This window comes from Maniola jurtina, chromosome Z (genome assembly GCF_905333055.1).
Source record: "Maniola jurtina chromosome Z, ilManJurt1.1, whole genome shotgun sequence".
In the NCBI taxonomy this organism is placed as follows: domain Eukaryota; kingdom Metazoa; phylum Arthropoda; class Insecta; order Lepidoptera; family Nymphalidae; genus Maniola; species Maniola jurtina.
Genome location: NC_060058.1, coordinates 1,133,405 through 1,421,762, shown reverse-complemented (window position 1 = coordinate 1,421,762; position 288,358 = coordinate 1,133,405). Strand labels below are relative to the sequence as shown.

General features: G+C 37.5%; 2 protein-coding genes and 4 long non-coding RNA genes across 7 annotated transcripts in view; 3 read left to right on the top strand and 3 right to left on the bottom strand.

Annotated features, from left to right (window-relative positions):
• LOC123880508 overlaps positions 1–20,110 on the top strand; it is a 21,943-nt gene extending 1,833 nt beyond the window's left edge. The window contains exons 2-3 of the long non-coding RNA XR_006799272.1: positions 1,962–1,973; positions 20,051–20,110. This is a non-coding gene — a long non-coding RNA (uncharacterized LOC123880508). The remainder of the gene's footprint in view (positions 1–1,961; positions 1,974–20,050) is intronic.
• Positions 20,111–42,992: 22,882 nt separating this feature from the next.
• LOC123880507 lies at positions 42,993–44,067 on the top strand. The gene is made up of 2 exons (XR_006799271.1): positions 42,993–43,231; positions 43,675–44,067. It is a non-coding gene; the product is annotated as an uncharacterized LOC123880507 (long non-coding RNA).
• Positions 44,068–99,249: 55,182 nt separating this feature from the next.
• Positions 99,250–280,459, top strand: LOC123880499 (potassium voltage-gated channel protein Shaker). 2 transcript variants are annotated; one of them, XM_045928651.1, is made up of 11 exons: positions 99,250–99,323; positions 181,075–181,556; positions 234,140–234,257; positions 259,444–259,547; positions 260,466–260,627; positions 261,278–261,921; positions 262,510–262,639; positions 265,403–265,608; positions 270,779–271,002; positions 271,961–272,300; positions 277,395–280,459. In XM_045928651.1, the coding sequence occupies exons 2-10, from the start codon at positions 181,450–181,452 to the stop codon at positions 272,291–272,293; spliced, it is 2,028 nt and encodes a 675-aa protein (XP_045784607.1). In that variant the 5' UTR covers positions 99,250–99,323; positions 181,075–181,449; the 3' UTR covers positions 272,294–272,300; positions 277,395–280,459. The 2 variants fall into 2 exon arrangements, with proteins under 2 accessions (XP_045784607.1, XP_045784608.1); XM_045928652.1 differs by lacking the exons at positions 270,779–271,002; positions 271,961–272,300; positions 277,395–280,459 and adding an exon at positions 266,270–266,538 and having other exon boundaries at positions 99,265–99,323.
• Positions 104,863–106,433, bottom strand: LOC123880509. Its single transcript, XR_006799273.1, has 2 exons — positions 106,278–106,433; positions 104,863–105,048 (listed from the first exon to the last, which is right to left on the bottom strand). It is a non-coding gene; the product is annotated as an uncharacterized LOC123880509 (long non-coding RNA).
• Positions 212,027–212,678, bottom strand: LOC123880503. The gene has a single exon (XM_045928657.1). It carries the CDS (start codon positions 212,583–212,585, stop codon positions 212,241–212,243), a length of 345 nt encoding a protein of 114 aa, XP_045784613.1. The 5' UTR covers positions 212,586–212,678; the 3' UTR covers positions 212,027–212,240.
• On the bottom strand, positions 236,206–251,141 carry LOC123880513. The gene is made up of 3 exons (XR_006799277.1): positions 251,131–251,141; positions 246,699–246,704; positions 236,206–236,375 (listed from the first exon to the last, which is right to left on the bottom strand). It is a non-coding gene; the product is annotated as an uncharacterized LOC123880513 (long non-coding RNA).
• Positions 280,460–288,358: the final 7,899 nt, after the last annotated feature.

The window sequence follows — 288,358 nt, the reverse complement described above, 5'->3', positions numbered from 1 at the left end:
GATTATACTTAGGTACCTAAAACTATACAAATTATCATTAAAAAATTCAGTTTTCAAATACATGCCTCATATATAGCCTCAATATTATTGCCTCAATTAGGAATATTGAGTAAAGCGAAAAGTATTATTTCTTCACATTTTTATTATTATACTCGGGATGAACACTCGTAAACGACTGAGTTCAGAAAAAGCCATTTGCAAGAATCGGACGTGTATCGAGTGCTTTCAGGTAACCGGACCGGATCGTACTGGATGAAAAAACCTGACGTGTATTTAATTGGGAAATCTCGTAGCATTGCTCGCCACGGTAGGCTCAGCGTTAGCTGCTACGCTAGATTAACCCAAACTTACACGAACCATCGTGCGTCTTTTGCTTGGCGCAGTCAAGCCGTTTTGAATACGATGTCACGGTAGGTAGGCGTATGAGCTACTTCAGTGCCGGGCGTGTGTTTGCGTACAGGTTTGGGGTGGTATTGCCACAAGCGGAAGTGATTTCGACGGTGATGTTGAGTTTACTCTCTTATGCACGTTATTACGGTAGGTTGGGGTAATCGAACTCCGTGCTATTGTCGTAAGAGTAGGTTGCTGTGCACTCATAGGTGATGGTGAAGTTGAAGATGTTAATGAATAATTCCTCTTTTTAGGAGTCATCATATTCAACTTTTGTATTTGTTCAAAAACGGAGTTACGTATCTCAGAAAGTTCCGCAATCATTTTCGTCTCAAATTCTGAGAGTTCGTTCTTCATGCCCGTCATATCCTTCAAAAGTCGCGTGACATCGACGTGGTGTCAAATGAAACCGGTGGCAACCGGTTGATGTCTTTGACAACAAAATCAGGCTGCGCATTGGGGTCCACTTCTTTTTGTAATCTAATAACAAATCTGGATGATGCTCAGTTCATCTAATATGTCCAATTTGTTTTGAACAAACGTAAGACATTCGTTAATCATGATAATTGCTTGGCCCGCCATGTTGGGCCAGCGTCTTAGATGACATTATGCACTATGCACACAGTGAACTACACTACAGTGCACAACGCAGCGCACGTCCACCCAAAAAAAAACATGACCCGATCCGCATTGGCATCCGACTAAGTACGGCGAAGCCAAAAGCTTTTTTTGAAAATACTATATTATTTAGACTCCGGGTCACAATACCTCAATGCTGACGCAGTATCGAGGTGTTGACCTACAAGGGAACAAACCAACGCACATACAAATTAACATGAAAATACATTTCTAAAATGAAAACCCTTCCGTTATCAGCTAATAAACCTGTCTGCATACAAACAACTGTCACTATGTCTGGTTAATCCAATCCACATTGCCATACCGGGGGTAAGTACATAGAGCCACGTGCGTCGAGTGTTGGCAGTGAATTATCGCTCTTATTGCCATAGCTATAAGATGTAAACAGATAATTTTCCCTAGTATGTCCTGTCTACGTCAAATCAGATCTTATTAACAGTGGCAGTCTAGTCGCTCGTGACGAGGCAGATACAGTGCCTAAACATAGTATTTACGCGATAGACAGGCAGAATTAATCATGAGACACTTAAATTTGTTAACGTAGTCTGTATAATTAGTGAGTGCATGCGTGCTAACGTCCTAGCTCGTAGTTTGTCTTTGTATGCTACATAAATTTTCGCGTAGCAAGCGACTTTGCATAGCAGAAACCTTAAAACCTCAATGAAATGACTTACATAATATTTTTTTTTAAATAAATGACTTCTAAAACCACTACAAAGTAAAAAATATTTCTGCTTCTACACGTGTATGTATGTGGAAGTCCGTAGAGCAGACTTCGAGTTTCTTCAATTATGCTCGCCCGAGATTTAGATTTGATAGACTACAGGCCCATGTTCAAAAATGGATGGGTCATATGAACCACCAGGTGACGTATACAGGACGATATAAGAGCATAAAATAATAAGATTCAGCACTATGCCGTCACTTGTAAGCTGTCCAACAGAGTGCTGGTGAGAATTCAAAAGTGCAGGTAGAGTGAGTACATTTTGGTCATATATTTTTGTACGGCATTTTTACCATCGATAGATCCATGAAAAATAATAAGAAAGCGCGCAGTGCCGTAAAAAAATGGTGCGCCACAAAGTCAGTAAATTTTTTGATTTTCTGACAATTTCCGGGGTAAATTTGGTCATTTAATTCTGTACGGCACTAGTTTCATACTGTTTCAATACAGCCTCTAATCCATTATTCCGCAACGCCGTACAAAAATCATGCGACAAGGGGAAAAAATTGAGGGTAGCAACCCCCTTTCTTTCCGTGGTCCGGGGGGTGATTTGAAACAACATAAAATTAATTTATTTTGAAAGTGTTTTATGCATAGATAATATTTTTTTACATGCCGTACATTTTCGTTGGTCCAAAATTGTAGGGGATGTGGATATTATATACACACCCGTTCACTTCAGTTAGACGGCATAGTGATTTTATCATATTATCAATTGTTCTCTTCAAAAATATGTTAATGCCGTACAGTATCAGATGGCCATAAAGTACTACACCCTTAAAATGGTAGCGTCATTTTCATCAGCCTAAAAGATATGGTCTGCATTAAAATGTACGGCATATTTTTTTCCTAATTTATTTATCTTAATACTATTTGAAACAAGGGAAAAGCGTAGAAAATTGCTATATTTTATTAATCTATGAATATTTAAACTTTTGCAATAATTTGAAAAATTTCAGTTTTTGTATTTCTCTATAATTTTTTTTAGAACAGTTTTTTTTGAACGGCAATACTATACAACAATAGTATTTTACACTATCATGTTAAAAAAAAAGTTGCCGTACAGAGTCAAATGATTTTACAGCTTTAAAAATCAAGTATACCATGAAATTAAGATAATTATTGATACACATTCAAATGAACACTAATTTTTTGACGGCATTATTTTTAATAGTACTTTTGAGTGCTAGATAATGTTTTGGAATCAAAGCCGTACTTTTTCAAATCACCCCCCGGACCACGGAAAGAGAGGGGGTTGCTACCCTCAATTTTTTCCCCTTGTCGCATGATTTTTGTACGGCGTTGCGGAATAATGGATTAGAGGCTGTATTGAAACAGTATGAAACTAGTGCCGTACAGAATTAAATGACCAAATTTACCCCGGAAAAGGTCAGAAAATCAAACAATTTACTGACTTTGTGGCGCACCATTTTTTTACGGCACTGCGCGCTTTCTTATTATTTTTCATGGATCTATCGATGGTAAAAATGCCGTACAAAAATATATGACCAAAATGTACTCACTCTACCTGCACTTTTGAATTCTCACCAGCACTCTGTTGGACAGCTTACAAGTGACGGCATAGTGCTGAATCTTATTATTTTATGCTCTTATATCGTCCTGTATACGTCACCTGGTGGTTCATATGACCCATCCATTTTTCAACATGGGCCTGTAGTCTATGATTGATTGACATGGATTTTAATAAGGACGAGTACTGTACTGTTGTTGTGTCTTTGTTCATATGACCAATAAAAAAGTGAGTTTTATTGCCACACGATGTCATGAAGAAGTTTTTACGGAGAATGTTATAGAGAAAATATGATATTGTAAGTTAATTCATTATATTATTATTTTTATAGATATAGTTTTATGTGTGTAGTATATTTTTTTTAAACATATACCTACTCCCTGGCGCTACATGGTGAATGGTGATTAGTGTTGTAGTCTTATAAGTTCACGGGTTTGATTCCCAACAGGGGCATTTTGGGAATTTATGATGATGATGATATAAATTATAACTGGTTAACCTAAAGGAAATAGATCGTATTGTATTTGTGTGTCCGTTACAGTAACTAGACAAGGGCTGACAAGAGCCGTTTAGGTTACAGTAACTAGACAAGAGCTGATAACTTTCAAACGGCTAAACCGATTTTCTTGAATTATAGCTAAGAACTCTCTCGATTAAGCCACCTTTCAAACAAAAAAACTAAATTAAAATCGGTTCATTAGTTTAAGAGCTACGATGACACAGACAGATACACAGATTGACACGTCAAACTTATAACACCCCTTTGGTTCAGGGGTTAAAAATAGTCGGCCAAGGTAGAACGTTCACCCACAAGCCAGGTTCTATATGCGTACTGATATCTTTGAGGAAAGTAAGAGTAGGTAAGTATTTGTATACATTTGGTCAAAGCAGATGATGATCGATACGTTGTGGCGGCTCGAACGCCGTGGTAGTGCTCTGGGTTTAGGCTCTCAGAAAAGTTTTTTATTTTATTTTAAGACTAGCGCTTAGCTGCAATCACACCTACTAGCAAGTGATGATTCAGCCTAAGATGGAGCGCGCTGGCCTAGAAGTTACCTGTTCATTCTTGACTTGCATATACCCATATTAAAAGTGGAAGGGTAAACGATGCCGGAAGGACGTTCCATATCCTGGTGGTTCGGATAAGAAACGAGAAAGCAAATCGCTTCGTACGTGTTCGAGGAATTTCAACTACATAGGAATGCAGACCTTGACGATGCCTTGCAGTAGGATGGTAGAAAGGTGAAAGGGGAACAAGGTTAAAGAGCTCTTGTGCCCACTCTTCGAAATACAGGATGTAGAATACCCATAGACTGGGAACTTTGTACCTGTACTTTCCACGCACGGTACCTGAATGTCGTATCGTGTCGACCAGCTCTACCTAAAACCCAATTTAAAAAAAAAGAATATTAGTCATTTTAATCATGACTAACATTCCTTTATGTTATAACCAAAGCGTTAAGCTTGTGCTCGGAGTGGGCACGACAATAGAGTATTGGGTGGGGTTTGAACCACCGAACTTTCGGATTTCAGTCCGCTCCTATAACCGTTGAGCTATTGAGGCTTAGATAATATGGATCGATCTTTGTCTGTCCATAACATGGTCCAAGTAGTTGGCTCATGTAAGGAGTTGGCGGCGATTCAGGATTGCCGCTGTAACCAGTGGCGTGTAATCTGAAAAAAACTGTGAGAGTTACATAGGGAAAAAGTCATAAGAGGAGCAATAGGAGTTCTGGAGCGTGATACGAGCGAAAATATACAGGGTGTAACCAGAACGTTAGCAAAAACTTAGAGTTATACTACCTTAACACAATCCAATGCCAATAACCATTTGCCTTATCTTGTAGTTTTAGTGATTTAGTATTTTTCAAACCCGCAATGTAGAGCGTGCAAAAAAAAAATAGTCAATGCCCTATCTACGACGCGACATTGACTCCGTGTGGCCTACTTAGGCAGCGTTCGTTGACCTGTCGCGTCAGTCAGATGTTTGTTTTAATTTGATGAAAAATACAAGATTTTTTAATTATTATTTTCGTAGTTTTTTTTATGGTATCTTATCAGCAATCATTAGTAGTAATAGTGCAATAGGCAACAGTCGCTTCAGTATTGAGTGAACATACATATCACTTTTGTCACTAGCAGTAAGCGATACCGTGGCTTAGCGGTCAGAGCATCGGGTGCAAACCCAGAAGACGCAGGTTCGAATCCTGCCAGTTTCCCTATTTTGATATTTATTTAAAAAAAAATATTAAGTGGATTGTGTGAAAGAGGATATGCGTATAAAAGGGGTGGATGATACGTTGATGGAGGACAGAAGAGTGTGGAAGAAAATACATGTTGTGCCGACCCCACGTAGCGTGGGATAAGGTCTCATTTAAAAAATATTTAGTGCAATAGGGTTTGCACCGCCGACATTTCGTATTTCAGTCCTCCTTCAAACATCTATTGAGGCTCTATGTTATGTTCATACGTGTTATATAATTGATGTGTAGAGGCGTCATTAAATTAATTAAATTTTGTAGGAGTTTGGCCCTCCACAGAAGGTTCTACGGTTGCATGCCGCGCATGCGCGATTTGCATGTGTCCATGTAAAAGCTTCTGCCCTACTAGACGCCAGTAAACAAAAGTTCCCCGCCAATAATGCACGCATATTATGCCTGTCACGGTATTTTCCCGCGTAATTATACCGAACGGTACAAATATCGTAAAAGTTTAAAATGTATCGCGCTTACGAAATTACAAGGAAATTGTAAACGATCAAAATGACTTAAAAGTTAAAGTGACTGTTTTGACATATTTCACGAAAGTGGTTGTACCTATTATGTTCTTTCGGAGGCCGAAAAGTTTTCTTTTTTAATTTAAAAATTCAAACAAGTATTACAAGTAGGTAAGTGGTATGGTTGTCATTAGAGACAAAAAATCCTACCAAAAACATTTCACGTAAAGGTAGCCAAGACTCGCAAGTTCATAATGATTTCACTGTTCAAAAGTTATGAGATTTCTAGTAGAGCTAAGCCCCTAACTGAGCTTCGATTTGTGCTGCCCATGGGACCTATCTTAAGTGCTCTTGACTATCATATTTATAGCAAATAACTCTACGTATAAGCCCTGACTCTATAAACCCTACATCTTTATAAAAAGTATAGCTTGGCCGTTTAATTTTGAATTTTTAAAAACTAGATACTACTTTATGTATGAACTAGCTTATGCCTGCGACTTCGTCCGCGTGGACTACATAAATTTCAAAATTCGGGTTGAATTTTGAAATTCATCTTAGTGGGTAAAATAGAGGAGTTTACCCTCTTAGGGGGTCTATGGGATGGCAAGCTCCCCGTGCGAAGTCAGGGCAGGTCTACTAGTAAACTATCTTTGCCGCGCAGTGCAGTGCGTTTGGACCTTTATAATACCACTTTGACGGCGTGACATGCCAAATTGCAGCTTTCTAGTACTAAATGTCTTCGAGCTAAGCCGCGGATGGACGTCTTGGATATAGCGAAACTAAATATTAATAAAGGTTCCTTGTTGCCTACGGGGCCCTAAAAATTAGCGTATTTTTTTTTATCATAGTGGTTTTATATACTAGAAACAATGAAAATAACCCGTAAGCCCCGTAACACACAACTAATGGTGGATTAATGTCAGTCTCTAGGCTGATTTTATTGAATTTTTAAATAAAAATAGCCAGCAAACGAGCAGGCGGGTCACTTGACGTTAAGTGATTACCGCCGCCCATGATCTACCTATAACGACCTCCTGGTGCAGTGGTAAGCTCTGTTGTTGTATTAGTGGGAGGTCCCGGGTTCAATTACCGGCAAGGGGTTTGGAATTTTATGATTTCTCTGGTCCGGTGGAAGGCTACCACCCTACTGGCAAAACCGTGCTGCCAAGCGATTTAGCGTTCAGGTACGATGCCGTGTAGAAACCAAAGGTGTAAGTATGGGTTGAATAAAAACTGCCATACGCTTTCCATGTTAGCCCGCTTCCATCTTAGACTGCATCATAACTTACCACCAGGTGAGATTGCAGTCAATGGCTACCTTGTATCTAAATAAAAATAAAACTGGTTATTTGTGGCGCAGTCACTAACCATCACTACCCATATTATTATGAATGCGAAAGTGTGTTCGTCAGTTGGTTTATTCTGTACGTTGGTCCTAACCTCAGCTTGCCGGGCTGTTAGGTACACCTTGTATAAATTTTTGAACTCGATGAGGCTACCAAGCTCATTGATTTTTATTCATGTTACACATACTCATAGTTATGTAGCAAGTTTACACATTTGCGTACCTATTATACGTAATTGCTGTCTAGACGAGTGTTTTTACACTCGGGAAATAAATTACTTCCAGCGTTGATACCCATAACGCTAATGCTTCCAATGTAATTAAATTGGAAATTGTGGCACACGTCGCTAGTTCAAAAATATTGTCTTTCTGCTTCGTTCAACGACTTCTAGTGGTAGACTAAGTATAACTCCAGTTTTCCTCAGTGTACTTAAAAGATAAACAAAATGCAGAGACCTTCTTGGAGAAACGCGTAAGTGACACGATTGTCCTGGCGCTTAACACCTTCTGGATTTAGATTTTCACTCGTATCATAATTTCGGTGTCAGTTTGGGGTAACAAATTCGAATGAGCCGTGTATATGTCACCGTGAAATTGTAAATTACCGTTAGATTACAATCTAACCGAAATCTCTGTCGAAAAAACTGTGGAAAGATTGTAAACCTCTCTTGTGAGATCAAAGTGAGGCAAAATATAGGGTGTGCGATGAAATTATTTCATAATATTGTGTAAAGAAGGTAAGTAATCAGTTTGGCTTGTGTGTGTACAAAGCATTCTCTTCTGCCCAATAACGTGATTAGCTTGACGACAAGGCACCGGCATCTATAATAAAAACCGGCCAAGTGCGAGTCAGACTCGTGCACCGAGGGTTCCATACTCGGGTATTTTTTCCGACAATTTGCACGATAAATCAAAAACTGTTTTGCATAAAAATAAAATAAAAATCTGTTTTAGAATGTACAGGTAGAGAAAGCCCTTTTATATGATATCCCACTTGGTATAGTTATCTTATTTTGAAAATTGAAAATACCAATTATTTCTTCATGAACACATCTAAATTTTTTTTGGTGATATAACCACTTATTCACGGTTTTCGGTTTTTTTTTCTTTACATGCACATTAGACCTACCTACCTGCGAAATTTCATGATTCTAGGTCAACGGGAAGTACTCTATAGGTTTTCTTGACAGACACGACAGACGGACAGACAGACAACAAAGTGATCCTATAAGAATTCCGTTTTTCCTTTTACGGAGCCCTAAAAAACTGAGTAAGCGTTAACCATTTTGAGTCACCAACCAATCACAAACATGGTTTTTCAAAAACATTCGAAATTCAATTAGAAAACATAGTTTCGTTTGAGATTTTTTGACTCTGTTATATGTATGGGATTACTTAACAGAGAGAGCGCTCTACCATCTTTCCGCGGCTAGAGTATAGTTATATCTTCATTATTGAGACGTCTCGTCGTCGTCATAATGTCGTTCTATGCAAATCAGCAAAATGGAAACATGACTAATGAAATGGATATTTCATTAAGTAATTAGTGCCACACTGATACTTGCCACTAGTGCTAAAATCTTGGAACCCTTGTAAATTCAAATCCATTATTTTGCAAGCACGTTTCTTAATAAGAGGTTAGGGTTTACCAGAAGAAATGTTTCGTTTTACATACATTTTATTATTTCTATTTTTTTTTAGGGTTCCGTACCTCAAAAAGAAAAAGGGAACCCTTATAGGATCACTTTGTTCTCTGTATGTCTGTCTGTCTATATGTCCGTCGTGTCTGCCAAGCAACCTATAGGGTACTTCCCGTTGACCTAGAATCATGAAATTTGGCAGATAGGTAGGTCTTATAGCACAAGTACAATAATAAATCTGAAAACCGCGAATTTGTGGTTACATCATTAAAAGAAAAATGTGTTTCAATTTTCAAAGTCTTACTTTCTAACTAAACTAAACTATATCAAGTGGGGTATCATATGAAAGGGCTTTTTATTTATTTTTATGCATAATAGTTTTTGATTTATCGTCTAAAATGTTGGAAAAAATACCCAAGTACGGAACTCTCAGTGTGCGAGTCTGACTCGCACTTGGCCGGTTTTTTTTAAATACCTATCAAAAATTGCGAAACTGGCAGGAATCGAATCTGCATCTTCTGGGTTCGCCCCCGACGCTCTAGCCACAAAGCTACTGCATGGCTTGGACGGCAAGTGATGATTGGCAAGATTCACACACTTTTGAGAACTTTATGGAGAACTCTCAGGCGTCCAGGTTTCTTAGCGTAATTTTCCTACACCGTTAACAGTTTTTTAATAAAAATATGTAAAGATCTGTATTTTTTTTTTGTTTCCGGAAAAAATAGATTTCAATTGTACTTTTCCATTAAAAATAAGCCAGTTTTGTGACACGTGACCTAAAAATTCCTCTTTTATAAGGCATCAACTCGTTTACTCTCACGTTTTTTTATTCGTTTCCGTTTTTTGCAATTGTATAGTATAGATTACATAAATTACTACGATGCCACGTGAGTTGTAGGGTTTTGCGTGGAAACTCTTTAATTTTCCGGGTTAAAAAGTTTTCTGTGGTCTTCCCCGGGATCCAAGCTATCTCTCAGCCAGACATCGAAATCGATTAAAAGGAAGGGTCGTAAATAGCTAGCAGACAGACAGACATACACATTTTCAAATGTTTTGCATTATTATAATATCGGTATGGATTATACGCTATCTTGCTCTCACATATGGACAACAATTCGCTCTGCCCTGCCAATTGAGGCTAAGGTGTATTTCATAACCGCGTTGAACGAGTACAAAATATGGACAGGCAAATAAATAAATCCAAAAATAATTAGTGTTTCTGTTTTGATCAATAAATTATATTACCATAAAGTACTATGAATGATGCTACGTTCAAATACTAACATAGAGTATTGAATTCGTTCTCGTTGATGAGTGAGACAAAAGATACAAAACGAACGAGAATAGAAGAGATAGCTAGCTACGAATGTGTCCCGAATATGGTTTGTCGTGAATATGTTATAATATAGTTAATTGAATACTTGGATAGTCTCAAAAATAAAAGGAAGCTAACCCAAATCACACCCAGACACAGATAATTCGAGAGTAGAGACGACTCGATATAAAAATAAACAACGTCAATAATAATTAGATGCGACCAAAGTGGCTATGTTCCGGCATATTGAAATAACTTTAACTAGGGTAACCAGAAATGATATTGGAATGTCCTGAGAATTTGATTTGACTGGAAAAAATTTGAGTCTTTATTTGTCAACTTAGCACTAGGGTACATATTCTCTGCCTAGTACTTCTTTCTTCTGCTTAACATAATATTCGTTATTCATTAATATCATTTTTTAATCATTCAAGAAGGTTTACGTGCAGCATTAATTCAATCATTGGTTCTAGTTTAGTTCCAATCCACATCTATCCTGAAAATAATATAATTTTCAATCTTATCATTTCGTTTCCGGTTACAGAACTCCATAACATCATCGTCTCCATAGCATTCTTCTTCTTCTCAATTGTTCACTTTTGAATGAGTGGTCGGGGCTATGGATTCTTCAATGTTGCTCGTGCGATCTCTCTCCAGCGACATCTGTTGGTGGCATTACATGCAAACAGAAACAGGCGTGTTCATTGTGGAACAAATTAAAGTCTGTCCATCTAGTTGAGAAATGCCCACGTGGACATGCGCCCTTCACTCGACCTTGTTCCACGATATGTTTGATGGTACCACTCTTCCTCGTAATGAGCCCTAAGAGCTTGGGGATTCGCTATTTCATCATCAACACTGCAATATAGTATTCAATTTCACCGACTTTATAGCTAGAGATAAAATAATTATGAACGGACTATATAACTGGATGCCTATCTGTGTGCTAATAATTTTGAGAGCTTCATTGAACACAATTTTCATTCGTTAGTTAGTACATAGAGATTGTTCATAGAAATACATGTTTAACACATAGTGTTTTAAAATTGACATTTAATTACGATTCATGATTAAACTTTAACTTAAGCTTAGTTCAGCTCAGTAAAATTCTGACATTTTCAGTCAAATTAATTCCAATTTAACTAGTTATATTCATTATCTAATTGTGATCAGTGACCTAATTAGTTAATCGAATAAAAAATCCTGACAAGTTCAGGTATATTCTGACGTCTGGTTACCCTAACCCTAATAGGTAAAGTCCATTCTTGGATCATTAATATTCTACCATATTATTATAGACCCAGTTAAATCAGTTTTACTTTGCTACCTACAAATAGCTTCTGTAAATAATGATTTCTAGATTATTATGATCCATACCCGCGATCTAAAAGCTAAGATCTGCGTTGATAAGGTAGTAGCTAAGATAGTCCAGGGCTCGATTCCAGAAACGTACATCTAACTTTTCGAAGCTATGTGCGTTTTTAAATCATGAAGAATCCTGCATACTCGCGAATTCTCCATAATGTTCTCAAAAGTATGTAAAGTCAATTCACACTTGGCTAGTGTAGTGCACTGTGGCTCAAGCCATAGAGGGAGAAAGAGAGGGTTTTAGCCATTAACCACGCTGGTCAACTGCGGCTTGGCAGGCTTTCCACACCTTTAAGAGCATTATGGAAAACTCTGAGGTGTACAGGTTTAGGTAAGTAAGCACATGACTCCGAAAATTAAGGGGTCAGGGATCCCACGACCTAACGATTGGGAGGCTGATGTCTGATGTCTCACTTGGCTATCACAACTTCAGATAGTCTAGTCATAAAAAAATAATGAAATGTGAGTTCAATCCGATTCTCCTTTGTCTCGGGTGGTGGAAAAACATATTTTTCCACGTTGCATGTTTCTGATAGCGTTTTATTGCGGGCGGCTTCCTTGGAGACACGTGGCGAAGGCAGACAGTAAACTAGAGTTCGATGGGCACGCTCAGGGTCGATGGGTAGTAACCACATTTATCCGTATTTAGTTTTCTTAGGGAACCGTACACACAGATGCCAATGGGACCCTATTACTAAGGCTGCGCTGTCTGTCCGTGCGTCCGTTCACAGAATACAAATTTAAAAATGGCCGACATGAAAATTAAGAAAAAAATTAAAAAAATTTATTTCTTGTACGATGGTATGGGTCTCGGTACAGTACTAGCGGACTTGGGATAGAATTCTTCCACGAAGTTTGTAAGTTATCTTTTTAGGGTTTCGTACCTCAAAAGATATCTGTATATATGAATATGTCTGTCTGTCTGTCTATCCGAACGTCCGTCCGTCCGTCCGTTCGTCCGTCCGTCCGTCTGTCCGTCTGTCCAGCTGTCTGTATGTCTGTCTGTCTAAACTACGCCGAAAAGCATTTAATTAAAGTAAGTATAATTTTTTTATAATGCAATAATTAAAAATATACTTAAACATATTATTTCAGACAGTTGTCCATAATAAAACACTTTACAATGAGTAAAAAGGTCAAATATCACTAAACACACAATTTAGTGAACGCTTAAGCCCAACGTAATCAAATCTCTTTACATTCCTCGCTTGTACGATTTAAAGCGGCCATGTGTGATTCTTCCCTCTTACAAACGCGTGACAAACTGATATGACAAAGCTTTCGGTTTTATTTTTTTCATATAATATGTACTATAATACTATGATGGTATGGACTAATGGTTCAAAAATTATCGGAAAAATAGGGGCTTTCCATATTTTTACATAATATTTTGCTCAGCGATCTCTAAAGAATCTTAGCGGCTGCATACAAAAGTGCACCATACTTATGCTAGCACTATTATATTATTCTGTGCTTATGCCCAGATATTATATAAACAATAAAATACATGAGTGTAAAAAAAAATAAGATAGGAGTCTAAATTGGATACTTATAACTAACCCACTTGGATCATGCTTGTAGCGCGTTATCTTTACCCACTACTTACCCTCGTATGTTTTGTCTTCCGTCTTGCTCATAAGCTAGCATGAAGTTTATATATTATATAATACTAGCTGATACCCGCGACATCGTTCGCGTGGATGTAGGTTTTTTAAAAATCCCGTGGGAACTCTTTGATTTTCCGGGATAAAAAGTAGCCTATGTGCTAATCCAGGGTATAATCTATCTCCATTCTAAATTTCAGCCCAATCCGTCCAGTAGTTTTTGCGTTACAAACATACACACACACACACACATACAAACTTTCTCCTTTATAATATTAGTGTGAAGTGTGATGTACGAATGAATTCCTCAGTGCTTGAAGACCAAACAGTGCGGTTTGCCAGTGATGGCATATGGATCCAAGACATAATTGTTAACTATGGGCCCCATAAGAAAAGACAGAGTCACTCAGTAGGACAGTAGGGTTCTTTAAAATAAAATGCCTAGTGAATTTCGAAGGTCAAAGTGACAAGTTTCGTAGGTCAAAGTTCTGCGTACAAAATTGTTGCTTGTCAAGGTCTGGTTCAGAATAATAAATAGACAATGGTTAAATAATGACTTTTTTACTCGCAGATAGTGAAGTAATTAAAAATGCACTAGGACTAGATAGGTAGGATGACAAAAGTTTATTCAAATACTTATTTTACTCTTAAATCTAATTAACCAGAAAAGTAAAAAAAAAAAATATATTTACTTACCAAACCGTTATCTGTCTATACCGTATAATCAAGAGTTCTTATGGAATTAAAAAAAACAGTTTAAAACCACGCAGACGAAGTCCCGAGCATCAACTAGTAACTAATAAGGTCACCAAACCTAGTTTGCTATACTAGGACAGGGACATGTCTAGTAAAAAATCACGCGCAAAATTTCTGTCGTCAAATGTGGACTTTTGTCCGCCCTAATATGGTGCGTCCCGAATACACCAATGTGTTACATATTAGCTGCGAAATTCCGTGAGCGTTCCAGATTTGTCCCAAGTTTTATGTATTTCTGTATTATATTTTCTGGAGTATAAAATAAGAATCATAATCCCTTAACGACGCGATGGAGATGTCTACGTGATCAAATCAAAAATGAAGAGATCCATAGGAGAACCAGAGTAATTGACATAGCTCAACTGATTGCGAAGCTGAAGTGGTAATAAGCAGGGACTTAGTTCACAAAATCTACAGACGTTGGGGGGTCCCAAGGTACTAGAATGGCAACCTGGTACCGGAAAACGTAGCGTTGAAAGACCACCCACCAGGTGAACAGACAATGTCAAACTAGTCGAAAGAATCGAGTTCAGGCGGTACAATACCGTGGCGTATGGAAGCCCCTACGAGAGAACTATGTCCAGCCGTGGACGTTATCTGTCGAAGATGATGATGATGATGATGATTCTTGTAATATTTTTGGAGAATAGAATAATCTATTTAGAGACGGAACTGTTGTGAAAACAGAAGTTGGTAGTGTACGCACGACTTTAGGCTAAATTATGTCATTTATTATTATCAAAGTGCATTCAGTAGGTATCGCTCAGGTACTAGAAAGTTCATAATAATATTACTTCGTAGAACGTTACTAATGAAGTTGCCATCCTACTTTCATACAAATATTATATAATATAAATGCGAAAGTGTATGTTTGTTGGTTTGACGTTCAATAGCGTTGCAACAAAGTAGCAGATGTACAAGTAGGTACTACATTTTTTCCATTGATAAAGTTAACTAAGTAAATTAAGTAGATATATGCTCCTCCTCTTATGATGATTTTGTTCGTAGCGCTTTTCAATCAAAATGTAATCAAAGGTTTGTATAGTTTTGAGTACGTATAACTATAAAATTAAACACTACATACAGAAATCTAGAAAACCACAGATATCTAAGATTTTAATTTCCAAAACATCTTTAAAATTTCATTAACTATGATAGGTTATTATTATATCTGGGTACCGTTAAACAAATAATTAACTTCGTTAATCGCTAATCCGTTACTAAGAAGTCAACTTTGTTAAATGAACGCGTTGTTGTTGTTTGGGAAGCGATACATTTCGAAAGATTTAACGCAAGTTAACGTTTAAGTTAACATTTTTTAACGTTAACTTAAACGTTAATTCGTTAGTCGAAATGTTAACTTCGTTAATTAACGATTACCTGATTCTTCGACTTGTTGTCAATGTCCACTAATGTTAATTATTCAAAAACAAAATTGCGGTTCTATGAATAGCTTAAGGCCATTCAAAGGGAACCCACGTACACGTGACAATTGCTTGTGACGCGCGTGTATCCGTAGACATAACTGCACGCATTACGTCTACGCGAACGTTCACGCCACGCAAGCGGTATGCCATGTCTCATACAGTTCCATACATTACAAGTTACAACGCAATGGTACGCGCTATGTCTACGCTTACGCGATGACTACGCGGCCTGTGTGGCCGGCGCTGTAGTGGATACCTACCTATGCGAAAAATCAAAAATTCACTCGGGATTTTAATAAACAGTCACAAGTAACATTAGTTTTAAATAATAACTATGTTGCGAAATATTTAAATGGAGCTGATGATGAAAATTTTAATTATATTTACGGGAATGTATAATATTGAATGCTTACAGTATAATCAGGAATTCGTTCAGTATTACATTTAATAGAAAATGTTTATTCGGCAAAATATTAATTATATGCATCCAGTTTTATCCGTCTCTTTCCTTCGTATTCCTCATTGCTTTTTATCATGGAGCCTTCCATTGATCACATAGGTACCTAGTGGCAGGAGTTTTCCTCGGCTTCTAATGCAGCTTAGATAATTGTCACACATTTTTTTCTTTCTTTCTTGGGGTTCCGTACCTCAAAGAAAATGGAACCCTTATGGTATCACTTTTTTGTCTGTCTGTCTGTCCGTCTGTCGTGACTGTCAAGAAAACCTAAAAGGTAGAGTACTTCCCGTTGACCTAGAATCATGAAATTGGCAGGTAGGTAGGTCTTGTAGTAGAAGTAAAGGAAAAAATCTGGAAACCCTGAATTTGTGGTTAAATCTCAAAAAAAGTACCTGTTCATGAACAAATAATAATTAGTATTTTCGATTTTCAATGTAAGATAACTATACCGAGTCAGGTATCCATAATATGAAAGGGCTTTGTACATTCTAAAACAGAATTAATTAATTTTTTATGCATAATAGTTTTTGATTTAGATTTCCAATGTCGAAAAAATACCCGAGTAATTAAAAAGAAAAAGATCCTCTTTAGTTTAGAGAAAGGTACCAGAATCAAGGCCAGTGTGATTTTTATAGCAAACTAAATAATGTTGTATTGTAGAGCAAACCTATGAAAGCAAAATATGGTTTCGTGTATCTAGAGAGGCAGAAAATCTTACATCCTCCAACTTTAGTTCGAGGATCGTTCGATCATGATTCATGCATCATAATATATCGACGCGTCATCCTTTCCCTATTGAGCCGAGAACTTGTGGGAGGTTTTGAGACGATGAGTTTTGAGAATCAAACTCTATCGCTATGATACAGTTTGATTTACGTTGGATGCGAAATATTTGTTCCTTCAAAATATCTTTAAGAGGGGTCTCTCTGTCAGTCGCTCCATACAAACGTAGTTCGTCTCTCATTGGAATACTAACCAATCATACTCAATTTTGTAGAAACGTTTCGGGAGCTAATACTATGCCTGTGGTTTTCCAGATTTCCGTTAAAATATTCGGTATCAAAGTTACGCGGTCTTAAAATTCACTTACAAATCTTTGAGCCCCTGTAATTTTAAAAGTTTATATTTTTAGAAAACTTTAAACACCACAGGCACAGATATTAGTTTCTAGAAAATGTCTGTATGAACCAAACCACTTTTGTATGCCAGGTACGTACGCGTTAGAAAATCTGATTTTAGGCACCTCAAATTATAATACTCGACAGCTCTTGGATTACTATTTTATGTAACCTCACCACTAGCGCAGTGGGTTAAAATATTGCTATATACCTACTTACATGGAGACAATATTATTAAAATATTTTTGTACTTACCTACCGTATTGATTCGTCGTTAATATTTTATGGACGTGTCAAAGAAATCTAGTCTTCCTTACCCTTCCTATAGTTCCGATTTTAAGTGAGGTCTTCTAAAAATTATTTCTGAGGCATCCATTAAATACATATTATAGATAGGTGGTTCTGTGCTAATTCATCCAGACAATACGAGTTCAAATTCAAATTTTAAATATTTTCATCCAATTAAACTTTGAAAAGTACTTTTGAATCGTCAAGAGCATCTACAACTGGTTCGGAATGCTTTTCCTACTGAGAAGAACCAGCAAGAAACTCGGCGGTTGGTGTATATAGGTACATGTATAAAACTTATCGAAGTCCCGGTCCGGATACTCACATATTATAAGCTGACGTACACCACACGCGCTCTTACTCATTCACTAACTCACACACACACTCTACATGTACACACACAAACGCGCCTACGCACGCACACACACACACACGCACACACACACACACACACACACGCACGCACGCACGCACACACACATACACACATATGCACGCGTACGATAATACTGTTATTGTTATGGAAGAACGGTGTTTTCTGACACAGAAGTAGTTCTCCTACCTCTCAAAGAAGGCTCCAACCTCCTACAGATTTTAGTAAAAATAAGCTGGAACTAAACAAAAAAAAAATGATTTTTTAAACTTGAGTAAAGGCAAATCTAAAATTGATTGTAGAATTTTGTTATAAAAGATTATACCCATTCCCACAAATGACTTTTGGACCTTCCTAATGCGGAGCGTACCAGTCGCAAGCCTATCTCGGTGTCCTCTTTGTGTACAGTCAGAACACGAGTTCTGTATGAGTAAAAACTTAATTAACCCTGCCAGAGACACAAAGGGCCATGGCAATCTAATAATTAAAAGTACTGGGACTGGAACAGATAAATGGTCCAGTGCAAGTGCATTGTCTTTGACCAATCAAACTGCGCCTAGCTTCGTACGTGCTTTATCCCGCAGAGATACAAAGCGGATTGCTGTCACGTGCACGATCCAATCTCAGTTTTACGATTGACTGGTAGGAACTAGGAACATATCACGGAGTCCATACTGATTCATACTAATAATATCCATAAATCGTGAGGAAACCTGCATGCCTGAGATTTCTCCATAATGTTTGACGGCCTCCCTGGTGCAATGGTGAGCGCTCTGGTCTTATTAGTGGGAGGTCCCGGGTTCGATTCCCGGAAGGAACAATTTGGAATTTCATACTTAATTTCAAAAAAATTCTCTGATCTGGGTCTGGTGTAAGGCTTCCGTCGTGGCTAATTACCATCCTACTGGCAAAGCCGTACTGCCAAGTGACTTAGCATTCCTGTACGATGCGTAGAAATCAAAGGGGTATGCGTTTAACGAAAAACTTCCATACTTCTACCAGGTTAGCCCGCGTCCATCTTAAACTACATCATCACTTACCACCAGGTGAGATTACAGGCAAGATCTAACTTGTATCTGAGTAAAAAATAATGTTCTCGAAGGTGTGTGAAGTCTCTCAATCTACACTTGACCAGTGTGGTACACTATGGTCAAATCCTGTTCATCCCGAGAGGAGACTCGTGTAGTGAGCTGGCGATGGGTTGATCATGATGATTGTAATGATCATCCATAGATACTGGTATTAATTGATAGGAGTGTTGAGTATTATTCAAGAAAATCTAACCCGATTTGATCGATATCTGGCTTGTAATTAGGATTAGGATGATGGAATGTTCTGAGCAATAGGTTTTTTTTGTATAGAAAAGCGCGTGTGTGGGCAGGCCGTCGCGTCGTCTCGTAGACATGATGCATGATGTGTTCTTTAGTTAATTTCATAACTTGGCAAGGAATACTCTCTAGGGATACTTTCGTATTAAAGATCTTATTAATGTTAAAATAAATGTTCTATTATTTTGCTGGTATATTTACTTTGCTTTAAGTTTATCGCCTTATTGACAGATCGTGTTATCCTAACACAATAACATTTATCTGCTGTCGAATCCGGAGTAGTTGCAGCAATCATTATAACAATCACGGTTGTTTTGATTGGCTAAATTTACTGCATTCAATGACTGTTGTAGCCAATAGCAAGCGAGCGTCAGCCAATCAGAAGTGATTGCAATCGTCAACACTGTAGCTCAGCACCATCGTGATTTTATAGTGTGAGGAGATTTATCTGTATCTATACCGACCTATATTACAAAGAGGAAAAATTTGTAGGTTTGTTTGTAGGGGTTAATCTCTGGAACCGATTTTAAAAATTCGCCAGTAGTTACATTTACTCCTGAGTAACATAAGCTATATTTATTAAAAAAAAAATAGAAATACCTACGAAAATTGTAATAGACAAAGATAATTAAGTCGGCAAAATCGATTCATCTGACAGCTTCCATGGCGTGCACTGTGTGAATAGTTAAAGTTACACAAAACAATGTAGGTATGATGGAATTGTTTTCCTTAAAAATTTCTAAAAATAGTCAATATCATTTCAGGATAAAATAGAATAAATTGCGAAATCACCCGTGCGAAGCCGGGGCGGATCGCTAGTACCAAAATAAGTTTGTTATTCCTTAACTGAAGTAAGTATCTCGTAATTTGATCAAGGAAAAATATCTACGATCTGTATACAGTTGGTTACCTGATATTATTGCAAGAGAATCTCATCAATATTTCAATTTGAAACTGATCCTAGCTTTAGGTTTCATTTTCTTGTATGATTCTAAATCCTACGTAATCCGCTGTCAATAGATATAAAGAACATTACCTATAGACCTATATTCTGATTTTTAATTCGGTGTAATTCTGACGTCATAAATTTTTAGGGTTCCGTACCTCAAAAGGAAAAACGAAACCCTTATAGGAACATTTTGTTGTCTGTCTGTCCCGCGTCGTGTCTCTCAAGAAACCTATAGGGTACTTCCCGTTGACCTAGAATCATGAAATTTGATAGTTAGGTAGGTCTTATAGCACAAGTACAGGAATAAATGTGAAGACCGCGAATTTGTGGTTACATCATTAAAAAAATTAAAATGTGTTTCAATTTTCAAAATAAGAAAACTATACCAAGTGGGGTATCATATGAGAGGGCTTTATCTGTACATCCTAAAACAGATTTTTGTTTATTTTTTGATTTATCGTGCAAGATGTTGAAAAAAAAATCCGAGTACGGAACCCTGAGTGCGCGAGTCTGACTCGAACTTGGCCAGTTTTTTACATTGGGAACTATTTGTATGACAAACACCACCTGAAGTTCGATTTTACTTCCAATTACCTTTAATACCTGCCAATATGAAAAAAGTCGGCCAAGTGCGATATCGGGCCTCGCTCTAAATTTGTAGCACACACTAAAATTTTGAATCTTTAAATGTAAAATTCATGTTCCGTCCCTTTTTAGCAATATTACAAAAAAAAAGATGCAAGTACTCTAATTTCAATTTAGAGACATACATACCTATTCCGTCAGGCTATTTTCATTGATAGGTAAATATCGATCATAAAATTACTTTACCACCCAGATTGAATATTGTATAAAGTACATCATAATAGTACAAGGCCAATATTTTCGCTTACATACATTCTTCTGGCTATCTAATAAACCAGCCAGAAACTCGTCAGCTTTGCTCTTTTTCCATCTGCTCTATCTCTGACTGAGCCTTTGTATGACTTACCTACTGGAAATTGTTGTCAATAAAACTGGTCAAGTGCGAGTCAAACTCGCATATGAAGGGTTCCGTATCATCGTACAAGATAATTATATACTTTTTAATACATAACACTATGTCCTTTTAGCTTTTTTTAATTTACATGGCAGTCTAAATATCACACTAATATTATAAAGGAGAAAGTTTGTATGTGTGTGTGTGTGTGTATGTTTGTTACTCCTTCACGCAAAAACCACTGGACGGATTGGGCTGAAATTTAGAATGAAGATAGATTATACCCTGGTTTAGCACATACGCTACTTTTTATCCCGGAAAATCAAAGAGTTCCCACGGGAATTTTAAAAAACCTACATCCACGCGAACGAAGTCGCGGGTATCAGCTAGTAATATATAATTTTTACAGAATATGTATTTATATCTAGTCGGCGATATAAATACACATTCTGTAAAAATTTCAACTATCCACAGAATACCTATCATGAGATACAGCTCGCTAACAGACAGATGGACAGACAGCGGAGTCTTAGTAATAGACCCCCATTGGCATCCTTCGTGTACGGAACTCTAAAAATGGAAAAGCAATTTTATAGTGGACTATACAATTTTATAAATGAGATTGTAAATTTATACGATTAGAACTAAGTAAATAGTTATTACTCAGAATTAGGTTCAGAGTAGATATTAAGACGGGTAAATGCAATATCCTAGAAACTGTCTTGCAAGACTTTTAATAAGAGAGTCGAGTCCACATAGCTTCGAGTTAAATCTTGTACTTCTTTTAAGGCTATAATATTACGAGAATGTGTAGACACCACAAGAAAACTTTCCGGATTACAAATATACTCACAAGGGTTGTTGAGAATGCGAAAATTTTGACATCTACGGATGCGGATCCAGATTATTAGAAGTTAACATCCGCGGATGCCAATTTGAGGATTTTCAAAGATATTTCAATTTCAAGTACATAAATAAATAAAAATTACTTTAATTTTAATATGTTTTGATAAATCAAATTTTGAGAACAAAACTAACACAATTTTTAGTTGTAAGTTATACCTACTTATAGCCTATAAAGAGAAACAAATTTCCATTAATTATTATCAGGTATGTATAGGTAATAATGTTCTAACTTAACCTAACCAAGCTTTAGATTTTCGCGCCCTTCTTCCTATGGGATTTTACGATTAGATCGAATGTGGTTCAGAACGAATTCTGAGTACTAGAGTCTAAAGGTAAGGTAAGTTAGCCATATCACTAAGGGAGTTGGCTAACTAACGGCTTATGCCATTTCGTTGCGACATATGTAAATCTTAGACCGTGTAACTTTGAAAGTGAATATTTTAACGGAAATCTGTAAAATTACAGAGGGTTTTACGTATTCGTTTCTAAAACGTATCTGCAAAATCTCATTAAGTTTGATTGGTTAGTATTCAAATGAGAGCCAAACTATGTTTATTTGGAGTGTTGCTAATAAACCAGTGTTTGTTATTTGTTTCCTACTTACTAATAATGGCTGCGTAACCCGCCTGGAGGCCTGTGTAATATAAACATATGACTTTAATTAAAACTACAGCGTAAATATTTAAATATTTTATGGGTTGGTGATGAGTTATAATTATAAATAGTATTTAATGATGGGTTGGTGATGACCCGATGAGTTATAATAATAATAAATAGTATTTTGATGGCGCATATTTTTTACATATTTAGACCATATTTGTCAGTGGCTTGTTTGCTTACCATAGAAATTCCCTAGTAATGTTTTTTTGAATTTAATGCGCAAATGGATTCAACGGGTACCCGCAAAGGGAAAGTTTGCGTCTCGAACGTAAAACATATTCTACAACGGATAGAAGAAATATAATACACTTCAGCATTTCACAATATTATATTCAACTTTTAAGTGGGTATAAGAGAATAAACTTTTAATAGGGAGTTGCTTTTTAACAGGATTCCTTCGAAGTCAGAGCTGGATTTGAATGAGTCTGTGTATATTAGGTAGGTGACGCCAAATTTCCTGAACGCTATGAAGTAGTGATGAGTCGTCTCGCATTAGAATTGAACAGGTATCAGTGGGAAGCTGCAACAGAGCATAGCTACACCTACGCACCTTGCGGTGGTAGAATTACAGCCGTAACATAAGGCCGCGATTATACCTGTAAGTTTTACTCACGTAATTAGCTAACGTAAATGATTTGACAACTTCAATTACGTTAACTGTACATAATAGAGTGTTTACATTATCGTAAGTCGTAAGTTATTCATCCAAGCTACTTACGACAGTAAAACTTACAGGTGTATCTGCGGGCTACGAGATATTTTACATGGCAGCCATTTTGAATTTTTTTATTATTCGATGTATATCGGCAATCGTAATACATACGTACTTAAAAATTCAACTCTCTGCCTTTTACGGTTCATGAGATACAGCCCACGGACAGACAGAAGATGGACGGACGGATAGCGGAGGCTAATAGGATCCCGTAGGCACGGAAGCCTAGAAAATTGATTTTGATTTTGATTTCATATGAGGTTAGCGAGGGGGTTAAGTAATTTTATGTTCGCTGTCACAGTTCGCGACGATGTTTTGTAAACGTCGAGGCTTCACTTACACTGACAGGCGTCAAATGTTACCTATATTTGACGCTAGGTAACGACTAGGTATCTTTGTCGATGATATACGGATCCAACGAAGTTGTCGGCAGTAATTTGCCGTGCGGTTAACTGACAACTACCAAGTGAAAGGCTTCGACGGCTGAACTTCAGCAGAACAAATAACAACTTACGGAAAGCCTTTACACGGGTTCAGTGAAGGAATTGTGAGGAACATTCATGCATTACAGTTGCGGATGAGTGTTTGAAACTTTGTTAGAAACCGGAAGATTCTAATATCGTATTGTTTGGAGCTCCCTGGTGCGCTGTGGCAGGTCACGGGTCCGATTTCCGTTGGGTTAGGTTCCGTCAGTTTCAGAATTTATAATTTGAATTAATTTAGAATTATCACAGGTCTGGTCTGGTGGGAGGCTTTTGCCGTGGCTAGTTACCCTACCAGCAAAGGCATGCCACTACGCAACCATAGCCCAGCGGCTGGGCAAGAACTTCGGACCTTTCCGATTTCAGTCCGCTCTTTAACCGTTGAGCTATTGAGGCTTCTCTATAGGGCATGTATAGGCACAAAATGTACAATGAAACCAGGATAAATGTACAAGAAAATCAAATTTTAATACTCAATGCTATACAAAGGCTAACGCATATCCCTTTGCATCCTTTATCGTGAATGATTTCGTGACGCCATTCTGTCTCGACGTAATGGCGACTCAAGGCTCTTTGTTTGACTAAAAGGGCATTTTGTATTCTATCTCCTTGAAATCAGAGTCTATTTTAGCTCTCATATAACACACCAGTCTTTATTGCCCCTATCCTGTAAACGGGAGACTGTCTGGCATAGAGAACATTTGTGTTAAGGCAACATGAAACACAAAGTAAGCAATAACTATCATTCTCGTTATTCGTCGTTTATTTAAGCTGTAAACTTGTGGAACTAACCGGTACTATAATTTTAGAAATCCATACTAATAGTTCTTATTATAACAGAGAAAGTGGGTCTTTCTGTTTGTCGGTTATATTGTATTTCATCTTAAACAAAAGCTCATAGACATATTATGCACTCTACCAACTCTCACATAATGATGTTATGTCCCTGACGAATTCTGAAGAGTTCAAGCTCAAGATTCTATGAATCGTGCATACTTGGATTAAAACTAGCAAGATCGTGTAAGGAATTCTAATATACGTATTAGGTACGTTTCAAACGCGAGGAGTCGACGTTGTATTGCAACGGCTTTACTTACATGGAACTGAACAGGTTATCGTATGCTAGATAACTTGTGGGAAAAATCTGATTCTTTCTGGATTCCCCAAAATCATCAACACTAGCGTGATAGGGCGAGGCGACGATGGCGTGATGAATTAGGTTTTTAACCCCCGACCCAAAAAGAGGGGTGTTATAAGTTTGACGTGTACCTATCTGTGTATTTATCTGTGGCATCGTAGCTCCTAAACTAATGAACCGATTTTAATTTAGTTTTTTTTTTGTTTGAAAGGTGGCTTGATCGAGAGTGTTCTTAGCTATAATCCAAGAAAATCGGTTCAGCTGTTTTAAAGTTACCAGTTCCTTTCTAGTTACTGCAACCTTCACTTGTCGGGGGTGTTATAAATATTTTTAATTTACACTTGTATAGTTAGATGACCAAGAAGGAAGCTGTTGAAAAATCGGAGGGTAGAGATCTTTGCCCAGTCATGGGACAATACAGGCTTTCAATTTAGAATTTTTAGCTTATCACTACTTCACTCCCCATAATATACATGCGGAAGTGAATTTTTTGCTGGTTTGTCCGTCAATCACGCCTCAATGGACCGCACCAGCGCACTGCATCGCATCGAGCAGCGCAGCGCAAATGAGTTTGGACCTTTATCCCTTTTTCCACGGGTTATCATCCCCAAATTAATTGAGCAAAATCCTGTGAGTTACACAAGAACGCCGTACAAATAATTAAAACAATATTTTATTGAATTGAAAACGGCCACAATATTTTTGCATATTATCATGAACCGCACAACGCTGGGAGCTTATCGGAGTTAATTGGTTATCTATCGAAAATAAATCACCATGCAAATAAAGATTTTGACGTGGGTGTTCAGTTGGGAATACTTTAATTTATTGTTAGAGCTTATTATATTAGGCACATAGGTAGGTACTTAGAGATCACACTAATATTATAAAGGCGAAAGTTTGTATGTGTGTGTGTGTGTGTGTGTGTGTACGTTTGTTACTCCTTCACGCAAAAACTACTGGACGGATTTGGCTGAAATTTGAAATGGAGATAGATAATATCCAGGATTAGCACATAGGCTACTTTTTATCCCGGAAAATCAAAGAGTTCCCACGGGAATTTTAAAAAACCTACATCCACGCGAACGAAGTCGCGGGCATCAGCTAGTGATGAAATAAAGTGAGAATACACTCGCTTTGATCCTGAATCGACGATATTATGTTAAATATTAGGCTATGAACATATAAAATCAAAGAAAAATAGGACTACTTTAGGGCTACCTGCGTATTATAAAAATCCCGTGGGCACTCTTTGTTTTTCGGGGATGAAAAGTAACTTATGTCTGTCCCCAGTTTTCTGTACCTATAGCAACGATATATTACATAGTAAATACATACATTGCCGGTAATATAAAAATATAGGTATACATGCCATAATTTAAGTACTTATGTGTTTCAGATATTATTAACCCCCGACCCAAAAAGAGGGGTGTTATAAGTTTGACGTGTGAATTTGTGTATCTGTGTATCTGTCTGTGACATCGTAGCTCCTAAACTAATGAGCCGATTTTAATTTAGTTTTTTTTGTTTGAAAGGTGGCTTGATCGAGAGTGTTCTTAGCTATGATCCAAGAAAATCGGTTCAGCCGTTTGAAAGTTATCAGCTCTTTTCTAGTTACTGCAATCTTCACTTGTCGAGGGTGATATAAATTTTTAATTTACACTTGTTTTGATTCTTACACTTATGTGTGCTTTGTCCTTTTGAGAATCTGTTTTTGATTGTCTTTCTCAGAATCTTCTTATGCGAACAAGTGGTACGCACACAGCTTGCGCAACAACAAATTGTTGTACATAGACTTATAAATGTACAGCAATGGACGTCTATCCGTCACTACGACTACTAAGAGGCCTCTTCTCAGACCTGAACGCGTTTGGAACCCTCGTAGCGTTAGTTTTAAGTTTACATAATTAATTATCACCAACTACATCATTGTTTGACAATCAGAAATGTACTATAGTACCCTAACTTGAATAAATGACTTTGACTTTAACTTTGACTAATGTACGGTGATGCTAACATATGAAATCAGGCTTTTCTAAGTGTACGACATACGTGCATATTTAAATATCATGGGTCAAATGCCAATTACAGAAAGTACCATTATTAAATAACGCCCGGTCCAAAACTTTGCATTCGAAGTTAATAAAGCTGGAATACAAAGTTCGCCAAGCAGCGTAATTTAATTAATTTCGCTGTAAGTGCCCACCCACTCTTTAAAAGCTAATGACACAACGGACGTTACGAATTTCTCAATGTAAATAAATTAAGAATATTATATTACGTATATAGTGCATACATTTCGAGAAATCACTCGCCACATAGTTTGCTTGTGTCAACTGGCATATCAAAAGTACAATTTTAGTCCTTAAGGTGCAGGGCACGGGTCTACCCTCAAAATTCAAATTTAATTTGGTTTTTCGCGTTTTGTAAACTAATACGACAAAGTAGGCTCATGGCATTGTAATAGCGCCATTGGCAGTATCATTTCCACAGGTTAATATAAAAATCTTTACTTGAAAGTGTTCAGTTTAAGAAATTAGTCAAATTAATTATTAGGAAATAATAAATATTGTTGTACTAGGTACTAATAGGCTCTTCCAATTCCTTTGTCTAGTAAATCGTTTCACTAACCTAATCTATATTTAAAAAGATTTTAGTAAGATTGTCAGTACCTACCTTTCATCATAATATAAAGTCAATACTTAAAATGTGTGCATTGAACATAAATTGATATGAAGTATGAACTCATTGTACTCTAATGGAAATGATTTTCAAAAAGATGAACTGATTTTAAATAAAGTCATAACATAAAAATAAAAATATTTTTTGTTTGTACACTGTACGTAAGTTGAAGTTGGGCGGGCATAAAAAGAAACGATGAAACCGACGCGGGTTCTCCCAACTTTAATATTCGTACAAGCAAAAAAATATGTTTATGCTTTGTAGTCGCGTTTGAAATCGGCGCTTCTTTTACCCAGCTATGGCAAAGCCAAAAGGAAGGGTTATGGTTTTGGCAATCTATGTTTGTAAATAACTTTTTAACCCCTGACCCATAAAGAGGGGTGTTATAAGTTTGACGTGTGTATCTGTCTGTGGCATCATAGATCCTAAACTAATGAACCGATTTTAATTTAGTTTTTTTTTTTGTTTGAAAGGTAGCTTGATCGAGAGTGTTCTTAGCTAATAATCCAAGAAAATCGGTTCAGCCGTTTGAAACTTATCAGCTCTTTTCTAGTTACTGCAAACCTTCACTTGTCGGGGGTGTTATAAATTTTTAATTTACACTTGTTTAGATAATTTTTCCTCGTGCATCTATTATACTTTTTAGGGATCAAAAAAAGGTATTCTTATACGAGGAGAATCAGTTTGTTGTCTATCTGTCTGTTCATCTGTCCGTCTGTCGTATCCGCCAAGAAAACCCATAGGGTACTTCCCGTTGACCTTGAATTACGAAATTTAGCAGGCAGGTAGGTCTTAAAGCACAAGTAAAGGAAAAAATCCTAAAACCGTGAATTTGTGGTAACATCACAAAAAAAAAATTGAAATGACGTGTTCACGAAAAAACTAATTTACTAATTACATAAAATTGTTAGGTAGGTACGTATATCTTGTACGATGGCGCGGAACTCTTCGTGTCTGTCTGTCTGTCATTTGAATGGGCTGATCTTCGAAACGGCTTAACTTATTTTGATGAGGCTTTCACAAACAAGTAGAGAATTAGCCAAGTAGTAACAAAGGCTACTTTTTTAACCGACTTTCAAAAAAGGAGTTGTGTTTTCCTATCTTTGTATGTACCTACACTGAATTCTCTGAGATATCTGAACCGATTTGCGTAATTTTGTTTAATTGATAGAAAAACTTTGCGAATGTTATTCCATAATTTGGATTCAAACTCCTCAATTCTAATACTGCAGGCTCACCACCAAAACTGATGGGATCTAACTACTTATTTATCTTAAATTAGTCGCGGATATAATATTATAAGCTAGTAGAAAGTATAGGTACTTTCTATAACTAGGCTCAGTGGGTAGCAGGTGGGGTGGTATCTTAACTACTCCTCATGTACAGTCCTTGATAGGGCACTTAAATATGTCAGCGTGTCTACCTAATGTTACACAATTTAAACGAGTTTCATCGATTTGCAACGTAGTTTATCTTTTTTATGTTTTACTGCTAACAATATTACTTATTTAAGGTGACTTCTCATACTAAGAGGAGACCCGTGGTTAGTAGTGAGCCGACGATGGGCTTTCTCTCTCTTATCTATTATTAGATATACTTTTGGGTATACAACTATTATTTTATTTATTTAGTTTTTTTTAATCTATTGTATCCTCTAGCCGCTAGCGTAAAGATTGCTGGAAGAGATCGCTGTTTTAGCGATAATGCCGCCTATTGTCCAACTATTATATTGTTTGTACTAAGTCTAAGTCCAACTATTTCTTTAACAAAACTTAAATATTTAATAAAAAGTTGTTTTTCAATTAGAAATCTAATACTTACATAAACGTTTTATTTAAAACATCATTTTTTAACCCCCGACCCAAAAAGAGGGGTGTTATAAGTTTGACGTGTGTATCTGTGTATCTGTGCGTCTGTGTATCTGTGTATCTGTGTATCTGTGTATCTGTGTATCTGTGTATCTGTGTATCTGTGTATCTGTCTGTGGCATCGTAGCGCCTAAACGAATGAACCGATTTTAATTTAGTTTTTTTTGTTTGAAAGGTGGCTTGATCGAGAGTGTTCTTAGCTATAATCTAAAAAAATCGGTTCAGCCGTTTAAGAGTTATCAGCTCTTTTCTAGTTTTCTTGTAGAAAAGAAGGTTAGATAACCGTTAGGCTCCGTTAGGTTCATAATATTATGTCAATAGACAAATGTCAAGCTGTCAAGATGGACGTTGCCTAAATACATAATTATGTATTTGAAAATGATGTTTTGGAAAACTCAAATACTTTGGATCGTCGGGGGTGATAAAAATTTTTAATTTACACTTGTTTAAAGAAGTTGATAACAGTTAATGAGCATCGACATCGTACACCCAAAGACTCTTCCACCAAAATTGTAGAGCGATTGTAGAAAAAAGTCTGTTCAGCTCTTAATTTTTTTTTAATTTATAGACTAGTGCTTGGCTGCAATTATACCTGCTAGCAAGTGATGATGCAGTCTAAGATGGAGAGCGTTTGCCTTGAAGTTGCCTATTCACTCTTGACTTGTAGGTGCACTACCCATATTAAAAGTGGAATGGAAAACTGAAGCTGGAAGGGCGTTCCATATCCTAGCGGTTCGGATTAGAAACGAGGAAGCAAATCGCTTCGTACGTGTCCGAGGAATTTCAACTACGTAAGGATGCCTAATAATGCCTATAAATAATGACCTATGTACCTACACATATGTACGTGGCGAGCTGACCTTACTTGAATACTTGAATACGTTGTTTGAATTTTCATTTGTTTTCTGTAGTAAACAAAAATGCTAATTAACTTGTGTGTAAACAAATAGATACCCAAAAATATTTAATTTAAATGCCTTCGAACCAAAACTTACTATGGAATTAAGGAACAAATTAGGTACATTTTGTTTTCGATATGTAACACTACTTTACCAATATGGTTTTTTGACTGTTTGTGTGTGTCAAGTGAATGTAGTGCTTTTCAAGTGATAGTGCAACCATGAGCTGAGGAGATATGCGTGGATTATTACTAGGAAGGCCCGTGAACTGGATGCAAGATGCAGATGATCCTAGTGGCCGGTGGCGGGTAAGTTTGTACCAGGCGGCTTATTTACTATGCAATCCAATCCAGCCTATTAGCCCTAACGCTTCTTCAAGGCCTTTTCAAGAGCGCGCCCCCAAATATGATCCTCCTCCTTCCGCATCCATTCTCTTCCCTACTTCATGTCACTTTACCCTCACCATCTGGGTGCCTGGTGCACTTCAACCGCCCGTTGTGCCAGTGCCTTTTTTCCATGCACACTGTGGAACCAACTCCCATCGGCGGTGTTTCCACTAGATTACAACAAAGGGTTATTCAAGGGGCGGACAACAAATTCCTGAAAAGTCGGCAACGCATCAGCAGTATCGCTGGTGCTGCAAATGTTCATGGGCGTAAAAAAATATTTGAATAAAAAATATTTCTATTTTAGTATCACACACAGTAAACACTTCAGGGTGGCTGTCTTAGGGTAGTAAATGGAATAAACGCCACAGACAACAATGTACTAGCTACTAATAAACGCAAAAAGTATTATGTGTGTGGTGAAATTTTTGTCTGAAAGTCCCTATTTATTCATATTGCTTATCTATTGAAAATTTCTTCGTAAAAGTAGTTATTTTCGGAACATAACATGCAAATTCGCTCCGCCGCTAAACTCAGACAGCTATTGTTAGTCTTTCACTCAATTTCAAAAGCACGCAAGAACGTAACTTTTTAAAATAAGGACCTACTGAGCTAGGCATTGAAAATGTACTAAAGGTAAAGGTAAAGTTATTGCATAACGAATATTTGGGGCTTAGAACGTAATAATATACAGGGTGTACAAAAACGAAAACAGCTGATAGTCCCACTCTAGTTCACTCTGCCATCACTCTAATATTGTAATCACACAATTATCAAGGCGAAAGTTTGTGTGTATGTTTGTTAACTATTCACGCAAAAATTACTCGATGAATTTGGCTAAAATTTGGAATAGAGATAGATAATATCCTGGATTAACATATAAGCTAATTTTAATCCCGGAAAATCAACGAGTTCCTACGGGATTCTTAAAAACCTATGTCCACGGGAACGAAGTAGCGGGCATTAGCTAGTTGATAGATATATTCAAAGTTCACGTGGATGAAATAGGGGACGAAAGTGCATTCCTGTCCGACAATAGGACAGAAGCTAGAGCTAGAAATGGTGCCAAATATTCCGATACGATTGCGTCCACGGATTTATTGCCTCTATTAGTCTAAGCCAGGGGTCTCCAAACTTTGAAGCTTTAGGGCCATAATGATTTTGTCAGTAGTTCCAAGGGCCAAAACAGTTAAAATTTTTCTGCCCTGAACTAAGTAGGTACCTATATTTCTAGCTAGACTAGTCGCAAAGTGCGCGACCTAAGCAAATATAAGCTTTTTTTTGCATTTCAATTACTTCAATAACGTTATTTATTAGTTATATTTTCTGCATCATCATTTCTGTGGTTAAATTTTACCTTGCAAGTAAATAAAACCGAGTAGGTAATTATCATTGTATTTTCTTCTTCGACTTATCATAGCAATAGTTACAACAATAAGAAATTGGCTGTCGTGGGCCAGATTGATGACACTCGGTTTAAGCTGTCGCGGGCCGGATTGATGGCACTGGCGGGCCGGATTTGGCCCGCGGGCCGTAGTTTGGAGACCCCTGCTCTAAGCGGTAATAGCCTAGCGGTAATGTCATCTATTTTTGAGTTCAGGGGTTCGATTCTCAGCAACCTATATCCAACATATCCAACTGCGTCAGGTCACTCAGGCCTTATAAGAAAGATCAGAGTCACTCAGCGGGCGATGGAGAGAGGAGTTTCTCTGTGTGATCAAATCAGAAATTCCGTAGAAGATTCGTAGAAGAATCATAGTAATGCCTTTATTAACTTTATTGTCACAAAAAGTCATACTTAATGGGCTTGGCCCTAAACTTCATAGCGAGGCTGTAAGTAGGTATGCAAAGAGATAACAGCAGGAATTGGCAATAAAAACACATTTTGTGCACAATTTCATTCCTGTCGACGCACAATGTACACTACTTAAGGAACTGAGCATTTTATTGCGATGCATTTAACTGCGGTCTCTCCTTCACTCGCTCCATATACAATTGTAGTTTCATTCTCATGTGAACATTAACCAATGTTAAAACATAATGTTTTGTAAATACCTACTATAAGTTTCAGGAACTTCCGTCTAAATACTACAGGATTTCCGTTAAAATATTTAGTTCCAATGTTTCACTACAGGGTAACGATAGTATGTTATTACCTACCAGAGGCTCAACGAAGCCTAGAAGCAAAAGTAGGAGCGACCCGAGACAGCCCTAGTAATTCCGGGACCTAGGTACATGGCAGGTCGATGTGGTCTTCAATAACCACAAGATAAAAGGTGTCGGAGTAGGTACTGTGTCTCGTCTTAGGGCGATTACGCACTGCATCCGATAGGTAAACATTTTTTTACCCGTGCAGTTAAAAAACTAGTTTTTTTTTTACGAAAAACTGGCAAACCACAGACATACTCGTACAAACTTAATTGACTTGTTTTGTCTGTGTTTGACTGGTTAAAATATTTAAATGAAAACCAAACTACGTTTGTATGGAGCGAGCGACGGAGAGTCCTCTGTTAATGGCTCTTGTTAAATACAAGAGTTGGACTCCAATATGAAATGCGTTGTGCAACTTTTGTGAATGGGATACTTTTAAGATCATATTATTATGCAATTCTTCCCTTTTTTTAATTGAAACCATCCATACTAATATTATTAACGCGAAAGTGCAGTGCCCGTCAGCTGTCTGTCTATCCGTCTGCGTCTGTTAGCTTTTCTCCAGCGTCTGTTAGCATCCTGGAAACTGGAAGGTGAAGACTGGAAGGTTCTGAGATCTTGGATTTTTATAATATTCTTACTTGCATACATATAAATTTCGCTGATGCCGATAGAAAGTCTGTATTTTGCGGGGGTTCTTAAGCCGGCTCATGTTGCGCGTCAACTACTGCTGTTCATTTCACGAAAACTACTCGTATGCTGCATGTCTCGTGCGACTTGATAAGACGGCCAGCCCGTGCCAAAACTTTGTCGGCACCGGGTGCGAGTCGTTATACGACACTGGGTCGCTTGTAAAGTTTGTAATATACACCGACGTCTAAACGATCTGTGTACTTTGAATTTCAAGGCGAGATTGAATAAAAGTTTTGCAGTTTCAAAGAAAGTTCAGTTTGCTAGAATTTGTAGTTTTTTATTCCGATACAAATTAGCCCTTGACTGCTATCTCATCCGGTGGTGCCTACCACACCTTTTAGCTGAAAGACAATTCACGTTGGATGGCAAAGAGCAAAGCAACAGGACAATTCAGTTACATGACATAAAAACAGATTATCCCGGTATTTGTTTGTAAAAAATATTTTTTTCGTTTCCAATAAGTCCATCTGCGATCGGCCCTCCAGCCATAATTAGACTTGAAGAGTTCTGAAAATTTGTTAGTTTAGGGCATTCCAATAAATGTCCTCCCCTTTCGTGCTGTAAATTATGGAGCATCATCTCTCGCCCAATTCCAATATGTTAAAAATTAACTTTTGAAAAAAATTGGCTTTTGAAGAAATGTTTCCGTATAACGTAAGTACCTATACGGAACTATAAGAACTACCTATTATATAATATTATATAGTAAGCCTGTATAAGTCCACTGCTGGACATAGGCCTTTCCAAGAGCGCGCCACCAAACACAGTCGCGCGCTTTCTTCATCCACCCGCTACCTTCTTTAGGTCATCGGACCAGCGGGTTGGAAGTAGCATTTTCCCTCACCGTAAGCGATTTCGCGTACCGGTAAGCGCAGTGAGGGACGAGCTGCAGCCCACTGGACCATTACCTGAAGACGTTGGCGGGGAGCGGGTGAATGAGGAAGGCGGAGGACCGTGTTTGGTGGCGCGCTCATGGAAAGGCCTATGTCCAGCAGTAGACGCTTACAGGCTCATGGAATGGAAGCGAATGGAGGACACCCTCACTACCTGGGTACCTGGTGGACAAACCCCGGTAGAGTCAGAACTTTTTTTCACGCACATGCGAACTGTGGAACCAACTCCCTTCACTTGAGGTGTTCCCACTAGATTTTAACATGGGGTTATTCAAGAGGCGGATCAACTTTCGAGAAGGCAGACAACGTATTGGCGGTTCCTCTAATGCTGTAAATATTTATGGGCAACGGTAATAATCACTTAACATCAGGTGATCTACTAGTTCGTTTGCTTGCTATTTTTATCAAAAAAAAAAAGAAAGTACATGACCAAACAATTACAGCGTTATTTTAAAAGCGTTATATTACAAACAATCAATAGGTCTATTTTCAAAACTTGCAAAAGTAGATACAGCAATTAGAATTACACACAATTCCCATACTATGACAAAATATAAATTAATTACTGATGAATACACGCAACCGTGTTGACCAAATAACACAAAAAGAAAATTGAAATAGATAACGATCTTTTCTATTTAATTCTAAGTTGAAAAAAATAGGTTAAAATATTTTACAGCGCCATCTAGAGACTTCTTTATACACTTCGTAGCCAACAACCTTCCTTGCCTGGTCCTCTATTAAGTAACACATTTTTGTGTTCTCTTACCCTGCAACAGATGGCGTTAGATTTTAATCTGAGCAAATAGTTTTGTAATTAATAATATTCTAGCAAAATAAATGATTATTATGATTAAATATAAAAATATTTATCTTATTAATTCGAGTAGATAAAACTTTGAAAAATTAAGAAAAATTGACTCTAGAATCTAAATAGTCCTGTTTATTTTGCACTACCAGTCTTTCTCAAATTGTAGTTTTATCTACTTCACGATAGAGGGCTCTCTATCAATGGTTTTCATCTGCGAAAGTTATAATAAAATGTTTAATATGACTACTCCATTCTAGATGGCGTCCGTCCTATGCAGTAATAATATCGACTCGATGCTGCTTGCATAAAGTCTGTATTTTTATATCTAGGTAAATTGACTGCTCGTATAAATGACGTCAGCGATGCACTATCACATTTCAAAGCTTACCAAAGATCCCTATTAAAATTAAATTAAATAATTTTACTCTACTTCATTTAGCCACCTGCCATTAAGATTTACCTACCATAATTATATTATTAGGCCATAGACGATATTTTATTATTTAAATGCAACAGTCAAGACTCAACGGTCAGAAGACTCTAACAATTTAGTTCGGAAAGCAAAATCTTATGAGAAGATTAGCAAAAAACTGAGTACCTACCCAATTAATATTTTCATAAAGCAATACCTCTTTTAAAACAAAGTCGCTGTACCTACGCCTAGATCTTGTAAACTGCGCAACGGATTTTAATGCGGTTTTCTCAATAGATAGAGTGATTCAAGAGGATGGTTTATGAGTAGGTATACATAGTTATTTTGTGTTTGTTGAAATATACTGCGAAGCTGGAGCGGGTCGCTATAGTCCATACTAATATTATAAATGCGAAAGTGTGTCTGTCTGTCTGTCTGTTCACGGCCCAACAGTTAAACCGATTCTGACGAAAGGTACAGGGGACGAGGTACTTATATCCCGGGGACGGACATAGGCTATTTTTATCCCGGAAAATTTTCCCACGGGATTCCTGAAGACCATTGGTCAACCGATTTACCTATATGAAATTTTGTCCATGTTTATGACATAGACAACTTTTTAACAGAGAGAAAGTGATCCTAAAAGGTTTCCGTTTTTCCTCTTGAGGTGCAGAGCCCTAAAAATGATTTTTTATCTTGTTAAATGCAAAATCTTAAATCTAAGATCTTAAAGTCTTCTACGGTATAACGTTAAATGGATTATGATACTTCAATAAAGTAATATCATAATCTTCGATCTTTACAGCCAGCTGGTTCGAGATTATTGAACTTTTTCTTCTGGTATTAGTCCTATAGGGCTATAATAATGCCACTGCTTGTACAGTTCGTACGGAACTCTATGATCTACTAAGCCACCGCCGTCCGTCAATTCGTCTGTCAGCGGGCTATAGGTATCTCGTAAACATAACAGGTAGAGGGTTGAAATTTTCACAGAGTGTGCATTTCTATTGCCGCTATAACAACAATTAATGCGATTCGGGCGAAACGAAGTGATTCAACGAAATGAAATTATTTTATTTTGCAAACAAAATAAATAATATTATGTTTACTAAATCACATTATAGATGGCGTTGTCCGTTATTAACTGGCTACATCCTACATCTGTGAATCCAACTCGCAATTGGCCGGTTTTTAGGGTTCCATACCTCAACAGGAAAATAAATAATAAATATATTTTGAACAAGTTAACTCGCTCCGGCTTCGCTCGGGTGAAATTTCTGGAAAATGCTTTCTAGAGCCATTAGCCACGCTCAGCGACTCAATCAACGGCGACCGTTTACGCAGTCTCGCTAATAAGTCTTTGTGGTCTAGATATAGGTAATTTATAGAGAACCATAGCTCAAACTTCCAGGTCCAACAATACTTACTAAATACGTCAGTTAATCATTCATACATCCATACTAATGTTGTAAATCGAAAGTGTATCCGTCTGTTTGACTGCTAGATTTTCACAATCCATCCGATAAACCAACCGATCTTGACGATATTCGGTACAGAGATAGCTTGCATACTAGGGACGGGAATAGGCTACGTTTCATACCAGAAAAACTAGGAGTTCCCCTGGGATTTTTAAAAACAAATGAACAGATGAAGTCGCATTTCTAGTTATAATGTAATCTACCATCTATGTTATGTACTAATTAAATTAACATATTATTGTTTTTATTAATTATGGACATAGATGTTTTATTAACAAAACATAGAAAAAAAATGTTGACATGAAAACTTTTCCACTATTAAAAAAATATTTTGTCTTTTCAGGTAAGTGAAAATTGTTCTAATGAGGAGACAGTTAACCAGTCAACAATAAACAAGGTAAGATGAATGTTCCCTAGCTATCAAAATCATGGAATAAAAATGTAAAAAGTAGCAAGAACCCTCGGAACCACCAGGGCAGAGGGAACTGAGGAACTCTTGGTTAGGTCCTGAATTAATAGGCGATATGTAAAATATAGCTATGGTGATTGGTGACGTAAAATCATAGAAAAATAGGGCTACCATATTGTTTTTTTTTTAAAGAATATCAGCCATGCTAATCATGACTAATACTCCCCTTTCGGTGGGGTTTGAACCGATGACCTTTCGGAATTCAGTCCGCTCCTCAACCGTTGAGCTATCAAGGCTCTATTTACTCTACTCTTGTGTACATAACGTGTATTATATAAATAACTAGAGGATACTCGGCGATTAGCGTTTAGCGATTGAGCCGTGAAGAGTCAACAGACAGACAATCTTTCGGATTTATAGTGATACAATAAAACTATGGATAAAGCAAGCGTCAGCTGTGCTCATGTCCTGCATAACTGAACAAAGTCATACCATTTTATTGAATTTTCAACTCTATGTAGTATGTAATAAGAGTGTCATACTATTCCCATTATAGAATTGTATTTTTCATTTCAAGTGTGTAGACTTTGTATCAAGCCGTTCCTGCTTACCGCAAACTCTAAAGCTCTATGCATCACACTAATATTATAAAGGCGAAAGTTTGTGTGTATGTATAATGTATATATCATGTTTGTTACTCTTTCACACAAACTACTGGACGGATTAGGCTAGAATTTAGAATGGAGATAGATTATACCCTGGATTAACACATAGGCTACTTTTTATTCCAGAAAATCAATGAGGCACCACGGGATATACGAACGAAGTCGTGGGCATTAGCTAGTCATTTTATAAACATACTAAATTACTTACTACCATAAATAGATAGACCCATATTATGCGAAAGTGTGTTTGTTTGTTCTTCCATTACGTCGCAACGGAGCAAAATTGACGTGATTTTTGCATGGGTGACCTGGAGAGTGCCTTAGGCTAACTTTTATCCCGGAAAATCAAAAAGTTTCCCCGGGATTTTTAAAACCTAAATCGGCTAGTACTAAACACAGAGCCATGATAGTCTGATCCTATCCGGTAGGTTAGGAATTTGATCTTGGGCACGCACCTCTAACTTTTTGAGTTAGTTATGTACTGTATGCGTATTAGGCTTTTATACGTCACTTGCTTTTGAGAAGGGTGAAAAAACATGCATACCAGAGTTCTCCGCTGTTTTTAATGGTGTATGAAGTCTGCCAATCCGCACTTCGCTATCGTGATGGACTATGGACGAGTTCTTCTTATTCTCTCCGAGGCATTCCGAACCAGTGGTAGACGCTTTTTACCAATCAAAAGAACTTGTAAAGGTCTAATTGAATAAAAATATTTTGAATTTGAATTTGATTTCGGAGAGGGTCTAGACCTGTTCTCAGTAGTGGTTGTTGATGATATTGATATTGGTTTTCCCTCCCATCGATTTTGAATCAAATATTTATATTATACTACTAGGCTGACGCCCACGACTTCGTCCGCGTGGATCAAGGTTTTTCGAAATCTCGGGGGAACTCTTTGGTTTTCCGGGATAAAAAGTAGCCTTTGTGCTAATCCAGGATATAATCTATCTCCATTCCGAATTATAGCCAAATCCGTCCAGTGGTTTTTGCGTGAAGGAGTAACAAAGATACACACACACACATACACACAAACTTTTGCCTTTATAATATTAGTGTGATAGTGTGATTAGTGTGATACTGAAAGGTTACAATATTATCTTTGATTTATAACTAATTTGGTTCATGTCAGCGACTTTTGGCAAAGCGGGTCCGATTATGCGCGTATACCATATAGACTATGCCATGTTTGACACGATAGGATGCAATTTTGTATGTGAGATGAGGTGCATTCACAGATTTTGTATGTGAGGTGAGGTAGATTCATTTAATAAATTTCCCACGCCATGCTTGGCGGGATATGCGATTTTACCTAATCTTTAAGATCAATGTAAATGATATGCATGCACACGCAAAACAAACGATTATGATTATGATTACCCTTGCACGAGATGTATATTTGAATAAAGTTTTATAAAATAACGTTCCAGCCTTGAACTGATACCTAGTAAACGATCTTAAAAATGCATGCTAACATTTTTCCTCTTTTTACGCACTGCAGTACCTTATTATGTTTTTGAATAAAACGTGATATTTTCCCTCCTGCTTTTTAATAAAGACACAAGAGATAAGATAACATGTATTGAAAAAGTTCACAATTTATTACGGAACTAGATTTTTATAAAAACGGGGATGTAATGTTTTCAAGGTCCATATCGCTCCATACAAACGTAGTTCGTCTCTCATTGGAAAACTAACCAACCATACTCAATGTAATTTTGTAGAAACTTTCCGGGAACTAATATCTATGCCTTTGGTTTTCCAGATTTCCGTTAAAATATTCGGTTTCAAAGTTACGCGGTCTTAAAAATTCACATACAAATCTTGGAGCCCCTGTAATTTTAAAACTGCATGTTTTTAGAAAAATCTAAAGCACCACAGGCACAGATATTAGTTTCTAGAATATGTCTGCAAAATTCATGGACTTGGGTTGCTTAATTTTGAAATGAAATTGGGACTACGGTTGTATGGAGTAAGTGACGGAGGGAGCCCTGTTAATTATATACACTATAACCTATAACTTTTAAATGCCTTAACAGATTTGGATGGAAGTCTGTCAATCCTCACTGGTAGACTCTACTCATTCTAAGAGGAGACCTGAGCCAGCTATTGGTTGATAACGCTAATTTATGCTCTGCATTGCACATATAAGACCGAGTGTGCAATATTGATATAATAGATTGTCAACATATGGTCCGTGAGCAGCAATTAATCAGCCTGCGCTATTAGTCAAGTGGTTCCACGGCAGTTCCCCGATAAGCTTTGATGAATGTGACGTCGACCGGCTCAGATATGTCTGCGAATATATCAAATCTGACGTCATTATTTTGTCTCTCGTCACGTTGAAGCAGAGGGACGATATTGTTGAACCAATATTAATAGGTCTCAGCTTCATTCCGTTATTTAGGGATCCGTGCCTCAAAAGGAAAAAAGAAACCCTTATAGGATCACTTCGTTGTCTGTTTGTCTGCCTGTCGGATGATGTGATTGGATGTATTGGGCGGACCAATCAGATTATTGGTAGATGCCGTGATAATGTTATATTCCTTTGACGGAAATCTGATTGGTCAATTATACACATCTCACAACTATGTTTCAGAGGACAGGCACCCTAAGGGTTTCTTATTTCCTACGGAACCTTAAAAGCTCATTTAATTTAAAATTATTTTCTCATTAGACGCCATACCTTTGTGCCATCAAGTAGCAATTAGGTTTTATTCGGTTAAGCGTGGCGTCTCATTTTATAACAAAATTCAGTAAGTATTCATGAATACTTTTTCAGAAAACCTGAAGTACGTCATTATTATCCATGACGGAACGGAGACGGCATATAATACATCTGTGTTTTAAAGTCACAGCACACATATCAAGTCGGAAAGGAGCAAGCGTATCGCCTTTCGCCTCGCCGTCAACGAGTTGTCAACCTAATGTAAAAGCGCATATTTAGCAACTCTGGTACGTCGACTTGGCTATGGCTAGGCGACGCCGCGCTTACAGCAGGCAGGCCACGGGAGTGTAAGGGTGAGATCTATAGAGCGCGCTCTTTAAAAGGAGACAGAGCTATATCTCTCACATAAATCTGTCTCGTTTTAACTCAATCTTAAGTCAGAGCAAAGTCAAAGTGCGCTTTATAGATTTCAGCCTAAGAGGTGCAAGCGTGGACTACTAAGAGACGTGCTCGGGTATGGAGAGACGCAAGCCCGGTGATGACGACCCATAAGTGCAGGAACTGCAATTTGACCACTCAGCTCACCGAGGTTCGTGAGCTTGTCCCAAGACGAGGCGACTTCGATACGTGAATGTGCGTTGCTGTAAAAAGTTTCATACAAAGGATACTGAACGACTCGAGTTGATACGGTGACGACCTCGTTCCGAGTTTCAATGTGTGCTATGACCTTTAGTGGATGTGTAACTGAGTTTTTTTTATCAAATCACTGGGCTGATTTTAATGAGGTTTTTATCACGTACAGCGGTGATAGTTTAGTAGTCGAGATGTCAGCCTTCGGGTTCGATCCCGGGAACGCACTTCTAACTTTTCGGAGTTATGTGCGTTTTAAGCAACTAGGTATCACTTGCTATAAAGAAGGATAAATCGTGAGGAAACCTGCATTCTTGAGAGTTATCTCAAGTTAACTCTGTCAATTTGCACTAGGGCATAGCACAAGTGAAGGCAGTAATCCAAAAACTGTGGCCTCGCTCTTTTATGGTTTCTCACATATTTTTGGTGTATAAAATATTTTTTTTCCGAGCTAGACATTGCAATAAACCGTGAAATATAAACCCAATTTTTTTTTTACTCAGATACAAGTTAGCCCTTGACTTCAATCTCACCTGGTGGTAAGTGATGATGCAATCTAAGATGCAATCGAGCTAACCTGGAAGGGGTATGGCAATTTTTATTAAACCCATACCTTTGGTTTCTACATGGCATCGTTCCGGAACGCTATACGCTTGGCGGCACAGCTTTGCCGGTAGAGTGGTAACTAGCCATGGCCGAAGCCTCCCATCAGAGCGAAACTAGAAATTTAGACATTATAAAATTCCAGACTCTGTCGGGAACCTGGAACCTCCCACTAATAAGCCCACAGGCTTACCACTTTGCCAAGGTGGCCATCAAAATAAAGGAAATCAAAAGTACGTAGTGTTATACGATGGTACAGTACGCTTTGTATCTCCCAAAGCTCCCAACGTAGGCGTCGGTGGCGACGAAGACGAAGACGCATCGGACATGAAACCCCAGCCACTGGATACGATAACCCACCCACCGGATATGGCACTAGCAAGAGCGAGAGCCGATAGAGAGAATCCAGATGCCTCAAGGCCGACGTCGAATTCAGGCGCGGCCTCAGCCCATTAGAAAGGGCTGAAATTAATAATCCAGGTAGCAAGAACCTGTGAGGAAACACCCGGGCAAGGAGGCTCGGCCTCGAGGCCCGTACCCCGATAGACTTTAGTTTGTCGAGAAGACACCACGGTCCACGACATAATATTATACTTTACTAACACAATAAAATTTTCTTTATACAGTATCGCAAAAGGAAACCCTGATAGTATCACTTCGTGATTTGTTTGTCGTCTGTCTGTCTGTCGTGTCTCTCAAGACAACGGAATAAACACCTATAGGATACTTCCCACTGACCTAGAATCATGGTATTTAGTAGGTAGCAATGTCTTAAAGCATAAATAAGTAAAGAAAAAATCCGAAAACTGCGACTTTGTACGCTGTAACGTTGTGAAGGCGTTACATTTTTTTTAAATAAATAATTCAAAGCATGACATAATACTGACGGACAATGTTACCCGCCACCACTACGTCCTAGACGAGTTGTCCCGTGCGGCCGCTTGAAGCAGGAGGGCACCTCTGCCACGCGGCGCGTGCGCAGGAAGGGTTAGGGTGACGCTCGAATCGTTTTTTCACGTCAGACGCGTCGCAGTGAACATATCTAAAGGTAACGTGTTCCTGTTGGGAATACAGGAACACAATATCCCTTTACCTGCACTACCAACTACTCCAGTGATCTTGTAAACCCGTTATACGGGTAAGTACTGAATTATTCGCCGTAGGATAGTTTTATTTCGTAGCTAACCCACGTGTCATGGATGACCTTGCATTGTTCTTTAGAAAATCATTTTACCATATTTTATTGTATTTAGCCAATGCAAGCTTTTCTTTTTGTTAAAATAATCATTTAATTTTTTTCAAATTACATTAGACCTATAATAGCCTTTTAATAGTTAGTATTTCACCTTGATAATATAATATACCTACCTACTTTGTAAATTATTACTAGCTGCCTTCCGCATTTAATATGATCTTTTCTTTTGTATGTTAACGTAGCTTCACTCTTTTACTTGTAACTCCGTCTGATTGTGACCACGCATACTACCATCTCACGCTGTGCTTCCGCTTGCTTGTACCGCGTGGTTCACGATCGGATGCGTAGTGAGAAACTTTGCTCACCCACTGGAATGTGCGTTCCAGGTTCACTGTGACCCTCAAGATTCCACGGTACCCCTCGTGTTCTTGGTACTCCTCGAGCTTCTCGGCACCACCTTGTCCTACTCTGGTCTACGCCAGGCACGCTTACTCGTGGCACCCTCTCCTGGTGTCACGAACCTCCAGGCGCACCTCGCGGCACCCTCTTCTGGTGTCACGGACCTCTCAGCACCTGGCCGGCGGCCTGCAGCCGAGCACCAACCAGCGCGCATTCCACCTCCCTCGAAGACCATCTCGCCGGGTCCCGCTACCTCCGGGACGTCACCGCACGGCACAGCAGGGAAGTACCGCCTACTGCAAGCCTTAGAGACTGTAGTGACAACCGCGAAAGCCCACGACCCTACCTACTTACCACTAAATAAATTCTTGTGTTGACTTTGGGGTGTTTTCTTTAATCTCTTCACCACTGACCGACCCCCAAACGTCACAACGCGTACATTATAAATGAAAATGTTTTTAAGAAATGAAATTAAAATGATTTTATTTTGTGAGTAGTAGTTGTTTGTTGAGTTTTGTGAACAAAATCAATAATATGTTTACTAAATCACATTATAGATGGCGGTGTCCGTTATTAACTTGCTACATCCTTCGTACCAGAATCATATTCCTAACTAATTTGGTTTTTGAGATAATCACAAAAATGGTCTAAAACTGACAACTTTGACGGCGTTCCATTTCTTATTTTTTAAGATAAAAAATAAATAAAAAAAATTATTCGTACTCTACTCCATGAGTTGACTATAAGTCTGTCCGCCTGTCCGTCCGTCCGTCCGTCCGTCCTTCTGTCCGGCCGTCAGTCCGTCCGTTCGTCCGGCTGTCTGTCGGTCTATATGCTATAAAAAAATATTTTCAGTAGGTACATCCCGATGTCCGAAATACACAACATACCGCCATAAAATATCGAAATTAATTACACCAGCCGTACGCTGCATGGCAGCGTAAATTCCGTTGGTAAATTACGTAAATGGTCACATAAAATCTGTGAAGGTTTATTCGATTGTGCATAAAAGCAGAACAATCAGACAAAAATTGCCTGAAATCACACGTGTTTACATTAAGCGCTTTATAGACGAATACCGCTTTTATATGAGCTACACCGATGTACCTGCGCAGAAATCTTATTTTTGAATGGCGTAAAATATCTCAGCCAATCATGGCGTGCGTTGTCTGCTATTGGTTGTTGCCTATGCGCCGCGTTTTGTACGCGCGACTGTTTTCGAAAACGAAACTATGGTGTCGGAATGAATTTCAAATGTTTTTTGAAAACATTTTTGTGATTGGTTGGTGACCCAAAATTGTTAACGCCCACTGAGATTTTTATCTCTGTCATTTGTATGGTATTACGTAACAGAGAGAGCCCTATACTGTTTCTGCGGATAGAGTACAGCAATGTTGCAGTTCGCCTGTAAGAGCGTTTATTACTTAATTTCCAGTTGCGTTCCACTCGCGGTGTATATGAAAAATATTTACCACTGGGAACATAAATAATATTAAATATGAAGTACTTACTGTCGCAGATGTTATAAACAGTTTCCGGTTTTAATGAATTTCATCGAAAATAATATCGATAGCCATAACAGCGTAAATGTATACTGAGATGACGCCCTTAATGTTTGCGGACGAGCCGGCTCTATGGTTGTAGTACCTAAGGCACAACTTTCAAAGATTTTTTTTTAACTTCTCTCTTTGAATTCACCTTGTAATACTTGTACTTGTACTATATACAAAATAATTCAAACCATTTCTGCCGACTTCTGTGAATTGTAACTAACTTAATGGGGTTCCTAAAAAGGAACCCCATTAACAGGGCTCTCGCCGTCACTTACTCCATAGAATCGTAGTTCCAATTTCATTTGAATATTAAGCACCCAAAGTCCATGAAATGCAGACATATTCTAGAAACTAATATCTGTACCTGTGGTGTTTTAGATTTTTCTAAAAATATGTAGTTTTAAAATTACAGGGGCTCAAAGATTTGTATGTGAATTTTTAAGACTGCGTAACTTTGAAACCGAATATTTTAATAGAAATCTGGAAAACCACAGGCATAGATATTAGTTTCGAGAATATGTCTGCAAAATTTCATGGACTTTCGTTGCTTAATATTCAAATGAAATTGGAACTACGATTGTATGAAGCGAGTGACGGAGAGACCCCTCTTAAGTCTACCCTAATTTTTCTACAGATCTTACGAAAGTTATGCTTTTAAAATATTTTTTCTTCGAAGAGAATTTCTTCGAATCTGATACAGAAAGTTTTTCAGTAAGTACTAGCCCGGTGCTATTTTTCAATTATATTGAGTTACGATCTCGATAAAATCATATAATATAGGTTAGATTATAATTTAAATTCATACTTTCATACTAGATGATGCCCGCGACTTCATCTGTGTGTATTTTGATATTTTAACAGGGCTCTCTCCGTCACCCGCTTCATACAATCGTAGTTCCAATTTCATTTGAATATTAAGCAACCAAAGTCCATGAAATTTTGCAGACATATTCTAGAAACTAATATCTGTGTCTGTGGTTTAATCACTCTCGATTGAACCACCTTTCAAACAAAAAAAACTAAATTAAAATTGGTTCATTAGTTTAGGAGCTACGATGCCACAGACAGATACACAGATACACACGTCAAACTTATAACACCCCTCTTTTTGGGCCGGGGGTTAAAAAGGTTTTTTTTACATAATATTATAATTACACATAAACTAGGAATATCTTGATATTTTTTTCTTGGAACAAAGATAGAACTTAACGCAAAAACTTTATGTTTAACAGCTACTAATTAGAGTGCCGTTCATTTAACGCTTGTCGTCACCATTATTGGCGGAAAGTGGCTTAGAAAACCTAATCGTCACTTTTTTACTTCCTGCCGTTTGAGCACGCGACTCGCCTGTTAGTGTCGATTAAGGGCAGAACAAAATACGTCGCTGTTGGTATAAACTGGTTCTGGAACCATTCTGCTCCACATTTGCCTAGATTTCCAAAAAAATTAGCTAGCGATGAATTGAGATAGAACTAGAAACAAGAAAAACTTGTAATACCTAATTCTAAGCTAAGTTATTCATTTATTGGCCTTTTTGTACGTTTTTATAATAACTAATAAGCAGCCAGAAGACATTGGAGGTGTCTCTCAACAAGTTCAAAAGTTTTCATAAAACGTAAACTTATTCACAAATCCTATTACAATGTTAGTATTTATTTATAAATGGTAAAATAGCTTGGGAATGGAGTTGCCTTAACAGCTTTGATAGTTCTAATAAGTACAATCAACAAGTGTAAATTAAAAATTTATAATACACCCGACACACTTAATATACACTTATAATACACACTTATAATACCCCAGATACACACCTCAAACCTATAACACCCCTCTTTTTTGGTCGGGGGTTAAAAAGAGTACAATGGCACCCGATTTGCATAATGATTTACTATGTTTTTTTTAAGATCACTTAAAATTAATCTATATTAAACATAAAAGGGGAATAATTACATGAAAGGGATATAACATCACAGCATAACATTTTTTTTGTAAATAATGAAAAGCGTAGCCTAAAATGATTTTACATAGTGTACCTATGTAGGTACTCAAACCTATCTACGAATTGGTACAAAATACGCCTGCATCGGGCCAAAACGGGCATAATTTCGAACCTGACTGTTCTCGTAATTTTAAACTGAATTGTGGGTGCTAGTGGTCGAAATCTGCTACCGCTTAAAATGCATTTCTACGCCAATGGGGAAAAAGGACGGGCATAAGAAACTTAGCTTTTGTTAGAGTGGGACGGATAAAGCGCTTTCCCTGTTAAGTTAAATTGCTCGCTTACTTCCTAATATTATTGAGTGTCTCTGTATTCGTACAATCAGACGCTATTCTATCTAAAGAATGATTGCGGTTTTCCACTGCAGAACACCGGGCCACAAAACACTTGCACACGGTGAAATTTATAAGAGGTTGTAGAGTCGTGGCAGAGGAAATCGCCTTAAGCAATACGATCGACTACACTTGTTTCAAAAAACTAGGCACTTTTTTTAAATAAAAACAATATCTCGACATAAACTCGAATCTATGAGAAACATTAGTAACGTACCTAGTCCCGATTGCCACGCGACAGCCACTGCTGGCACAGAGTAGGACATCTATGCTGTTCTGAGACAAAGAGGAGACGCAACGTGATACTACTACTGGTTCACGAATTTTCTCAAACAATAATTTTAGGGTTCCACACCTCAAAAGGAAAAAAGGAAAAGCTTATAAATATCAAATATCTAAAAATTTTGACAGATGTCGATTCAGGATCAAACCGAAAGATCCCTCACTCTACTCGTACTTAGTTCATAGTTTGCCTACGTTTCGTCGACTCTTGCATTTCGAAATTTGCTGGTTTTTAGTCTCTAATTTTGCTAGGCCTGGTCCTAGAACTCGGAAACCGCGAAAAAGATGTTGCCTTGATTACCTTTACTCGATATTGGACAGATTTGGGTTTAGTGAGATTCGCTATATGGCAGTACTCAAATCCTCGGGTGTCTGCTCTGCATGTACGCCTCATGTTGATAGTAAATGAGACAGTTTTAAGTCTGTTTTAAGGAGAAACTTCTCACTGAATAACCCCAACGGAGTTTTATAGATTTAAAGTTTCAAACCCCTTTAGGGTCCCTGAACGGTAGCACAAATTTGATCATAATTTCCCCTTTCGCTTATAAAACTACGTAGAGACCTTATCTAGTGTCTAGGAACTTTAAGGACATGAGGCATGAGCGAATTGAAACTTCAACTAGCTTAGGACGTGCCAGCGTTTTGAAGCGACGCCTCTCAAAAGAATAATGATTTTAGATATTTCAAGGTCATAGCTCATTAGAACCACCCGGCACCCAAGCAGCACCACCTTGTCGTTCGACGTCCACTCGTTGTAGACGACTGATCCACGGATGGACGCCGCGATGTTACTAATGAAGCTCGCGTGGTCAAAGAGTGAACGTCGCGTGGTCAACGAGTGGACATCGCGTGGTCTACAAACTTTCGATACCTAATTCTATAAGTTATCTTCTTTAAGCTTTTCTTTATTCATTTTAAAAACAAAATGATACAAACAAAACGTTTTAAAGAAAGGCTAGGAATGTAGGGAGAGGGAGCGGTGCACCGTCGATTTATCGTCCTCCCGCGTAAACCACTTGCAGACAGCACGCGATTCATTCAAAACCCGTGCGTGGGCAACGCAAGGCAAGCGTGCGATCAACGGGTGGTTATCGTGTGATCCACTCGCCGTGCACGCCTGGTTAGCTAGCGGGCGAGGCGCTCCGTAGTTGTTGTAGTGAGAGTATGCCCATTGTACTCCATAAAAATAATACTATAACCACTCGAGGCGAGGCGGTGCTGGTCAGGTGCTGGATGGGTCTAATGAGCTATGACCTTTAGTCTTGTTTCATGGTAAAACGACGTAAGGGTAATAAAATACAGGTGGGTACCTAAATAGCGCACCACGATTAATATGATTTATTTTAAAATTAAAATTTTAAAATAGTCGCACTGGACTCGCATTTGACCGATTTTTAACCCCCGACCCAAAAAGAGGGGTGTTATAAGTTTGACGTGTGTATCTGTGTGTCTGTGTATCTGTGTATCTGTGTATCTGTCTGTGGCATCGTAGCGCCTAAACGAATGAACCGATTTTAATTTAGTTTTTTTTTGTTTGAAAGGTGGCTTGATCGAGAGTGTTCTTAGCTATAATCTAAAAAAATTGGTTCAGCCGTTTAAGAGTTATCAGCTCATTTCTAGTTTTCTTGTAGAAAAGAAGGTTAGATAACCGTTAGGTTCTTAATATTATGTCAATAGACAAATGTCAAGCTGTCAAGATGGACGTTGCCTAAATACATAATTATTTATTTGAAAATGATGTTTTGGAAAACTCAAATACTTTGGATCGTCGGGGGTGTTATAAATTTTTAATTTACACTTGTTTCTTTCAGCTTTCACTTGATAGAATAGCTATTTGGCAAATACGATTCACATAAGAATTTTCTCATATCGAATCATATCTTTCAAAGTGATATGAAACTATACAGCTAAGCGACTTTGAATTCGTCGACTGCAGCAACGTATCACAAACTTAGATTCGTAATATCGAATCGAATCTGAGCAAGAATATTATTATTTGTGAACTCTTTCTCTATAAATGTAAATATATCTACCTCGTTAATCTACTGGCAGAGTGAACTAGAGTGAGACAGCTCGACCTTAAATCGACTTCGTGTCAACCACGTAGTACTAGAGTCGAGTCATAGCTGTAATTATTAAGAAAACTTTACAGAATTACATTTAAAACTGAAACAACTATAATATAAGCTGTGATATCCTATTTAGAACGTCTGCCTCCTAATTGGGGGTCGGGGGTTCGATTCCGGGCACGCACCTCTAACTTTTCGGAGTGATGTGCGTTGTAAGTGAGTACCTATTTAAAATATATCACTATGCTGTAACAGTGAAGGAAAACATAGCGAGGAAACCTGCATGCCTGAGAGTTCTTCATAATGTTTTCAAAGGTATGTGAAGTCTGCACTTGGCCAAAACCTTTCTCACTCTGAAACCCGTTCTCTGTAGTGAGCCGGTGATGAGTTGATCATGATGATGATGAACTACTTATATGTTTCTTTCCAAACTACAGAACCCTCAGTAGGCGTGTTTGGCACGCACTTGGCCGGTTTTTTATAGCTTAATTAGCCGGTCAGCGATCGATATCCGGGGCACGTAGGAAAATCGATGTCTCGTTGACTCAAACTGAGCTTTAAAATACTTAGCCTACCTTTATACGTACCGTACCTCAAAAGGAAAAACTGAACCGTTGTAGGATCACTTTGTTGTCTGTCTGTCTGTCTGTTTGTCCGTCCGTCCGTCGTGTCTGTCAAGAAAACCTACAGGGCACTTTCCGTTGACCTAGAATCATGAAATTAGGCAAGTAGGTAGTTCTTATAGTACAAGTAAAGGAATAAATCAGAAAAACGTGAATTTGTGGTTACATCATTAAAAAAAATTAAAATGTGTTTCAATTTTCAAAGTAACATAACTATACCAAGTGGGGTATTACATGAAAGGGCTTTACCTGTAGATTCTTAAACAGATTTTTATTTATTTTTATGCATAATAGTTTTTGATTTATTGCGCACAATGTCGGAAAAAAGACCCGTGTACGGAACCCTCGGTGAGTGAGTCTGACTCGCACTTGAGCGGTTTTTATCTAAATATTAAGTCGCGAATCCATCACAAAATAGCTGACGCATTTCGATTCCATACAAGTTTTCACACTCAGTTATGGTAGAATCAATCAATTATAAAAGTTTTATGTTTTACTCGCTGACAGCCGAGTGGAATTTTTGAAAATCGGTGAATTTCCAAAAATCCTGAGCGTTATCTTAATTTTTAACGGAAAAATTAAATAGCAATTTTGTTTAATATAACCTAAAATTTACTTTCACACTTCCATTCCAACCCCAATTCAACCCTCTTGCGCGTGGAATTACGTCACGTAACTCTTCAGTGCTTTTCCACTGACGCGGAGCTAGGCAGAGTGGAGCGAAGCGGACCATGAAATGGCAAATCACAGTTTCCATTGATGCGGAGTGGGGATTTCGAGCACTGTGCTTGCTCAATTCACGGTCCGCTCCTCTCCACTCCGCCCAGCTCTGCGTCAGTGGAAACGCACCCTAAAACCTATTATTGAAGTCTGTGCCATCGTTTCGGTCACTAAATTGAAAGAGCGCTCTCCTCTCTCCTCCATTCCGCGCACCAACGCTTTTCTAATTTAGCTGGTGGCTGTAAGTTCTCGGTTGCGGGACACCTAATAAATAAAAATATCGCTCTATAAGCTTTTCTACATCATACCAGTTTGAGGCACATTGGTTGGGTGGTCTCAAAGTCTTTAAAATTAACGCACATGCTCTGATTCAAGGTTCAAGATTCAAGATTTCATTTTCAGAAACATTTTTTACAATGGTACAGGTAAAGTGATACAGGTAGTCATGATGAAATTTCGGAAAGAAGTTTCGTCAACAAGTTTTGGCAACAAATTTTAACAACAAGTTCCGGCAACAAACTTGTATATCAAGTTTCGTCAATAAGTTTGTACAACAAGTTTCGTCTACACATCGTAGCATAGATACGAGAAGTATAAGCAAATGGCCGACTCAGGGCTAATAGCCATAAAATTTAACTAATTAGATAAAATATTCCAAAAGATCATAAGTAGGAACGTACACATTAAATACGCTAACTTAACTGTTTACGTTAAGGTTCAAAGTCAAATGCTGTCTTTAATAATTACAATAGATTTAGTAAACATTTTCCAAACAGGGTTGCAACAACCGACCGGACCTCAGAAGTCCGGAAATCCCGAACAGTCCTTCTTTTACACCCCTAATCTTAAACTAAAAATTATTATGTTTCGCCCGTGGGAGAAATAAACAATGAAATCACAATGAGAAACAAATAATGAAATCAGTTTGAATTGTGGTCGGCTTCATTTAAATCCTCAGATTAAACTAATAGTTACTAAAATATGTTATTAATTCATTGCTTTATTGTTTTATTTATATTGTTATTTGTTTCATTATTATTACCTCACCATTCATTACCTTATGTGCAGTTATGCTTATGATACGATATCGAGTGGCAATTTAAAAAATACATCTATTTGGCAACCCTGTTGCAAATGCAGTCGTAGAATTTATTTGTTTGCGGGAAATATAGTAAATTTTTAGCTTTAAACAAGTAGTCGTTAGGTTGAGTTTTACTCGCATGCATTACGACTTATGACCGTTCAAAATATGAAACACTATTGTTAAAAAGTTTTATTGCTATTAGCCCTTAGCCGGCCGGTTTGACCATACAAGTGTGACTGCGACTGCGACTTCTAGAGTGCTTGCAACATGTCGATAAAGGTAGCGGCAACAAGTTTTTGCAACAAGTTTCGTCAATAAGTTTTCGCAACAAGTTTTTGCAACAAGTTTCGTCAATAAGTTTTCGCAACAAGTTTTTGCAACAAGTTTCGTCAATAAGTTTTCGCAACAAGTTTTTGCAACAAGTTTCGTCAGTAAGTTTTCGCAACAAGTTTTTGCAACAAATTTCAACAACTAGTTTCGGCAATAAGTTCGTTACCTAAGCTTCAATGTTAGATGCAGAGTTTTACAATATGGTGGCCTAAAGCTAACCAATCTATCTAACTAAGAGACTGTCGAAGTGTGACGACAGAATGCCCATCTTCACATGTCTCAGTTAATTCTTATACACACAACAACAACTGAACCGATTTGGCTGTTTGGAATGGTACCTTGAATGAACATAATATAGGTTCTTTGTTAAGAGCTCCCGCGGGATTTTATAATACCTATATACCTACATGCGGGCGAAGTCGCAGGTATCATCTAGTCATAACAAAAGAAAGTATTCATCAATTATATCGTTGCTTCTTATATTTGAAACGCACATATAGGTATATGAGTATGGCGACAATAAACAGCTATGTATTTTCGCCTTGTGCACCATTGGGATTGCAGCCAAGGCATTCAATTCACTGCGCAATGTAACTACACTACTACAGGAAATTGGGCAGGTAAGCATTTCAATTTATTGTTACACGTACAGGTACCATGCCTATATCGACATTGAGCTTTAGACTGTAGAGGCATAACTTCATAGTCAAAGTGAAAGCATTTATCCGAAATAGATAACAGTGTACGCTTTCTGACTGTCAATTATTGTTGAATTTGTAAGATAATGGTGATAATCAATTCTTCATCACCATCAACTGATAGACCCACTGCTGGACATGTCTCTTGTAGACACTTCCACACATTACGTTCTGTACTCGGTCGTTACTTTGGTTCTCCCACGGAACTCTTCATCACTACTTTGATCACGTAAAGAAACTCCAAAATAATTACTTACCTAATCTTAAAACTAAAGTTATGAGGGTTCCAAACGCGCCCAGGTCTGAGAAGTCCACGGCAAACTCAGACGGATATTCTTTTTAACCCCCGACCCAAAAAGAGGGGTGTTATAAGTTTGACGTGTGTATCTGTGTATCTGTCTGTGGCATCGTAGCTCCGAAACTAATGAACCGTTTTTAATTTATTTATTTTTTTGTTTGAAGGTGGCTTGATCGAGAGTGTTCTTAGCTATAATCCAAGAAAATCGGTTCAGCCGTTTGAAAGTTATCAGCTCTTTTCTAGTTACCTTCACTTGTCGGGGGTGTTATAAATGTTTAATTTACATTTTTACTATCGCTATTTCACCATTTCACATTATCACTTAATGCCTTATCAGTATCACTTATTAGAACTATTAAATCAGTTAAAGCCACTCATTCCCAAGCTTTATCTCATTATTTAAAAAATTGAGATTAATGTTAAGTTTTCTTCTTTTAAAACGGGGAAATATTGCAGGAATCGGATAGAAAAAGTAAAACACATCACCCTCAAGCGAGCAATTGAGTGTTAGAAGTAAACTGGCAGGCTTAACTACAGCCAGTGTTTGCGCTACTGGGATTGGAGCCAAGGTATTCAATTCACAGAACATGCGAGCTTGGACTAAAGGATATTAACTGATACGAGCATCTGAACTGAATAGGTACCTATCTATTCATTCCAAATTTTAGTTTTTAAGAGGGGCTTTTACGTTGCGCGATTTATAGTGTTTGGCACTCACTGGACTACTAACCATCGAACTCAATAGACTAAGAGCCAGAGCATGCCAGACCTTCATTTATTATTTCATGAAATTTTCATTATTTCAAGAAATGTACCTCATCTCATGAAATGTCCCTCATCTCAAGAAATGTCTCCCATCTCAAGAAATGTCCCTCATCTCAAGAAATATCCCTTATCTCAAGAAATGTCGCTCATCTCAAGAAATGTCGCTCATCTTAAGAAATGTTCCTCATCTCAAGAAATGTCCCTCATCTCAAGAAATGTCCCTCATCTCAAGAAATGCACGTAATCTCAAGAAATGCCCGTCATCTCAAGAAATGCCCTCATCTCAAGAAATTTCTCTTATCTCATGAAATTATCCTCATCTCAAGAAATGCCCCTCATCTCAAGAAATTTCCCTTGTCTCATGAAATTACCCTCATCTCAAGAAATGCTCCTCATCTCAAGAAATGTCCCTCATCTTAAGAAATGTCCCACATCTCAAGAAATTTCCATTATCTCATGAAATTACCCTCATCTCAAGAAATGCTCCTCATCTCAAGAAATGACTCTCATCTCATGAAATGTCCCTCATCATCATTCTGTTGGATCAAAGGCACCGGCAGGTCCTACCCCGCTGCTCTTGACGCTCATTTGGTTGTATTTAATCAGTGTTTCTGTTTTTTTTAATTGTTTCTATTATTCTATTTTTGGCGCTTCTATTATTCTTTTTTTTTTTGTTGTTTCTGTTATTTCATTTTTGTTCTCAAACGTATTAACGTATAGTAAATAAATAAAAAAAAAATACTAACAAAAGTTATAAAAACCTTCCTTAATTGGACAAAATGCTATTTCGCGCTTACCAATTATTTCTAACCAGCAATTTTAGACCGAATAGCAAAATAGCACTAACATGCGAAACGCTTCCTCTCTGAGAGCGATAGTGTTAGAAGTGAAAGCAAGCTTAATTATACTCCCAGTATTTGCACCCCATTACATTGGGAAGACAGCCAAGACATTTAATTTTCACATATTATTACCTAGACATTTCTTCGTCCTCATATTAATAATGTGATTCTGGTATTTAACATGATACAGTTAAACGGTAAACGGCACTAAATAAATAAATTCCTAAATTCGTTTATTGAGCAAAAACATAGACAAATAACTATTTACTTGGTCACGCCATAACTTTGAGAACGACTGGACCAAATTCGATAATTCTTTCTTTGTTGTGATTAATTGTTAAGACAAAGTTCCACGCGAAAAGACAGTTCCTGTAGGACGCGGACGAAGTCGCGGGCAACAGCTAGTTTATAGTATACATTTATTTATTGCGTACAGAAGAACTTATGTCTAATGCGTCTGTGTTGCTACTTCTGTGGCCGGTTTGGAAAGAAGATTTTACTGAGTTTACGGTTGAAATCTTTAGAGCGCACTTTGACTTTGCTTAGACTTAAGTTTCAATTAAAATGAGACAGATTCATGCCAGCGGCATAACGCTGTCTCGTTTTAACAGTGTTTTAAGTCTGAGCAAACTCAAAGTTCGCTCTATAGTTTTCAATTTAAGAACAGGCGAGAAACTCAGTAGTTCAATACTCTTTCTCTTCTATTATAAGAGAGAGATAGAAAGATTTTAAACAGCAGTGCTGTCCAAGCTGAATTACACTTTAGAGCGTCGTAATAAAAATCACTATTTATTTAAACGTCTTTGCGGGGTGAGCCTTATCATCTTATTTTATTAGAACCACCAATTTTCCTCTTAGACCTTAGGTGAAAAGCCTTAGATGCCCGGCCAACATAATAGTTCCATTTTTAGGCGTGGACTACAGCATGCATGGATAAGTCATGCGTCAGAACTTAGAATTAAATTGTTGGGTACAGTAGACATAGTACTTTCTAGTACCAAAACTAATTATTTTCTTTGACTAATTATAGCTCCATATATTCCAGAGTGGCTTTGTACGTATTTTCCAGTTGTCACCGCATCGCTGGAACCTTCTGTGGCCTCGCTTTTTGCGACGCGAAACACGACACCGTCGCTGAAAAACGTGGATTACCTACTATTCAGAAACAACCCGCTATTCTGCATCAGACAGCAAACTACACCAAATTAATTAAGACTCCTTATCAGTTCGTGTCGGATTGCCGACTCAATGGTCTGTGAGAGTGAGAGAATAGAGACTGTTTGCACAATTGTGCATTATAATACCTCGTGTACATTATAATACTTTATGAGATGGCACGCACTGGGAAGAATTGCCTATTACAGAGGCCTGACCTGCGGCCCTTTGAGTCCACCCCTTTCCTAGATAATATAGTAAATCAGTCTTTTTAAAGGAGAAGCCAACCGACAAACACACTTTGACATTTAAAATAATTATATTAGTAGAATTAAAACGACTCACCACCAGAACTCGAAAGCACTTACAACCAGATGAGATTGCAGTCAACGGCTAACTTGTAAGTATCTAAATAAAAAATAAAAAAACTCCCAGCAATAAAGAATATGACGCAGAGAGATAGAGAGGTATTCATGATCATGAAAAGTATGAATCAAAAATGAAATAATTTCTCCATTTTAACTTTTAGGCCAAACCAGAGATTACGCAATTGACCTAACACTAAAGCGTACCTATTATGTAAAACTTTTTAAACGATAGATATTGCCCGAAAATAGGATACCAACAAGACAAGACGGCCTCGGTAAGTGGGACGTTGGCAAAGGACACGGAAACGTGGCTGCCAGCCAACCACCAGTACAAGGCTGGGGACAGATGGAAGGAAATGTTCCACGCGGAATCTTAACAACGACTAAGTTTTGCCAAAATAATGACTAAATCGGAGAATAAAATTGTATGACTTAAAAAATGAGATTTTGTCAGAATACATTTAAGAAAATGATTATTATATGATTATTATATTTGTGAAAATGTCTTAATTAATTACTCAGTAACACATTACTTGGTGATGGAAAAGTTACAACACAATACAAATTAGTAATCAAAATGAAAATCTTATGAGGTTGTTTGTGGAGCACCCAACAGAAGTAAAGCTTTTTAAAGAAATTAAATGATAAGTTGTTTTATTGCTATGTAGGCTTGCGTTTGATGACAACCATGCTTAATAAAAAAAAAAAAAAATTTAATGATGGAATATTTTTGCTACTTATAATAATATATTGGGACACTACCACCGCTTTGGTAGCTCTCTCATACTCTATCTCACTCATTCATATGGTCGTACTGCGTACTGTAGCCATGACCATGATACATGACCTTTTCGTATTATGAATTGTATGCCTATCCCAAACGTGCCTTACGAAGATTCGCTTCAGTACCCAAATCGATTTTTTCTGTACGGAGACTTTTTATTCAATGGCAAGCTTGATAGCGCTCTTACCTGCTGGTTAAGTCCTCGACATGGATCTAAAGACATGACCTTGAATACGCAGATCTCACATTTAAGGTGCAAGGTGTGTCCGTGATTGGCTGGATGACATATTCTGCCTTCTGCCTCCGCATTAGTTATCGCGCGTCAACAATTATTTTTACGGGGCAAGTATCCCCACTATTTTTACTCATGCCTCTAGATCCGTCTACAAGTGCGAAGTAAAATAAGCGGTGTTTTGTTCCCTTACTGCTGCGATGCGTTTCCCGCATAGATGTGTCCCTAGCTTAACAATATCTAGGATATGATCTGTGTGTACAATGCCTACACTTAAGACTGCATTAAAGCGCAATAATGCGGGGTGCAAACAAGCGGGTTATATTATAACGCAATAATATTTGGTTGGGTTAACTTCGCTTTGGTTAGATAGCAATTAACATCATCCAGTGCAATCACATAGCAAGAAAACTTCTACAGATTTGCTAAATTCTTATTATAAGAAGTAATAAAAAGTTAAGTAGGTATAGCTAGAATCAGCCCAAGTCCATGTCCGAGATCTTTGATTTCTTTGATTTCTTCCATTTTTTTTTATCATCTTTTATAATATAATATAAGCTATAATATATTAGATAACATATATGTGCAATAAATACAGGTTTTCTTGAACTTTTTCTTTTTGAGGTACGGAACCCTAAAAACCGAATTCGTTTACGTTTATGATAGACAGAAACCTACAACCTTTTCCTAAGGGAAAGCTATATTTAGTCGTAACGAACCAATTCAGAGACCTCCGAAAGGTTCTCCTCTGGGACCTACTGTCTTTTACCTAGTCATTTTTTGCAAAGAAAATATTTATTTTTTACCTTTGTTAAATACTAGCTTATCCCCGCGACCTCGTCTGGTGGACTAGACAAATTTTAAATTCCTTTTTTGACCCTTTAGGGGTTGAATTTTCAAAAACCCTTTCTTAACGGATGTCTACATCATAAAGGTGCCCACGCACGCGTACCGCGTAGCGCGTCACTGCCGCGCGTCGCGGCTGAAGAGAATATCGTGCGGGGCGCTGCCGCGACGCGCAGTTCAGCTGCAGTTCAGTTCGAGTGCGTGGGCACCTTAATCATTGATTTATTAGCTGGTCGCTGATCATAATAGATAAGTATCTGGCTGCCACAGTCCGTCCGTCCAGTGGTTTGAGCTGTGCGTTTATAGATCAATTAGTCAGTCACCTTTTCTTTTATCACATCACACTAATATTATAAAAGCGAAAGGTTGTATGTGTGTGTGTGTGTATGTTTGTTACTCCTTCACGCAAAAACCACTGGACGGATTTGGCTGAAATTCAGAATGGAGATAGATAGTATCCTGGATGAGCACATAGGCTACTTTTTATCCCGGAAAATCAAAGAGTTCCCACGGGATTTCGAAAAACCTAAATCCACGCGGATGAAGTCGCGGGCGTCAGCTAGTACATAATATATTAAAGATAAAAAGATTTTCGTATGGAGAAGCACGCGACTGTGACCCGATTTATGTTTTTTTCTTTTCATTGTAAAGAAGAAATTGAATGCAAAAATGAATAAAAAATCAAAATACCAACTGTAATGAAATCAAGCAAACGATGTCTAAATAAATAAATAATGATAGCTTTGATTCGAATTTCCCCGACATTTTCTCCAACAAAAGTAAACGCATCAATTTGCTGAGTTAAACGGACATAACGTCTGATTCGACGTCTTGAAGTCTGCTAATCGCGTGAAAAGCAATAGACAAAGAGTCCACGGCCGAAACACCTGTGTTCAATCCTGATCAACCCATCGCCCGCTCAATACTGGGGCCCTACTACCACCGCTTAAAGTAATAATGTTTCAATATTGTTTTGACAGTTTCATACAAGTTTTATATGAAATGTCAAAACAATATTAAAATATTACTACTTTAAGCGATGGTAGTGAGGCCCCTGAGCACCGGTCTCCTCTCAGAATGAGAAGTTTTAGGCCATATTCTAAAATGCTGGTCAAGTGTGGTTTTAACAGACTTCACAAATGTTTGGAGAACTTTCAGGCATGCAGCTGGTTTGCTTACAATGGTGCCCGAAATCGACTCCTCAACCTCCATAGTAGATGACGAACGTCTTTACCACTAGGCTATCAGCGGCTGTGTGTCTGTCTGTCTGTCGGTCTGCCACCTTTTCACGGCCCAACAGTTTAACCGATTCTGATAAAATTTGGTGCAGGGTTAGCTTATATCCCGAGGACGGACATAGGCTACTTTTTATCCCGGAAAATCTAACAGTTGCCACGGGATTTTTAAAAACCTAAATCCACTAGCATTTAATTATATCCGAAATGCCTTTTTTACCGAGAAGAGCCAACAAGAAACTCGCTGGTTACTCTTTTCAAGGATTCGATTTACAATAATTATTATGCCCTCTATAAAAATAATTGCAGTTCCGCACATTGCTGGAGCGAGCCGCAAATCAAATCCACGCTCTTTAATTAGATACATAAACTTCGATCGTGTAAATGATAAAATTGGTGAAAGAAACTACACTGATTCACTGGTCTATGGGCTAACTTATTTGACTGTGGGTCATGATATTGCGGTGCACCTAGTGCACAATCTCGGGATATCATAAAAAATATACTATGTAGATAGGTACGTACGGGCCTGTAGTAAGTTATTTTTCAGTATTTAAACGTTGTGCTAAAGCTCTATTAACTATTGCAAGTTTTATTGCTAGATACTTTAAACCATGGGTTCTCAGTCTACAAAGGAAGCTAAACGATTTAATGCTGTCATAACTCCGACACTAAAGGAATTTATCTTCAATACTCAAAAGCAACTGAAAGGCATTAGAAGTGCAGTAGCGATAAACGATAGGTACTTACGTTATATCAACAGACTAAAATTATACAGGGTGTAACCAGAACGCTAGCAAAAACTTAGCGATATTATTATAATATCTTAACACAATCCAATGCCAATAACCATTTGCCTTATCTTGTAGTTTTAGAGGTTTAGTATTTTTCAAACCCGCATTTTATAGCGTGCAAAACTCGAGTCAATGCTCCACCTACAACGCAGCATTGACTTCGAGTGACCTATTTACGGAACGTTTGTTGTCCTCTAGCGTCAGTCAGATGTTTTATTTGCAATATATTGTAAACTTTAAAAAATACAGGATTAAAAAAAATCGTAGTTCTTTGCATGGGTACCTTAACAGTAATCGTCAGTACTATCACCTGTTTTCGTTTTTGCTAGCGTTCTGGTTACATCCTGTATATTTTTGGCTAGGACCTCCTTACTACATTTCGACTACGGCAGTAAATCTCAAATGATAATACTTTACTTCTTTACTTATACTTTCCTTCATTATCAATCATCAACAACCAATAAATGTCCACTGCTGGACGAAGGTCTTTCGTAGAGACTTCCACATGCCAGGGTCTTGCGCCGCCTAAATGGCTGATGTCCGTCCACTTAGTGGGGGGAGGGGGGGGAGGGGGTGGAGGGGGGGCACCCACCAAGCTATGTTGGTTACTCTGGTTCACCTACGGATCTCCTCATTTCTGATTTGATCTCCCGATCTCGATTCCCAATTCGGCTGAGCAGCGTTCGGGAAGCTTCTAGCAGTTTTCTCCTCTGAAATTCCTTAGTGCTTGAAAACCAAAGTCTATCACACTAATATTATAAAGGAGAAAGTTTGTATGTGTGTGTGTTTGTGTGTGTGTGTGTGTGTGTGTGTGTGTGTGTGTATGTTTGTTACTCCTTCACGCAAAATTACTGGACGGGTTGGGCTGAAATTTAGAATGGAGATAGATTATACCCTGGATTAGCACATAGGCTACTTTTTATCCCGGAAAATCAAAGAGTTCCCACGGGAATTTTTAAAACCTACATCCACGCGAACGAAGTCGCGGGTATTAGCTAGTAACATATAGATCCGAGACATGGTCGCTATGGGCCTACTAAGAAAGCCCAGAGTCACTGAGCGAGCGATGGAGAGAACTATGCTTGGAGTAATTCAGTTTAATAATTAGTAACAGTAATCAGTAACGTGATCAAATCAGTTTTTCACTTAGAAGGTAAAGTAGCTTCTCTTCCCATACGACCTTGTTACCACTGACTGAGAAGGTTTCTGCGATTTGTTTATCTTTTAGGCGAACTAAAGAAAAACGCACCAGAGATTATAGTTCATATTATATCATCATCTCAATACATTTACGGATCCATTGCTTATAGTGGTAGGGGATTTCTCGGAATAAAATGCGGTGGGATCCCAGTCCTTCCACATACACACCTTTTAAAGGTTCCAGTACGCAAATAGACACTAACCTTTTCAGGTCATCTGCAGTACAGCGGAGGTCGTCCCCCATTGCGTTTTCCGCGTTTCGCGGCCTCCACTCCAGACCATTTCTGTCCCATCGGGCGGCTGTTTTGTTTAGCGACAGACATGACGTCACAGCCACTTTTAGCTTGCTAGTACTTTTTGCTATGTCACTGTATTTTGGGCGTCTACGAATCTCCTCGTTCCGGATATGATTGCTCATTTTTTCCACATTCATTATTTTTATTAAACTTTGAAATCTTCTGTATGTGTCTAACCTTCGATACTGCACGGGCGTCTTGCAGTCTACGTATTTCGCGACAATCCACGAAAACTATTTTCACTCAAGGACTCGCTCACATAACATCGTATCGAGAAACAGTTTTTTAAATAAAATTATTTAATACTAGCCGATGCCCTCGACTTCGCCCGCGTGGATTTGGGTTTTTCGAAATCCCGTTCCCACGGAACTCTTTGATATTCTGGGATAAAAAGTAGCCTATGTGCTAATCCAGGATATTATCTATCTCCATTCCAAATTTCAGCCAAATCCGTCAAGTAGTTTTTGCGTGAAGGAGTAACAACCGTACACACACACAAATACACACAAACTTTCGCCTTTATAATATTAGTATGATTTCGTAAATGTTTTTTAAAAATCTACTATATGGCCATACTAGCTGACGGCCGCGACTTCGTCTGCGTGGATTTAGGTTTTTCGAAATCCCGTGGGAACTGTTTGGTTTTCCGGGATAAAAAGTAGCCTATGTGCTAATCCAGGATATTATCTATCTCCATTCCACAGCCAAATCCGTCCAGTGGTTTTTGCGTGAAGGAGTAACAAACATACACACACACACACATATAAACTTTCGCCTTTTAATATTAGTGTGATCCGAGACCATTTTTTGTGTTCAAAAGTACCTAGGGAAATGGTGGCAATTTTAATAGGAAGCTGGGTTTAGAAAAATGTGGCAGCCACTGTCGTCAATTTAAACTAGCCGCGGCTTCCACTGACTTAAAAAGTAATGTAGGCCTTCAATTGATGGGTACCTTCAAGCCATGAGTGAATAGGCAACTTCTAGGCAAGCGCGCTCCATCTTAGACTGCATCATCACTTGCTAGCAGGTCTGATTGCAGCCAAGCGCTAGTCTGTAAATTAAAAAAAAACACAGCCTAAAGAGATACTTCATACAGTTTGTCGACAAGGACGTCCAGACCGAGCTATCCTGCGGGGTGATGGCGTCAAGACGGGGGAGGGACTTGAGATACTTTTTCATTGCCCATTTCATTAAAGTTCTACGAGACTGGACCCTTAAAGAGAAGGCCAACGCACTAACCACTATGCTATCGCCACCTCCTCAGTACCCAAAATCTATTTTTCGCCTAATATTTGACTACCATTCAGTTTGGTGGTAGCCCCTTAATAGCAGTAGTTATGTTGTAGGCGTGCTGGCCTAGTTTCCCGATATGTATCTCTGGGGCGTATGTAATAATCGGGGAATGGAATGAATTTCGGAAGTTTCATTTCCCTCCGAAGTGGTCATTCCTCAGTTCAACAAGGCGTTATATTGATCGATTTCCCAATGCCATGTAGGTATTCCCGATACACGTACCTACTACGTTATGTCAGAGAGAACTTTCGGGTTACTCACGATGTTTTCCTTTGCCGTTAAAGCAAGTGATATTTAATTGCTTAAAGCCTGTTTTCTGGTTATCTGTGCTTAAAACACAAATAATTCCGAAAAGTTAAAGTTGCGTGCCCAGAATCAAATCCCAGACCACTCTGACTTGGAACGCGACGTCTTAACTACCACAAGAGTTAACACTATTGAGGCAACTCTCGGTTTGATCCTGAATCGACGTTATTATGTCAAATGTTAGGCTATGGTGACGTCAAATCATAGAAAAATAGGGCTACCTGCGTCAAATATACTAAACATTTGACGCCTGGCGGTGACGTCGAAGCCTCGACATTTTGTTAGAAGTTCCCCTGTTCCCCTGTCGTGAACAGCTGTGCTAATAGACTATCACCGAAGAAAAGTTACAAAATATTAAAACGAACGTATCCACGTATCATTTATTGCAACAGCTGTTCATAAAGTGATTTTGATCCTCATCATTAAACGTTTGTTACACGATTTTATTTTCGTTAATATCTCTCAAAATATATCACGGGCACAATCATTATGACGTAGGATAAGAGCGGTTACACACTCATCCAATCCGAGTCCGTGAAAATACGGATATAAAAATCTCAGACCGGACTCGTATACCTATTGCTAACGCTTTAGTCCGATCTCTGATACAAATCCAAGTTAATTCTGTGGATCTCCTTGACATATCTACGTCATGTCCGATTTGAATCCAAGACACATCCGAGGTATTCTCACGGATGACGGAGAGAGCTCGGATGATAAAGTCGGAGCTAGTGCGTAAGCTACCATACGTATAGTTCTATGACTACTTCGGAACGTATTTTCACGGATTTGGATCGGATAATACGATAAATAATTGACCGTATTGGATTTACATACTTTTCGTAAGTAGTATTAAAGCCGTGATAGCGTAGTGGTTAAGTCTTCCTACTCCTATTCGAAAGGTCGAAGGTTCGATCCTAGATCGCCACGCCTCTAACATTTCGAAGTTTTAAGACCGATTCACACCAAGCACGTACATGTGACACGTGTGTAGTGACGCGTGTAAACCACTAATACACCGGGTTATCCATACGTCCACGCTTTACGCAAGCGGTGTGCCATGTTTTATACAGTTCCATACATTACAACGCAACGGTTCGCGCTACGTCTACCTATTAAGCAATCAAATATCACTTGCTTTAACGGAGAAGGAATACAAATCATGAAAAACCTGCATACATTAGTTCTTAAAAACCTTCATGCCTGAGTTCTCTACAATGTTCTGAAAGGTGTGTGAAGTCTGCCAAACGGAACTTGGGAAGCGTGGTGGAGAGGAAATCCGTGATCAGTAGTTAAGAACACGATGATGATTATACATATGGCGGTGTCCTTTTATTTATTTACTTATTCAAATACAAGTTAGCCCTTGACTGCAAAAGTAGGTAAACTTCTTCTTAGTTGAAAAAGCATATTGCTAAATTGTCCAACGCTGGAGGCAAAAGTTTGTTCCATAACTTATAAAAAAGTCAGTAGCTCAATATTAGTTCAGCAAAGCAATGGACTAAGAGCCAGCGAGAGCCAGAGTTTCGATAATTTAAAAAAGCTGAAAGTTTCTCTGCGCAATGTCCCCAGCACTGGGAAGTACGATCAGCGACTATGAAGTTTGGATCATGGTGGCTTTGGGACATAACAGGTAACAAAGGTATAAAAATCTTACGTCAATGTATAAAGTCTAACTTTTTTATATTTTCTTCGGAACAGTATCAAAAAATCACGTCATGCATTGCCAAACATTTCATATCGTGGCAACCCCCTGCCAGACACCCTTAAACTTAAAAAACAGGGTGTCTGGCAATGCGTGACATGATTTAGTAAATACAATTCCGAAGAAAATAAAAATGAATCAGACTTTATACTTTGACTTAAGATTTCCAAAGCCACCATGATCTGAATTTCAGAGTCGCTGATCGGTCTCTGAGTTGGGGACAATACACAGAGAAACTTTGAGCTTTTATAAAAAAACGAAGGTCTGGCCCTCGCTGGCTCTCTCTCTACAACTTGAAAGATATTAATAACTCTGAAGTTACATAAGTTGCTCTATCTTGAAAATGCTTGGAAATGATTTTTAAATTAAGTACCACTTTTCCCGAGTAAAGACGTCTTTAATTACTTACTTTATTGAGTTATAGAGCAAGATCCCAGCACAGCCAGACTTTATTTATTTTCTGAGAAATAAAATGTGTGGGATAGAGTAGTGCTAGTACCTAAATATAATTAACGTACGCATATATATGTCACCTTGTATTTATGGCCAATTTATAGGTATGAGCTGCTAAAGGTACCTATGTAAAATATTACTCGCTTTTCTTAAAGTCTGAGTGCTGATTTTGATTTTAGTTTTACAGAATGTTGTTAAATAGCAATACAGTCTCTTTTTTTTTAACTGGGGCAGCATGGGGAAATCCAAACCCATAGGAGATACAGGGAAGTCTAAGGAAACTTCAGCTCTTTGTGAAAACAATTCTGGCATAGTCAGCTTTTTGGTGAAGCGTGAGTCACAAAAATCAATGAATTTGACAAAAAATATTTTCAGACTCAGTTTCATGCAAGGATCATTAATTCATTGTATCGAAAGAAAAAAATCGGGACAGCAGAAGTTGGTCAAATTTGAATAAATGTTTTTTCATACAACTCACCTTTAGCAGTTGATAAAATTTGCTTTAAAATAGCCATCTGCATATGCTATCAAATATGCTAAAAAAACACTATTCTATCCCACACATTTTATAACTCAGAAAATAAGACACGTCTGGCGGTAGTGGGATCTTGGACTTGAACAATATTTATTATATTACGTAAACACATGTGATTTCTAAATGATTAGAGCACGTGGGTTCTTGTAGGTACATAGAAGTCACGTGGTGTTATTTCGAGGCAAAGCTATGAAGAAACTTTAGACTGAAACAAACAGTGTGAGATTTTACGTTCCATCTTGGCCTTATATGTATCTTACTAGGGCTATCTTCATTCCAAACTGCAGTCAAACCCGTTAAGTACTTATAGCGTGAAAGAGTAACAAACACACACGCACACACACACACGCACACATACACACACACACAAACTTTCGCCTTTATAATGATATGTAGTAGCGTGAAGTGTGATACATACGCAATGAATCTCTTTGGAGTAAACTATTAATAACAATTGTATATTAAAACTTATAACACCCCCGACAAGTGAAGGTTACAGTAACTAGAAAAGAACTGATAACTTTCAAACGGCTGAACCGATTTTCTTGGATTAGAGTTAAGAACACTCTCGATCGAGCCGCCTTTCAAACAAAAAAAAACTAAATTAAAATCGGTTCATTAGTTTAGAAGCTATGATGCCACAGACAGATACACAGATACACAGTTACACGCTTCAAACTTATAACACCCCTCTTTTTGGGTCGGGGGTTAAAATAGATGTGTGTCACAAAAGCAATAAGCTGCGTAACGCTCGTTCACAGTCACAGTTGAACACACGGGTGTGGACGCGCACTTAGGCTGGCGCATACACTGCAGTGCTGAAATCTCGCATAAATTACCCGGAGCCTTTTCGTTTCACGTAAAAGAGATTCCGGTTTTCTTAGACAGTAAACGTGCAGTAAACATTTATTATACTGAACCTCTGAAACTCCGCATTCTAATGCATACTTGTGGTTAGTTAGCCTAGTGGTTAAGAAGTCAGCCGCCTATTCGGAAGATCGGGGGATCGATTACGGGCACGCACCCCCAACTTTTCGGAAAAGGTGTTATGACTACTAGGCAAGTCAGAGACTTTTTATTAGGGTTCCGTACTTCACGGTGCAAATTTCAGTAGATTAGTTTAATTCAAAATAATTTTGAATATTATCATGCTGCTAGTTAAACTGCTAGTTTTTTGTACGTTGAAATGCTAGAAACATTACTGTGCTTGTCACACTTAAAATTTGTGAAAATTTAATTAAGAGAATACCACCACGTGCCAGAACTACCCCAGAACGCCCGTCTTGGAAGTAGTTCAGGTAGCGATTTCATTTCTAGGAAACAAAAGGATAAAGAAACCATGCCTCTCTTTCACACTAATCATCCTTCCTATTTGCATTGTTGAAATAAGTCAGGATTCAGTTCAGGTAATAATATGTACGACAGCGGGGCGGAGTGGAGTCGGGGGGAAAAAATGTACAACGGAAAAGTGACCCTGTCTGAATGACCCTGTCTATGGCACGTGGTGGTAGTGAACAGTTTCTGTCCTTTTTAAAATTTTAAGTGTGACAAGCACAGTGATGTTTCTAGCATTCCAATGTACAAAAAACTAGCAGTTTAACTAGAAGCATGATAATCTTCAAAATTATTTTGAATTAAACTAATCTACTGAAATTTGCACCTTGATATGAAAAAACGATTATAATACCAGAATTACGAAACAAAGAGTAGTGTGTTATACCTCATTTGAATTGGCATTAAATCAGCAAGTTTTTCTGATACAGGTTCACTTTTCCATAGTACATTTTTTTCACAGTGCGCTTTTAAAGTGACATTTAATTTTTGGTAACGCTTTAAAAGTTTTGGAAAAAAATCAATTAATTTTTTTCCAAAACTTAGGTTTGTAGTGCTGATACATTATCTAGCAATGACACAACATCGTTTGTTTTATTGATTTTTATCACATTTTTTTAAATTAGTCCAAATTGTAAAAGAATTTGGTATTTTGTTAAAAAAAACAAAAATACTCATAACTTTTAGGGCAACTTAAATATGGCCATGAAGTAAAAAACTTTATTGTTGGAAATAACCTCCTCTATCTCCCTATTGCGTTTGATCCATGACTTTTTGGACACCCTGTATTTATACTCATAAATTAAAATTTCATCGAGACCACCGCAGCGAGGCCCCAAGATGATGGAAGCAAAATATTTCTTTGTAAAAGCTAGCTGCCAGCTCTTTGGGCCCCAGTTGACTCGATAATTTTTTTGAAATTTCCTCAAAAAGCTTGAGCCCTCAGGCCCCAGCCCCAAGGTCTCCGCGCCAAAAGGCACAAAATATGAAGCTCCCATCTAGGTTTTAATACTTGTGCCTATGTAGTGGAGGAGGTCGCCTGAGTGTTATTAGTAAAGAATGCTGTTTTATTTTACTTTATTGGACCATATTTCAAATAGCATAGCTCCAGTGGCAAGGTTAAATAGCATAATTGCTAGGAACACAGTTCGCCGGCCAATCTTCGGTCGTTGAAAAAACAAATTGTGCACTCTTTATTACGTTGCACTCATTTAATGGAAAGTTGCGATAAGATTTATTATTTCATAGACGCAATATGATGCAGGAATTTCCTTAAGGTCCAAACGCACTTACGCTGCACTTTCGAAATATTATATTTGAGACTACGCATTTTTAAGGAAATCTGGCAAACTACAGACGAACATTTTGTTTCCATACAATGCTATTATAATGCTTGTGCACACAAGTTTTTAAGCATATTTTTAAAACTGAAACAGATAACTTGTAAAGTAAAAATTTTGCTCATTATTTTACGTGACATTGACTTTGATTGGTTGATATTCAAATGAGAATCAAATTGCGTTTGTATGCAGCACGCTTGGGAGTACCCGAGGTGAGCTCCTCTTAAACATTTCACGTTCAGTGCATCGCATTTAGTGACAGGCGAACATTAACAGTGCGCCATTGAAACCCTGCATAAATCACTCCAAACGTTTTCGCTTGACTGCGACCCAAAGACGAGCGCGTCTTTCGTATTGTGCCGCCGTGCCAAATCCCTAAAGTAACACCTTTCAACTAAGCAGTAGTCTCACATTATTCTGTGCCAGGGCCAGGGCTCGAAATGTGCATGTAGTTACTGAAACGTGCATACAAGTACACTGGAAGAGAGGTAGCTAACAATATGACAATATTATCAACACCCCATAACATATCTATGCCCAATAATAAACACCCCATCGAGCGTACCGAGAATTAAAATTACATTGTGTCAATAATGACATAAGGTGTCAAGAAATAACTGTCATTTTGCATTGCACACCTCTTCTTTACTTTAAATATTTCAGTGCACTAGGCACTCAGGTATAGTGCGCGGCAGGTTGAGATGGCAACCGGTGGGGGGAAGGGGGGGGGGGAGGGGAATGCACGTTAACTTAAAATTACATACATGAATATTGAATTTATTTTCGCAGTTACGGGTTTCTGTATTATCATACGGGGCAAACCATAAAATACGGGGCATCTGGCAATCCTAACTGTAGTAGTAGAGTTGGTTAAAAAGGACTATCGCACCGCGCACGTGAGAAAAGCTGGTAACGGTTTCACTAACATTTCCACTCCGTAAGTTTTTCATATCACGTTCCACATTTACTGGGCAGAGCGAAAGAATAATTTCGGTTGGCACTCGGCTCTTACAGTCGCTGTAAATCATTAAATTCGAAAATTTCATACATCTTTCTTTATTGTCGTATTTCTCATTGCTAAGGGTCGTGACCCCATATCACATATCTTTGACAAAGTGAAAATTGAAGGTGACTACTGTCTCCTGGAGATACCATAAGAAAAAACCGCGACACTCACTCTACCACATGGTGGTGTGGAAATGAGTTATTTGGCCAAAACGAGTGTTGGAGTGAGCTTTGTGGTGCTCGTACGCTAAAACTATTGAGTCTACAAAAAAAAGTAGCTACATAAATTGTAGGAAATTGTCTCTAGTTTAATTGTTATATAACCATTTTTATCGTAAAATGAGTCGGAAAAAAGTTATCGTCAAAAAACTGTTTTTGGACACCATTTTTTCAAGATGGCGGCGCGAGCGGCAAAGATACGAGGTGGCAAAATGAAAATGCGGAAAGAGCACGTCCAAATCTATAAAACCACCAATTTGCATAACTCCCGGAAAACTTTCCATCTTAATTCACCAAATGACTGGGGTATATACCAATTTTGAAATTTGACAGCTTCATAAAAGGTCGCAATTACACGTATAAGTAATTTTACTCACGTATGTAGGTTTCATGATCAACTTACGACAAACTTACTACTGTAAACACTTTAAAAAGTGTAATTTACCTGAGTAAGTTAATTGTTATCAATTATTTATGTATGCTACTTACCTACTTGACTAAAACTTACAGATGTAATTGCGGCCTAAGACGATTTTTGTTTGAGTTGAGTTAGCGCTTTAGGAATGGGCACATGGATAACTATTGATTAGTGTTATTATTTTGATTCGATGGTTACGTCATTCAGTGACAAAATGATAAATTCGGTATTTACGTGGGCTTAAAAACCATTTTTCAGCAATATCTGAAAAATGAGTTTTATTTAAACGTGACACTGCCCGCACGTTCATATTTTATGGAAATCACGACAGGAGCAAAAATATATTCAATCCCATTCCGAGGCACTTTTATTATTGGGAAATTATGAGAGTTAAAACAACTGAGCAGTTTATTGTTTTATTATGTTAACATAGTTTAATCTATACTATCCATCCATACTAATGTTATAAGTGCGAAAGTGTATCTGTCTGTCTACTATCTCTTCACGGCTTATCCGTTTAACCAATTTTGATGATGAGATAGCTTGCATCCCAGGGCCTTAAGGAAGGAGGCTAACTTTGACACACACACACACACATACACACACTTTTCTTTTTTGTAACCTGTCATTTGTGTTTTGTGGTGTAATAAAGTATGGACATACATACACACACATACACTTTCACTTGTTTGAGTTGTGATAAGAAGCTTCGTAGAATAAAGAGTTATTCTAATAAGTTTCCGCCTTTGAACAATTTCTGCCCAATTCAGTCGACATAACAAACATGTTCCACGTAAACCCTCATTAGTTACAGCCACGCAGATTGGGCCGTCTGCAGAGCCCATTCTACATAATATAGTGACCTGTAAATACTGCTGTCGCATATCCTACTATATCTACTGTATCTTGTGTACTTACAACTAGAGATGAACATTTCACAGGTAGTATATGTGATAAATCTCATGAAAAACCTTTTCATATGTAACATTAGCTACTTTACTGCTATGATATATCGCGAAGCACATCTAAAAATATTACACTTACGGCTGATTTTTCAACCGTTAAATAACTTTTATCTGAGGAATAAATTTGACGATTTGATAGTTTTTGTATAGACAAAAACCGTCAAAACCTCAAATTATTCCTCAGATAAAAGTTATTTGTCGATTGGGAAATCGCTCTAAATCACGTTTTATTTTTAAAATTTCGCGTGCGCATAGACAACATGATTATGCATGCATTGCTCACGATGTTTTCCTTCATCGGATATTTAATTATTTAAAACGCAATAATTCTGAACAGTTAAAGCGCGTGCCCGGTTCCGAAGCCCCGACCTCCGATTAGGAGGCAGCCGTGCTAACCACTAGGCTATCACAACTTACTAGCTATTAGCTTTAACAATAAAAACGTACTATAAAAGAAATGTCTAATTACAGAAAAATGTTCCAGCTTTTGATACAAAAGTCCTTCTTAAAAGGACGTTGGGATAAAAAGGTCTAAAAACAGTCCTCCAAATCGTCAATTTTCTCTGTAGAGAATCTTTGTAAAGCTAAAAACTTACTTTTAGGTTTTTTTGAAAGCTTCTTTTTATTTTCCTCGGTGTGTTCAAATATTTAAGGGCCTGTTTCTTCCAGTTCTGCAGAGACGGCTTTTCACTGGTTCTAATAATCTAAGTAGTGTCCTCACACAGTGGTTTTTTTTAATAAAAAATAGCGAGCAAACGAGAAGCGGGTCACCTGATGTTAAGTGATTACTGCCGCCCATGAACATTTGCAACACCACAGGAACCGCCGATACGTTGCCGGCCTTTCAGGACTTTATTTTTCCACCGCTTGAATAACCCCATGTAGTTTCTATCTTGCATTTCAAGGGAAAAAACTATACCGCTAACATTTGAATATATTCATTAATTCATCTCAGTCTATCGCCTAAGTCTTTTTTATATTTTCTAATTACTTAAAACCAGCGCACATAAACCAGAAAAGTTAGAGGTGCGTGTCCTGGATCGAACCTTGGTCCCTCCAAATAGAAGGCGGTGATATCTAATAGGTTATTACTTATTAACATACTTATGATATTTTTTTTTTATTTTCAGTATTTATTATTATTAACATAGATTAACAAACATTATATTCAAGATCTGGAGTAATCCTAAATTAAAAAAACACGATACCGCGTTTAATAGCCTTATCGGGTGACAGAAGGGCTGGCTCATTTTTTACGCAACGGATCAGCCTGGCTGTCCAACGCGGAAATGCAGCCAGTATTCTTGGCACCATTCCACGCGGGCATGATTTGTATAGTAATTAGATAAGGCTAGCTTTAAGTTTTATTGTAATATTTTCAATTAAAAAAAGAGGTCTACAAGATGAAGGAAATGTATCAGCAGCATCAGTCGCATCGTAATAACTATTCGATTACTAGCGTCCACCAAGGTGCTGGAATGATGACCTCGTACCGGAAAGCGCAGCGTTGTAAGACCCCTCTCTAGGTGGACAGTCGACATCAAACGAATCTGCAGGAGTCGCTGAATGGCCGCCATCTAACTCTATTCACAGAAGAAGTTAGTATAAGACTCTCTCTGTTACGTAATCCCATAAAAATGACAAACACAAAAAATTCAGTGGGCGTTAAAAAAAATTCAATATCAATTTATCTTGAAATCCATCCATCCTAAGGCCTCATTTACACATGAGCTTTTTTAACGTCCGCTAAAAAGCGTCCAAATAGAACAAATGTATTCCTGAGTATCTGTTCAGGCGTAAAAAAGCGTTGGCGTGTGAACATATATACTTGGGAATACATTTTTTTTATAAAGAATATTAGCCATGATAATCATGACTAATACTCCCCTTTCCCCTCCAACTAAGCGCAAAGCTTGTGCCAGGAGTGGATACGACAATAGTGCAACGGGTGGGGCTTGAATCCACCCACCTTTCGGAATTCAATCCGCTGCTCAACCGTTGAGCTATCGAGGCTCTAACATTTGTTCTATTTGGGCGCTTTTTTAACGGACATTATAAAAGCTCTCGTGTAAATAAGGCCTAAACCCCTAAATGGGATTCTGCGAAACATCTTTCCTGTAAAGAACAGGATGTTGTCGTGGGAACGGACTAAAGCTAAGCTAACGTTCACTTGAGTTAGATTAGAGTTTAAGCTAAGTATCCCTAAGTAATAGCTTAATTTATTCATGAATCTTGATACAGCTTCTGAATGGCTTCAAAGCTTTAGCGAGCAGGTAGTTTAAATAAGAAATAGAAAAATTTACATAACATATTTAGTACGTGTAAACATTCGGTGCTGTTGAAGTAATTCTGTTACATTATATTATTAATGTACAGAAATCGTCCAATTACAGTTTTATTATAAGTATAGATGGATAATACCTTCAATAATAAAATTTATTTTGTCGTTTAATTTTAGTTGTTTTTTCAGGGCTTTAGAGGGCTCCTATCGAGACAAGGTCACGGCCGCTAAACAAATCTTCGTGCTTTGTTCTCGCGTCCACAGCTTTGGCTGAATCAGATAAACAGAAATCCAAAGACCTTTATGAACGAACCTACTACGCACTAGAAGGGTCATTCTGGCACGGTACCACAGACAGATACACAGATACACACGTCAAACTACTCGTATAACACCCCTCTTTTTGGGCGGGGGTTAAAAAATTGTCTATCAAGGTGTCAAAATAACTAATATTACCATACCTTATCCACGGAAAGGAGTTAGTAGAAGAAAATAAAGTACCTCGCAAAAAACAAAAGCACCATGATCAACTCATGTCTCGCCCACTACTGAGAACAGGTCTCCTCTCGGAATGGAAATGGTATAGTCCACCACGCAGCTCACGTGCAGATCGACACACACCTGTGTGAACCACAGAACATTATAAAACTCTCAAAAAGGTAGGTTTTCTCACGTTGTTTTTCTACACTGTTAAAGCACGCACATAGTTCTGAAAAGTGAAAGGTGCGTGACCGGGATTGAACCCTGGACCCCCAACTTGGAGCCCAACGTCTTAACCACTAGGCTATCGCCGCTTCAATAGCTAATGCTCAGCAGATCTACGGAGTACGATATTCACTTGTTATCAAATAGCCAATCTGCTTCGGACACTAAAGCAATTAAGATGTCCTGTAGATCTTTCGGTTAGTTTAAAGTTATCACGGATTTCGGAATGTTGACTCGTAGTAAACACGATCTTGAAACTTATCCTTCATCAAAGTAACTTCGTCGTGTTAGTCGCCAAGTAACTCTGATGAGCGTAGGCGAATGACAATCGTCGCTGCGCATGCAAAATCCGCTATGTATTTTTTTAGTAATTTAGTTTTGTGTAGAAATTAGTTAATTAGAGTATTAAATAGAGGGTCTTTCAAATTTCGTAACATCCACGTCCGTTGTTAGTTTTAAGTTTGCTAACCATTTTAAATTATCGATATAACTAAAAAAGTAAATTAAAATCGGTTCATTCGTTTAGGCGCTACGATGCCACAGACAGATACACAGATACACAGATACACAGATACACAGATACACAGATACACAGACAGGAGCTGATAACTTTCAAACGGCTGAACCGATTTTCTTAGATTAGCTAAGAACACTCTCGATCAAGCCACCTTCAAACAAAAAAAAAAAATTTAAATTGGTTCGTAAGTTTAGGAGCTACGATGCCACAGACAGATACACACGTCAAATTTATAACATCCCTCTTAAATGAGAAAGGACTCGCCATATTTGCTTTGTGTGTGATTTCATATTAAAAATACGGTTCACTCGGTGGTCGCTCGTCGATTACCTAAATATGATATTTTTGTTGCTATCCCTATATATCCCTGACTGTAAAATTTCATAGATTTTGGTCGCTTAGTATTTAAATAAGAATCAAACTACGATTATATGGAGTAAGTGACGGAGATATCCCTGTTAAGGACTAAAACCAGCCAAGTGCGAGTCAGACTCGCGCACCGAGGGTTCCGTCCTCGGGTAATTTTTCTATATATTGCACGATAAATCAAAAACAAAAAAATAAATAATAATCTGTTTTAGAATATACAGGTCTTTCATATGATACCCCATTTGGTATAGTTATCTTACTTTGAAAATTGAAACACATTTTAATTTTTTTTTAATGATCTAACCACAAATTCATGGTTTTCGGATTTATTCCTTTGCTTGTGCTATAAGACTTACCTACCTGCCAAATTTCATGATTCTAGGTCACCGGGAAGTACCTTATAGGTTTTTTGACATACACGACGGACGGACGGACGGACGGACGGACGGACAGACAGACAACAAAGTGATCCTATAAGGGTTCCGTTTTTCCTTGGGTTCCATTTTTCCTTTTGAGGTACGGAACCCTAACAATCGTACTTTTGGCATGATAGTTGACACATAGACCAAGATCCCACTGCCGCCAGACCTTCCTTATTTTCTGAGAAACAAAATGTGTGGGATAGATTAGTGATAGTGTAATAGTAGTAGTATAATTTAAAATTACGGCTTAGACTATAAAATAAAATGAACTATATTCTTGCAAGCTTTAAAGCATCTGGTGGTTTTTAGTATGCGTGTGATAACAATAACTAGTGTGATAATGCAGACACACACTTAGCTTTTAACGCTCTCCTTAAAATTACAGATCGGCTCTCAGTTTTAGACAAAAACATAAAAATAAATATTCCAGATATAGATGGGGACACTACGTAAGTAAATATTAATAAAACGGAACACGTAATATGTGTCGGCGTATAAAATGCAATCTCGTGTGGAGGTGTGGAGTGATGTGGTAGAATTATTTTAATTCCGACCCCGTATAACGGGATATTTCAGCGAGTGTGGAGACGGTTTGATTGCAGCGATTACGCGGGCTAGCTCGTCGCGTTAACCTTTTTAAAAAGTTTTTAAATTAAGTATATCGAAAATTGTTTAGTTATGAAAATGTATTAATTTTATCCTTGAATCAATAATTAACCATTTAACACGTTTCGCACCAAAAATGTTTTGAAACAACTGCCTTTCGCCTTTCTACGTGCGAGACGAGAAATTTTAATTAAAAATATTCACTATCTAATCTGTGATGTTCGTTGTTCGCGATCTGCAACCTATTTTTTGCTCACAAATTTATGTCAAGTGTCATAATAGTTTTGACAGTTCTCTGGAAGACAATTTTTGTTTGCAACTGAGTTTAAGAGGGATCTCTCCGTCACTCGCTCCATACAAACGTAGTTCCAATTTCATTTGAATATTAAGCAACCAAAGTCCATGAAATTTTGCAGACATATTCTAGAAACTAATATCTATGCGTGTGGTTTTCCAGATTTCTGTTAAAATATTCGGTTTCAAAGTTACGCGGTCTTAAAAAAGTTCACATACAAATCTAATTACGTATTAATTAAGTAAGAGATTAATGTAAGTAATTAAATATCACTTGCTTTAACGGTGAAGGAAAACATCATGAGGAAACCTGCACGCTTGAGAGTTCTCCATAATGTTCTCAGTGTGAAATCTGCCCACTTGGCCTACTTGGAAGACTATGGCCAAGCCCCTACTCATTCTGAGAGGACCGTGCTCTGTAGTGAGCCGGCCATGGATTTATCATGATGATCTAGGATATGTAATACTCTTCCAGTACAAGTTTTCCCCTCCAATTTTGATTTGGGTGCATTCAAGTACTCAAGAATGAATAGGCATCTATGCAAGCGCGCTTCATCTTAGGCTGCATCATCACTCGCCAGCAGGTCTGATTGCAGCCAAGCCCTAGTCTAAAAAAAAAGATTCCGACGAATTGAGAACCTCCTCATTTTTTCGATGTCGGTTAAAAAAGAAACTAAACGTAGTTGCGCGTCACAAAATGTTTGAGCGATTTCACAGCCCTACACTGACACACACTCACCACAGGACATGGCAAACTTAATGCACACATCACCAAGCGCGCATAAATGAATGAAATGCTGGCATCGCGGCATCTTAAGGGCGGTTACAGACTAGCGTTTTTTCTGCAATGCATGACGTCATTTCTATTCCGAAGAAAATTTAAAAAAAAGTACATGCCTTGACGTAAGTTTTTTACACCTTTTTTACCAGTTATGCCCGAAAGCCTGCCTCCATGATCCAAACTTTATTATCGCTGATCGTTCTTCCCTGTCTTCGTAGTAATGAAACTTTTAGTTTTTTTTTTAAACTACGAAGGTCTGGCCCTCGCTGGCTCTCTCTCTGTTAAAACGTCGTCCTTCTCGGTGGCTCAGAGGTCTCGAGCTCGCACCACTGAGTTTTCGGAGTGCTTTTTAAGCAATTAAATATCACAGTTTTAATGGTAAAGGAAAACATCGTGAGGGAACCTGCTTGCCTGAGAGTTCTCCAAAATGTTCTCAAAGGTGTGTGAAGTCTGCCAATAAGCACTTGTCCAGCGTGGTAGACTATGGTCAAACCTTTCTATGTCAAACTCTTTGATTTCCCGCAATAATAAATAGCCTATGTTAAGAGGGGTCTCTCCGTCACTCGCTTCATACAAACGTAGTTCCAATTTCATTTGAATATTAAGCAACCAAAGTCCATAAAATTTTGCAGACATATTCTAGAAACTAATATCTAAGTCTGTGGTTTTACAGATTTCTCTTAAAATATTCGGTTTCAAAGTTACGCGGTCTTAAAAATTTACATACAAATCTTTGAGCCCCTGTAATTTTAAAACTACATATTTTTAGAAAAATCTAAAACACCACAGACACAGATATTAGTTTCAAGAATATGTCTGCAAAATTTCATGGACTTTGGTTGCTTAATATTCAAATGAAATTGGAACTACGATTGTATGAAGCGAGTGACGGAGAGAGCCCTGTTAAGTCATCAATCAGGGTATACGATATTATCTCCATTTCAAAGGTAAACGGGCGCTTTAATATGGAAACCATACTCGCGGCGGCGGACACAAGCGAAATTAACAATACAGCTCTGATCTACACTGACATAGGTCGCGTTGTTGTGGGTCATGAATCACGAAAAAATTGGAATAATTTTTGTACCATGAAAAACAAACCTAATCACACTATAACACTTCACACTAATATTATAAAGGTGAAAGTTTGTGTGTATTTGTGTGTGTGTGTGTGTGTGTGTGTGTGTATACATGTTTGTTACTCCTTCACGCAAAAACTACTGGACGGATTTGGCTGAAATTTGGAATGGAGATAGATAATATCATCATATCTACAAATAGAAATTATTTATTTAATTTATTTAGCGTTACTAATTTAATAATTATAATAATAATGTAACATTAAAATTAATCTTAATTTATAATGATTATAATAATAATTGTCATAGATAATAATTTAATGATTTTGTATAATAAATGTAATGTATTGTATATTGCGATGTCCTGACAGGGCGTCATGTAACTATACTTTAGCTTTAAGTTATATAGTTATTAGTACATGACAGCAATGAAATAAATAAATAAATAAATAAATAAAAATAATATACTGGATTAGCACAGAGACTACTTTTTATCCCGGAAAATCAAAGAGTTCCCTCGGGGTTTCTAGAAACCTAAATCCACGCGGGCGAAGCTGCGGGCATCAGCTAGTTATTTATACTCTTTCAATAATTAATGACTTTTTCCCCCGTCGATTTTGAATCAAATATTTACATATTATACAGACAGTCTCAATATTATCTTTGACTTAAAACTATTTTGGTTCATGTCCGTAACTTTTTGCAAAGCGGGTCCAAAATTCCCGATTACCTTTCAGCCAAATCCGTTCAGTAATTTTGCATGAAAGAATAAAACACACACACACACGCATGCACGCACATGCACACACTCGCACACACACACACGCACGCACGCGCACAAACCTGCGCACACACACACACACATACACACACACACGCATAAAAAAAACAAAGTTTCATTTTTATAATATTTGTGTGATTTTTCACCATACCTATGAGAATTTCTACATCACCGAATCGAAACGATTCCACTCTCAGCTACGCGATTTTTTTTTCACGATTTGCAGCACACGGTCTTATAAAGAATTTTTAGAGCGTGCAAATGAAAATCATACAGCTGGGGAGGCTGGTCATAATACCGTACGTACACATACTCGTACTTAATATTTGTGACTCATGTATGTGTCGCAGTTCGCACGTGTGGAAAATAGCTATCATATTCCACGTCGAGAATCTTTTTAGGGCACCGTACCTCGAAAGAAACAGAGGAACCCCCTGAAACCAAAAGTTTAATTAGAAATCCAATTCAATTAGTTTCAGGGGGGCTCCCATACATGAAAAAGGAGCCGGATTTTTTTTTCTTAACCTAGCCTTACCTTACCTTACCCAGACCCTACCTTACCACCCCTACCTTACCAGCCCTACCTTAGACCAGTTTTGTGACGGGGGCTATCTCAAAAGTAAACTAGCTAGGAATATAAAACTTCGGTATATTATGTACCATATACCTACCTGTATTAAAACAACAAATAAGTACTGAAAACAACGATTCAATAAAGAGTCTGTGACAAAAACAATCGAACATTTTTTGGGGGTTTCAAAAAAGAATTAATATTTCATACACCCAAAATATGATAATCATAATTATTAAGTACGGAACCCTAAAAAAGGAAGGCCCGAGTCGCACTTGACTGGTTTTAGTAAATCGGTATGGATTGGGGTATTTTACTTGGGGATTTTATTTGGGAAACGCTAAATCGGTTGGCGGTTCGGCTTTGCCGGTAGGGTGGTAACTAGCCTCGGCCGATGCCTCGCACTAGACCAGAGATTTAGATATCATAAAATTCCAAACCTTTGTCGGGAATCAAACCCTGGACCTTCCACTAATAAGACTACAACGCTTATCACTGCGCCAAGGAGGTCTTAATTTACCTACGTGTCGCGTGTGTAACATAGCTATCTGCATATTCCATGTCGAGAATTATTATTATCGGATTAGTGCATTTTCTGTTCAACGCGTCCAGGCATCCATCCTTTGTCGTCAAATCGTATATGTGAATAATAGGTTCGCTATTATTCGATAGGCTCAAAGATTTGTATGTGAACTTTTTTAAGACCGCGTAACTTTGAAACCGAATATTTTAACAGAAATCTGGAAAACCACACGCATAGATATTAGTTTCTAGAATATGTCTGCAAAATTTCATGGACTTTGGTTGCTTAATATTCAAATGAAATTGGAACTACGTTTGTATGGAGCGAGTGACGGAGAGATCCCTCTTAAACTCAGTTGCAAACAAAAATTGTCTTCCAGAGAACTGTCAAAACTATTATGACACTTGACATAAATTTGTGAGCAAAAAATAGGTTGCAGATCGCGAACAACGAACATCACAGATTAGATAGTGAATATTTTTAATTAAAATTTCTCGTCTCGCACGTAGAAAGGCGAAAGGCAGTTGTTTCAAAACATTTTTGGTGCGAAACGTGTTAAATGGTTAATTATTGATTCAAGGATAAAATTAATACATTTTCATAACTAAACAATTTTCGATATACTTAATTTAAAAACTTTTTAAAAAGGTTAACGCGACGAGCTAGCCCGCGTAATCGCTGCAATCAAACCGTCTCCACACTCGCTGAAATATCCCGTTATACGGGGTCGGAATTAAAATAATTCTACCACATCACTCCACACCTCCACACGAGATTGCATTTTATACGCCGACACATATTACGTGTTCCGTTTTATTAATATTTACTTACGTAGTGTCCCCATCTATATCTGGAATATTTATTTTTATGTTTTTGTCTAAAACTGAGAGCCGATCTGTAATTTTAAGGAGAGCGTTAAAAGCTAAGTGTGTGTCTGCATTATCACACTAGTTATTGTTATCACACGCATACTAAAAACCACCAGATGCTTTAAAGCTTGCAAGAATATAGTTCATTTTATTTTATAGTCTAAGCCGTAATTTTAAATTATACTACTACTATTACACTATCACTAATCTATCCCACACATTTTGTTTCTCAGAAAATAAGGAAGGTCTGGCGGCAGTGGGATCTTGGTCTATGTGTCAACTATCATGCCAAAAGTACGATTGTTAGGGTTCCGTACCTCAAAAGGAAAAATGGAACCCAAGGAAAAACGGAACCCTTATAGGATCACTTTGTTGTCTGTCTGTCCGTCCGTCCGTCCGTCCGTCCGTCCGTCGTGTATGTCAAAAAACCTATAAGGTACTTCCCGGTGACCTAGAATCATGAAATTTGGCAGGTAGGTAAGTCTTATAGCACAAGCAAAGGAATAAATCCGAAAACCGTGAATTTGTGGTTAGATCATTAAAAAAAAATTAAAATGTGTTTCAATTTTCAAAGTAAGATAACTATACCAAATGGGGTATCATATGAAAGACCTGTATATTCTAAAACAGATTATTATTTATTTTTTTGTTTTTGATTTTGTGATGGTACGTGAATCGTCTCTGTTTAATATTTGGTGATTGGCTATAATGAGGAAATTATTATAAATAAAACGGCTAAACTCAGGGACACCTTTAGCATTTGGAGTTATATGTTAATACACGTAATGCCAAGTATATGGCAGGCACAATACGTCGGGTGGACAATGTAGACGTCCCCAATCAAACTACCAGACTTTCGCGGTTTAAAAGAAGAACTTTATCTTATAGAATTATTATTTTGACTCATTCTACTCTCTCAAGAGAAAAACCTGAGGAGGAAAAAAAAAGTTTAATTTATACGTTCTGGCTTGAATGAAAGGTCGGTTGATACATGTATATGCCGATTCGGCCATCTTCTACTGACCAGAGCTCCTTCTAGCACGGGGGGATCCCTGCGCCGGTATTCGGCATTTAAACATTTTTATTGGGGCTGCAGTCAACTTCCCTTGTTTCGCTGCGAAGCGTTTTCAATTGCCTAGGTACGGAAACCTAGGTTCTTTTCAATGAGCTCTGGGCTCGCCCCTTACCATGGTATATTTTGGTATATATATTCATTTGTTATATTATGTCTAAATTGGCCAATTTAGAGGTCGGGAAGTCGCTGCTTATAAGACATGGCGTGTATTGGTGTGCCGGAACTCTGCCGCCAGGAGCCACCTAATCGACCGTGTGCCTTTTTTTTAATTAAATCCGACTTTATAAGTCATGGATATCAAATTAATAATTCTCCCGAATTATGCTTTCGAATGTCCCTAGGTTTTACCAGAATACAGTGTCGTCGCTCGATCTCCCAAAACCTCGGCGTAACAATGACACACAAAAAAAAAGGTTTATACCTGCCCTTTTTTTTTGTCCGCTCGCAGCCATCGATGCTCGCTGCCTCTCGTACATTTCTTGAAATGATTATTAACCGCGATGGCACCGTGGTTAAGTCATTTCTCTATCTACTAGAAGGTCAGGGTTCGAAACTTTGGCAACTATTCCTTAAATCTTTCGTAGTTGTATACATTACAATTAATTTAAAACATCACTTGTTTAGTGCAGAGAATAACATCGTGAGGAAAACTACAAGTCTGAGAGTTCTCTATGAAGTCCGCGCTCAGTAGTGAGCCGGTGAAAGCTGTCCATGTTGATGAAGACTATGTTGATACCGCGGTAGCTAGTAGTTTATTAGTACACCACCTTATTTTAGCTATTGAGTGATTTTTCTACCAAATCAATAATTGTAACGACAAGAGTCATTCCATCAGACTGCATTAGACTGCTAATTCAATTCTAATCCCTATTTAATGCTGAATAAGAGCTAGTATTATAAATAGGTGCACTGCTGAAAAAAAAACCTAACCTAATTTTTACTTAATAATAGGAAATTGTGATTGGTAAATAGGTCATATGAGAAAATCTTAATATTGGAGCTCAAGTTAGTTCGATACATGGTTTCTTTGTATCTTTGGCTTTGTTAATATTACAATACGATAGTCTAGCCTCCAAACAAATTGAATCTCCATTATTAAATGTCTAGGAAAATGTATCTAAATATAGCAAATAAAAGATGATAGTTATACCCAAGTGCATTTATTTCTGGTAAATAATTGTTTATTTACTCATACAGTTGAGTATTTAGAAAAAAAGAAGAGAAACTGAATTTATTATTTAGACTGGAAATTAAGTAACTTTATTACATTAATTAATTCCCGGCCGAATATTTGCTTCCTAAGCCATACTAATTATTGAAAGGGAAAAGCAAATATTCAAACAAAAAAACCCTTTCGGCTTTATATAATATTATGTACATCATTTTATCTAAAATACACACATGCCCACATAATCAATAGAGATATTATCTATAATTCTTACTTCTATAATAAAGTAAATTTTAAGGACACACATTACACAGTTTTATACAATCAATCTAGATATATTCAGATCCCAGCTCCACAGTTAGTTATTTTGTCTCATTTAAACACTTTGTTTTAAGTAGTTTAATTTTACGTTCAAACGTGGAGTTAACTCATTGTGCGGTCTAGAGTATAGACACGATTTTTATAGCCTCGTATTCATAATTTAAGGATTATGTAAATCATTACAAACAAAATTTCTAGAACCCACCTCTGCTAAAACCAAGTTGTGGATCCCCGATTTACGTCATATAAAATACAAAGTGTGTAATACATTATCTGGATTCATTTCTAATTAAATCAATCAATTAATTTAATTAACTAGGGTTGTGGAGCTGATTTCAAAATAATCTAGTCAAAATAATACAAAATATAATACGTCACCCAATATCAGCTTCTGTCGGCTCAAAACACACACTGATTAATTAAGATTTTACACTATCAAATTTTACTAGTTACTAATTTTAACAATACTAAAATTATTGTTTCAATTTTACAATTTTTCTTTTCTCAAAACTTTAATTTTGAAATATCGAAATTAATGTCGAAATAATCTCGAATAGAGTGATGAGTCTCGAAGGCTGAGGGCCCGAATGCCTCCTTCTCGACGACTGTCCTTTTGCTAATATCGTCTCCCTTCTCTACCTTTCGACTTTCTCCCTTTTCCTGTAACAGAAAAACACACGAGAGCATCTGATTCGTCTTTTGATTGTCTCCTGCGCACCCCTGAATTTTTATTGGTGGACAGAAGAAATGGTGTTTCAAAGTTCCGCCTTTTGACACACCTCGGTGTTCCTGAATGGTCCGATTTTGGCTTCACAATTATTTCTCATGTTCCCATGGTGTTTTTTTTACTTTCGCGCAATCTGGTTGCAATATATGGCATTGTTTATTACACTTACAAAGATTTCTAAGTTAAAATTGACGACTTTATCAAATTTATGACCGACCCTAACGCAATTTTAAAAACTTAAGCTAATTTATTGTTTGTTTATGGATAGGCTCAAAGAAATTTTGTTTTAAGACGTATTTCTCAGTATTTAATTTATTTCATTTCTTTATTTTTTTGTTCTACCATTCTTTTAACATTTAGAGTGATTTATCTCTCAAGCCGTTTGCTTTCTAAAAGCAAAACTTAAAGTAACGGCCATAAAAAAATCTATGATGAATAGGTATGACTATCTCACACTCCCCCAAAATAGATTTTTAATACACGTAGTAATCCCCCTTTTGTCCCTGCAGCTGTGCTAGTTGTTTCAAAATCTATTTTTCTCCTTATCTGTATTAGAACGTTAGTATTAAACCTCCCACGCCTATCTATTATCCCCTCGGGCATGACCATAACTACTTAACTCAGGTATCTCTTTGTTTAGTGTACCCCAAACTACCTGTTTTCTGTTCCTTTCAATACTCTGGTTTTACCTATCTTTCTAGTTATCTACATAGTACCTAAACAAATGAATGGCATTGTAGTTACCCTTAACTTTATCAGTATGAACGTCTATTAATGTATATACATTATTATATGGAACTGCCCCTATTATGTACGGTCCTTCATATAAGCGCATGAATTTTTTTGTCAACTTTTTATCCGCATCTGACTTCGTAAAAGTCTTAAGTTTCACTAAATCTCCAATTTCGAATTGTATTAACTTATGATTTTTGTTATAATGTAATTGCCTACTTTCGGCCGCCTTATCTATGTTTTGTCGTGCCTGTTGTCGAATCTGTTCTAACGGTTCACCTTGTAAGTCTGCCCTCACCGATGAGTCAGTGTTGAAATCAGTCGATAGCAGAGTACGTTTTCCATATATAATCTCGTTTGGCGAATATCCAGTTGTAGTATGTATTACCTGATTGTAACAATCTTCTATATCCGATAATAGATCTACCCATGATCGATGTGATTTGTCGCAATACGTCCTGAATAATCTACCTAACTCTTTATTAACCCTCTCTGTCGAATTTGGCCGCGGATTTCTAACAGATGTGTGCGTTAATTCGATACCTAGTTGGCGAATACCTAACTCGAAAACTTTTGAAGTAAAGTTCGCGCCTCTGTCTGAACATAATGTCTTAATTGTGACCTGCTTATGAAACTTTTTTACACAAGTTAAAGTAGCCTTCCCACTAGCCTGGCGTAGTGGGTATAGTCTGATTAACTTACTATAAGCATCTTGCATTACGAATATGTATTTAAAACCAAATCGTCCTGCCGGTAAAGGTCCAAAAATATCGCAAAAAACTCTCTCTCCTATTTCCTTCGCTATTACAGTTTTTATCGGCCCCGTGTGCGTTTCCAAAGCATGTTTTGACTTCTGACATGCCTCGCAAGCTCTTACAACACGACCTATTATACGGGACATATTTGGGAAATAATATTGACGTTTCATCAGAGCATAAACCTTGTATCGCCCGAAATGACCTACTTCTTCATGTATGCTAACTATCAAATCCCTTAGTATGTTCTCGGGAACATATAACCTTAAGATATCCCCTTTTATGTCTCTTCTATAAAGAATCCCTTCTTTAAGCACGTAGTACTTTGATTCAGAAGTGTCTGCTGTTTGCACGCGTCTAATTATCTCACTAACAGTCTTGTCGCGACTTTGATAACTACCTATCTCTCTCCATCGCTCCCGCACTAATCGTCCTAATGATGTTTTAAATAGGTTCATTTCAGGCCCCGTGGCCTTGTTAGTTAATACATCAGTGGTCCCCTTTAAGTGTCGAGACAATACGTCTGCTACAATGTTTAGTTTATCTTTCACATGTTCGACTGTGTAATTAAATCGCCCTATATAATGTACCCAACGTATCATCCTAGCACTCAATAGTTTGCACGTCTGCAAGAAAATCAGACTTTTATGATCAGTCCTAATGACTAAATTCGCTCCTCTCAAATATGTTTCAAACTTTGACAAACTGAAAATGATGGCCCATAGTTCTTGTTCAGTAACTGTCCATTTGCGTTCTGTCTCTGTCAATGCTTTACTACAGAACCCTAATATTTGTTCTTCACCAGCTTCATTCAATTGATAGACATAACCCGAAACCCCCAAATTACTGCTATCGGTTTGTAAATAATAAGTTCCCTTAGGATCTGGGTGTACAAGAAGTATCGTGTCTATAAACAATTTCTTGACCCTTTCAAAACAATCGTTAATTTCCTCTGTCCATGACCATTTCGTATTTTGTTTTAATAGGTCACACAGTGGTTTAACCTCTTCGCTATATTTTGAAATAAATCTTCTGAAATAATTTATTAATCCCAGAAATCCTCGTAATTGTTTTATAGTCCGAGGTATAGGGAAGTCTAATATGGCTTTAACCCGTTCAGGATCCATACGTACCCCGTTAGTATTTACTATGTGTCCTAACAACTTTACCTCTACACATAAGAACCGACACTTCTCTAACCTTCCAGTTAAACCTGCGGTTTCTAATTTATCTAACACTCGATCTAAATGTTCTAAGTGTAACCTTATGTCCCCGGTAGTGAATATGACTATGTCGTCTAAATAGTTTACGCAAAACTCTCGTACTCCTACTAGGATATAATCCATTGCTCTCGAGAACCCTGCTACAGAAGTCTTTAAACCTTGAGGTAAAACATTATAAGTATACGTCTTCCCCATGAACGAGAACCCAGTATACTTCCTAGAATCTTTATGCAAAGGTATTTGAAAATAGGCATTATTCAAATCAATTAAACTGATATAATTTACTCCATGAAAGGATTGTAAAATCTCAGATGTGAGTGGAGGCGCGCCCGCGTCACCTACCATTTTCTTATTCAACTCTCGTGCGTCCAATAAGAGTCTTATTGACCCATCTCGCTTCTTAGTGAAAGTGAGAGGACTACAGTAAGGAGTCGCTTCCTGTCTGATCACGCCTAGTTTTTCTAACTCTTCTAATTCGGTTTTTACCTGTTCTCTATATGCCAAAGGTACCGGATAACTGTGTTTTACAAAAGGTGTTTCGTCTAACAGCTCAATAACGTGTACGTACTTGTTTGTCAAACCTAAACCTTCCGTAAATACCTTACAGTGTTTGTTTAACACAGGTAGTAATAATTCCTTTTGTTCATTACTTAAGTTCGCGTCATCTAATTTAAATCCCTTAAATTTCTCATTATCTAAATTCATGTCTAATACACTTTGTTCCACTGGCCTAGAGTTTTGATTTAATATTAAATTAATCGTGGCTGCGTTTGTCTCTCCCCCTAACCTTTCGATTTTGCAGTCCGAATTCAGCCTAACACAAGACCTAACGCCCATATGTTCAATAGTCAAAGTGTGTTCACCATTACAGTTCACTATTCCTTTTACCCGCTCTAACCAATCGTATCCTAGTATCAATGACCTAGGAAGACGTCGCATAACTAGTACAGGTGCTTCAACTAAAGTACTACCTAACTGAAACTCTATTAGCACTAACCGATTTGTGCTTTCACTTCGCGATCCAAACGCGCCTTGTATTTGAATTGCTGGAATAGCGATCTCTGGCAATGTCCCATGTTCTCTTAGAATAGAGTCGTACAATTCCCTAGTTATTCCACTAATCTGACTTCCCGTATCTATGAGTGCACTCATACTTCTTCCATACAATCTAACACATACTTCAGGTAACCTAGGTAAAGAATAATCAACACTCACATCGGTTTGTTCATCTAATTCATGATACATTGTGTACACATTCAAACCTCTCCTCATACAAGTTTCACAAGTCACGCCTAACTCATTACACTCTGTTACATTTTCAAACTGGTTTTCCAATAAGATTCCTATACTCCTAATTTCAAATTGACTACTATACTCGTTATAATCAACGCCGCCTCTTAACAACCGTTTAAGTCCCTTATCTCCGGTACCCAAACTCTGTCCTGGCTTCCATCCACTATTAATTAAGATTCTATAGACTACACCTGTCCCTTCGTGATCTGAGGTCTTTCTGACGCCCGTGCCACACAAGACTAACTGACTTGACCTCGTTTGTGTTGGGCATTCTAGTTTTTTGATGAACCCTCCCCCACATTCTTAGACACAGTAAGATTCTCGCCCTCTTTCACGAACGTGATAGCCGGCCTAATTTGTTTAGATTCGGATACCGTAGGCCTGTTAAAGTTAACCCTAGAACCTAATCGACCACGATAGCCGCGTCCCCTCGTCGAATTTCCCCTAGCTCTCCAACTTCTTGTTGACATTGTTGCTACAATAGGTCGTCTCGATGGTGACTCATTGTATCGTCTACCTCTGTAATTATTACTAACAGTACCTCTCGTAAATTGCCTGGGTTTTTCGACAATATTTTGCTCTATGTTTCGAAGAAATTTCGCTCCGTTCATGATGTTAACTTCCTCTGTTCTAGTAAACCATAATCGTTGTATATCTATAGCATAATGTCGCATAATAGAATTGACCAAATCTCTCTCACTAAACGCAATAGTTAATGACTGCATTGATTCTGCTTGCTCAGCAAAATGTTCGGACATCGACATTCCCGAATCGCTTGAATATACCGCATTAATCAATTTATATCTTATAGATTCCTGAATTTGTTCGGTCCAATAATTTCGTCTAAAATCAATCTCGAAGTCAGCGAACGTAGTCCAGCCCTTCGAATACAAGTCCATAACCTTCCGAGCATGCCCCGAGATGCAACCTAACGCTATATCTATTTCGCGATCTAATCCATTTACCGCCCTTATATATTTCTTTAATCGTTTTAGAAAAACGATGGGGTTAGTGAATGGTTTTCCGTCGAAATTTGGTTTAGTTACTGACGGCTGTACAACATATAAATTCCGGGTCTCAGATAATGTACTTGTGCTCGCGGTTTCAAGATTTGACCCCTGCCTATCAGATTTTTCATTTTCATTAATCCCGTTCGACTCGTGTGAAGAAACGCTCGCGATTTCATTTGAACCGGTATTTGAATTTAACTGTTGTAATTTTGCTTCGAACTCGGTGATTTTTTTCAAAATCAACTCTAATGTAGCATTCCCTAAGGTCGTTGTTTGCTCGCTCGATTCTACGGTACTAACATCGCTTTGCCCCGCACCTACTTGCTTTGCTCTACGTCCCTTCCTACCTGAAGACATCTTTTTTTTTTTTCAATTTGACCCTATTTCTTTTACCAACTTTGGTACTATCTTAAATATTTTTAATTTTTTACTTTCCGTGTAAAATTTAGTAATATGCAAAGTTGTAATTAGAATAATAGTGCAATACTGCTATAATTTGCAACCACATGCGCGAAGTGCTTTGATTATATGAATTCCCAGACTTTAAGCAAAATTTGTTAAGTCTAAGAAATAAGCACGGGATAAATAACTCGGTCTTTGTAATATCCTCTCTGAAAACCTGTAAATTGTACATTTATAAGACACATAGCTTATTTCTGCTCCTGCTCCCCCTATACATAAATAAATGTAAATGTACAACATATATATATAAAACAACATGCAGTGTGTCCCTAAAACTTATAATTTATAAATAGTAATGTAAGTTTATAAATTTTTCTCCCTCAAATACCCAATCACAATTTCTACGTTGTGTTATTTTTATGTTAATGTAAATCTAGTCATATCGTTATTTCGAATACGTACATAGATCCTGGTCACGGCACCATATTTCTGTGATGGTACGTGAATCGTCTCTGTTTAATATTTGGTGATTGGCTATAATGAGGAAATTATTATAAATAAAACGGCTAAACTCAGGGACACCTTTAGCATTTGGAGTTATATGTTAATACACGTAATGCCAAGTATATGGCAGGCACAATACGTCGGGTGGACAATGTAGACGTCCCCAATCAAACTACCAGACTTTCGCGGTTTAAAAGAAGAACTTTATCTTATAGAATTATTATTTTGACTCATTCTACTCTCTCAAGAGAAAAACCTGAGGAGGAAAAAAAAAGTTTAATTTATACGTTCTGGCTTGAATGAAAGGTCGGTTGATACATGTATATGCCGATTCGGCCATCTTCTACTGACCAGAGCTCCTTCTAGCACGGGGGGATCCCTGCGCCGGTATTCGGCATTTAAACATTTTTATTGGGGCTGCAGTCAACTTCCCTTGTTTCGCTGCGAAGCGTTTTCAATTGCCTAGGTACGGAAACCTAGGTTCTTTTCAATGAGCTCTGGGCTCGCCCCTTACCATGGTATATTTTGGTATATATATTCATTTGTTATATTATGTCTAAATTGGCCAATTTAGAGGTCGGGAAGTCGCTGCTTATAAGACATGGCGTGTATTGGTGTGCCGGAACTCTGCCGCCAGGAGCCACCTAATCGACCGTGTGCCTTTTTTTTAATTAAATCCGACTTTATAAGTCATGGATATCAAATTAATAATTCTCCCGAATTATGCTTTCGAATGTCCCTAGGTTTTACCAGAATACAGTGTCGTCGCTCGATCTCCCAAAACCTCGGCGTAACAATGACACACAAAAAAAAAGGTTTATACCTGCCCTTTTTTTTTGTCCGCTCGCAGCCATCGATGCTCGCTGCCTCTCGTACATTTCTTGAAATGATTATTAACCGCGATGGCACCGTGGTTAAGTCATTTCTCTATCTACTAGAAGGTCAGGGTTCGAAACTTTGGCAACTATTCCTTAAATCTTTCGTAGTTGTATACATTACAATTAATTTAAAACATCACTTGTTTAGTGCAGAGAATAACATCGTGAGGAAAACTACAAGTCTGAGAGTTCTCTATGAAGTCCGCGCTCAGTAGTGAGCCGGTGAAAGCTGTCCATGTTGATGAAGACTATGTTGATACCGCGGTAGCTAGTAGTTTATTAGTACACCACCTTATTTTAGCTATTGAGTGATTTTTCTACCAAATCAATAATTGTAACGACAAGAGTCATTCCATCAGACTGCATTAGACTGCTAATTCAATTCTAATCCCTATTTAATGCTGAATAAGAGCTAGTATTATAAATAGGTGCACTGCTGAAAAAAAAACCTAACCTAATTTTTACTTAATAATAGGAAATTGTGATTGGTAAATAGGTCATATGAGAAAATCTTAATATTGGAGCTCAAGTTAGTTCGATACATGGTTTCTTTGTATCTTTGGCTTTGTTAATATTACAATACGATAGTCTAGCCTCCAAACAAATTGAATCTCCATTATTAAATGTCTAGGAAAATGTATCTAAATATAGCAAATAAAAGATGATAGTTATACCCAAGTGCATTTATTTCTGGTAAATAATTGTTTATTTACTCATACAGTTGAGTATTTAGAAAAAAAGAAGAGAAACTGAATTTATTATTTAGACTGGAAATTAAGTAACTTTATTACATTAATTAATTCCCGGCCGAATATTTGCTTCCTAAGCCATACTAATTATTGAAAGGGAAAAGCAAATATTCAAACAAAAAAACCCTTTCGGCTTTATATAATATTATGTACATCATTTTATCTAAAATACACACATGCCCACATAATCAATAGAGATATTATCTATAATTCTTACTTCTATAATAAAGTAAATTTTAAGGACACACATTACACAGTTTTATACAATCAATCTAGATATATTCAGATCCCAGCTCCACAGTTAGTTATTTTGTCTCATTTAAACACTTTGTTTTAAGTAGTTTAATTTTACGTTCAAACGTGGAGTTAACTCATTGTGCGGTCTAGAGTATAGACACGATTTTTATAGCCTCGTATTCATAATTTAAGGATTATGTAAATCATTACAAACAAAATTTCTAGAACCCACCTCTGCTAAAACCAAGTTGTGGATCCCCGATTTACGTCATATAAAATACAAAGTGTGTAATACATTATCTGGATTCATTTCTAATTAAATCAATCAATTAATTTAATTAACTAGGGTTGTGGAGCTGATTTCAAAATAATCTAGTCAAAATAATACAAAATATAATACGTCACCCAATATCAGCTTCTGTCGGCTCAAAACACACACTGATTAATTAAGATTTTACACTATCAAATTTTACTAGTTACTAATTTTAACAATACTAAAATTATTGTTTCAATTTTACAATTTTTCTTTTCTCAAAACTTTAATTTTGAAATATCGAAATTAATGTCGAAATAATCTCGAATAGAGTGATGAGTCTCGAAGGCTGAGGGCCCGAATGCCTCCTTCTCGACGACTGTCCTTTTGCTAATATCGTCTCCCTTCTCTACCTTTCGACTTTCTCCCTTTTCCTGTAACAGAAAAACACACGAGAGCATCTGATTCGTCTTTTGATTGTCTCCTGCGCACCCCTGAATTTTTATTGGTGGACAGAAGAAATGGTGTTTCAAAGTTCCGCCTTTTGACACACCTCGGTGTTCCTGAATGGTCCGATTTTGGCTTCACAATTATTTCTCATGTTCCCATGGTGTTTTTTTTACTTTCGCGCAATCTGGTTGCAATATATGGCATTGTTTATTACACTTACAAAGATTTCTAAGTTAAAATTGACGACTTTATCAAATTTATGACCGACCCTAACGCAATTTTAAAAACTTAAGCTAATTTATTGTTTGTTTATGGATAGGCTCAAAGAAATTTTGTTTTAAGACGTATTTCTCAGTATTTAATTTATTTCATTTCTTTATTTTTTTGTTCTACCATTCTTTTAACATTTAGAGTGATTTATCTCTCAAGCCGTTTGCTTTCTAAAAGCAAAACTTAAAGTAACGGCCATAAAAAAATCTATGATGAATAGGTATGACTATCTCAATTTATCGTGCAATATATAGAAAAATTACCCGAGGACGGAACCCTCGGTGCGCGAGTCTGACTCGCACTTGGCTGGTTTTAGTCCTTAACAGGGATATCTCGGTCACTTACTCCATATAATCGTAGTTTGATTCTTATTTAAATACTAAGCGACCAAAATCTATGAAATTTTACAGTCAGGGATATATAGGGATAGCAACAAAAATATCATATTTAGGTAATCGACGAGCGACCACCGAGTGAACCGTATTTTTAATATGAAATCACACACAAAGCAAATATGGCGAGTCCTTTCTCATTTAAGAGGGATGTTATAAATTTGATGTGTGTATCTGTCTGTGGCATCGTAGCTCCTAAACTTACGAACCAATTTAAATTTTTTTTTTTTTGTTTGAAGGTGGCTTGATCGAGAGTGTTCTTAGCTAATCTAAGAAAATCGGTTCAGCCGTTTGAAAGTTATCAGCTCCTTTCTAGTTACTGTAAACCTTCACTTGTCGAGGGTGTTATAAATTTTTTCATTTACACTTGTAACCTCTCTGCATTTATCAATCATCTCCAAAATATTGTCTACTGTCTCCCGCATTATTATTTCTATTTCAATATCGATACAGACGTAGAAATGGCTTAATCGAGGCGATTCACATCGCCGCTTTGTCTACTGGTTTGAGTTCGGTTGTTCTCTAATTCTGACTACGCGATGTATCACGTACAATCGTGTCTAGCCTTTTCCCGTTGCGTAATACGTTTGTTACGCTTATCCAGTATTACGTATTAATTCATATTATTTTGAGAACTATAATTTATCTTGAACACGTTTGACTTCATTATATCGTAAAACTGTGGTAATAGTGAAGCGGTTTGAGACCGGTTTTAATATTGTAATGAATCATTGGTAATGAATCATTGGTAATGAACCGTGGCTGAGCGAACCCAGAAGACGCAGGTTCGAATCCTGCCAGTTCAACAATTTTTGGTATGTTTTAAAAATTATTTAGTGTTGATTTGATGTGACTATATCTACAAGTATTTCTTTTAACAATGTATTTCTTTGTTAATTTAATATATTCACATAATTATCACATAATTATATATAATTATCTTTATAGATATCTTCAATATAATTAGTAGTTTAGTCAATTCTAATTTTTGAACTTTTAATCTTGAAATATTATGAACTCAATATTCTTAACATTTTGTGTTTATTATTCTCGTCTATGTAATAAATTTTGTATTTAGTAGGTAATATAGTCCTAAGTACATAAAATATTTGCACGCCAATGCATGGAAAATGTGGTAATACTAATTTCAACTGCGTTTACTGGTAATAAATGATTGATTGATTTGTTGTGGTGTGTGCGGATTGGCAGAATTTATTGATGAGTATTTAGAAAAGATTTAAAAACGAGAGATCCAAGTACCAGAAATGGTAAATTCAAAGTTATAAGTGACGACTTTTTTTTAATTTCGTCGGATTTACGGAAACCGAGAATCCCCTATTGGGCGCCACCCGAGTATGCCCGGCAGTTAACGAAGTCTACTTTTAATTACAAACACGGAAATGGTGCAGTTTTTCGTTGAATGTTTTTTAAAATGGCTTGATGCCTATAGCTGCTATCGAGCGATAGCTTCTTTTTAACAGCGAGCGTCTATTTTTAAGGTTCCGTACTGAAATGGTGGAAAAGGAATCGTTAGGGCGCCTTTAAATTTGCCGCGAAATGATGCGCGGCTACGGTTTTTCAATAAAATTGAGCAATCATTATTAAATAAAACCGGTCAAGAGCGAGTTAGACTCGCGCACCGAGGGTTCCGTACTCGGGTATTTTTCCGACATTTTGCACGATAAATCAAAAACTATTATGCTTAAAAATAAATAAAAATCTGTTTAAGAATGTACCTACAAGTAAAGCACTTTCATAGATGGTTGAAATCGGCTTTGAAGCATTTGGCGGCTTTGAAGGTGCCCTGAGGGTGCTAATTCCGCCCATCCGTATGTCACACTAACTATTTTACAAACTACTGATGCTATTGACTTAAAATTTGGAACATTTTTAAAGTATGCTTGCCCAATTATATTGCAAATCAAAGAATCCAAAAAAAATAGTCTCATTATTGCAAAAGGGGCCAAAACAGGAATGGGGAGGTGATATTTTAAGCGGGAGTATGATTTTATGAAAAAGCTTCATTTGCAAACTAGATTTGTAATAATTAGAGTTGATAGAAGTTTATGTAACCTTGTCAGGACAAATAAAATTAAGTCTCTCATAAAAATCCCTAAATAAATAAACAAATAAATAAAAGTCTCTGAGTAGCAAAATTTTGAGAAACCAGCAATAAATCATTACAAACATAGGTTTATGGTTCCAAATAAAAGGGATTCGTAGACCGTAGATTAATTTAACCGAAGAAAACCGAAACCGTTACTTGTTAGTATCTATACGTGTAATCTATTTAATGTTTCTTTCCAAGCTACGGAACCCTCGATTGGCGAGTCTGACTCGCAGTTGGCGGGCAATTTAGCAAGGCTTTCATCGATATGCTCGGGGGCGTCTCGGCCGTCAGAACGGAAGTATTTGAGCGTTTGGTATCTACCGCAGAGGCGCTTGGAATTTTTCTTTACATACTAAGTATGCACGCTATTAGATATGCTGGCAGTGATTGAAATAAGTAGTGCAAATTCAGGGATTTGAGGATGATATCTTCATATTATCTATCGAACCGCAAGACCTCGCGCGAGTTTCCATCCTTATGTCGACGACGTTCTAACTACGTGTACGAAACGTTTTGCGTCATCATTCCTCATACGCATGGCTAAGGTTTGGAATACTCTTCCGCGATCTGTGTTTCCTATCGATTACAATCCGGGTATCTTTAAAACAAGAATGTTTTTTAGATATTTTTTTACGGTTTATAATTGCGATGTCTAGTTTGGAAATGAAATATTAATTATACATAGCTGAACTCCCAAATTATGTTATTTTTAATTAAAGGCTCGCACTTGGGTAGTTTTTTAATTAAAGTGGTTAGTCTAATATAATCTCTGAATTATTTGTGCCACATATAATTGCTTACCCTATGAGATCCTCTCTAATTGGACGCTATCTCTAACCCTTACCCTATTCATTAAAACTGAAATAAATCTCCAGTTCATTTAAAACGATTCAATAGCCTCCAGAAATTTTGGGAACGATGGCAGATTCAATAGACGCAGCAAAAAAACGAAAATTGGCCAAGTGCAAGTCAGATATGAAGGGTTCCGTATCATCGAGCAAGAACTAACACTTTTTTTTATTTTCATGCCAGCCACTTTGCCGAGTCTTCCAAAATACGCAAAATCCACAAAATTTTTAGTTTTAAGAGTAATAACCATTTTAAATTATCGATCAAACTAAAAGCACGTCAAATCATTGTGACGTCATCTGCCAGTATTTCATAGAAGCTCGCATACTAAGCGCGTGTTTTGACGTTTGATAAAAAGATACTGATTTGAATAGTTGTCGAACACCGGATTAATTAAAAAGGCACACAGCTCCGAATATAAGATGTGCCCGGTGTTCAACTCGCAAACCTAGGCTATCACCGCTTATCAGTAGTAGTAGTTAAGTAAACCCTGGTAATTTAATTTTGCAGTTTATCTTCTTCCAGTCCCCTCAGCGGTTTGGAGAGCACGAGCTGCATTAAAAATCTCTCGCTTAAAGAAAGCATTCCGGTGAAACACGTACCGTATTGTATATTTCAGTAAAATAAAGCTTTGTATGATAAACTTTTAGACTGCAGCATTCTGAAACTGAAACAAATATTGTTCTCCCCAAAACCTGCATTAGCATACTAAAGTCGCAATAAAGTCCGGTAATCATACTTGTTTTAAAATTTATATTCTGATTTTTAATTCGGTGGAATTTCGACAGATTTTATATTTGATATTGGGTGGGTAAAAATGGGGCTACCACCCGGTTTTACCCCAAATTACAAGCCACAAGCTGTACCTACCTAGTATTTCATGCATCCTACTTTGGACGAACCTGCCCTGTTGTTTTAACTCTCCCACATTAACAGGGCTCTCTCCGTCACTCGTTTCATACAATCGTAGTTCCAATTTCATTTGAATATTAAGCAACCACAGTCCATGAAACTTTGCAGACATATTCTAGAAACTAATATCTGTGTCTGTGGTTTTTCAGATTTCTGTTAAAATGTTCGGTTTGAATGAAACGAGTGACGGAGAGAGCCCTCTTAATTGTTTAGACATTGATATTTAATAAAGCATGTCACTTGTAATTATCTCTAGTAACATTAAGAATCTCACGGAATTAAAAATCCGAATATAACTGCATCACCGTGGTATATGAATAAAGTGGAGAATACATAAAATACCAGCAGGTAAATATCTGTCTTGTTGAAAGTTTTCCTCGATTTATCCTCGAAGATAGCGGAGTTGGGAAATTATTGGAATGGATTTACATTACTAAAATCGTCCTAAAATTTTCGTAGCAAAAAAAATAAGTGACTCACACAATCGATATACCAGAAATTGTTTTATGCTATTTACAGCGTCATATCGTCTACCCAAAGTGCAGAAATCAGAAAACATTTGTGGGGTGGAGTACGCTTTATATAACGTGATTCCGAAAAAGTTCTTAGCATTCCCACTGCATTTAAACAATGTGGTAAACAACTGTTAAGTCGCGGTTATTATGCAATTGACGAATGTCTTAATGACATGATTGCATGGAAACGGTCGGTTTTGCTCCCAGCATCCCACAAGGTAGTTTAATAGCTACTTAGTCGTGTTAATATTGCTTGATTACTTATTGTAACAATTGTTTTATTTAAAAAGAGCAATTGCTTAGTTTTTTGCTGACTCTCCTCACTAGAATCTGTTGAACTCTCATCCGAACCGGTGTAGCTATGTAGAGTCTTATCATAGAGACATATCATAAGTGACAAATGCTGCCCTCCATGAAATAAATAAATTCATTTCATTTCATTTCAATTCAGTTTATTTCGTTTCATTTCATTTAATATATTCATATTATTTATTTTAGATTACACCATTACATGACCAGTACATTACGACCATGTAACTTCACTGTAACCTTTAATTTCAATCTGTGCCGCATGTCGGGCAATGTTGTAAGCGAGTCGGTGGTGTAAAATGTTGATGTATGTTGTGAAGTGAGTGTTGTGGATGTGCAGGTCGCGTGGCGGGCGCGCTGGGCGGGCGGGCCGCGTGCGTGCGGGCGGGCGGGCGGCGGCGCGGCGGGGGGCGGGGGGCGGGGGCGCTAGGGGATGCGTCGTGGAGCGGGGCAGGCGCGGGTTGGCGCGTGCCGCAGTAGCGTGGAGGCGCCGCGACCGATCGCCCGCCACGCTCCCAGCTGCAGCGCGCCGATGAGCGCGGTCGCGCACGGCGCACGGCCGCACGCGACTCCTACCCGCGTGCCCGCTTCCCTGGTCGTTCCCGTTCGCCCAGTGCCAAACCGTCAGGTTCATGAGTTTAGTGCGACTTTTTGGAGTTTCACGGACAAAGCGCGGGGCGCCCGCCGAGTGCCGGCTATCATTGTTGCGCCTCCCGCCTCTCGCTTATTGTTACGAAACTCTGTCTTATTCTACCGCTTACTTGCGCTACCATCGTTTCTGCATTGCGAACTGTCATAAAGAAGCTGATAATCACAGAAATACTCTAAATAATGGATGTATAGCGACACGCTAAAGCAGACGTCCAGGCACCCTTGCGGTAAAACTAGTTCACTTAACTTACTCTATCATGCGCAAAAACTTCCGCTAAACGACGGTGTCCTCAGCATGCAATAGCTGTCATACCTGTAATAAACGGGTTACACGCAATTTGTTACATTAAATTTAGTTTGCGGGATCATTTGAAATGCCGCCAAGATATCGGCAGAAAGCACCATCTAGTCGCCAATTAATGTCACCAAATACGCCATTAAAGCAAATTAAAAGTCTCTACATTACATTATTTTCACCCATATTTTTACTAGGTACACTCTTTGTAACTTTTACAGAACTAAACCTTTGTATTTACGGTTGTATGATAATGACAAGCCGATAATACTAATACTAAGTAGGTACGCTGGACTTGCGATCGCCGACCTGCTTTTGAAGTAACTTGATTATCATTATTTTGACGCTGATAGCAGCAGTAAACGTCCTGTGAGCGTACTAGGAGCTACTAGTAAATATTAGTAATGAGACATCTGCCAACATAGAGTCACCACGAAAACCATGTGACACAAAGCCTCAATTGTAATTACCGGTGCTTCAAATCATCACAAAAATAACACCCAATTTTGTATGGCACGGCGTTTCCAGCGTACTTTTAACTGTCCATTTCTGTGATGACCACTTTACTACTTTATCGTAAAATTATTTCTAACCTCTCGTTTCTTCCGGGATATTTATCATGGTCTTGTTAGATGTTAGGCGACAATTCAAGGAAATTGGAATCTAACAAACAAAGCTGTATGAATTCTGAGCTGACGACAGTCCAACTAAAACTATCCTAGTATTATCACTATTATCATTTTATGAATGATAGGTATACCACAATAACTAGAGTGACTTGGCGACGCAGACGTCTTGTAGGGTTGCCAACCGTACTATATGTAGTATTGAACTTTATTTCGGTTTTCCGTACTACATACTGTTGAAGAAATACATAGCAAAAAATACTATATTTCAGTTGGATGATTGATTTTTTTTTTAAATATCAAATCTTTGTAAAAGAAGAGGCGTAACGTTTCCTTAGTTTACTTCAACGGTAAACATTTAGGTAGCTTTTCTCTGAAATGTGTGAGAGTTGCACTATACGCGCCCCATACGACCTTGATACCGCGAACTGACAATGAAATCATGATATGAGTGAAAATCTTAACACCAGAAGGTCTAAAAGTTTCTTCGAAGTTGCTGCGATTGGTTTATCTTTTAAGCAAACTAAGAAAAACTAAATTTGCTTCAAAGAAACAAAAACAAAATAATACAATCTTTAGTAGCCAAACTTCCATAGAAATGATAAAAATAACAATAATTTTCCAATGGGTATTCGTTGACAAATTCTGAAATACTTATCTTAATTTTACTATTCAAAATTCAAAATTTTTTTTAATATTCAAAATTCAATAATACAATTTAAAACACCTAGTTTCATTATTTTGCTGTGAGATATAGTTATTACAAGTCACCGAAAAAACTTATTAGTACATAAGTAGAATAATATTAAAATGCTAAACATGGTTTTGTCTTATTAATTCTTTGCATAAAAAACTATTTAAGTATATATTTTTGAAGTGTTCTATATATATTTTCTATAGCTTAGTCTGAAAAATACTATAATGAGCCAAAAAAAATGTTGGCAGCCCCGTCCTAGTCTTGTGCGTAAATATTATTATTTATTGGAAACAGTACAAAATTAGGGGAAATGCTTACGCTATGACGTCTAGTAGAGCAAAATCCCACGATCGCCTTACTTATTTTCTGAGAACCAAAATGTGTTGGATGGATTTGTGTTAGTGAGTACTATTATAATAACGACCGCTAATTTATTAGCTGCTAAAGCTACCTACGTAATTCTCTTTGGGCTGGTTTCCGCACTAAAACGTTCCCGTCTACTGTGCGTGTCTACGTAATAATATTACTCACTTTTCAGTCTGAGTGCTTAATTTTTGTATGTTTTACAGAATGTTGTTGATAATGAATATTCAACATTGCCAGACACTTCTCGTCAGCGTTAATTTCCGCCAGGTGCCTTAAAGGTTGAGTTTTTATATTATGACTCAGGAAATGTAGATAAAAATCAGCACTCAGCTTTTAAGAAAAAAGAATAATATTCTTACGTACCTTAAGCCGTTTTCAAACTACGGAAATTTAATATAATATATAAATATCGCTCACCCTACTTTTAGATGTCACTGTTCACACTTAGATGTGATATAATATTAGGTACATCTTAGTGTGAACAGTGACATTAAAAAGTGGGGTGAGCGATATTTACATATTATATTATATTCCGTAGATTGAAATCAACTTTAAGAAGTTGACATATTTAACTTGGCCATCGGTATAAGCAAGCAAATATGTGTGATTTAAAAATAAATAGACACACTAAGAATTCTCAATCCCACAAATAAGTAACGTCGGGCGGCACTGGAATTTTGGACCATTGGTTTGAACTGCACGAAGCTAGAGACTAAAGTAGGTTACAGACATATTTAAATACTATACCTATTGCTCCATAGCTGTCTAGGTACCTGTATGGCTAGTATAAGATTTCACAGTTTTTAAAATACTAAACTCGAAAACGAGTTTTTTCATACATCTACAGCCAGCGACACAGGCGGAAACATTACGAACTAAAGTTGATCGAGCAAATGCGAGTATATCTTTTACTTTACCATACCAAATACCAGATTAATACGTCACCATCGAGAATGGCAGCCGTTTTCGTCGAAACCAATACCAATACCAGCAAATCCGAACCACGAGTTCATCGTTTGACACCAATTTGACACGCTAAAACTAGTAAATGACGTCATTTTCGCGTAAGTTTACGAGTCGGTGGTCGAATTGTAACTCACCAAAAAATACTCAGTGAGAGAAGCTTGAGAGCAGTGATAAATAAACAAAATGATGAAATTTTATAAGTCCCTGGGCCTTAATTTGCCCACGGGAGGCGAGGAGAATGATCAAGCAGACTGTGAAAGCTAACCGTCGTGGTTGTGTAACTAAATTTGACTCAGCGGCGTTATTTGTGATGTACATAGTGCATCCGTCAAAGAAAGGTTCTAACATAGCCCAAGCCACCAGCAAGTTGAAGTGGCAATGAACAATCCATGCCTGTCGTATTGGGCGGAGATTGGGTACAAGCACAGCGTACCTCAGGAACCTACCTAAGTGTAGTGTGGGATACCGTGTCATTGACTGGCGATATTACAGAGTAACGTTAAGTGACTGGATGAGGGCACAGGAAGCCTCAAGGCTGGGTGTGGTGAACCTCTTTGAAAAACCCTACATTTAGAAGTACCTACCTAGACGACAGACGTCCGTAGACTGAAATGATAAAAGTGCATCTCGAACGATCCATTTTGTGCAGCGATAGCCATCGGCTCGCAGAATGCATTTAATAATGCTAAATGTTAAGGTAGAATAATTGTAATGTTAGAAGATCGACCACAAAGAGTACCTACCATATCACCCTCACCATTGGGCATTGAGGCTAAGTTAAGAAAGTCTATGCACAATAGGTAGGTACGCTACCTACCTATATCTACATAATATTATTCTAAGCCTTATAGTAGGTACATAATACGTGTGGCTCCAAGTACAAGCAGGTAGGTACTTATGTGTTACTCTGTTTAAATTTCAATTCCTTAGTGATAAATTCATTAGTACCTACTTATCTCTGTATCTGAATATTTAGTTCTATTCTATTTAAATTTCTTCATTGCAGCTGTTTTCACCATCATTTACTTACCTGGAACATTTTGCCATGATTGGATTCACTTATAGAAAGTAGCTACTACCTATCATAATATCTGATAAATAAAATTAATCTATTAAAATTCCACCAGTATAGTTACCTAGGTAGGTACTTGTGCAAAGCCATAGTGAGTTGGCTTGTTGCACAGCTGGGTAGTTGTTTAGAAGTATTCACCTAGGTAGGTACCTAAACACTCAGTACATGTTCTTCAAACTTATTACCTCACAGAGGTGAAGTAGGTAGGTATACTTATACAATTGCAAACAGTACCTATAACACCTATCACTCCTTGCATTCATTGATGATGGAGCCACGCCAGCTTGCATCCACTCAGACAAGCAAGTACCTACCTACCTACCTAACATGGCATAAGTTAATGAAATGTTGTGTTAAATGAACCTCCCTATCTGCCTAATTTTATGTAGCTTATATTAAATACTAGCTGATACCCGCGACTTCGTTCGCGTGGATGTAGGTTTCTTAAAATTCCCGTGGGAACTCTTTGATCTTTCGGGATAAAAAGTAGCCTATGTGCTAATCCAGGGTATAATCTATCTCCATTCTAAATTTTAGCCCAATCCGTCCAGTAGTTTTTGCGTGAAGGAGTAACAAACACACACACACACACACACACACACACAAACTTTCTCCTTTATAATATTAGTGTGATTTTCTGAATCAATTTTTTTTTTCAGGTTGCAGATCACCAGTATTATTACCAGATTATGATGCCTGCCTCCCTGATCCCAAGTACCTACCTAACTCAATTCAAGACTAACCCGAGGTCATCAATCTTGTAGAATACCTATACATATATTAAGAACTGTTTATGATGTAGGTGCTTAAATACATCTTATGTAATTTAATTATACAGTTGTATGGTACCTACTTATTTATGCACCTATTGGTACCTAATACCTAGGTATCTAAAAGTACCTAGGTATTAATACTATTACAGGTGTAAGGTATAGATCTTTAAGTAATAGTCATTAAATCTTTATTGTTTTAATTTGTTTTATTTCATTTTAAAAATAAAAGTTCTTAGGGTTTACATAAGTAACCAATCCTGGAATTTGCCTGCCTGGATATTGCCTGAAATCTATGTTCAAAACTAAATTAAAGCGACAGGTTTAAATGCTATTCCTTTTGTAATGCTCCCTGCACTACGGAAAAGGACAGCACTAGATTTAGAACCTGTCATTCTAGTTTAAAGATTGCGTCTCACCCCAAGTCCCAACTGCTTGTGAAAGTCTCATCAAAATTGGTTCTGTCAATTCAAAGATTAGCACACCAAATTGATTACTTATAGCTTAACAATTACTACAGTAACATACAGACTTAATAACAGACAGTAAGTCATTCAAGAAGTGGTTATAAAAAAATAACAACGAAGACTGGCATGCCTGCCACAGCTCTCTAACCTAACCAATAACTCATTCAATATATCAAAATCTTTGAAATGAGCAACCGTTGAGTTTCTTGCTGGTTCTAGCTATAAAAACATTTTTTAATACTTAATAAAACAGAAGAGAAAAAAAAAACATTTTATTTAATTTTAAATATTTATATTATTACAAAATTGTACAGGAGTGTTACTGCACTGACAGCTTATGGGAGCTTATTCTGTAGTGTAGTCTTGATGCAGGAACACCACAATGCAGTCTTCTAGCAAAGTGGATTAGGCACTAATCCACAGGCTTTCAAGCTCGGGTTTCACTGAAAAAGGAATTATTGATCTTTAATTTTCTAAATTGCTAATTAGACAATTAGGTAATATTCTTCTTATTTTACTATATATCTGTTAAGATAGATAGTAGTCTTGTGTTATTTATAATATTTAATAACTACATGATGCCCTTTTAAGTTTTAAAAATCCAGTGCTAACTCTTTGATTTCCAGGATACCTAGTCTATGTAGTCCAGTATGACACCAAATACTCCATACCAAATAAATGATAATAATGACAACTTAATTTGCACGGATTTATCCCATAGGAACTGTTTTTCTGTAATAAAACATCAGCAATGTCCATCTCCGGGATACAAGAACCTTGTACCTTTCCTCAAAATTGGTTGAACAGGTAGGCTGTAAAAAGCTAGCGGACAGACAAACAGATACACTTTATTCTGACATACAGCTTAAACTCAATGTCCTGATTCTGCATATTTGTAAGTTACTAAGCATAAACATTTAAAAATTTATAACACCCCTGACAAGTGAAGGTTACAAGTAACTAGAAAAGAGCTGACAAGTTTCAATTGGCTGAACCGATTTTCTTGGATTAAGTATAGCTAAGAACACTCAATCAAGCCCACCTTTCAAACAAAAAAAAAAAAACTAAATTAAAATCGGTTCATTAGTTTAAGAGCTACGATGGCACAGATAGATACCTCAAACTTATAACACCCCTCTTTTTGGTTCGGGGTTAAAAAAATTAAGAGATTATGTTAACTTTATCACTTAATTATTTATTAAAGTGTTATATAAGGTTGCCTTTCTATTGAACTATTATACATAGATTAAATGTTTTATTGCCACTTTAAACACAAGTCCTAGCTTTTAATTTTGTAGAACCAAACTGTATGGTATATTACAAGATTAAGTCTATGTAATGTTGTAATCTTAACACCAAAGCTGCCTAAAAAAATGTTGGAATTTTAATAGCCAAAGCTGTCTAACAAATATACTAAATAATCAGTGATGGGCTATGGCTCAATAGTTTTTGAACCCATTTTATGCTAGGTACCTAATAGACTAGTTATTTAAGTAGGTACAAAATAATAATGAAGTTATGATTTCACTATAAGCGACTAGATACTCTTGAAACCTGATCACTTGCTTGCCTTATTCAAATCAAGAGATTGGTATGTAGATAGTTATATCTCTAGTCTTTTCTAGTTACTGTAACCTTCACTTGTCGGGGGTGTTATAAATTTTTAATTTACACTTGTGATTTCACTATAGGTTAGGTCACTTCCCTTAATCAAATCAAGAGATTGGTATGTAGATAGTTATATGTACCTATTAAGTACATACCAATCTAGTTATTAAGTGCTATTATTCTAAAAAAACCTATGTAGACGTGATATCAAGAGACAGTAAACGTACATATAAAGCTGACATACGATATTATTAGGTACTCATTGCATTTTATTTAAATAGTACCTACACACCTAAATACAATATATATTATAATCACTAGTTCTTGAATAACTATTTAAATGAACTTCTGTATATTAAAATCCTTTCATTCAGTTTGCTTTTATTTATTTTCACTTTGTTGTTTATTTATTTTAGTGGCTTTTTGTTGTGCCACACAGCACAATTCACTTCGCCAAAGACGCGTTGTTTGGAGAAAACACAAAGGAGGTTGAACGGTTTATTTACATCCAAGTCTTTTCTGGACAATCCCAGTCCGATTTGTGGTAGGTAACTGGACTAGATGGGTTATGATGTTAGTAAATAACCTACAACAACACAAATAAAAAATATTATGTACATGTACTTACATAAACAATAATATATACAGAATATTTTAAACTTAATAGATTAATTTACAATTTTATTTTGTTAGACTTAATATATTTACACAAAAATTTTACATAGGGACTAAACACAAACATTAAGAGACATTCAACACTTAGGGGACGAGGGATCTTAGGAGGGAGAACATCATAAAGTTTATATACAAGTCTTGGACAGGAAAAGAGGATATGGGAGGGTGACCCTTCATCCAAACCGCATTCGCACAAAGAGTGATCTCTAATTCTCAGTTTGGCCAAATGGACTGGAGTGCAAGAGTGCCCAATACGTAACCGGGTGATAGTTGAAGCAACCCAACGAACCATATTTTGATGAAAAAAGAACCACGGTCTTCGAGGAATTTCAGATTGCAAAGAAGCATAATATTTACCTTTAACCGATTTTGATTCAATCCACAATGTGTTCCAAGAATTAATAAGGTCAGTTTTTGCAAGAGCACACAGATCCTGGGAGTGATTTTTAAAATATGTTAGAGAACCTGATTCAGTGGCGAGCTTTGCATAGGAGTCTGCACTCTCATTACCTTTTATACCAGAGTGACCTGGGATCCATGCCAATGTAACAGAGAGACCTTTTTGATGACAGGAGTATAGAGTTTCTTTGATTTTAAAGATGATGGAGATCAGAGCTTTACTACGGAAGGGATTTCCTTTAAGTGCTTGCAGGCAACTTAAAGAGTCTGTCAGTATAATTGATTGTTGTACGTTATGGGACTCTATAAAAAGGGTAGCTTCTAATATAGCAATAGACTCTCCTGTAAATACCGATGTTTCAGGGGGGCATTTGTATTGAAGGACTATCTTGTATTTTGGAATCCAGCAGGCAGCACCAACACAACCATTGTTGGATAACTTGGAGGCATCTGTATATATTGCTAAGGAATCGGACCAGTTGTTTTGAAGTATTTCATTAAATTTTGCATTTGCCTCACTTGTGTCTTTATGAAGACCTAGACTGGCAATCGGTGGGTTATATGTTAACCCTGCAAATGAGGAGGAGAACAAGGGGAGTTTGGGAGAAGAGTAGAGTGGATGTGGGAGTTGAGTATATTTGACAAAACTTTTTAAAAGGCATGGACGGGTATGGTTTGGCCTTAAGACGGAGGAAAGCTTATGAAGCTTGTCCAATAAAGGATGGGAAGAGAGTTGTAATACTTTACAGATAAAGCGATCACTGAGATATTGAGCCCGTAGAAGTCTAGGAGGGTCAACACATTCAACTTGCAATACATTGGTGGGAGAAGATTTCATGGCCCCAAGAATGAGCCTTAGGCATTTATATTGAATTTTATTTAATTTTTCTGAAGCCGACTTATTTATAGGGTCTAAAATAAATAATCCATAGTCCATATGACTACGGATTATGGCGTTATATAATAACTTTTGGGTGTAAGGGTGGGCACCCCACCATACCCCTGACAAGGCTCGCAGGATATTAATATTGCTTTCACATTTACGGGTAACATAGTCGGAGTGAGCTACACCGTTCAGCCTGGAGTCTAGAACCACGCCAAGAAATTTGGTTTTGCATGCGAGAGAAATGTGTTGATCCTCAAACATAACATTGGGTATTGGAATTTGTCTTCTTCTTGTGAAGATGACTGCCTTGCACTTATCGATTGACAGTGTAAGCCCATGATCTGACAACCACTGGCCTAGATAATACAAAGCAGAGTTCAAACAGGTAGAAATTTCGTCCATGGAGTTGGAGCTGGCGTACAGAGCTATGTCATCTGCATATTGCAGGATGTTACAAAAACTTTCAACAGACATTTCAAGATCATAGGTGTAAATATTGTAGAGCAGTGGGCTCAGAACAGAACCTTGAGGGAGACCTTTCCAGACCATTCTGGGGGGAAGATTTAGGGATTTAGTTCTCACCAGAATGGTTCTAGATGAGAGAAGATTGCATATTATTTGAGTTAATCTCGGTGGGATGCTCAGCTGTTGCAGTTTCTGCCTGAGTACCGGGAGAAGAACGTTATCATATGCTGCTGCAATATCTAGGAATACACCCACAAGGTACTCTCCTTTAGCTAGGGCTAATCGAATGTCTGTTGAAAGAACTCCAAGGCTGTCCATTGTACCAAGGCCCTTTCTAAAGCCAAATTGAGACTTGGCAATTAAACCTCTGCTTTCTATTATCCATTCCAAGCGGTTTTTAATCAAGTGCTCCATAATTTTGGCCAAAGTTGAAGATAGGGCAATCGGTCGGTAAGCATTTGGGTCAGAAGGATCTTTACCAGGTTTCCTAATGGGGATTATTACTTGCGTTTTCCAAGGTCCCGGGATGATTCCTGATTCTAGAAACCTGTTTATCATGTTAAGAAAGCAGTGTTTCGCTTTATTGTTAAGTTTTACAATAAAGGAATATGGGATACCATCTTCCCCTGGAGTTGAGTCTTTAAGGTCCGAGAGAACACACTGCAACTCCAAGAAACTGAATGGGGCATCCATAGTGTCTGAGGAAGTAAGTGGAGTTAGATGAGGACAGGAATATTCGCATGGAACAAATGGTGGAGCAAGTTTGTCAGCAAAAGCATCTAACCAAACAGATGCGTTATTGGAAGTTGGGTCACTAGAGGAGACAGATTGCCGGTATCTTTTCATTCTATCCCATACCAAGGTAGATGGGGATCGGGGATCCAGAGACTCGCAGAAAGTAATCCAACCTCGCTTTTTCTTTTTTGATACCAATCTCTTGACTTTGGCATCGGTGCGCTGGTATTCCAAAAAGTTTTCACGGGACATTAACATCGTGTAGGAAATTTCTGCATCTTTACGTTTTTTTATTAGGTTGGTGCATTCCTCATCCCACCAGGGAGGAGATGCCATAAAATCACGTTTAGTAGTTTTGAGTGGTATATGGAGGTCGGCTGAATATTTCAAAATTTTGACAAAGTTATCGTAGTAAAGGACTGTACTGTCTTCATCTGATAAGTTATCAATAAGAAGGTCAACTGATTCCGCAAAAGCAGACCAGTTGGCCTTGTTAAGTTTGTGTTTAAGAAGGGGATTAGGATTATACTGTGGAATGGATTTTTGTGCTATGTTGAGTAAAATAGGGAAGTGGTCACTACCGTGGGTACTTGGGAGGGTTTTCCAGGAGGTAAGAGAAGCCAAAGAGGGAGAGCAAAGAGATAGATCGACAGCAGTTTTAGGATTTTGATAAGGATACACTCTTCTTGTTGGAGAGCCATCGTTAAGAATGCAAATATTTAATTCATCAAAAACATCCAGCAAGAGAGTGGAAAATCCGTCACAGGAATGGGAACCCCAGGACGTGTGATGGGAGTTAAAATCACCCATCACTAGTACCGGGGGGGGAAGAGAGGAGAGAATAGATTTTAATTCAGGGATAAGAGAGGAATGAGGATGTGGAATATAGAGTGAAAGAAAGGAGACATCAAGGGCTCTCACAGCAACAGCATTGAGCTGATGAGAGTGAGGCGGGAGGGAAATAGAAGTGTATGCAAGGGAGCGCCTAACAAGAATAGCACTACCTGCATATCCGTCATCCCTGTCATCCCTCAGGCAGGCAAAGCCTGACACCCTGAAACGAGAGTCCGGCAGGAGCCATGTCTCAGAGATGGCAGCGACAGCGGGCTTATGTTTATTAAGGAGATGAACGAGTTCATGTTTTTTCCGTCGTATACTTTGGCTATTCCATTGGAGTATCTCCAGGGAGGCCATTATTTAATACAGAAGCGATTTTGATGATAATTTCAGCAACGTTGGACGGTGGAGGGTTTTGGTTTATCTTATCAAGAATATTGGTGAGGGATTTGGTGAGAGATATATTATTATCATTGGGTGGTTGAGCATAAGAGTGATCACGTTCTGCATTCAGAGCGCAACCATTAGGTGTGGAAGAAGGAAAGTTGTGGATGATGTCCTGATGGGCTTGCCTATCGTACCCCTTTGCAGGTTGGGGTCTGGGGCGAGGGGAGCGGGTGACAGTTTGTTTGTAAGATTTGGACGGGGCTTGTGTAGGACGAGGTCTGACAGGATTAAAAATGGGAGAGTATGCAGGAGCGGTAAACATTTCTTTAGCCATATCGGCATATGAGCGGCGAACGGGAGGGAAGCGGGAGGAGGCATCTTGATAGGACAAATTTTCATCGGACATGACAAGTTTTATAGATTGCTGCCGAGAGTGTTCAGGGCAGCTCTTATTTGTAGCCATGTGTTTACCACCGCAGAGTAAGCAAGTTGCATTCTCAATAAGTACTTCACAAGTTTCACCTGAATGAGGCTGGGAGCATTTAAAGCAACGAGGTTTTGATCTGCATTGAGTTTTTATGTGACCAAACCGGCAGCAATTTATACATTGGATGGTGGGGAGACGGTAGGTTTCCACGGGAAGAGATGTATGATAGGAGAAAATTCTAGGAGGGAGAGTTTGTCCTCTAAATGTTAAAACAATGGATTGGGTTGGAACCCAGGTCATAACATTGTCTATTATGTTCTTGCGATTTAAGCGTCGGGCTTTAAGGATCTCCCCGCAGCCTACAGGGAGCTCCACAGAGTCAATAAACTCGTCCAGATGCCAGTCTACAGGTACACCTCGGACTAATCCCATGCGAGTGATGTTAAATGTGGGTATATATGCAATGTGCTTGGATATGGTAAGTATAGGGTTTTCTAAGAATTCATTAGCCGCTTGACCATTTGCAAATTCAACTGAAACTTTGTTTCTACCAACATTCTTCACGCCGTCGTTAAGAACTGACCTTATTTTGTTTTTGTGAAGGAACTGGCCGAATTTGATCGCTCTCATAGAAGCGCCGGCTGAAGGGTCGGACACTTCACGGGATACGTACACTACGAAAGGACCTTTATCATCTTTTGTATATTTTTTTGGGGAGTCTGAGAGTGAAGGATGGAGGTAAACGGATTGCATTGAAGGGGCTGTCGAGCTTGGCCCTATTACAGTTTTTTTAGTGGACGATGGAACTTGATCGTTATCAATTATCGGGATTGCTCGTTTAGTACCACGATGGGTTGATTCTGAGTCCATAGATATGGACTGCGGGCTCTCAATGGGGTCTGACATGACGGTTACATTTTCACCCGGATCAGGAGGTTCAGGCGGAGGATCGACCTCCATACTCGGGTTTCTCCCTTCACCAACACTTAATCTAAATACTCACGTCCAGACACCAACTAATAAATTGACACAACAGTTAAAATTATGCAAAACCTCACTAACACGTGTTTTCAACAACACAAACGCCAGCAAAGTCTATTTTCACTTTAACAGACAACAGAACGGTAACTTTTTTTAATCTGACGAAAATTTGGCTTTGGACACCAGTGTTTTAGTGATTTCAGAGTGAATATAGATGAATTACCATAGACAAACATACCATAGAGTATGCGGTGGGTGTCGCTTGACTGTCACTGTCACGCTGTTAATCATCTGTCAATAGCGTCAAAAAACGAAATAATATATGCCAAATTAGACAAAATGGCAGCGTATATCTGTCCCACTTTTTTGTGAATGTGTAAGTGAGACAAAAGTTGGACCTACGTTTCCACATGTTGGTATCGTCATGGTATCTACGTTCTGTCCAAAACTGACAGTTAGGACTAGCTCGTACTATCGATGAATACGTTAACCTTGGCAGTCAGGAGTAGTCGATACTATTAACCATGTATGCGGTGTTCAATGTTGTACTAACGGTACTGAACTTGTAATGTGAACCACGAAAACACATTAGACTTGGGAAGGAGATAACTCAACCCATTTCCTAAGTTATTATAATATTCATTTATTATTAGTTTTCTAAATAAAGCATTTTCTATTAATATCTATGAATCTATTCATAAAAGCGAATTTAAACTGTAATCAGGGATTTTCGTTGTAAAAATAAGTATGACATCTAAAAAAATTTCAAAAGAAAAATAAAACCGACTTCAAAAACCAAAAACACTAAAAAGTAGAAAATAATTTTTGTTTAGCTACACATGTAATGTACCTAGGTATGAAGTCGAGCGAGCATATTAAAACAAAATTAGAAATCCAAGAGTGAAGCTCGCCCGACTTCATACCTAGGTACATTACATGTGTAGCTAAACAAAAATTATTTTCTACTTTTTAGTATTTTTGGTTTTTGAAGTCGGTTTTATTTTTCTTTTGAAAATTTTTTATTTCACAATTTTTAGTGGCTCCACTGTACTATAATATGCTATGCCCAGTTAAAACCCTACTGTTTACTAAGCTATTACACTGATCGCGAGCAATTTGCTCTTATCCATTGAGGAGTTCTGTTCTGCATCTCCGAAGATATTCATCAGATCTTCACCAAATTTATATGGGACCACCTGCACAGTATACCCTTTCAAACAAAAAAAAAAATTTCCAAATCGGTCCAGGGGTCTTTGAGTAATCGGGGAACATACATAAAAAAAAAAAAAAAGATCCCGACGAATTGAGAACCTCCTCCTTTTTTGGAAGTCGGTTAAAAATCACGTGTTTATCGGAGTATGTCTGACTAGTTTCGAAGTCGTCCGAGGCCATTTATCAATGGGTCCCTGCTTGAGACGGCCCAAAAGAGACTTTTCTCTTTCCCTTAATTCCTATGCTAAGTACGTACGTATCCAACCAATTAAACTCGATGTAATTTTGTAGATACTTTCTAGAAACTTATATCATGTCTGTGATTTTGAAGATATTCGTAAAAATAATAATTAGTTTTAATGTTACACGGGTTTAAAGATTTGTATGTGCATACCCGCACACCGGTACATACCCGCTGACCCGCTTGAGTCCAGCGGGTCCATGCGTTTCGTTTGACATCGTCTGTCCACGTAGGGTCTTCTAACACTGCGCCTTCCGATTGCCATTCTAGCATCTAAGGACCCCAACATATCGGTTTTTTCGAATTATGTGCCCTGCTCATTACAACCCTATGAGCTAGGTATGTAGGTTCTACACCCCTCCTCCTCTATGATCTCCTCATGTATGATTTGATCACGTAGGTACTAGCGAGGTAGGTAGTTTGCGTTTAAAAAATTGCCTGGACCCCGTATGCTTTTCCTAATTAAAACAAGCCTTCATCCAGTTTGAAATTCATGCAAAACATGATTAAAGCAATTTTGTCAGACAATTGTAATTTTACTAGTAAACAATAGAAAACAGTTTTAGTAATAGCTCGCGTGAGTACTGCTACTTATCCTTAATTCCGCGAATTACTAGGTATGTATTTGAACAGTGTTGCAGTTTATTTTTACTAGTTTGCCCGCCCTGGCGCAGTGGTTAAGAGGGGTCTCTCCGTCACTCGCTTCATACAAACGTAGTTCCAATTTCATTTGAATATTAAGCAACCAAAATCCATTTGTCTGCAAAATTTCATGGATTTTGGTTGCTTAATATTCAAATGAAATTGGAACTACGATTGTATGAAGCGAGTGACGGAGAGAGCCCTGTTAATGCATTGAATAATGGTTCGATATAACACAATATTTTGTCTGAATGGTCCACCAAAGAAGCCTCTATCTTTCCAGTCTTAGAAATGAGAGGACCCGGTTTCGAGTCACGGTTGGGTCGCATTATAATTTCTATAATGGCTCAGATTTGGTCTGGTGCGAGGCCATGTCTAGTAATACACTACCAGCACCTACCAGTAAAGACTGGCCACCAAGCGTTTGTACTTACTGTGTAGATACTAATATACGGGTATGGATATAACACAACCTTTTCCAGTTAGTCCAACTATAATCGACGGGTCCTACATATATTCATGAAACTAAAAAAAATGCAAAATCCACTTTTTGTTTACAAACGTAAATTTTGTTAAACTATAGGTAACTTTTATTATTACTTACCATTATTTTTAACCCCCGACCCAAAAAGAGGGGTGTTATAAGTTTGACGTGTGTATCTGTGTATCTGTCTGTGGCATCGTAGCGCCTAAACGAATGAACCGATTTTAATTTACTTTTTTTTGTTTGAAAGGTGGCTTGATCGAGAGTGTTCTATAGCTATAATCCCTTCACTTGCGGGGGGTGTTGAAAAATTTTAATTTACACTTGTTCACAATGCTAATGTATAAAAATGCAGCAAATAATTTTGAAGATAAAAAGCTGTAAGCAAGTGAATCAACTTCAGTCCCACGATCATCAACAGATGCAAGTCACCGTATTTACTGTAGCGTGTGTGTACTATAATAGTATGTAGTATCTACGCTTTGCTACGCAGCATACTTCGTAGCGTATAGATACTACGCTGCCCAAGTGGACGTTGTACATTTTTAGGGTTCTGAACCTCAAAAGGAAAAACGGAACTCTAGTAGGATCACTTTGTTGTCTGTCTGTCTGTTTATCGGTCTATCTGTCAGTCTGTTCGTCTGTCGTGTCTGTCAAGAAAACCTATAGGGCACTTCCCGTTGACCTAGAATTATGAAAGGAAAAAATCTGAAGACTGTGAATTTGAAAATGTGTTTCGATTTTTAAAGTAAGATACTATACTAAGTCATTATATCAAAGGGTACAGTGTACATTCTAAAACAAATTTCATTTATTTTTATGCATAATAGTTTTTGATTTATCGTGCAAAATGTCAGCAAAATACCCGAGTACCTACGTAACCCTCGGTGCGCGAGTCTGACTCGCACTTTGTATAGAACCTGGCATTTTATCACTGAATGTTTTCTGATTGTAATCACTTACTCCGCCGATTGACACCATTGACATAGGATAGAAAATTGACACCATGTTTTATCAATGGCCACCGAAACGAGGTTTTTAGACAACAAAGTGACCTATAACGGTTCCGTTTTTCCTTTTGAGGTACGCACCCCTAAAAAAGAATAGTTTTTGGGGAGAGCCCTATTCTAACTTCTCTCCGTGGATAGAGTATAGTATATGTAGGAGCCCACGATATTAATACCGTCGGTCGTCTGCAAGAGGCATGAATGGAAAATTTTCAAGTAAAAGAGATCCGGGTTTTGCGGTAGAGTTTTCGTCTCTCCGCTAGACAGACTTTCCTTTTAGACACATAAAGTCTCTTTAATAAATACAAGTGTAAATTAAAAATTTATAACACCCCCGACAAGTGAAGGTTTCAGTAACAAGAAAAGAGCTGATAACTTTCAAACGGCTGAACTGATTTTCTTGGACTATTCCGCGCCTACTATCTAAAGTAGTATCTGAGTTTTCCAAAACATCATTTTCAAATAAATAATCATGTATTTAGGCAACGTCCACCTTGACAGCTTGACATTTGTCTATTGACATAATATTATGAACCTAACGGTTATATAACCTTCTTTTCTACAAGAAAACTAGAAAAGAGCTGATAACTCTTAAACGGCTGAACCAATTTTTTTAGATTATAGCTAAGAACACTCTCGATCAAGCCATCTTTCAAACAAAAAAAACTAAATTAAAATCGGTTCATTCGTTTAGGCGCTACGATGCCACAGACAGATACACAGATACACAGATACACACGTCAAACTTATAACACCCCTCTTTTTGGGTCGGGGGTTAAAAAGAGTGTTTGGTGTACGTTACTTTGAATTTAGTGTAGGTTGCAATCCATAGCTTTTGTTGTAAATGTCAAAGTTTTATAGTCCCTAATAAATTAATTATTTTTATGGCAAAGGATACATATATAGTCCGTACGAAATTACTTCTCACGCGCTGTTTTCACTCTATGGGTCAGACTCGCGCACAGAGGGTTCCGTACTCGGGTATTTTTTAAACGTTTTGCATGGTAAATCAAAAACTATTTCGCATGAAAATAAATAAAAATTTGTTTTAGAATGTACCTACATGTAAAGCCCGTTCATATGAAACCTCACTTGGTATAGTTATCAAATATCTTACTTTGAAAATTGTAAATGCTAATTATTTGTTCCTGAACACATTTAAATTTTTTTTTTGTGATGAAACCACAAATTTACGGTTTTCGGATTTTTCCCTTTCAAATTCAAAATATTTTTATTCAATTAAACTTTTATAAGTGCTTTAACTTCTTCTTTTCTACTACTTACTACTATTACTAGTTTCTTTACTTGTGCTATAAGACCTACCTACCACCTGCCAAATTTCATGATTCTAGGTCTAGGTGTTTTCTTGACAGGCACGACAGACGGACCGACGTACAGACAGACAGATAAAAAAGTGATCCTATAAAAAAAATATGAATTTTCAACTTTTCTTAAGCACCCCATTAAGATTTCCCGCCATTTCTCAAGCTATTTGTTCTCATCGGGAGCAAATCTAATGATGTCGCATCAATTATTCGGAGTTCCTTTGCTGTGTAGAGTGAAGATCGAAACCATTCCCCGGAACAACGATTCCTTTTTATTGTGTTAGCATTAGTGTACGGGGTATTATCAGGAAGGTCGAATACTGCTCAAATTGATATCAAATTCCAAATAATTTATTTTATGTAGAGCAAAAATAATACATAATATCCTTTCACCTCGGTCTACACTCATCATTAAATAAATGAACTACTAGTGTCTATAGATGCCACTGAAAGGAGCCCAAGAAACTTTGTATTTACTCTTTGGTACAATATTACCAATTTTGTGATTTTATTTTCAACTCCCGACCCAAAAAAAGGGGTGTCATAAGTTTGACGTGTGTATCTGTCTGTGGCATCGTAGCTCCTAAACTAATGAACCGGTTTTAATTTAGTTTGTTTTTGTTTGAAAGGTGGCTTGATCGAGAGTGTTCTTAGCTATAGTCCAAGAAAATCGGTTCAGCCATTTGAAAGTAATCAGCTCTTTTCTAGTTACTGTAAACTTCAATTGTCGGGGGTGTTATAAATTTTTATTTTACACTTATTAATTTCAAAGAATAAAGTTAAAGAATAAAGGTAATAATAGTTTAAAGGCATTCAAGCCAAATGATTTCTAACGAAATTTAAATAAAAGTAACAAAATCTCGTCTAACAGCGGAAGTTTAAATAAGTTGTTTTTGCTGTAGAATATTAATGGGCCGTTATGGCGTTGTGTAACGACCTCCCCTGGATTTATCATAAAAGCTCGCAATTTGCATTCCCGTAAAGTGTATGAAAAGAAATTCGGGGCAATTGATTAAATCGCTCCCTAATGCTATAGGTATGCATTGAACTTTGTAAACCATAATATTATGATTTTGTCCATATTTTAGTCATACTTCTTTACATATAACTCAAAATATTAAAAACCCCCGACACAAAAACCTCTATTAGAAAACTAGAAAAGAGTTGATAACTTTCAAACGGCTAAACCGATTTTCTTCGATTAAAGCTAAGAATACTCTCGATCGATGTAAACTAACTCTGCACCTAATTTCATTAAAATTGGTTCAGTGGTTGAGCCGTGAAAACGGACAGACAGACAGACACTTTCGCATTTATAATATTAGTATGGATGTTTCCCGGTTTTGAACGTGTAATTGTTTACGTAGCATTCGTAGATTTGGCACATCTTAGCTAGAGTCGCACGGTTAGTTGAGTACCAACCTCACTCAGGGTGGAGTTCGCCGACTTTTAAAACGGCTGATTATTAGAAAACCGGCTGATTAAGTGATTTTTACTGTTCACCACCACCTAACCGAGGTTTGCAGCCCTTAAACAGCCGTTTTACCTAACCGAGCTCGGAAGGGTCGTTTAACCGGGGTTCCCACATTTTTACATCTGTTGTGCCCTTGTGTACAGACCAATTTTAGATTATTTTGATTTATCTTTGCGTTGTTTAGTTCAGTAGCGTGCAATAAGTGTTTAATGTAATGGTTGGCAATAATTACTTATCTTACTTTCCACTATATTTTGATATTTTAAAACCAACTCCAAACGGATGCGCTTGTCGTCACTTGAAAAATCACTTGTACACATTTTTGGTCTTCTATTTTAATATTGAAATTATTTTAAACACTAGAATCTCTTAAAATCATCTTTAAATGCACGCACAAATAATTACGGCAACACGACAGCAAAAAATCAACAGTCCAACACGTGCAGGACACATGACACGACTGTGAGGTCGGGGCCCCGAAGTTGTAAATTTGGGACGGTTATTACCTGCCAAAGTTTAGAACAATAGTGTAGTTTATCTTCCCCATAGCGTCGTTGTACTTTGGTCGGTCGTAGCAGCAGCGTAGCTTAGAACAGATGGTGTTCCGTCGATTTAGTAACCATGCTACATTTTTACATGGTGAACAGTAAATATTTAAACGGTTGTTTAAACGACGGTTTCGAAATAACCAGCCGATTTAGCAACCGTTGTTTATGTAGCTTTCGGCGAACTCCAGCCTTAGTAGTCTTGTTTGAAATGACACCGCTCTTTTATTATTCCACTCTCCAACTGAGAATATTGAGCCATGAAATTTTTGAATTATGTTAGAGCATATTTTTTACGATACCATTCAAAATAATAAAAGAGAGAAGATAGAAACATCTTTATGGTAGCTCAAACACTATTTGTACATGAGTATAGATTTTTACTGCTTTACTCACGTATTTAGTCGACGTAAGCCCGACTGATTTTGAACCCACATCCGGCGTCTTTTTTAACCCCCGACCCAAAAACAAGGGTGTTATAAGTTTGACGTGTGTATCTGTGTATGTCTGTGGCACCGTACTTAGCACCTAAACTAATGAACCGATTTTAATTTAGTTTTTTTTTGTTCGAAAGGTGGCTTGATCAGTTCAGTGAAAATCAGTTCAGCCGTTTGAAAGTTATCAGCTCTTATCTAGTTACTGTAACCTTCACTGGTCGGGGGTGTTATAAATTTTTAATTTACACTTGTTCATAGTTGAGTTGAGACTCAACCGCGACGCGCAGTGATTGTCCCTGTCCCTGTGAAAAAAGACCCTGGATGAGTTCAAAACTAGCTGGGCTTACGTCAACCAAATACGTGATATTCTGTTGAACATCAAATTAATATTTTTTTTAACACTAAGTATATTTCTTATTGAATCGGTGTTGCCGCGGCATGGTACCTTGGCACTAGAAAATTCCACTAGAAAATATAGAAAAGGTTAGAATCAAGCTCTCTTCAATGTTAGAGTAGTACCACATTTATTAAACTGAGTAGAAGAGCTATTTAACAGGGCTCTCTCCGTCATTCGTTTCATACAATCGTAGTTCCAATTTCATTTGAATATTAAGCAACCAAAGTCCATGAAATTTTGCAGACATATTCTAGAAACTAATATCTGTGTCTGTGGTGTTTTAGATTTTTCTAAAAATATGTAGTTTTAAAATTACAGGGGCTCGAAGAATTGTATGTAAATTTTTAAGACCGCGTAACTTTGAAACCGAATATTTTAACAGAAATCTGGAAAACCACAGACATAGATATTAGTTTCTAGAATATGTCTGCAAAATTTCATGGACTTTGGTTGCTTAATATTCAAATGAAATTGGAACTACGATTGTATGAAACGAATGACGGAGAGAGCCCTCTTAAAAGAAAAAACCGGCCAAGCGCAAGTCGGACTTGCACACGAAAGGTTTCGCACCATCGTACAAGAAATCTCAAAGCAGTGTAAGTTGCAAGTTTATACACGTTGTTACCATCTTGATGTTTACCTAAACTAATTATTTTTGTGATGGAACCACAAATTCATGGTTTTCGGATTTTTCCTTTACTTGAGCCTTAAGACATAGGGTACCCTATAGGTTTCTTGACACGACAGACAGACACACACACAGAATTAATTCAGAATGACCTGTCTTATATAGGTTGTTGGACACATTGAGTTGTTACTTGATCGTACTACCAAAACCTTTCAAAATAGTTTTAGTTCGTTTCTCCTTCTCGAAGTAATAATTCAACCAAAAGCTGTCACTTGTCAGTGCCAAATTCAATGAGCTTACGTTCCAGAGAACAGTGTTAGGTTAGTATAACATACACATATTTCAATGTGTAGAATTCGGAGGAATTCACATTATGCAGAATATAGTAATTGTCAGAGCTGTTCGCATGAGAGCGGTTTTTAACACGCATTCTAATAAAAACAATTGAAAAGAAAATTGACTTAAACAAACACTATTTAATGAAAATTTAATTTATTACCCAATCTCATTGGAGTGTCTGTCTGTAATTTCGAAATAACTACCTTATTTTAAGCTCATATGGTTATTTGAACGATACCATAACTGAATCACACGTTTTTATAATTTTGTCTGTCTGTCTGTTTGAAAAGACTAATCTTTGGAACGGCTGAACCGATTTCGACGGGATTTTCACAGACAAATAGAGAATTGGCCAGGGAGGCTACTTTTTTAACCGACTTTCAAAAAGGGAGTTGTGTTTTTCTACCTATGTACACCGAAATCTCCGAGATTTCTGAACCGATTTGCGTAATTTTTTTTTAATCGATAGAGGAACTTTGTGACATTGGTTCATAAAAAAATTGGATTCCAACTCCTCAATCCTGATGCTGCAGGGGATCACACCATCAATACTGATGGGATTTAAGAAACTGTAGGTTATAAATTCGGGACGGGCTATTACGGATAGGCTACTTTTGTCCTGGGAAATCAAAAGTTCCCACGGGATTTCAGACCCTTAATCCACGCGGGCGAAGCTGTGGGCATCAGCTAGTATAATATGTGGTTATTATACAAGAGTTAACGTAGTTCTATAATATTTAATGGAGCTGGTGCCAATTAGCTGCGCGAATGCGCTGCTTCTCTCCATATTTTTTGTGTGATTAGGTACACAATGGGACCTCATTGGCATTAAAGTGAAATCTAAACAGCACACTTTGACTTTGCTTAGACTTAAATATCAATTAAAACAAGAAAAATGTATGCCAGCGATAGAACGCTGTCTGGTATCAACAGTATCTTAACTCTGAGTAAAGTCAAAGTGCGCTCTATGGATTTAAGCATAAAACTCTAAAATTGGAAGAATTGCGTATAAAGATCTACGAGAAATTGGGAAGTTGACATCTTAGTAGAAGAACATAAAGAACCAAACTTAATGGAGGAAAATTGTAGTGAAGACCAGGGAAAGGGTTGTAGCGTCAAAGGAAGTAAGTACATTATATGTTCTTTTATAGACTTGTAAGAAGTATCCTTACAAAGTAGACAACTAACGTATGTCTGCTATGTAAGAGGCTCTTAAAGTTTGAAAGTTTACAGGGGATTGCCACGATACTAAGTGTCTGGCAATGCATATACTTACAGAAAATATTTAAAAAATACACTTTATACTTTGACGTAAGATTTTTTGCACCTTTATTTATCTGTTATCTCCTAAAGCCACTATGATCCAGACTTCATAGTCGCCGATCGTTCGTTCCTGTGTTGGGGACAATACGCAGATACACTTTCAGCTTTTATAAAATAACGAAGGTCTGGCACTCGCTGGCTCTTAGTCCATTACTTAATGTCAATAATAAAACGCGGAGTTCCTGGCTATAAGCTAGAAACACTGATCGTAGACATGTTAAGTTCGTAGTTAACTATGTAACGACCATGTACCTAACCGTTCTACATGCTACTGTAAATTTCAAGGCCATTATTATATTGCAAAACTTTTAACTAAGTATAGACAAAACTTTTTCTGAAAAAATAGGCATTTCTATAGAAGCTAAAGAGCCGCCATAGTCTAGTGAAGACGTCCACCTATTCGGGGTTCGAACTTAGGCACGTGTTTGAGTCTAACTTTTCGGAGTTAAGTGCGTTTTAAGCAATTAAATATCACATGTTTTAACGGTAAAGAAACCTGCATATAGGAGAATTCTCCGTAATGTTTTCAAAGGAAAGAAAATCCATCTATGACCTAAACCCTTCTAATTCTGTAAGAAGACTCGTGCTTAGTAGTGGGCTGGCGATGGTTGATGATGTGATGATGATGATGATAGAAGCTAAACTAAAACCCGAGCCTAAACAGATATTTCATACAGTCGGTCGACGGAAACGTCTAGACAGAGAAATCTTGTGGTTAGAAGTCATTCGAGTCATCCGGGTATGTAGGTACTACGATCGTAAAGTTAGCTCGCTTGTTAATATTAAGGGCGTCGTCTCACTGAATGTATTTAGCTATTACATATATAGCTCTGGTTCGACAACCTGTAAAAAAGTAACAACCAGTAAAAATCTAGGCTATAAAGCTGGATTTATAGAGGTCTGTTTCCGCTGCACGACTGTGTCACAAGGTGAAAATCAGCTTGTAAAGCTACGGCCACACCTGCACCTCATGAACGCGGGTTGTGGGACGCGATGTGGGAGCGTTCTATGTAACGCCATTATTTAATAACGTGGGAGTCGACCGCCGCGCCGCTGTACGGTTGAAAAACCGATTCACACCAAGCACGTACACGTGTCACGCGCGTAGTGACGCGCGTGAATCCGTAGACATAACTGCACGCATTACGTCTACGCGAACGTTCACGACACGCAAGCGGTATACCATGTCTCATACAGTACAGTTCCATACATTACAACGCAATGGTACGCGCTACGTCTACGCTTACGCGACGCATACGTTCTGATTCCCGCTTCGTAGTCGCTTTGGTTGCGCAGCTTTCGCCAATATGACCTCCAAAAGCAAAGGTGTGTACAAAAATCATGCCGATCTGTTTCTCCGTTCCGGCGTGTGAAGGAAAAACTAACAAACAAACACAGTTTCGCATTTATATTATGGGTAGTGATTCCACAGCGCCGATGTCGCCGATGGCACTAGTTTGTAGCCTCCCTCCCTCGTACATAGTTCCCTCGTACATAGTTTTCCGCACACCGCCCCGCTCACCGCTTCACTGAAAGTCATGGGTGGGCTATAATAATAAGTGGAAGTACTCGTAGGCTATAATAATACCACCACTACGGTTGAGCGAAGATGATAGCATATCTCGTTGAGATCTGAGACAACGAAGTTTATAAAATTCTTTGCGGAATAGACAATTCTTGTATAAAAAGAGGTTGTTAATTTTTATGTTTTTGTTTTATTTTATTTTTTATTTAATATAGATAAACAGATAACTCAACGGGTGAGGTGCGATTCTAATTATTGATCATAAATTAGGGCAAACTGAAAACCAGCGCTGAGCATTTTTTATCAATGCAAAGTGACATAGCTACTTTTTATCCCGGAAAATCAAAGGGTTTCCACGGAATTTTAAAAACCTAAATCCACGTAGATGAAGTTGCGGCCATCAGGTAGTTTTGTTGTACATTAAAATCGCCCTTTATAGGTCGGTACTAATTTAACTCGATAGCACAAGAATATGTGTCGTACTGATTGTGATGGGATGCTGATTGCTGATGTCGAATCGTCCTAATTTACATTCGTGCAAGGCGGTGCATTCACCGCACTGAGGTTAAGGGGAAATCGTGGCGGTGCCAAGCATCCATTACCGATGTAAATATTGATAAGAGATGCGGCGGCGCTCGGAAAAATGCATAGAATATTCTATTAGTACGCAATCTAGTTTACTTGGTACGAAAAAATCACACAAGCGCGAGTTGAATATGCGTGGAAAGGGACATTGAATACGTCGAAATTCCAGACACTCGTACGAATCGATTCGTTTCCATGTTTCTAATACGCACTGCTAGAATATGGAGTACCCTTCCGGTTTCGTTTTCCCCGCTAGTTACAGTTGTACCTTTAAAAAACAATGATTAGGCATCTGTGAGACAAGGTGTTCTCCATCTTAGGCTGCATCATCACCTACTATTTGATGAGACTGCAGCTAAGCGTATACCTAAAAAATTAAAAATCTTCAGCACGCTTTCTTATAAGTGATTGTAACACTTTTTATTCATTTATTTTATTTAAGCGCCGGCCACACAGGCCGCATATGCGTCGCATAGGCGTAGACGTAGCGCGTACCATTGCGTTGTAACTTGTAATGTATAGAACTGTATGAAATATGGCACACCGCTTGCGTGGCGTGAACGTTCGCGTAAACGTAATGCGTGCAGTTATGTCTACGGATTCACGCGCGTCATAAGCGCGTGTCATGCGTGCGCGCGTGTGTCGGCTTTTCATGTGCCACTTACGATATGTGACTTACTCAAGACTCTACCACCAGTTCGGAAGGGAAACTTAAATGGAAAGAGTCAGCCAGAAACTTAGTTGGTCTTTATTTAAAAAAGTAAATGCTATAATAAGTAAACAATAAATATGCAATACGTAAGCAATGTAACTATTACACTATTTACCTTGTGGGCTTCAAGAATTCAAGCTAACCGTTTTCATGCAACTTTTCATTTAGGAATTCATCAATTGTATAATATCCGCGACTTAACAAAATGTTGTTTAACACAGTGTTTAAATTTATGCAATAGCAAATCTAAGAAATGTTTCGGAATAGTTACAAAAGCGTATACTCGTTCAATTCGTCGTTCTATAAATTTGAAACCCGTCGTGATTTATTATTGGGGCTGTGGGGACATCCGTTGCATCGCGCGCCGTAATGTGGTTGCATTGCTGTGAAACTAGTCCGAGAGCTCTTGGCCGTTACATATTTTCCACAGCTAATTTTGAAGGCTCGTGAAAGTCATTCCTCAACTTTCTGAAAGGCCGGCAATGCATTGGCGGTTCCTCTGATTCTGCAAATGTTTATGGGTGGCGGTAATCACTTAACATCAAGCAACCCACCTGCTCGTTCATTGTTTCAAGTTTCTCAAGAATAGCGATTCTTAGAAAAAAACTATACAACATTTTTATAGATAATTTTATGGTCTACAATATTATTGTTAGACCTATATTTTGATAAAACTTACTGTTCACGAGGAAACTTTAAAAAACTTTAAAAAAATGACCTTTGACCTTGAATTTCATTTTTTTCAAATGTAGGATCGACAGGAACTTGTCACAATTCATTCATAATGGTGTTTTCAACATTCGTACCAATTTTTAGCTTTAGATGCGAATTATTTTAACTAAGCCCAATCAAAATAGACATTCAGTCTATTTTGATCGGGCTAGGTGAAGGAAAGCATCGTTTTTAAAACTGCATGCCTGAGAGTTCTCCATACCGTTCTCAAAGGTATGTGAAGTCTGCCAATCCGCCGGCCGGCGTGATGGACTATGGAAAAACTGTTCTCATTCTGTGAGGAGACTCGTGCTCAATAGTGAGCTGGGTATCCAATGAACAATGCAAATATAAACAAAGTCGGATTCCAACAAGTTACGATAGTATTAATTCAACTGCAACGCCCAAAGTTATTAACTCTGTATTCAAATTTGAATGGGAGTAACTTTTTAATATCAATATTATTTTAATAATTGGTTTTGTTCAACAGATTTGTTATTGGTATATTTAGTTCAATGTTAATTTATGTAAATTGTGTTAAAACGAGGAGCCGAATGATCTGAATCATAACAGAGCTAGTATATAATTAATTTACTATTATAACAAATAGCTGTCCATTGCGCTTCACCGCAGTCGGGTAAAAATTAGAGATTGGCATGATTACTGATTTCAAATAATTTTTTTTCTTTGGTAAAATTATTATTTTTCCTCGCAGTGATTTCATAGGCAATTTTTCACGGAAAGCCATTTTTCAATTTTCGCACTTACAATCGTTTGCTACATTAATTTAATTAGAAATAATTGTTCTCGCATTTTGATTTTTGCGGTAATGGAATTTTTGCACTTATGATTTTAATAGCGAAAATTTGCTTTGCGTTAAACGTAACAAACAAAAATTTGCTATAATTAGTTGAAATACATGTTATTCCCTTTCTAACACTCAGCTATGCGAGTGTTCTTGCATGCGCGCGCACTCTTTAGCTGAGATCAATGACCATAAGAGCGCGAAATTTAAACAGTTAAGCGGGATTTATATTGTAATAATTTTCAAACTCGGTTCGGTTAAGAAATTGCTTGGTAATATTTCACAGGTTACTTTAAAGTAAGGTGGCAAGTGTTACTAATGAAAAGCCTATCGATGTGATTTTTCACATGCTATCTGTGAAATGGTCCATCTCTAAAAAAAAATGTAGGTACCTATTAGTCTAACATACAAAATAATATAAATTAAACTGTAACGCTATGCAACTAAGTCTACTTTTCCAATAATTCGCTATGATGGGTCACTGTCTATAGATAGATAAATCTTTATTTATGTAACTGCTATGTGCAATATTCAACAGCTGACTCCCATACTATAACCACGTTCAAACCGAGCGCAGTGAAAATTGAGAATACGCTATCAAAACTTTATTAATAAAGACTCATATCGCAAATTTGTTGCTAATAGATACAAGCGCTTTTTTCGCAGCCTGTTTTTCGACAAAGCGTTGCAACGAGATACGTTGACCGATTGTAGTAGAGCCGTAGGATAAATTAAGTTTTCACCATAACAAATAGCTCATTTGCCCGTGTATAAAAGTAGATTATGCAACATGGGGATAAAGCTGTCTTAGTCTTTGGCACCCCTAAACCCCGCGCTTCACTCAGGATTCTAGATGTAACACCCTCGCTACGCTCGGGAGTTACTCTGAAATCCCTTGTTCGCTTGGGATTTATCCAGGTGCCCGTGACGTAAGACAGCATTATCCCCAAGTTGAATACTCTGCTTTTCTCACCTCGCGAGACAATAAAATCAAAATCTTCGTATGCTTATATAGGTACCTACCTATCTGTCTTTAGAAATATCTGGAAGCAAATCGTATAATACACTTTGAGCATTAATAGTTTCCGGAGTTAGGTTATTGCTGCCATCATTGAACCACTCTATGAATTTAATGCCTTTCAACTATGAAGAATACCTCAATCTGTTTATGAGAAAAAGTGACCTGACACCCCGACAGACGGATTACAGAGGGGCTCTATAAGGATTCCATTATAAAGATACGAATTACGGTCACGAAATACTTAATAGTGTTTTCAGGTACGTACAGGAAGATCACTTGAAGACGTTTAAATAATAGCGACTCTTGTACGATGCAAAAACATGCACAACTCAGCTCGCAGGGCGCTGCGGCCTAAAATTTAATAAATACATTTCTTTCTTACCTTTCTCTCGCTTTATCTCTCGTGAGAGATAAATTACGTAAGTGCCGTGGAAGGGGCGCGCTGTCGTGGTAAACTTCGGGTCACGTGACAAGGAGAACACATTCTGGTACGGAATGCTAAAAACATTTCTGTTATGAATTTCAGCAAAACCGCAGCTCAAACCCGGGCTATTATCTCGTTTATTAATTGAATGTTAATGACAATTTTATTCAAACTTAATTAATTCCACAATTGAACACCGAAACAAACACCATTCGAATTTTTAAAATTGTCCCAAAACGAAATTAATTTATTTGACACACGGAATGTGGGTGTGACACATTATCGGAATTATTAATTACAATCACTGAGCTATATTCCTCTTTAGCAATTATTATTGATGTGAAAACTTTTTTTGGCGCTCTGGGCAATTTTGGGATGGATAAAAACTACAAGGTCGCGTCAGCGTCATGCTATTTCTTAGACATACAGAATTATTCTCTAAAGCAATCGCAATACGTATATTTAAGTTTTAATTATGTGCTAATCTTGTGCTAATATAATTTATTGGCTATAAAAAATCAATCAGCAAAATCAACAGAGTTTAAGTTCGCATAAGACATTGTAGAACAATTCCATGATTCCTTTTCCCTCCTGTGGTACTGCGACACGAAAATATTTTGAAAATGTAAATTATTATTCTCCTACTGGGACTACAGGTCAAATCAGGAGCAAAGTCAAATACGAAAGTTGGAACGCCATCAAAGGGTAAAAGTAAAAGTAAAATATTCTTTATTGTACACCAACAAGACATAGTAACATATAAATAACATTATAGATTTATGTACAAAAGGCGGCCTTATCCCTAAAATAGCGATCTCTTCCAGGCAACCTTAGGGTGAGGAGATAATAAAGTGGAAGGGGTGTACTAATAAAATAAAGTAAATAAACATAATGTAAAGGGTCATGGTTAGCTTATCATTTGGAGTTACCATTTAATTTTTGAAACTCAAATGTCATTCTAAAAAATATCAAGGAAATTTCTTAAGGTGACTCAGCTATAAAACCTGGTATTTCCAAACCTCATACGGGCCGGTAGCATGTCTCATCGTGGTCTTTAGGCTTTTCAAGCTTGATAATGGGTAGTCGAATAATGTTTTGCAGGGTGTAGTTCAAATGGTATCTTTTTGTAAAATTGTTCTTTATTGAGTTTAAAATTATTGCATCCATACAGCTAGTGATTTTTTTTTCCAGAGACTAGTCAAAGGGTTATTAAATATTTTCATAAGTAAGTTTCCTACCATAGAATATCGAGCACTCGGTAAGGCCTGGAAGATATTGGATTAAAGAATTACAATTAGTCTTTGGTATTCATTAAAATGTTTTCTCATTACTTAAAAGGTTTTCATATCCATTAAACCACCACTAACGTTAATGCACGTATAATAATAATACGTGTTTTCATTCTTATTCAAAGGTTTCATTTTCATTCCAGATTTTTATGTTTTATAAATGGAGCAAATCTGGTACAACATTGTAACTTTAGATCTTAAGGTGCGTATAGATTTGCTCGATTTTTAAGGCTTGACATATTGTATGGTCACACAAAATCGATTCAAACAAGTTTAAGATTTCTTTCTTACAGACTTTTTTGGATAGTAACAAGTGATTGGCCTAAAATGTTTACACACACACACACACACACACACCCGCACGCACGCACACACGCATACACACACACACACACACACATACACACATACATCGTACGTATCGTACATTTTATAAAGGGTCTACCACGTCTTGATCCCTTCACCAAAACTTTGTAATCAGAGAAGTAATTTGGAATCTATACGTGTCGATGTACTAGATGTAGTTGCAATTTGCCCGCGTGGTTATAGGTTTTTAGGGTTCCGTACCTCAAAAGGAAAAACGGAACCCTTATAGGATCACTTTGTTGTCTGTCTATCTGTCCGTCCGTCCGTCCGTCCGTCCGTCGTCGTGTCTGTCAAGAAACCTATAGGGTACTTCCCGTTGACCTAGAATCATGAAATTTGGCAGGAAGGTAGGTCTTATAGCAAAAGTACAGGAATAAATCGGGTAACCGCGAATTTGTGGTTACATCATTAAAAAAAAGTTAAAATGTGTTTCAATTTTCAAAGTAATATAACTATACTAAGTGGGGTATCATATGAAAGGGCTTTACCTGTACATTCTAAAACAGATGTTTGTTTATTTTTATGTATAATAGTTTTTTGATCTACCGTGCCAAATGTTTGAAAAAATATCCGAGCACGAAACCCTCAGTGCGCGAGTCTGACCGTGGCCAGTTTTTTTCAGAAAAGTTATAAGTAGAGGCGTACCGAACTCTGGGCGCTTGTATAGAAAGGAGACCGTCTTTAACCACTAAGCTTATTTATTCATAAAGATTACTAATAATAATAATTATTAAGGTCGAATTAGCTAGTCCATAATAAAAACTGAAGAAAATGTTAAGGGAGAGAAAGTTTACATTTAAATTTTGAAATTTTTTACAGCTTATAAGCAAAAAGTGGCTGTACATTTTTTAATCTCACAGTGTACAACTCAAGTTTTTAACCCCCACCCAAAAAGAGGGGTCTGATAAGTTTGACGTGTGTATCTGTCTATGCATCGTAGCTCCTAAACTAATGAACCGATTTAAATTTAGTGTTTTTTTTTTAAAGGTGGCTTGATCGAGAGTGTTCTTAGCTATAATCCAAGAAAATCGGTTCAGCGGTTTGAAAGTTATCAGCTCATTTCTAGTTACTGTAACCTTCACTTGTCAGGGGTGTTATAAATTTTTAATTTCACTTGTTTAAATTACAGGATAGGCTTGTGCTTGACGACAATGATGCCTTGAGGAAGGCAACGATGATGTCTAAGTTGAAGTGTGTTTTGAGGGTTGAATATCTTACAATATTAATATAAACTGATAAACTATCACAATTTTAAATTAAACTAGTTCAGATAACGTTGTTGAGATCTGGATGGGACTGAATATCATATCTGAAATCTTTTTGTCAGCGTCCATCTCAAAAATAAAATTAATTAAAATTTCATCCCCGTGTTAATTACGAGAGCTTTCGTCTAGAGGCTTGTGCTTGTTTAAGAGAAGTTTCTGTAGCGCGTTTTCTAGCGCTCTCCATACAAACGTAGTTTATTTCTCATTCAAACTCAATGAAATTTTGCAACCGCGTCCTAGAAATCAAATCTGTGTCTGTGTTTTGCAGATTTTTGTCTGGAATGCCCTAAATTCTATAGTAGATTTTTAAAATTCACTGGCTTACTACGGCGGTATTCTTTTCTATCATTATCTGCAATCAATTGCATTAATTTACATGCAGATTATCTGTGCTAAATTTGCTATTGAAAACGAGGAAGCCATTGCTCCAACGTCCATCAGATATCGAGCAGCGTCAGCTCGTTTTAATCTTTTTACTCTTGGGCAGCTAGAAGTGGGTTCGGATGCTTGGCAATACGAATTTTGTGTTTTTTGGAGTAGGTACTTGTATGTTTCCTCAGAAATAATTGGCACATTAAGATACTGGTGCAATTCATCGTTGTGTGTAAAACAGACCGCGGTGGTGTGCGAAGGGGTTTCTTTCTACCAAGCGGGTGTATGCGTTTGGTTGATCTTTGTTTCTCATGATACGCCATCATTTCCCCCAACGCTGCTTTTTGCTTAAGTTTTTAGCCGATCACTCCAACTGAGAGTACCTCTACCATGACCTTTCTTATATTATCAAATAAAGAAGAAATCATTCTGACTTAGCATTTGCCTGGCATTCAAGATATAGTACATTCTGATTCGAAGGATAGTTACTTAACTAGGTTTATACAGAAGTGCACAGAAAGACATTTTCTTTTTATGTATTGTAACTAGTAGATCTTAAGTAGGTCTCTAGGTTACGTTAGCGGTATACTCGAATTTTATGAAACTAAAGCTGAAGATACATTACTGCATCGTCCTGGAACCAATCAGCACGGCTGCATTATCGCGCTAGAGCACCAAGACCAAAAACTTAGAATAAATAAGTATAGAAATGTTTTAGACACATTGCGTAGACTTATTTGTATTCTCCTTTACTTGGAAACCAGAGATAGGATCTTACGAATTATTTTTCTGTGTTTTTTTTTCACCCCATACTAAAAATAATCTACTAGCTACTGGCCATAATCACACTAATCACACTAATCACACTAATATTATAAAGGCGAAAGTTTGTGTGTATGTGTGTGTATGTTTGTTACTCCTTAACGCAAAAATTACTGGACAGATTCGATTAAAATTTGGAATGGAGATAGATATTATTCTGGATTAGTACATAGGCTACTTTTTATCCCGGAAAATTAAAGAGTTCCCACGGGATTTTGAAAAACCTAAATCCACGCGGGTGATGTCGCGGGCATCGGCTAGTATTAATAATAATCATTCTACTTACCCGTAATTTGTCAATCGCAACTACTGTAACTAAACTAACGGGGTCCTAATAAACTCTGCCCTATTTTTCCTACAGATATTTCAAAAGATTACGTTTTGAAACAATTCCTTTAAAGTGGCACGTGAATCGTATAGCGGTAGAGTTTATTAGGACCCCGTTAGTTCAGTTACAATTTGGTGCCGTGACCAGGATAGGTCATAACGGCTAAATAAACTAGGGTAAAGTAGGCGAAAGCCACTACCTATATAAATATTATATAGGTAGTAGGATGGAATGTCGTTGACATTCCATCTACACGCACGAAACGTTTTGCGTCTTCATTCCTCATACGCATGGCTAAGGTTTGGAATACTCTTCCGCGATCTGTGTTTCCTACCAATTACAATCCGGGTATCTTTAAAACAAGAGTGAATAGGCACCTTCTAGGTAAACGCGTCCCATCTTAGACCACATCATCACTTTCCATCAGGTGTGATTGTGGTCAAGCGCTTACCTATAGTGAATAAAAAAAATATATATTATTAAGTAAGTCACTATTGTAATTATTTTTTCTCAAAAGAGACCATACAATTTTGTACAAATGACAACTTCGGTATACTTATAACTTATCGACAGATCACAGATAGGATTGCTTATAATTTTGGATGTTAGAGTTCTGTTGTCAAAACAAACTACATATTAAAAAATATTAAGAGGGCTCTCTCTGTCACTCGTTTCATACAATCGTAGTTCCAATTTCATTTGAATATTAAGCAACCAATGTCCATGAAATTTTGCAGACATATTCTAGAAACTAATATCTATGTCTGTGGTTTTCCAGATTTCTGTTAAAATATTCGGTTTCAAAGTTACGCGGTCTAAAAAAATTTCATACAAATCATTGAGCCCCTGTAATTTTAAAACTACATATTTTTAGAAAAATCTAAAACACCACAGACACAGAAATTAGTTTCTAGAATATGTCTGCAAAATTTCATGGACTTTGGTTGCTTAATATTCAAATGAAATTGGAACTACGATTGTATGAAACGAGTGACGGAGAGAGCCCTGTTAAAATCGATTCAGTTTGCAAAGTGATCGGTTAACATCAAAAAAGATTTTAAAAGGTTTAAATTTACATACACATAAACATTGACCTATTAACGTTTGACCTATATCCTTAATTGCCCATAGTTAGTCTCCCCTCTAACAATAACCTTACCCCATGAAACTACCCTTATGTACTTGTTTCCAATGAAGCCGTATTTTTCCCGACAGAAGTCTTTGGGTGTTGGCCGCGCGCCAGCCAGAACCTTAGTCTTCTATAGGCTAGATACCACTATGATCTATTATTACTGGAACTTTAAGAAGCGAAGTTTTCGAGATGAATTGTGTGGAATGAAACCATTTTCACCACTACTGAACTAAATTCTAAATATAAGAAGATTCTAAATATACTAAGAATACTATACAGTGAATAACATATCTTCTAGGTAAACGCGTCCATTCTCGTTCCATCAGGTGTGAATTTGGTCAAGCGCTTGGCTGTAATGAATAAAAAAACTGTTAAATAAGTACGTACATTGCACAAAATAAAACACAGCCACAGACAACGTACACGCACACAAGCACACTCACAGCTACACGCACACAAAACCAAGTAACCAAGTTTTGATTAATAAATATTCATTTCATTTCACTGAATGAATGAATGAATATACTTTTATTGTACACCACAATATTAATACAGAAAACAAGTGTAAATTAAAAATTTATAACACCCCCGACAAGTTCATTAGTTTAGGCGCTACGGTGCCACAGACAGATACACAGACACACAGATACACACGTCAAACTTATATCACCCCTCTTTTTGGGTCGGGGGTTAAAAACATACAAAGCAAAACAAAATATAGGCAGGTAGGTACAATTTGGCGGCCTTATCGCTACCTAGCGATCTCTTCCAGGCGACCAAAAGGACGCACTGTATTTTCAATTGCTATAATATAACCACAATTTACGAATAATTTTCACGTACTTAAAGGTTTTGTAGGAAATATTTCAAAATGTCAAAAATGCAGCCAGTATTCTTGGCACCATTCCACGCGGGCATGATTTGTATAGATAAGGCTAGCTTTAAGTTTTATTGTAATATTTTATTAATAAAAAAAAAAAAAAATTTATCAATTAGGCGTTCATGCCACTCTGTTTACGTGAAGAAAATAGGTCGAATCAAGATCACCCTCAGTCGGAAACATTATTTATTTGTTGGATGAAAACGTAACTAAAAATTTAAGTAGCTTTTGTTTTGTTGTTACTGTTGAATTCTATTTTTTTCTCATAAGGGACCCCCTTTCCTTCTCCGCCGAAATCAGTTCCTAACTAAGGCCTTTACTGTAAAGAAAAAATATGCTATCATTTAATAAATATTAAATTACGACGATATTGTATGATTTTTACTCGAAATAAACACTGCACTAAAATATACGTATGGCAATTTCTCACCGATATTTACTTTTAAAAAGGTAAATAAAACAAACAAAAAACCACATAACACATCAGAGCACAATTCAAAAGAAACAATGGTTCCTATCAATTTTCCATAATTAAAATTTCATATGAAAATGCCTCGCTTCGTTCACTTTTTTAGTTGGATTTTCAAAGTATTTTTACTATATTTTTGTGTTTACCTACTGTTTACAGTACCGTAGAGCAATTTTTAACCCCCGACCCAAAAGAGGGTGTTATAAGTTTGACGTGTGTATCTGTGTATCTGTCTGTGGTATCGTAGCTTCTAAACTAATTGACCGATTTTATTTTTGTTTTTTTTTTTTGTTTCAAAGGTGGCTTGATCGAAAGTGTTCTTAGCTATAATCGAAGAAAATCGTTTCAGCCGGTTGAAAGTTATCAGCTCTTTTCTAGTTTTCTTACAGAGGTTTTTGTGTCGGGGGTTTTTTAAATTTTAAGTTATAAAAGACATCTGTTGACATTTTATAGTAGTAGATTAGTAATGACCAATATAATACATAATAATAATCATCACCAACCCGTCACCGGTCTACCACGAGGCTCTGAGCAAGAGTTGGAGTGTACCACTGGTGCTGCGCCGCTGCAGTGTTCAACTAGTGCTCAGTAGTGGGCCGCCAACAGTTGAGATAATCATGTTGATATAAATAAAGCCAACGATCTTCCTCGTGCAATGTGCAACGAGCAACTCTCTATGTATTACGATTCTCAAAAACAGATACAGCCCGCTGACGGTAGACAGACAGACAGACAGACAGACAGACAGACAGACAGACAGCGGAGACTTAGTAGTAGGTTTCCGTTTGGCACCTTTCGGGTACGGATTCCTACAACTACAAGCAAAAAAAAACAATGCATAGCTAAAACTTGCTCACTGAAAAAAGCAGCTGTGACAGACGGACGGATTTAATTAAAGGTTCCTTTTTTACCATTTTGGTACGGAAATTTAAAAATGAATTTCAAGGACATCCACTTACAAAATCGATCTCATGTTATCCTACCAACTATAGTAATCGGCTTTGTAAAAGTATGCCTCCCCAAGTCTCCCCGTTCAGAGTTACGTGACGTGCCAATTCAAGCTGGCTCAGTTTATTCCGTCCTTCCATCTAAATCACAGTTAAAATACTTACATACAGTTAGACGAGCCCTTGATGTTCGTGGACGAGCCGCCTTTCCATAACTTTGAAAAAAGAGACAGATTTCTTTAAATAACGAAAGTTTATTATCACAAGTGTTGATTAAAAATTTATAACACCCCCGACAAGTGAAGGTTACAGTAACTAGAAAAGAGCTGATAACTTTCAAACGGCTGAACCGATTTTCTTGGATTATAGCTAATAACAATCTCAATCAAGCCACCTTTCAAACAAAAAAAAAAAACTAAACTAAAATCGGTTCATTAGTTTAGGAGCCACGATGCCACAGACAGATACACAGATACACACGTCAAACTTATTACAACCCTCTTTTGGGGCGGGGGTTATTTACTTATTTTTAACTAGCGTCCCGCCCCGGCTTCGCACGGGTGCAATGCTTTGCTTTCCAGTGTTTTTCCAGATTTCATACCCCAAGGGACCGCCCTTGGGGTATGAAATCCTATAAATGAGTCATAGTGCGCGACGGGTTGAGATGGCAACCGGGGTGGGGAAACCCCGCACACCCGCAGAGCCTAACCCGCTGCGGATGTGCGTGGGAGACGTGCGTGTATGCGGGGCGTCCCTTCGCCTCATACCCCGATTACCATCTCAATCTGTCGCGTACTATACATATAATGTTATTTCCGGGAAAAATCCTATTATTTAAAGATAGTCTTAAAGAGGACTTATTTATTCAACGTGCAAACAAAGTAAACCGACTGAGTATAAACTATCACAACGCAGAAAGCTGCAAGTTCACAGTTGGTACTATACAGACTTCAAAAAGAACAATCCAGTTATTTTACTTCAGTCTATCGAAGCCGTCGTTTTGAACTTTAGAAATTTCGCGGAAAACAACTTCCAAAGCGCCGTAGAATCGGAGCAAAGTTTAAAGTGTACTTTGCGCCACCAGATAAATTCGAAACGGATAAGTGACGTTTTGAGTCCAAAAGGTAATTTCTGTTCTAGTCCAAATAGTTCTCCATAATGTTTCCAGCAGACTACTGAGCACAAATCTCCTCTAGAATGGTTTTTTTGTTTTTAGACCACGTTCTACCAAGCTGACTCAGTGCGGATTGGCAGGTCATAGTCGCTCTCTGTGTTGAGGGCGATACGCAGAGAAACTTTCAGCTTTTTAAAATTAAGAAGCTTTGCGTGCTTAATTTAAGAGAGAAAGAAAAATCATTTATTGTTACCAAACCTCTTTACTCAAACTTTAGAGCCTCGATAGCTCAATGGTTGACGAACGGACTGACTTCCGGAAGGTCGGCGGTTCAAACCCCACCCGTTGCACTGTTGTCGTATACACTCCTTTCACAAGTAATCTTTAAAAAAAACGTAACCACACGTGTCTACAAAATTTCAACTTATTTCAAAAAGGCTAGTAGCTGACAAACAAGTTGACTACTACAAATATAGACGGATCGATTTTGTTTGCACAAGTTTAAAAAATATATTAAAAGTATGCTCCTAAAAAAAGGTTATTATACAATCGAAGATTATATAACAAAAAAGCTTGGATTTAACTCTCTCCAGCAACACACGGCGCTACAATTGCTTGTATACAGTATGGCATATTATTGTAAATTGAATACTTGAAAAGAGCAACCGCCGAGTTTCTTGCTGGTTCTTCTCGCTAGGAACGGCATTCCGAACCAGTGGTAGATTATTTTGACGATTCAAAAGCACTTGTAAAAGTTTAATTGAATAAAAATATTTTGAATTTGAACATTTGTTAGTTTGTTTGTTTTAAATTCTTTATTGTACTTACATAGAAATAGAATGTACAGTCAGCAACAAAGCTAGGCTTGCACCCGCCAGTATAAGCGACTAGTTATTGGCGGACGCAAACCTAATTTTGTTGCTGACTGTACAAAGGCGAACTTAATCCTAGTGGGTATTTGTCCTCTTCCATCATTATCTTTCATCACTCTTTTCTTCATTATTTAATAACTAGCTTATGCTCGCGACAACACAAATTTCAAACCCCTGTTTTGCCCCTTTAGGGATTGAATTTTCATAAATCCTTCCTTAGCGGATTAATACATATCTGCATGCCAAATTTCAGCCCAATTCATCCAGTAGTTTGTGCTGTGCGGCAATAGATCAGTCACTCAGTCAATCGGTCTGTCAGTCAGTCAGTCAGCTTTTCTTTTTATATAGGTATTTAGATTACGAATAATGTTCGCACGATTTTTCGAGGGATATTTAAATGTTACCTATAAGTTTTTCTAAAAATAAAATAATGCACAAAATGAGAAAGCTTGAGAGCGAATTAGCTTTCATTTAATAGCATACTGAAAAAGTAGTTTGTAAAAGGCGTGTAAAATTTTTTGTCGTCTAAACTATAAAAAAGAGCCTGAGCGAAATTTGAATCGTTTGCAACTGGCACTTAAGAGGGGTCTCTCCGTCACTCGCTTCATACAAACGTAGTTCCAATTTCATTTGAATATTAAGCAACCAAAGTCCATGAAATTTTGCAGACATATTCTAAAAACTAATATATATGTCTGTGGTTTTCCAGATTTCCGTTAAAATATTCGCTTTCAAAGTTACGCGGTCTTAAAAATTCTTCATACAAATCTTTGAGCCCCTGTAATTTTAAAACTACATATTTTTTGAAAAATCTAAAACACCACAGACACAGATATTAGTTTCTAGAATATGTCTCCAAAATTTCATGGACTTTGGTTGCTTTATTAAGCATTTTTATTTGAATATTTTCAAATGAAATTGGAACGACGTCTGTATGAAGCGAGTGACGGAGAGACCCCTCTTAAGCTTTATAACGTAGCCATTTTTTCCGAGCTTCCATATTTTACACAAATTAGGTAGGTATGTACCCGTACTATTGTATATTATATTTTCGCCGACTCTCTTACGTAACTACTGGGTACTAAAGTACTATTTGCATAGATTTTCATTAGCTCTCGCCGTAACTTTTTTTTACATGGCTGCCCAAAAAAAGGAGTGTATAGACATGTGAGTTTCTTTATTCCACCATAATATCTAAATACCTGTACGGATGTATGCCGTATCGTTAAAATCCTTACATCATCCCAAGGGAACTTGCTTTTTTTATTAAAAACCGGCCAAGTGCGAGTCGGATTCACATACGCTGAACGCGCTGCTGAAGGAGTCCCCTCGCTGTGACATATTTGCTGACAAATGGGCTGACCTCATAGGTCAGATCCTGCACTTTTGTGAGAATTTGTAGTTGACATATTTGATTATTTGATTATTGACTTAACAATTTATTTTTATTGTGTAATTTAATTTAATTAGTGTAATTGGACTTAAAGGGTCCGTTCTAATTAAATAATTAGTTAAATATAATATAATATAATATACTAAGGGTTCCGGTACCATCGTACAAGATATATTTTTATGTGCAACATAGCAAGTTAATGATTACAACGCCATCTATATGTGATTTAGTAAATTATTTTTTCGTGAACACGGTTCACCTGCTACCTGCCAGATTTCATGATTGTAGGTCAATGGCGAGTACCCTATAGATTTTGTTTACAGACACGACAGACGGACAGACGGACAGACAGACAGGTAACAAGGTGATCCTCTGACAGTGGGAACTCTTTAATTTATAGAATAGTAGAATAGCAGAAGTATTGTTTCATCTGCCTCTCAATATACGATTATTTTGATATTTAAGTTATGGATAAAATTATGTTAGGTAGGTATTATAACATCCTACTTTCCTATCCTGACACCCCTCGGGTGAACTAGTTTATACTATCAATTAGGGACGTGATTTAATAATAGAACTCACATTTCAAGATAATCTAGTCGGCCTACTCACAGTTCACGACAGTGAGGGAACTTCTACCAACACGTGGAGGCTTCGGCGTCACTTGCAGGCGTCAAATGTTAGTAGGTACATTTGACGCCTGCGAGTGAGGTAGCCCTAAAGTAGCCCTATATTTCTTTGATTTTATGTCACCATAGCCTAATATTGGATGTATCGTTGATTCAAGAGTTCCCTCACTCTATAATCCCTCACTCTATATAATATCAAATAATAAATAATATATAATATTTTTTGATCCCGGAGTTTTTAAAAGTAACCTTACACTATGTTTATTTTACTCGTTTTGCACGAAATATTATTTTATTTACGATTTTTACCTAAACCGGAACCATGAGGACAACACTATTTTTCTAAGCTGGTATCATTATTTTTAAGTTTGACATTTCTAGCTGTCATTTTGGCCTCTGGGATAAAAAATAGTCTATAGTTAGTTCACTCTGACACATGAGGATGTTTAAACACGTAGCTACAACTTTAATTTCAACTTTGCAGTCAAATCTAACTTCACCTACACGCCTATAGCCTTTCGAATAACGAACGTGACTGCCAACACGCTTTGCATACTTAGATAGCAGTAAACTTTTTACTTACCGACTATGGAAGGAAGTGCGGTCATGTCTTATTAACGACACCATTGGATTACACTATTGGGGTGTCGTTAACAATTTTATTCTGGTAGCCACCAACAACACCATCAATATCGACAAGTCCTTACAAAATAATTTATTTAACGTAATACCTTGCTGGTTGGTGGTGGTGTCGCTACCAAAAAAATTAGAAAAGTATTGTACAATTCTGGGCCGAAACAGCAATTAACAGCCTTATTTGGTTTTAAAAGACTCGGCTGGTGTCTCGTCCTTTTAATAGCACTTTGGAAGTTCTTGACTTCGCCTTGTCCTTCCAATATTACTTGGCCGTAAATCACTTTATTTCCGACCTGTACTATTACAGCAACCTAAATCAAAATCCACTTTCAGTAATCACTTTTCAGTAAGCTGTGTTAGCTTGTGGGTACTTGTGTAATCAATAGGAAAGATCGGGACCTGCGGCCACGTACTTGATTAAATCCAGTGTAAAGACTTGGAATAATGCCACAGCGTCGCCGTGTGGGGTGGCCTACTTGCGACAGCATACTATTAGCTATTACATCTATGGAAGTATGATCGGAACCCATGGGGGCATCAGATTAGTGAATAGGCATAGTATGACATGTGGACAACTAAAGTACCGGCTATCCATATATGGTACGCGACAGGTTGACATGACAATCGGGGTATGACGCCCGCACATCCGCACGTCACCCGCGCTCACCCGCAGCGGGTCGGCGCGGGGGATATACGGGTGTGCGGGCGTCCCCACTTCAGTTACCACCTCAGCCTGTCGCGCACTATACTTACTAATCCATATTATAATGCGAAAGTGTGTCTGTCTATCTGTCTGCTAGCTTTTCGCGGCCCAACAGTTTAACCAATTTTGATGAAATTTGGTACAGAGTTAGTTTACATCCCGGGCATAGATATAGGCTATACTTTTTGTCCCGGAATATCGAAGAGTTCCCACGAGATTCTCAAAGACCCACCCGTTAAACCGATTTATATGAATTTGGGTAAGTACAGAGGTAGCTTGCGTCCCAGAAATTGGCATAGGCAACTTTTTAAAAACCTAAATCCAGGTTTAGATCTGAGTACTCTCATTTATTTATTTTGCACATTTTACCCTATTTTTAAAAAAATGTTCAAAAATAACAGCAATAACAAAAACAACAAACAATAAAATAACAAAACCAACAGAAAAAATTACAGAAATACAGAAAGAACAAAAAATAAAATAACAGTTACAACAAAATCAATAAATAACAGAAACAAAAGAGAAATAAAATAACAGAAGCAACAGAAAACTAAAGTAACGAAAGGAAAAAAAAACATTTAAGTATATTATTATATTTATAATGCGAAAGTATGTCTGTTTGTCTGCTGTCTGTTTGTCTGAAGATTTGCATAGACCATCCGTTTTACTGGTTTTTATCACGAATAAACCGCCGAATAATAATATAATCTAGGTATAATTCAACGGAGTGGAAATAGCTTGCAGAACTTTATTATTTATTTCCGCAAAGAGGAGACGTCAAAACATAGACTAAGTTTTCAAAACAATGAAGAGGGGTTTATTTGTAGTGCGTTCCAGACAAACGTAGGTTGGCTGCCATTTGAATTTCAAGCAATCAATCCAGTCTGTGGTTTTCCAGATTTCTGTCAAAATACTTTGGTTTGCAGTTACATAGGCTCAAGCATTTACAAACATTTTTACAAAAATCTGTCAAACCATATATGTAGAGATAGATTGTCCCAAGCACAGAGAGGAACGATTAGCGACTTTGAAGCAAGCATGATCCAAACTTCATTGTCTCTGATCGTTCTTCCCTGTGTTGGGGACAATACGCAGGGAAACTTTCAGCTTTTATAAAATAACGAATGTCTGGCACGGTGGCTTTAGTAAAATAGATACGGCTATTAGTTTGTAAAACGTGTCTAAAAAATTTCAAATAAAAAATGACTTTGGTTGCTTCGTATTCAAATGATAATGTAACTACGTTTGTATACAGCGAGTGATGGAGAGCATTCAGTTAACTGAATCAACACTACGTTAGAACTTGGAGCTAAAAATATCCAAGGCCCAATAAAACTATTCTTGTACATTCTAGAATAACACTATGAAAGGGTGTTACAGAATTTTAAAAGAATGGTCATTAGTGGCGGATACAATGACAAATCGGCAGGAAATGTCGACGCTAGGTCTTTTAGATTGTACGACAAAATAAATGATTCAATTAACATCGCTTCCGGACTTATTCTGCAGATTTATCAGATACCGTTTTTCCTGCTAGCTACAATATTGGTGCCTTCAAAAGAAGAGTGAATAGGCACCTTCTGGGCAGGTGCGTTCCACCTTAGGATGCATCATCTCCTGTTTGGTGTTCTAGCAGCCATCAACCTAAATAGTGATATAAAAAAAACCTGCAGGTCATGTCCTTGACTTCGCAAGCCTCAATCTATATTTCGGATTTATTCAGATTAGAATTGCAGCAATGTAAGACTAGACAGTTGCTTTAGTAATACTTATAGAATGCAAAAATTTCGTCTCTTTTAGTGCAGTGCCTCCTTCATAATACGCACACATCACACTGATATTATAAAGGCGAAAGTTTGTGTGTATGTATATGTGTGTGTATGTTTGTTCCTCTTTACGCAAAAACTACTGACGGATTTGGCTGAAATTTGGAATGGAGATAGGCTATACCCTGGATTAACACATTTCTGCTTTTATCCCGGAAAATCAAAGAGCTCCCACGGGATTTTGAAAAACCAAAATCCACGCGAACGAAGTCGCGGGCATCATATAGTAAACAAATATATTCAAACTAATAATTACAAGCTCATGCGCATGACTTCGTCTGCATGGATTAATGTTTTTAATAATCCCGTGGAAATTTAAATTCCGGAATAAAATACAGCTTATGTTTCTTTTCAGCCCTCTTACAGCTATGTCCGTATAAAAAATCACGTCAATCCGTTGATCTATTGCGGTGTGGATGATATATGTATAATAAATGAATTAGTAGTATGTAAGTGATAAGTAGAAGTAGAATTATAAAACGTACCAATATTAATTAATTTAGTAGGTAAGTAGATGCAATTGGAATTAGACGAATTCCAGTTTTGTAAAACACTGTATTGATTGCGATATCTACTTTAAGCATGTAAAATATTGTGTTGGTGTATTTTATGTACCAGTCCTGGGTACGTAGAAAAACTGGGTAAATGCTAGAATTATCACACTAATAATATTATAAAAGAGAAAGTTTGTGTGTATGTGTGTGTGTGTGTGTGTGTGTGTGTGTGTATGTTTGTTACTCCTTCACGCAAAAACCACTAGATGGATTTGGCTGAAACTTGAAATGGAGATAGATAATATCCTGAATTAGCACATAGGCTACTTTCTATCCCGGAAAATCAAAGAGTTCCCACGGGATTTTTAAAAACCTAATTCCACGCGGACGAAGTTGCGGGTATCAGCTAGTAATAAAATAAAACTATCAGGCCAGTCCTGGTTTCGCACCTCTACTTACCCACATTATGCAACTTACCTAGTTCTGCATGTAGGTAGAGAGAGAAGCGCATTGAACTGGAAAGAAGTCGTTTTACAAAATTGATCGTATCGGTGTCGTCTGTTGGAAAAACGATTCCAGGGAACAATCGACCGTGACACGAACGGTTTTCGATCAATATTTTATTAATGCAACGGGTCGACAAATACGACATAGTAACTTATGAAGAAACAAGCACTTTATAGTGTATTAGTGCATATTGTATGCAGTACATATCATTTACTCACGATAGGTAATGCATTACCTTGTAATATGTACGAGTTAACGATAGGGTATTGACTGTAGTGATAAAATGATGTCTTGTTTTGTAAAGTTTATAGGGGCTAGAATAATTGATAATTAAAGAGAATAATTAAATAAATATAATCATCATCATCATTTTTAACATTGACGCCCCGTTGTACGGATGGTGATTATGACGTCACGAGGCATAAACGACAAATATTTTTTTTTACTCTCATTTATTTATTGTTCTCATTTTACTCTATTTTAAAAAAATGTTCACAAAACTTAAATATCAGAAATAACAAAAATAAAATAACAGAAACGACAAACAATTAAATAACAAAAGGAACAGAAAACTAAGGTAACGGAAGAAAAAAATATATAGATTTTTTATTATTATTTACATAAATACAGAATAATTTCTGTAGGAAAATATTAATAATCCTACTATTATCGGCACATCTGCCGGTAGTATACCTAGTAGTGTCGGAGGTTGCGTAAAAATGTAATCATTAAAAACAATTATGTCTGGAAAATGTCCTGAATAGACTGAACTGAATTAATTTAAAAAAGGGATCCTTGCTTACCACTGAAAGCCGCTTAGTCCAAATAGTAATAAAATTAGCATAAGGAAACGTGAAATTTAACAATTTGAATTAAATATTCTTGCGCGGTAATATGGGTGAAAAACTTTTAATAAAATCGCATTTCCTGAAAAGATATGTAAGTGTTAAGAATGAATAATGATTTTAAAAAATGAAAAAAGTGCGAGTCAGACTCGCGTACCGAGGGTTCCATATTCGGGTATTTTTCCGACGTTTTGCGCGATAAATTAAAAACTAAGTATGATGCGTAAAAATAAATAAAAATCTGTTTTAGAATTTACAGATACTTTTTCGTATGATACGTAACTTGGTATAGTTATCTTATTTTGAAAATTGAAAATACTAATTATTATTTGTTCAATTTTTTTCCATTATCAAGAAGCTCTGGCAGCCGAAAGAACACCATAGAATATGTATATTTTTATTCAATTAAACTTTAACAAGTGGTTTTCAATCTTCATAATAATTTACAACTGGTTCGGAATGCCATTCTTACCGGAAAAACCAGCAAGAAACTCTGTGGTGGCTCTTTTCACTGTACAAGCAATTGCAGGCCAGCACATCTGTGGAACGAGTCAAATCTATGCTTTTTTGTCATTTACATAACCTTGAAATGATTTATTGATAAAATAGTGTAATGATAATCTTAAATATGGATGAATATAGAAGGCGCCACATATAAAGGCAGACTGTTATACAAATAGCAAACATGTAGCGTGGGCACAATCTGAGCCTTCAACAAGCTGCGAATAACAATCATAAGTGAAACCTTACTACGTAAGTACTTGGATAATTTAATCGGGAAATGGAATCTGCTTATAGGATAACCTTATAAAAAACCTCTACAACCCTACCCCTAGAGGCAGAGTGAACAAGAGTGAAGGAACTCTCGGTTGGATCCAAAATCGACGATACGTCAAATATTAGGCTATGGTGACGTATAACTCAAAATTAAAAAAAAACCCCGACACAAAAACCTCTATAAGAAAACTAGAAAAGAGCTGATAACTTTCAAACGGCTGAACCGATTTTCTTCGATTATAGAATAAGAACTCTCTCGATCAAGCCACCTTTCAAATAAAAAAAAACTAAATTAAAATCGGTTCATTCGTTTAGGAGCTACGATGCCACAGACAGATACACAGATACACACGTCAAACTTATAATACCCCTCTTATTGGGTCAGGGATTAAAAATCAAAGAAAAATAGGGCTACCTGCAACAAATGTAACCTGGAAGCCTCGATATTTTGTTAGAAGTTCCCTAACTGTCGGGAAGTGTGGCTCTGTGTCAAAGTGATCCTAGGTACAATTCCGCAATCAATTTCAGACTTGCCTCACATCTATCAATGTTAAATTCTAAAAATCTATTAAAAGTATGCTTCTGAAAAAGCATAATTACACTATCGAAGATTATGTAAATGATAAAACGTATTATATATATTTAAAAATATGATTGCAATTAAAAAAGTATCCCAAAAAGTATTTTTTGAAGCGAGATCTTTTTTTTGAGATCTTCATCAGGATCAAATCGAGAGTTGCTTCACTCTAGTTCACTCTGGTGTCAGCCTAACAAGGTGCAAGCTTACACTAACTAATAAACTTCGAAGTGCTTAGTTGGAAAGGTCGTTAGTGGTATTACGGAGTTTTAAAAATAGGTCGCACTCTGGTACTAATTGTACCTTTGCATTATTGTTTTAAACGTACCTACTACCTACGCCATTATCATGATCGATAGTACAGAGATAAATCTCAAGCTTTTTCGCACATCCGAAACACTGCCTGATGTCAAAATGGATAAAAGTGGATTAGGGCAGTCCACTTTTATAGATTCTGAGTTTTCCAGGTAAAAAAAAAATACTGTCTTCTAATTATATAAAAACTAGGTGATGAACGACTTCATCCGCGTGGATATAGGTTCATTTTAATCCCGCGGGAACTTTTTGATTTTCCGGGATACAAAGTGTATAAGCTATCTCCATTCCACATTTTTTTTTGTCGCATAAGATTCCATATTTCGAACAATTACCATATCGAAGTCATAATGATTTATGAATCACTGATGCCCGCAAGTTGGTCAAGTGGATTTAGGCTTTCTTAAAATACCGTGGAAGCTTTTTGATTTACCTGGATAAAAAGTAGCCTACGGAAACAAATTACCTCTGTACCAAATTGTAGATGATGTCCACAAATTTATCCACGTAATTTTAGGTGTTTTATAAATCCCGTGTGAACTCTTTGATTTTCCGGGAAAAAATAGCCCTCATTAGTCCCCGGGATGCAAGGTATCTGTGAACATAATTTTATAAAAACCTGTCACACGGAAAGGCTGTGAAAATATAATTTCGCATTTATAACACTAATATGGATTGGGTAAAGATTTTTTTCTCCTTCTTTTATAACTATGTACATTTCAGCCCTATTATAATCTGATTAAATAAAAGAAACACAAAATTCTTAACCTAAAAAATAAAGAGAAAGAAAAAAAATATTAGTAAGGGGCTACGCAAGTGACACAATATTTCTCAAAAACTACATAGCATCTTTACCCAATCCATAAGTCTTATGGATTGGGTAAAGATGCTATGTAGTTGACGACAGTCTATTCAAAGAAGCTAGTGAAAGCCTATGAATAAAGCATACGAGTTCTACTTAGTGGTTCATACTCTGAGGTATTTATAGACTTTTGTAGTGCAATAAACTAATCTGCATACTTTTTACCCGACTAAGGCTAAGCCAAAAGGAGTGGTTATGATTTTAGCTGTCTATATACGTATGTAGGTTAGGTATGTATCCATGTATCTATAGGTATTAATTATGTATGCGTGTAGGTTTGTATTTATGTGTGTTCCACCGTAGCGCCTAAACTACTGAGTCGATTTTGATGAGGTGTCAATCGATTCGTTATTATGGTTCGGGTGACATAGACTACATTTTATACGATAACAAGTGTAAATTAAAAATTTATAACACCCCCGACAAGTGAAGGTTATAGTAACTAGAAAAAAAATGATAACTTTCAAACGGCTGAACCGATTTTTTTGGATGATAGCTAAGAACACTCTCGATCAAGCCACCTTTCAAACAAAAAAAAAACTAAATTAAAATCGGTTCATTCGTTTAGGCGCTACGATGCCACAGACAGATACACAGATACACACGTCAAACTTATAACACCCCTCTTTTTGGGTCGGGGGTTAAAAAAGACCTGATGGATTTAACATCCTCAAAAGTGGGGATTTCCGAAATTTTTTTCACTATGGTATCGAGTAGGATTTGAAATGAAAGAGGAAAAAATTCTAAGTTCATAAAAATATAGTGCAATGTTAAAATACACAGAGCGACAGAAAAACCATTTTATTATATCTATGGCTATCTAATATATATACCTACCTACCTACTATATATATAACGTATAGTCTACCTAGTCGGGTTTTAGTGCTGTTTAACTTTATCCTTTAGCATTTTCTCGTTTTAATTTTTAGTTAAGTATACTAATGCTTCACTCCGAACAGAAAACTTGGTAGAGTACCTACTTAAGTACCTACTTTTTTTTATTATTATTATTCTGTTGGCTGATGAGATCAACCAAGAGAATAGATAGAAAAGTTAATGTTTATTAATATTTTTTCGTAGTAAAACAACGGAACCTTCTACTTCCGACTAGAATCCGACTGTCTGACTGTCTTCTTTTTATGTCGAAGTCAATTTTATTTTTTAACCCCCGACCCAAAAAGAGGGGTGTTATAAGTTTGACGTGTGTATCTGTGTGTCTGTGTATCTGTGTATCTGTGTATCTGTGTATCTGTCTGTGGCATCGTAGCGCCTAAACGAATGAACCGATTTGAATTTACTTTTTTTTGTTTGAAAGGTGGCTTGATCGAGAGTGTTCTTAGCTATAATCCAAAAAAATTGGTTCAGCCGTTTAAAAGTTATCAGCTATTTTCTAGTTTTCTTGTAGAAAAGAAGGTTAGATAACCCTTAGGTTCATAATATTCAAATGTCAAGCTGTCAAGATGGACGTTGCCTAGATATACATAATTATTTATTTGAAAATGATTTGTCGGGGGTGTTGAAAATTTTTAATTTACACTTGTCTTTACAAAGATTGTACTATCAGATTTATACCATGTAAGTTTGGTGAAGATTTGATGAACAGTTTCAAAAATAGAGGGTGGAACTCTTCAACGAATCACAGCAAATCGATCGCGATCAGTGCAATAGTTTAGGTAAAAACGGGTTTCATTGCATTCAGAATATTTCACGCGGAATTTTTGTAAGTAGGTAGATTCTAATAGCGAGGCCCGACTCGCACTTGACCGGTTTTTATTATTTAAAGCTAGAATAGTACGCGACAGGTCAACATGGCAATCGGGGTATGAGGCGGGGGGACGCCCCGCACACCCGCACGTCACCTGAGCTAGGAGGATAGATAATTAGCTCTATTTTGTTCGTTTCTCCTAATTGCAAAAGCATATTACACAATCGAAGATTATGTAAATGATAAAAAAGCATGGATTTGACTCGCTCCAGCAATGCGCGGGTCTGCAATGGCTTGTATAGTATAGAATATTATTGTAAATTGAACAATTGAAAAGAGCAACCGCCGAGTTTCTTGCTGGTTCTTCTCGGTAGGAACGGCATCCCGAACCAGTGGTAAATTATTTGACGATTCAAAAGCACTTGTAAAAGTTTATTTGAATAAAAATCTATTCTATTCTATTCTATTGAGTAAGATAATGCTGGTTTTTAACCCCCGACCCAAAAAGAGGGGTGTTATAAGTTTGACGTGTGTATCTGTGTATCTGTGTATCTGTCTGTGGCATCGTAGCGCCTAAACGAATGAACCGATTTTAATTTACTTTTTTTTGTTTGAAAGGTGGCTTGATCGAAAGTGTTCTTAGTTATAATCCAAAACAATTGGTTCAGCCGTTTAAAAGTTATCAGCTATTTTCTAGTTTTCTTGTAGAAAAGAAGGTTAGATAACCCTTAGGTTCATAATATTCAAGTGTCAATTGACAAATGTCAAGCTGTCAAAATGGACGTTGCCTAGATATACATAATTATTTATTTGAAAATGATTTGTCGGGGGTGTTGAAAATTTTTAATTTACACTTGTATACTATGTATATGCAGATACCTTAGAAAAAGGTATCCATTCCAAAAATTTCGAAAATTGACTTAAAGAGATATAGACTACACAGAGATTCTTCCTTATATATTAATTTATAATTTAGTAATATAGCGTAAGCTTAAATCATACACTGCCATCTATCGGAAAATCTTCTCTGCATACTATAAAACAAAGTCGCTGCCCGCTGTCTGTCCCCATGTACCCATTTTGAATAGATACTAATTGTAGTTGTAGTTTGAGTTTAATAAATATTAAACCGGATTGATTTTATCGGTTGCAAGCATGTTGCAAACAAGCAAAATTAATTAAGAGCGTAGAACCGGGAGTTTCACATACAAGTAAATTGGTTTAGCGGTTTTTAGCACTCAGACCAACATACCTACGTAATACAGCTAGTTTATGAAGTTTACTTAGTGGATACTGGGTACTGGGCATGTTTGTGGCGACAACTTTAAATTTAATTTTGATCGGTAGCAGCTCTCGACTCTCGTTGATTTATTAAGTTTTAAGTACCCAGACTTTCTGTCTTTACTATTATTATCATCACCATCATCACAGACCCACTACTGAGCACAGTATCTGTCTGTGGCATCGTAGCTCCTAAACAAATGAACCGATTTTAATTTAGTTTTTTTCTTTGTTTGAAAGGTGGCTTGATCGAGAGTGTTCTTAGCTATACTTAATGCAAGAAAATCGGTTCAGTCTTTTGAAAGTTATCAGTTCTTTTCTAATTACTGTAACCTTCACATGTCGGGGGTGTTATAAATTTTTAATTTACACTTATAGAAAATAGAATGTCTAATGCCCACAGAGCTAATAGATCACGAGACAAGTGACATAAATTATTCAGAATTGATGCTAGAGCGGTAATGATGTACCGCCGAGGGATTTTTTCGTTCCCCATGTCTCCTTCGGGATTATATTAATATCCACTAAAGAATGTATGAAGTGCGGATACTTTTCTGGAAGTCAAAGGAGCAACGCATACCTTCACAGTGGATTGGAGCCGAGGCGCCTTTAATAACAACATAGACTCAGCCCTAATTACTGAAATTAAAAAAACAGTCTATCTAATTTAATCTGTCAAAAAGCTGCAATATTACAGATAGATTGATTATATTATTAATTTCAGGCGTTTGTTGAGATTAGTATCATCATCATCATAGTCTATCCACCACCAGCCTATTATTAAGAGCGTTTGTCCTCTTAGAATGAGAAAATTTTAGGCCATGGACTGTCACGTTGGCCAAGTGCGGATTGGCGACTTCACATTTCTCTGAGAACATTATAGAAACACTCAAGAATGCACTTGCATTGAGTTCATTCCCCAAAATGTTTTCCTTCTTAGAATAAAAGTAAATAAAGTCAAGTTTTTTATGTAATCGAAAAGTTACTTTACTCTGCAGGTGAGCATTGCGCCTTTTACTTTTTTACTTAACCTTTTGTAACGTTGGCTTCGCTTCGCTGAAGTTTGGGTCAAAATGTATCTCTTAATATTATACAAATTTCTTCAAGAGCCCTGAAAAGTAAAGATCAGCGGGCCAAGAGCAATTAGAGTGAAAATATTGAAAATAGGGTTTTGTCTTGGCTTGGCTTGGAGAGTTTTGTCCCACCAATTGTGTTCGGAATGCAGTTGATATCACTACTTATACTAAAAACCGGCCAAGTGCAAGTCAGACTCGCATTGTATTAAAACGCAGAATATTTCTGAAAATTTAGAGGTGGGTGCCCAAGATAAAACCCCTGACCTGCCGATTAGAAGGTGGTCTTAACCACTAAGCTATCACGGCTTTTTATAAGATTATAGCACTGCGCTGGTACTCGTGCACTCGTGCGTCGGTTCTTCAGCCACATACTCATGCGTCACTCGCATAACGAATTATTTTTCAATTCACCCTCATATTGTTATGATTTTAAAACATATTACATTGATTGCTGTGATTTAAAGGCGTTTCTACATCATCAAAGACTTTATATTTATGTTTTATATTTATATTTATTAGGATACACAAAATTATTATATCTATACATACTTGAATTTATAAACACACACACATTATTTGATATATAACCTTGGATGAATAATATTTCCATGTATTACATTATAACCATATTACTTATTAAAAAGTGTCACAACATGTGCCAAAAGAAAAAATAAAAAGATTTAAAACATACAAAAAAATTTGTTCATTCAATCAGTTCATTCAACAAAAAATCAGTTCATTCGTTTAGGCGCTACGATGCCACAGACAGATACACAGATACACACGTCAACCTTATAACACCCCTCTTTTTGGGTCGGGGGTTAAAAAATTGAAATGTAGGTATGCCGAGATGTTACGCCTAGCCCATCTTTATGCCTAGTCCACCCAATACAAAAGTGTGAACGACAGTGACAATGTCATCAGTGAAAAATTACCTCACAAGTGTAAATTAAAAATTTATAACACCCCCGACAAGTGAAGGTTACAGTAACTAGAAAAGAACTGATAACTTTCAAACGGCTGAACCGATTTTCTTGGATTATAGCTAAGAACACTCTCGATCAAGCCACCTTTCAAACAAAAAAAAACTAAATTAAAATCGGTTCATTACTTTAGGAGCTACGATGCCACAGACAGATACATAGATACACACGTCAAACTTATAACACCCGTCTTTTTGGGTCGGGGGTTAAAAAGTAAAAAAGGAACCCTTATAGGATGACTTCATTGTTTGTCTGTCTGCCTTCCGTCCGTCCATATATATATGATAATCCAAATCATCGTACAAATCGTGGTACTACCCGCTTTTTCAGTATAAGCACACGCTTTACCAACGATTACACTTGATGGGAAGTGATGATGTTGTCTAACATGGGACGTGCTTGCCTAAAAGGTGCATTCTTCTATATCACATTATGTTAAGTCGTAAAACCACTAAATAAGCCTAAAATCATTAATACTAGTTATTCGCCCCGAATGTTTCGGAGTACGTTCGCCTGTTAAAATGCTGAGAGCAATAACGCATGAAATTTGCTTCACTATTATTTATTTAAAGGTTAAGTTAGATATACTCGTCTGGCGCCCATTAATAATTAAAAATGAAATAATTTCATTTCTTTATAATGCTTATTTTAGTACTTGTTGTTCAAGTGCAGGATATAACTGAAATTATACATAAGCTTCAGTTTCTAATATGTAGCCATTTTGTTGCATGAGAGCCCCCTGAAATAAAGCTTTTTAATTTTTTTTATGCAATATTCGGCTGAAGGCCATCAATTTACATATTATATTTAAATTTGAAGTAATTACGTTCAGTAATTAAGAAGTTATAAGTTGTGACAGATGGACGGACATGTGTAATATTACACAAGTAGATTTTAGTAGTAGTAGTACTCGCCTCGCTCGGTCAGTTAAACAGGCATCTTCGGTATGTTTTTACCTTAAGTTTTAGTAGTTTTAGTTACAACTTTCTATTTTATTGTATAAGTTATTTCTTTCATTTTATATCCTTTGGCTTACAATAACAAAATTTTACTTTTACTTTATTTTTAGGGTTCCGTACCTCAAAAAAAAAATGGAACCCTTGTAGGATCATTCACAAATACGAAAAAACAAAAATTTTGTGTCTGTCTGCCTGTCTGCCTTGCTGTCTATCTGTCTGTCTGTCTTTCCGTCTGTCCATCTGTCCGCCTGCCAGTCTGTCCGTCTGTCGTGTCCGTCAAGAAAACCTATAGGATACTTCCCGTTGACCTAGAATGATAAAATTTGGCAGGTAGATAGGTCTTATAGCACAAGTAAAGGAATAAATCCGAAAATGGTGAATTTGTGGTTATATCATACAAAAAAAATGTGTTCACGAAAAATTTAATTCACTAAATCACATATAGATGGCGCAGACCATTATTAACTTGCAGAATTCTAGATAAAGGTGTTAGGTAAATCTTGTACGATAGCACGGAACCCTTCCGGTGTGCGAGTCCGACTCGCGCACTTGTCCGGTTTTAACTTTTACCATTCGGGCTAGTGGTTGAAATTATATTCCACCAGCTCTCTAATTATTACGTCACTACACCACACGCCTTAAATGAAATTTCAAACAGGAAAGTGCGATGTGGGGGTTAAAAATAGGTCAATGTTTGGCCCTCAGTCCTTTCAAATGTTTTGTATGCAATATAACCACTACTTATTTTGAAGAACCTTGACTCTTGACGTTTCTCATGCGTTCATATTACTTCATGAAGATCCAAACCGCTATAGCCAATTTAATCACATAAGGGTATGAGTTTTATTGCTACAATTCTTCCACATTTCTCCCATACATTACGACTCAACTAAAAGTACGATTTCTACTATTAGGTTTATTGATTACTTACTAAGTATTCGATGATTCACTTCACTACGAAGGTCGATTTCAAGTTTAATAACTCTAAGAATTCTGTTCAAGATTGGCTTATCTGTGTATCTACCATCAACGTAGGACAATAATAATTATATCGTATGTACCTAAATCGTTCAAATACATGATAAAGTTGAAAACTAAAACCCGACTGCAATCGTCATAATAAACGCTGAAATATGTTAGTAAAATTGTTTATCTGTCGCTTATTTTAACATTGTAGTAGATATTTATGAACTCAAAATTATCTTCTCTTTCATTTGACATCCCAATCAATACAAAAGCAAAAAAAAAATTTTGGAGATCTCCATTTTTTTGATGTAACATGCGTTAGGTCCATTTTTTTCGTATAAAATAATATAACCCATGTCACCCGGGCCTTTACAATGAATCAATCGACACCTCATTCATCAAAATTGGCCCAGTAGTTTAGGCGCTACGGTGGAAAACACAGAATCTGGATACACATATACATACATACATACATACATACATTGCCAAAATCACAACCCTTCATTTTGGCTTTGCTGCAGTCGGGTAAAAAGATATTACAATGCAGATCTAGTTTGAAAAAGTCTAAATCTTTTAAACCGGATCTAATTTTCTTTTTTAAGGTTCCGTAACCCTTTATAAACTCCGTAAACCTTTATAGTTTACCATCTATCCGTCCGTCCTTCCGTTCATTGCTTAGTTCAGATAATCTTAATACCTACTAGAAAGCTGGCTGAAATTTGGCTTTTCAGTGCCACAAAAACCACAGTTGGTTTTACCGGGCACTGCGTTAACTTATTATAGAATAATAAAACTATAAAAACCATTTTTATATACCTAATCACGCTGATAAAGTAGAAAAATAGAAGCGAGTAATAGTCAACCAACTTATAAAATGTACCTACTTAGAGTCGTAAAAACATTGAAAATTTGTTAGATAAAGTAGTTAGTTGTGTAAAACATCTGGTATATTGTGACGGGCAAATACGGAACCCTACATTGACACCGTGGCCCGTCATTGACTGGTTTTTCTTTTTAAACATCACTAAAACCTTACACCAGAAAATAAAGCTTTGAGGCTAAAAACGGAGTAATTCAGTAGATGCGTACAGACATAAACATAAATACCGACATATTAATAATTTACAACAGTTGTGAGCGACGTAAAACCGGCGTTATTAGCATAAACATAACCGTTTTACCGTACATGGTGTAGCGTGGACGACGAAGGTCGCTAGGCCGCGTGGTCGCAATTGATTTTTCCTTTTCGACCTCGGGTAACCTACGGAATGGTAGTGGTGATTTGATGGCCGGAATCGGATTAGAACTTTTGTGGGGGTAATAACACTCACTGAATACATATTATTGTAAACGTATATCTAACTCTTGAACAAAGAGAGAAGGGTGTTACGAGTTGGACTAACAGAACTATTATTTACTTATTTAAATTTAAAAACACAACGTCACTATTCACTTTGGAGGTCCTCCGACGATATCCTAGTTTGCATAATTGGGATGGAGGCCCTGTCTAAAACAAATGGTTATTTATTAGAAATTATTAAATAATACGTACTGGTATATAGTGCCAATAGGCACTATAATATTGTGAGGATTAATACTTTTATAACTTTTTATACTTTTAGTAATAAAATAATAAGTACTTGTACTAAAAGATTTTAAAACCCATTAAATCAAGGAGCAACTACATAGAAGTGGGTTCTAAGAACTATGAACTTGTTGCCTCTTTTCTGAATGGATCTTCGATGAGCCCTTCGTAACCTCTTAGCCCATTATTATGAAACTACTAGCTGATGCCCGCGACTTCGTCCGTGTTAACTCTTTGATTTTCCGGGATAAAAAGTAGCTTATGTGTTAATCCAGGATATTATCTATCTCCATTCCAAGTTTCAGCCAAATCCATCAAGTAGTTTTTTCTTGAACGAGTAACAAACATAAACACACACACACAAACTTTCGCCTTTATAATATTAGTGTGACGTTGAAAAGCCAAAATGCTATGTCATCATGACGACCCATCTCCAGCTCACTACTGAGCACGGATCTCCTCTCAGAATAAGAAGGTTTGAGGCCATTGTCTGCCACGCTGGTGTGCGGATTGGCAGACATCACACACCGCCTAGAATATTGTGGGGAATATTTAGGCAAGTAGGTTTCCTCACAATATTCTCCTTCTATTATTTTGTGAGTGTCAATACATTTAGCAAGCAATATTTTTTAGAATCATCATCATCATCATCGCGTGCCTTCTTCGAAACGAAGTTTGGCGATCATCATCCGAAAAGCTTCTCTATTAAAAGCCGCCTCTTTCAACTTCGGGTAACTAAGCCCTGTCCACCCCCTTATATCGTCCAACCATTTGCGTCTTTGGCGACCTTGAGCTCTTTTGCCAGCAATTCTCCCTTCCAAAACTAATCTTGGGAATGAGAATTTCATTCCCAATCATCATGATCAAATTATTACCGGCCCGCTATGAGAGAGAGACTGAGAAGGCTGTAGATCATAGTCTTCCACGCTGGCCCAATGCGGATTGGCAGACTTTGAGAACATGGAGAACTCTCAGGCATGCAAGTTTCCTCACCATGTTTTTCTTCACCGTTAAAGCAAGTGATGTTTAATTGCTTTAAATACCTACGCACATAACTCCGAAAAGTTAGAGGTGCGTACCCGGGCTCGAACCCCGGCCTCCCTAAAAGAAGGTGGACGTTTTAACCACTAGGCTACCTATTAGTATGTTTTAGAATAAGTAATTAATATTTTGAATACTTTAGTGTAAGTAACTGTAAGTGAATCAAATTAATCAAAACATTGTATCCACCATTGTTATCGGATTATCTCCCTCAAACACATGCTTTTTAAAATCAGACGGCTTATTCTACGAGGCCGGAGGTTTATTGGCTATTAAAAATAACGTCCAAAATGCTCATGTTAACGGATTCGTACCTACAAGGTTATTTTGCGTTGTTTCGTCATTTTTAGGGTTCCGTACCTCAAAAGGGAAAACGGAACCCTTATAGGATCACTTTGTTATCTGTCTGTCTGTCCGTCGTGTCTGTCAAGAAATCTATAGGGTAATTCCCGTTGACCTAGAAACATGAAATTTGGTAGGTAGGTAGGTCTTATAGCACAAGTACAGGAATAAATCTGAAAAGATAGGTAACTATACCAAGTGGGGTATCGTATGAAAGGGCTTTACCTGTAAATTCTAAAACAGATTTTTATTTATTTTTATATTATATACACAATACACATATTTCATGGATGGTGACGCGGGAGAACATTTTCGACTAGGTACATTATTGTGCGATACATGTTTGTGCGAGATAATCTTACTAAAATGTATAAATAAATTTGAGGTTACTCCTTCACTCCACAATGACTGAACTGATCTGGCTGAAAGAAATGAAAATAGCTTATACCCTCAATTAACACATAGACTCCATTATTTTTATCCCAAAAAATCAAAGAGTTCCCAGGGGATTTTTAAAAAACCTATATCCACGCGGATGATGTGCAGAGCATCACACTATCCCACTAATATTATAATGCCGAAAGTTTGTATGTGTGTGTGTGTGTATGTTTGTTACTCCTTCACGCAAAAACTACCAGACGGATTTGGCTGAAATTCGGAATGGAGATAGATAATATCCTGGATTAGCACATATGCTACTTTTTATCCCGGAAAACCAAAGAGTTCCCACGGGATTTCGAAAAACCTAAATCCACGCGGACGAAGTCGCGGGCGTCAGCTAGTCATCAATATAAGGTAGAATTGTTGTTATTTTTGGTAGATATTGTGGTTATTTTAACAAACCGCGACCGTAGCGAGCTGAGTTCCTATGAAAATGGACCCCGGATGGTTTCGAAGCTAATCGGGCTTACATCGACTAAATACGAGAGTATAGCCGTAACAATCTATTCTTATAATTATATAAACAAAAAAATTGCCTCTATAGTTTTTAAATACAATAAAAAATGTTATCTATGAGCTATCTCGTAAGGTATAAATTCTATGCGTTTTGTTGAAAATGAATAGCAGAAAAATTTTATGCCAGAAATTTATATTCGTTCGGACACGAACTATCTGGTTTGAATCTACGCTGGCATTTGCTTTTTTTATTGTGACATATAGGCTTGCGATTAAGAGGGCTCTCTCCGTCACTCGTTTCATACAATCGTAGTTCCAATTTCATTTGAATATTAAGCAACCAAAGTCCATGAAATTTTGCAGACATATTCTAATATCTATGTCTGTGGTTTTCCAGATTTCTGTTAAAATATTCGGTTTCAAAGTTACGCGGTCTTAAAAAATTTCATACAAATCTTTGAGCCCCTGTAATTTTAAAACTACATATTTTTAGAAAAATCAAAAACACCATAGACACAGATATTAGTTTCTAGAATATGTCTGCAAAATTTCATGGACTTTGGTTGCTTAATATTCAAATGAAATTGGAACTACGATTGTATGAAACGAGTGACGGAGAGAGCACTGTTAACGACAATCATGCCTGAGAAACAAGGCAATGATGAGGTCTAGGTTGGAGTACCTAGAAATTCACTCTTGCTTTGAAGATATATTTAGTAAATAGAAGAGGCGTTCCAATTTTGTAAGCGACCACATTTTAAACTCTGAACGATTGGAATTAACAAGTGTAAATTAAAAAATTTCAACACCCCCGACAAATCATTTTCAAATAAATAATTATGTATATCTATAATAGCTTTATGATATCTAGGCAACGTCCATCTTGACAGCTTGACATTTGTCAATTGACACTTGAATATTATGAACCTAAGGGTTATCTAACCTTCTTTTCTACAAGAAAACTAGAAAATAGCTGATAACTTTTAAACGGCTGAACCAATTTTTTTGGATTATAGCTAAGAACACTCTCGATCAAGCCACCTTTCAAACAAAAAAAACTAAATTAAAATCGGTTCATTCGTTTAGGCGCTACGATGCCACAGACAGATACACAGATACACTGATACACAGATACACAGATACACAGACACACAGATACACACGTCAAACTTATAACACCCCTCTTTTTGGGTCGGGGGTTAAAAATACTAAAATTTAGAAAAAGAAGCCGGTTTGTGCTAGAAAAAATGACTTCATATAAAAACTAAACGAAAGTACTTTCAGAATTGAGAAAACTAACGGTTTCACCACGCTGGCTAAGTGGGGATTGGCATACTTCACACACCTTTGAAAACATCATGGTGAACTCTTAAATACGCAAGTTTCCTCACGATGTTTCCCTTCACCGATTTTCAATTTATATTTTCATTCAACATCTAGAGATGGTGGGGCACAATGTTTTATTAAAATCTTCATAGGAGCTTTAAAACAAGCTTTAAAATCTCGCTTGTAGGCAAGACAATACCTCTGAAATATTAAAAAGCGCACGACGCAACTGGCGCGACAGCATGAAGTATTCAATGAAGTATTCAATGTTCCTGACAATATTTTGAAGTAGGTACTCATATTAAGCTCCACTCACACCTGCAGATTGGAGTGGAGACGAAGCGCAGCATCTTTTTCGATAACAAGTCGAACTTCTTCTTTTACTTAGCTAGCGGTGGCTACCCTCATGTTTTGATTTCATTACCTTTGAACATAGAACAATGAACAAAAAATAATTAAATAAAATTGGAGTGTCTGTCTGTAATTTCGAAATAACTACCGCATATTAAGGTCATATGGTTATTTGAACGATACTATAACTGAATCACACGTTTTTAAAATTTTTGTCTGTCTGTCTGTCTGTCTGTCTGTTTGAAAAGGCTAATCTTGGGAACGGCTGAACCGATTTTGACGGGATTTTCACAGACAAGTAGAGAATTGACTAGGGAGTAACATAGGCTACTTTTTTAACCGACTTTCAAAAAGGGAGTTGTGTTTTTCTACCTATGTACACCGAAATCTCAGAGATTTCTGAACCGATTTGCGTCATTTCTTTTTTAATCGATAGAGGAACTTTGCAACATTGTTTCATAAAAATTTTGGAGTCCAACTCCTCAATCCTGATGCTGCAGGGGATCTGACCAATCCACGCGGGCGAAGCTGCGGGCATCAGCTAGTTTTCAATATATAAAGTGGGCCTCATACATATCATCATATCATAATGTCAATTAAAAAAACCCTAGTGCAAAATCACACCGAATTACGTTCATTCCACATTGAGATAATGCAGAGCTGCGGATTTGAGTCCCTGTTCTGCTTTATATAAACAACTGCGACTCAGCACTCACTCTGGGCCACGGGATTGTAGTATAAGCGACAGCTAACATCTCATTAACCAGCTCGAAATGATGTGCTTGCTTTGAGCATACAACATTGAGTCTATATGTATAATATCGTACAATCTAGAGCCCTTACTTTGCAAAATTGATAATTCAATTGAAACTTGAAACTAATATTAAAATATAGTATAGAAAAAGAAAAGATTTTGCATTTGTAATATGGGTAGTGATACACACCTACATTGTCATAGTTTTATTTCTGTTTTAGCTTTTTAATATTTTTTTCGACTATCGCAATTTTGTTTAGGTAATTTTACTTCTATCTGTCTTGTGCTCGCGACTTCGTCCGCCTAAAATACACAAATTTCAACCCCCAATTTACCTCCCTAGACATTGAATTTCCCATAATCCTTTCTTAGCGAATGGCTATGTCAGCTATATTATTACCTATCAACATTGTGTGATTTTACTGAACTTATAACTAACAGCTATTTCTACTAAAAGACGCAGTTGTGGCCCTGCGTTTAGAGAAGATTCATTCAAATATAAACGGATCATGGCAGACTCCAACCAGACTGTAGCGAAGGATATTAAAGTAAAATGATTAAGCAAAGGATTGTCTCGTTGCTTCTAACTGTGAATTGGTATAATGTCTGAACTAGGTGTTTCGAGGAAATATCCTAGTATTTTCTTGCTTACTGCATAGAGCTGGGAAATTCTAATAGACACAGCACACTGAGTATTTATAAATATTAAAATGCATAGTCGCATCCGATGCCTGGAATCTGGGGACTCATTCCAGACGTTGACCGTGCCGCTGGGTTTTAGTGGGTATTGTGGGTGGGTGTTGCCAGTGAGTCCCACATACCCGCTTTTGTGCGGGATGCGTAAGTGCATTTTCCCAAGCGAAAAAAGCTATACATACACAGGTATAAAGTACTGTTGATATTTGAGATATTCGGACACGCACCTCTGACTCTTCTAAGCTTATGAGTTCTAAGAAATTAAATTAAGAAGGGTATCTCCGTCACTCGCTTCATACAAACGTAGTTCGTCTCTCATTGGAATACTAACCAATATACTCAATGGGATTTTGTAGAAACGTTCCGGGAACTAATATGTGTGCCTGTGGTTTTCCAGATTTCCGTTAAAATATTCGGTCTCATAGTTACGCGGTCTTAAAAATTCACATACAAATCTTTGAGCCCCTGTAATTTTTAAACTACATATTTTTAGAAAAACCTAAAACACCACTGGCACAGATATTAGTTTCTAGACTATGTTTGCAAAATTTCATGGACTTTGGTTGCTTAATATTCAAATGAAATTGGGGCTACGATTGTATGGAGTAAGTGACGGAGAGAGTCCTGTTAAATAGACTCAGCTCCCGCCGTAATAAAGCGTAAAATGTATGTCACCTGTAAAAAGTATTGTACAATGAATTAATAAATGAATGAGTATGATTAATAGTAGATATAAATTGTTTTTTTCTATACTTTAGTTTATGTATTTTAATATTGTTTTTTTTTTGTTTTATGTTTTTCTACCTACATTTGTTTGCTTTGTTATTTTTCAATTATTTGTTTTTTCCGTTGCGTTCCGTTTGCCATGTCGACATATCGCGTACTATAGGTGCATTTACAACAGTTTTGTTGTAAGTTAATTACGTAAGCTACTCGTACAATATGTGAGAAACTTACAGGTGATCGCGCCGTTACTTGTAAGTTTTTTTTAATCAGTTCACAAACAAACTTAGTTTTACGACCCAAGTAAAAGTTGATTAATTCTATCAATTATTAGTTTCTTTCCAAGCTACGAAAGTCGGAAGCCTCGGTGAGCTAGTCTGACACTCACTTTGGCAGTTTTTTTTTTCATTTAAAAACTCTCAGGTAAGTAGAATGGATAGAATGTTCTTTAGAATTGAGGAGAGTCTGATGAAAAACCAATAATTCCATTTTCAAAAGAAAAACGTTTATATTGTTATTTATAACTTCATACGGAAATACTGTGCAGTAATAAAACTAGTTTGTTTCAAAAATCAATATTTTCATAGTAAAAAGCCCCCTCAAAAATCTAATTATGATCATAAACCAATAATTTCATTGAGTGTTCTTAAATAATTTTTGCGTTTGTTGTAAAAGTTCTTAGAAAGCAAATATTGCTTCTACCCGACTGCGGCAAAGCTAAAAGGAAGGGTATGTATATATGTATTTGTATGTTTGTATCCAGATTCTGTGTGTTCCACCGAAGCGTCTAAACTACTGGGCTGATTTTGATGAATGAGGTGTCCACTGATTCGTTGTAAAGGTCTAGGTGACATAATTTATTTTATACGAAAAAATTGATCTAACGGATGTTACATAAAAAAATGAAGGTCTCATCCATTATTGAATTGAATTGATATTCCCGGTGCATAGTTACGTTCAGGCTTCACGCTTCAACCTAATCACGTTTGCCGTGCGGCTGCGTCTCAACGGATTCTGAACCTGAACATTAATCCTGTGCGGATTACTACGACACTGATTTCTGTATCAGCAAAGCATAGCAAATTTTGAAAATTTTGGTGGTTCTCGAGATATAATCACAGAATACTGATTTTTTCTACTTTACTTGGAGTTTTAGTGCTAAAAAAAATTTACGAGACATTTCACTGCGTTTAATAGCCTCATCGGGTGACAGAAGGACTGGCTCGTTTTTTGCTCAACGGGTCAGCCTGGCTGTCCAGCGCGGAATAGCAGCCAGTATTCTTGGCACCATTCCACGTGGGCATGATTTGTAGTATAGTAATTAGATAAGGCTAGCTTTAAGTTTTATTCTTACCTCTTACTTATCGGATATATTAACTTCGAAGTTTTTGAAGTTATTTACTTTTCGAGCAATTAAATATCACTAAGTTTAACGGTGAAGGAAAACATCGCTAGGAAACATGCATGTCTAAAAGTTCTCCATAACGTTCTCAAAGGTGTGTGAAGTCAGCCAATTATGATGATGGTTCTTGGTGAGTTCAGTTTATTGCACTTGTTAAGAAATTATTTCAATAAAAATTATTTCTATTTCTATATTGCAAATGTACCGATTCGGGTAAAAACATAAAAAATAGAAAACTGCCAAAAAGTAAACACTCAAGCTTTATACAAATAAAGTTTACAAATAGTGGAGTATTTTGCTTTTGAAAGCTTCTGTGTACTCATTGCTCTTGACACAAGTGGTATGCATAGACATTGAGTAAATATTGCAAAAATTCAATGTGAATACCGTTAGGTACAAGAAAGGATAAACATCTTGCACTACGAACAAATGAAGAGAGAACACAAGAACTCTTTGACCTGGTTCCTCCTTCGCCTTTCTACCATTGTACATCGTATAGGCATTGTCAAGGTCTGCATCCATACGTAGTCGAAATTCCTCGAACACGTACGAAGCGATTTGCTTCCTCTTTTTTTATCCGAACCGCTAGGATATGGAACGCCCTTCCGGCATCAGTTTTCCCTTCCACCTATAATATGGGTACCTTCAAGTCAAGAGTGAATAGGCAACTTCTAGGCAAGCGCACTGCATCTTAGGCTACATCATCACTTGCTAGCAGGTCTGATTGCAGCCAGGCGCTAGTCTATATATAATTTAAAAATAAAAAAACGAACGAACGTATAAAGTAATTTTATAAAAAACCGACTTCAATAACCACAAACACTAACAAGTGTAAATTAAAAATTTATAACACCCCCGACAAGTGAAGGTTACAAGAACCTAGAAAAGAGCTGATAACTTTTAAACGGCTGAACCAATTTTTTTGGATTATAGCTAAGAACACTCGATCAAGCCACCTTTCAAACAAAATAAACTAAATTAAAATTGGTTCATTCGTTTAGGCGCTACGATGCCACAGAAAGATACACAGATACACCCCTCTTTTTGGGTCGGGGGTTAAAAATACATTTAAAAGTAAACACCAAATGTTTTGGTAAACGAAAACATCGTGAGAAAACCTGTATTTTTTATTTATTTATTTATATTTATTAAACTAATAGAATATACAGTTATTTTTGTTACATTTAGTGCCACAAAACCACAGTCGACCGGCGCGCCTCATAGATTTTTAATGCATAATGTTCTCAAAGGCGTGTGACTGCTGCTCTGACGTCACGGACACTAACAAATCACAATTTTAATAAATTACTACGCTGTTTTAATTTTAAATTTCCATATAACTATTCATAATGCATAGAAACAATATAAAGCGTCCCTTGATTAAGAAAAAAATGTGTTTTAAGCGTTAGAAAGTGTATTAAATTGGAAAAGTTCTACATCGCGCTATGAAAGTTTTTTGGTCGATGAGTATATATACCACCTCCAAGACAGATACTTCGGGTGTCCGAGTCTACACAGTTACCATGCACAGCGGAGTCTAAGCAAAAGCCTAAGTCCGCTGGCATGAAGGTCGAAGGGTTCATTTCCTATGACGTCTAGGATTTGAACCCTCGACGGTTAGGAAGTGAGTCCCCTCAGAAATAGAGGGGTTCTCCACACCAACTGAAGTAGACGCTTTGACACCATTTTGCTCCTTTTTCTGAATTCGACTGCAAGTGTTTTTAATAATTCCTCCGCCAATTATGAATCTATTTTAATGATTCTTTTTTTGTGTGGTAGGTCATACTTCAGAGATGGTCTCGTATAAATTTGGTGAAAATCTGATGAATATCTTCGAAGACGGAGAACGGAACTCCTCAATGGATAAGAATAAATTGCTCGCGATCAGTATAGTAGCTTAGTAAACAGAACGTTTTTGATCAGGCGTAAATAAATAAAGCCCTTATTTCCAATCGTTACTTCAATAAATACAATAATTCATATGTATATTACACTAGGTACAAGCATTATTATATGTTACAATCAACTTAAAATAAAACTGTAACTGGACGATTTCTGTATATATCACTTAAATATATAAAGAAAATTTTAATCGGAGGAAACATAACTGTCGATATTGACCCCAAAACAACTTTTTTTACAATTTTCGTATCTGTCAGTCTGTCTGTGTGTAGTGGTGTCAAAAAATAATTTATCTATAATAAATATTAAATAAAAAAAGTTATTCAGGATATTAGATTCATTAAAACCCATGTTTAATGCAAAATATAGTAATTTTGAAAAAATGAAATTTAATAAATTCTTACCAAAAAATAAGCGATTTTCTTCATTTTTAGAGTTCCGTACCTCAAAAGGAAAAAAACGGAACTCTTCTGTCTGTCTCTCTGTCTGTCTGTCCGTCCGTCCGTCTGTCTGTCTGTCTGTCAAGAAACTTATAGGGTACTTCGCGTTGACATAGAATAATGAAATTTGTTAGGTAGATAGGTCTTATAGCACAAGTACAGGAATAAATCTAAAAACCGCGAATTCGTGGTTACATCTTTTTTTTAAATTAAAATGTGTTTCAATTTTCAAAATAAGAAAGGGCTTTACCTGAAGGTACATCCTAAAACAGATTTCTATTTATTTTTATGTATAATAATAATAATAATATTTTATTTATTTAAGAATAAATTTTCACAGATTAAAAAGCAGGTGTATTCATAAACTCATTCATGAGTTTTTCCGCACACCTGTTATAGGTATCGTCGACAATTATGTACCTATAACACGTAACACAATAATTTAATCTAGTTATAATACTTAAATCTAGGTATAACAAATTCAGTACTTATAAACTAACAAGATTAAGCTAAATATGGGTTATCAATAAGAATTATAAATAAATGTAGGTAGGTAAACAAAAGTTGGTAGGTAGGATGTAGTGCGAGTAGCGTAAGACGTGGTAAAACCAGTTGACGCTCACTCACACTACTTTATGTAATACGATATCTTACTTACACTACTTCGTGTGTGATTTATGATGATTATTTGTGTAAGTGCAATGTTTAGGTCAAGTAATGCAACTATCAATTATGATGCTAAATATTGATTGATATTAGTATATGTTAGTAGTAAATTAAGTTGTTAGTTTTTGATTTATCGTGCAAAATATTGGAAAAAATACCCGAGTACGGAACCCTCCGTGCGCGAGTCTGACTCGCACTTGGCCGGTTTTTTGAGATATTGTTCAAGTTATATTTATGAAACTTGGTTTTACGGCTTTCGGTTAAAAATAAAGAAATATGCGTTGCACAATTTTTAAAATCCCATCCCAAAGGGTTGAGTAGGGGATGAAAGATATATAGGTAAAAGTCCTTTATTTTTTCCTATATTTTTTAGTTATATATCCATGATATTATGATGAAACTTTGTACTTGAGCTTTCTCTTTATAGTGAAGAAATACTTTTTTCATGTTTTTCTTTTCAAATTCAAATTATTTTGTATACAATTCCTAGGAAATGTATGTAATTCCTAAAATCGCACGGAAATGTGTAAAATAAATAATATTAGACACATTTCCTAGGAAATCTATACATTGTCTAAATAGCAGTCGGAAATGTAAATATTTGAGATATCGATGGGTATGCGGGGATAGCGGGGCGGGGGGAGGGTATCGTTTTATCTGCTCAGTTAGGTTAGGGATTTTTTCCTGTCCCTCTAACATGATTAGAGCCTTTGTTTTCTATTTATTTACTGACTCTTTCATACCAGTTCTCGCTTTTATTTCTCTCGCACTTTCATTCTGCATTCTAATTCTTTCTTACATCCATCATCTTTCACACGATGGGTGGGTTCCCTTCCTATTATTTCTGTTGGTTAGGTTAGGTTAGATTTTTATACATTTCCTAAATAGCTTCGAAATTATATAAATTTCCTAGGATTTGTATACAATTTCTAGCTTTCATACATTTCCGGTAACATATACAAGAGTAAATGTAGTTAGTTTTATAGTAACATTTTTGGAGCCGGTGCCAATTAGCCGCACGAACCTTCTACTCTTCATATTGTTTGTGACTCCACATTGATACCTCATTGGCACCGACTCCAAAAAATGTATTTGACTACATTTTGACTACATTTGTTCTTGTATACATAATAAATTCGGTAATTTAAAATAAAATTATTTTTACTTTTTAATGTTTCTGGTTTTTGAAGTCGGTTTTAATTTTTTTTTTAATTTCACAAGGTTTAGTGGCCTTAATGTATTAAATTATGCTATGCCTGATTGAGAACCTACTGTTTATTAAGCTATTACACTCATTGCGCTTCAAGCGATCGCGAGCAATTTACTCTCCATTTCCGAATCCGAAAAATCAGTTCATATTTGGCGGAGCAATCGCGTAACATACAGACAATTGAGAACCTCCTCCTTTCTTTGACGTCGGTTAAAAATAGGTTTTAAATATGCGAAAAATTTTGGCTGAAACTCTGGCTAACTTTAGTGCAGCGTTGCTGTTACAAAATGAAACTTTTAGGCTTGGCATATTTTAGTATGACAACAAAACAAGTGGATATGTTCGTACAGAGGAATTTGTGAGTCAATTTTGTTACAATTTTATTTGTGACAGATCGTTTACAAGTTAACTTTATGTCGGTTACGCTTTTTTGCTAAGGATTTTTAGGAACCCTTACAGTTTCTTGTAGTCCGTCTGTCTTTTTGGCAAGAGTAACCCACGAGGTTTTTAAAATGACATACCATAAAATAAATAAATTAAATTAAATTAACAAATAAAATAACAAATATAACAACCTATCACTTATCAAAATTGGTTGAGCCGTTGAGTAGTTACAAGCGGATATAGGAACGGACATACACATATACAACATACATACTTAGTAGGTACATATCAGGCCAAACACATAACCCTCCTTTGGGTTTCGCCGCAGTCGGGTAAAAAAACTGAAATCCACGCAGACGGAGTCACGAGGTCATCATTACAAGATTATGATCTCGCGAGATTATAACATACTGTGTATTGGCGATGAACATTTGACTGCTAATTTTAAATCACTTTCATTTGCAATTTATTATTATTTTTATTCACAAATTATTATTTTGCTTCACGGTGATTTCACAGGCGATTTTTCTTTCCCCCCTTTAAACTCCCCTTTCCCCTCCAATTGAGCGTAAAGCTTGTGCCAGGAGTGGGTACGACAATCGTGAAACCGCTGGGGTTTGAACCGCCGACTTTTCGGAAGTCAGTCCGCTCCTCAACCATTGAGCTATCGAGGCTTTAAATAATTAGTATAATCACACTAATAAAAAAGCTACTAAAGCGAAAGTTTGTATGTGTGTGTGTGTGTGTGTGTATGTTTGTTACTCCTTCACGCAAAAACTACTGGATGGATATGGCTGAAATTCGGAATGGAGATATATAATATCCTGGATTAGCACATAGGCTACTTTTTATCCCGGAAAACCAAAGAGTTCCCACGGGATTTCGAAAAACCTAAATCCACGCGGACGAAGTCGCGGGCGTCAGCTAGTAATTTATTAAATTAGTAAGATTTGGCTTCGTGAATATTAACAGAGTAGGTACTTTAAGTGGACTAGTGTAATTTATGAAAAAGCATTATTGCTCATTTTTCACATCCTATCTATGATATTATGGTCCATCTCTATGGTCCATGTGTACACTTAGTAAGTATAACAAAAAACAACAAAGATGTGCATTATTTAAACAAGAACTTTTATTAAGAGCTTACTGCAAGCCGTAAGCCCGGTAACGAGGAAAACTGTGACTGTGTTTAAATACATAAAACTCTTTTGTTGAAATTTAAGTCGCAAAACTTTGTTTCGCTCTAAGTTGTCGATCGATCGAGACGGGACGTTTTGTTGAAGAAAACATTCTCAATAAAGCAATGTCAAACAAAAGATTTTATAATGAGGCTTGTTGCAGACGTTTGATTATTATATACGGCGCACTCAAAGATGCTGAAAATAAAAGACATGTCACTTAACAAAAAGTGTAACTGTTGAGTGTCTTGCCTGCAGAAGAGGTGGTGGAGTCTTAACATTAGTGGCATAGGCCACAAATACATAAATTCATACTTTGTACCTACATACATAACTATTATAAGCTAATGATACACGAATGTGCAGTGCTCAGACAAGCCGTCAAGCGCTTACGAGCATGAAGAGACCAATATTTATTATCTTTGTTATTGAAAATAAATAAATGAAAATGAAATTCAATTCAATTTATTCAATGCCAGTATAGTTGGTATTCGACTTGTTGATAGAATTTATTGTTCAGCCCATTATGCTGAAACTTAGTGGTACAATTGTTGTTAAAACTTGCGTGAACGCACAATAATTGGTAGCGCGACAGATAATGCAACGCATGTCGAACAAAACCTAGTTTTTCTATAGCAATTGACTGTACTTCTCTACGGTTAAGAGTCTATTAAAATTAACTTAAGTGCAGATTTGGTGGTGTTCCAAGTTTTAGCGCGATTATGTTCAATTAGCTATGGCAATCCATGAAACTATATTAATCTAATCGACCTAAACAGAGGATTCTACGTCACTCGCTCAATATAAACGTAGCTTGGTTTCAGCTTGGTTCTCATTTGAATATTAACCAATCAATCTCTATGTAATTTTGTAGACACGTTTTAGAAACTAATCTATAGTACGCACCGGGTTCGCACGGAGGCTGTGCGGGTGTGCGGGGCATCCCCAACCCGATTGCCATGTCAAGTTGTCGCGAAGTACATGTATGCCCGATTTCCGTAAAAAATTCTAGTTTTAAAGTTACTGGTTTGAAGATTTGTATATAAATCCCTGAGTTATATTTTAACGAAAATCTGAAAAACCACAGATATTGGTTCCTAGAACGTATCTACAAAAATTTGAGTTTGATTGGTTAGTATTCTAAAGAAATTTAAGTCTGGAATAAATAGTTGATTAATGTTAGGTACACCCATACTCACGTAGTTAGTCCGACGTAAACCCGACTAATTTCAAACCCATCCGGGGTGCTTTTCCATAGGGACTTAACTCGCTATGAGTATTATAGCCGTAACAACATGAGTACTTATAATGGAAATCACTCACAATAGTTAAAAAGTTAAACATTTAAACTTAACTAAAGTTAGTCTGCACATTTTAATAAATGTTTTTTTTCGAAAAGTCACCAAATATTTATATTTTATTAGGCTTACTTGGAGCTCAGAGGTATCATACATTTTAAGACTAGACCACCGGTTTTCAAATTCTACGTGAGAGGAATGTACAAGAAACTTAGCAGAAGCTTAATATTAAGTCGAGACTATTATACAAAGTTGCATGGAAGTAGAATATGGTAGGAAATTCTAACACTGATAATATTGTAACTTTTTATGATTTGAAAAGAAAAGGTAACTGAGTTTCATGTCGGCTCTTCTCAGTAGAATTTTCTTTCCGAACTATTAGTATCCGAAGCGTAGCATAAAGCCGCAATTACACCTATAAGTTTTACTCACGTAAGTATCTTACGTAAGTAAATAATTGACACCAAATTAATTAATGTAAGAGAGATTACATAAGAGAATTTATCGTAAGTTAATCATGTAATCTATTTACGTGAATAAAATTTACAGGTGTATCCGCAGCCTAAGTGACACATGTTGTCATAAAAATAATTTGGATTTTTTAGAAACATATCAATGTTACAATGTATTAATCATTATCTTTCTGTCATATCAATGTTCCATTAATAATTATTATTAGACGGACGGACGGATGGACGGACGGTCATCGGAGGCTTAGTAATAGGGTTCCGTAAATAGGTACGGAATCCTTTAAAATAAACCCACTTTCTCAACTATAATATTAATACGGATATTATGCACTACTTAAGCGGGCTCATATTCGTTTAGCGTTACATTGTCACACTCCTTATAAGTTCGACGCTGTTGCAGTACTAGCACCATTTCAAATAGCCAATTTAGACAAAGCTATCCAAACAACAGTTTCAGTAATGCTATCTGCCCGAATAGTCTAAACGCTGTAAAAGCTGATAGGTGCCTAACATGTTTACCCAGTGCTATTTAACATAAAGTACAATTCACTATTTATCCAGTGTTCAAGTCAAATTCAAAGCATTTTGTTCAAAATAGCTACACCTGTATAGTTTGGAATTTGAAAAATTCATGGTGATGATTATCAAAAAACTTAACAGGGCTCTCTCCGTCACTCGTTTCATACAATCGTAGTTCCAATTTCATTTGAATATTAAGCAACCAAAGTCCATGAAATTTGGCAGACATATTCTAGAAACTAATATCTGTGTCTGTGGTGTTTTAGATTTTTCTAAAAATATGTAGTTTTAAAATTACAGGGGCTCAAAGATTTGTATGAAAATTTTTAAGACCGCGTAACTTTGAAACTGAATATTTTAACAGAAATCTGGAAAACCACAAACATAGATATCAGTTTCTAGAATATGTCTGCAAAATTTCATGGACTTTGGTTGCTTAATATTCAAATGAAATTGGAACTACGATTGTATGAAACGAGTGACGGAGAGAGCCCTCTTAAAACTAAAGCAACAAGGATTCCGATTTGCTAACTGTGTGTCTAACACTGAATGATTGCCACCGAGCTCATTTGTCATTTATTTCTAATCCATTGAAGGTTTTCTAAGAAAAATTATTTTAATATCACTCAGTGAAGCAGCATTGTAGAACACTGAGTTAGCGTCTACTGTGGTAACAATGTAAGGTGGTTTTTCTATACCTGTCAAACACTTCGGACTCGCAGCTTACAACTAATCTAGAACCTAGGCTAAAATTTGGAACTAAAAGTATGTGCGCGGTTGAAGTCATGAAGTCATGAGTGAGAGCTCTCTTTGTGTTATTTTCCTCATAACTAAGAGGGGGGCATTCCGGTATTCACTTCTGGTACTATCGACGTTTCACCGAATGTTGAGCCTTCTGGGTGATTTAGGATGAAAGAGCTAGATGGTGGTATCTCCTGCATCTTCTACAGGGTGGAGCCTTGCAGTCCAGCCTCTGGTATCTAAGGCACTTGAAACATATCTTAGCTTTCTTCGCGATTTCCCATCGTTCATCTACGCTTGCTTCTCTGAGAATCATGGCCTATTATGTAGTTCACTCTATCATTACTGAAAGTCGCGATCTCATTTCATTAATAATAAGTAATAACATACTTGGCTTAGTAATGGCATATCTTTCCACATACGGTTCAACTAAAATATCCGATTCATCAATAAAATATACGGTTCAACTAAAATTCGGATCTTTGAACTTCAAAGTTCAAAGATCGGATCGGATGAGTTATAATATTATAGCTAGAATAATTATTGCCTTCCAGAGAGTAGGTGGTAAAATCTTCTTTTACTTACCTAATATAAAAATTAATGTTTTTTTGTTCGTCAAATATTATTTATATTTCAAATTCGAATTATTTTTATTCAAGTAAACTTTTAGAAGTGCTTTCAACAACATACATGACAAAAACTCTATAAATAACATAATTATTGTTAGGAAAACATACGAATGCATACTTGCACCGATTGATGTTCAAGCATTTAGTTGAAGTCTCACAAATGATAGAATTATATTGGATTATAACATCTTGATGTAGGCTATATCCTGAAGACATAGATGGTGTGAAGGTTTAAACGTAAACTGCTCATAGCTTTAAGAACTTTTTGTAATTTATTGTTTGAGAGTGCATTGAGTCTTGCAGAATGGTTTAAGTAAGTGTCTTACGTAACTTATTAACAAAAAAATTACAAAGGTAAATAACTTTTATAAGAGAGTAAACATTAGTAAATTTGTTTTGAGTTAATCATACTCGTATAAGCTACTTACGTGAGTAAAACTTACAGGTGTAATTCATGCCTCATATATATTTAACCTTATATGTACGCGGTCTCTTAATATGACAACCAAACAGCTACTGTTGTGTGGAAAGCACTATGGGAGCGCGCTAGGGTTACTTCTTTTAGGACTTGGAGTCCTCAGCATGCTACAATTTGAATGGTTTACACTGAAATTCAGAGAGAACACCATTCAGACGACATGCGTCATTTGAATATGACACATGTTTGAATCACACTAATATTATAAAGGAGAAAGTGTGTGTGTGTGTGTGTGTTACTCCTTCACGCAAAAACTATGGACGGATTGGGCTGAAATTTAGAATGGTTCCCACGGGAAATTTAAAAACCTATATCCACGCGAACGAAGTCGTGGGCATCAGCTAGTCATCCTATAAAAAGCCCCATCTTGACTATGAATTCCAGTGTTAGAGAGTGCAATGGGCTACTTTTTATCCCGTAAAATTAAAGAGTTCCCAAATCCAGGCAACAGCTAGTAAAAAAAGAGATAGATAGATAGAACACTTTATTGCACACAAAAACACATGTAAAGGATCACAACACAGAAAGAAGAAAACAGAAAAAACAATTGTGTGCAAAGGCGGCCTTATTGCTTGAGAGATGTTTTCTTAACAACAAAACAATATTTAATTATTTATGTAGCTTTAAATACTGTAGTAGCTAGGTATAATACGCTAGAAATTAATGTCAGCTTGCCGCGCCGGTCCGAGAAGAGCTTAATCGAGGAGTTGCAGGCAAGCGGCTTACCATATAATCGGCTTTTGTAGGACGAAAAATAAAATTTTATTTTGTTAAGTATATTTTTTATGTTCAACTCTAAAGCTAGTTTCCCACGCAAATCGATGCTACGCGTTGCATGTAGATACATGTATACCAATTACCTTGACAAGGTTACCCAATGGGGGCAAACGGGACCCTAGGAACTACTAAACCTCCGCTGTCCGTCCGTCTGCCCGACAACCTGTATACCAGTGGGCTGTAGAGAAGAGAAAGTAATTTTTTTTTATTTATTTTTTCGAAAATTCCACTTCCTCGCCGATTTTCAAAAATTCCACTCAGTGAAGCCTGGGCGGGAAAAATATAATTGCGAAGGTGCCTATGTCAAAAATAAATTATTTCTTGGTAATTATTAAATAGAGGGTCTTCTAAAATTTGTAAAATCCACGTCCCCTGTTAGTTTTAAGCTTGCTTACCATTTTAAATTATCGATTTACACTACACTTACAAGCTCTCTTACTAAACGAGCGTTTTGACGTTTGATAAAAATTTGCTGATTTGACTAGTAGCCATCATCCCTATAAATCCGAGAGTACGAATAGGAAAACGATACTTTATAGGGTAACGAGTGAAATTCAATGCGTTCTGATCATAACATGTTGCTGATCATTATTCTCATCCCGTGTCGATAACGACCGTCCATATATTCCGTATACCTACTTGGTAGCTTTTGCCTGTCGACTTCACATACGTCTAGCAGCTAGTTTCTTGTGTCTATATTTTTGGCTAGCTGATGCTCGCGACTTTATCCACGTGGATTTTCAGTTTTTTAAAATCTCGTGGGAACTCTTTGATTTTCCGGGTCAAAAAGTAGCTTTTGTCCCTCTACGACTCTTTAACTATATCCGTACAAAAAATAGCATAGCATTATTTATATTAGCATTTTGTGATAATAGCTATCTATCAGTGAGGGAATTTTCAAAATCAGATCTTTAGTTCCAGAGATCAAAACCTAAAATAGAAGTGTAAATTAGTGTAGATTTTTATAACCATCTACGCTTTAAATAGGTGTCTGATGGTGCTACAGAATTTGGCCTTTATCTCTCCTCCATGCCTTAAACAGTCTTAGGTCGCTATTACACCTGTAAGTGTTACACACGTGAGTAGCTTACGTGACTATCTTACGACAAAATTTCTAATGTAAAAACTCATATAAGTACATTTACATTAGTTTGTAAATTAATTATATAAGCTACTTACAAGTGTAATGACTGCGTTAGTCATTATCTCTAACATGATATCATTGTTGTCGATAGTAGCGACAAGTGAAAATTAATAACACCCCGACAAGTGAAGGTTACAGTAATTAGAAAAGAGCTGATAACTTTCAAACCGCTGAACCGGCGGTTTCTTAAATTATAGCTAAGAACTCTCTCGATCAAGCCACCTTTCAAACAAAAAAAACTAAATTCAAATCGGTTCATTAGTTTAGGAACTACGATGCCACAGACAGATACACAGATACACACGTCAAACTTATAACACCCCTCTTTTTGGGTCGGGGGTTAAAAATTAAGTCTAACCGTTGCTCACTTGCTACTTTATTTTGCATAAAAATTGATCATTATCATGTATGCTGCTACATACGAGTACGTGAGTAAAACTTATAGGTGTATTTCTTCTGTCATATCAAAAATTGTGTGCATGCCAAGCACGAAGCGTACTATCATAACGATTTAATAATATTTTATTCGTATTTTGGTTGCAATGTTATACATCTTATGTTTGAGATTTTATCTAAAAAATAAAAGAAATCGGGTACAAACTTGTTGACAATAACTTACGACTGCCTAAACTTTTTTGAAATAAATCGTAGCGTCTGCCAACACTGGAAATAATAAATTTTGGAATCAGTCCAGTAGTCAAAAGCTTACCTACTTGTTACATATAAACAAACAAACAAATAAACTTCATTATTAAAACACTTTGTGACTTGTTTGACATCTGGATTTATTTTTAACTTGCCGATGCCCGCGACTTCGCCCGCGTGGATTTAGGTTTTTCGAAATCCCGTGGGAACTCTTTGATTTTCCGGGATTAAAAATAGCCTATGTGCTAATCCATGGTATAATCTATCTCCATTCTAAATTTCAGCCCAATCTGTCCAGTAGTTTTTGCGTGAAGGAGTAACAAACATACACACACACACACACACACACACACACACACATACAAACTTTCTCCTTTATAATATTAGTGTGATTTATAGACTAGCGCTTGGCTGCAATCAGACCTGCTGGCAAGTGATGATGCAGTCTTGGATGGAGCGTACTTGCCTAGAAGATGCCTATTCACTGATGACTTGAAGATACCCATATTAAAATTGGAGGGGTAAACTGATTTAGAAATCAGAAGGCAAATCGCTTCGTCGATTCTAATGTTCTCATATGTGTGTGAACTCAACGATCCACACTAGGCTAGCCTAAGCCCTTCTCATTCTGAGAGGAGACCCGTGCTCTGTAGTGAGCCAGCAATGGGTTGATAATAATGATATAATTATAATGACCATCCCAATTGTAGTCTCAATTGCAATGAAATCATATCCACCCTATCATAATTAATTCAATTTTCCATCGGAAACGCGCGAACTTTTTATATGTAGGTACCTCTTACAAGTGATTATTTTACGACACCATAATGTATAATAGGGGTTCGAAGTTTATATTGGCAATTCAGTCAATGCACTTTATTGTTTTATTTATTAATTTGTTTTAATTTAATTTTTCGATAGGTTCTTGTTTCTACAAGAAACTAGGCTACTGCCGATTCTGTTCTCATAAGGAAGTTCCCGAGTCACTCAGCGAGCGATGGAGAGAACTAAGCGTGGAGTTTCTCTACGTGATCAATCAATGATGAAGAGATCTGTAGGAGAACCCACTCAACGGTAGTTTTTACTACTTTTTATCCCTGAAAATTAAAGAGCTCCCATGAATTAAAAAAAAAGTCTAGATCTGTATCAAATAGATGATGTCCACGACATCATGCAGTGGACTGTCGTGGGAACTCGGGTTATTTTTCCGACATTTACATTTTGCACGATAAATCAAAAACGGTTATGCATAAAAATATATTTATATTAGTGCTAATCCTATTGACCTAATAAACCTTAAATTTAATAAACCTACTCACGATTACAATGTGTTACATACTTACGTGATTCTTCACGTTATATACCTACTGTAGATTATTTCTTTAAGCAATTAGTTAATAGGTACCTTCGTTGCAGCTAGGCACTGAGGACAAACCTCTGTGGTTTTTTCGGTGTTTTTAGTTTAAGCTTTTATTTGTATGTATTTTGTTTTGATAATAAAAAAATAAAAAATATGATTTAGAATATACAGGTAAAGCCCTTTCATATGATACCCCACTTGGTATAGCTATCTTACTTTGAAAATTGAAACACGTTTTTTTTTAAAGATGTAACCAAAACTTCACGGTTTTCGGAGTTATTCCTTTTTTGGTGCTATAAGACCTACCTAACTGCCAAATGTCAAGATTCTTGGTAGTACCCTATAGGTTTTCTTGACAGACACGACAGACGGACAGATGGGCAGACAGACAGACAGTCAGACAGATGACAAAGTGATCCTACAAGGGTTCCGTTTTTCCTTTTGCGGTACGGAACCCCAAAAAAAGATATTGGAAAGAAAATGATGCACTGGACATAAATCCGAGATTCTCCAATGAAGCGCTATATTGCAAGTTGAATAAAACCATGTAAAAAATTTAATATCCTGATCCGAAAAACCTTCGAATAATGAGTTAAAACCGCGCACCTAGAGGTTTTATTTAATCGCATTTGTCTCTTATAGGATGTTAATAAATCACGTTTGGCCATCCCGCCGCCCGGCCGCAGCGTTGAATGAAACCCATTTATTTCACTTGCTTTAATAAAACCGCGAAACGCGTAGGGTTACTCTCTATTTATAGATGATATAGGGTTTCCTGTACAAAAATAAACTATTCACTAACAAGACGTGTAAATTAAAAATTTATAACACCCCCGACAAGTTAAAGTTACAGTAACTAGAAAAGAGCTGATAAATTTCAAACGGCGGAACCGATTTTCTTGAATTATAGCTAAGAACACTCTCGATCAAGCCACCTTTCAAACAAAAAAAAACTAAATTAAAATCGATTCATTAGTTTAGCAGCTACGATGCCACAGACAGATACACAGATACACACGTCAAGCTTATAACACCCCTCTTTTTGGGTCGGGAGTTAAAAATAGTCTTGAAATTAAGAGAAGCGCTGTCCATACATTGAATCATCCATTCATTGAAAATTGAAATGAATTCTTATCGGCCATTGTTTTGAATTTTTTTTTATTCAGGTACAAGTTAACCCTTGACTGCAATCTCACCTGGTGGTAAGTGATGATGCAGTATAAGATGGAAGCGGGCTAACCTGGAAGGCATATGGCAGTTTTTATCAAACCCACACCCTTTTGGTTTCTACACGGCATCATACCGGAACGCTAAATCGCTTGGCGGCACAGCTTTGCCGGTAGGGTGGTAACTAGCCGCGGCCGAAGCCTCCCACCTCCCAATTAAAAGAAGCGCTATCCATGCAATTGGAGTTTGGTCCTCATTTGACTACTAACACCCAACGAAATGATATAGACACATAACTACTAACTAGTATAGAAACAATCCCAATCTCAGAAAGTTTTAATTATATTTTAATTTTTGACATTTTGTTACTATTATTTTAATATTTTTGTGACAAAGTATTTAATGTGACTAATTTTACTAAACCATGTAATAAACAAGTTGTTATATCATAACATATTGCAAATTAATAGCCAGAATTTGACTGTACCTACCCTTTTTTTGGAACTGTTTACCGAATAAAGAAAATCGAATTGAATTATTGAATTATTATCGTCCGTGGCTAGCGTTACAGCACGAAAAAATGCGGTGATGACTCTGAGCGCCATATATTTGTTTCTATGGATCATTTACTCATTCAACGACACACGTAATTGAAAAATAAAGCATGCAGGTCTCCTCACGATGTTTTCCTTCACAGACATAGCAAGTGATATTTAATTGTTTAAAGCGCACATAACTCCGAAAAAGTAAAAGGAGTACAGTTCCCAGAATCAAATCCTGGATCCTGAATAAGACGCCGAAATCCTAACCACTAGGCTCTCACCGCTTCAGATTGTTATTATACGAGCAGATTTTTAATAAAGTATAACTATCATAGTTTCCTACATAATTAATTTGGCTAGTTCAAAATAATTCCTTCATTTTGTCTTTTAAACTACTTCAGAATTGACGTCACATACTTGCATCACAGGCTATTATTAATTTTCCCACTTTGTTAGGTGCCACCGAGATAGAACTTGCTGACACTATAAATATTTCACAGTCATCCAACCCTCTACGGTCACAAACATCGTATATGTTATCCATATTTGCGCCATTTCGCATGGTTTTTTTATTTTTTATAATACTCTGAAAATAATTACTTCACTGGTAAACGCTACTCTGTACACCACTTTCGACTTCGAGTTAATAATAAATTTTCTTCAAAATAGCTCAGTTGCCAAGATTCCACGTTAATTTGACTCTATTATACGTGGCAAATGCAATAAACACTTCAATTTCTTATTGGCAGATGAATTTATGCAACGGTTGTGGAAATGCGGACTGTGAATTGCGATGACTTTATTAATGGTGAACTTATTTTATTTACTCACTACTCGTCTTTGCAGCAATGCCAAGTGAAAAAAAAACTCTGGACTGGAAAGACGAGGAGGAGGTCTTAACATAAATTGCGAGTACATTTTGATTCGATTTTTTAAGATCAAAAAGAATAAACCTATATAAAACTGTAGTACTTACACAGACGCATGCAATATATTATTCCAATTTTATATTTACCTAAGAACCTATTTACCTATTTTGTCTCATTTCTATTTAATTCAATTTTATGTAATTATGTTAAATATATAATGTACTAGTGGATCAGCTATAAGTACTATATAATATTGATAGCAACATATATCAATCAAATTTAAATTGAGACGAGTATGAAGTGGTCAACACAGATAGATTGAATCGGACAAAGCCTTTTGAACTCGTCTTTTATTGACTGGAACAAAAACGCCACAGGCTAAACAATTTTAATATCCTACTTGATTTGCATTTTCACTAATCAAATATTTAACTCTCCCACAACCGGCTTCAAGCAGCGTTGCTTCGAGCAGTAATTAATTTTCTTACTATGTGTATATAATATAATGAAAGCCAAACGATATTATAGTAGCTTCCGAATTAATAAGATTTGAAGCTTTTTAGAACAGACAAAAAATAATAGTAATAACAAAATAGTAGTAATATTTTTTTATTGCCCTTGACTGCAATCTCATCTGGTGGTAAGTGATGATGCAGTCTAAGATGGAATAAGGCTAAATTGATTGATAGGATGACTTTGCTACTAGTAGTAGTTTGCCTGTAACTTACCACGGCCGTGAGGATTCAACACATATCTTATCCATCTAAATATGTTTAGGTTTAGAAGTTATGATTGAATGAATACATTACACACGTATTCACATACATCCATACACTAATATTACTTATAAATGCGAAAGTGTGTCTGGCCCAAAGTTTAACCGATTCTGACGACATTTGGTACAGGGTTAGCTTATATCCCGGGGACGGCCATGAGCTACTTTTTATCCCGGAAAATTAAAGAGTTCCCACGGGATTCTTAAAAACCCATCCGCTTAATCGATTTGTATGAAATTTGGTACTGAGGTAGCTTGCGTCCCTGTTATTGACATAGGCATTTTATTCCGCTAAATCAAACAGTTCCCACGGGATCTTAAAAAACATAAATCAACGTGGACAAAGTCGCGGGCATCCTCTAGTATAATGAACCTTTAAAACATTACACTACCTTTTTAGGCAATCGTATAAAAATTGTTATCATTTGATCGTTTTGGCTTTAGGTTCGTACGTGAAACTCCAAAATGTACAAAGCACAAGAACTCATCAACCACTATACTTAATATCATACATTTCTTTTTCATGAGCAGAAATGCAGTTTCAAAATACAAGTAACAAGCTAGAGCGCTCGAGCGATATGAAATATCAAACGTGGCCAACGAAACCTTAACAATAAATAAGCAATGTAGAAGATAAAATACAAAATAACTTATGACGAGATACAATAATTCAATTGTGATGATTAGAACGTACTGTACCAATGAAGGCGTCCAAATTTTTCGAATTAGATAAAGATTTAACATAGTAGTTATATTTAAATAGCGTTGTATATATAAGTAACGTGGGTGATATCGAGTTAGTGTTAAGACAATGGTGGTCGCCGCGAATGAGCAGCGCGGTGGGGAGTTGACTATGAGACTTTGATCGGTGCTGGCATGCGGCTGGCTTGAAGACGGCGTGGCACGATGGCGGCGGTCGCCGGCCTCTACGGACTGGGCGACGAGCAGCGGGGCAGGCACCGGCGCCAGGCCAACGCCGAGCGCTCCGAGTCCAGAGATGACAACACTGAGGCGTGAGTGTTTACTTTTTTCTAGAATTCTTTATTACACACACAAACATATACATGTACAGAAAACACAGAAGAAACTATACATGATGGTGCGAAGACAGCTTTATAGCTAAAGCAATCTCCTACGAGCAACCTTTGGCGAAATAATTATATAACCAGAGCACAATCTTACCATCAATCTAAGGCTCTTTAGTATTAATAGTAGTACTAGTACGAGGGGTAAGTAGTCAAAGCCTAGTAGTCAAGGCCACAGCCCTCTATTTGGGGGTTTGATCCCGGGCATGCACCTCTAACTTTTCGGAGTTATGTGAGTTCTGAATTTTCTTGGATTCGGATTGGATGGACCCGTGGTAGTCTATCTTTTAGTCTTTTGCACGATGTTACGAACGGTAGATAACGAAGGAGCAGACAGACCAACATTATTTTAATTTAATTTAAAACTAGCTGATGCCCGCGACTTCGTTCGCGTGGATGTAGTTTTTTTAAATCCCGTGGGAACTCTTTGATTTTCCGGGATAAAAAGTAGCCTATGTGCTAATCCAGAGTATAATCTATCTCTATTCTAAATTTCAGTCCAATCCGTCCAGTAGTTTTAGCGTGAAGGAGTAACAAACATACACACACACACACACACACACACACACACACACACACACACACACACACACACACACACACACACACCCACATACAAACTTTCGCCTTTATAATATTATATAAGTGTGACAACTTTTGTAACAAAATTACAAAGACAGAATATATAATAATAGGTATATGATACAAAGGGCGACCTTATCACTCGAGTGATCTCTCCCAGGTAACCCATACTTATGAACTTACAGAACTGGACGGGGACTCGCTATGCAGCTATAGGTATATACAATTAGGTATACATAAACATACACTCTAATAGATACATACTATAATACAATAAATTACATTAGTGTTTAATATATTTAGTAATAAGATATATATCGGCTTTTTTCAATGCGTCTCAGGGAAATATTCATTTTAATGTTCAGCAAATTTTCCAGGTTTAATTTATCAGGTGCATGACTTTGTGAAGTTTCGGATTGCAATTTTTATTTGTATTGAATTTTATTTTCTGAGAGATGTTCCTGAGTGAATTCGCATCACGACACAAGTGGGAGTAAGCATTTCGTATATTAAATTCTGGTAAACCATACAAGAGGAAACCTCTACTCAGGGTCGGTAGTCTATACAATTATTACGAAGAGGAAAGATTAGATTGTTAGACCACCACTGATTTCGTAATGTGAATTCCACTTATTGATATAATATAATTATTTGTAATCGATAAAGTTTGAAACTAGTTTTCATCCGTACGTAGTCGAAATTCCTCGAACACGTACGAAACGATTTGCTTCCTCTTTCCTAATTCGAACCGCTAGGATATGGAACGCCCTTCCGGCGTCAGTTTTCCCTTCCACCTATAATATGGGCACCTTCAAGTCAAGAGTGAATAGGCAACTTCTTATCAAGCGCGCTCCATCTTAGGCTGCATCATCACTTGCTAGTAGGTCTGATTGCAGCCAAGCGCTAGTCTATATAATTAAAAAAAAAAAAAAGGTAGGGTACTTTATCCAGATGTATATTTAAGGCTACATATTATGTATATATGTGTCTAATTGCACCCGTACGTAGCCGGGGCGAGTTACTAGTCAATAATAAAACTATCTAGCCATCATATCTGGGTCAAGAGACAATTATCCTGTTCTACCGTGAAGGGGCATAATTATGACTTCTAATGAATAAAGCGATCTATTCTGAGCTCCACGATCAGATATTTTATTCAAGCCGTAACAGGGAACTCTCTGTCAACCACCCTTTACAAACGTAGTTTGATTCTCATTTGAATATTAACCAACCAAACTCGATGTAATTCGTTCTGGAAATCAATATAAACCGTCCATGGTATGCCAGTTTTTCGTAAAATTGACTAGTTAGTTTTAAAATTTAACGGGTCTGAAGATTTGTTTGTAAATTCTTGAGAACGTGTAACTTTTGAACTGAATATTTTAATGGAAATCTGAAAAATTCCAAAAAATAGATTTTAGTTTTTTTAATGAAAAATGGTAAGATTTTACTATGTAATAATGAATAATATTATGTTAATGATGATGATGTATTTATAATTTAATGAATGTTTTGTAGTACTTATTATGATAAAATAATTTTAAAGCACGCCATGGTAACCGATTATGGCTTGAGGCAGAAAATTGTAATCAACAACTAATTTAACTATTTACTTACAATCAACAAATAAATAATCTGATTTGACTTGATAGTTCCTAGAACTTATCAAAAAAAAATCAATGAGTTTGATTGGTTAGTATTCAAATGACAGTCAAACTACTCGCCGCTTAGTTGGAGGGGAATATTAGTCATCATTGGCTAATATTCTTTAAAAAAACTACGTTTGTTTGGAGCGTACTACGAATAAACCCCTCTTAGTGCTTTTATTCACTGTCGAAGCACCAGTATTATTAACTTACTTGATGATGACCGCAATTTCGCGCGCGTGGAGACACACTTTTAAAATTGAGGCTATTCTATAATTGGTGAATTCAATAATTACAATGTTACGTGGAAGCAACGGACTGAGCAATCAATTGCCCAGAATTGTACATTGATAATAATATAGTAACTTTTATAATGGTTTAAAAATAGTAATTGTCGAGTTTAATGCCGTTTTTTCTCAGTAGAATCTACTTTCCAATTCTGTGATAAATATGTAGCACAAAATACGTTCATGCTTTAATATAATATTAAATGTCTCTCTGCTAGCTATGCACGGTCCAACAATTTAACCGATTTTGATGTTTGACACAAAGCTGACATCCTGAGGATGGACATAGGCAACTTTTTATCCAGGAAAATCAAAGAGTTTCCACGGGATTTTTAAAGGCCCATCCGTTTTACCGACTCATATGAAAGGTACAGAGGTAGCTTACGGTCTCGGAAAGTGACGTACAGGTATCCGCAAAATCAAAGAATTCCCATGGAATTTAAAAAAAAAACTAAAATCCACGTAGATATACATAAAACAAATTAGAATTTTAAAAACTCGATACAAAGGAAGCACCACGCAGGCAATGTGGCCACAATCGATGGTGGCCACTAGTACTTAAATAAACTATAATTGACTTTTCTGCGTTTGATGGTCAAAATTAGGTCTTACCGGTACCTCCGTAGTAGGACTAATTGCCTCTTGGTTTTTGGACCCAACTTATTCGCAGCATTCTTCGGTAGCACCTCATTGAAATGCTTCTAGAACTCATCATAAATATATGAAAAATCTACCCAACTTACGTCGTTTTCTATCTACTAATGACAATTACTCTCCGTGCGGGCGTTATGGCATGCGATGTAATCGCCCGCACCACTAATGTACGATTCCTCTCATAAATGGAAATTTGCCTTTTCATATAAAATTCGAAGTTTACCAACTCTTAATTCATTAAGGCATATTAAATTAGACTTAATAGGCAGGTCAATTAACTGAACTCATTCAGAAAGCTCCACGTTATTTAGTAAATAGCGGGTTTTACAAAAATCTAGGGCAGAGATGTTGAGTGCTGTACCTACCTACACCTTTTATTATAACTGAGAGGATGTTAAGACCTTTATAATTATTACTAGACTGACGCACGCGACTTCATTCGCGTTGATTTAAGTTTTTAAAAATCCCTCATCACACTAATATTATAAAGGCGAAAGTTTGTATGTGTGTGTGTGTGTGTGTGTGTGTATGTTTGTTACTCCTTCACGCAAAAACTACTGGACGGATTTGGCTGAAATTTGGAATGCAGATAGATAATATCCTGGATTAGCACATAGGCTACTTTTTACCCCGGAAAATCAAAGAGTTCCCACGGGATTTCAAAAAACCTAAATCCACGCGGGCGAAGCTGCGGGCATCGGCTAGTTAAGAATATAAAAGGAAAGGTGACTTACTGACTGATCTATCATCGGTACTGTATGGATTGCGATCAAATTCGGCGTTCATAATTATGACGTAGACATCCGCTACGAAAGGATTTTTGGAAATTCAAGCCCTAAGGTTTTAAAGTGAAGTCCACGCGCATGAAGTTGCGGGTGTAAGCGAGTTTATCACAAACAATATCTATACTAATAAATAAAATTGGAGTGTCTGTCTGTAATTTCGAAATAACTACCGCATATTAAGGTCATATGGTCATTTGAACGATACTATAACTGAATCATACGTTTTTAAAATTTTTGTCTGTCTGTCTGTCTGTCTGTCTGTCTGTTTGAAAAGGCTAATCTTCGGAACGGCTGAACCGATTTTAACGGGATTTTCACATACAAGTAGAGGATTGACCAGGGTGTAACATAGGCTACTTTTTTAACCGACTTTCAAGAAGGGAGTTGTGTTTTTCTACCTATGTACACCGAAATCTCCGAGATTTCTGAACCGATTTGCGTCGTTTCTTTTTTAATCGATAGAGGAATTTTGCGACATTGTTTCATAAAAAATTTGGAGTCCAACTCCTCAATCCTGATGCTGCAGGGGATCTGACCAATCCACGCGGGCGAAGCTGCGGGCATCAGCTAGTTATAAATACGACAGTGGTTTATTCCTCGCAATAGATTATGGCCGCGATTACACCTGTAAGTTTAACTCATGTAAGTAGGTAGCTTATCAAACAATTTACTACAAGAAATCAAAAGCTTAATTTGCTATATAATCCGCTAAACTAAACAAAACTGTATGGTGCAACATGCAGCATGCGACATGCACCGCCCGCCCTCCCACTGATAAACATGCAGGAAAAGCCAGCCACCAAGCAAGCCATACGCACCAACACCACGCAGCACCACACAAATCCCAAAACCACTCGACTCGACGCACGTTTCGCCCCGGTGGTGGTGCGTATGGCTTATTTGTAATCTTATAACTTACAGGTGTATGCACACCTGTAAGTTATAAGATTACAAATAAGCCATACGCAATTTACGGCCTAACGGAACAGAACTCACGGGCATTATAGTAAGTACCTACTTTATAATGTGAACTGGTCACTAAGCAGTTCGCTTTATCTATCGTCCAGTAGTGTCGCAATAACAGCCGGCCATGCCAGTAATTGCCAGATTAAGCTGCAGTTAATAAATTAATAGCCCGGTCAAATATTGTTTCCATTCAGAACCTGCAGTTAACCTCCCATTAGGCTAGCTGTTAACTCCCATCCAGTATGCATTAAAGGTACCATTACACCACAATGTTTGAATGTCAATAAATGCTTTATGCACGAGCAATAATACGTTACAGTTTAATCACTTCCCATATTATAAATGCAAAAGTGTGTTTGTTTGTAAGTTTGTTGGTACTTCTCGAGCTCAGTGGAAGGCCAGCGATAGCTGGATGATGATTCCAATGTTATTAATCTATACATATAGTAATATTATAACAGAACTTTTACTGTCTGACTGACTGATTGACTGATGATCTATCAACGCTCAGCTGCTTGGGTTAGAAACTTGAAACAACAGTACGTTCCTTTTATAATATGCACCACAGAATAAACAATTCTAAAATCAATGATATGCACTTACTAAGAAAGGATTTTTGGAAATTCCTCCCTTAAATAGGGGATGAAAGTTTTAATGAAAGTCAGTCATTTTTCAAGTTACATTCACAAAAGTTAGTATTTAGGTTTTGGGTTGAAATATAGTAAAATATTTCATGATTTATATACAATCCACTTGTAAGGGGATTAAATAGGGAATGAAAGTTTGAATTGACAGTTCCTCGTTTAGGCTGTCAGTTAAAACTGAATAAATAAATACGTGTTTCATAATTTTTAGAAATTTAATCTCGGGAATTAAATTGGCGATGAAAGTTTGCATGAATGTCTGTCATTTTTCAAGTTATATTCATAAAAATTAATATTTCAAAAATGATATGCAGAAAATAATATCACAGTTGAAACGGGTAGTAGATTTCATAATGAAATTTTTCTTGCATAAGTTTTATAAGAAAATGAAGTTGATCGATGGAAATCGCTTTTACCCATCCAAGCTTTCCCCAACATACATTTTAAATAGACTTTTCATGACTTGTCTTCGATTGGGAAAGTTATTATTTACTAGAATAGTGAAGTACAAATTGTTTTTAGGTTTTCGTACCTCAAAAGGAAAAACGGAACCCTTATAGGATCACTTTGTTGTATGTCTGTCTGTCCGTCCGTCCGCCCGTCCGTCCGTCGTGAAAACCGTGAATTTGTGGTTAAATCACAAAAAAAATGATTTTTATTGGTCGATTTTTATTTTGTTAAGTTTATAGACAGATAAATAATATTTCTGCGGGAATTCAGGGACAATACTAGACTACAGGCCCATGTTTAAAAATGGGTGGGTCATATGAACCACCAGGTGACGTATACAGGACGATATAAGAGCATAAAATAATAAGTTTCAGCACTATGCCGTCACTTGTAAGCTGTCCAACAGAGTGCTGGTGAGAATTGAAAAGTGCAGGTAGAGTGAGTACATTTTGGTCATATATTTTTGTACGGCATTTTTACCATCGATAGATCCATGAAAAATAATATGAAAGCGCGCAGTGCCGTAAAAAAATGGTGCGCCACAAAGTCAGTAAATGTTTTGATTTTCTGACAATTTCCGGGGTAAATTTGGTCATTTAATTCTGTACGGCACTAGTTTCATACTGTTTCAATACAGCCTCTAATCCATTATTCCGCAACGCCGTACAAAAATCATGCGACAAGGGGAAAAAATTGAGGGTAGCAACCCCCTCTCTTTCCGTGGTCCGGGGGGTGATTTGAGAAAGTACGGCTTTGGTTCCAAAACATTATCTAGCACTCAAAAGTACTATTAAAAATAATGCCGTAAAAAAATTAGTGTTCATTTGAATGTGTATCAATAATTATCTTAATTTCATGGTATACTTAATTTTTAAAGCTGTAAAATCATTTGACTCTGTACGGCAACTTTTTTTTTAACATGATAGTGTAAAATACTATTGTTATATAGTATTGCCGTTCAAAAGAAACTGTTCTAAAAAAAATTATAGATAAATACAAAAACTGAAATTTTTCAAATTATTGCAAAAGTTTAAATATTCATAGATTAATAAAATATAGCAATTTTCTACGCTTTTCCCTTGTTTTAAATAGTATTAAGATAAATAAATTAGGAAAAAATTATGCCGTACATTTTAATGCAGACCATATCTTTTAGGCTGATGAAAATGACGCTACCATTTTCAGGGTAGTACTTTATGGCCATCTGATACTGTACGGCATTAACATATTTTTGAAGAGAACAATTGATAATATGATAAAATCACTATGCCGTCTAACTGAAGTGAACGGGTGTGTATATAATATCCACATCCCCTACAAACCTTTGGACCAACGAAAATGTACGGCATGTAAAAAAATATTATCTATGCATAAAACACTTTCAAAATAAATTAATTTTATGTTGTTTCAAATCACCCCCCGGACCACGGAAAGAGAGGGGGTTGCTACCCTCAATTTTTTCCCCTTGTCGCATGATTTTTGTACGGCGTTGCGGAATAATGGATTAGAGGCTGTATTGAAACAGTATGAAACTAGTGCCGTACAGAATTAAATGACCAAATTTACCCCGGAAATTGTCAGAAAATCAAAACATTTACTGACTTTGTGGCGCACCATTTTTTTACGGCACTGCGCGCTTTCTTATTATTTTTCATGGATCTATCGATGGTAAAAATGCCGTACATAAATATATGACCAAAATGTACTCACTCTACCTGCACTTTTCAATTCTCACCAGCACTCTGTTGGACAGCTTACAAGTGACGGCATAGTGCTGAAACTTATTATTTTATGCTCTTATATCGTCCTGTATACGTCACCTGGTGGTTCATATGACCCACCCATTTTTAAACATGGGCCTGTAGTCTATACCAATCAAATCGAAATACTCTGAATAGCAATTAACTGTAAGCAATAACTATTAATTAAACGGCTTCACACCGGTAGCTTAGTACAATTATTTTTGTAGGGATCTCTAATTTTTTAAAATAAAATATCACTCTAACTTTGGAATAATGTAGCTTTCTGCTGGTGAAAGAGGTAGTTCCAGAGATTACTTCCTACAGAAAAAATTACAAGCTTCACCTCTTTTTTTAAAGAAAGAATATTAGCCGAGTTTATCATGCTGACTAATATTACCGTTTCCCCTCCAATTAAGCGTAAAGCTTGTGCTAGGAGTTGGTACAACAATAGTGCAACGGGTGTGGTTTGAACTGGCGACCTTTCAGTTTTCAGTCCGCTTCTTTAACCGTTGAGCTATGGAGACTACCTCTTTATAATATTAGTAGATAATAATGTCCTCGCGACCGAATTTCGGCCACGGTGGCCAATCTGTGCAGAGATGCCAATTGCGCTGGAGACATTAGGTATAATGCACAAGAGTGTTCCCTCACCCTCATAGCCCGATCGAAATGCGACACAATTGGAGAGAGATCAGGCACGGAATTGACGACGTCACGTGCTCTCCGAGGCACGGGGGTGACACACCGCCAATTTCCTAACTCCGGCCCAGTACTGCGCCTGCGAATTTCAAATCAGAAAACCCCAATAGGTGCCTATTTTCGGCTTGACCCAGGAATCGAACATAGGACTTCGTTATCCTCAGTCGAACATGTTAACCACTGGACCAACGAGGCAGATATTTTATAATACATATACAACAATAACATTTAAAAATCTTTATATATTTTTACAACAATTTAACATCAAATCACAAATTAGGGATTTAAATCAATAAATAAAATGGATATTCACTAACCTGTGTTCGGAATTAAAAACAAGCACATAAAGAGGCTTAGTTGTTTACAATTTCTGTTAAGGAGATTAGCTAGAGTATGATCCGACGGCGCCCTCGCCAGGTATTCTCTCTTCAGATTATATAGATTTATTTAATGGAGGTTTAAACATAATATTTAATGTGTTAAACGCCTAGAGCAAGGCATGAATGAAAAGGCTTTGGCCATAGTCCGTCAACCACGCTGGCCAAGTGTGGAAGCAGACTTCACACACAATTTGAGAACATTATGGAGAACTCTCAGGCATGCTGGTTTCCTCACGCTGTTCTCCAATTGCTTTACACGTATCTATACTAATAAATAAAATTGGAGTGTCTGTCTGTAATTTCGAAATAACTACCTCATATTAAGCTCATATGGTTATTTGAACGATACCATAACTGAATCACACGTTTTTAAAATTTTTGTCTGTCTGTCTGTCTGTCTGTCCGTCTGTCTGTCTGTCTGTCTGTCTGTCTGTCTGTCTGTTTGAAAAGGCTAATCTTTGGAACGGCTGAACCGATTTTGACGGGACTTTCACAGGCAAGTAGAGGATTGACCAGGGCGTAAAATAGGCTACTTTTTTAACCGACTTTCAAAAAGGGAGTTGTGATTTTCTACCTATGTACACCGAAATCTCCGAGATTTCTGAACCGATTTGCGTCATTTCTTTTTTAATCGATAGAGGAACTTTGCGACATTGTTTCATAAAAAATTTGGAGTCCAACTCCTCAATCCTGATGCTGCAGGGGATCTGACCAATCCACGCGGGCGAAGCTGCGGGCATCAGCTAGTCTATAATATGCAACAAGTCGAGATGACAATCGGGGTGGGGACGCCCCACACACCCGCACAGCCTCCGCACTAGCCCGGTGCAGGATAGCGCGGGTGACGAGTGAGTGTGCGGGGCGCCCCCCGCCTCAAACCCATTGCCATCTCGACTTGTCACGTACATAACTCCGAATAGTTAGAGATGCGTGCCTGGGATCCATCCCCGGGTGTCGGAGCTGACGTCTTAACAACTACACTATCACCGCTTTTCACCACTAAGATCATTGATTTTATTATCATTAAACTAGATGAACCAAAAAAAAAAAAAAGTTTATTTATACTTACTAATTTTAAGAAAAAAAATATATATATTTACCTGCATATACATAATATTGAGAAAAAATATAAAAAGACAAAAAAGAAAGGAAAAAATATATTAAAAAATTACAAAAAAAAATAAAAAATAATAATAATAATTTAAAAAAAAAATTAGAGGTAGGCTAAAATAATAATAATAATAATAAGATGAACCAAACCAAACTATTACCAAGCTGAAGTGGCAGTGGGCATGCCTATCGTAGAGGCGATGGCTGTTGGAGCCGGAAAGTCCTTGAGTGGAGACCGCGTTTAAGCAAGCATAGTCTGGGACGCTCTCCAGCACGATAGACCGACGATATAAAGCGGCTGGCGGTAAGTGGCTGGATGATGAAGGCTGAGGACCGGGTGTGGTCGCGCTCGTTAGGGAAGGCCTATGTCCAACAGCGGACGTCTTAACAGGCTGATGATGATGATGATGAAACTAGATGATGCCCGCGACTTCTTTTGCGTGAATATATGTTTAAAAAATCCCGCGGGAACCATGGATTTTTAAAATTAATTCAAAATTCAAAATATTTTTATTCAATTAGACTTTTACAAGTACTTTTGAATCGTCAAGAGCATCTACCACTGGTTCGGAATGCCTTTCCTACCGAAAAGAACCAGCAAGAAACTCGGCGGTTGCTCTTCTCAAAGATTTGATATACAATATTATGCCATGTATACAAGTAATTAAAGTCCCGCGCATTGCTGGAGCGAGCTACGGGTCAAATCCACGCCCTTTTATCATTTACATAATCTTCGATAGTATGATTTTCTCAGGAGCATAGTTTTAATAGATTTTTTAAACTTGTGTAAAGGCAAGTTCAAAATTGATTGCGGAATTTTGTTATAAAATATTATACCCATTCCCACAAATGACTTTTGGACCTTCCTGAGGCGGAGCGTAGGAGTCGCAAGCCTGTTACGGTGTCTAGTCAGCCTGTTATGTAGATCGCCAATTTTCTTGTAACTAAGAATATTTTGTCTTAAAAAAATTATGTTATTGTAAATATATTGGGAGGCTACTGTAAAAATACCTATTTCCTTTTTCTCTCAAAGCGTGGTTTTAAGTTATAAATTCCGCGTATTGCCCCTTTTTTGTAATACATAGTACTGTGAAAATAAGCAAAATATACTATCTTAGCGGTTTCCACATCAGTTAGCTGTCGGATAACAAGTAGCCTATGTGTTAATCCAAGGTATAATATGTCTTCATTCCACGGCCAAATCCGTTCAGTAGTTTTGGCTTGAAAGGGCTTTACTTTGCATTCTAAAACAGATTTTTATTTATTATTAAGCATAATAGTTTTTGATTTATCGTGTATTTTTATTCACATACAAGTTAGCTCTTCACTGCAATCTCACCTGGTGGTAAGTGATGAAGCAGTCTTAGTGGGAGCACGCTAACCTGGAAAAGGTATGGCAGTTTTAATTAAACCAACACCCCTTTAGTTTCTACATGGCATCGTACCGGAACGCTAAGTCGCTTGGTGGCTCGGCTTTGCCGGTAGGGTGGTAACTAGGCACGGCCAAAACCTCCCACCAGACCAATGACATGATTCTAGGTCAACGTTACCTATAGGTTTTGATTCCCGTGACGGGTCTTTGGCAGACAGATAACGAAGTGATCCTATAAGGGTTAATTTTTTTCTCTAAAGATCCGGAATCCTAAAAAGAAAAAGAACCATAATATCAATGAAAAGTGTGACTTTTATAAGCTTTCATTATTTTCCTACCCACACGAAAGTTTCAACTTGCTCAAAAGTTGGGACCCGGAAACATTTTATCAATGAAAGGCTTTTACTACTTTTATAAGAAAATTGAAACCTAAAATCTTTTAATTTTTCTTTTATTAACTTCATATAAAATAATCAGAAAACTGAACTATCCCTACAGACTTAAGCGTAGTTCCCTTTTAATAAAATTATTTACTTTAATTTTTAACACATAAAAGAACAAATATTTTACTTTTATCTACACAAAGTAGTTAGCTACAATTATTTAGAATTGCTAAGCAAAAAACAAAATATATTTTTTTACCTGCATTTTACGCCATCTAGTGGCGAGTAGTCGAACTCGTTTTCAATGAAGGGTGAGAACTGGAAATGGGGAGCTTTGGCTAGCTTAGCAGGATGGCAACTGTTTACAAGATGGCGCTAGTCTGCTAGTGCATTCAGCAAAATTAGTTTTTATTTTTAACCCCCGACCCAAAAAGAGGGGTGTTATAAGTTTGACGTGTGTATCTGTGTGTCTGTGTGTCTGTGTATCTGTGTATCTGTGTATCTGTCTGTGGCATCGTAGCGCCTAAACGAATGAACCGATTTTAATTTAGTTTTTTTTGTTTGAAAGGTGGCTTGATCGAGAGTGTTCTTAGCTATAATCTAAAAAAATTGATTCAGCCGTTTAAGAGTTATCAGCTCTTTTCTAGTTTTCTTGTAGAAAAGAAGGTTAGATAACCGTTAGGTTCATAATATTATGTCAATAGACAAATGTCAAGCTGTCAAGATGGACGTTGCCTAAATACATAATTATTTATTTGAAAATGATGTTTTGGAAAACTCAAATACTTTGGATCGTCGGGGGTGTTATAAATTTTTAATTTACACTTGTTTAATAAGTATTAATGCAACCTCGGAGTTCTGATAAAAATAATAATTAATCTAATTAGTGATTTACAAAGAACCAATATATTTGCTATAATCCTCTGAAACAGGCAAATCTGTATGGTGCAATATATATACAGCAAATATGCGCCGCACACCCTCCCATTATTAAACATGCAGGAAAAGTCAGCCGCCAAGCAAGCGATACGCACCACCACGCAGCACCACTCCAATCCCCTAAAACATAATTGCAATTATGCATTGTAAGATCTACATTTCCTGAGGAGATCCGCTGTCGCGTGTGTTGGGGGATTTGTAAGGTGCTGCGTGGTGTGGTGGTGGTTTAGATTACTTCCTTGGCGGCTGGCTTTTCCTGCATGTTTAGCAGTGAGAGGGTGGGCGGTGCAAATCGCATGCTGCATGTTGCACCATACATATTTGTATGTTTCAGCGGATTATAGCAAACTAAATGATGCCCGCGACTTTGTCCGCGCGGATTTAGATTTTTTTATAATCCACTGGGAACTCTTTGATTTCCCGGGATAAAAATATACCCGTCTCAATTTCCGGGTCACCAAGCTAACTATGTGCCTTTCATATAACTTTAAGAGTCCCGTGGCAATTCTTTGATTTTCCGGGATAAAAAGTTGCTTATGTCCCTCCCCGGGATGAAAGCTAGCCAAATTTCATCAAAATCGGTTAAACTATGCGGCCGTGAAAAGCTAACAGAAGGCTTTTTCATATTTTTTTTCATTGCCTTGCAGCTCTGTTGGACGAGAATGAGCAACTTTGTTTTTTTTTAGTATTTCATTCATTATAATGAGTTTTTATAATAAGTCGAGTTGTGTTAGAAGTTACATAACAGCTGTGCTGAGCTGCTTGCGCTCTGTGAAGTGAAGCGTTGGGTCAATCATACTGATGATGATGATTAACCATATTGATAAAAATTAGGTGCTACAACTAAAATCGTCTAACCGCCGGGCAATCCATAATTCGCGACGGGGAACATCTTCACGGATTCCTCCGTTGAAGGGGGGTGGGGAGGCTTGAGAGCTGGAAGGAGGGGGGAGGTCGGGAATGATACGGCAGTGCGGTGCTTCGACCGGAGACGAGTAGACGCCTCAGTTTCTAGGTCATGGCCCATATCAATACGAGCAGCTGTATCCAACTTGGTTTTGACGACCTCCTTGGCACAGTGTTGAGCTTTGGTCTTATTAGTAGGAGAGGAGGTCCCGAATTCGATTTTCGAGAATTTTAATAATTTTTAAATTTCCTCTGGTCTGGTGGGAGGCTACGGCCTATCGGCAAAGCAATACCGCCAAGCGCTTTAGCGTTCCGGTACGATGCCGTGTACTTAGAAACCAAAAGGGAACTCTCAGGCATTCATGTTTCTTCACAATGTTTTCCTTCACCGTTAAAGCAAGTGATATTTAATTGCTTAAAATGCACTTAACTTCGAAAAGTAAGAGGTGCGTACCCGGGATCGAATCCCCGACCCTCCATAGAAGAGTCGGATGTTGTAACCACTAGGCTATTACATCATTATTAGTCTTTAGCTATAAACATCCATGAAATCACGTCGATCAGTTGCTCCTTTCCGACGTGGTTGAAGGACAAACCAACAAACAAAACAATCAAAATTCCATCGAGATGAAGCGTTTTGCCTCTTCGTTTCTAATTTAAGCCTCTAGGATCCTTCAAGCATCAGCTTTCCCCTCCAATTTGAATATGTGTACCTTCAAGCCAATACTCCATCATTACTTCAACCAAGTAAAATCGCAGTTAAGGGCTAAGACCTGTAATGGAATAAAAAAATCGTCGGAATGGTATCTACTTTAGTTCAAAAATGCAGGATTGAAGTAAGCTTTTACAAGCTTTTTGCGTCATCATAAAGCCGACTAGACTGTTCGCAACGATATAAATGTTCCACTAGATGAGGCGTTTCACATCAACAACATGTTTCAATGAAGATCAGTGTCCACACACCATCGTAGACGAAGTCCATTTGTAAAAATTCAATTTTTCGCAAATAACTTGAAATTTTTATTCATGATATCATATTTCAGTAGGTAAAGGTAGCTTTAGTACAGTCAGCAACAAAAAGCTGGGTTTGCACCCGCTAGTAAAAGCAAATATGGTCGAGTGCAAACCTGGCTTTGTTGCTGACTGTACCTATAGTCTGTTCTTACTTATCTACGCTCTTAGAAATGGACTGCGTATTATGCGGATTAGGGTAACCGTTTGCTACCACGCAGGCGACGTAGCTCAGAGCAGTGCAGAACAGAGCAGGTTTTGTATTGCATGAGTGCACTGTGAGCTGCGTATGCTACGGCACAGGCACGTGCAACGCCGACACACTTCTGTGCTGCTCTGCGTTGTAGTGCCTGCACAAATTTCTGCGCGACGCGTGCACGCCAACTCAGAAATGTCTATCCTTTGTACTAACCAGAACGACTCTGTGTCACTTAGATGCGTCGCAGATACGCTCGTGGCCTATGTCTTCCTCAACTGCCATGCCATGCAAGATCTGTACTGTGCTGCATCAACTGCGTCTTAGCTAACGATTGACAGGAGTGCGGACACAGAGATTCATTGGAACATGTTGCTACTATGGAGCGTCGTATCTAGTGGTATGTTTATATCGCTGACTATTCGGAAGCGACGTCGCTTGGCAACAGTAAAAACCGAAAAGGCTTTTGCAACAACAACTCTTTTATAGTTCACTTTAATAAAGTGTTCTGTTGTGTTCTGAAGCGAAGCTACAAACAGACTTTTCGAATGGGGCCTAAATGACAAAAAGTGAAACAAACGAACGCGACGATTAAACGCCCAGTGACTCAATGTAATGAGTCAGAATATAATATCTTCGTTTCGATGGGGAGTCTCACGATACCTCAGACCTTTTTCCCCGATTGCAGCGAACCGGAAAAGAAGGGTTATTATGTATGACCTGTTGTATGTCCATTCCTATGTCTGCTCGTAACTACTTTTGATAAATGATACGTCATTAGATCGTCTTGATGGCCGAGTGTCACTGGGTACATAATTTTTTTCAAAACCTAAATGGCAAATTTCACGCGCTTAATTGTGCGGGCTGGAAAAGATGCAGTGCAAATCGCTGTCGGGACTTTTTTGGACACAGATTATTATTGTTTATTTTTATGCGTAATATATAGTTTTTGATTTATCATGCAAAATGTCGGAAAAAATACCTCAGTACGGAACCCTCGGTGCGCGAGTCTGACTCGCACCTGGCTGGGTTTTTTTATATAAAAAAGACACTAAACGTAGGTACTAACTAACTAACTAACAAAAAACTATGGTTACACCAAAGTTATTTGTTGGTTTTTGATTTGGTCCAAGTAGGAAAGTTTTTGTAAGTACCTACTACCTACCTAACCCTTCGTTGCTTGGTTGCGAGGTGCTTCCACCTCGCTGGAATGCGGTGCCTCTCCCACTGCCCCGCTCACCTCCCCGCGGTCTCTTGTCGTGTCAGTACGGTTCGCATACCGTACCTAAGCGTCAGTGTGACGTAATCGACGCGAGGTGCAAACTTAGCTTGACCGAGTAGTAGAGCTTTATTTAGGTAGGCTCAAGTGCACGTTTGTTGACCTTACACAAGAATATCAACGGCCGTAAAGTAAACTTTGCCACTACATTGTTACTGGAAATAGCATGACTTGGCCTCTTCTTTTTGCCAACCGTTCGCTGGAAAATCTTTTCAGTTTCACTCTTTCACGTTCCCATGGAAATAAGAGCCAGATCCCAGGACCGCCGGACGTTACTTATTTTTTGAGAAACAAAATGTGTGTTTTAACATACATAATATACACGCTGAAATTTTCAATCAATCAATCAATTTCTATTTACGTTATGTCTAGGGAATTACTATTGTTTCTCACGCTTTCAAGTTGATGGTTATTTTTTAAAAGAAATAAATTGAATTTTTATTTATTAATAATTTCGAACTAAAAACATTTTAATTTACTAAGTTCAACTCTATGTTTCAAGGGCAACTATTGATGGCAAATGTTTCTGCCCCGGGAAGACAACCATTATTTCAGCGTGTTACCATACATACGGCAGCGCGGGACATGGATGGCCGGTGCGAGATTGTGTATCAAATTCAAATTCAAATTCAAATTCAAATTTATTATATGATCACGAAGATTAACAATAAGGTCACAATATTCACAAATACAATAAATACTTAAATATAAAAATCTCAAATAATGAACAAATAATTAGCTAAATTAAAATTACTACTAGTTATACCTAGTAGTCAAAAAGACCACCCCTGGTTGCCCCTGGACCAAAAGTGCCCATCAAGCTGGCAGCATTGCCCCGTTGAATGGCGATGGACAACCTTTGGACCAGGTAGGCCCCAGAGCGTGGATCGCAGCCTCTTTAGACGACGGCCAATGTCGCGCACAAAGCCCCGCGCCTCCTCACCCCAGCAGCCCATCGTCTCCACCGCCAAAGGGACGAAGAAGTATTTGGCCATGAGTGGGGCGTATTTAGTCTTTTCAATTTATTTTTATTTAATTAAATTCAAATTATTTTTATTCAATTAAACTTTTACAAGTGCTTTTGAATAGTCAAAATGTTCGGAATGCTGTTCTTACCGAGAAGAACCAGCAAGAAACTCGGCGGTTGCTCTTTTCAAATGTACAATTTACAATAATATGCCATACTGTATACAAGCAATTGCAGCGCCGTGTATTGCTGGAGCGAGTCAAATCCAAGCTTTTTTGTCATTTACATAATCTTCGATTGTATAATAAGCTTTTTTCAGGAGCATACTTTTAATAGATTTTTTAAACTTATGTAAAGGCAAGTCTAAAATTGATTGCGGAATTTTATTATAAAATATTACACTCATTCCCACAAACGACTTTCCCACTTTCCTGAGGCGGAGCGTAGGAAATCACCGATTTTTTTGTAACTATGAATGTTTTGTCGTACAAAAATTATATTAGCGTAAATATATTGAGAAGCTACTGTAAGAATACCTATTTCCTTAAATTTCTCTCGTAGGGAATCGCGCGGTTTTAAATTATAGATTGCGCGTATTGCCCTTTTTTGTAATACGAAAATTTTTCCAATATCTGCCGCTTTACCCCATAGTAAGATTCCGTAAGACATAATACTGTGAAAATAGGCAAAATATACAATTTTTGCAGTTTCCACATCAGTTATTTGTCGAATCTTTCTAACAGCGTAAGCAGCAGAGCTGAGTTTACCAGCAAGTGTTGATATATGGGCGTTCCATTGAAGCTTTGCATCTAAAGTTATCCCCAGGAACACGGTAGTTTCTTCTATTTTCAACATATCATTATTTACCATTAAATTAAAATCATATTATCAGTTTTGCAAAGTAATAAATACTCTATTTATACAGGAAAAAGGTTCAATGTTTACCACGAAATATTTCAATTTTCGCCTCACGTATCCTTGCGTAGCCAGACCTTCACACCAAAGGTGGGGAATAGAATTTTTCCATACAAAATTTAAATTCTCGCATATCCCATCCATGCCTCGCCGGTGTAAAGCCACCTTAAGAGTTCTATATTTAGGAGTACTAAAGTGAAGAGTCCGGCACAAGGCCTATGCTATATTCGTAAACATGGCAGCCTCAGTGGAGACACCTAATGATTTTCAGTTTGTCAGATGTGGAAAAAAATAAGTTAGTTAACATTTTCACACTTTGTCGCGGTAAAAGGTTGATGTTCGCCATCTCCAGGTGGGAACCCAGTGCCGACTCACTATTGAGCACGGATAAGGCCCGGTTTATACCTAATAAGAGCGAAGGGGCGATGTGTTCAGTTGACCAATCAGATTTCTAAAAGATGGCGTGATAATTTTTTCACTTAATCTAATAAGAATCTTATTGGTCAACTGGACACATCTCTCCGCTCCACTTAGGTAGAAACCGGGCCTTATCCCTCAGAATGACAAGGATTTAGGCCACAGTCTGCCACACTGGCTCAGTGCGGATTCTTCTCGATGATTCGCTTCGCCGTTAAATCAAGTAATAGTTAATACTCCGAATATTTAGACGTGTATACCCAGAATCGAACCCTCGATCTCCCGAATAGGAGGCACCACTTAATTACTAGACTATCACATCTTTAAAATATTGCACTTATTACTAGAATGTCCCGGGTTCGATTTCCGACAAGGGTTTGGAAATTTATAATTTCTAATCTTCTGGTTTGGTCTGGTGGGAGGCTTCGGCCGCGGCTAGTTACCACCCTACTGGCAAAGCCGTGCCGCCAAGCGATTTAGCGTTCCGGTATAATGCCGTGTAGAAACCAAAGGAGTACCTACTTAAGTAAGTATGGGTTTAATGAAAACTGCCACATCATTTCCATGTAAGCCCGCTACCATCTTAGACTGCATCATCACTTACCACCAGGTGAGGTTGCAGTCAAGGGCTAACTTGTATTGATGATTAAAAAAAAATATTAACAGAACGCTTAACATTTGCTATTCGCTAGTAAGACCCTCGCCGTAACACGTTAACCCCTAATTATAAGAGCTGTCCGAAAATCCGGGACAGAGTCCCACTTTTTCCTCTTCCCGGGATAAATAGGCCATGTTTCCCCCTCTCCGCCGCGCCGGTATGACGTCACGCCGCATAGCTCCCCGCAATGCAATACAGGGCTGTTCGTAACAATACTGACACGTGACAACTAACATTCTGCCACATTACAACCTCAATGCTACCGGAATGCTGCGGTTAGTACCTACTTCTAACTATCACACACAAAAAATCGGTTTTAAATACATAATTAATAATAATATTATACTAGCTGGACCGGACGACTTTGCTCGAGTTTACTTTGACATAATATATGTACCTTTAGGTACATATAGTAGGGCATACATCACAAAAATTAAAATGTGTTCATGAATAAATAATTTGTATTTTCAATTTTCAACGTAAGGTAACTATACCAAGTGGGGTATCATATGAAAGGGCTTTATCTGTACATTTTAAGACAGATTTTTATTTATTTTTATGCATAGCAGCTTTTAAATGCAAAATTAAAATACCCGAAAAAAAAATAAAAAAATACCCGAGTGTGGAACCCTCGGTGCACGAGTCCGACTCGCACTTGGCCTGTTTTTTTATTTTAACTACATGCATTTGCATTACTTCCCAATAATAAACTTATAAGAATAATATTTATTATTATTGAATCGTCTTCAGCACGCTATTCATATTTCTACTAGATCATGCCCGTGACTTTGTCATTTGCGCATTTTCTTAAAATCCCGTGTAAACTCTTTGCTTTCCGGTAAGTACAAAAAACCGGCCAAGTGCGAGTCAGACTTGCGCACTGACGGTTCCGTACTTGGGTATTTTTTCCAACATTCTGCACGATAAATCAAAAACTATTATGCATAAAAATAAATAAAAATCTGTTTTAGAATGTCTAGGTAAAGCCCTTTCATATGATACCCCACTTGGTATAGTTATCTTACTTTGAAAATTGAAACAAATTTTTTTTTTTTTTAAATGATGTAACCACAAATTCGCGGTTTTCAGATTTATTCCTGTATATGTGATATAAGACCTACCTACCTGCCAAATTTTATGATTCTAGGACAACGGCAAGTACCCTATAGGGTTCTAGACAGACAGACAGACAGACAGACAGACAACAAAGTGATCCTATAAGGGTTCCGTTTTTCCTTTTGAGGTACGGAAGAAAACATCCTTCCTGAACATGCTTATGCTCTACATAACGTTCTCAAAGGTGTGTGAAATCTGCCAGTCCGCACTCGGCCAGCGTGGTAGGCTATAGCTTCTCATTCTGAGAGGAGACTAGTTCTTAGTAGTGAGCCGGCGATGATGATGAATATAAACGCGGGTAAACAGAGTTCAATTTTCCATGAATAGGAAATCTTTTAAAACGGTAAGCGAAAAGATAGCACAAAAAGAATCCGGTAGGCGCTTGCCTTTATCCGCACAGACCAAAATAACAGTTGCATTCAACTCAAAGGCTTGAATAAAAGCTTCCACTTTGTTGTCTTAATATCCAATTTTTCTGTCAAAGCCTTTCCACAACGCTCTTTGAGGTCTTTAAGTGTAAAGGTTTAGGAACAGTTTTAATTCTATCATCGGTTTTTTCACTTCAAAATGACGGAAAATTTTATCCGTAGCTCTCAACTACTTTTTAATCATTTTAACCTATTTTTGGTAGACGCAGTGAAGTTTTAAAATCGAAAAATCTGGAATGACTGTAGTGGAATATTAGGTACCAGAAGATACCCGTGACTTTTTCGGGGTGGATTTGAGTTTTAAAATCGCATATGGGAGTTTACGGGATGAAGGTATCCTTTACCCCGTACCCCGTGAAGGTTTTTTTTGCACGGATATCCAAAATCACCTACTGTGGTGCAAGTGAAGGGCAATCAGCAAACTAGCACACTTTCACATTTTTAATACATAATTAGTGAGTTATGGAAGAGTTATCTCTAGTCTATGGCAAGAGAATTTTATACGCATCGGGCTCCAAACAAACGTAATTTGGTTCTCAATTGAATAGTGACCAATCCATAAATGCAGCCAGTATTCTTGGCACCGTTCCACGCGGGCATGATTTGTATAGTAATCAGATAAGGCTAGTTTTGAATTTATTGTAATATTTTCAATAAAAAATAAAAAAATAAAGAAACTGAAATAATTCACGTGCTATATGTCCTGCCAATGCCACTTATATTCAGGCGTAAGACTGGCTTCCCATAGCACAGGGAATATTAGTTTGGGGACCAGGAACTTGGCTTGTTGTTTCCATGGTTTATTAGTGTAGGCCTTGTAACTTTCATCACATAAAATTTTTAATTTTTTATAATTTTTCAATCTTTTTTTTTCTTTTCATTTCTTAGGCGCATTTTTATACTTAGATTACTTGGTTTTGTACATCTTTGGAGACAGTGATGGTTTGTGTGTTTTATGTGTGTGTTACTTGTCATTTTACTTTAGTACTGTGTGTCTCCAAAATAAAACAAAAATAAATAAAATAAATAAATAATTTATTAATGTTTCCAATGAGAAAATCTTTCAAAAAATGAGAATAATGTGCAGTTGTAACGTAGATACCTGGTGGAAATTTGGGGAAAGCCGACCCCCGCGCCACCTAGCCAGGGCGGATCGATAATGCCCAAATGTCCTCTATCTCACTCCCTCCGCCACGTATAAGGAACTCACCCATAATAAGCTTTTTTTCACTTGACGATTACAACACGACGACCCAACGACACCCGACGATGCTCCACTATCAAAATGCATGAAAACAAGATAAAATTTTTATAATAGCAGATTAAAATCGCATCCAAAATGAATGGAAGAAACTGGCGACTTACAGGAGCGAATGGAGATGTCTGGCAGAAAAGTGCAGTATGCGCAGCAGTCAAAGGCTAACTTAGGCACTAATAGCGGCATGAAAAAATAGATGGTTAGGCCTGAAAAATTATAAATAAATAAATATTTTTTTTATTTGGGACTATAGCGAAGCATAGGACCACAGTACACCGAATAAAACCCAGCAACATACAGAAAAAATAATACAAACACAAATAATCTTCAATAAATATTTAACTAAAATACGGCTTTCCATGCATTTCAACCGAGAAAACTACCGCCATTACGTAACTTTTTAACCCCCGACCCAAAAAGAGGGGTGTTATAAGTTTGACGTGTGTATCTGTGTATCTGTGTGTCTGTGTATCTGTGTATCTGTCTGTGGCATCGTAGCGCCTAAACGAATGAACCGATTTTAATTTAGTTTTTTTTGTTTGAAAGGCGGCTTGATCGAGAGTGTTCTTAGCTATAATCTAAAAAAATTGGTTCAGCCGTTTAAGAGTTATCAGCTCTTTTCTAGTTTTCTTGTAGAAAAGAAGGTTAGATAACCGTTAGGTTCATAATATTATGTCAATAGACAAATGTCAAGCTGTCAAGATGGACGTTGCCTAAATTATTTATTTGAAAATGATGTTTTGGAAAACTCAAATACTTTGGATCGTCGGGGGTGTTATAAATTTTTAATTTACACTTGTTAAATAGTGCACTTGTATACCAAAGGCGGCGCGGCGATCCTCTGAGCTGAATTGCATCTAAAAAAAGATACAGTTTGATTTTTAAAAAAAAGCCGAATGCGCGTCTGTGGCGCAAAATTGTTTCAAATAGGGAATCGCCTCAGCGAAATGCTGCAGTATAGTGTACGTAGGTACCTCAGTGCTGCCAACCCCTGATGTAGAAATTATTTAACGTAATGGTGACAAAAGCCCCTCGAGCGTGTTAAGCCCATCGGCTTACGTGCAACAGTGCGCTTAGTGTAAGATTTTACATCACACCGACGTGACGTTGATAGGATTCGAGAGTGAAACATAATGACGTCAAAGCAAAATGAACCTAAATTTCCTTTATTAGGAGTCAAAAATTCAATACCACCTATATTCCCAAGGCCGGGGCAGGAAGGCGCGCGTTCAACTCTTTGCACCTTGTCTAATCCCATACTAAGCATATGGCGGCGGATGTAGCCCGGCGACAACTCCACTTGTATACAAGACTCACAAGAGAAACGTAGGTGCTGGTCGCCGGCCTACATTCCCAAAGCAGGAGCAGGAGGGCACGCGTTCAACTCGTTAAACTATTATGTCTAATCTAATCTCATACTAAGCATATGGTGGCGGGTGCTCCATACTGCCTCCAGCAATACACGGGGCTGCAATTGCTTGTATACTACAGTATGGCATATTATTGTAAACTAGAGGATCCCATGGGAACTGTTTCATTTTCCGGGATAAAAAGTTGCCTATGTCATTTACAGGGACGTAAGCTACCTCGGTACCAAACATACAAATCGGTTTAGCGGGTGGGTTCTTTAGGAATCCCGTGGGAACTCTTTGATTTTCCGGGGTAAAAAGTAGGTTATGTCTGTCCCCGGGATATAAGCTGACCCTGTACCAAATTTCGTCAGAACTGTTTAAACTGTTGGGCCGTGAAAAGGTAGCAGACAGACAGACAGGCACATTTTCGCATTTATAATATTAATATGGATTGAACACTTGAAAAGAGCAACCGCCGAGTTTCTTGCTGGTTCTTCTCGGTAGGAACGGTATTCCGAACCAGTAGTAGATTATTTTGACGATTCAAAAGCACATGTAAAAGTTTAATTGACTAAAAATATTTTGAATTTGACTTTGATGTAGCCGGCGACAACACCACTTGTAGTCAAGACTCCCAAGAGACACGTAGCTGCTGGTCGCCGGCCTACATTCCCAAGGCTGGGGCGCGTTCAACTCTTTACACTCTTATGTCTAATCCCATAAGCCTGGGATTTGCGGTCACACCACCGCGATTGTTGTAAGTTACTTGCCGACCAGCCTCGGCTTCATATGGAATTACTGAAAATCTATACACTTTTACTTATATTAGGTATATAAAACAGCCGTGTTAACCTAGTGGTTAGCACGTCGTCCGCCTCCTATTCGGGAGGTCGTGGGTTCGATACCTAGCACGCACCTAACTTTTCGGAGCTATGTGCATTTTAAGCAATCAAATGGCCCTTGCTTGAACGGTGAAGGAAAATATCGTGAGGAATGCATGCAAATAATAAAATCATGTAACGTTACGTTACATCATAACAGTTGACATAGCGCAAATATGGCGCGTGTGTTCTCAAAATGTTCTATTTTGGTACGATTTCTGCCATAAATAATCCATTAGCATGATTGTTCTGTTCGATCGCCAAGTTTATAATGACATACGATTTCAGATTCACATTATTTATAACCAATCATAAACATTGACCGTCTCGTGGATTCCCGTAGGCTCTTTACGCACTGCATCCGACCTAAAAAATTCAGATCTAGAAAACTTGGATCAAAATCAGAGCCATAATAATTATAATCCGCAAATTTTGAGAAAGTACTATTTAGTGCGGTATACCATAACTTTTGACACAAGCTCGTGGCAAATTCCGTACCCGGATAGTACCAACGGGACTCTATTACTAAGCCTCCGCTGTCAGTCTGTCTGTCTAACAACGGGCTCATGCATCTCATGGACCGTATAATAGGTAGAGAGGTGCCACAGAATATATTTCTACTGCTGCTATAACAACAAATAATAACAAGAAAGCAAGTTAATGTTGCATTGTCGTTCAGTTCCAAACACATTTCCAAAGATATTCCAAAGTTCCTGTGTTCCAAAAAATTTTTAAACCTGCAGCTCATCGGGAAGTTAGTTAACATCGATTGCAATGAATAAACAAACAAACAAACAGACCGACAAGAAAGCAAGTTGACAAAAAACCAGAGGAATACCAATGGCACGGCTGCCGCGCTGACGCGGACGTCACGATGGTCCTCACCTTGTTGTCACGTGAGTGAGAAGTTGGTCTTGTGGGAGGCTTCGGCCGTGGCTAGTCACCACCCTACCGGCAAGGCCGTGCCACCAAGCGATTTAGCGTTTAGTAATGAAAACTGCCATACCCCTTCCAGGCTAGCCAGCTCCATCTTACGGCCGAAATTAATAACTTCTCTATCTGTAATCTGTCAATAAGTTTCTTAGTAACGTTGTTATTTGTCAAGAATTATGTAGGTATATGATCTTTTATGATAAATAACAAAGTTGCTTAGTTACTTATCGACAGATTGATTATTAATTTCAGCCATTAGACTGCAGCATCACTTACCACCAGGTGAGTATGCAGTCAAAGACAAACTTGCACATAAATAAATAAAAAACACTGATGTTGCTTGAGTATAGCATTGTCCTTGTTTCGCTCGATTGGCTTGGCAGTATTCGCAGTGTGCGGACAAGCCGGTATCCCGGTAGTAGTAATAGGTAATTAAATCATTTCACTTGTACCTGTGAAATGCTGTTAGTGTCAAGTTCTAATTGCAAAATAATATAACACCAAAGGCAACCTTCAGGTGTCTGGAAAATTATTTTCTAGTGCACATTTTTCATGTAGTTTATGAAGGCCATGCCAGATTGCCACCAGCCGCTGGTAAAGTCCTTGATTCAAGACCACGTTTTGGCAAGCGTAGTGTGTACTCAACACTTATTAATGTTGAACGAAGAGATAGATTTTATAGCAGATTCCCATTATTTTAAATATCATAGATCTGGTAATCAATTTATCACTTCACTTGTCAGTTGGTTGGTTTGTCCTTCAATGCATCGCAACGAAGCTATGGATTGACTTGATTTTTACACCACGCACACACTTACTCACTCACTCACTCACTCTTTCGCTCAACACACTCATTCACTCACTCACTTACACAGCACGCACACACACACACACAAAAACGAACGCGCGCGCGCAACGCACGCACAAATACTTGCACCTTTACATACACTTACTAACGCACACACGTGTGCATGATAATTGGTAAATGACAATATTGATAAGAAAGAGCTGTGTCTTCAGAAGTTGTTCTCCTACTCCTAAAAGAAGGCTCCAACTTCTTAGAGATACTGTTAATCTAAGTTATTCCTAATAAACAATTTTTAATTATTTTTTTGATTTTGTTGCATGAGTTTTTAAAGACCTAAATAATAACCTAGGCTACTTTTTTATCCCGGGAAATCAAAGAGTTGCCATGGGATTTTCAAGAACCTAAGTACACGCGGACGAAGTCGCAGGCATCAGCTAGTACCAAATAATTGGTTAAATTATTAAAAAAAGTATTTTCTTTCCATGCTTATCTTTTGGCTCTTCTAAAATCCATGTTATTTTTAGTTAAATGGCTGAAGTCTATTACCACAGCTTCTACTGAAGTGCTGAGTAATCAAGGATCTGTAAGTTATTTTTGCTCTGATTTTATGTATAGGTATGTTTTAACGCTTGAACTCTATAAACAAAGATTAAGAAATAATAAATAGTTTTAACCCCATTGACAACCAAACACTGACCTCTACTAATATAACTAAGTACGCTAGACATGCTGAATTGCCGACCTGTTTTTGAAGCAACTTGATTTTCGCCACGTTTGCCCAATTGCTACCTCTCCTTTGACGTACAATTCACACCAACTAGTTCTTGCTTTTCGCCAAATAGGACAAATAAAGTGAATGTGGAACATGCATTGTATGGACGAGCAGTTTGCCAAATGGCACTACATGCCAAATGGTAATTTACGGACTTGTGAAAAGCCTTAAAACTACTTAAATAGAATATTATCGTCTCCTTACGGCCAAATTGATCAATCCATTTTTTTTAACCCCCGACCCAAAAAGAGGGGTGTTATAAGTTTGACGTGTGTATCTGTGTATCTGTGTGTCTGTGTATCTGTGTATCTGTGTATCTGTGTATCTGTCTGTGGCATCGTAGCGCCTAAACGAATGAACCGATTTTAATTTAGTTTTTTTTGTTTGAAAGGTGGCTTGATCGAGAGTGTTCTTAGCTATAATCTAAAAAAATTGGTTCAGCCGTTTAAGAGTTATCAGCTCTTTTCTAGTTTTCTTGTAGAAAAGAAGGTTAGATAACCGTTAGGTTCATAATATTATGTCAATAGACAAATGTCAAGCTGTCAAGATGGACAAGGATGGACGTTGCCTAAATACATAATTATTTATTTGAAAATGATGTTTTGGAAAACTCAAATACTTTGGATCGTCGGGGGTGTTATAAATTTTTAATTTACACTTGTTCTATTGTCACCAGCGATATAAATGTAACTTTACACTATAACAAGAGGCGACTGCTTCCTCTGACGTAATGTCAGAGATGTTTGTAAGCTATTTTAAAATTTAAAAAAAAAAAAAAACATTGTAAAGTCTTATGTGCAATTTTTTCGATCACTATACCTAATATATATTATAGTTGTATATATATACAACTATTTATAACCTATACCCTCTACTCCATACTAATCACTACCCATATTATTATAAAAGTAGCTGATGCCCTCGACTTCATCGGCCTGGATTTAGATTTTTTTAAATCCCACGGGAACTCTTTTGATTTTACAGGATAAAAAGTAACTATGACACTCACATAATATTATACACAAGTTTCAGTTTCTAATATGTAGCCGTTTTTGATTATAGCGTCGAGTTCAACCTCCACTTTAAAGCCCCCATTTTGTATGAGAGCCTCCCTGATGTAAAGTTTTTTTTTAATGCAATATTCGGCTCAAGGCCATCAGAAGTTTACATATTATTATGTTTAAATTTGAAATAATTACGTACCTACATTAATTCAGAAGTTATAAAGCTGTGGCAGACGAACGGACAGACGAACAAGTGCAATTTCACTTAAGTAGATTCGCTTCGTTCAGTCAAATAGGACCGCGACCGACCGTAGTGATTTGTAGCCTAGTAACCTTCGCGTAGCAGACCGTAGAACTGCTACGCCCTACACAAGCTGTAAGTCCTTTTTTTAACCCCCGACCCAAAAAGAGGGGTGTTATAAGTTTGACGTGTGTATCTGTGTATCTGTGTATCTGTCTGTGGCATCGTAGCGCCTAAACGAATGAACCGATTTTAATTTAGTTTTTTTTTTGTTTGAAAGGTGGCTTGATCGAGAGCGTTCTTAGCTATAATCCAAGAAAATCGGTTCAGCCGTTTAAAAGTTATCAGCTTTTTTCGCCAAGCGCTCGTTGCGTCGGGGGACCGCTAAAGTTAACAAAAACTATTCTTTTTACAACAGATGACTTTCGTAGTTTATGTTACCTTTAGCGGTCCCCCGACGCAACGAGCGCTTGGATAAAAACTTTACTATTTATACTATTCTAAAGGGCCCATATATACTTACCCATTATTTTTTACTTTTTAGAGGGTTTTGTGTGGGGGTTTTTTCAATTTTTAATTTAATTTTTATTATCATAAAGCTCTCGTAGTTTACCGATTCGTAGCAAGTATGCTACAAAGAACTTGTATGATTTGTAAATATTGCAGTGTGAAATTTTATATATTTATATAATATTTTATATTTATTCATTTTAAAATTAAGTTTCACACGTTGAATTGTAATGATATTAAAGATAAAATTATAAATTAAATATTAATTAATTAAAGTGCTGTACGCAATATCAAAATTTGTTTTAAATTAATTACCATTAGGTGAGATCGTAATCCAAGTATAAAGTTTCACTCACATTCGCACACATCACGTCAGTTATCACATTACATAATTATCTTTTTATAAAAAAAATTAAAATCGTAATCATCTTCACCGTATTTTGTTTGGATAAACTTAGATACAATATCAATTTTTTTCCTAAGTATTTTGTTTAAGATTGTACCTATATTATCTGTTGACAAACTAATAAAATTAGCGTAGCACTTTTATATGACATCATAATATGCACTAGCACCTTGAATGAAAAACCCGGTCAAGTACGACTCGGGCTCACACACGAAGGGTTCTACACCATCGTAGAAGATTATGTACTTCTTAATTTTTTTTTAATTTACGTGCTCGCCATTTAGATTTTTTTTTATAGCGGCAATACAAATCACATTTCAATTCTCTACCTAGGTTCATGAAATATAGCCCGGTGAAAGACAAATGGACGAACTGATAGTGGAGGCTTAGTAACAGGACTAAAGGAATAGGAAAACCTTGAAATATTCACAGCAAAGAGCGTTAGTGCACGCCAAATCGTCACCAACATTAGTTGACAGAATTAACCGCTCTGATAAATAAATAAAATTGTTTATTTCAGACATAGCCCCATATTTACTTTAAAACGTTAATGTTTAAAACGTTAGTACAATATAGTTAATATAGGTACGCTTGAGCAATTTTTTTATTATTATCACGCACAACTTTAGAGTTTTTTCGCTGTCAAAAGCAGACTTGCTAAACGTTCCCCTACTTTGATAATAATTAAACAAGTGTAAATTAAAAATTTATAACACCCCCGACAATAAGTGAAGGTTACAGTAACTAGAAAAGAGCTGATAACTTTCAAACGGCTGAACCGATTTTCTTGGATTATAGCTAAGAACACTCTCGATCAAGCTACCTTTCAAACAGACAAAACTAAATTAAAATCGGTTCATTAGTTTAGGAGCTACGATGCCACAGACAGATACATAGATACACAGATACACACGTCAAACTTATAACACCGCTCTTTTTGGGTCGGGGGTTAAAAAAGAACTGTAAGTATGTTAGATTTAAAATTTTAAGGGAGTTTGCTTGCACATTTAATGTTACAATAATTATTATAGTAGCTATCTGTTTTGGTTATTATCAATCAAAGTATTAAGTATAATTATTTTAATGAAGCCCAATGTAAACAAGCGTATTCGCAACATTGGTGTCCATCGATAAGTTGAAGGCCGGTAACATGTTATCAGATCGAGTATTTGGCTCGCGAGGTGCATTTGCGAGCTTTCGTTCTTAAGGTTGTGTTGGGTCGGCTCGGCGCGGTGCATCACGCCACCCGCTGCAGCACTCGCCGCCATGCCTCCGCACCGGCCGCGCCGCGTCTGAGCCAGCCAGCCAGCCCGCATAGGACCCCCGATACCAGTGATGTAAATTTATATTTGTATCTCCATTAGTTTCATGCATTTGCCACATTCACGTTTTATACTTTTTCATAGCGATGGTTTTTCTACTGCAAATTCATCTCATGGTAATCCACTGCAAATCCCGTAAACGAATCGTTCGTCCGGGTTTCATTCGGTGCAGTCTATAGTGCACCCACGATTCTTTCTGTGGAATAAAATGCAGAAGAAAGTGAGGTGAGCACCCGGAAGCGCAAATAAGGGCAAGGAAAGCGAATGTTTTGGTCGGAGGGTCGTGGCTTTGAAGGGGTTGCGTGCGGAGGCGTGCGGCCGCAAGCGCGCGGCGCGCGGCGGCGGGCGGGGGCGGCGCGCTCCGCGGTGCAGTGGTCGGCACGCGGTGTCGATACGCGTGCGGCGAGCGCGGCGCCGCGGGGGATGCGCCGCGGGGCGGCGGCACGCACGCGCGACCGCGCCGCCGCCAGTCCTCCGCCGGCGCGCCACGGCGACACACGCGCTCGCTCGGCCTCGCGACCCACACGCGGCTCCGTCCGACGACGATGACTCGCCGCGCCCGGTGAGGCGCCGCCGCACGCGCCCCTCACGCGTTACGTAAGGACTCCGCGAAACGTACATATCCGAACGATTATATCATAGATAGTATAGTAGTCGGTGAGAGGCGATCTCGCAGCGCGGAGCGGGCGTGCCGCAGCGAGCGCGATGCGCCCGCCGCGCCGCGCGCTGTGAGCGGCATGCGGGAGGGCGGCCAGCGGGCGTAGCGGCAGCGGACCGCAGCGCGGCATGGCGCGCGAGTAGGGTGGCGGCGGCCGCGCGCGCCACCAGCCGGCCGGGGGGCGCCGCGGGCCAGCCGGCCTCGCCGCCGAGTCACCGGCGCACCGCCGACGCCGAGCCTGCTGCGACCCGATGACACATTGACGTTGAGCAGCCACCATTGCTCGTATAGAGTTGGTCGAGAAATGGGGGCTGACGCCTGTCCTCAGGCCGAGGCAGGAATGCCCCCGGGCCCAGGAGCAAAGCGAAGACCAAAGGTACGTAGTCGCGTCGGGCGGAGCTAGTTCTGCTGCGGCGGAGGCGGTCGGGGCTGCGGTCAGGATGTGCCGGTTGCGTCACGGGCATTCCGCGCTCGCGGCACACGCCGCGCGAGGTGCGACCGTGGCGGGCGACACATGCATATCGGCTTTGTTATGGAATATTTCGACATGTGTTGGTGAGTGAGCCGCGTGGCGGCCGCTACTAACTGCGACTAACCACTTCTGTCGCCTCGGTGAGTTCCTTCCTCTCGAGTCTTCGTCTCGTGTCGACCTATATGCCGTTGTTTCAGTGTTTTCTGCATTGTTCCGCGGCCCGAGAGGCACGTCTGCCTGCGAGCCGCACTTACCAGTCACCGACGACATCGCTTTTGAGGGCACTTCCATCAGAATTGTCATTTACCTGCTTGTTTTTCATCTTCATCTCGAGAGACTTGCGTACTGATGATATTATTGCGATTGTTTGAGGAGATCTGTTCTTGGCAAAATGGGAGTGCCTACCGATACTTCTGTGTTTCAGGCATTGCAGATAAATTTATATTACTTGGCCTGGCACGCTGACCGAAGTGTCTAGATGTTATCTGAAAACCACTAATTGAATGAATTACGACCGGATATTGTAATATTGAATACCAACACGACTCTAATTTAGATCAATGTAGATAGATATTTATTGAATTATAATTGTATGTAGGTTTTAACGAATTCTGGAATACTTAGGGATTAGGGCATCTGAACCTCTAAAATTTGTAAAAATTGTATCTCTGGTTCTAATGCGCCATCTAATTTCGTTCGCAGTAGAATTATGTAGGTAGATGTGGTTTGTAAAGCTTGCATTGATACTCTTACAATATAACACGTCTCTCCCCTACTATCTCTCAAATTAAACTTTTAGTAGCGTGCTCCAATTTGTTTCATGTAAACGCTCATTTGATTAAAAAAATTGTGTAGAATTCTTATTTTTATCAAAAAATATTTATAGCTAAGAGTAAAACTTGTGTTAAAATGCCTAGTGCTGGATAAATTTTAACAGGGCTCTCTCCGTCACTTGCTCCATACAATCGTTGTTCCAATTTCATTTGAATATTAAGCAACCAAAGTGCAGACATATTTTAAAAACTAATATCTGTGTCTGTGGTTTTTAGAATTTTCTAAAAATATGTAGTTTTAAAATTACAGCGACTCAAAGATTTGTATGTGAATTTTTAAGACCGCGTAACTTTGAAACCGAATATATTAACAGAAATCTGGAAAACCACAGACATAGCTATATTAGTTTCTAGTGTCTGCAAAATTTCATGGACTTTATTCAAGTGAAATTGGAACTACGTTTGAATGAAGCGAGTAACGGAGAGACCACCGTCAACTTTCATTCTCGAATTTCCTTGATTTCTTGAATTTCAGTCTGCTCCTTGAACATTGAGATATCGAGGCTTTGTTATACGTTGACCCAATTTACCTATATAACAATTTGGCAACTAAGTATTGTAAAGCACTGTTCATTTATGTTAATAATAGAAATCAATATAACAGCCACCATAAAATTGCTTCACCACCCTTAGTTTGAATGTCGTTTGCACATCTTAAAACTATAAGGTTTAGATTTTCTCTTACAAGACCTTAACCACCATTTTATTTATAACAATTTGAGCTTCAGTGAAACTTTTACTACAGGCTTAACTGAGGAGGTAGTGAAGTGGTCCGGAAGTGTATGATGACGTGACCCGAGAGCTCAGTGATTCGTTAATTTGTGACATCTGCCACTCTCTCGCACCACTTCGCTACCACAGGAGCCTACTCAGTTATGCGCTATACCTATAAAAGTTGTAGTCAAAAATTTAAAAGCAATTTTCTGGCCGACTGTACTTATAGAATATAATTTAGCTGATCTCAAAGTTATAAAACAAATATCGTCGGTCGGATTTACTAATGTAACATGTCTAAAATCAGTTATAATGTTAGAAAATTGAATAATCTTGACTGACAGAGTAAATTTTGATCCCAATCGAAAGAAATGACTTAGTCTGGTGAAAAACTATTAATCTCTACTGTTTTTATGATCTATTTCACAAAATTATTGGTATATTTAACAAAATTAAGTAATAAAGGAAAAATGATACCTAAATCCTAGCCAGAAAGTAACACTGCCATAAACTTGCATATTACCTACTTACTAATTTAAAAAAAAAACATGATGGACTTTATGCCAACTAAAGTACCTACCATTCTAAAACCAGAATCTCGATCCTCAATATAGAAGAATTTGTTTGCTACTTCAACGTGTTACATATTTCAGAAAATTGTCATTTTTAACTAACAGTGTTATTCAATTCATATTGTTTCTTAATCTATGATACTGGATGGTTAATCCCACATCACACACTACCCTTCAAACCTCGATAGAAACAAAGTTATGGCAAATGTTTTTTCAAAAATCAAGTTATTGAAGTAACACGTTGTAGTCGCAAACAGGCGATATTTTTTATTCAAATAAATTTTTACAAGTGCTTTTGCAAAACCCTCGACACAAAAACTTCTATAAGAAAACTAGAAAAGAGCTGATAGCTTTCAAACGGCTGAACCGATTTTCTTCGATTAAAGCTAAGATCATTCTCGATCAAACCACCTTTCAAACAAAAAAAAAATTAAATTCGGTTCATTCGTTTAGGAGCTACGATGCCACAGACAGATACACAGACACACAGATACACACGTCAAACTTATCTCTTTTTGGGTCGGGGTTTAAAAAGAATTTAACAATCACTCGAAACAGCATGTTTTCAAATGTCTCATTACTGTTTTCGACCGACGATATTTATATAATGTGTGTCAAACTATCATTGACATTGAAGCTATATCTGTATTTAGGCCAATCAAAACATTTTTAAAATAGATGCTTCCAATTGTATTAACACATTTCTTATGTCAGAAATCAGTATTTGTTTCTGTATTAATTGCTGTTTCGTTTTCTATTTAGGACGCTAATAGCACTAATATTATCTAGCCAAAAGCCAAAATTTGTGGTGATCTGGAATTTTCCATTAGAAAATAAGAACCACCGACGAAATATTGGCTTCTCTTCTTTTTTTACAAAGTGTGATTCATATAGAAATCATTATCATTATAATTTTTATGATTTATGCTTGCAAATATTATGTTATTTTCTTTAATAAACTTTCCTTCTTAATCTTTTATTTATTTCACCCATGCTTTATCACCCTCTTCACCCATACGTGATTAAAAATAATATGACTTAAAAAGTAACAAGTTCACGTAAAGTATTTCATCATCATCATCATCATCATGATCAAGCCATTTCCAGCTCACAACTAATCCAATTTCAAAATCAGAAAGAGTTAGTCATAGTCCGCTGCGCTGACCAAATGCGGATTGGCAGACTTTAGACACCTTCGGTATTCTCACGATGTTTTCCTTCACCGCAAGTGATATTCAATTGCTTAAAATGCACATAATTTCAAAAAGTTAGAGGTCTCACTAGGAGTTCAAACCTCCGACCTTCCAAATAAGAGGCGGACGCTCACGTAACATTTGTTTACCTGCCACCAAATATTTCGGTATAGTAGGTTAACTCATTTATCAGCCAGTCATTCACAAAACTCGTAAATTACACGTACAGACATTGCGTTTTATAAAAATAGAAATTTCACTCGTAATTCCAATCTCGAGGTGGAAAATTCTATTTGGATTTTTGAAATTCCGTTTTACCGAGTTCATTCTAGGTTCACTTAAGTGACCTTACACCTGATAATGATTGTGAATACCTAAGAGTTGAATTACTATGGTGCTGAAATGTGGACACTGACAAACGGCCTTGTCCACAAATTCAAAGTCAATATAGTCAAAGCTATAGAATGGGCTATGTTATCAGTTTCCCTGAAGGATAAGATCCGAAATGGGGAGATCCGTAGGTAGGAGAATCAAGGTCACTGACATAGCCCAAACTATTAGCAAGCTGAAGTGGCAGTGACCATGCCTGTCGTAGAGTCGATGGCCGTTGGAGCCGGATAGTCCTTGAGTGAAGATCGCGCATAAGCAAGCGTAGCTGGGACGATGCACCGACGATATAAAGAGGCTGGATGAGGAAGGCTGAGGACCGGATGTGCTGGCGCTCTTTAGGGAAGGCCTATCTCCAACAGTGGACGTCCACAGAGTGATGATGTTGATGATAAAGAGTTGAACTAGTAGGCCATCTAAGTAAATCCAATTTGAAGAAAGAGGTTAACCACCGAATCCAACTCGGCTGCGCAGCTTCGAGATATCTTCTCGTCCAAAATTCCTCAGTGCTTGAAAACCAAAAATTATACCCATAGTTGGCAACCATGTCATCACTGCCACAGGCCAACTATGGACCTCATAAGAAAGTTCACAGTCACTAAACGGGACTAGGGAGAATTATGGTAGGAATTCCCCTTCATGATCAAATCAGAAATGAGGAGATCTGTTAGAGAACCAGAGTAACTGACATAACTCAACGAGTCGAAAGCTGAAGTGGCAATGGGCAGGGCACCTAGTTCGAAAAACCGATATACGTTGGGGTTCCAAAGTGCTAGAATAGCGACCTCGCACCGGAAAGTGCAACGTTGGAAGACCCCGCACTCATTGACAGAAGACATCAAACGCGTCATAAGCTCCTGTTGAATTCAGGCAGCACAAGACCGTGGCATGTGGATGTCCCTACAAGAGACATATGTCTAACTAGTAGGTACCTATACTCTTAGTTGAGTCGTATGCGGAAGGATTTGGGAACCCACTGCTTTATCATCCCAAGAACATTAACGCCTATTAATACTTTTTTGGTACTAGGTAAGTCTAGGTGCAATTCGAACGCAGAGCCACAGTTGCAACTTGTAACAAAATGTCGGCATCACGTCCATATACACAAATATACATTTGACGCTAGATATTCTATGAATCGCCTATTTTTTTTTAATTTCACGTCAACCATAGCCAAATATTTGACATATCGTCGACTCAGGATTAAGCCGAGAGTTCCCTCACTCTAGTTCACTCTGGCAGAGCTTATAACGATTATTATTAGCATTTGTAATCACAAGTTACATCACCGACCCAGTTGCATAGCATTACAAAATCCGTCCGAGGGACAGCTAAGCTTAATTTTTGGGGTTCCGTACTTCAAAAGAAAAAAGGAACCCTTATAGCATCGCTTTTTTATTGTTCTATTATAAGCAATCCCCTGACTGCGAATTGCGGTTTCATGTGGTGCTAAGCGATGATGCATTCTAAGATGGAAGCCGGCTAACCGGGTATAGCAGTTTCATTAAACCCGTACCCCTGATTATTATAGTATTACTATAGTAACATAATAGAATAATCGGTTGGCCCACGCAATGTTTATGTAGAACGGGTCCGGCTCTATCACTTGCTGTACACTACCGGCACAGTCGTACCGCTAAGCGATTTAACGTTCCGGTACGATGCCGTGTAGAAATCAATAAACTCTGCCATACCACTTCCAGCTAGACCACTTCCATCTTAGGCTGCATCTTCACTTACCATCAGATCAGATTGCAGTCAAGGGCTAACTTGTATTAGAATAAATAAATAACAACACTTTGCTGGACAAATTGATACTTACGCGTAGAGTCCGTCACGCAAGCTATCACTGTATCCATCAAAACCGTTTAAGTGGATAGGCCGTGAAGAGGTAACTGACAGATATACTGTAGTGTATATTATTAGTATGGATAAAAAAGCAAGAAAAAACAACTGTCGCACTGCAGAGCTAACCTCTACTAACAAGATAATTTGGAGTTAACTGCAATGTTGCGGCATGCATGTGAAACTTCTGACACAGTGAGCTAAACCGCGCTGTAAAGGTCTTTACACATTAGTCAAACGCACTCGGCGAATGGTGATGATTTTGACCACTAATTCAGTCTGATCCCGACCTCTAACTTTTCGGAGTAATATGCGTTTTAAGTAAATAAATATCGGTTGCTATAAACGATGAAGGGAACATCGTGAGGTGAGAGTTCTCCATAAAGTGTGGATTAGCAGATTTAACACACAGAGATAATAATTATCTCAAAAGTGTGGAATCTGCCAATCTGTACTTGGCCAGCGTGATGGGCTATGGCCTAAACCACTGTTATTTTTAAAGGAGATCCATGCTATATAGTGGGCCGAGTCTAGGTTGAGGGGCCTCGTCGAAAGAGTACTTACATAAGCGGACGATAATATGTCAAGCTTGGCATGAATTCACTGCATGCACCCAGCGCTGGCTGGCTTGCCGGCTTCGATCTTCATACAAACATCAAATAATCTTGGCGCAATTTGCAGCTACAGCAACCTTGCCAAATTTATTAGGCCAATGGGTGCTAGAGTTTTAATAATTTTCATAGACATTGCAGGATTTCTCGGCATTGCAGCATAATGCTAAAGTACACTGCGCGAATTTCTTACACTTGAAAGCTGTTTGATTTTATCTCGTGCTTATTTATAGTGCAATGCCCGTTTATTTCTACAAGTATATATTACTCTTCTTAATTAACAGGAGCGACGTGATAGCCTAGTGGATAAAACGTCGGTCTTTTATCGGAAACGGGAGTTCATGAAACTCCAACTTTTCGGAATAGGCATTTTAAGCATTTAACGGTGGAAGAAAATACCTTGAGGAAACCTGCATGCATGAGAGCTTTTGTAATCTTCTCAAAGATGTGTAAAATCTGCCAATCCGCACTGGACCAGCGTGGCAGATTAAGGCCTAAACTGTTCTTATTCTGTGAGGAGACCAATGCTCAATATAGTTAACTGGCGATGGGTTAATCATGATGACGAGGAACTGACAAGTTTTAGGGTCTACGTTTTAGTTTTAAAACACAGTGGTATTCATTTTTAAGGAAGATAGAGTTCCTAGTAGGTACCTACTCTCTCTTTGCGTCGTATTCCCCATAGGTGACGGCCGAGACCCTTAACTATGCCAAACCACTCCATCTAAGTCTGCATCTTTACTTGTCGGCCAACCGCTAGTCTATAGTATTAAAAAAGGAGATCAAGTGCTAATCATATTCGTACACGAAGGGTTCCGTACCATCGTGATCATACAAGATATCACTGTCTTACTTTTATTTTAATTTCTATGGCGGCCATTTGGAAATTTTTATTGTCTTTTGATATAGCGCCAATAGAAATACACGCTTTGTGAAAATTTCAACTCTACCTGTTACGGTTTAAAAGATACAGCCCGCTAACAGACAGCCTGATGGACGGACAGCGGAGGCTTAGTACCTAATAGCGTCCCGTTGGCACCCTACACCCTAAGGAACCCTAAAAATATGAAGGGATTATTGACAATCGAATACAAAATCGCTCTATTCTTCACTTCGACGTCATGCTGTTTGTATCCAGGACAACAGTTTTATGCGTCCTAACTCCTGTTTCATATTGTATACAAACTTCAACTTTAACATCTCAGAATTAAAGCTTTTAATTGCAACAACGTTCACAACAGCGCGCAAAACAGGAAATATTGCGGTCTACGAGCTCGGCTAAAATGTTTATGAAAAAGATGTTTACTATTATAAGTCACTATCAAATGGAATTTGACAAATGCGTGAATTGAAACGTAATTCACAATCACAATCTTCTATCAATACAAATAATAAAATTCTGTGACTGACAGACTGACAAACAACGCACAGCCTAAAGGTTGGCGCAGATGACTAACCAAGTGACTGGCTGACTGACAAACAACAAGAAGTAGTTCTAATTGCTAAGATTGCTAAGCTGTGGATAGTGTAGTTATGGTAGTTGATTATATATTTGCCAATACTGATTGATAGATTTAAGTAAGCTATAGTTTTAATACATATTATGTAATTGTTTATACTGTCCCAAATAAAATAAAAATAAGCCCTTAGCTGCAATCTCACCTGGTGGTCAGTGATGATGCAGTCTAAGATGGAAGCGGGCTAATTTAGAAGGGTTATGGCAGTCTGTATACCCATATCCCTTTGGTTCCTATACGGCATCGTATCGAACCGGTAAATATCAGTTAGCGGCACCGCTTTGGTGGTAACTAGCCAAGAATGAAGAATTGGTAGAATAAAGAAACACACATATTAAACTCATACAAATACATACGTATTACTCGAAAACATTTTTTTGGCTCGACGTGTAATGAAAAATGTTACAATAAAATACAAGTGTACTTAAATTAAAAATTTATAACACCCCCGACAAGTGAAGGTTACAGTAACTAGAAAAGGGCTGATAACTTTCAAACGGCTGAACCGATTTTCTTGGATTATAGCTAAGAACACTCTCGATCAAGCCACCTTTCAAACAAAAAAAAACTAAATTAAAATCGGTTCACTACTTTAGGAGCTACGATGCCACAGACAGATACACAGATACACTCGTCAAACTTATAACACCCCTCTTTTTGGGTCGGGGGTTAAAAATCATTTGTAATACATTTTTACGTTATTACAAAACAGCTTTTAATTTAAAAACGTTGTTTTTTTTTTTACTTTGAACATTAGTAGATTAAACTTCCATCGAGTTGGTGTCGTCCCCAGGTGTAGTAGCTTTTCCGATTCCGTGAAATTCATTGTTCCCACAAAAAAGATCATCATCATCATGATCATGCCATCGCCGGCTCACTACAGAGCACGGGGCTCCTCTCAGAATAAGAAGGGTTTACATAATCTACCACGCTGGCCAAGTGCGGATTGGTAGGTAGACTTCACTTTGAGAACATTATGGAGAAGTCTTAAGTAACTATGCAGGTTTCCTCACGATGCGCGATGTTTTGAATTCACCGTTATGTAAAAATTCAGAATTCTAAGGATTCTGTAGAAAAACACAACTCCCTTTTTGAAAGTCGGTTAAAAAGTAGCCTATGTTACTCCTTGGTCAATCTCTCTACTTGTCTGTGAAAATTCCGTCAAAATCAGTTCAGCCGTTCCGAAGATTAGCCCGTTCAAACAGACAGACAGACAAAAATTTTAAAAACTTGTGATTCAGTTATGGTACCGTTTAAATAACAATATGAGGTAATTATTTTGAAATTCCAGTCAGACACTTCAATTTTATTTATTAGTACTTATAGATACTTGTTTCATTATAAGGTAATTTGGGGTAAAGATCAAACTTCAACTGGTAACCCAGTTTTTTCTACAAGCAACCCATCCAATGTATAAAATGTTTACTGTCAAAATCCCACCGAATTAAAAATCTGACTATAGTTGACTAAAGTATAGTCCAGTATTTCCAGTCATTCCGCATAATATTTCAAACAGTTTTCCCGCAAAGTTTTCACTAAAAACTATTTTTAAAATGATGAATGCCACGAATGTCTGCCATAAGACGTGGTCGCTTTAAGAATTCATAGCTGGCGTATAAACATAGTTCCACCTTTCCACAGAGAGCCCCAACCTTGGCTTTAGCGATCAAATTAAGTATTCTGTTTAAAGCTGCATAAACGGGCCTTCAACTGTCAAAATTTGAAAGATAGGCGGCTATATTTGGCTGAACTACAATAACCACAGGAAGGCAGACGCTCGATATAACGTGGGTGGACCAATTGGACATACGTGTTACGTGAAATTCAAAACTCAAAATTTAATTTCATGATAGCAATGAACATCGGGGAGCGGGTGGATGAGGAAGGCGGAGGACCGTGTTTGGTGGCGCGCTCTTGGAAAGGCCAATGTCCAGCAGTGGACACATACAGGCTGATGGAATGGAGTGGAATGAACACCGTCACAGTTCAATACAGTTGTGAAACTCTGAACAAAACCTCGATGCTTCACTAGTATTGGCAGAAGTGGCAGGGATCATTATGTAGGCTATGAAACACCTAGGTGTGTGTATGCGGGTCGTTGAGAGTTGAATGAGGTGCGCCTTACACGGGCAATTGAAATTACGCAATTCTAGGCAATTTAGTCAATCATGACATTACGACCACATGAAGCAATTTATTGCAATACCTGAAATGTTCAGCAATGTAACTTAGTTCGGCTACTTTTTATCCCGGAAAATCGAAATAGTACATCCACATTAACCCTGGAAAATCAGACACTCCTTTTTTGGGCAGACAGGTACTTCATAAACGTGTTATGTAGATACCTATATAGAGCAGATAATAAAGTTTATACCCGAAGCTCGAAGGGTTAGCGGTCGTGTTTGATCAGTGTCCCGGCATTACAATAATAAAATTAATGTACCTCATTATCGGTAATTAATGAACCATCGACCCATTATATCCATCCAGGCGTGAACCGTGCGAACCAATTTTCAAATAATTTCATAAACTGTCATTGAAATATATATTCGGCCGATGTGTGCTACTACGCTAATGTAATAGTATGCCTATTCCATTTAGTTGTCTAAACCCATCTTCGCATTATTACCTTTCTCTTAAAACTGGTTCGGGGCATATCGGTTAGATGGCTCAAAGTCTATAGGTAGGAGCAAATTCTGTGTTTTTGTATAAGTGAAGATCGGTAGATGAGATATAGTCACAGTAAAGTCACAGAATAATATATTAGTTTTCTTGATAACAAATATTACAAAGGAATAAAGGAGTTACGTAAGGATAAGCCCACACTGCGGAATTTCAACGCGCGATTTTCCGCAACATTCTGTGACATAGAATTGGTATGAACCCGTTCGCGCGATTTTTTCATGAGAATTCTGCAGATAAAATTGCGTGGTTACAATTCCCGTGGTTAAGGCTTAAGAGGGCTTTCTCCGTCACTCGTTTCATACAATCGTAGTTAATTTCATTTGAATATTAAGCAACCAAAATCCATGAAATTTTGCAGACATATTCTAGAAACTAATATCTATGTCTGTGGTTTCCAGAATTCTGTTAAAATATTCGGTTTCGAAGTTACGCGGTCTTAAAAATTTTCATACAAATCTTTGAGCCCCTGTAATATTAAAACTACATATTTTTAGAAAAATCTAAAACACCACAGACACAGATATTAGTTTCTAGAATATGTCTGCAAAATTTCATGCACTTTGGTTGCTTAATATTCAAATGAAATTGGAACTACGATTGTATGAAACGAGTGACGGAGAGAGCCCTGTTAAGGCCACCACGCTAGCCAAAGTATATTTTCTCAACCATTGCCGGGCGGGTCATATATCAGAATGCATAATATCCCCAATATTAACTACTCACATTGTTTATGTAACTATATTTATGTATTCACTAGCTCCTGCTCACGACTTCTTCCGCGTGGATTACCTTACCCCAGTTTTACCCCCTTAGGGGTTGAATTTTCAAAAACCTCTCTTAGTGGATGTTTACGTTGTAATAGCTATCTGCATGCCTTTCAGTCCTATTCGTCCAGCACTTTGAGTTGTGCGTTGATAGATCAGTCAGTCACTCAGTCAGAGTGTCTTTCCTTTTTAACCCCCGACCCAAAAAGAGGGGTGTTATAAGTTTAACGTGTGTATCTGTGTATCTGTCTGTGGCAACGTAGCTCCTAAACTAATGAACCGATTTTAATTTAGTTTTTTTTTTTTGTTTGAAAGGTGGCTTGATCGAGAGTGTTCTTAGCTAAGTATAATCCAAGAAAATCGGTTCAGCCGTTTGAAAGTTATCAGCTCTTTTCTAATTATTGTAACTTGTCGGGGGTGTTATAAATTTTAATTTACACTTGTAAGTTTTTAATTTACACTTGTAGGTATATATTTAGATTACATTTTCCCGTTGCTTATGCATATTTTCACTAAAGATATTTCACTCGCGCAGAGTGTTCTCGAGCTCTGCCAACTTTGCAATTAACTCCACTTATGAAGGATTAATATTCGCATCCTATGTAATGCTTACCCTATATGCCTATGTAGCAAATCGTACCGAGTGCCTGAATATGGGGATTTGTTTCATAATAGCGGATACTCAGCGTACGCTAATACGCTAATAAAGTTGAAAACTAAAACTCGACTACGATCGTCTTAATAAACCCTTAAACATTATGGTAAAATATTTTTCCTGTCGCTTTGTATATTTTAATGTTGAGGTACGTTTATATTCATGAAATCAGAATTTTCTCCCCTTTCATTTGACACTCCACTCGATACAATAGCAAAAATTTTTTTTGGAGAACTTTTTTGATGTAAGATCCATTAGGTTAATATTTTCTATAAAATATAGCCTATGTCACCTTTACAACGAATCAATTGACACCTCATACATCAAAATCGGTCCAGTGGCTTAGGCGCTACGGTGGAACACACAACCTGGATACAAACATACATACATACATAGACATGCTAAAATCATAACCCATCCTATAGCTTGGCCGTAAATAAGATTACTCGGCTGAGTTTACTGTGGGCTCTTTTCAGACTTGGGCGCATTTGGAACCCTCGTAGCTTTAGTTTTATGTTTACGTAATTGATTATTATCACTACTAAATGATTGTATTGCAAATTCAGCAATTGGCCATCAGAAAGTGTAAAAGCAATTTGAATAAATGAATTTGGATTTTGAATACCGTCAAATTCAAATTAATTTCGTAGGTTACGTTCAACAGCTGCTTTTTGTATTGGACCGGAACTTACATACCAGATGATGTCAAATTGAAAAAATGTTAATGCTTCACTGACGTAGTGAGATGCTATGCGCAAACATATCATATTATTTGATTTGAATCCGACGTTAACAAGTGTAAATTAAAAATTTATAACACCCCCGACGATCCAAAGTATTTGAGTTTTCCAAAACATCATTTTCAAATAAATAATTATGTATTTAGGCAACGTCCATCTTGACAGCTTGACATTTGTCTATTGACATAATATTATGAACCTAACGGTTATCTAACCTTCTTTATCACAAGAAAACTAGAAAAGAGCTGATAACTCTTAAACGGCTGAACCAATTTTTTTAGATTATAGCTAAGAACACTCTCGATCAAGCCACCTTTCAAACAAAAAAAACTAAATTAAAATCGGTTCATTCGTTTAGGCGCTACGATGCCACAGACAGATACACAGATACACAGATACACAGATACACAGATACACAGATACACAGACACACAGATACACAGATACACACGTCAAACTTATAACACCCCTCTTTTTGGGTCGGGGGTTAAAAACGTGTTGAAAAGCTAATATACTCAATGATTCTCACGACTTCGTCTGCGTGGATTTAGGTTTATCAAAAACCTGCGGGGACTGTGTTTTCCTGCAATACTATCAAGAAAAGCTTCTAAGTAATGACAATATTAGTTTAAATAAAGTAGTGTATAAAACTCTTCATAATTAGGTTTTAAAACACTCCTGTGACATTATCAATCACCTCGCCTGCAGCTCTGTTATTAATAACCCTTATTATGCAACCGTTTTGTATAATTACTAGTTACTACTAATCTTTCATTAGATAGGCCAAACATTTTGATATTGTTCCATGATTTGATACACAACCCTTTAACTGTTCACAAAGGGTCGTAATGACAGTATTGTACCTACCTAGTAAACGACAAAAATGTTGAATTTCTACCTCAAAGTACTTAGTAATGCAACAAATCCGTGTCAAAAGGCTGTACTGAAAGCTTGCCATCAACTCTCTTTTGACTGGAGGTAATCGAGTTAGAAGCGAAAAACGAAACATCAAATGCAAACCTATCAGAAAAATAGCCTTTTATCAATCCACCCCTTTACTTAAGCTTTACTTCTATTGATGCTAAATGGACTTTGAATACGAGTTTGCAAGTGTGGATTGTGATAATATGAATCGCAGGGGGAAAAATTAGCGTCGTAGGTAATTCATTCATACATGGCCGTAAGTAAAGAACAAAGTCATTGTACCTCTATAGCTCTCAGGCTGAGATTTACGAGTTGAAAGTAAGCTTATTTGAATAAAGAAACTTTTGAACTTCAGTGGCTTATGGAGCAAGATCCCGGAACCGCCAGACCTTGCTTGTTTTCTGAGAAACGATGTATGTGGGATAGAGTTATAGGTAGTGTTAGCCGAGTGAACTAGAGTGAGGGAACTCTCTCGGTTTGATTCAGAATCGACGATAAGTCAAATATTAGGCTATGGTGACGTAAAATCATACCAAAATAGTAGAGCTACCTGCGTCTAATATAATGAAAGCGATTTTTTTATTTTTTTTTAAGGATACTACCCATGCTAATCATGACTAATACGGGGAGTATGCAAAGCATGGCTTTCCCCTCCAATTAACAGGGCTCTCTCCGTCACTTGCTTCCACTCGCTTCATACAATCGTAGTTCCAATTTCATTTGAATATTAAGCAACCAAAGCCCATGAAATTTTACAAACATATTCTAGAAACTAATATCTGTGTCTGTGGTGTTTTAGATTTTTCTAAAAATATGTAGTTTTAAAATTACAGGGGCTCATGATTTGTATGTAAATTTTTAAGACCGCGTAACTTTGAAACCGAATATTTTAACAGAAATCTGGAAAACCACAGACATTAGTTATTAGTTTCTAGAATATGTCTGCAAAATTTTATGGACTTTGGTTGCTTAATATTCAAATGAAATTGGAACTACGATTGTATGAAGCGAGTAGAAGCGAGTGACGGAGAGAGCCCTCTTAAGCGTAAAGCTTGTGCCAGAAGTGGGTACGACAATAATGCAACGGTGTTTGAATTGCCGACCTTTCGGAATTCAGGCCGCTCCTCAACCGTTGAGCTATCGAGGCTCTAACGCCGAATTTATAGCTCATGAAACTTAATAAAAGTTGAGAACCACCAACTTTTCGGAAGTCAGTTAAAAATAAGTAACATCTGGCGACACTGGGATCTTGGACCATTACCCATTACGGAGCACGGGACTCAGGGAAAACAAACATTGGCAAGTGATCGATACCTAAACAAAATATAAACCACTCCCTGCTTGTTATATTTTTAAACGTTCCACAAAGTAGGTACCTATTTAGAGTTCAAGTTTAAACCGGTAGAATCGGGTTCTCTTAGCGTATTTATAGCACTTAAATTACTAACATATCTGAGTGCTTTTATTTTTGTCTGTCCGCCTATAATGTATTGGACTAAGAGCCAGCGCGTGCCAGACCTTCGTTATTTTATAAATGCTGAAAGTTACTCTGCGTGTTATTCCCAGCACAGGGAGGACCGACCAGCGACTATGAAGTTTGGATCATGGTGGTTTTGGGAGATAACAGGTAATAAAGGCATAACAAATCTTAGGTCATGCTATACAGTCAAATTTTTCTATATTTTCTTTAGAATAGTATAAAGACCACGTCATGCATTGCCAGATACTTAGTATCATGGCAACATCCTGCTAGACACCCTCAAACTTTTATACTTTAATGTTGTCTGTAATGTCGTATCTCCTAAAGCCACCATGATCCAAACTTCATAGTCGCTGATCGTTCCTCCCTGTCCTGGGGACAGTACGCAGAGAAACTTTCAGCTTTTATAAAGATTTTTTAGATTTTTCAAAATCCCGTGGGAACTCTTTGATTTTTCAGGATATAAAGTAGCTCATGTACTAATTCAGGATACTATCTATCTCTATTCCAAATTTCAGACAAATCCATCTCGTACTTTATGCGTGAAGGAGTAACAAACATACAGACACACAAACTTTCACCTTTATAATGTGATGAAGGTCTCGCACGCGCTGGCTCTTATTCCAAAAGTCAAGTGCATATTATGTGCACCCGCCTTTCACTAACTTTGAAAGTAGCTCAATAAATAATTCTATTTGCTTACATGACATGAGCTTCAACTTCAACTGCCAACTGGTTATTAATTCATACTTCACGAAAGTACCGAAATACCTCAACGCGCTACAAACTATTCATAGAATACATCGTTACCTTTAAAACCATTTGACTTTTAAATCCATTCATAAAGTTCAAATGCATCCCTTCAATCACTTTAATACAACAAAGACTGGTCAAGTGCGAGTCGGGTTCGCGCACGAGGGTTCTATATCATCGTACAAAATATAACACTAAGTGCATTTAAAAAAAAAATGGCGGCCATTTTGAAATTCGTCAACTTGGTTTTTTCATTATTTGTTGTTATAGCGGCAATAGAAAAGTATGTGAAAATTTCAAAAACTCTCTAGGTCCCTATCTAGTTTATGAGATAATAAAGCCCGCTGACAGATGGACAGACAGCTTATACAAAATACAAAAAAAGCCAGTGAGCGTTTACCATTTTGAGTGACAAACCCATCATAATCGAGCATCACATCTTCAAAACAGTTTTCCGTACTAAATTATTTCCGTGGATAGAGTACTATCCAATTCCAACTCAAATGGTTCATATTTTGTGATTGGTGGTCACTCAAAATGGTTAACCCCACTGACTTTTTGTCTTTGTCACTTGTATAGATTTAAAGAACAGAGACAGTTCTCTTCTTCGTGAAACTTCTCCGTGGATAGAACAAAGTAATAGGGTCCGTCCGCTAGTGCCCTTCGCGTCCGGAACCCTAAAAATTAAATAATTTCACCCATGCCATGACTTTCAACTTGAACTGCGATTATTAATTCAAACGTTATTGGTAACGAAAGAACGTGTATTTCATATGTTGTCTTGCAATAGAAATACTCCAGTACTTCGCTGGTCCTCTATCGCGATGCATAGACCCCGAGTGTAGGTATATTTTATAGTGTTGGGGACTTTGATGGCTCATTAGTTGTACCACTGGTTTTCGGTACAAATATTTATTGTAAAATAACAATGGCTAGTTAAATTAGGTAAAGCAGTATGCGCGCGCGCATTGTTAACTGTCGGGGTTCGCACTTTGCACTGTTTAAACGCACGGCACCTCACAAGTCACATCACACACACACATCCTTGCGGCGCGAATAGATAAGTTTTTAACCGACTTCCAAAAAAGGAGGAGGTTCTCAATTCGTCGGGATCTTTTTTATTTTTTATTTTTTATGTATGTTCCCCGATTACTCAAAGACCCCTGGACCGATTTGAAAAATTTTTTTTTTGTTTGAAAGGGTATACTGTGCAGGTGGTCCCATATAAATTTGGTGAAGATCTGATGAATATCTTCGGAGATGGAGAACAGAACTCCTCAATGGATAAGAGCAAATTGCTCGCGATCACTGTAATAGCTTAGTAAACAGTAGGGTTTTAACTGGGTACAGTGGGGCCACTAAAAATTGTGAAATAAAAAATTTTCAAAAGAAAAATAAAACCGACTTCAAAAACCAAAAACACTAAAAAGTAGAAAATAATTTTTGTTTAGCTACACATGTAATGTACCTAGGTATGAAGTCGGGCGAGCTTCACTCTTGGATTTCTAATTTTGTTTTAATATGCTCGCTCGACTTCATACCTAGGTACATTACATGTGTAGCTAAACAAAAATTATTTTCTACTTTTTAGTGTTTTTGGTTTTTGAAGTCGGTTTTATTTTTCTTTTGAAAATTTTTTATTTTATATTCAAATAAACTTTTACAAGTGCTTTTGAATCGTCAAAGTAATTTACCACCGGTTCGGAATGCCGTTTTTACCGAGAAGAACCAGCAAAAAACTCGGTGGTTGCTCTTTTTAAATGTTTAAGAGTGAAGCCGCACGATACGTTGCGTTAGCGGTGCGGTGCCTGAGCGGTGGTTGCGCTGCACCATTCTAAGTACATAGAAATTACTGTGCGTTACGATGCGTTACGATGTCGTGCGGCGCAGCACCGCACGCGCAACGGACTTGGGACCAGAGAGATGAGGCGGCTAGGGGTGGTGCGTTGCGATGCCATACCACCATACTTTTTGCCGGAGCGGCAACTCAATCCCGAACAAAATAATGTCGGAATGCATGCAATAAATAAATTACTATGATAACAAAAGCAACGTGTATTCATGTGTTGCATATACTAATTTGCTGCAATATCGCTTTTTCTGTCGCGATGCATCCCACATTACTAGTGTAGGTATTTATTGTGAATTTCTGCTCGCAATGCGTTTACCAAACTCTTCTATTTTCGGAACAACCTTATTTTAGAGACTGGTTTAATTCTGTGTAGGTTATTGCAACGCAACATTCTTGCGAAATGTAATGCTTATCGAATTTGATACTGTTTTGTAAAATGCTACAAAGTAATTTATTATAGTATTACTTGGAAGTTCTAAGTTTATCACTACCCATAACATGCAGTGTGATTGTATATTGGTTTGTTGATTTTTGATTAAAATACTTTGCTCGTTGCATATCGGAACGACCGGTATACAAGTACTTAATCGCCCGTCGCATCCAAATACTCGCTCATAGCCCAGCGACATAATATGACCAACCCAACTACACACTGGCTTCTCGTTCATATAATCGTCGGTCCCACAAGCACCTTATGTTAACAATATATGTTATACCGCTGAGAGTTAGTATACATAATATATCCGCGGAAAGTTAATAGGTATATCTCTCTGTTACGTAATCCCATACAAATGATAGAGCCAAAAAAATCAGTGAGCGTCAACCATTTTTAGTCACCAACCAATCACAATATATGGTGAAAAAACACTCGAAATACAATTAAAAAGCAGTTTCGTTTGAGATTGGTTGGTGACTCAAAATGGTTAGCTCAAATTGTGATTTTGGGTCTATCATTTGTATGGGATTACGTCACAGAGAGAGCGGTATACTAACTTCTTTTCAGGGCTAGAGAATAGTTATAAAACAGAAGCAGAGTAAACTAGTATGAGGAAGCTCTCCGTTGTTTGATTCATCCGCTTGAGAATTAAGAGTATTCAATAAAAGGGTGACAAAGCAGACTTGAGAATAGTGTTTGTTGAGTAGGTAGCACAATTTAGAGTCATTACGCACGGTCAACTTGTTGCCCGGCAACTTAGTCGACAGGCAACTCATGTGAAAGCAACTAGGCTGGGTTATTTCATAGCCTACATTGAAGCCTGCCAATGTGGGTGAAGCCTCGACTTTTTGTTACATGTTTCATAACTGTCTAGAACTGTAACGGAAGTCATATTGAAAGCTCTTCAAATAACACAATCTGAGCACGTTCGCTCTCAATTTCCTCCCGCCACTGCAGCGAGCGCTGCGAAGAATTGTGAAGAGCTGGAAAAAATGAGAACAAAATTTTAAAGTTAAACAAGAAATTCACAAAAGTTTTCAAAAAACCCCGACTGCGGTATGCACTGCATCTCTTTCAGTCCGCACGCATGAAATCCGCCTTCTATTTTGGGAGGTTGGGGGTTCGAAACCGGGCATACATCTCTAACTTTTCGATGATAGCTATGGCAATTAAATATCACTGAAAACATAGTGAGAAAACCTGAATGTCTGAGAATTTTCCTTAATGTTCTCAAAGGTGAAGTCTGCCAATCTGCACTTGGCCCGCCCAAATTATGACCTAAGGCCTTTTCATCCCGAGCGGAGACCCGTGCTCAGTAGTGGGCTGGCCATAGCTGGTCATGATGGTAATGAAAAAAATTAAAAACAATATTTAGCAAGCTTTAAAAACAAAAACATTTTTCCAACCAATTCAAGGCACTAGAACGCGATCCCTTTTCTAACAAAAGCCATATATGATCTCTCAAATAGAAAAAAGCCGGTCAAGTGTGAGCCTCGCTCTTTTAGGGTTCCGTACATAATTACGAACATCATATTTTGGGTGCATGAAATATTTCTTTTCCGAGTTAGAATATCGCGATAAACTGTGAAAAAACCCCTCAAAAAATGTTCGTTTATTTTGGTCACAGCTTAAAAACTATCTTTATAAACATTTGTTTCCAGTATTTGTTATTTAAACATAGTATATGGTACATAATATACAAAAATTTCGTATTCCTAACTAATATAATTTTTGAGATAATGTTACAAAAATGATCTAAAATTGACAGCTTTGATGGCCCCCCATTTCCTTATTTTTTAAGATAAAATAAAAATATCTTCATACTCTACTCAATGAGTTATAGGTAAAAAATGATAATCACATGCTAGGGTAAAAAAAAATCCGGCCTCTTTTTCATGTAAGTACCTATGCGAGCTCCCCTGGCAAAAATTGAATTGAATTTCTAATTCAATATTTGATTTTGGGTCAACGTTCTACACCAAACAACTAAATTTCGTCAACGAGCTAGAGTCCTGTGACAGACAGACAGCAGAGTGGCATTAACAGGGCTCTCACCGTCACTCGTTTCCACTCGTTTCATACAATGCTCCATTTTTTACCCTTTGGTTACGGAACCCTAAAAACATACACATATCTATTCAATAGTAAAAACTGCGGCCTCTAGATGACTTCGTCACCACAATCTCCGCGATTGAAATGTACCGGGGAAATGGGTCACGGGATCTTTTCATGTATGGCACTTATTGCTTTTTAGTTGTTAATACAGCTGAAGCAGCGTTATGACCTAAAATAAAAACGTGCTTCTGAGATATTATATTCTCATTTAAAGCCTCGTTTGAACTATGAACCTTTGATTTCAAAACGTTTGTTTTCAAAAGGAAGTTGCCTTTGTCAAAAATAAATTAAATGTTGAACAGACGTTACTTTGCGGGATTCCATGAAAAACAAGCTTTTAATTTGCTATAATCAGCCAAAACAGACAATATGCAGCATTTTAAAATCTTTCAGGACACTAAACTTTGGTGCATTATAACGAATTAAGCTTTAAAAGTACCAAAATATGTTAAATGCTCGTCCTCTGTTAATTTTAAACTTAATAACTATTTTAAATTACCTATACATTAAACTAAAAAAGCACGCCGAATGTAAAGTGTGTATGACGTCACATTTCACTTTTTCATAAAAGATTTCAAGCAAGCTGCCATACTAAGCGCGCGTTTTGACATAGTTGGCAACATCTCTACAGTAATATGTGTACAGTAATATGTGTTTTCATTTTATTTCACCATTTATAAAAGCAGATTTAATGAAGGTTACATCTTTCTTGACGCCTCTGAGTAAATATTGTCTGAGCCGTCGCTTCTGTCCTGTGTATCGTTAGTACCTATGTTTTAGTTCGAAGTTAAAGGATTTAGACGCTCGAATTAAATAGGACTCTCAAAATAATCAAAACACTTAGAACCTATTTTTAAGTAATTTTTATCATTATTAGTATTACTGATTGCTGATACACTTTGAATTGAAGTCGCGTAACTTTTCCTAAATATATTTTCTAGGTCAGACTACATAATATGATTAGTTTCTCTTTCTGAGGACTCTGGTCGCTATTGCACATAGTTCTAGAAAGTTCAATTGATTTCTTAAGCATCATCCAAACCTGTGCGATCAAATCGACTACGAAGTAGGAATGTCTACCACGCGGCGATTGCCTCCCAGGATGTTCAATGACGCCATGCACTATACGTGCTGTTACCAGCACGTATAGATTCGCATCGTCGACGCTCCCGTTCCAATTAGATGTAAAATAAGTAAATTCTAAATAAATAAATCCAGCACTTTTGACGCGCAGGTGTGGCCGTAGCTTTATGCTGTTTATAACATGTTTCTGTGTTTTGTTGTAGGTCGCTGCCGAAATTGTGCAGTCAAGAAGAAGAACAGGGCCGGCCGCCTCAGGGCGGCGTAGTGACATTTGAACCGATACAACATGACCACGACTTCTGCGAGAGGGTCGTGATCAATGTAAGTACAATCATACAAACATACAATCACAGAACTCTTAACAGGGCTCTCTCCGTCACTTACTCCATACAATCGTATGGAGTAAGTGACGTAATCGTAGTTCCAATTTCATTTGAATATTAAGCAACCAAAGTCCATGAAACTTTGCAGACATATTCTAGAAACTAATATCTGTGTCTGTGGTGTTTTAGTTTTTCTAAAAATATGTAGTTTTAAAATTACAGTGGCTCCAAGATTTGTATGAGAATTTTTAAGACCATGTAACTTTGAAACCAAATATTTTAACAGAAATACATTAGTTTCTAAAATATGTCTGCAAAATTTCATGGACTTTGGTTGCTTAATATTCAAATGAAATTGGATCTACGTTTGTATGGAGCGAGTGAAGGAGAGACCCCTCTTAATGATTCATTTTACAAACCATACAGGGTGTAACCAGAACGCTAGCAAAAACTTCGCGTTATTATTACACTACCTTAAGACAATCCAATGCCAATAACCATTTGGCTTATCTTGTAGTTTTAGTGATTTAGTATTTTTCTAACCCGTAATGTATAGCGTGCAAAACTCGGGTCAATGCCCAACCTACGACGCGGCAGTTGACTCGACAACCCTTTTCGAAATTTCCTCAAAAAAGGTTTCACCACGTCAAAAACACCCCAACTAGCTTAGTTTTTTTGATATTAACAAGAGGTTTACCTCTACAAAGTTTGTTTTGCAGTTCGTTAACAAAAGTGATTCTTACCGTTTTACTTATTCTGTAGTACGGAACCCTTGGTGCGCGAGTCTGACTCGCGCTTGGCCTTTTTTTGTTTCTCCAGGTAACACACTTTCAAAGTTTCTCTTTCCCGTCTAAATCCCACAAAGTGCCGCTACGTGGGACGCACTATAACTTCATATCCAAGCGTTATTAGTTTGCAAGAAGTCGTTAAAACTTAACCTTATAAATGGGCTTTTGCACGCCAACTATACATTTTATTATACAATAATAAATATACTCGGAGATAGAAGTGAAGTTACAGATCTATTTAATGAAATATGCTACGGCTTATTATTGTAAAATATTGTTTTCAAGCGTAAAATATAGTTGATTGAAATGGCTAAGCTATATCGTAAATCCGATTGAGTATTCGTAAATACGAGTAGACTGCACATAAAATATAAAGATAGGCTTATATTATTACAATTTTTGTGATTTATGAAGACCGCATGACATGAAAATACAAGGCATGTAATATGAATACATATTATAGTCATCACCGATGTTTTTCTAAAGTTCTTGATAATTTATTTTGCGTTGCATAACTTGCAAGGAACAAGTTTAATCCATACTATAATCGGTCCATCCGTTTAACCGATTTTGACGAAATTTCGCGCAAAAATAGCTTGGATCTCAGGAATGGACATTGCTACTTTTTGTCCTGGTATATCAAAGAGTTCAGAATCATCACGAATCATCAGATCATCATTTCCAAATCCAACCGATAGGCATCCATTGCTGGACGTAGGTCTATTATAGGGGCTCCACATGCCACGGCCTTGCTCTGTCTGGATCCACTGCCTGCGACTCGTTTGATGTCGTCTATCCACCTAGTGGGGCTCTTCCAACGCTGCGCTTCCTGGCGTGAGAGCGCCATTCTTGTACCTTGTAGGGTTCAGAGTATCAACACTCTAACGGATTTAGACTAAGCTTTGCCAATACCGACTCGGTTACAGTTACAGCTTTGTTTTGAAAAGTTCCCTCAAAATTGCTTTCCGGGCAGTAAATGAAATATTAAACTGAGTGCCGAATGCGTATGCGCAGTTAAACTCGTCGATCGTGAACTGTTTATTAGCTCATGCTTTAATGCCAAAGCCCGCCCGGGTACTATAATGTTTCCAACTATAATTTATTTTTTACCCAACTACGGCGAAGCCAAAAGGAAGGGTTATGATTTTAAAGCAGTGTTCGTATGTATACTCGTATCTATGTATGTTCCACTGCAGCGCCTAAACTACTGAACCGATTTAGATGAATGAAGTGTCAATCGACTCGTTATTATAGACCGGGTGACATAGGCTACAATTTATACGAACAATATTAGTATGACAGATGTTACACCCAAAAAAAGTGGGGATCTCTGATTTTTTTTTGCTATACACATTACAGATGATGACATTAATAAACAAGTAATACAAGCCATAAGAAAGCGACGTGATTAGTCGAATTTAAAATGCTCATTTGTCTCCCACGTATATGACGCTATCGGGCTTATTATTTCTTGGTATATCTACAAATCAGCAGTCCCACCCTCTTAGGCGTAGTAGTCCCGTTGGCATCTTTCAGGTACGGAACCCTAAAAAAGCTTTTAAAATACCATTTACCTACCTATCCTGACCCGTTACCGCTCCGGATGCTTCCATTTCTGTTTATTTGTGCATGAAATTAAAGCTCGTAAGTAATAACATCGTACACTGAGTGCCCGTAGCCGCGTAGCCTGGCGCGTGCTCCGTTAATAACTGCATGCCGCTTATGTTATGCCTCCGAGCATTCTCATTATGTTACGAGATCCGGCATAGGGTTGACCTTCAGCGATCTTCCCAAGTGAAGCGTAGTTTAACCGACTCCACCAAAAGGAAGGCAATGTTTTTCGGGTTATAGTGCGCGACAGCTTGAGATGGCAATCGGGGTGGAGACGCCCCCGCACACCCGCACAGCCCCCGCGCTAACCCGCTGCGGTTGAGCGAGGGTGACGTGCAGGTGTGAGGGGCGTCCCTTCGCCTCATACCCCGATTGACATCTCAATTTGTCGCGTACAATATGTATGAACATAAGTACATGCAACCTTTACATTTATAAAATTCGTCTACTGTTATAAGTATATTAACCGCAACTTAGCAAATGTTGTTTAGGGCTGACTTTTCAATTGTCAAATAACTTTTGTCTGAAGAATTTTGAGGTTTTGACACTTTTTGTAAGCATAGAAAATCTAACAAAACTCCAAAATTCCTTATATAAAAGTTATTGGATGATTGAAAAAATCGGCTAATATGCAATGACAAAGTTGTGTAAAAGCACGGCAGTAGCTAGTTCAACTAATAATATCCCAACGATGTACCTAACTGCAATGTGACCTGCGAAGCATCAAGGGCGAACTTGTAATAGTTTACGGGAATTAATTACACGCCATTAGAGCGTATTGCGCGTTCCGGCTAATTGTACATGAAACAAACGTGTAGCGTATCGTAAACGGACGGCATAAAGGTGATCACATATTTATAAGGTGCAACACACTGGCAGTGCGGCGCAGTGTTTTCATAAAACGGAAAAGCCGTGCAGCTAAGCGTTATTTAGCATTCCGGTGCATAGAAACCGACCAAGGGTATGGAAATAAAACTGCCATACCCTTTCCATGTTAGCCCGCTACCATCTTCATCTTCACTTACCACCAGGTGAGATCGCAGTCAAAGGCTAAGTCGTATAGAAAAAAACTATGCTTTATTTACTTTGGCATAAGCTAAGCCCATGTCCGCCTTGAACTCATTGCGAATTGTTTTACGCGTATACGCCAGTACATTGAGTCCAGAAGGAACGTGCAACGCGCGAGCATTCATGTCGCCCCTTTTCCCTTGACATATGAACCCGCTCTGAAGTTCCCGCGAGGGAAGTCTCTAGCATCTCGACTTGCGAACGACGCGCAAAATACGCGCGAATCTAGAGTTTGGCGGATTTACGCGGCAATTTACGCGCGTATGATAAACTCGCGCGATGCTTGTGTTTGCGATGTATTGGCGTATAGCACCTCGACGCGCGTATGAATTCGTGGACCAATGCGGTCGTGGCTCGCGTTCATTGGATTAGCTACTGCGAACTGTTCCATTTCATGCCAGTGGAGAGCTAGGTTTTAGACAAGCATTCGCCTATAAACGTCTCTGTAGTACGAGTAAGTGTTCAAAATCAACATACATAGTTTATTATTAAAACGCTATAATATATGATTGTTTGATCTCTTAGCGGGCAACATTACTTAATTGCCATCTCTTTCTCAATAAGTAAGTATACTACGGCGAATAAATATATCCTTCCCATAATTTTGCTTGTTAATGAGCTTTTTGTTGCGTGCGGTGAATCCATCGCGTTGCAGAATGCGCGATCACTCTAATGCAGTGGCGACTCGCGCAGTTCATTGGATTACCGCGAACCGTTCCATTTCACGCCAGCGGAGAAGTAGGTTTTAGACACGCGTTCGCCTATAAACGTCTCACTAGTAAGTGTTCGGGAGGAAGTTTTGATTAGAGTGGGCGGGAGTGGCGAGATTAGCGTTAAGGCCGGCGCACATCTGACGAGGCGCAGCCAGTTCACGACAGTTATGAAACTTGAAAACGTCGAGGCTTCACCTACACGGGCAGGTGCCAAATGTAGGTAGGCTAGATAGGTTATGAAACGACAAGGTATCTATGATTTCACATAACCCCTAGCACAGTTCACGACAGAGGGAACTTCTAACAGAACATCGAGGCTAGACGTCAAATGTTAGTACATTTGACGCAGGTAGCCCTATTTTTCGTTGATTTTAACTTGTAATGCAATAAAAAACGGTCAAGTGCGAGTCGGACTCGCACACGAAGGGTTCCCAAGCATCGAACAATAAATAATCCTTGTTATGATGTAACCACAAATTCACGGTTTTCAGATAAAAATCTGAAGGCAAAAGCCTTTACTTGTGCTATAAGGGTTACACAGACACGAAATACAGACACACATAACGAAGTGATCCCCTAAAAGTTCCTCTTTCCTTTTGAGGTACGGAACACTATTAAACCTAAAAAGCGAATGATAAACAGAAGTTGCATTCCGTAGAATCAGCTGGTGGCCTACAAACATCAAGTCGCAATGCGGTCATGCAACATCGTCGCGTCGCCTGTTTGCAGTGTATTACACCTGCAGACTTAGGGTCAGCGCAAACTGATGGAGTGGAGTTTATTTTTTTTTGATTTAAAAAAAGATTGTGCCACAGCACTTTTGTGTGCTATATATTTCTTCAACAATTACCTATATAGTACGCAGAACTGAAACATAGTACAAAACTATTCTCTATATTTTTTTTGAAAATAAAATATGGCCTATGTCATTGGCATAATGTAGCTGTCTAGTGGTGAAACAATTTTTAGAATCGGTTCTGTAGTTCCAGAGTGAATTTTACCTCTTCATAATATCTATAATATAAAAATGAATCGCAAAATGTGTTGGTAAGCGCATAACTCAACAACGCCTGGACCAATTTGGCCAAATCTTTTTTTAAAATGTTCGTTGAAGTTCAAGGATGGTTTTTACGGCGAGAAAAATTAGAATTATTGCTGGAAAAACCCTAAAAATAGCCCTTACAAATCTTTTTGACAGGACGAAGTCTGTCGGGTCAGCTAGTTAGTATATAGATTAGCATTGCTGCTCGTAACATCAGTGAGTGATGTATCGGTTTGCTACTGACACTGGGAAGCGGGAACAAATTGGCACTAAATTGCTGCACTCCCAATTGATTCCTATTCTGCGTTAATTGCCTTGCAGCACTTGTGTGGGGCTGTGTGAAAGGGTTTGTTCCAACGTTTACTTTTTAACGTAAACCAAGCGCGTAGCGCGTAGTTATTCGTAGAAGTTGAGATTAAACCAAGTTAATCATAAGAATTCTATTGATTCGTTTCGATAAAATTTAAATGAAGTTTAAACTGTTTTAATCATAAGAATTCTATGGAGTCTCGTGAATAAATTGGTTTAATCTCCACTTAAATATTTGAATTTGCTTCAAACAACTGAGCGACCACCTTAAGTTTATCCTAAGAAACCTCCAATAATTACGTGATTAATTATTACGTGAACACGACCCTCACAATGAGATTTACGGCGCAGAGAGATAGAGAGAGAATGATAACTTGTTCAATTTGCTTAATTATAGCTATGGCTCAAACTCTAATTCACAAAAATTTAATATTTGACAGATAAGACAATATTTGTTGATTCATGATCAGACGAGAGCTCTCTAGTTCTCTCTGGCATTGGTGTGGCCACGTTGTGACTACATAATGTATCAATCGATTGTTTAAGCGATGGCGACCTGAATTGGTAACCGGATAAGTAAGTGACCTGAAAATATGTGAACCTATGCAGCCTTACTTTAATCTTTGTTTGCTCAGTGCTAATAACACGATTTCTTTAAATACATGCTCAATGACCATAGCAGTGTTTCTTAACAGGTGGGCCTTAAATGGATATGAGCAAGACGAAAATTATGTCTTATGCTCATGTCCCGCCCCATCCAGTACCTAATCGGTCTTGAGCCACGGACTTGCGCCGGCTGAATCCAGCGTCTCCCTGCGACTCGTTTGATGTGGTCTCTCCACGTAGTGCGGGGTCTTCTACTGCGCGTATTCCGGTGCGAGGTCGCCATTTTAGCCCAAAGTCTATCGAATTATAGGGCTCCGTACCTCAAAAGGATTATAGAATCACTTTGTTGTATGTCTGTCTGTCTGTATCATAATAGTTTTTGATTTATCGAGCAAAAGGACGAAAAAATACCTGAGTAGGTACGGAACCCTCGTTGCGCGAGTCTGACTCGCACTTGGCTGGTTTTTAGAGTTACCTTGAGCATTTACCTAGAATTATTTTATTTATACTATAGACTTTATATTTAGAATAAGTTTCTTATTTTAAATAAACTAGTAAAGTGAAATCCCATCTTTACCGCTCGAGACTTAAGTAGGTATAACTTGAGAAAGCTTCTTGTTAAGTGATACATGATACTAGCTGGAGAGATCCGATTCTAATTTATTTGATACCCACGCCAACATTTTTAGGGTTCTGTACCGTTAGTACAACATTGAACACCGCATACATGGTTAATAGTATCGACTACTCCCGACTGCCAAGGTTAACGTATTATTTCATAGTACGAGCTAGTCCAAACGGACAGTTTTCGACAGAACGACGATACTAACATGTGGAAACGTAGGTCCAACTTTTGTCTCACTTACACATTCACAAAAAAGTGGGACAGATATACGCTGCCATTTTGTCTAATTTGGCATATATTATTTCGTTTTTTGACGCTATTGACAGATGATTAACAGCGTGACAGTGACAGTCAAGCGACACCCACCGCCACACTCTATGGTATGTTTGTCTATGGTAATTCATCTATATTCACTCTGAAATCACTAAAACACTGGTATCCAAAGCCAAATTTTCGTCAGATTAAAAAAAGTTACCGTTCTGTTGTCTGTTAAAGTGAAAATAAATAAAAACAAACTGAATGAAAGGAATTTAATATACAGGATATACAGTAAAGGCCCCCCGACAAGTAAAGGTTACAGTAACTAGAAAAGACTAGAGATATAACTATCTACATACCTTGATTTGAATTAGGCAAGCAAGTGGTCAGGTTTCAAGAGTATCTAGCCACCTATAGTGAAATCATAACTTCATTATTATTTTGTACCTACTTAAATAACTAGTTATATTCAGCCAATTGAAACTTATTAGCTCTTTTCTAGTTACTTGTAACCTTCACTTGTCAGGGCTGTTATAAATTTTTAAATGTTTATGCTTAGTAACTTACAAATATGCAGAATCAGGACATTGAGTTTAAGCTGTATGTCAGAATAAAGTGTATCTGTTTGTCTGTCTGCTAGCTTTTTACAGCCCACCTGTTCAACCAATTTTGACGAAAGGTACAAAGTTCTTGTATGGCGGATCTTCTTCGCGGAGATGGACATTGCTGATGTTTTATTACAGAAAATAAAACAGTTCCTATGGGATAAATCCGTGCAAATTAAGTTGTCATTATTATCATTTATTTGGTATGGAGTATTTGGTGTCATACTGGACTACATAGGCTAGGTATCCTGGAAATCAAGGAGTTAGCACTGGATTTTTAAAACTTAAAAGGGCATCATGTAGTTATTAAATATTATAAATAACACTAAGACTACTATCTATCTTAGTAGATAAATAGTAAAATAAGAAGAATATTACCTAATTGTCTAATTAGCAATTTAGAAAATTAAAGATCAATAATTCCTTTTTCAGTGAAACCTGAGCTTGAAAGCCTGTGGATTAGTGCCTAATCCACTTTGCTAGAAGACTGCATTGTGGTGTTCCTGCATTAAGACTACACTCTACAGAATAAGCTCCCATAAGCTGTCAGTGCAGTAACACTCCTGTATAATTTTGTAATAATATAAAAATTTAAAATTAAATAAATTGTTTTTTATAGCTAGAACCAGCAAGAAACTCGACGATTGCTCATTTCAAAGATTTGATATACTGAATGAGTTATTGGTTAGGTTAGAGAGCTGTGGCAGGCATGCCAGTCTTCATTGTTATTTTTTATTGAGCCATACAAATAAAAAAATTTAAGTCTGTATGTTACTGTAGTAATCGTTAAGCTATAAGTAATCAATTTGGTGTGCTAATCTTTGAATTGACAGAACCAATTTAGATGAGACTTTCACAAGCAGTTGGGACTTGGGGTGAGACGCAATCTTTAAACTAGAATGACAGGTTCTAAATCTAGTGCTGTCCTTTTCCGTAGAGCAGGGAGCATTACAAAAGGAATAGCATTGAAACCTGTCGCTTTAATTTAGTTTTGAACATAGATTTCTGGCTATCCAGGCAGGCAAATTCCAGGATACCTTTTAACTATGCAAATGGTTACTTATCTAAACCCTAAGAACTTTTATTTTTAAAATGAAATAAAACAAATTAAAACAATAAAGATTTAATGACTATTACTTAAAGATCTATACCTCACACCTGAAATAATATTAATACCTAGATACTTTTAGATACCTAGGTATTAGGTACCAATAGGTGCATAAATAAGTAGGTACCATACACCTGTATAATTAAATTACATAAGATGTATTTAAGCACCTACATCATAAACAGTTCTTAATATATGTATAGGTATTCTACAAGATTGATGACCTCGGGTTAGTCTTGAATTGAGTTAGGTAGGTACTTGGGATCAGGGAGGCAGGCATCATAATCTGGTAATAATACTGGTGATCTGCAACCTGAAAAAAAAAATTGATTCAGAAAATATTTAATATAAGCTACATAAAATTACATAGGGAGGTTCATTTAACACAACATTTCACTAACTTATGCTACGCTTATGCCATGTTAGGTAGGTAGGTACTTGCTTGTCTGAGTGGATGCAAGCTGGTGTGGCTCATCATCAATGAATGCAAGGAATGGTAGGTGTTATAGGTACTGTTTGCAATTGTATAAGTATACCTACCTACTTCACCTCTGTGAGGTAATAAGTTTGAAGAACATGTACTGAGTGTTTAGGTACCTACCTAGGTGAATACTTTTAAACAACTACCCAGCTGTGCAACAAGCCAACTCACTATGGCTTTGCACAAGTACCTACCTAGGTAACTATTCTGGTGGAATTTTAATAGATTAATTTTATGATAGGTAGTACCTACTTTCTATAAGTGAATCCAATCATGGCAAAATGTTCCAGGTAAGTAAATGATGGTAAAAACAACTGCAATGAAGAAATTTAAATAGAATAGAACTAAATATTCTGATAAAGAGACAAGTACTAATGAATCTATCACTCAGGAATTGAAAAAACAGAGTAACACCTAAGTACCTACCTGCTTATACTTGGAGTCACACGTATTATGTACCTACTATAAGGCTTAGAATAATATTATGTAGATATAGGTAGGTAGCGTACCTACCTATTGTGCATAGACTTTCTTAACTTAGCCTCAATGGTGAGGGTGATATGGTAGGTACTCTTTGTGGTCGATCTTCTAACATTACAATTATTCTACCATTAGCATTTATCATTTAGCATTATTAAATGCATTCTGCGAGCCGATGGCTATCGCTGCACAAAATGGATCGTTCGAGATGCACTTTTATCATTTCAGTCTACGGACGTCTGTCGTCTAGGTAGGTAGGTACTTCTAAATGTAGGGTTTTTCAAAGAGGTTCACCACACCCAGCCTTGAGGCTTCCTGTGCCCTCATCCAGTCACTTAACATTACTCTGTAATATCGCCAGTCAATGACACGGTATCCCACACTACACTTAGGTAGGTTCCTGAGGTACGCTGTGCTTGTACCCAATCTCCGCCCAATACGACAGGCATGGATTGTTCATTGCCACTTCAACTTGCTGGTGGTTTGGGCTATGTTAGAACTTTTCTTTGACGGATGCACTATGTACATCACAAATAACGCCGCTGAGTCAAATTTAGTTACACAACCACGACGGTTAGCTTTCACAGTCTGCTTGATCATTCTCCTCGCCTCCCGTGGGCAAATTAAGGCCCAGGGACTTATAAAATTTCATCATTTTGTTTATTTATCACTGCTCTCAAGCTTCTCTCACTGAGTATTTTTTGGTGAGTTACAATTCGACCACCGACTCGTAAACTTACGCGAAAATGACGTCATTTACTAGTTTTAGCGTGTCAAATTGGTGTCAAACGATGAACTCGTGGTTCGGATTTGCTGGTATTGATGTGGTATTGGTATTCGTGTCGACGAAAACGGCTGCCATTCTCGATGGTGACGTATTAATGTGGTATTTGGTATGGTAAAGTAAAAGATATACTCGCATTTGCTCGATCAACTTTAGTTCGTAATGTTTCCGCCTGTGTCGCTGGCTGTAGATGTATGAAAAAACTCGTTTTCGAGTTTAGTATTTTAAAAACTGTGAAATCTTATACTAGCCATACTGTACCCGAACGGGATCCCATTATTGAACCTCTGCTATTTGTCCGTCTGTCCGGGCTGTATCTCGTGAACTAATAAGTAGAGAAACTACTGTTCGATGTTCGTCATGTTATATGATTAATCAATCACGCACACTGTGTTTTTACGTGCACATACCCAAAAAACATTGCCTTCCTTTTGGTGGAGTCGGTTAAACTACGCTTCACTTGGGAAGATCGCTGAAGGTCAACCCTATGCCGGATCTCGTAACATAATGAGAATGCTCGGAGGCATAACATAAGCGGCATGCAGTTATTAACGGAGCACGCGCCAGGCTACGCGGCTACGGGCACTCAGTGTACGATGTTATTACCTACGAGCTTTAATTTCATGCACAAATAAACAGAAATGGAAGCATTCGGAGTGGAAGCGGGCCGGGATGGGTGGGCAGATAGTATATTTAAAAAGCTTTTCTATAGGGTTCCCCACCCGAAGGTTGCCAATGGAACACTGTTACGAGGTCTCTACTGTCCATTTGTCTGTCTGCCAGCTGAATCTCATGAATCTCATAATAGGTATTGAGTTGACATTATCAGTGTGTATTTCTATTGCCGCTATAACAATAAATAATAAGACCATGATGGAGAATTAAAAAAAAATCTTACACGATGGTACGGAACCCTTCGTATGCGAATCTGACTCGCACTTGTCCAGTTTTTTAAAACACTTTTCCCACAGTCTTTCGGGTCAGAAAACATAACGTCATAAGTATATGTCCACGCAGATCAAAGTAAATACGTAAGACAAGTAAACAAATCACGAAGACAGCAAAATTTAGGTAGCGACCCAATAACATCACAAAATTAATATATCGTAAAACTGGGTCGCTTTGGAATATATTATACAGGGTGCGAATCTGGGAGCGGTCAGTGAGGTAAAACAAACAACAATCATCACCGCCTAACACCACCAGAAGTTCGCCCCGAACTAATAAAGTTGCCTTCAAACTACGGAAATATAATATAATATATAAATATCGCTCACCTTACTTTTAAATGTCACTGCTCACACTTAGATGTAATATTATTACATCTACCAGTGTGAACAGTGACATTTAAAAGTAAGGTGAGCGATATTTATGTATTATACTTATTATATTCCGTAGTTTGAAACCAACTTAAAGCGCACTTTGACTTTGACACAGACAGAGTGATCTAGATTGAGGGAACTCTCGGTATGATCCTGAATTCTCTTTTTTTTACTCAGATACAAGGTAACCCTTGACTGCAATCTCACCTGGTGGTAAGTGATGAAGTCTAAGATGAAATCAGGCTAACCTGCAAGGTATGGTAGTTTTTATTAAACCCATACCCTTTGGTTTCTACATGGCATCGTACCGGAACGCTTAATCGCTTGACGGCACAGCTTTGCCGATAGGGTGTTAACTAGCCACGGCCGAAGCCATTTTTTGACAAGATTCCTAACTGTCGTGAACTGTGGAGCAGACTTCAAACGAGATATCGGTATATCGCTGAAATAAATCTGTCTCATTTTAACCGAAACTTAAGTCTGAGCAAAGTCAAAGTACCCACCCTTTTAACAAATTTCACGACATCTAAAAAACTTGTAACAAAACCTCGAGGCTTGACCTACACTGTAGGCGTCAAATGTAGGCTAAGAAACATGACTAGGTATGTGACATGGGTCGTCGGGGCAAAGAAATTCCACTTCCCACTAATAAAGGCGGAAGTTTGTGTGTATGTTTGTTACTTTTTCACGCAAAAACTGCTGAACGGATTTGGCTAAAATTTTAATTATACCCTGGATTAACATATAGGCTACTTTTTATTTTCTAAAATCAAAGAGTTCCCACGGGATTTTAAAAAAAACCTATTTCCACGCGAACGACGTCGCGGGTATCAGCTAGTGCCCAATATTTGACAGATGTCTATGAAGGATCAAACCGAGAACTCATTCACTCTAGTTGTAGTTACCCACACACATGCGTGTGCGGACAGACTGGTGTTCCGGTAGTAGTAACAGGGAATCAAATCATGGAGTCTTAGCAGTGTGTTTGTACCTTGTTAACCTTCGTCAAACAATCTTCCGCTAACCGCCCGTAAAATCCCACCCTGTATAACATCAGACACGATCAGCTGACCAGACTCCGCGTTTTCTGCCACGTCTGTTTTGCGTTGATTACGCCAGCTGTTATTATACTCTATCCACAGAGAGATATTAGTATAGGGCTCTCTCTGTTACATAATCCCATACAGATGACAAAGACAAAAACTCAGTGGGCGTTACCCATTTTGAAACACCAACCAATTCAAACGAAACTGTTTTCGAATTGAATTCTGAATGTTTTTATAATATAGGCTCGAATAATACAAAAAACATAGTTCTTCCGATCTCGACATGCACGTCTGACTTTTGGAGGACATTTTAAGAGTTCCATCCTTAACTTTACAGTAGCATGTACCCTGGAGACAAAGAGCATGCCTTTTACTCGTTACCCGGGTAAGCAACGGGAATGTTCTTGGAAGGGAATTTAAAAAGTAAATCTCTCACGCAGATGAAGTAACGAGCAAAAGCGAGTGTTATTTAAGCTCTCAAAACTAGGCCACACCGTCCCTTATCTTTAGCACTGACATAATTTTTATAGGTACTCGTAGTACTTCACAAAATCATCAAAGTCAGTCGCGTAAAAATTGAAGGGCCCGTACCTACCACAGAATTCTATATCAGGTAATAGAAATGGCATGTGCTGTTTTTAATAATGACATATGGTTGCCAATAATTGATAGCCCTTCTCAAGTTGTACATGCGGAATAATTGACGCCCACATTTGAAGTAAATTAATAACTTCAGAAACTGTGTCATTTCAAATAAAAATGTATTCTGTGAAACTGTCAAATTAATATGATACTGAACATCAAGTTGTAAGCTTAAAAATTATGTGCGTGTCTTGTGCGTTGTCCGTAGAGACGTTTTTTAATATCAGACACAAGCAGATTATTTACACCTGGTCATGAAGAGCTAATAGGGAAGTAAGAAATCTTGCGACATTGCTCGAAGATAACGAGCATAGGGCACGTTCACATTGTGTCCAAATTGTCAGTCTTAACTGTCTCGCGTGCTGTGCGGACATTGTGTCTTTTAAGCGCAGTTTTTGATTTTAGATACGTTGACTTGGCTTGTCACTTTACCACTAATACAATTATGAATTATTATCGATATTTTGACCCCGTGACATGATTTGTCACGACGGACGGGGCTGCAGTGTTACGAGAGATGAAGTTCGAGCTGTCATGTCAAACCCGCTACCCGCTTTCTTGTTTATTTACCCGTTATTGACATTATTATAAATCGTTAAACCACGAAGTGAGCCCAAAATAATCACTTCTATATAAATTTTAAATTCTATGGCTCATTGGGGACTTAAGCGCACAAAAACGACTCTGGACGCCCTCAATTTTGTGGGGCCGGCGCGTCTAAAAACCCAAATATAGACGCCTTAAAATACCGGGCTATAAATAATTGAACTTGGGTGTTTCGCTGTACTGTGGATGCTCTGCGGCTCTCAAGCTGAATCTCAGCGTGACGACACTGCGCATGTTACTGCCAAAACACTGGGCCCACTCGATAGTGAGATTACGCTCATCACTGCCCATTATTATAAATGCGGAAATGTGTTTGTTTATTGGTTTGTTCTGATATTGCCCTTCAAACACTTTTTTTTTTTTTTGATTAAAATAAGTAAGATTGCAGACAAGCAAGCCCTTGACTGCAATGTCACCTGGTGGTAAGTGATGATGCAGTCTAAGATGGAAGCGGGCTAACCTGGAAGGGGGTATGGCACTTTTCACTAAATCCATACTCTTTTGGTTTTTACACGGCATCGTACCGGAACGATAAATCGCTTGGCGGCACGGCTTTGCCGGTAGCGTTTACTCACTCTAGTTCACTCTGCTTATAGCGACGAACAGACGGGTATAATCACCTCGTTTTCTATTCGTTATCCACGACTCACGAGTCGTATATTTAGACGCGCATCGTCGTATACAAATAAATTTATTGGACCATTTTTTTGTGAACGCGAGCAGTGAGTGTTTACAGAATGTCGTAATTATAAACATACACAAAAATTTAACGAGGAAATAAATAAATGCTACTTCTTAACGGCTTCACTCGCTTCACTCGTTAGTATTCCTTGCCGAGGGCAGGATTGGGGTATAAATCGGATCAAACGAGTCGCATTATCGCCCTGTGGAGATTGGCACATAGAATTTATGTATCGAATTTAGTCACAGGCGAGACTATCGCCGCAATTCTCTGGAGATACGCCTTAGTATGGTTAAGTATGGTCATTTGAAATCATTAAACTAACAACCGCAAAGTTTCTTGCTGGTTCTCTCAATAGGAAGGACATTTTGTAAAATATGATTTAAAAAATTGTATTAATAATAACAACCGGACTCGCACACCGAAGGGTTCCGTATCATCATACGAGCTATTAAATATGTAGCAGTACCAGATTTTTTATAAAGAATATTCTCCCCTTTCCCCTCCAATTAAGCGTAAAGCTTGTACCAGGACTGGGTACGACCATAGTGCAACGGGTGGGGTTTGAAACGCCGACCTTTCGGAAGTCAGTCCGCTCCTCAACCGTTGAGCTATCGGGGCTTTAAATTCACAAATTTTAAACTTTGTCATCTTGATTATTTGTTGTTATAGCGGCAATAGAAATCCACACTGTATGTGTGAAAATTTCAGTTCTCTACCTATTAGGTACGGTTCATGAGATAAACTCCGCTGACAGACAGACGGTTGGGCGGAAAGATGGACGGACAGCGGAGGCTAAGGCTGTGGCCTGTGATCTATAGAGCGCACTTTGACATTGCTCAGACTGAAGCTTAAAGTTAAAACGAGACCGCTTTATGTCAGCAGTAACGCTGTCTCGTTTCAACAATGTCTTAAGACTAAGCAAAGTCAAAGTGCTCTCTATAGATCTCGTCCTTAGTGATAGGGTCCCATTAGGGTCTGTCGGATTTAGGTGGAACCAAAGAAATGAATAAATGTATATAAAGATGTATATAAGGATATATGAAACGCGCATGGTGGTCATACTACGTCACATGCACACAGAATAATAAAATTTAAAGCCAGGAACTATTCGCGGTCAGTTTTACTGCGGTACTGTCGGCATATTAATCTATACGTATAATAAAACGGTGATTAAGGAGACTAGATAACAATATGTAGGTAGGTAGTATAAAAATATATTTATAACAACGTACGGTGACATAAAATTTTAACGCAATAATGTTTGCTTTGGCTGTGTTTTTTGTTATTAAGGAAAGCCAACAGTTATGCACTACATGGCAAGTTTTCCTTGGGTAACATGATAAATGTACAATCTATTGAAGGCTGTCACAGCATGTGCAAGTTTTACATCAATATATACAGGTGTAACTAGAATGCTAGCAAAAACGAAAACAGGTAAATACTAGTACTGATGATTACCTACTCATAAGATACAATAAAGAAAAAAACTACTTTTTTTTTAATCCTGTATTTTTAAAAGTTCACAATATATTGCAAATAAAACATCTGAATGACTCTAGAGGTCATCGAACGTTCCGTAAACAGGTCATTCGAAGAATAATAGCTCGTCGTAGGTGGGGCATTGCCCCGATTTTGCATGCTATACAATGCGGGTTTGAAAAATACTAGATCACTAAAACTAAAAGATGAAGCAAACGGTTATTGGCATTGGATTGTGTTTAGGTATCATAACACTAAGTTTCGCTAGCGTTCTGGTTACATTCTGTATATATTTTTTTTTAAATAAAAATAGCAAGCAAACGAGCAAGCGGGTCACCTGATGTTAAGTGAATCTTAGAGGAGCGATAGAGCACAGCGCAGCTGCAATGTTGATTGGTCACTCTTAAGGTCACGGGCGAAAGCTAGTTCAGTTATGAAATCTCTTCATAAAAGCGTTGCTGGACCATCGGTTACGGTACGCACCGCGCGCCCTTGGTAAACACACAATAAAATTTATTTTTGGAGCGGTCCATTGCCAAACGCAGCGCACCGCCGCCGAAAGAAATACGCGGTCCCGGAGTAACGGTGAGCTTGCGCTGTAAATCGGCCACACGCGAGTCACACTCGCGCGCCGAGGGTTCCGTACTCGGGTATTTTTTCCGACATTTTGCTTGCACGACTAATCAAAAAGTATTATGCATAAAAATAAATAAAAATCTGTTTTAGAATGTACAGGTAACGTCCTTTCATATGATAACCCACTCATTATAGTTATCTTACTTTGAAAATTGGAAATACTAAATTATTTGTTCATGAACGATTTTCAATTATTTTGTGATGTAAGCACAAATTGACGGTTTTCGGATTTTTCCCTTTACTTGTGCTATTAGAGCTACCTAACTGCCAAATTTCATGATTCTAGGTTAACGAGACAGACACGACAGACGGACAGACATACAGACAGTCAGATAGATAAACAACAAAGCGAAAGTGAGGCATCTCTCTGCCTAGTAGTCCGAAATCAAAAATGCAGCAACAGCGCAATTTCGTCTAAAGTATTACGTAGCTGAAAAAATAAATTCTTCGGAAAAATAGCGAGAAATTAATGTCTAAGTGCACTTAATAACACTCCCTGATAATTGAGCCAGAAGCAATTCGCTTGGACTCCTTGAGAGTGCTTCGTTAAAACTTACTCGTTAACGCCTTTTCAAATTACGAGAAGTAATTTCGGAGGCTGCACTCACGAGGTTAATTATGGTCAAAGGTGAAAAGGCTGTGGAAAGCGGACGGAGCTTTTTCTTTAGGGTTCCGTATTTCAAAAGGAAAAACAGAACTGTAAGGGTTCCGTTTTTCCTTTTGAGGTACGTACCTACAATGTGATCATATAAGGCTTATAGGATCACATTGTTGTCCATCTGTCCATGTGTCCGTCCATCTGTCTGTCGTGTCTGTCAAGAAAACCAATAGAATACTTCCCGTTGATATAGAATTTATACCTATTTGACCTAGAAGAAATTCGGCAGGTAAGTACTTCTAGCACAAGTAAAGGAAAAAAATCCGAAAACCGTTAATTTGTGGCTACTAATACATCACGAAAAAAAACTAAGATGTGGTCACGAAAAAAATAATTTAACTAATTCACATGAAGTGTGTATACCTTGTATAATGACACGGAACCCTTCGTGCGCGAGTCCGACTCGCACTTGACCGGCTTTTTAAATCTCATACTTACCGTGCTGCGATGCGAACTACTGGTCATGCATAGAAATTCCCTTACTAGTAAGAACATTTCTTAAAAATTGAAGAATATTTTAAAGGAAATAGAGAAAACTATTCCTAGAACGTACGAAGATAGAAGACATTGAGTTTAATTGGTGAAATGACGACGATTAACCGTCAAAATAACTATCAAAAAACATTTTGACAGTTTTTTTATTGAATCAAAGTGTCAAAATTCATCTTTACTTGCTTATTTACTTACTGATTGAAAACTCAGTTTCAAATCAAAAAAAAGCCGCGTTAGTAAATCAGTTTTGGAATTGTGTACCCCATTGCGTGTAAAACCGTGATTTATTGATAGATCTTAAAACGAAGATTGATTTACCAATGTAATTACATCACTATAACTGTTTTTATCGTGCATGTTTATGTCTCTATTTTTAAATGAAAAAGACAGCGATTAGTAATATAACATCTATAAAATTGTTGCCTGTTATATAACCTTAACCCGATTAGGAAACCAGGTGGATTTTTTCTGATGTGCTATATCCAATCAGTCTTTCGCTATGAATGAGCAGATGTGTTGATAAATTTTCCTCCGTAGCGTAATAGAAAATTGAAATTTTCACAGAGTGTGTGTTTCGCAAGAAGGTGAAAGTTTGTGTGTACGTATGTGTGTATGTTTGTTACTCTTTCACCCAAAAACTACTGGATGGACTTGGCTGAAATTTAAAATGGAGGTAGATTATACCATGGAATAAAACATAGGCTATTTTGCATCCTAGAAAATCAAAGAGTTCCCCCGGGATTTTTAAGAACCTATATCCGCGCGAACGATGTCGCGGGCATCAGCTAGTTGTCTATATAAACACAAATAATACAAATCCAAGATGGCGAATTTCAGACTCTTTTGAAAAAAATCGTTGGTGCGAGTGTTGGTTGGTGTCATTGCACGTGCAAGGTAGAGGCTAGCGTTCGGGCCAAAGCGAATCTGTGGAGCTGGCGTATGGCTGTCAGAACTACGGAAATGTTTAACACTGGCCGTCTGTCGCCGTTCTTATAAGATTCTTATTAGAACTTGGCTTCGACACACGATAGTGTGTCTTGATTGCCGCGATCGAGTCGGCGCGGCGGCGTGTTTACCCGATATGGATAAATCTAATATTTTCACAAACATGCCTCTCTGGTGCATTGGTATTATAGGAGGTCCCGGGTTCGATTCTGGACAGGGTTTCGGAATTTTGTAATTTCAAAATTTTTGGACTGGTCTGGTGGGAGGCTTTGGTTCTTGCTAGTTACCATCCTACCGGCAAAGCCGTGCCGTCAGGCAATTAAGCGTTCCGATACGATGCCGTGTAGGGACCAAATGAATATCGGTTTAATAAAACATGTCATAGCCCTTTCGGGTTGCCCGATTCCATCTTGGACTGCATCGTAACTTACAACCAGGTGTGATCGTAATCAAAGGCCAACCTATCGTCTATAATAAATTACAAAAATCTCAGTTGAAATCAGAGTCAAAAGTTGCCAAATGGTCTTTTGTCTCACTTATTTTCTTGTTAGGTACCTATTGTTGCTTCATCACATCCCTGACTTTCAATATAGCATCTTCGGTATGAACATTATGTCATAGAGACACGACCTACTCAACGTCATTTGGCAATATAACATGATTCATGAATGACAAGGCGTGTCTCGTTAGGCGAAGTGCAATACATTTTGACCTTGACCTGTGATGCGATGCTCTAATGTCAACTGTGTGACATCACAGCGTCGCTATTGTCACGTTACGCACTGGATCACTATAGGCAGTCTTCTTCATTAGTTTACGTGAATGACGAAGCGTGCCTCGTATAATCTAGACCTTCTTTGCGATGCTTGGATGTCATCTGTGTGACATCACATCGTCGCTGTTGTCACGTTACGCACTGGATCACTATAGACAGTCTTCTTCATTAGTTTACGTGAATGACGAAGCGTGCCTCGTATAATCTAGACCTTCTTTGCGATGCTTGGATGTCATCTGTGTGACATCACATCGTCGCTATTGTCACGTTACTCACCGGATCACTATAAAGCAGTTTTCTTTATTAGCTAACGTGAATGACGAAGCGTGGTTCGTTAGAATAAATGCTGTAGACATCTAGATTCTAGACCTCCTATGTGATGCTTGGATGTCAACTGTGTGACGTCACACGTGTGATGTAGTCACACTGGATCATAGTGATCTAGTGTTAATTAAGTATCCAATTAAGTGACTTCACATACATATCTATGACTTCACATCGATGACCTGAAAAGAAAATACTGTAATAAAACTAAAAGAATTCTTAAATACGGCTCCAATTTGATCGATTTCATTGATTTTGATGAAATCGGTGCTCTAAAACCATAAAACTTGTACTACAAACGATATCAGTTTCAAGCGGCTACGCTCTGGCAAAAGCCTCTTCAAATCAGGCCTCCCTAGCATCCCTTTTCTTTCTCTTTCCTTTCATGTCCAAGTATTGCCTTTATCTTATCGAGGCATCCCATCTGCTTCACTGTCGTCTCTTTCACGTTTGCCAGACTGTAAAATATTTGTTCCACTTATCTTACCCTCTTATCTGGCGTCCCATTTCCACTTCAGTGTCCTTACTTTTCGTCGTCTTACTATTTTATTACAGTTGCACATGTTCTTAATATTTTTTAATACCCGCGACTTTTTTTTACAAAAAAAAGCGAGCAAACGAACAGGTGGGCCACCTGATGTTAAATGATTACCGCCGCCCATGAACATTTGCAGCACCAGAGGAACCGTCAATGCGTTGCCGGCTTTCAAGCATTTGTTGATACGTCCCTTGAATAACCCCATGCTGAAATCTAGTGGGATCACCACCGAAGAGAGTTGATTCCAGAGTTTGCGGTCACAACAAGCGGTCGAAGTGCACCAGGCGCTCAGGTGGTGAGGGTGAATTTACTTACGATGGCGCGCGGTGCGGTTGTAGAACAAGTGTAAATTAAAAATTTATAACGCCCCCGACGATCCAAAGTATTTGAGTTTTCCAAAACATCATTTTCAAATAAATAATTATGTATTTAGGCAACGTCCATCTTGACAGCTTGACATTTGTCTATTGATATAATATTATGAACCTAACGGTTATCTAACCTTCTTTTCTACAAGAAAACTAGAAAAGAGCTGATAACTCTTAAACGGCTGAACCAATTTTTTTAGATTATAGCTAAGAACACTCTCGATCAAGCCACCTTTCAAACAAAAAAAACTAAATTAAAATCGGTTCATTCGTTTAGGCGCTACGATGCCACAGACAGATACACAGATACACAGATACACAGATACACAGATACACAGATACACAGACACACAGATACACACGTCAAACTTATAACACCCCTCTTTTTGGGTCGGGGGTTAAAAAGAGGGTGGATTGGGGCCAAATAACTCCTTAGAACACTCCCCATTATAAAGGCGATAGAGTTGTTTGAAGCGCACTACAAATTAACCCCTCTTAATTCAGCAACACGTAGATCACTTACCATCTCATCGGCAAAAGTGCAATACAAATTGACCTTGCCCCACTACACTCGACACCAAACCTCAAGACATTGTAGAGCGCCGCTCCAACAGCAAACATGAACGACATTAAGGCTTGCGACCACTTGAAGTCTGCACACGCCTTTTTATATCTGAAGAGCTAGTGGGGAATTTCAAGTAGATAGCTTTTGTATTACAAGATAGACGCTTGACGACAATCATGCCTTATGCATCTATAGTTCGAACAACTGTAAATCAAAACTGTTTAAACTTTTGTTAATTCATAGGTGCTATTTTATGATAAATTAGTTAGTTATTCGAGAATAATATTAATACCATTGCATATTTTGTTTTTGTTCTATTTTGAATTTGATCTATTTCTATTGTGAAAACTATTTACTGCGTTAGTTTAGTAGCACGTATTTTTTATTGTAGCAATTATTTATTTATTTAAGAACAATTGAAAAATGTTTTTATTTTAATTTTTAACCCCCGACCCAAAAAGAGGGGTGTTATAAGTTTGACGTGTGTATCTGTGTATCTGTGTATCTGTGTGTCTGTGTATCTGTGTATCTGTGTATCTGTCTGTGGCATCGTAGCGCCTAAACGAATGAACCGATTTTAATTTAGTTTTTTTATGTTTGAAAGGTGGCTTGATCGAGAGTGTTCTTAGCTATAATCCAAAAAAATTGGTTCAGCCATTTAAGAGTTATCAGCTCTTTTCTAGTTTTCTTGTAGAAAAGAAGGTTAGATAACCGTTAGGTTCATAATATTATGTCAATTGACAAATGTCAAGCTGTCAAGATGGACGTTGCCTAAATACATAATTATTTATTTGAAAATGATGTTTTGGAAAACTCAAATACTTTGTTGGGGGTGTTATAAATTTTTAATTTACACTTGTATAGCTAACATTCAAACACTAGTCTTTGCAAAACCTTTAAGGCACATCTTCAGTATTTCGATATAATTGGACCTGCACAAATTGAATTGATTTGATTTGATATGGAACGCAATGCTTGGGTTCAGATTGGAGGACGCTTATCTAAGATTAAAGATTGGTCTCCGCTGCGCTGACCAATCCTTAAGCTAAGATTTCAGTGTTTATCAAGCACTTGCTCAATACTCCCCCCCAGCTTTCCGGCTACGATGAGAACGGCGCGCCCAATCTCATCAAACAAAGTGCAATGCATAGCATTAACCTTGGCCTCGGGCTCGCAGAACTAGGCGCTGAGGCATCGTCACGTCTTTTTAGCTTTTCTTACATGATTGCATTTTTATTGCGGTCTATATTCGTTTTCACTTTGTGCTGTTTATCTTCGCTTGATGCTCGATTTACATTGATCTAAGACTGTGGCGAGTAGCGAGTACCTATTAAATACAGCGGCAAGTGGTTAAGACCTGGATTAGGATGTTAGGCTCTAATCAATTAAACCACATCAAGTCTCCGAACCAAATCGCATAGCATTGCAATAAATTGAAACCGTATTGGTTGAGAAACATCTGTTTGGAATTTGTATCAAATTGTAATGCACTTGACGATTCAAAAGTACATACTTGTAAAAGTTTAATTGATTAAAAATGTTTACAATTTTGAATTTTAAATTTTTGTATGGAAACACTGCTCCTATCTACCAATCAGACCGCGATATGGGTCTAGTGGCCTATGGGTACCTCTAATGAGTACCAATGTTAACTTGGTAGTGTTTGAACGTGAACCTTTCAAACTTGGAAGAGTCATTCGAGAAGATTCGAATGACATTTATCACTGTAAATTATAAGCGTCACTCAAAAAAGCAGGTAGGTATTATTTAAATAATTGTAACGAATTATTGGAATGTCCTCCCAAGACCTACGCGAAGAACACAGATGCAACAAATCGTATGACATCGAATGAGCCAAATATCGATTTTGTTAAACTACCTTCATAAGATAAATTAATAATTTTATATTAAGTATTTGGGAGAATTCCAATCATTTTTTTTTAAATAACCTTACATTATACAAGTACGCTGGTTGATATTGGCGACTTGTTTTTGAAGCACCTTGATACTTGCCATTTTGGCGTTGATAGAAGCAGTACTTGGAACAATGCTAGTGATGACTATTAGATATCTGTCAACATAGTGACAACATGAAGACTAGGAAATGCAACGCACGATATTAGACTGTAAACAAATAAACAACATCAAGTCTCCGAACCAAATCGCAGAGCATTGCAATAAATCGATATTTATACATATTGATAGTATTGGCGTCACTCAGAAAAGCAGGTATTATTTAAATATTTTTATCGAATTATTGGAATGTCCTCTCCAAAACCAACACAAAAAAACACAAGTTTAATGTGTAAGGTTATCCGAGAGTTTTAATCTAAACAAACTAATGCCAAAATAAATAATTTAATTAGAGCGTGATTGCTATCACAACATCTAATTATTCAGTTCACAATCCAAATACCGAAAATATGCGATATCGCTCCGAATCTCGGAAGGAGACTGAACTAAAACCTTCGAAACACCCGTATTTATGCAAGTTCAATCTTGTTGGCCGCCTAGCAACAGATTGTATGACATCGAATGAGCCAAATATCGATTTTATCAAACTACCTGCATTAGATAAATTAATAATTTTATATTATTTTTGACAACTGAAATCAATTTTTAAAAATAACCTTACAATAGAGAAACATGTGTTTGAAGTTTCTGCCACTAACATCAGAACACGATGTATCTGGGTCAATCCGTAGTGAGTTCCAATGTTTACCCGACAGTGTTTGAACATGAACTGTTCAAACTTGGAAGAGCCATTTGACAAGATTTGAATTTCGACTAGCATTTATGCCTTACTAGCTGATGCTCGCGACTTGATTTTTTAAACAACGATTTAGTTTTCAAAATTCTGTGGGAAATTCTTGATTTTTCAGGATAAAAACTAGCCTATATCACTCGATATGTTGCTCGGTTGCAGCGTGATTGAAGGGCATATCAACAAACCAATAAACCTAAGCCAACAAACAAAGGAAGGAAGTGACAGGAGTATACGATTTTATTTGTTTGTTTAAACATCTTTATTGCTAAAATATAGGATAGACTTAAAAACAAAGGGTGATCTAATCATTACAGTGATCTCTTCCAGGCAACCCATACTTAAGAACGATATGTAGTTTCTGTCTCCATATACGTTGTAAATGTCCTTGTGGATTGACGGAGTAGAGAGGGCTTTGAGAGTTCTGGGAGCATCAAAGGATATAGAACTTTGATGGTGATGAAATCGATACCTCAGTTCCAAAGTGTAACAATAATTCAAAATGGATTCTCAAAATATTCAGAAACATTTTAGTTTATCTTTAGTTTTAATTTTTTGGAACTAAAGCGCAGAGATATTGTGCCACACATGACACAGTTAATATTATTATTAGTATATATTAATAGTAGTAGTAGTATATATTAATAGTAATGCTGAAGTGGAGGAAGCGTTGAGATAACCAACTCTTAGGTAGGTAGAACGCGTGATGTGTGTCACCTGTGGTACAATTTAGAAATAAACGTTTTCCTTTCAAAAAAAATCTTCTTTCTTTTTTCTTTTTTCTTTCAAATATCTATAAGTAACAATAATATGTAGTTCTAAATTGAAAATTTGTCTGAAGATATTTTCTTTTGTCAACAGATAAGCGGTCTCAAATTTGAAACACAACTACGGACACTCAACCAATTTCCAGAGACTCTGCTGGGGGACCCTTCAAGACGGATCAGATACTTTGATCCAATAAGGTACTACTACTTTTACTAAAGACATCATCATTTTTAGGGTTCCGTACCTCAAAAGGAAAAACGGAACCCTTATAGGATCACTTTGTTGTCTGTCTGTCTGACCGTCCGTCCGTCCGTTAAATTTTCAAATTAAGATGACTATACCAAGTGGGGTATCATATTAAAGGGCTTTACCTGTTTATCCTAAAACAAATTTTTATTTATTTTTATGCAAAATAGTTTTTGATTCATTGTGTAAAATGTCGAAAAAATACCCGAGTACGGAACCCTCGGTGCGCGAGTTGCACTTGGCCAGTTTTTTAACGATAATTAGTCTTGATTAACATGGCTAATGTTCATTAAAAAATCCCCTTTCCCCTCCAACTAAGCGTAAAGGTTGTGCTAGGAGTAGGCACGATAATAATTTTGCAACGGATGGGATTTGAACCACCGATCTTTCGGAGTTCAGGTAGGAACTTCCTAATGCCATGGTAGGAACTGGTGGTTCTACAGTCTTGATGTTTCATTAGTGACACATGCTGTCCTACATGAAAATTATAAATTCATTTCATTCATATCATTTCATTTCATACAGGGTGTAACCAGAACGCTAGCAAAAACTTAGCGTTATTGTTATACTACCTTATCACAATCCAATGCCAATAACCATTTGCTTTATCTTGTAGTTTTAGTGATTTAGTATTTTTCAAACCCACATTGTTAGTATAGCGTGCAAAACTCGGGTTAATGCCCCGCCTCCGACGCGGCATTGACTTCGAGTTATCTATTTCCTCTAGCGTTGTTAGCTAGACGTTGATCTCTAGCGTTAGTCAGATGTTTTATTCGCAATATTTTGTGTTTTGTATAGTAATCATCAGTACTATCACCTGCCTTCGTTTTAGCTAGTGTTCTGGTTACACCCTGTACTGTTTGTCGCAGGAACGAGTACTTTTTCGACCGGAACAGACCGTCTTTCGACGCCATCCTGTATTACTATCAGAGCGGCGGCCGCCTGCGCCGCCCCGTCAACGTTCCGCTGGACGTCTTCTCGGAGGAGATCAAGTTCTACGAGCTGGGGGAGCAAGCCACCAACAAATTCCGGTTAATATTATGCACCCTTACTGAATACTACCTTAACTAACTGTACTATTTAACTGAGACGATTCCAAATTTTTGAGGCAGAAGAGGGTCCTATTTTTTTTAAATTCAGATACAAGTTAGTTTGACTGCAATCTCAACTGGTGGTAAGTGATGATGCAGTCTAAGATGGCAGCGGGCTATCCTGGAAGGGGTATAGCAGTTTTCTTTAAACCCATGCTATGCTCCTTTGGGCTCTACACGGCATAGTACCGGAACGCTAAATCGCTTGGCAGCATAGCTTTGCCGGTAGGGTGGTAACTACCCACGGTCAAAGTCTCCCATCAGACCAAACCAGTGAAAATTTTAAAATTATTTTCCAAATTTCTTCTGCCAGGAATCGAACCCGGGACCTCTCAATAGTAAATCACAGCGCTCACCACTGCGCTAGGGAAGTCATCATAATTTTTTATGACCTCACATATCAATAGTTTCATCATATTTAGTGTAGTTTCATCATATTTAGTGGTATCTTAATTAAGAGCTTTTCAAACAAAAACTTCCTAGTTCTATAAAATAATATCAAGAATGACAGAACAATGTGAAACTGTAGCGGGCCAATTTTGAAATGTAATTTCTACGTTTATCAGTAACAGCAGTTTTATTGTTTTCAGTGAGGATGAAGGGTTCATAAAGGAAGAGGAGAAGCCCTTGCCCTCCAACGAGCGCCAACGCAAAGTGTGGTTGCTGTTCGAGTACCCCGAAAGCTCGCAGGCCGCCCGGGTCGTCGCCATCATCTCGGTGTTCGTCATCTTATTGTCCATCGTGATCTTCTGCCTCGAAACGCTGCCAGAGTTCAAGCACTACAAGGTGTTCAACACCACGACCAACGGCACCAAGATCGAAGAGGACGAAGTCCCCGACATCACCGACCCGTTCTTCCTGATAGAGACGCTCTGTATCATCTGGTTCACGTTCGAGTTAATAGTGCGGTTCCTAGCCTGTCCGAACAAGTTCAATTTCTTCCGGGACGTCATGAACATAATCGACATAATCGCTATAATACCGTACTTCATCACGCTGGCCACCGTCGTCGCGGAAGAGGAAGACCAGCTGAACCTCCCAAGAGCGCCGGTCTCGCCGCAAGACAAGTCCACCAACCAAGCCATGAGTCTCGCTATACTCCGCGTCATTAGACTTGTGCGAGTGTTCCGAATCTTCAAGCTCTCCCGGCACTCCAAGGGCCTGCAGATATTGGGGCGCACTCTGAAGGCGTCCATGCGAGAACTGGGTCTCTTAATATTTTTCCTCTTCATCGGTGAGTACCGGAACGAATTCTTTAAAAAAACATATTATTTTAAAAAATCGAAGCTTATCAGTTTTCCATTATTGGGAAAAATATACTTTTATCAATTATAACACAAAGTGTTTGTGTCGATTTCAAAAACGAATGCAAACCTATAATCAAAACTCCAGGACTTGTAAATATTCACTTCAATATTGTTTTAAATCAGCAAACCTAAACAAATAGGAAGTTGAGTACTTTCCCTAGCAGCACACGTAGCTAGACGAACGTCGTGAAGGGTAGAGGAGTTGGCTATGTGGCAGTGGAGGCTTGCGCTCGGAGGTGGTTGAGACGCGACGCACAGAGGCGTCGGCACTCAGAGTCGCACCACGTGTTTTGTATTTGCAGGCGTGGTCGTGTTCTCGAGCGCCGTATTCTTTGCCGACAAAGACTGTCCCGATACAAACTTTTCCTCAATCCCCGATGCGTTCTGGTGGGCCGTCATAACGATGACCACCGTCGGCTACGGAGACATGAGGTAACCCGAGCCGCCCGGCACCGCCCGCCGCCGCTCCCTCGCATCGTACATCCCACTGTATGCGCGTTCGTATGTGCTTAAAGGTGTGGTGCTGTTTTCATCTGCGGTGTACTTCGCGGAAGCCGGAAGTGAGAACAGCTTCTTCAAATCCATACCTGATGCGTTTTGGTGGGCGGTCGTGACAATGACGACCGTAGGATACGGCGACATGACGTATGATACAGCGATTCACCCTAAATAATAATTATTATCATCTATGCCTATTCGTCATTTCATTTTATCCTACAACTTTACATCGACATCTTAACACGGTTGTGATTTTCTTTCGCTACATCATGTACTTAACTACATACGCTTTCGTTTGGTTTTATCGACGGTCCGCTTAAAACATAACCGATTTATTACATTTATACTGTTCACTCGTTATACAAACCGATGCACGTTCCGAGCGTTCGTTAGTAAGTTTTACCTATTTATTTATACATTTTGCGGTCAAGTATTTTCTGAACTCCTACAATTTTACATGGCAGCATAATTTTTCCGGTGATAGATATTCATACAAAGATACTGACAAGCGTATTTACTTGCCTCGAAAACCCCTCGTCGTGTGACAATCGCCCTTCCCAAATCGTAATCAAGAATGAAACTGCTTGAGTGAGACGCTTCAACTCGGCTAACTGGGTACCTGAAGAGTAACTCTCAGAAGAGCGCAGTGAGCGAGTTGAAGTGCTTCGTCAGTGTCTCGATGTCCAGATCCCTCTGTTTTATGTGATCCTCTGTAACGCTTTTGCTAAACTATCGATGTCTACTTACTTGTCAAATGTGTCGTTGTTGTGTGTTTCACACTATGGGCAAAAGCTTATCTATCGAAAATGGTGATCGGGACTTGCACTTTTGTTAATGTCGACACAACATCTGTTATTCACCGAAGCTACATTTCAATTATTTTGCTTTTCACCTCCTATCAAAGTTCTCCTGTCGTTCCATTTATGTATCTGTACTGGGTACATGGATACTGGTAAATTGCGTAATATGCTACTATGTAAAATTGACGTTCAGACTTTACCTACTGCTTATTCTTTGCCAATCATTTCATTGTTTAGTTTTCACACCATTTTCGATATAGGATGTAGATACGTGTTCCACATTAGAAGTATTGTTGCATGTTCCGAATGTTCATCTCGTTTTTTGTTGAGTATCAAAATCATTTCTAATTTTGGATCACAGTCTTATTTAGAAGAGTTTTATTTTAATTGCTATATTTTTTTCGAACATGTCCAAAATAGATCAAGACTCGGGTCGTTAAATGTTTTAATGGACTCTTTAAACTATTTTTGCAAGCGAATTTATCTGTTAATACGTTTAAAACTGGAGTTTTGGTTATTTTGGACATAACGCTAGCGTTAATCTTTGCTGTGCGATAATTACGACGATAGGAAACTGCTGGCGTGTGTGAATGGAGATGTATGAAATGGTATTGCAATCAATGCGAATGTTTTATACGTTTTGTACGACGTTACGTTATAGGACAGGTTGTAATTTAATTTCACTTTATCAATGCATCCAATACATTTTATTTAGTTACATGACTTTAAATGTACGTCGCATGTTCATTAATTATTATCACTAGGGCTTTTACTTCAGCGCTTGATCTGAGGCCCCAGAGTAACTTTACAAGAAAACTAACGTGAGATGTGCGCTGCTTTAAATATGTAGGAAATTTTGACGGAAAATATAGTAAAAAACTCCGTATTTAAAAGCATATTTACGTAACTTTAGTGTCCCATTCCTTAATGAAACGCTGTTGAAAAACGCCTTGATGGCCGTTAAGCGTTGTTGTAGCTTACTACCTAACGCGTTAATTTTACAACGATATTTACATTGCCGTTTGGCGTTAGAAGATTTTAACTCCGATTCAATTGGCATTAGGCGTTACCCGTTCAAGTGTTGCCACTAAGTTTAACGTGTTGATAATTGGCGGATTTGTCTCAATAATTATGGCGATGTTGGGCATTGGCGTTAAAGTTTATGGCCCGAGCATAATAGGGTTTTATTCCTAGTGAGCTCCAAACAAACGCAACTATGTTTGTAATAAATTTGTAATGAGAGCCAAACTTTTAGACTTGAGAGAACTTGAGAGTTTTATTGGTTGATATACAAATGAGGACCAAACTAAGCACATTTTGTATGAAGAGCGCTGGGAATTGCGCTAGGGTAACCTCTACACAAAAGTCCCAGAGCTCTGACTGTAAGTTTACAAATGCAAGTTGCATAAATATGCCGTTTGGAGATGTCAAAATAGTTTGCCCGTCCATTCTAAATAGGCTGGCGGTTAAAAGATCTTTGGTTAAATAACCACTTCGATTCATCATACAGTAACGTATATGAGTTCGCGCACAAGCGGCAATTATAATGTAGGTATACTTTAGTTTTCCATAGCTGACTTGACAGGTAAACAAATCTCAGAAACCTCGGAGAGATGCGTTTCCCAGCACTTTAGACCTTCTGGAATTAGGTTTTTCACTCGTAAGTATCATGATTTCATTTTCAGTTCGCGGTAACAAAGTCTTATGGGCCGCGTATAGTGCGCCTCCGCATATCTGTAAAAATCACTTGTTTACCTTTAAAGTCAGTTGAGGGAAAATAGATCATACCATTTTGTATAATGCGTAAAAAATGACTTCTCACGCGCCATTTTAACTTTATGTGTCGAATATCATGTCAAAAGTACGACTTTAGATCTTATTTTAAAGGTGAACCGTACTTTTGACTTTAAAGTTGACCCATAGAGTTAAAATGGCGCGTGAGAAGACATTTCGTACGGAGTATATGATAGATTGAGGTGTCTATTTGACCAGTCGATCATTCCGCGTCTAGCCTACGCTCATGTCACGTTAGCTAAACTCACGCACACGGAAGTTACTCTAAGGCCTCCGATTGGCAGTTTTCAGGAGTATAATATAAATTTTTGATTAGGCCTGTCGGAGTGTGGGGCAAGATCGTGGGTTCGCTCTGCGCCATCGCGGGCGTGCTCACCATCGCGCTTCCGGTGCCCGTCATCGTGTCCAACTTCAATTACTTCTACCATCGTGAGACTGACCAAGAAGAGATGCAGTCGCAGAACTTCAACCACGTCACCAGCTGCCCGTACCTGCCCGGGACTATGGGTGAACCCTATTTAAGTAAGTTTTACCTTTGAGATATGTGTCCACTGAGTCGAGTCGGGTCGCATTGATGCGGCGAGCATTTTGTAAATACAATGGGATAAGACTCGCCATATTTGTTCTGTGTCAACTGTTATCTGTCATGTCAAAGGTACGGTTTACTCCTAGAGGATTAAAATCATATTTTGACATGACAGTTAACACATTAAACAAGTATGGCGAGTCTTTTCTCAAAATGTATGCACTATAATGTATCCGTCCCACCGCGTCTTTAGTCGACGCAGTTTCATATAAGATGTAAGCAAACGGGTTTTTGTGTTGCAATACGGCCTGACCCAGCCTAGCCCGCCTTTACTAGAGCACAAAGTGATATACTCGTAGCATTTTAGTTGTAATCAACGAATAAACGTCCACTGGCATAGGGTTCTTGTAGAGACTGCCACACGCCACGGTCTTGCGCCGTGAATCCAAGACTCCCTGCGACTCTTTTGATGTTGTCTGTCCGAAACCGAAACGTGCTTGGTCGGTAAAAGATTTGGCCGGCATTCGTCGATTGGGTCAACGTGAATTGGGGCCTTAGTTTTTTTTATTTGTTTGTGCAAGCAGAATCACTATGTTGCATGTTTTGCTTTTTCATTTTATTTGTTCCTTTTATGTTTTTTTTTTTCGATTCTTTCAGGTGGGAAGGACGATGATAAGGATGAGCTCTTCAGTGACCAATGACTAAACATTATAGTGTTGTGCGTTTGTTTGTTTAGAACGAATTAGTTTTATCGATAGAGACGATTTTTGTGATATTATCATAAGGCAAAAGTGCAGTGTTTATGTAAATATTAGTTGTTTAAGTTATGTGAAGATGCCATGAAAAAATTGTTGTTAACTTTCTTCATAGAAATGGTTGCGATGTTATTTTATTAGAAGATAATAGAATTTTGATCGCATTCTGAATGGCTTGATTTTATTTTGGCTTACGTTTTAGGGTTCCGTGCCGAAATGGTAAAAAAACCCGTAAGGATGCCCGTCCACTGAAGTGGAACGGAGCGGAGATGTGTGTAGTTGACCAATGAGATTTTTGACAGAAGACGAACTAAAATTATCACGGCTAAAATCAATAATCTCCGCTCTACTCGACTTCAGTGGATAGGCATCATTATGGCACGACTGAGTCCATGTGTCCGTCTGTCGAAACTGAGCGAGCTATTAACTTCAAAAGAATACTTTTAAATAATGCTTGCATTATACCTGATTGCAAATAATGAAACAATTCAAAAAAAATATTATCCTCCTGCCCCTCACTCCCCGTCCCTCTCACGTGTCCGTCCTGAAATTTAAGTTAACTCTGTACCAAATTTCGTCAAATGATGGGCTTTGAAAACATATAGCAGACAGACGGACATACTTTTGCATTTGTAATATTAATATACATGTATTACTTATTCTTGCTTGACAGTTTTCATCTCTCACCCCTCAGCATAGCTATCTTGTTTAACTGCTTATTAATAACTTCTGTATTTAAACTAAAACATCACTTCATTTCATAAAAAGCAAACCAATTACACAAAAGAACATTTGCAGTTCAGTTTTTAACCCCCGGCCCAAAAAGAGGGGTGTTATAAGCTTAACGTGTGTATCTGTCTGTCTGAAGCGCCTAAACGAATGAATCGATTTTAATTTAGTTTTTTTTCTTTACTGAGTCTTTTAAAAACTAAATAACTACTAGTCCAAAGTGCCATCTTCCCCCCCGATTGCCATCTCGACCTGTCGCATGCCATAGGATCTTGTTTATTTCTTTACACCCCCTCGGCAAAGTGCTTTGCCCTCAGTAAGATGTTTAGATTACAAGAAGACGGTTTTAAAGAAATCGTTTTCTTGTGATTAACTCATTTGATTTATTGCTTGAATTATTTATATCCTTTTAGCACTTTTATCATCACTGGGCCTTTTGAAGTAAGTTGTTTTATTTTTGTATGGCTTTTTGTAGTGCTATGTGGATCGATTCCAGTACTGTGCTCTCATACAGAGGAACCAGCTGAAACTCGGCGGTTGCTCTTTTCAAATATTGGATTTGCAATCATATTAGGTATATCATGTACAAAAGCGTGCTGTCCCACGCTTTGCTGGTGCAAGCCCCGAGTCAAATCCAGGCTCTATTATCATTTACATAATCTTCGATTGTAAATAAGCTTTCTTCAGGAGCATACTTTTAATATATTTTTTAAACTTGTGTATAGACAAGTTTAAAATTGATTGATTTTGTTATAAAAGATTTCGGATTTTCTTAATTTATCTGTTATTAGCACTTTTTACGATTAGACAAATAGACCCACGTGATAGTTTATACTATAACTTTAGTTTTCCTTATCTAACTTAAAAGATAAAGAAATGGCAGAAACCTTCTCGGAGAAATGCGTAAGCCCGATGCTTTAGACCATAGTAGAGTTAGGGAGTTAGGTTTTTCACTCATAGTTACCATGATTTCATTGTTAGTTCGTGGTAACACGGTCCTAGGGCCGCGTATAGTATACCTCTGATGCATTTCAGCTAGAAGCTTCTTGTTTACCTTTTAAGTCAGTTAAGAAAAAAAGATCGTTGTAACGTTAAGGTATAGATAGACATGCTATTACAAGTGTAAATTAAAAATTTATAACACCCCCGACAAGTTAAGGTTACAGTAACTAGAAAAGAGCTAATAACTTTCAACCGGCTGAACCGATTTTCTTGAATTATAGCTAAAAACACTCTCGATCAAGCCACCTTAAAAACAAAAAAAAAAAACAAAATTAAAATCGGTTCATTAGTTTAGGAGCTACGGTGCCAGACGGATACACAGATACACACGTCAAACTTATAACACCCCTGTTTTTGGGTCGGGGGTTAAAAATAAACTGCTTAAAACGAGCATACTCTTCAACTGTATACATTTGCTTGTGAAAAGCGTCCTTGCGATGCAGGTAGCATGCTACAAAATCGAACGACCGTCGATTTTTGACCATACTTACTAATAATAAGCATGCTAATTCCTAGCAATACATATGCACACACGCTACGTACTGGGTAGCTTTTGCTCGACAAAAATATTAGCTTTCGTGCTATAAATGAGAATGTCTTCCTTTACCTTTATTCCTATAAGCTTTTACAACCACTTCTTTCATTCACCCTTCGACGTAACAAAATAACAATGGATATCAATATCCATTCATAAGTCAAGTATAAGTATGTAAACAACCTATCATGAATGTAACAACAGGTTTTAGGGCGTACCTACATATCGGGAGTGATAGTAAAAGTGACCTTCGTTACACTAATCATTCACTAATAGTGACATTATTATTAACCCCCGACCCAAAAAGAGGGGTGCTATAATTTTGACGTGTGTATCTGTGTATCTGTCTGTGGCATCGTAGGTTCTAAACTAATGAACCGCTTTTAATTTAGTTTTTTTTTTGTTTGAAAGGTGGCCTGATCGACAGTGTTCTTAGTTATAATCCAAGAAAATCGGTTCAGCCGTTTGAAAGTTATCAGCTCTTTTCTAGTTACTGTAACCTTCAGTTGTCGGGGGTGTTATAAATTTTTATTTTACACTTGTTTTAATATTCCATCATCATCATGATCAACATATCGTTGGTCCACAGTGCAGACGGGTCTCCTCTCAGAATAAGAAAGGCTTGTGCCATAGTCCACCACGCTGCCCAAGTGTGGATTAGCAGACTTCAAACACCGTCGAAAATATTATGGAGAACTCTTGGGCATGCAGGTTTCCTCATGATGTTTTCTTTTACCGTTAAAGCGAGTGATATTTAATTGCTTGAAACGCTCATACCTCTGAAAAGTCAGAAGTGAATACTAGGCTATCACCACGTACTCCCATACTCCGCCGTAAATGAAATTCATAGAATTTTGATTTAAATTGTTGATTTTTTTTTGTTATTAGGGTTCCGTACCTCGAAAGGAAAAACGGAACCATTATAGGATCACTTTATTCTCCACTTGTCTATCTGCCTGTTTGTCTATGTCTGTTATGTATGTCAAGAAAACCAATAGGGTCTTTATAGGGTACTTATTTTGAAAACTGAAAACTGCCATACCCCTTTAAGGTTAGCCCGCTTCCATCTTAGACTTAGTATCACTCACCACCAGGTGAGATTGCAGTCAAGGGCTAGCTTGTATCTGAATAAAAGATAATAAAAAAATCTTGATCCGAGGTAGGCACGCACCCAAAAGTCTTTGTTTTGTGTCAGAGCTACAAAAGATTTCGCTAATAAGAAAAGAAACAGGAACGGAATGACAGCCGAGCTAGTTCATTGTTCTCCAGACAAAGTAGTGTCTCAGTCAGTTTTGTACAGCTTTCTTTGTTAAGGCTCTGCTTTGCGTTTCGAAAATCGTAGCTAGTTGAAAAACATCTTTTCACAAGTCCGAATAGTTGCCGTTGTGTTTAAACATAGAAATAAATTCAGCAAAGATCTTTTACACGCGACATTTTCGAGCTATTAAAGTACGACAAACGCAACTAAAACGAACGAATTATGAACGTCTTCGCACTCTGTATAGTGACTAAGTATGTATTAGCTTATTTTTATTGAGATTTCCTCACCCTTTGAGTTGAGCTGTGAATTTGGGCTTTATCTATCTCTAAAAGTGCTAATAAACCTGCTCATTCACTTATAACAACACAGGGCAATCACGATAGCTAACCGCTTCCTTGTCGGCGACGGGACAAATGTCTTACTTCTTTAGCGTTTAAACTATTGTGAGTGATTTCCATTATAAGTATCTAGATTGTTACGGCTATACTCACGTATTTAGTTGACGTAAGCCCGACTAGATCTGAATCCATCCGAAGTCCCTTTTCACAGGGACTCAGTGCGCTACGCGTCGCGGTTGATTCTCAAAGAGCGTAGCGTAGGCTATGTCTCTATGAATAATGAGCCTGGATGGGTTCGAAGCTATTCGGGCTCTCGTCGACTAAATACGTGTGTTGGTAAATTGGTGTTTTAGTAAATAAAATTTCTTTTAAATATTACAACATAAAAAATGGTCCTTCGAGCCGGATAACTAAGCCGTAACAGTCTTACTTCCTTGCTAAAACCTCACCATAATGTGTGTGCGTGTCCGTTGCTCTAATGTTGTCGTACGTTCCATTGACGTATAGGCTTAAAATTCAAACATGTAGTTACAAGTTTCAAAACAGTTTCAGGTCCAATCAAAAAGTCGTCTGTGAGCGACGACTCGTCGTCCGAGATGATGGAGCTAGAAGATTCTGTGCTGGTGGCAGATCCTCAGCTCGAGATCAGCATGCGGCGCTTACGTGAAGAGGAACGCCTCCTAAGAGAGCAGCAGGCCGCTATGGAGGCGTCTGGCAACACGGACGACATCGCAGCGCTGGAACATCAGGACTTATTGCGCCATAATCAAGTATGTAACCTGTTCTCATAAAAGCCTTATTCCACTCACTTACGTTATTAATGCTATTGCGAACTCTGTTCAATCTAGGCTATTATTAAATGTATTTGATTTAAGGACATGAATAATTTAAATTTATTTTTGACAATCGAAACAAAATTATACGTTACACTTGTTGAATGAATTTTATACAAGTTAATTGATGGTACTGGTCAGTGGTCATGTGGTAATGTGTACTGGCCAAGAGCATTTACAAGTAATGTAACAATAGTTCGGAATTCATTTTTGAGCATTACATTATAATGGTGCAGTGCGGAGAAATATACGCTATTGTAACAGTAATGTTTGAAGTTGTGCAGTCAGCAACCAGAGTCCTATAGTTGACGGGTGCAAACCTATCTTTGTTGCTAACTGTACGATCATTATTCATTAGAAAAGTGTGCAATGTAATTCTCAAATACGAGCTTTACATGACAACTAAGCAATGCAATTCTCCTGGTTGTACACAATACTAAACTCTAAGAGTTTTGCAATTGTACGTATTGTTTTGTACTAAAAACGTACCCTAAAATTACGGTTATCATGATAATCTTGTTGATAAAATATGGGGATGATGCCTATGTAAAAAATAAATTATTTCTTATTACTTAATTATTAAATAAGAGCGCTTTCCAAAATTCGTAAAATCCACATTCGTTGCTAGTTTTAAGTTTGCTATTTTAAATTATCGATTTAACTAAAAAAGTACGTCAAAATATGTGTATGGCGCCACATTCATGTATTTCATACGAGCTCCTTCCCTTACTAAGCGAGCGTTTTGACGTTTGGTAAAAACTAAAAATTGCTGATTTGAGTAGTAGAGTAGTCATCATCTCTATTATTGACTAATATTATAAAGAGGAAAGATTTGTTTGTTTTTATCGGTATTGGGACTTATGAGCTTTTGTGAAGTAATGGATCTGAAACACAGCTAAGACAACAAGAGCTGCTGAAGCAACAAGCTAAACTGGCGAAGCGGGCTACCAGGCCTGATGAACACCGCTGCGAGTTGCGTCGGCGGCCCGGCGCCTTGGCGATCGCGGCACACGGCGCACCCGCGCCCGCACACGGCGCCGCGCATGGCTCGGCGTTCGGCGTCGGCTACGGATCTGGAGTGGGGACGATGTACGGAATCGCGCCCGGAACCGTCTACGGACCGGGCCACGTGGCCGGCTGCGGCGCCACGCACGGCGGCGTCACGTGCAACGTGCGCGTCAACCAGCTGCACGGTGCCGCTGCCGAGGCACTGGAAACGGACGTCTGACCAACGGGTATGTAACATCGATGTGTATGTAACCTTTATCTGTCTATTCATCTTTTATGCCGTATGTCCTATTTTAAGGTGACGCTGTTCGCTGGAATGAAATTGCCAGCGCACGTGGGTAACCTTTTACTACTTCATATAACAAGTGTAAATTAAAAATTTTCAACACCCGCGACAAATCATTTTCAAATAAATAATTATGTATATCTAGGCAAGTGCATCTTGACAGCTTGACATTTGTCAATTGACACTTGAATATTATGAACCTAAGGGTTATCTAACCTTCTTTTCTACAAGATAACTAGAAAATAGCTGATAACTTTTAAACGGCTGAACCAATTTTTTTGGATTATAGCTAAGAACACTCTCGATCAAGCCACCTTTCAAACAAAAAAAAGTAAATTAAAATCGGTTCATTCGTTTAGGCGCCACAGACAGATACACAGATACACAGACACACAGATACACACGTCAAACTTATAACACCCCTCTTTTTGGGTCGGGGGTTAAAAATGTACCGGCTGGTGCCCTCTACCTTCCGCGTGGAGCCGAATGTTTTGTGGCACGATTATTTTCACCGAAATCAAGCGCGCGAAAAGGGTTGAACAGTCGTTTGGGAAAAGTATTTTTGATATAAAAAATACTATTTTTTTTATATTTTTTTTCGAATTGAAATATGCTTTATTTTACACCATCATATTACAATAAAACTTAAATCTAGCCTTATCTAATTACTATACAAATCATGCCCGCGTGGATAATACTAAATTGATTTCTGCAATGCAACATTATTTCAACTAAGGAATAAGTAAAAAATATGTCCCCCTAAAGTTAAATTGTTTAGAATTATCATACTGCTAATCTTATCTATTCACGCACAAAGTTGTCATAAATTTAGTGTTAAAATAAAAATCTTTCGAGGCTCACAACTTTAAAATCAATATTTTTTTCAATGTTTTATGTATCAATAAACCTATAGATATTGACGAGACAAATGGATATAATACTTAGTTTTGAACGTATAATATCAAATAATGTAGTTAGTGATCACCCTCCTACGTTTGTATGAAAAAATCACCGGATACATTATTTGTTCATGAACACATTTTAATATTTTTGTGGTTTCGGGTTTGTTTTAGGGTTTTCCCTTTATTGGTGCTATAAGAACAACCTACCTATTTGCCAAATTTCATGATTCAACGGGAAATACCCTATAGGTTTTCTTGACAAACACGACAGACGGACAGACAACAAAGTGATCCTATAAAAGTTCTGTTTTTCTTTTTGAGGTACGGAACCCTAAAAAATTCAATCAACTCGGTTCTGCTTGATTTCGCGCACCTCAAATCGACTTCAGCCTCTACACATAGCCGGCACTCAGCGAATGTGTTGGACCAACGTGAACTGGAGGCTTTATATTACGATTCAAACCGCGGAAATGCCGCAGACAGCGCAATGCAGTAGGTAGACAGATACCAAATCACGTATTTGTAGGCTATGTAGGTATTCTTGTTGTGAAATCCAAAGTGATCTGTTATGAACATAACAATATTCCCTTGTATCTGTTTCAATTCCCATTATTGTGAGGCAAGTAAAATAAAATAGTGTGTAGTAAAAAACTGAGTTTGTTGTGAGCTCTTCTCAGACTTGGGCGCGTTTGGAACCCTCGAAGCTTTAGTTTTAAGTTACGTAATTAATTATCACCACTATATCGTACGAATTTAACAATTTCGACCATCAAAGAGAGTACAATTGTACCTACTTTGAATAAATGATTTCGACTTTGACTCTGACTTTGACTAATAGATGTAGTTGCATTATATTTTTGCACACTGTCTGCGGCAGTGACTTGTGTTCGGTTCTAACTATTGCAAGTACTATCTATGATTTACCCACAATTTTGCAAAATAAATATGATTATGATTATTATGATATCCACGATAAAGTTAAAAGAGTCAATACTAAGAAAAATGTTTGTAAAAAGTATATTTATATATACCAACTATATATAACAATATAAATATACTATAGCAGGTAAATACTTAAAATACACCAAGAAACAAAAAATATATAAAACCTTGCCAACAAAAAATGTTTGAATTTTAAAACCGTACCTGTGCTGACGAACAGAATACACTTTATTATAAAATAAATTATTGCGCACGCTAACGACAACCGTGACATGGACTGAAGCTCTAGGGTGAAATTGATCCAGGGTTGAACCTCTATACATTTAAAGATTTAATTTTTTCAATTACAGAAATCAAAATAGTAAATTGTTTTTTACTATCAAGTCAAATAATTATATTGTAATAATGACTTCTATAAAATAAAGTTAAACCTAAATTAAAATTAAGAAAACATTAATTAAAATTTAATTTCAAAGAGGGGTTATTGAGTCAACCGGGGACCCAAGAGCTGGTAGCTACCTTGGACAAGGAATTAGTTTGGCAATCCAAAGGGGGCAATAGTTTATGCTGCCAGCATTTTAGGTATCTACAATGCCCCGCTGCGATGATCTCGATGAGGTTTTAGACTTAATTTAATATATTTTATTTTTAGTTTAATACTTCTTTTTAGTTTCAAATATAAATTTTAAAATAAATTAAATATTTTTTGACGATATTGGTACAAAGATTGCACCCTGGAAGAGACGTAGGCTACGTTTTATCCCGGTAAATCAAAGAGTTCCCAGGGAATTATTAAAACCCTATTATCTTCCCCGCGCCGTAAGCTGTCTGCATCAAATTTCAACGAATGGGTTAAACTGTTGGACCGTGAAAAGCTAGCAAACAGACAGACAGACACACTTTCATATTTGTAATATTAATAATAATATGGATTAAAAGTTTTCAAACATAGTCCAGGGTTTCCAACACAATGATTACTAAACGACTAAATTATAAAAATAAAATTTAATGTCATGTTGGATATACGGCATAATTCATTTTTTTTCTTAGAATACGGCAATTATCGATTGTCAGTACGGTAGCCCATCTGTTAGGAACAGCACTGTCATTGATCTAACTACTAGGGAGCTTATTATAAAAACGTAACTACACAATCGCGAAAAAAAATATTGCTAAGTTTATTTAGCCTAGAAGCGGTCATTACAAGTCAATTTTCATTTTTAATAGGTACATACTCGTACATTGTGACAGTCGTTTTCTTAAATTTATTGATGTTTTATGCACATACAAACTTATAACCCACCCGTAGCGTGGTAATAATTATTTAAATTTCAACCAGTTTATTCGCAAAATACTGAACATGATATCATGCATAAGGCAGCCCTGTTCTTATCGGGCCTGCTGCATTGCGCTAGTTATGTCACTTGTCTGAAACAAGCTTCTGTAGCTGTCTGATATACGTCCGGTTTTATATAACTATTCTTTAAAGCACCTAGCAACTGTACCTGTTATATAAGTGCTACCGGACCTGGCTTTGGATGCCGCTAGGTATGAATTATGTATATTGGTACCTTCATTTTTTTATACTCTTTCTTTTAAGGAGTTTTTTCCGTTTGGAATATGTCACTCAGTAAGGCCACATTATAAAACCACTTACTTGCGTAAGGCCTTCTTGTACAGCCGTAACAGAGCCCTAGCCTCATCCGACAGAGGTTGGGATAGGGCTCCATTACAGCCGTCAATCTGGCGAAGCCTGGGAATCGATCAAATCAACGGGGAATCAGCAATTCTACGCAGACGAAGTCGCGGGAAATAGCTAGTATTTTAAATAATTGTAAACGCCCACTGAGTTTTTGTCTTTATCATTTGTATCGGATTACTTAACTGGGAGAGCTTACTAACTTCTCTCCATGGATAGAATATAATATTACACTTCTACTTTTCACTGTGAACAAGTGCATTCTTTAGAGATAAGAAAAGTCTATGGGGCGGTACTACTTCGCGAGCATATTGAACTCCCGGGTTTTTTAAAGCTACGTTCTATCAAAAAAAATATCATTTTAGTTACTTCTTTAACTGAAAAAGATAGACGTTTAAAGAATCAAAACGTCGCGTCGTGTCGTCGGGAGAAACGAATATCATAGACAAGAATGTCCAATAGAGTGCTACGTACGTGGCGTAGAGGGCTACGGCGTAACTAACAAGTATTTTAACGTAAATCTACATAAATCTATAATTTTAAGATATAGGATTATAACTTTTTAATAAGCTGGGTAGTTGATTGATTCTTATATATTTTTTTTAAGATGTAAGTGTTGAAAAAAAAATGTATATACTCTATCCACGGAAAAAGTTAATATAACACCCTGTTACGTTATCCCATACAAATGACAGAGCCAAAAATCTCCGTGAGCTTAATCGTTTGAAGTTTTACATTGTGGTTCCATTCAGCTCCTTTGAAAATAATTTTTTTACGTATCATTTAAATAAATGGAGATTACAAAATATGTTCTTTTTAGTATTTAGTGTAGGGATGTGGATCTATAAAATGTCTATCCGTCTATCAATGGAGTGCTATCTCTTCTGCATTACTTACTGTCACGTAATAGGGAAGTGAATTACAAAAAAACCGAAATCTAACTATCAACATCATCTAAGAAATTTTTAATGATGCGGCGTTGTATATTAAAACATGCTCTAAATAAAGTTTCAAGCAACCGCTCAGTCCTCAATATTAAAAAAGTATCTAAAAAGTTTGATAATCCCAGAATATGGATTGAATGTAGTTGATATTTTGAACTATTTGAAGTATTGATTACATGCCCTTCTAAGATTAGAGGTCCATATTTATAAACGTTACTTATTAAAGCTAAAACAGCATTGGGACTTTAATTTACGAATATTATAGATAAAAATACTTTCATTGTGATAAAATAAGATCGATAAAAATTTGCTTTCAACTTAAACTGTCTATCAAAACAAAATACATATACACAAAATCTATTTTGTCATAATTTTCATATCGTGGAACTTGGTGAAACATGTATGCCCCAACGTGATTAGTCCCGTCAGGGTGAAAGCGATTTTGTCGTGTAGTCTCTATTCATGGTTACCAAATGTTTTCTTTCCGTAACGGGTATAGACCTGGGACTCGGCCAGCCCGATTTGACGTTTCACTCGTAACGTTCCAGGTAAGGCGAGCCGGGAAGAGGACGCGCACACAGTGTGGCGCGGCCGACTGCCCGCACGCTCGCCGCCCGCGTGCCACGTGTGAGCGCTCGCTCCGCGCACGCCTGACGCCCGAGCCGTCACAGGACACCCGCCAACCACGCCATAACCTTCTGCAGACGTGCCGAGAACTCGTCCGCCGACACGGACCGACCTGCAGACGCACGAACGAGTCGGAAGCCGGGAGCGGAAACCGGCGTGTTTGTAGATCCAAATAACCTGGTGTCGATCACTTATGAACTATTTCTAGGTGCTTAAATTTCAAGCGATCTTTTAGTTAATCGGTTAAAATCCTAGCAATCAAATTTTTAAACGACTTCTATAAATAAATCTTTGAATACGCTTGTACCTACTATGAGTGCGATTAGCCTTGGCCATCATTGTAAATAAATCCAGAAGGCTTACCTACCGCTTAGTACACTTTATACAATTCGATACACGTGTAATATTAGGTATGATAATTCAAACAAGAAAGGTGTAAGTAATCAATCAAAATAGGCCTACGATAAATCAATTCTGAGAAGCAACATGTAACCGCTGCATTTTGCGATATGCGAACCGTATCCCGGGTGCCTTCGCGCAATGCTACATTATGACGAGACAGCCGTGAAGGGAAGGCGCGATGACGCAGCGAAGCCTGCGCTCGCGCATTCGCATCGACCACTGATTTAAGTACTAGACGTTACACAAATTGGTGACAAACCCGTATGACTACTCCGAACAGAGCTCTGAAGCTGAACTCGATTAGAATACCGACTCCAAAAATGAGGCCACTGAGCCGCGCTCAACCAGTAGGTACGATCATAGTCTAAACACAGCGAGTCGATGCCGAAATGTAGTTGTCCCGACCTCTCGCAGTTCGCTCGGGAACGACTGACGAATCAGCTGTATTTCAGGCATCATAGCCGTGTCCACTCTGTCGCTGGGTCGCAATCGCTTCCGTGCTAGATCTAAATATTTTTACGATTCTAAAATAGTGTTTAGAGTCGGTCTGAGGTCCGGTGAAACGTGGTCTTGATGATTCTTAATGAACGAGGTTGTGATTTAAATATATCAACCTCGTGTGGTCAGGAAAGTAGTCGTAAGTTATTTATGTTGTTGACATTGCCGGTGTACACTTGGAAGCGGCCGTGGATCACTCCCCGTCCCCTGTGCGCTTGACACAGCCTCGGCCATCGTGGTGCACGCGACTAATTCAATATTACTCATAGCGTTTAACATAACATGCACATCATTGATGTTTCATAAGTTAATATTTAAAGGCTTTATTCATTAAAATATACAATGCTGGTGGGTTGTGAATAACGGAACGTTAGCGGCAGAATTTTATTTCGGTATGAAACTTGTACAATTTTAAGTTCGTCTGGCAAACGTTTCATGACCAAATTTCTAGTCAGTTTAATTAATACAAAAGTTTATATCCAATATAATTTGTTCATTAACAATTGAAGAATTACGTACATCATCTTATAGATATTAATGGTTTAATTGTTTGAAATGTCGCTGAAAGGAGGATGGATTATATTATTGTACTAGCTGATAATATTATAGACATATCCGATAAGAAGTGATTTTATACTAAATGTGTTTATTATTATTGAAGTATTTAATAGGATTACGGCTAACCGCGTTTGTTGATCGAGGCTTCTTTGGATCCACGAGAAGCTTTTCCTCTTGTCAATTTCTTAAATATCTATGTTTGTCTGTGGATCCATTAAAGCTTGCGCCTGAAATGCAAATTTTCTAATATTATAATTATTATATTATATTATACCTTGAACAAAAAATTAATAAGGCCTTCCAAAGGGGCAATGCTGCCAGCATCTTGGGTGTAATGCCTTGCTACGGTGGTTCCGTTGAGGTTTTAATTTATATTTAAGTTTATTTTATGGATTACTTTTAATTCTTATTGTTTTTAAGTAACATTTAAATGTTTATTTATTATTTATTTATTGACAATTAAAAAATATTTTAAATTTAAATATGAATTCAGAGAAGTATGAATTTCCTCTTCTTTCATTTAAATATTTTGAGGACACATAATTTTTTCTTTTACTACATTAGCTTCATTGATTTTTTCAATATCTTCTTTTGTTGACTATTACTCGATCTCGTTTAAAAGATATTCTCCCTAATTTACTTAGATACATTCCCCAGTTATGTATTAAAGCCTCAAAGGCCGTTAACTTAGACTTATTTAATGAATCCTTTTTAGTCATAGTCACTGAAATAATTTTTATCATATCATTAGTACACATGTCATAGTAAGTAAACATTTAAGTGAAAAGACATGATACTATTACGCCCTAGATTATAGTAAAGTTAGCATTCGCGTAGGAAGAGGTTCAGCTATAACAGATTACCGCCAATTATTTTTATAGCTGATCTAGATCTCTCATGTATATAATTCCTGCAAGACGAGACGAAACTCACGTAAGTACTGCTAAAAATACAAATTATAATCTACTATCACTAATACAATACACTGGAGATTACCGAATATATCAATATACAGCCAGAGATCACAGTAAATATAAACAAGCATATTCTAAATACAAATCGACTGCAATGCTGTGTATTTATTCGTTTTTAGGCATTGATTACTAAATATTAGAAATACAATAACATATGCTGCCAAATATCACAAATAGGTACGATCAGTATGTTATATTGAATTTGTGTTAAATCGGTGTTAGGAAATAAGCTTTATATTTAAATAGTTCTATCTTCTGGATGTAAGAGTAAGGAGTAAGGACGCTTTATACGATCACCTCAACGCTTAAATCTATCGCTTTAGGGTGATACAGATTACAGATTTTTATAGAACTGCCACAAGAAATCACGTGAGATAGTCAATAGAGGGGTTTCTAAGTCAAACGATGACTTGTACAGTGCTTTATTTCACGATTCTGCCGTCTAGATTTTTAGCAATAATATACGGGCCAAGATCCCAGTGCTGTCAGACATTATTTATCTTCTGAAAGATGTGGGATAGAGTAGTGCCAGAATGTACCCTTAAGAGGGCTCTCTCCGTCACTCGTTTCATATAATCGTAGTTCCAATTTCATTTGAATATTAAGCAACCAAAGTCCATGAAATTTTGCAGACATATTCTAAAAACTAATATCTATGTCTGTGGTTTTCCAGATTTCTGTTAAAATATTCGGTTTCAAAGTTACGCGGTCTTAAAAATTTTCATACAAATCTTTGAGCCCCTGTAATTTTAAAACTACATATTTTTAGAAAAATCTAAAACACCACAGACACAGATATTAGTTTCTAGAATATGTCTGCAAAATTTCATGGACTTTGGTTGCTTAATATTCAAATGAAATTGGAACTACGATTGTATGAAACGAGTGACGGAGAGAGCCCTGTTAACATACGCATATTTGCTGACTAGACGGCAAGTGCACACATACCAGCTGCTAAAGCTACGTAAAGATATCACTCAATATTTTTCATGTCTGAGTGTTGATTTTATATACATTTCTTGAGTATCATAGTATATAGTATAAAAATTATGACTCAGAGTTTAAGTATGAATAAATATTATGTTATTTTGTGAGCTTTAAAGGTACCTTTAACAGCTGTATATAAATTGATCTTTGGCACAAACTTGCAGATATGCATTACGTTAACAGGGCTCTCTCCGTCACCCGTTTCTGCTCGTTTCATACAATCGTAGTTCCAATTTCATTTGAATATTAAGCAACCAAAGTCCATGAAATGTTGCAGGCATATTCTAGAAACTAATATCTGTGTCTGTGGTGTTTTAGATTTTTCTAAAAATATGTAGTTTTAAAATTACAGGGGCTCAAAGATTTGTATGAAAATTTTTAAGACCGCGTAACTTTGAAACCGAATATTTTAACAGAAATCTGGAAAACCACAGACATAGATATTAGTTTCTAGAATATGTCTGCAAAATTTCATGGACTTTGGTTGCTTAATATTCAAATGAAATTGGAACTACGATTGTATGAAACGAGTGACGGAGAGAGCCCTCTTAATAGTGTACGCTAACACAGCTTTATCCCTCAAATTTTATTTCTCACGAAATAAGTAAGGTTTGGTGGTGCTGGGACCTTGCTCTAAAATCGGTGATGATTACTGATTATAAGTTAATTATAAGTTAAGTCCGAACTGCACAGTGCGACGAGTTTGACTCGCGCGCGGTTTTCGTATTTTTGTGTGTTTTTGTCCAAAACATGATTGTGGTGTGAAGTGCCCAGCAGACTGCAGAGTGTTAAAATACATATCTCAGAGCAATATAGGATTTAGAAAGGTACCATTTATGTCTTATTTTAGAGGCATTAATTTATAAAATTACGTTATTTTAAAAATTTAAATTGTGGACACAAATTATTTAGGTACCTATAATTTCATACAATTTGAAAGGTTATAAACCGAAAATTAATTTGATAGGTTTTCTGTGATATTTATTAACTTTAAAATTCGATTGTGCAATTTGCCAGTTTACTGAAAGAAGGGATAAAATACAATTATTACGATATCTATTATTTATAATGACGAAAAGCTACATTTTTCGAATAATTACATTTAAGCCTGTATATTTAAAGTAGGTTTTGAAGCAAATAAATTTATCGTTTCATAAACATGGTTATAGTTAAAAAGAAAATCTTAACCTAATCTTTTCATGGCAAATGCCTAATGGGCCTGCGCCCACCGACGACACTGCATGGCAAGGGCTTTTCATGTCACAAATAGAAATGTAACGAAATAGTAGGACAATAAAATTGAAGTTTCAATGATGGTTATCGTAGGTACAAAAACACCTAAGCATGCCATGTAAGCAGCCTTCGGAATGCCTTGATAGGTTTTATCAGTATGCTCTTGCATGTCGTGATATGAAGGATTCCATGCCATGCCGTGCCGCCAATTATAGGCGTAAGGAGGCGTACTAAATGTCTGAAAAGATGCTCGGTCCAGTATAGTAGTAAAAAAAAATCAGCCATCCCTCACGTCTACTAACTAATGTTTTGTTCTTAGAAAGGTATTGCTTCAGTACCGGTGTTTGAGGGTATTTTTGGGTAAGGTAAAAGAATCCGATGGACACCACAATGTCGAAATAATTACGCGGGTGACCGAGGCTGTCGCAAGTTAAGCTAGATGTGTCGATGTTATTGTTTAAGTGTAGAACATGCATGTTGTGTAATACCAATAAATCCAGCATACGGGTCCATAATCAGGCAGTCTGGCTCGTTAGCTCTTATATGACTTGCATGACAAAATATATCTGTATTATTCACAGTTTTTGACACGATATCGATATAAATCTAAATGTATAATATAATATATATTATAATTTTTGTTACATAAACCAACTCTGAAATATTTAGTACATACAATGGGTAGGTACGTAAAAGTATAATAAATTGTTGAAGGATCGATATTTCGATTTTGCAAACTGTGTCGATAGTAATTGTATACCCGTTGTATGCATTGTCACTAAACCACGAAATAATTCTACAGTCATTATAATTATTATTATTGACATGTTTCGATAACTGTGTCGTATATTATGTATACAAAATATTAGAATCGAAAAACTTATTAGGTTCGGACAAGATGGAAAATGATATTTCGCGTGAATTACTCGTGTTGGCCAAAATTATATATTTCTTTCATTGAAATCGATTTTTAGATCTTGATATTTGATAAGTGAAGGTTTAGTGTACAGGCGTGATATAAATATGGGCCCGATGCGACCAAAAAAAAATAAAAAACATAAACTATCTACTTATACATTTCCTATATGTACGTTACCTAATTATCTCGTTTATAAATATGGTTAATTTTTAGAAAATTTTATTGTATCGACGCCCAAATGGGAAAACATTGTATAGGCAAAGTTATATAATAAAAAAACATATTATTACTAGGTATTCCTAAAAACAGATTATTACAATGTTTTTGTATTTAGGGTCAATGTGACTGTGTTTATCATAATATCGTAAGTGATTCTGTTATCGTACAATTAAGTTTAGCAACTACCTACGTTTAATTGAATTATGTTCCTTTTACACTAAGGCAAGTAGGGAGATAGAGGATCTCGATTATTTTATTATTTTAACGAAAGCGGCTAAGGAACACTAAGGGGATGGACACATGCAACTACAATTTCACGTAACTAAATATATTATGTATAATCAAGTTTATGTAACCGATGCAATAAAGCGATTACTACATAGCTGTTTCCGTTGTTAATGATAATTATTCAAAGAACTTAACACTGTAGTTAGATAAAACACATAGATTTCGCTGAAGGAATCACGTTCTTCTCTTTACTCGAGAATTATCAATTTTGTAGTTAGGTATGGCGTTGGTAAAATTTTAAAAATTACCGCTGAATCTGCGAAGGCCGTGGCTCGATTTCGACTGTATGTGATACGGTCCTATAAAAATTGTAATCGGTAATATTATCTGTAAATTATATTTGTTTTAAGATTTATAGTAAGGGTATATCCGCAAACCTTTTAGCCGTGTGTGGGATATCTAAACTTATTTTAGATATATATTTTGCTTGTAAATTTCGGCTAAAAAGCATTGTCGGTCAAAACGATTGCATGAATTCTAAAACTCTAATGGGACTCAACATCGCTGTTAGCGAAGTGCATTTTTATATACCTACGTAGGAGCTTTGATGCGTATATTGCGCTTGATTCTATAGACGATGCAACGCAGAGGGGTTTTACTTGAAAAAAACCGAAATACCTGTCACATTGTCCTCAAGATTCTAACTTTCATATGACGTAATGCCCATTTATCACTTGAAAATATTTTTGGAGTTCACACATTGAACCTAAGGTCCGCTTGCACAAAGTTAAATAATGCTGTCACTTTATGGTAACCACAATATGCTTTTTCCAAAAAGTGACAGCTTTGCAGAATTTAACTAGATCAGTTTAACTGTCCCTAAGCAAGTGGGCTTAAATATTAATAATTATAATCTTTTCAAACCTGATTCAAGAAGTCTAACATTTAAAGTTTTAAATATACCTTACTAGGTAAGTACCTAATATTGCAAAATATAAATGGTGGACTTTTTGAGATGAATTTTTATAATCTAGGACAATGTTTCATATTCATAATAAACGAAATGACTGTATGTACTTAATTCGTCATTTGCAGAACCCTCTCCGTCCAGATTAAGGCGTGTTCATATTGATATCGGTCAAATAAAAAAAAATTTAAATGACTTTTATTTATCGTACACGTACTTTTCGATTCCCAATTATTTTGTTGATTTTTACCCGACTGCGGCAAAGTCAAAAGGAAGGGTTATGATTTTAGCAGTCTATGTATTTATGTGTGTATGTTTGTATCCAGATTCTGTGTGTTCCACCGTAGCGCCTAAACTACTGGGCCGATTTTGATGAATGAGGTGTCAATCGATTCGTCGTATACGTCCGGATAACATAGGCTACATTTTATACCAAAAAAATTGACAGTGGGGGTCTCCAGATTTTTTCTTTTGTTATTTTATCGAGTGGGGTGTCAAATGAAAGAGGAGCAAATTTTGAGTTCATAAATACAAATGTACTACAACATTAAAATATACTAAGCGACAGAAAAACAATTTTACTATAATATTTAGCGTTTATTAAGACGATCGCAGTCGGGTATTAGTTTTCAACTTTATCTTTTTTAACATTCCATTCATTTTGATGGTAGTCATATACTATACAGTACAGCCAGTGATGAGTAAAGGTGGCCAAATACCACCAACCGTTTTTCCTTATCAATTTCCACTTGCCTCAGTTTCCAACAGGGCCGGCCCGTCCGTGTAGTTTATTAGGCGATAGCCTAAAGCGCTCGAATTTATGGAGACAGCAAACATCGGACTATAAATGTGCTAATTATTACTATACCTCTTTTTCCATTCTGCATAAATGTACTTATTGCACTCCTTCTTACACATCCCAAACATGTTACAAACTTAAAATATCGTAACACCTATTCTGTATAAATAACGAAAAAATCGCTCGCTGCGTTTGTATATTATGTTCCTTGTTCGTTTGTATTTTCTACTTTGTTGATTTTTAGTTTCTGTAGCATCATCACCTATGGGCATCCACTGCAGGACGTAGGTCTCTGGAAACATCCACATGCCACAGTCTTGTGAGTCCAGCGGGTGCCTGCGTGCTCGTTTGAGGTCGTTTACCCACCTAGTTCGGGAGTCTTCCAAGTTCGAGGTCCCTATTCTAGCACCTTGGGTATTATCATATAAATAAACCTTCTCTGTATAAAATAATCACAATATTTGCGGTCGTTTCGCAGGGTAGTGATTTTATTAAAGTTATCTTACGGGGCGTCATATTCAGTCATTCGCCCAGGGCGCCGTTTTCGCTCGGGCCGGTGCTGGTTTCCATTCCATATTATTATATACTATGTATATATTTTATATGTATTTAAAATATATTATGATTAATTTTCGATAGCGATTGTGCTGATTTTATTTAGCAGATTTGAGAGTACCTATAGTTTGTTCAAAATTTCGACACCGCCTTACAATTTATCGCAACGGGATTAGATAATAAATAATGAGCGGTTTCTTCTAGTACATAATTATAATATTAAACCTCTTACATAAAAATTGAATAAGTGAATAAGATTTTATAATATTAAGAGCTTTTCCAATAGTATACAGATCAGATCTTATGAAGTTACGAAGTACTTAATCTGAAATAATCGCAAAAAATTATTATATAATATTTAATGTCCATCCAGTATTATTAGATAAATAAGTAATGGTGGATACCATTTTCTAGCTCCTATAGTACATAAATGTAACATAAGTTCACCAATTGGCCAACAAAATATCTTTTAGTAAGTACCTACTAGTTTAATGGTCTTCGTTAGAAAATTAGGTCCCCTAACATAAATATTGACTTATTAGATCTCAACAAATAATTTATCTACTTATATATTATAACAAATATTCAAATTCATTTTCAAGACAATATTTATAATTTGATAGCTATCTCTGACGATTAAAGTGGTAAAGGTAATCAGTTATTTTAATTTTTTAAAGCATCTCCTAATTTTTCTTATTCGCTTCGATAAAATTATATATTACAAGGTAAAATATATTTTTACTGATTTATTTAAAGAAAAAGGAGCCTGTACTTTTTTGCAGAGTTTTGGAATTCATATAAACGTGCGACCCGTGAAACAAGTAAATACCTGTTACACTTTACATTTATGAAAGATTTTATTGAGCGGGGCGTGGACTGCAGACGACTCTGTATGCATACCTACTAAATCTAGTTAACTAAGCTATCTATAGGGGTACATTTGTGCAATGTTTACTTTCATGTACTAGGTAGTTCAAGGTGGACAGTCTCCTTTAACTTTAAGGGAAGTTTTGGTTCTAATTTAAATATTAACCAATGTAACTAAAAATTTTGCATCTTTTAATTGTTAACGCAGACGATTATAGTTGATTAGTGTGATATTGCTAGTGGAAGTTGGAACACAGTTCGAGGCATGTCTTGTCTCGCCGCCGACTAGGAAGCGACTACTTATATCCAATTTTCTCGCTCAACAAACGTATAATAGATCATCAACATTAATAGCTGGTCGCCGCTGACTGTGCGGATTGCCAGCGAGAATTCTCTCTACACTTGTTTTTGCAGCGACAAGAGCTATCAAAGAAAAACTCGCACAGCGAAGCGTTGGCGGTCAAACCACTCGCGCAGTTTGCGTAGAGAAAAAAGTAACGGACAATAATTACCCGTCGCACTTGCATCCTCGCTTATCGTCTAGCAAAAACTATCCCAACTGCACACTCGCTTCGATGCTCGCCAACTCGTTTCTAGTTTTCAGTCCAACTCGTTTTTCGCTAATCGTCGGCGGTCGGACAATAATTCGTCGTTAACGTCGCGATTAGCAAGCGAGTGAAAAGCGAGCTTTCATGAATATTTCCACGTATGGCTCGAAGGTAGGTACTGCTCACAAATGTTCCCCTGATAGTAAAACAACAAGACCCATCCATGCGTTAATCTTATGATATTACCCATACAAGTGTCCATAGAGAGTCGGCGGTAGTACCTTTTTGAGTAATTTTTATTATTTTACTTTAATGGAACATTTTGCCAGCTTTAATGTACTGACGTAGTGTGGTGCAGTTGCGTATCAAACAAATATTGTTAGTATCGTGTGCCAACAAATTACATTGTAATTATTGTGTTAGGTCAAGAGCTAAAAGTTGTATCATAGTGAAAGTAAAGCAAAATAAACTGTGGTTTTATCTATATTGTCTGTACAGTATGTAATGAAAACAATTATCTATTCTCTTGAGGATAATTATTTTGATTGCAAATCTGCTCGAACGATCGATCTTATTCAAAAAAAAAAACAGTCAAACGTGAGTCAGACTGGTTCAGTAATTTAGAATGCTATTACTGTCTCAAAAACAAATTCCTTTTATTTGACAGATAATGTAGACGTGGCCTAAGGCTTTCTTTTTACCACTTTGGCTTCACTGCGAACTCCTTACTATGAGTAAAGAGCGCACCACGATATAAGTTCGCGAACGTAGCTTGAGTAGGTACCTAGTAATTCATACCCAGCTTTCTAAATTTTCGATATTATGAGAAATCAATTATTATCAAAACGTATTTATAAAATCAGGCGATTATCCGCCGTGACTCACAACTGTGCCACATGACGTCACCGCAATGATCCCGGCTAGGCTCTTACACTGCGTGAAACGTCCATTGGACGATAGGTTCTGTACAGTCTATTCCGTCAATCTTGAGAGCAGTATGAGATAGAGAAGACGCCAGATTATCCGTCAGTTACAGCAGTGTCTGTGGCAAAAACTGGCAGCAAAACCGTTCATCTAATGGACACCTGGTACTTTGGGTCAGTGTTAACCAAGCGACAAACTAATCTCGCA

Bases quoted from the DNA above. Each gene is read 5' to 3' on its own strand.
- LOC123880499 (XM_045928651.1), top strand. From the start codon at position 181,450: ATGGCGGCGGTCGCCGGCCTCTACGGACTGGGCGACGAGCAGCGGGGC. The intron at 234,258-259,443 runs GTAAGTACAATC...TTTTGTCAACAG, and splicing joins GCGAGAGGGTCGTGATCAAT to ATAAGCGGTCTCAAATTTGA. The intron at 262,640-265,402 runs GTATGATACAGC...ATTTTTGATTAG, and splicing joins GTAGGATACGGCGACATGAC to GCCTGTCGGAGTGTGGGGCA.
- LOC123880503 (XM_045928657.1), bottom strand. From the start codon at position 212,585: ATGGTGGCTGCTCAACGTCAATGTGTCATCGGGTCGCAGCAGGCTCGG.